The following is a 288358-nucleotide window of genomic DNA, read 5'->3' on the forward strand; positions in this document are numbered from 1 at the left end:
AACGGCCAAAGCCAACAAGCCATTTTTTCCAGGAATGTTCACCTTGATATGTGGGAGGGACAAAAACCGTGTTCCCATTTGACTTTCTCTTTGCGGGCAGACGTAAAGTTAGCGTGACTGGCTTAGGCGTAAGTCTACCATGCATTCCAACCTGGACTAATATCCCGCGACGTTTGCATAGCCTTTTACAGTGTGGTTGTTGTAGGTTAACAGAGCGGAACTTTTCCCATTGGATATTTACCTGCCCTGTTACGTTACCGTGGCTACGCGGAAGTCTTCCGTGACCTTTTTTTTTTTACATCAGAGTTGTGTTAAGTTGACAGGAAGGTCACTTTACCATGCATCCCCATTTTCATTCTACAGAAAAGTCACGGTACTTTAAGCAAAAAAAAGGTCCTAATGTATGGGAACACGGCTTAAAGATGACATGTCAGATTTTTGGCCGATTTGACCCAAAAATTTTGATTTAAAATTCAATAGGTATTTTGATGGGGGTCGAGAAAGTTACAAGCTTTTATTTGAGCCAATTATTAGTAGCAGTGAAATAAAGTGCTCAAAATTAGTTTTTGTCAGGATCCCGACAATATATCACAAGACCAATTCTTATGTGTTTTATAAGAAACGTTTTAAATTTTTGTCATGGTTCCTGTCCATAAAAAGTAAAAGACAATTATTTTTCATTAGAGCGGGTAATACTCTTTGAAATACCATTCACTAAAAAAAAAATCAATTTTTTTATATTTGGGGCCAAAAATCTGACCTAGCATCTTTAAGATAGAAGAGAGTCATCACTGACCAAACCTTACACAAGTCTTTTTCTGTTATGTCTATTCTCTTTTATTGTGTGCTGTGGCCATTTCATCGGTTTTTTTTATTGCGTTGTCCTATAGATTCATTTAAAACCTGACCATAATATCATAACAGGTTTAAGAAAATGAAAAACCATTCCTAAACCTTAGATTTAAAAAAAAAATTACGGTGGAAATTGCATTTATCCCAAGATACTTTGTACGTGTCGTGTAAATTCTGTGTAATTAATAAATGTACAGTAAAATAAAATAAAAACATATAATATCATTATTTTTTTGACTAGATAACTATGCGACTTTTTTTTATTATTGATAAAATGTTTGGGTCTTTAGAAAGACCTTGATGGTGCGGATTGTTTATTGTTAAGTGTTCAATTTTACATGTGGTAACATGGTATGCAATTGAAATAATTATCAGATTAAAATACTAATGTATTCATGTACTTGTACATGCTGTGATGAATGACAAGGCAAAAATATGAAATCAAATTAACTCAGAGTAAAATTTCCTTTGTTGGTGTGAACTTTTGTTTGGGTACTGACCGAGGGGTTTTGACAGCAAAGTAGCTAAGCGGTAAGCACTGTACACACTTATACTGGTGTTCAAGGTATTATACAGGCTTGGTTAAGGATGAAAGAAATGTAGTCTGAAAACTTAAGCCTACTGATTTACAGCTCATACTACAGCCATTATTTTTTTCTGGGAAAAATATTTGACAAAACCGTATCAGAAAATTTATTTTGGTTTTACACTAACAGTACATTGATGTGTGTTAGCACTGAATACTCTGTACTTTTCATGAGTTTTGTGAGAAAAAAACACAGGCATTATTACTCAGAGATCAGAAAACCTTTAAAAAAAAATGCAAAAGCGTATTTCAGTTGTTACAACCAGAATTAAGGAAAATTGTGTTTACGGGCTGAAAGTTGGGTATTGTTTTTTTCTCTATTTTCTCCTGACTCACACAACCGATTCAGCCCAAAGTTTCATAGGTTTGGCATTTCTTGTACGTGGTTGACACAAAACAAATATGAACGCTGTCTGTGCCTTTTTTTGTCAGCTCACCAATCCTGTATAGTACCTTAAACGTCACTGGACACTATTGGTAATTACATGTACTCAAAATAACTGTTAGTATAAAAACACACTTGGTAACAACCATTGGAGAGATGTTGATAGTATAAAACATTGTGAGAAATGGCTCCCTCTAAAGTATCTTAGTTTTGGGAGAGAGGAAATTTCTCACTCAAATATTAAAAGACTTCAGGCCTGAAGCCTTTTATTATGCGTCTGAAAGCACACACATTTGTGTAACAAGGGTGTTCTTTGTCTTTTCATTATTCTTTTGCAACTTGAATAACCATCGAGTCAAAACGTTCACAGATTTCTTATTTTATGCATATATGTTGGGATACACCAAGTAATAATACTGGTCTTTGACAATTACCAGAGGTGTCCAGTGCCTTTAAGGTTGTTTTGATCTTAAAGTTGTTGGATGAGTTAGACGAGTTGGTCTTTGAAAGCGGTTGAAACCGTTTGTTATGAAATGCATATGATTAGAAAGACATTTTAAAAGTAGAATATAATGATCCACACAAGTATCACTCGAAGTTACACGGTTTTTCTTTTACGTCACAAACTAACACAGCCAGCCATTTGGAGTCAATATTTTGACAGACCATGTTTCTTTGCAACGTGAAAGGAAAACCGTGCAATTTCGAGGCATGTTTGTGTGGATCATTATATTCAACTTTTAAATTATCTATCTAACTATTTGCATTTCATAAAAAAAACGGCTTTAAACGCTTTTTAAAGACCAACCCGACCGATCCATGGCAACGTGTTCCTTTAAGCCATCTTGAGATTTGGAGATGAAAGCACTCCTGAGCAATCTTGAAGTTGAAAACTGCCTGGTTAGCCTGCAGGGATTCCATTCACAATGCGTCAAGTGTTAAGCCACATTGGTCAAGAAAAAAACAAAATCTTATCTTCTTAGGGGCGTAACTGGAACGCCACTAAACAAGTTCTACCCTCTAAGTGTATCATTGTTTTTATTTCTGCATTTACATGTACTTGTTGTTTTCTTTTGATGTGTTTTCTTTGTTTTGATGCTCCAAAAGAAATTGCCAGAAATAATTATGTTAATTAAAGAAAATCCATGTGCAGTAATGCATTACCCGAAATTGATTTGTATATTAAACAAAAAAAACAATTTGTAAAAAACCCATACTGTACAATAAAACCATAACAACCTATAAAACTGTATACTGTGTGTTTGGTGCATAGCTTTGATTCCATGGTAGTCTTGTAGACAAGTCGTTAAATCTTTGTCACGATGATAGCGTTTTGTCTCTCTCTCTGCGATTTTCATAACATTAGCGATGTTCTTGTGAGTCTGCTGCCCCCGCGAGACTATGGAGAGCAGACGAGGAGCCAGCAGCTTTGCGTGAGAGCAGTGATCTCGCAAGAGAAGTCTTTTGTTGCAGGGAGCCAAGGAGTGTAGTAGTCGTATCACGACATTAACGACTTGTCCACAAGTCTATTTCCACGCTTGGGACGTTTTGTATGATCCAAGCAAATGATGTCAAACAAATAACCCATAAACAGACACTGTGATATTAAAGATGAAGCTTTAAGAAGTTCATAATGTTTAGTATTACTGGTTTGTTTTTATTCATTTCTGTGATGATGCTTTTAATCAATCATACGTGATATCATTTTTGTTGCAATCAATTTTTTTGATCATTTTATTTACAATAAAAACCCTGAGGGTGTTTTTTGAGCAATGCCACTGACTTAAAAGAATGTCACCTGGACCCAATTTCATGGCGCTGTTGAACACGGAACTCTGCGCTTACGGTCCATAGAATTGCGCGCTTTACAGGGCGTCGCCATGAAATTGAACCTGGTCCATCTTTGTCCAGACTTCGGTACCCTGTTCATTTCTGTTAACAGGATTCACAAAAATCTAACTATTGAATAATGCAATGCTACCTAATTGTCTCTAAAAACAAACAATTTAACAATTCCTTTGATCAGTTATAGTACACTATCACACTTTTAAAGTATTTCTTTCTTTTAAGCAACTCAACATCTTTGGTCTGGAGTTTAAATATGAGGGTACAGGGGGTTACAATTTACCCTATAAATTATGAGTAGCTAGAGAGTCAATTGCTAGGACAAATAAATCCAATAGGGAGTAGTAACATGGCAGTTGTTGGCTTTACTTAATGGTATGGGCCCAATTTCATAGAGCTGCTAAGCACAACAATTTGCTTAGCATGAAATGTCTGCATTAATATAAACAGGGTTACCAACCAAACTTCCCTGTGATTTTCAGGATTAGCAAACAACAGCTGAATACCAGTAACAAGCAATATGCAACAAATGGAAACTTGGTTGGTAATCCTGTTTTTATCAGGGAAGGATTTTCATGCTTAGCAAATTTGTGTGCTTAACAGCTCTATGAAATTGGGCCATGGATGCAGAGTTATCACTGTCACACTGTTTGTGTATAAAACATGAACAAGGCCTGTCAGCATAAACAAATTACTAAGCACAGAAAAAAACTTCCTTACCAACAAAATTTAACATTAACTGGTTACCAGCAAAAACTGGTGCCCAACTTAGAAATTGGCTAAGCAGTATTTTCTGCTTAACAGCTCTATGACTTTTTACTTGGGCACCGTGTGGTTGATGTTGGCCTCAGTTGATTGGATGACCAGTCAACCCAGTATATATTTGACTCTGAGGGCACCATTTCCTTTTTGGGGGTGCATGATTACTGGACCATCCAAAGAGAAATTCATACACCCAGCCATCAGGCCAAGAAGCACCCACCCAGCTGAGTGTTAATTCATCTCTATGATTATGAATCATGCATGCCACAACAGCACCATCATCAGGTAAGTTGACTGGTTTGTTTTTACTGCTTCTGACAAAACACTTTAAATTAATTTCTTTCGGAAAAGTTTCCGTATGGCGCCACCACTTTTTCATTCGAAATAAAATAATATAGTATCTAATTTACCTGATTGATATATCCCTTTTTGTAAAAATGAGTGAAAAAGTGGTGGCGCCATACGAAAAGTTATCCTTTTCTTTCAATGTAGAGAAATGTAGGAGAAGTTAGCATTTAGGAAATTTTTCCCTATCCTGCCACCACTTGTTCACTCATTCTTACTCTTACAAAAAGAAAATCTCATGAGATATTCCTTTTTTTTGTAAAAATTGAGATATTCCTTTTTGTAAAAATGAGTGAACAAGTGGTGGCAGGATACGGAACGTTTTCTGGTTATTACGGCAAACCGAAATATATATTGATACCTCACCATGCAATGCCTCAAATCCCACACGGAATATTTCTTGGATCCAAGCATACATTTTATCTTAATAACTTTTTCCTGTGTATAATTGTATCTCTTAGTATCTACTGTACATTTTGTGTTATAAATCTATTTCCTTTAATATTTACAAAACCAATATTAAATTTTGATTCAAAATAACAATCTATTTAATTTGTAATCTTTCTTCTTAGCATAAAATTATCCATCCTAGACACACGTATCTTTAGTGATGTAGACAGACTTGTGTTGATTGCTAAAATATATATACAGAATTTGTACTGTTATGTCAACACACAAATATAAACCATATATACCTGGCATGCTACACCTTCTGTTAAATATACAGCCTCAGCAAGGGTTCTGCATTGGGGGTGTCTTAGGGTGTGGCCCACCCACTAACCCTGTCCCAGTACAAAGCTTTATACCTCTTATTAAAAGTCAGTGGTACCTCTGTTCAGTAAAAGAAGGCAACCTGTCTACTGATATGTATCGTTACCCGTAACATTATTGAGTGCGTTACGCCAACATGCCTAGGTTTTTAAACATCGCCACGCAATCTCTCGACCAATCAGAATTGATTTGTTTGGACTATTCATGAATAAATAATAATAAAGTTCGATACATCATTTCCAAGCTTTGAAGAGCACCTTCATATTAAATATTATACATAACCAACATAACCATTTCTATGGATCATATTTATTCTTAATAATTGATGTTTGTAGTGAGAGTCGCCCATACTTTTGCCAATCACCAACTTGTGGCTGTCTTTGTGTAAAAGAATGGTGTATACCCCCCCCCTTCCCATAAAGTCCATACTATCTATGACTTAATATTGTACAGCCTCCCTACCATGGGCATCGCGCCGTATCGATATCTCTCGTCACTAACCCCTGAAAGGGAAGCACTGAAAATCAACGCTGATTGGCATAACCAAAAGTGACTGCCGTGCAGGCTGGTTAAAAACGTTCGGTCACTGAGTTTGCATGTGTCAAAATGCATGCATTTCGACGCAATACACTTCAAATGAATCATGTATTCATATGGTCACCCTAAACTGTATAAGTTAGACATAACACAATATTGAAAAAGGAATAGACCTCTTGCGTGTGACATCGATCGCTCAAAAAGCACCCTCTCTGGGGTCAAAGGAGGCAAATGATTGGACAACAGCTCTTCTTTGTGCAAAACACATACGCGTGAGCTCGGTGTCCCTGTAGCGTTTCGAATTATGCAAACAGGGGTCGTCATCATCAGAATAATCTTGGATGCACCATTTGGTGGCCAATGTCACTTAGCGTTATTCAGTGAAGCGCACATTTTAGGCGACGCTGCGTTTACAGGTAAACCTATTGCCCACCAAAATAGCAAGTGTGGCACAGTTGCCGCATGTGACGTGCGTGCAAGGGGTCAATAAGGGTGCCTGTTGCTCTATGACATGATGCGTCTTTTCACAGCGCCACCTGCGTAATTTTAATATCCAATATTTTGATATTTCAAAGTCACACTTCCAGGGGCTATGATCGAACAAATAATGGCCTGACGAGATCATATGTACACTACTGGGAACAAGGTTGCCACCACTTGACTTTCTCCACTGAGTCTATAACCTCTTAATAATAATTTACAACATGTCTTATCATTTTATCTCAACCCGTCTCCCAAAAAAAGAAGTGTTTAAAATACTGGTAATACTCTCTATTGCATGGCTTCTTTCTTATTTGAAAAAAGCCAATGTGCTTTGCACCCTAAAAAAAAGTTATATGCTGAAGTACCACTAAAATAATTGATAAATACATAAATATGAATGCAGTTGGTAATGACTGTATTTATTTTTTGTAATACATGTTATTGTACATCCACTGAGTTTACCTCAGTATCGTTGTTTTTAGTGATTTTTATTTTTTATCTTTGGGGTGCTTTTTTATATATATATTTTCCATAATGCATGTTTTTTGCTCATTGCAACTACATGTAGATCCTTATTATTTTTTTCCATGTGTAAATTCATTGGTTGTTGTTAGTTGTGCTGTACTATTGCTGTAGCTGCCTTCGCCACTGTCCGTTGATTCTATTACTATTATTATTATTATTTTTATTAACAACTAGTTATTTATTAATTTGTTTACTGATTTAGGGGGTTTATTGTGTATTTTTCTCGTAATTTCCTGAATGTAAAGCATTGTGCGATTTGATGTAAAACGCCATATCAAGAATAAATTATTATTATTATATATGCATTATAGAAATGGATCTAATATTTAAAAAATTTGGCATACCTATCTCAAACATTTCAGCACCTCGGAATACTTAACTAAATCGATGGCGCATCATAAATGCTTTTATAATATTAATACTAATACCAAACTCATTCCAAAATTTCATTAGAGTTATGGTGTGACTTTATTACACCATTTCTTACTTTTAATTCAGTGGTCCCTTTAGATTTTATAAAAAAAGACAAACTAAAACGGTAAATTTCTATTCAAAAGTATCACATGTGCTACCTCATCACTACATGACCGACAAAAATTGGGCAAATTTCTCTAGAAAAATAATGATCCTAAATTACTGGATATTTACTCTAAAATATTTTACTCTAAATGCAGCACTTTTATAAAAAAAGAGTCAACTATCTTTTAAGAAGAAATATCAATAACTGAGTTTAATTAATTATCAATAAATAATTGTTAAAAATCTTTTCGGATGTTATTGCATTTGATTAGCATGTGTTACATTGACAAAAACTTATCACACTTAACTGGACCCTCGTGTGCGGTATTCTTTATTTGAGGTTAAAGCCCAGTTCATGCTTCTTGCGAATGCGAATAAGATACAAAGGTTGACGTGGCACGGTTTTTGCGGTGACTGTTTCGCATCACAAGTCAACTGATGTGATTTTTTTCGCTGCTTTACCGGGCTTTACTTTAAATTACAAACATCTCTGGAGCAAACTCCAGTTTAGAAAGACGATTGCATGTTGTTGACTATTTCATAAATAACTTCGTACAACTGTGATTGTTAAACCTACGTATAAAGCACACCTTGATATTCTCTTACTTTTATACAAACCCTTGTAAATGTCTATTAGTTACCGTACTGTCAGTACCCACTTTTCTTTTTGCATTTTGAACCCTAAAATGCTCAGGTTTTTTTTAAGGCTTTTTGAAGTTGTGTATATAAATATGTTGTAAAGTCTTTTGCACCAAATGATCTTGCTTATTTGTGTTGCCTTGGTACTATGCAAAAGTCAATAGTATTTCATGAGTGCTAATGCCCTCTCATGAAAACACGTTTTCTATGGGTCAAACATGTTGATTGGTGATTGACACTTACAGCCGTTGGACCCTTTCGGTACAGGGAAAAAAAAAAAAAAGTTCACAGATTTACAAATAACTTACAGGGTGTACAGAAGGTAGTGGTGAAAGACTTCCCTTGAAATATTATTCCATGAAATGCTTTACTCTTTGAGAAAACATTAAAACAATTATCAATTCTCGATATCGAGAATTACGGTTTTTTTTTTAAACACATGTCATGACACGGCGAAACGTGCGGAAACACGGGTGGGTTTTCCCGTTATTTTCTCCCGACTCCGACGTCCGATTGAGCCTTAATATTCACAGGTTTGTTATTTAATATAGAAGTTGTGATACACGAAGTGTAGGCCTTGGACAATACTGTTTACCGAAAGGGTCCAATGGCTTTAAAAGAGTTTAATTATTAAATTTGGGGGCAACAAAGTCAAGTTAACTAAAACAATATTTTGAAGGATTTGGGTACTTTTTAAAAATGTCCATAGATTTACATTAAACTTACAGGGTTTGAAGATAATGATAGTGGAAAGCTTCCCTTCAAATATTACATACTGAGGTGCTGTAGTTTTTGAGAAATTAGTAAAAAAATGCCGTGAGAACACGTTTGTAAATTATTAAAATAATTTTCGTCTCATGAGAAGAAAATTATTTGCATGACATTGTTTTACTCATTTCCCAAAAACTACAGCACCTCAGCACATAATATTTCCAGGGAAGCTTTCTACTATCATTATCTTCAAACTGTGTAAGTTTAGTGTAAATCTATGGACATTGTGTTTTATGTCCAACAAAAGTTACATGGACCCTTTAACCTGTAACCTTTATCTGTCAGTGCGCTACAAATTGAGCCATCTGGACCTATGTTGGCAGTCTCCCTATGATGTCAATATCGTTGTTCAGGGAGAGGCCTTTAACTGCCATATAACCAGGGAGCACACTTAAGTTTATAATACAGGGAAGTGGCAGTACAGGGGAAACTTTTTTGGTTTATTTCAGACATCAAAAAATAACTCAACGGGATAAATAATTAATTTCGGGGTGATATCAAACTAAGGCTTTTTTAACGTTGCCGACAAGGTCACTGTAACAGCGCCCCCAACATGCCCAAGCATATTTCTAACCACGTACGAGTACCTACTGGCACGTTAACTTTAAACATAAGAACATCGTGCTCAGGTAACTCAGTTCGTTACAAACCATGTTCAGCTCTTTGCGATGTTGTCCTCTGTTGCCTCTGTTGCCTCAGAAACTGTGGCACCATCTTGTCCGTTGACCGTCTCAATGACAGGGTCATCATCGACGGAGTCCAGTCCCTCTTGAGACGTAGCGTTATTGTTGCTAACTAAGTTCAGTTTGGCGCGTAGGTTATTAATGGCGGAGTGAACCTTGAAGTGAAGTTTGTTCTCCAACATGAACTTCTTCTTACTCCTGTAAATAACAAATAAGAATAGTAATAACTTTTTTGTTTGTTGTATATTTTGATTACATACATGTATCAATGCCCTTTACTCAAGTAACCTGGGTCATTGGGCCAATAGCATTCCTGTAATCTTTCTCTGCTCACTTGGGAGTATACAACCATGAGCTGTCGTGGCGCTCTGAAGGCTTTTTCAAACACAGTATCAACCTCTACTCTTGCAGGTACTTATTTATACCCCTGGAGTTTATTCTTCAAAAAAGACTCTGCTGAAGTCAGCATGTGAGGCCATTAAACTTTATTTTCGTTGATGGCGTTGATATTGTGGGAGTGTCGTGGCCGAGCGGTTAAGAGCACCAAATTCAAACTCTGGTGTTTCTGATCAGCAGAGTGTGGGTTCGAATCCCCAGCCGTGACACTTGTGTCCTTAAGCAAGACACATAACCATTACTTCGTCCTTCGGATGGGACGTAAAGCCGTTGGTCCCATGTGTTGTGTAAACGCATGTAAAAGAACCCAGTGCACTTATCGAAAAGAGAAGGGGTTCGGCCCGGTGTTCCTGGCTGGATTGGCAGCATATTGCGCCACAGCACCTTGTAAACCATTACATGGTGCAATAAAGATTAGGTCTCAAATCTCAAACTTCGTCCCACTCCTTGCAGTAATAATACATGGCGCTTTGTATCCTTTGGCAAAAGGCGCGTTATAAATACGGTTATTATTATTATTATTATTTGGCAGAGTTCGCCCCATGCACAAGCTAGCATATTCGGCTACACGCGAATTGCATGCCGGTATACAAAATCTTTGGCCAATGTGCAAAAAACTATATACTTCTTATAATTTCCCCCAAATCAACAAGATAAAACCGTACAGAATGCCCTAAATAGCACAGCAGGGATTTTAACACCAAGATAAACACCAGTTGAAAACATTCCAAAGAACTTGTTGAAATTCAACGTCCCTATGCCAAACTTCCAAAATTGGGGTCCAGACTGCCCCACAGTTTTAAAGTCACCTGGAAATATAATTATTTTTTCTTTCAAACATAAGAGTATATGCTTATGAACAATAAAGTAATTTTTTTAGTAATTGTTTGTCACGATTTATATGTTTAAAAAATAGATAAAGTTGTTTAGGGGGCTGACTCCGCCTACCCCTTTTGTGACGCCAATCGAGGCAGACTTTGCCTGCAATGCGTAGAGTAAACACACATGCAAAGTACATGTACGTCCAAGTCGTGAGTTTGTACATTTCAAAAAAGTGTTTTCTGCATTCAGCAGCAATAACTGAAAAAAAAAAAAAAATTTTGAAACGTAAAAACTCACGACTTGGACCGTACATGTACTTTGCAAGTGTGTTTACTCTACGCATTGCAGGCAAAGTCTGCCTCGATTGACGTCACGAACAGCGCCCTCTCGGGTCGGGGCCTACTCTTAAATTTGTAAATAACATAAGAACTAATTTTTTTAAACCTTAGTTAACTGTTTATTCACATTCAACTCATTAAAACACATATATAAGTGGCAAAAAGTTTATTTTGAAATAATACCACTTCCAGGGGTGGATTTCACAAAGAGTTAGGACTAGTCTTATTTCGAGTTAGGACGAGTTACTAGTCCTAACTTAGAACTAGCTGTACGTTTTTCGTATCTCTTAGGACTAGTCCTAAGTTAGGACTAGTCCTAACTCTTTGTGAAATCGACCCCAGGTGACTTTAAGGCACCCTGGATGGGATGTATTGAAGAATATACCTTGAGCGTAGAAGGAATAGTTTAGCTTCTTCTAGTCTATTGTGTTCCAGGTAGAGCAAACCCAGTTCCATCGTTGCATACGGCACCAGATAATTGTTGTACAAAATCTTCTCCTCTCTAAAAAACATTGCAAATATCCAGAAGAAATTTAAAAACTCATTATTCTGTTAATGAAGCTTGGGCTATCCCATTTCACGAAGGCGAAATGGAAAAGCCAGATTTTACAAAGTGATTACATTCTGCAACAATGCATGAATGAAATGCATTCAATATTTGTATTGCAAAACACACATAGATCCTTGTTATTTGAATTTGTTCACAATAAAAACACAAAATAGACACGGAAACTCATCATTCACCCCACACTCTGCAAAATTCACACCTCTACAGTCTATTAGTATGTATGTGCACAAAGACACAAATGGGCATGTAACACAATATTTGAATGGATTCAGGCATTTATAAGAACCAGAAAATTAAGATCACAGTCTTAAGTTATTATGACGGACATCTTCATTGCCAAACTCATATATTATTCAGTTGAATTTAGTGTTACAAGATTTTCAAAACTAGACTTGGGATTCTCAAAGTAGAGGCGGTCCCTAGAAAATTGGGACAGTTGGAAGTTAAGCAGTCTATTGCTCGCACACCAGGGTGGTATATGAGCCTAGATTTATATTACTGCTTAGCGATGAGAGTCTACTTACTGTTCCATGACTTCCTGGAAGCACATCTCAGCCTGGGATGGTCTCTTCAGACATTTTAGACAAACTCCTTTAAGAAGCATCGCTAAGCCGTAATCATCAGCATAGCATACATTGGTATCTAGAAATCAAAAAGGAATACACAAAGTCACTTAGTTTTATTAAAGCCATTATAAACTTTCGGAACAGAAAAAAAAGAAAAGTCCACAGATTTACAAAAAACTTACAGGGTTTACATAAGGTAGTGGTGAAAGACTTCTCTTGAAATATTATCCCATGAAATACTTCACTTTTTGAGAAAACAGTAAAACAATATCAATTATCGATATCGAGAATTACAGATTTATTTTAAACACATGTCATGACACGGCGAAACGTGCAGAAACAAGGGTGGGTTTTCCCGTTATTTTCTCCCGACTCCGATGAACGATTGAGCCTGATTTTATATAGAAGTTGTGATACATGAAGTGTGAGCCTTGGACAATACTGTGTACCGAAAGGGTCCAACGGCTTTAACAGAGTCAGTAATCTGGGTGAGTTTTACCTTTTGTTTTATTGAGTTCTCTGATTGTCTTTTCAATGGTGTCTTAACAGAGTCAGTAATCTGAGTGAGTTTTACCGTTTGTTTTATTGAGTCTGAATGAGTTTTACCTTTTGTTTTATTGAGTTCTCTGATTGTCTTTTCAATGGTGTCTTAACAGAGTCAGTAATCTGAGTGAGTTTTACCGTTTGTTTTATTGAGTCTGAATGAGTTTTACCTTTTGTTTTATTGAGTTCTCTGATTGTCTTTTCAATGGTGTCTTAACAGAGTCAGTAATCTGAGTGAGTTTTACCGTTTGTTTGATTGAGTCTGAATGAGTTTTACCTTTTGTTTTATTGAGTTCTCTGATTGTCTTTTCAATGGTGTCTTATCAGAGTCAGTAATCTGAGTGAGTTTTACCGTTTGTTTGATTGAGTCTGAATGAGTTTTATCTTTTGTTTTATTGAGTTTTCTGATTGTCTTTTCAATGGTTTCTTAACAGAGTCAGTAATCTGAGTGAGTGAGTCTGAATGAGTTTTACCTTTTGTTTTATTGAGTTCTCTGATTGTCTTTTCAATGGTGTCTTATCAGAGTCAGTAATCTGAGTGAGTTTTACCGTTTGTTTGATTGAGTCTGAATGAGTTTTATCTTTTGTTTTATTGAGTTTTCTGATTGTCTTTTCAATGGTTTCTTAACAGAGTCAGTAATCTGAGTGAGTGAGTCTGAATGAGTTTTACCTTTTGTTTTATTGAGTTCTCTGATTGTCTTTTCAATAATGTCGACCACCGGTACCACCAACTCATCCTTCTTACCAATGATGATGAAACCATTCCATGTATAAATCAACTCCTGTGTTCGACAAAAAAAACAAAATACAAAACTTTTAGAAAACAGAGTATGGAAATTATACATCCTCATAAAAAAAAACTGGTAACCAGAGCCAGAAGTGTTCCTAAGGCCATAGACACCAGAGTCTTGTAGGGCACCAGTATTACGCATCGGCCCTTGGCACCACTGGTCTGTTGGGCCTTGACCTTGTTCAGTTGGGCATCGGCACTAGAATTCTGTAGGCTCCAGACACAAGTTGGTGTCGAGTTCTGCCTATCGCTGGGTGGAGTTGAATAGAAGGCGGAAAACTAATATTGACGATGTTATGGTGAATCTTGTAACACATGGTGCACTGATGTAGAAGTCTTCTGGTGTTTAATTGGTCCAAATTGAGTTGTGTTAGGAGAGGTGTGATACTGGTAGTGCGGTCGTAGACTTCGCATATGTATCTGACTGCCTGGCGTTGAACCGATTCCAGTGAGTAGATGTTTTGGGCTGTGTGTGGACTCCATGCGGCTGCTGCATACTCCAGCTGGTAATTACTTAGTCTGATAATTACTTTACTGATTGATAACTGATAAAAAAATACATACCAATCCAGCGAGGGTGTTGACCGTCCCATGCTCTAGAAACTTCTTACTCTTCTGAATGGCAAACTTCTCAAACGGAATGGATTTGCCCGCCACACGTTGTTTATACTCTGGTACTTTACTGAACATCTCTGCGAGCTTCTCTTTAGTTTGTTCCGTTTGGTCTGGACACATGGACATGAAGCAAGCCTGCTGGTAGTAGTACGTTGCCTAGAGAAAGTAAAGCACAGATGCTAACTAACTTCATATTTGTTTAATTCGCAGTACTTTTGACCACCTTGTGAGGGCAGTGCTTCTGCGAGTAAAAACTTTAGGCATTGGTGATGGCTCCCTTGAACTGCTCCACTGTGGGCAGTTCAAGGATGTCCTAGGGGAATGCATCCCAGTTACCAACCTCGTTCCCAGGGGTGATCGATCGAAAACTTTAGGCATTGGTGATGGCTCCCTTGAACTGCTCCACTGTGGGCAGTTCAAGGATGTCCTAGGGGAATGCATCCCAGTTACCAACCTCGTTCCCAGGGGTGATCGATCTCGCCCCTGGGAACGAGGTTGCGCCATTTTTTTCCCAGCATGCCTTGCCCGGTCATAACCCCTGGAAGTGTAACTCCAAAATATCCCAATATAAGGGATATTACAATTAGTCCTGTGGTTGATCTGTTCTGTGTTGGGCGTTAGTCGCGCACACACTGGATGCGCTGTGTGTAACAAAAGTCATAAACTTGCCTTGGCGTTCAGTGTTGCAAGACAAAAAAAGTGAATACGTAAAGAAGCACGCGTTTCGGCCTATAGAGCTTTTTGGAGACACAGATCGGAGGCTCCCTCCCAGGGGTTAGAGACGTACGCAGAGCTAGCGTCGTACGGCGCGCTGCCCATTTTAGCGAGGTTGTCCCTGTTACCTACAGTTCTTGGGATGAAACTTTGTTTATAGTTGTCAGATCTTGAGCTGATTTGTACGAATCTGTGTTGTTGGCGGGTTTTACGAAGTCTTGGCTGAATATAGTCTGGGATCGGTATATGGCAGTATGCTTGTTGATGGCTTTGTGGAGCATTGTTACAACTATCTTGTCAAGCTCAACATATTACAGTTTTAAAATAAATTTTATCAACCACCAACTTTGATATTGTAAGATTCTGCCAAAATAAGAAAAACCTCACTTCTTCAATATATTATTAGTTTAATGAGACTGGCTTCACAGAGCATGCTCACTGACCTTTGACCAGCGACTCTCTTTGCATAATTTATCCGCATATCTGCAAGCCATTAGCCAATCCAATTTGAAGGCGTGGCACCACATGAGCTCCCAGTAGCAGATATGATGGAACTGTCTCCATTGTTGCTGTGAAGCAATGCACTCGGTGAACTTATCTATAGCCTGAAAAAAATAATCACAGACAAATTTATTAATTTTTATAATAATAATAATAATAGTAATAATAATAATAATAATAATAATGAGGGATGGAATAATTGCGAGATGGTTTGTAGATGTTGAGCATGTCTTGGATGTAAGCAGGTGCTTGCCCATTTAGAGATTTGAAAACAATGAGCAAGAGTTTTTATATTAATACACCTCGATCAGCATATTGGGAGGGGTAGGAATCGTGAATAAACTTTCAGTTTTAGCTGTGTGAGGAAAAACCCAGAAGGGGGAAAGCCTTTGCAATCAGGTAGGGACTGAAAACCAAATCCACCTGCATGACTTCAGTCTGAGGTGGGATCGAACTGGTGTCCACAGAGGGGAAAAGGCAGGGGAAAACACACCCAAACTGTTGGACTCTGATTTATGGTGGTATATCTGATCCCATATCAATTTACTAACGCAGTCCTCAGTCCAACACCATTCAGTAAACTCAACGCCCAAACTGTTGGACTTCGACTATGGTTGAATGCCCGATCCCATGTAAAGCATAACCGCCGGTTCTTACCGACGTAAAGTTGCCCATGATTTCTTCTATCCGTCCATCAAAGTATAAAAAGGTCACTCCAGTAGGATACTTCTTAAGACAAGGCGCCAAGACTTCACGAGAATGATCTACGTCCCCATCCGCTGTACCTATTTGCCATTCAACAATAGAAGAGTTAGGCCGTGTCCGAAACGACGACTTCGGCTACAGCTACGGCTAGATCGCGCGCGTCTGCCTATTCTTCAACACTGGTAGACGCGCTGATCTAGACGTAGCTGTAGCCGAAGGTGTCGTTTCGGACACGGCCTTAGTTGAAATCACACAGTCAAACACAATAGGAGACTATACCGGACTCAACTTCTACTGGTTAAAGGCGGCACCGGACACATTTGGTAATAGGAGACTTTCCAACGCTAGGTGGCAGCAGACATACCGGGTAAGTTTCCATTGTTTACGTAGTTCTGAACATGCGCATAATTCTGAGAACAATGGATTTACCCGGTAAGTCTGCTGCCCTCTATCGTCCCAGAAAGTCTCCCATTGTCAAAGACCAGTATTCTCATCCCCAAAAATACCAAATCTGTCCAAATTTGGACTCAATGGGAGACTTTCAAATGCTGGGTGGTAGAATGATTACCAGGTAAACTTCAATTGTTCAGATAGTTCTTAACATGCGCATAATTCAGAGCACAACCCGGTGAGTCTGCTGCCAGCTATTGTCCCAGAAAACCTCCTATCGGTCATTGAAGTTGCGAGAGAATAATGAAAGAAAAAAAACACTCCTGTTGCACAAATGTTGGTGCTTTCAGATGTCTTATAAAGGGTTTCAGGCCAAGTGTTCTGACATTTGAAAGAGAAATTACAATGTCTAAAAAAACAATTTTACTTCGTCAGAGGGAGGAGGCTCTGGCTTTTATCACACGGCCACGACCCTGACGGTTTTAAACGGCTGTTTAAGAACTCGTCGCCACTCTTTTATTCCCTTAGTATTGGCTGAAGCATGTGCGTATCCGCCTGATAAGCTAGTTCGTGCGGAATGAATCCCCTGCACACTTAAGATAAATTATGCTTCTTGTATTCAGCAAGGATTGTTGATTTGTGTTCACCGAGGCTAATAGTTGGGACTTGGTTAAATTTCTCAGTCAACACTGTGTGACACACTTCTACTCCACTCACTATTTGCTCAGTCTTTTTACCATCAACCATATTGACTTATGAAACCTCTATCTTTACCAGCTGCCACATGCTTTGTCCATTTGCTCTGCTAATTGAACCAGAAATTATTATTTACCGAATGCGTACGTTGCGACTGTATGAAACGAGATGAGCACCGATGAACACAACGGTGCCCTGAGGCTTGGTAACTGACTGCCGATATCCAACTCCGACAGACCGTAGTCCTGAATAAAAAGAAGACAAAAAAGCTTTAGTCATGCTGAGTTGGGTGTGGATCCCTGGCTACATGGCACTTTCAGGTTGAATGGCTTATGATTGGCACCCCGAAACAAATATATTTTTAAAAAATAGGAAGACCCCTAACATAGGGCTAAATAGATCAGTTGGCAGATCGCCAGCAGGTTAAACCGGGAGTCGCAGGTTCAAATCCTGTTCTACTAAATTTTTCTTTTGTTTAACACCAAATGAATGAATTGACGTAATATATTTCTTACCAAATACAACACACAACCAGCTTATAAAATTTTACTTAAATTCGTGCATGTTTTAGTGGAAGAATTTTTTTTTACATTTTGTCAGGAATTCTGTGGATAATCCAATCAGGCTCATTTAAATTGGAGAAATTGAAATAAAGCCCGATTCATAACGAAGACAATTTTGCCGTCAAATTTTGTGCTTAGTGTGGCATGCTATTTTGGATGGTAACCTTATTCTGGTAAGCATAATTGTGTTCTTATAAGCTACTTTCTGTGCTTAAGCAGCTCAATCAGATCCCACAACGCTATTTAGAAAATTGGGACTGAACAACCCTAATTATTATGCTCCACACACCCCAGTGCCCCCAGTGACAAATTCATCTTCTGCCAGACTCCCCTCCCGATTCCCGCCCTATTGATCGGGTGTAATTGAAGCTTAGTCAAACAAGCGGAGATGTGCACTGAATCACACAGTCAGGCACTGCTCAAAGACTCCGGATTAAAAGCACTGGACACCTTTAGTTATTACTCAACAATTATTAGTATAAAAGAATTACTTGGTAACAAGCAATGGAGAGCTGTTGATAGTATAAAACAGTGTGAGAAACAACTCCCTCTAAAGTAGCGTAGTTTTTGAAAAAGAGGTAATTTCGACTAACAGATTTGTGTATGAGAAAGACTTAAGGTCTGATGCCATCTCATACATCAAAAAGCACACAAGTTTGTGCAACAAGGGTGTTTTTTTTTTTTTCCGTTATTTTTTTTCTTGCAACTTAGACAATCCAGTTGAGCCAAAATGTTCATATATTTGTTATTTTATGCATATGTTGAGATACACCAAGTGAGAATATTGGTCTTTGACAAATATTACCCAAAGTGTCCAGTGCCTTTAAATCGTTGTTAGTCAGTGGCTCCACACTCGGCAAACAATGGTAGGGGGGGAAGGAGGCAGGTTTGCAGGCACTTAGCTCCCTCCATATTGCTCTTCAGTATTCAAATAGTTTTAGCACAGTGCTATAATTCTCAACGCCTGTGACTTACTGCTTAGAACTTCTTAAGTCCATATTTAACCTACATGCCAGAAGATGAAGTGCATTTAGCATGGAGGGCCTTCAATGACTATTCCTTCCAATACTGAAACAGTAACTCTGTTACATTAAAAAGCAACATTCAGGCATCTCTGTTACCGTACAGCAACATTCAGGCATTTCACCACACAGCTCGGCTTCAAGAAGATGCCTCCCATATACTTGTTTTCCACCATTTTTAATAAATTTTAGTATTGACTCGCTTGGGATTATGAGAGTTTATTCTTGTATTGTTTACTTTCCTTCAATATGTCATTTGTGAGTTAGATTTCAATGAAGTCTGGTACAATGACTTTCTTAGTCACAAGTTACTGCTTGTCTTTTGAGTTCCTCAGACTATAGAGACTGTGATTTTATTTTGATGCTGTGTACAAAATGTTTATATATTTTTTGTCATTTTGATTCTGGTTTTGTGACAAATTTCCTGGTCCAGTACTAGTTTGATGCTACGAGCCCTGCAGCCCATTTCACAAAACTTTACGCAACTGCGCAACGTTTATGGCGTTAGTTGCGCCATAAACGTTGCGCAGGTTTTGTAAAATCGGCTGCTGCTGTCTTGTGGATTTATTCCCCAAATTGAAGCCCTGTCGACAAAAACAAAACAAAGCATATCTTGGTCTTTTGGTACTTTTAAAAATAAGTAGACAAACTTCTTACCCTATCTCCTGAGAATCCCACAAACTCCAGCAGTTTCATGACTTTCCTCGGCAGCATGGAAATCATCTAGTGAGTAGAGGAGAGAAGAATGAGAAAGAAAGAAAGAAGAGAGTTGAATAAGTTCTCAGTCTGTGCTGATGGCATTCTATCGGAGAGCTCTTTGTGCACACCACTAGTAGTCGTGGCTCGAGGCAACGACTGCAATCATTCACTCATGTAGAATACATGAGACCCTTACAGCTCGATGGCCGAGGCAAGGGGAGGGGGGCTGGGGAGGGCCAAGCACTCATGTAGAATACATGAGACCCTTACAGCTCGATGGCCGAGGCAAGGGGAGGGGGGGGTGGGGTGGGGAGGGCCAAGCACTCATGTAGAATACATGAGACTCTCACAGTCTCGCTAGACATCAATAACAAATACACCCTGGTGCACTTGCAGCTTACAGCTCGATGGCCAAGGCAAGGGGAGGGGGGGGTGGGGAGGGCCAAGCACTCATGTAGAATACATCTCACAGTCTCGCTAGACATCATAACAAATACACCCTGGTGCACTTGCAGCTTACAGCACACAATGGCTGAGGCAAGGGGAGGGGGGGGGGGGGGGTGGGGGAGGGCCAAGCACTCATGTAGAATACATCTCACAGTCTCGCTGGACATCGATAACAAATACACCCTGGTGCACTTGCAGCTTACAGCTCGATGGCCGAGGCAAGGGGAGGGGGGCTGGGGAGGGCCAAGCACTCATAAATAGAATACATGAGACCCTCACAGTCTCGCTAGACATCAATAACAAATACACCCTGGTGCACTTGCAGCTTACAGCTCGATGGCCAAGGCAAGGGGAGGGGGGGGGGTGGGGAGGGCCAAGCACTCATGTAGAATACATGAGACTCTTACAGTATCCCAAGACACTGTGGGCCACATCCACATGAGGGCCACATTCAATAAAGCTGTCAGACAGAAAATGGTACTCATCAAATTCATTCTGCTCAGCAAAATTTAGCATAGAACCAGTGACCATACAATTATGCATTGCTTGGTATTTTGCTAGTAACCTGCTTCTGTGAAAGCCATTATACACTTTCGGTAAACAGTATTGTCCAAGTCCCACACTTCGTATATATATATAAAATAACAAACCTGTGAAAACTTAGGCTCAATCGGTCATCGGAGTCGGGAGAAAATAACGGGAAAACCCACCCTTGTTTCCGCACGATTCGCCGTGTCATGACATGTGTTTAAAATAAATTCGTAATTCTCGCTCTTGAGAATTGATATTGTTTAATGTTTTCTCAAAAAGTAAAGCGTTTCATAGAATAATATTTCAAGAGAACTCTTTCACCATTACCTTCTGTAAACCCTGTAAATGATTTGTAAATCTGTGAACTTTTTTCTTTTTTTCTGTACCGAAAGTGTATAATGGCTTTAAGCAAGACTTTTAACTTCAGTGCTAAGCAATATTTTGTACTGTGCAGCTTAACAGCATTGGGCCTGGTGACTCTCAGCTTACAATGACTGATGCATATTATATAGAAAACATAGGGGCTTGGTAGTAAGGAGGGGTTGGGCAAATATATACCTACCAGATTAAATGTGCCGATTCCGAATCGAACCCCACTTTCAAAATTGATCTTAGATGATTCGTTCTTCCACGTTCTAAGAGACAACATTTGAGAGCAGCTCCTGTAACAGATAACAAAATGCTAAGGTTTTACTGACCTTTAGTCTATACACTTCATAAGTCTTCATCACATGACTTATCAACGTCTTGAGCTCAATCACATCATGTCAGTATTTAACAAATACTTCTTGCCATCGACAATGCCGTCGACATAATCATGAACTTCACAATCATTGGGAATAGTTCTCTGGAGGAGAAAATACTGGTATGAACTTCACATTCAGTGAGATTTTAGATGGAAAAATATTTCTCTGGAGGATTGGTACTGGCATTGTCGTCTAGTTACCGAATCGCAACTTTCTTGATTTGCGCAAATCATAATTATAGACGTTTAACCAATAATCGTATGAGAGAGATTGGCTGTCGCCAGCTTGGTGTTTATATCCCGCTGTGGGAGTTTGTCGAGTTCCCTGAATTGAAAGATCATCTAAACAAACAAACAAACAAACAAACAAACAAACAAACAAACAAACAAACAAACAAACAAACTTCATAATCATTTGAGCTTTCAGATTGAAACATAATCTGGGCTTTTGTTTCTGTTATTGTTTCTATGTCTTACTTGTATGACTGGTAACCACTCCTAATCTTGAGTCCACCTTTGATGAAGCTGATGAGATTGTCGTCCTGAATGAACGTGATTAGCGCCCTCTCTAGGATGGATTCTGCGTAACACAACTCACCATGTACCTCCACTGTGCAAAAATAAAAACACAAGTGTTCAAATAAATAAGGCGTCTTAACTAACCACGACAGTCATTCTAATGTTAAAGACACTGGACACTATTGGCAATTGTCAAAGACCAGTCTTCTCACTTGGTGTATCTCAAAATATGCACAAAATTACAAACCTGTAAAAATTTGGTCGTCCAAGTTGCGAGATAATAAGTTGTGTGCTTTCAGATTCAAAATCAAATTCGTGGAAAATTACTTTTTTCTCAAAAACTACGTCCCTTCAGAGGTAGCTGTTTCTCACAATGTTTTATACTATCAACTTCTGCCCCTTACTCGTACAAAGTAAGTTTTTGTGGAATAATTATTTTGAGTAATTACCAATAGTGTCCAGTGCCTTTAAAGGCACTGTATACCTTAGTTTTTTTTTAACCATTTGATTGTTTTAATCCTATTGTAGTTATATACAATATAATTAACCTGTGAGAATGTTGAATGTATTATGCAGGATTAGTAGAGCTAACAAAAAAGTTGCAGACAGTGTTTATATTTTGTGTGATCAAACATATACATCAAATAAAATTTAAGTAATGTGAAAATTTGTGGTTAATCCATCAAAATAGGGAGAGAAAAATGCACAATTTTCAGCATGTTAACATGTCAGCCTTAATTTTGGTTGTATTAGCCAAAAGCATCTGTTGCATTTTTAAAGGTTTTCAGACAAAGAATATGACATAATTTCAAACCAAAAATTATACTACAATGAACTTCCATCTTAATAAAATTGAACAATGATATTTTTTATCCTGACCCAGCCTTTATAATACCTTTAACTAAGTTAATGTTAACAAATAAATAAACAGCTTTTCCCGTTCAAACCCTTCACTTGAAAAAAAGTATATAAACAACTAGATCCGAGTAGGAAAAAAAATGTCACTTTCTATCTACTGGGGAAAGGTGAAACTCTAACAAACAACAAAACAACGAGGGAAGACTGGCGCCGCTGAAAAGGTCAATTTAGTCTAGCCTCCGTTAAAGTTGCCTGTAATTGCTTTTAGCTCTGAATCCTGATACAGGATGCATTATAATGTTTCCACTCACCATTTTCACGTAGAAATGCAGTATTTACAGACAGACCCCTTACAAATATAGGGTGTTGCTATGGAAACAACCTATTTCTATCGTTCAAAATAATAAATATCACATTATATAGTAGTTGGAACTCTAACATGTACATCATACAGATGCTTAATTCATTTTATCAGTCAGTATTTTGTAGGTGTTTTGTCACATGTGTTTTGTTGGTTTGTGTATCTGGGTTTTGTAATATTTCTCCACATCGTGACTGAGTCAGCACTTATTTGTATTGTCAATACAACCTCCCTACAAAAATATTTTAACATGTACACAATCACTCTTTTATGGCATTAATGCTCAAGCACACAATCACAACCATGCTTCCCCCCAGGTTTTTCCAAAATTGTGGGATATTCTGGACTCAAATGTTGTGATGTTTCGCCGAAGCACGTTTCCTTGAAAGGTTTTCTACTTTTTATAAAGCCCTATTGTACAATCAGAAGCATTCTATATGATTTTCTCTCAAAGTTTTTCTGTGATCTTTTTATTGGTTTAATTTTATTTTGGGGGTGTGTATCTGCCAAAAATAAACAAGAAATCATGATTGAATTTGGCTCTTAAAAAAGGGCACAGCAAATTCCCTCTGGTAAGGGCAGTTCTATGAGAAAAATTCAAATTAAAATGGGAACTTTGCAAAGGGCATCACAGCAACAGCACAGGGCATCATCACAGCAATTGCTCTGGGTGCCGTGGGTTATTTTGAGGCCTGCATTATTATTAAGGGAATAAAAGGGTACCAACGAGTTCTTAAACGGTCGTTTAAAACCGGCAGGGTCGTGGAATAACAAAACTGTCTGGGGTATTTATGAATAATTGTTAAAACTGGCATTAATTGATTTAATAATAATAATACCAAAACTTGTATAGCGCCCTAATCATGTAAATATGCTCAAGGGCGCTGAACATGGAAAAATAGACAAACTAAAACATAAGAAAATACTGAATTATAACAACGGGAGTAAACACTCTTAAAAACGTTCAGCAACAAACTTAACCAATAGAAAACCTGAAGTATTAAACATGCAATTAGGTCTGAAATCTCAAATACAAAACATTGTTACACATTGCCAGCCAAAATACATGGATTATTGACATTATCAATGTATCCTCTACATACTATTTCATATTATCTTCAAGTACGCGCTAATCATCCAATCAGATTGGCAGAATGGAGTGGTGATAAAAACCTATATTGCACGGCTAATATCACTACCATGCGTCTTGTGTGTTCTATTGCACGCGCCAAGTTTGCTTGAAGATAAAATACGTTATCACACGCGAGCTCGTTGAAATACGGAAAATATAGCGCGTCTGCGTCCCATATCCAACGAGGCCTTCGGCCTCGTTGGATATGGGACGCAGAAGCGCTATATTTTTCCGTATTCCACTCGCGCTTGTGTGATAACTTATAATATTAAGCAGGTATTTTACACTTTGCTACTTTGCAAATTAATCATTGAATTCGTGACCATGGGGAAATCTCAAGTCTAATTTGATAACCCTCTGTTCAGACACATTATCATTACGAATGAATCGATGCGGATCTGAGGTAACTAGGGAATATAATTTATGATTGTATTTCCAATTCGCTTGGAATCCACTGATGGAATTATTGACATGAGCTACACGTCGATGGAGGAGGTGAGTTTATAAAGTGTAATGGACCATGACATTAAGTGATGACTAACCGTCACATGCCAAATTTGCATATTGACCATGTGACGCATTGGTGGTAGAATGGTGTTGTGGTCTTCAACTACCCTACCTTTAAAGGCACTGGACACTATTGGTAATTATTCAAAATAATTATTAGCATGAAAACTTACATTGGAGAGCTGTTGAAAGTATAAAACATTGTGAGAAACGGCTCCCTCTGAAGTAACATAGTTTTTGAGAAAGAAGTAATTTTCTGACTAAAATATTTGAGTTGATTTCGAGACCTCAGCTGAGGTCCCAAATTCAAGCATCTGAAAGTACACAACTTTGTACAGCAAGGGTGTTTTTTCCTTCCATTATTCACTTGCAACTTAGCGACCAATTGAGCTGAAATTTTGACAAGTTTGTTATTTTATGCACATGTTGAGACAATCAAGTGAGAAGATTACTGGTCTTTGACTGTTATTAAAGGTGTTCAGTGCCTTTAATTTAAAATTGATACAAGATGGTTGTTTGATGTATTTCTGAGAACAATCATCAGATCATTGGACACTTTCTTACCGTCAGTGTAGTTATCGTAGTTTGGCCTGCGTACCATCTTAGACATAGATTCTATCATGGTACCACGGCGTCGGAAACGATTAGCGACCTCGATGGAGTTCTTGACACACTTGATGGCCTCTGTGATGTCATCCGGGTCAAAGGTCATGATAGCTTGGATATAGCTGATGGTGCCGTAGCCTAGGGCGTGGTACATACTCGATGAAATCCTTTAGAGATAAATGATTAAAAACTCTATGAGTTAGCCTTTGAGAAAGACTCTCTGCAAGTGTCATAGCGTCAGGCTGTAATTAACTATTTTTTGCACAAAAACTCTATGATAATGTAAAACACCCCAGGGCCCAATTTCATAGAGCTGATAAGCACAAAAATATGCTTAGCATGAAATTTCTGCCTCGATAAAAACAGGATTACCAGCCAAATTTCCATATGAGTCTCAGGATAAATAAACAACAGCTAAATTTCATTTTGTTTTCTTTTATCTGTATTCAAACTACAGTTGACAACGAAATTAAGAACATTATTTCTAGTCTTTTTTTTTTTTTTAAATGGCCCTTTATGTATGCCTGTAGCTTTGAAATAACAGATGCGTATTTGTTGGTCGGTACACGTACCAATTGATGCATACAAAGCACAAACCAACTACAAGCCTTGTTGTCAGAGATTCCTTTAACATCCTTGAGTTTATTTTCTTTCTATGCACATAAAAATAAACCATTCTGGATTGAACGTCTGTCTGAATAGCAATCACTCCTCATTGCTTAATTACAAACAAGACGATCTTCACCCCACTCCAATCTCACCATGGCTTGAGGCGAGATCGAGCCTCGTTGAAGTTGTTATTTAAGAAGAGATCTAAGGAGACTTTGGTGTCTTGGATTGAAGCGGCTAAGTCCATTCCTGCAGCCCTGCAGAGAGAGAAAAAGAAAAGTAAATAACGGTTTAACTCAATTTATATTCAATTTGGGACTTGATTCGAGAATGAATGAAGGCAGGTACTTTGATGTTGACATTTGTTTTAAACAAACCAAGCAGCGAATCTCTTCAATCAATCCCCTGCATATAAATAATGTTCTTAAGCCACACCTTACGCACCTCAAATTCACTGCCTATTTTCAAGAAAAGCACTTTTAAAATACCTTTTTCCTTGGTAGTTTTCTGTAAATTGCTTTTTGTTCCTTTGTTGTATCATGGAGGTAGATTATCTCTATGGTTGTATTATTTGCAATGCTGTTGTTGTCTGTCTGCTTAAGCGGCGTGGTCTAAATAAAGTGCCACTATACAAATTGAACATGTAGGAAGGCCAGTAAATCATGTAAGTTATAATGTATGTACGTACATTATCTGTAGGTATGTTAATCTGTGGTGGTGTGAAGTCAGACCGGGCAGTGAGAGATGAACGAACTTTGGGTGCAAAGTCACAGTACAAATAATGTTATCAATGATAGTGATGTTGAACAGAAATGTTGTTTCATATTGAACACAAATCTGTTAATACACATGATTGAAGTGGTGTAATTTTAGCATACTTTGAAGGTTATACAGGATTGGTATGGATAAAAAACATCATTGTACAATTCAAGTTCTGAAAGCTTACTGCTTACAGAGTTTTTTTGTGAAGTATTTTTCTCTAAAACACACATTGGTGTTAGGGTAAAACCCAAATTAAAGGAACACGTTGCCTTGGATCGGTCGAGTTGGTCTTTGAAAAGCGTTTTGTGACCGTTTGTTATAAAAGCATGTGGTTAGAAAGATGATGTAAAAGTAGAATACAATGATCTACACAAATATGCCTCGAAATTGCGTGGTTTTCTTTTTACCTCGTCCAATAACACGGTCGGCCATTTATGGGAGTCAAAATTTTGACTCCCATAATTGGCCGACCGTAAAAGTTCGCGACGTAAACAGAAAACCATGCAACTTTGAGTGATACTTGTGTGAATCATTATATTCTACTTTGAAAACATTTTTCTAACCATACATTTCATAACAAACGGTTTCCAACGCTTTTTAGTGACCAACTCGTCCGATCCAAGGCAACGTGTTCCTTTAATACTTGTCTCTTGTGTTTTCAATCCCTTGTGATTCTCTTGTAATGCCCCCCCCCCCCTAAAAAAATAACCTTGTCACCATCTTCTTTGTGCATTCCTTTGCTTTTTCTGTGTGCTTTCTGCCTCAGTCTATCTCTCAATTGTTTCTTTCAACCCGCCTGGTTCTGTTACACCAGTCTTATACCTATTCATATAAACCGAGTTGTCAAAAGCCCTAAAAAAAAAATTAAAAACAGGCCATTAACATTTTTTTTCTCATTATTTTCAAAAAATGAATCTATCTATAAATGTCATGTTTTCATGTTGTTGTTTTTAATTCATGTATAAACATACCTGCATAACAAAAAAGTAAAATTTCAAAACAAAATAAACCTGTCACAGCTGTGGCCGGGAGCATAGTTCAAGAGAAGCCTATAAAATATAAATAACGCAGTATTGTACTTGGGTTTTTAAAATCTTAATGTGCTACACCGTGGCAAATGTTATGATTATACTGCTTCAAGTTAAAGCCATTATACACTTTCAGTAAACAGTATTGTCCAAGTCCCACACTTCGTGTACCACAACTTCTATATAAAATAACAAACCTGTGAAAATTTAGTCTCAATCGGTCATCGGAGTCGGGAGAAAATAACGGGAAAACCCACTCCTGTTTTCGCGCGTTTCGCCGTGTCATGACCTGTGTTTATAATAAATCCATAATTCTCGCTATCGAGAATTAATATTGTTTTAATGTTTTCTCATGGAACAATTTTTCACCATTACCATCTGTAAACCCTGTAAATTATTTGTAAATCTGTGAACTTTTTTTTTTTTTTTCTGTACCGAAAGTGTATAATGGCTTTAAAGGAAAACAATGCCTTGGATGGGTCGAGTTGGTCCATGAGAAGCGTATGAATCCATTTGTTACAAAATTGATATGGTTAGAAAGATATTTTATAATGATCCAGTGCAGCTCAGAAATGTGAGGTTTTCATTTTATTTTAGACGACTGATCGATCTCAATGGTGGATTCCATAAAGTGCTTACACTGCCAGAGACTGTTTTTCGTAAAAACCAATTCTGTAATGTTCCTTTAATGCTTTTGGAATTAATTACAGAGTGATAGACAGTTTAATCTCTTCAACTGAAGGGCAATCACTCTAAGGAGAAGTCCATTTTCAATATCTTGCTAGCGGCAGACGCTACAATCTTAAGTGTTTCTCATTCACATTGACAATCGTAACCTTTGACTTGGAAAACCTTTTTAGTCCCAGCATTATTTAATAATCCTTTTTATGTTAATTCCACCCCAATGAAGAATTTGTGTTCATCGAAATGTCTCCCAAAAAAAGGTTCATTTTATGGAGCTCTCAGAAACCGACTTGGAAGATGGTGCATGAATGGTAAAACAATCCTTTTCACGTTCAATCCAGCACAATAAAGAATTTCTTGATGGAATGTCTCCATAATTTTTTGGGTTTTGCTTTATGCACGTCGCCAGACACACAAGGCCTGAAGGCCACTTCAAGGTGTGAGCTACAATTTGTTCTTCTTTTCCAAATAGAGGACTTTCCCACCTACTCCTAGAGCTGAAACAGGGTTGCCCCTTTTACAGTCATGCAGATGTAGGATTGGGTATCATCAGTCCGAAAGCCTGGCCAGTAGAGCAGAAAGCACTACCTCCCCAATTTAAGTTTGGTTTGTCTTGAATGCCGAGAAAAAGAGGTTGATTTTTTGGTGTGCTTAAAAACTGACATGGAAGACGACTGTCTGTCTACAAAACACCTCAACTTCATTCTCCACTCTATTTGAACATCACATCACACTTCACTTCTCTTGATACCCTGCGGTAGCACATTGGTAAATGGCAAAAAGGCCATATGGTTAATAATTAACCCTGCTATCCATCATCAGTCAATGAATAATTAATTAACTATAACGATGTCCTATTATGATACCATGCACTTTATCCAGCTGGGTTATGGACAATTATTTTATGTGCCATGTCATGACAATAATTAATATCCAAAAATGTTATTATTAAAAAAAATCAACTTCTTGTGTTTAGGACCACAGTTTTAGTTGGAGGGGTGTCGCTGTGTCTTTTGGACACTCTGTTTTGATTTGTTTAAATTCATTTTTGTATGTCATTTACATTTAAATTTATTGTAAGTGAACAATTTGGACGACCAGTTTTTGAATTTTTTTCCAGCAAATTTGGACATCCTTTTATCAAATCCTGGCTAAAACCTTAGACCCAACCGCACCATGGTACTCTGGTCTTGAACCCTTATTGGACACCATCTTTAATGACGAACTATGAAAACACGCCAGCAAGTCTGCACTGCGCATGACTTTTAGCCAATCATGACAGATCTTCTCAAGCGTGGACGTTTCAAAAGTTACATAGACCCTTTAAGTTAGGTAGTTTCTTACATAACTTTTTTTTACAAAACATCTTTTTACCATTTGTTTTCTGACTGCACATACTACTTTTTAACAATAAGGTGTGTTTGTTTCCTTTGCCTATAGCTCCAGTCTCCAAAACATCTACATGTCAACAAGGCTGAGACCCAATCATCGCACAGTCTGACCATAGAAACTACTTTCTCTGTAAACAGGTAAATTGAAGGAGCACGTCCACAATAAATACTGTGCATGTTTTGCCTCTTGTGCGACACTCTCTTGTACGTAGACTCATAACAAAATCAGCACCTCCGGGATTCGCCTCAATTCACTTGGAATGCAGCATGCAACTTAGATTATCGCTGAAACCTTGATGGTTTTATCGTATTGACTGTGTTTTTGAGAGCTGTTTTAATAAGAAGCACATCCACAATAATATTGTGCATCATCGTTGCCTCATGTGACATACCACGATCTTGGATCATACAAAAATCAGCACACATAGATTCGCCTTAAACCATTTGGAATGCAACATGCACCTTAGATTATCGTTTCATCTACATGGTGTATATGACTAAGTTTTGATGAGTTGTGAGAGTGGTTTTAATAAGTAGCACATCCACATTTATATTGTGCATATATTTAACATCTATTAACATCTATTATTATAATAATAATAATAATAATAATAATAATAATAATAATAATAATAACCCGTTTTTATATAGCGCTTTTCACACCCGGAGGGCGTCCCAAAGCGCTTCACGTTATTACCCCTGGTCACTGGGCCTTAAATCACTCCTTAAACCATCTCAGCTCCCTGGTGGGGAGTATGCAGCCTGTGCAACATTAATATGCGCTACTCAGCTTATTATACATGCATGTTTTGCATTTTGTGAAATAAAACAATCGTGGATGTAAAACTCATAAACAACTCATAAAAAAACTCAGCACATTCGCCTATAACCACTTGGATTGCAACATGCAACTTAGGTTATCGCTGAAACCTCCATGGCTTCATTACACATATGACTGTGTTTATGAGAGCTGTTTTAATAACCAGCACATCCACTGTGGATACACAATAATATTGTGCATGTTAAATTGCATCTTGTCACAACATGATCTTGGATCATAGAAAAATCCACACATCAGGGATTCGCCTCAAACCACTTGGAGTGCAACATGCAACTTAGATTATCGCTGATAATGTATTCCAATGTCATCTTGTGCTCATTCTTAGTGATGCAGGATACATACATGAGAGCAGCTTCTCCAAGAACATCATCTCCACCACTAGGAGGAGTGGATGCTGCCATTGATGAGGACGACGACGAGCAGGAGGGTGCATCTTGAGATGATGTCATCATCAGTCCGTCAATCAATCAAACAGGTGTTTAAAGAATGACTAGACCAGTACCGATAACAATAGAGTCATTGTTTCAATGTCATAGAAGTCTATAGTCACTGTACATTCTAGATACTATTTATATCAACAAGAATTCGATTGGAGTGCTACCATCATCTACGCGTTGTTTAATCACCCGTGGTTATCAATCCTTCACACTGTAATGGTGAACGGTGGTTGCCTACTTATGAGAACTCCCCGGCGATAGCGTGTATGAGAGAGATACACACAGTAGACGTCACTGTGTGTCTCTGATAAGGGCTTTGTAGAGAAATGGGGCGGGGCTACATCAAGGGTAATACATATTTAATAGCTTAAAGGCTTCTCATTAATTGGGTGATATATGCTGTGTAGTAAAGGTGCATAATGGTACTATAAAGATGTATGTGTTATTTAATGCTGAGCAGGATGTGTCATGATTTAAATAATTTAATCATTTTTTTGATATTTTTGGGTAATTTCTTTTGGTTGTTTTTTTCTCCATGCGTACAAGTTTAATTCCATCGAGAATTTGGACTATTGAGAATATTTCTATATATTTTATAAATACAAAGACTAGCTTTTTTTTAAATTTACTATTATAGTAGGATGACATTTTAGTGTTTTCTTCTTTTTAAGGATTTGCTTAAAAATTCTTGCCCTGCACACAATGTTTTTTTTACCAATACTTTGGAGACTGTTTTGTCAGTCCAAAGTATTGGTAAACAAAAGTACTTTTTGAAATGTTTAAAAACATTTCAAATAGCCTAACATACAAAACTGTCTTTGAGAAAATGAATGTCGTGATCAGTATGGAATGAAATTTGATTTGAATTTTTTCTAAAGGACTAGTGGGTAAAAGTCAGCTGTAGAATACTTGCCCTGCACACAAATTTGTGTGTTTATTTGCCCCCACAATGGACTGTTAGAAACTCATTTTTGTCAAATATCAAATAATAAACCACAAGACAAAACCGCTTGGGTGCCTTTAAATAATGTGGAGCGGGAGCGGGATTTGGACCAACATCCTCCTAATTACTTGCAAGCGCTTTAACATTTAAGTCTTTGTTCACCCTCAAATCTAAATTACCTATTATTTTTAAATAGAATATGTGACTGTCTGTTAGAAAAAAATTAAATATAAGAGGGATGAAATTTAATTTGATATCTTTTCAAAGACTTCAACCTTGAATCCAAATTACTTGTAAAAAATAATGAAATTTATTATGAGATGCAATTTTTTAATTTGAGTTTTTTAAAGACTTTACGTAATCAGCTACAGAACACACATACCGGTGCAAAGACAGTCAGTTCCAAAATCCATTATGATTGTGGGATTGAATTTAATATGCAAAATTTCTAAAGGATTTGTCAGGTATCATTTGCTACAAAATGTGGAAGCAAAAAATAATGTGGGATGCAATTTAATTTGCAAAATTTCTAAGAGATTTATCAATAATCAACTCTTAAAATACACACACAAATACAAAAAGAAAGGTTTGGCAGTTGTACGCTAACTTGAAGAAGAAAAAAATCAAGTTATAAATTTCATTTAAAGATGCTATGTCAGATTTTTGGCCGATTTGACCCAAAAATATTGATTTAAAATTATTAGTAGCAGTGAAATAAAGTGCTAAAAATCAGGGGATCCCGACAATATATCACGTGACCAATTCTTATGTGTTTTAAAAGAAACGTTTTAAATTTTTGTCATGGTTCCTGACCATTAGGAGTAAAAGTTAAACTTGTTTTCGTTAGAGCGGGTGATACTCTTTGAAATACCATTCACTAAATCATTTTTTTAATGTTAGGGGCCAAAAATCTGACATAGCATCTTTAATAAAACACTAGCTACATTTAATTACTTTGATTTCTGTTAAAGGCAGTGGACACTATTGGTAATTACTCAAAATAATTATTAGCATAAAACCTTACTAGGTAACAAGTAATGGGGAGAGGTTGGTAGTATAAAACATTGTGAGAAGCGGCTCCCTCTGAAGTGGAGTAGTTTTCGAGAAAGAAGTAATTTTCCACGAATTTGATTTCGAGACCTCAGATTCAGAACTTGAGGTCTCGAAATCAACCATCTAAACGCACACACCTTCGTGTGACAAGGGTGTTTTTTCTTTCATTCATATCTCGCAACTTTGAAGACCAATTGAGCTCAAATTTTCACAGGTTAGTTATTTTATGCATATGTTGAGATACACCAACTGTGAAGGCTAGTCTTTGACAATTGCCAATAGTGTCCAGTGTCTTTAAAAACAGATGGTATGAGGTCATGGACAATAAGAAAGTAAAACAAGGGAATAGAGTACAATAGTGTGTTCACCTTGAAACTTGACAAAGCATGAATATGTATGAGAGATATGCAAATGAGGTGTCATTTCCTGTCCAATCAATGATGCATTGCATGCGGATGAGATTAATTGATTTTGCAGCTGAAGAGAGTGCGATCAAAGTATAATGCATTATAATTCATTCATCTTAGGTTCCAGAAGCCGCAAGATGGATTTCTACAAAAACCGGCAAGTGGTCTGTATACTTTAATTGTTACTGTTTAACAAATAAAGAGGGGCTCTAAAAAATCAAAATCAGTTTTGAGATTATAGACACCTTATGAATATTTATTAGAATATGCAAATGAGGTGTCATTTCCTGTCCAATCAATGATGCATTACATGCGGATGAGATTAATTGATTCTGCAGATGGAGAGTGCCATCAAGCATGCAGGAAGAGTAGGGCCTAAGTAATTCATTCTAATTCCTTCATCTTGGGTTCCAGCACCACAAGCAATTTCTGCAAAACCAGCGAGGGGTCTGTATACTTTAATTGTTACCGTTCAAGCCACTGGACACTTTTGGTAAACAGTATTGTCCAAGGCCCACACTTCGTGTATCACAACTTCTATATCAAATAACAAACCTGAGAAAATTTAGGCTCAATTGGTCATTGGAGTCAATAACGAGAAAACCCACCCTTGTTTCCGATGTTTCGATGGTCATGACATGTGTTTACTATGAATCCGTAATTCTCGTTGTCGAGAATTGATAATTGTTTTAATGTTTTCTCAAAAAGTAAAGCATTTCATGGAATAATATTTCAAGAGAAGTCTTTTACCATTACCTTCTTTAAACCCTGTAAGTTATTTGTAAATCTGTGAACTTTTATTTATTTTTCTGTTCCGAAAGTGTATAATGGCTTTAAAATACCAGAATCAATATGAAAACAGTGTCACAAAAAAAAACTTACTTCAAGAGCAAAATGAAGAGAAGATTTAATCCATTTTGTCTTATGGGCAAGCAAACTTTGACGACGGACAAAGTATACTTTCTGTAATGCTGAGGTTGACATCATTTCTTCTCACTCAAAAGAGATCTATCTACGGTGTCACTGCGTAATTAGTCACAGCCAATTTCTTAACTATTTGTTAGTTTTACCTAAAATATTGGCTTATCATGTTGATCTTAATACATTTAAGCAGTTGGAAGTTTTTAATAAATTGTTTAATGAAGTAAAAACATTTCAAGATTTACTCACGTGACAGGGAGCTTTTCGTATGCATCATGGAACTGAAAAGAAAATGCATAGTGTTGTTATAGTTTAAAATTAACATTTCAATAAATCGTGACATTTATCCATTCGGATAACTAATTTACATCTTTTTTTAAATTTTTGCAAAGACTGTACTTTAGTTACAACATTATTTTCTCATAACCTGTTCCAGGAGTGTCAAGTTGCCAGGGTCCAGTTTCATGAAGCCTGTAAGCACAAAAATGTGCTTAGCGTGAAATTTCTTCCTTAAGTAATAAAAACAGGATTACCAACCATTTCAATAAATCGTGACATTTATCCATTTGGATAACCAATTTACATCTTTTTAAAAATTTTTGCCAAGACTGTACTTTAGTTACAACATCATTTTCTCACAACCCGTTCCAGGAGTGTCAAGTTGCGCTTAGCGTGAAATTTCTTCCTTGATAAAAACAGGATTACCAACAGAATTGCCACGTGATTTTCAGGATAAGCAAACAACAGCTGAATACCAGTAGCAAGCAATATGCAACAAATACAAATTTGGTATGTAACTCTGTTTTTATCAAGGAAGAAATTTCATGCTTAGCAAATTTTTGTGCTTACAGGACTTACAAATGGCTTTTATTTTAATATCAAGCTTCAAATGTGTCAGGGGGAAGTGCAATGGGGTTGGCAGTCTGTCATTGAAGGAGAAATTTAGTCAACATATTTGAATCAAACAATTAAAGACAGTGGACACTATTGGTAATTGTCAAAGACCAGTATTCTCACTTGGTGGAACTCAACATATGCATAAAATAACAATAGACCTGTGAAAATTTGAGCTCAATTGGTCATCGAAGTTGCGCGATAATAATGGGGAAAAAACACCCTTGTTACACGTAGTCGTGTGCTTTCAGATGCTTGATTTCGAGACCTCAAATTCTAAATCTGAGATCTCAACATCAAACTCATGGAAAATTACTTCTTTCTCGAAAACTATGTTACTTCAGAGGGAGTTGTTTCTCACAATGTTCTATACTATCAAAAGCTCTCAATTACTTGTAACCAAGTAAGGTTTCATGCTAAAAAATATTTTGAGTAATTACCAACAGTTACCACTGCCTTTAATTTCTTCACACTTTACCTGATCCTCGTCATCACTTGCATTACACTCTGCCATTGTAGGTCACTTATAAATAGTACAAAAATATATCTCTCTGTAAAATGTAGAAATGATGGGATACTTTGCATTGATGTGTGCACGTTACATCTTACAGGAATATCACAGGTCCTTCATCTGAGGAAAAAAAAATGAAAAATGAAAAATGTGTTAATATTGATAGAAGTGATAAGAGAAACTCAATGGTAAGCACCCACTTTGTAAACCGGGATCGACAAATATGTAACGGGGATCGTCCAATATGGAACAGGGATTGTCCAATATAATGATAATAATAATAATAATAATTTGGGGGGCTAATCGTCCTTACTCGCAGCTAAGAGCTGAATTGCGAAGGACGCGGCTACAACGTGTTCGAGAAGCAGGCATGCAAGGGCGCATTCAGCTGTCAGCCACATCAACCCATTATGACCACGGAGCACAGCCAAGATCGAAAGTGTTTGATTTTTTCCTGAGGGAGGAAAACCGGATAGTCTGGAAAACCCTCGTGGCACAGCAGAGAACCAACGCACAACTCAATTCACATGTGGCCCCGACCGGGAATCGAACCGGGGTCACCTTGGTGAGAGGCGAGCGCTTTACGCACAAGCCAACCGTGCCACCCTAAATTTCACCCCAATACGGAACGGGGATCGTCCAATATGGAACAGGTTTGTCCAATTTGAACCAACTCTCTGCATTTGTATTCTTCTGGAGAGCTTGAATAAATATCTCACAAAGAAAATCTTATCACTTGAACCTTTTTCTTTGAAGGAACAGGGATCACAATTTACATGAAAATTCTGGTCCAGGAAACGTTTCAAACAACTAGCCCTGCATTGAAGTTCACTGGAGCAGTGGTCCAGGTATAGAGCAGTGGTACTCCCTTTATACAGTGATTCCTTATTAAAGTGTATTCTTCATGCTTCTCCACATACAGGATGACCAGGTTCTAGTTCATGACTAGGATTACTAAACCTTCATCTAAAACTTGATGTTGCTAGGCTGTTGCTAAGCAATGGTTAGTGTTGCTGTTCAATATATTAGCGTCAATCAATGTGATGTTTTCATTGCTGACAACAGAACAAAGCTATTACTTATAGTTATAGACTCAGGCAATTACTTCCATAAATATCAATAATAATAATAATCATTAAATCAGCAATTAGTTTAGATTAATAACAAACACAATTTGGTATTGTGCCTAATTAATTACTCCTACGTGGGTTATTTCGCTATGAACAATCCTCATATCATAGTTAGACACAGATTAGTGCTTAAAGCAACACGTTGCCTTGGATTGGACGAGTTGGTCTTTGAAAAGCGTTTGTAACCATTTTTTATAAAATGCATATTGTATAAAAAGATGTTGTCAAAGTAGAATTCAATGATCCACACAAACATGCCTCGAAATTGCACGGTTTTCCTTTAAAATCGTCGACTAACACGGTCAGCCATTTATGGGAGTCAAATTGACTCCCATAAATGGCCGACCGTGTTAGTTCGCACAGTCAAAGGAAAACCACACAATTTCGAGGCAAACTTGTGTGGATCATTGTATTCTACTTTTTAAAAATCTTTCCAACCATATGCATTTTATAAAAATAGGTTACAAACGCTTTTTATAGACCAACTAGTCCGATCCAAGGCAACGTGTTCCTCTAATCACCTATTGCTCTCTTTGTACTTTTATCAAAATCATTGATCTTAATCTTATCATAATGACGACTATGAATATGATAAGATCATTGATTAAAGAGAGTCATAACTATTAAACAGCCCAACAAGTATGACTAGTACGCTTTGGGGTCTTTTATTTATTTTTTTTTTTTTTTTTTGGGGGGGGGCTCAAAGGCCCAAGGCCATCAACATCATCAATGGGGACCATTAATTGATTTCTCTCATCACCCGTTCATTGTCAATAAGTCAATAATATTATTATGGACAATTAAATGTCCAATTAAATCACAGGAGAGTATCTAGGCAGTGTTGTCATCTTATATCTACTTCCACGTCATACAGCTAGCTCCATCCATCCAACAAATCGGTTACAAATTATTGCTCCATGATAAAACAAATAAATTTGTGATTGATCACTTTTACTTTCCATTTTCAATTTCATTTTCAGGAAGATCGGAGGTTTGTACCCAATTAAATACTATGATGCCATAGCGACACATGAGGCTAAGGCTAGGCTATATACACTTTGGGTAATCTAAACTTGTTTATTAAACTTTTATCCAAAAAGGTATATTTCTATGACAACAAAAAGACTAACCAATTTGTAAACGTCCATTCTTCCAGGAATCACTAATCCGCGGCCTTGATCAATAACACGACACGGAATCCGGAATCCACCACCACTAAATGTGTATAGCGCCCTCAATATGTGAGCAGAATCAAGGCTCTTTATAAAAGGTGTGTAGTACAAAAGTGCACACAATACTAAATTAACTAACTGCTATGTATTAAACCTAAAACTATTTAAACTGTCCAAATATTCATCTTAAATGAATAGAAATAAAATATGTTGAGTATGTGGTTGTCATGATGGATTTTTTGTTTTGATGCGGGGTTAATTACTGGGTTTTAGTACATTTTTTGAAAAGACAATTAATTTTGGTACATCATCAAGCTGAGAACGTATAGTCAGGTGCTCTAAATGAGGGAAATGTAGATACGCAAATGTTCGTATGGGAGACAGGACACGTTTGCAGTACTATCGCATGCACACTTACCTCACATCAAACTCGTTATAGTCGTCATGTGCGTCTTTGTCGCTCACATAAATGACTGATAAATACCTCTTGTTTTACCTTTCCCCATCATAAATTACACAAAATGAATGACGAAGCAGAGACGTATAAGTTATGGCGAATCAGGAAAACACTAATGCAGGTAATGATGGATTATTCGTTTTTTTAAAACAGTCGTATTTTGTCCAGCATTATTAATATTATTATATTATTGTTTTTGTTGGATTATTTATTGGCATTGCCAATCGTGCTCATCATTCATTGCTACATCATTGCATTTGGGATTGGATTGGCATTATTTGCCATAATTTTATCCGCCTGCCATTATTGCGCCTGCAAGTGCAACTAAGAACACTCAGTATCAATAAAATCCCAACAATGTCAATGTAGAGATTGTTGCAGTAAATTACGGGTCCTACTACTTGCCGTCAACTCGCCGTCAACTCACTTGTGCCGTCAACTCGCCGTCAACTCCACCAATATACATTTAAAATCCACAAAAGAAGCATAGAACAGTGACGTATCAGCTAAAAGAGAATTTGCGTATATTTCGGAATAAAAATTGAGTTTTTTTTCTTGTGAAAAAATTATCTCGAAGCAGCAAAACCGCCGGCCGCCATCTTGCTTTTTCATATGGATTAATCTTGGCACAAGATGTCAATGATTGGTACTTTTTTTATCAACACAATGTCGTTTTTGTGAATGAATTTGTACCGAAAACCATGAGAAATATGTAGTTTAGCCCAGAATTAACACTTCCGTGCCCCATTTATAAATTTTTCAAGTAAATTTAATGAGTTGACGGCACGAAAATTATTTGACGGCGAGTTGACGGCAAGTCGGCGAGTTGACGGCAAGTAGTAGGACCGGTAAATTACCCCTAGGCCCCTAACCTAACAATACAGATATGAAATTTCACTTTATTTAAAACAAAAATTAGTTCTATTTTATTATTTGTTGTTTGTCTTATAAAATATATTATTTGTTGTTTTTCACATTTCCATATCCTCACCACTTTTTCACTCATTTCTACCACGTTGGGCGCTATCGGTCAATCTGTGCGATCAACTGATCGCGCTGCGCTATCGACTGATTGCGATGCGCTATTGAAATATCTATTGGTCGCAGCAATTGGTTGATCGCGCAGCAATCGGTTGATCGCGCAACAATCGGTCGATCACGCAACAATCGGTCGATCGCGCAACAATCGGTCGATCGCGCAACAATCGGTTGATCGTGCAACATTCGACCGATCGTGAGGGAATGGCTCGGCGCGATCGACCGATTGTGCAGGAATGGTTTTGCGCGATCGGCCAATTGTGCAGGAATGGTTTTGCGCAATCGGCCGATTGTGCAGGAGTGGTTTTGCGCGATCGGCAGATTGTACAGGAATAGTTTTGCGCGATCGGCCGATTGTGCAGGAATTGTTTGGCACAATCGGCCGATGTGCAGGGGCCGAATTCACAAAGATGTAAGATTGATTGTAACTGCAAATCAATCGTAGTTGTTAACTAAAGTGTGACGTCACAATAAATCACTATGGTGATACTGTAAATTTGTTTTGCAATGAATTTTATTGTTTTAAGTGGTGGCAGGATACTGAAAGTAGGTGTTTTGGACGGTCACACAAAAAACAAATTTTTTAAATGCACTTTCTTTAAAAACAACGTTTTGAACATAAACAAACCATGTAAAACATGTGAAAGAGTCATATTGATGTATCTATATCAATTTCAATCTGTTGAAAAAGTTGTATTTTTAACTGTTAAAAGGTTGTTTTGTTTTACCTCGAATTTGCAGCAAGCAGTTTTGTGTATCCACTACATAAACATTCATCCCAAAACAATAACTGAGGCTTGCACACTAAATTTCTTGACCTCAAGGGCTACCTTTAGAAAACATTCCCCGTGTTTTAATACAGTTATATATTTAACATTGATATAAATTGCCTTTTTGTTTCAGCTCTGTCATGACAGAGGCTACCTGGTAACCCAAGATGAGTTGGATCAGACGTTGGATCAATTTAAAGAACAGTTCGGAGACAAACCTAGGTAAGGTCAACAAGGTCAAAGGTCAAATCATTGACTAAACAATGCCCGCCCCCTGGATAAAGTGTTTATTTGGTTTTCAGGTACAACATATTTGATGATGTCGTCATGTGTCATGGCCGAGTGGGTAAGAGCACTGGACTTAAGCTCTGGTGTTTCTGATCAGCAAAGTGTGGGTTTGAGTTCTCTTCATGACGCTTTTATCCTTGAGTAAGATACTTTACCATAATTGCTCAAGCTCTGGTGTTTCTGATCAGCAAAGTGTGGGTTTGAGTTCTCTTCATGACGCTTTTATCCTTGAGTAAGATACTTTACCATAATTGCTCAAGCTCTGGTGTTTCTGATCAGCAAAGTGTGGGTTTGAGTTCTCTTCATGACGCTTTTATCCTTGAGTAAGATACTTTACCATAATTGCTCAAGCTCTGGTGTTTCTGATCAGCAAAGTGTGGGTTTGAGTTCTCTTCATGACGCTTTTATCCTTAAGTAAGACACTTTACCATAATTGCTCACCTTCGGATGGGATATTAAGCGGTAGTTCCTATGTACTTGACTACCCCAAGGCTTGGTAGTCCATGTCAAAGAACCCAAAAAAAACATTTATCATGAGAGAGTAGGTTTTAACCTAGGTTAGTGGTTTACATAGCGAGCACCGTTGTTTACAGATTTCATCAGGTTGGCGAGCTACAGTGATGAAGTTCTCTTAAGAGGCATCGTTGGTTTCATTGCCAGAAGTATATAACAATAAGAAGAAGAATAAGAATAACGGGCCTTGAACTTTGCTCTTGAAGGGGGCATAGCACCTTTCCTTTGGTAAGGGGCACTACTACTAGCGGTCAAATGTGAAATTGTACTGTATTATTGCAGAAGGCACCACAGCAACTGCTTTGGACGCCATTGGTTATTTCAAGGCCTTTTATAATAATGTTAATTTCTTGCCGTTGCATATCCCAGTGAGGACAGGCCGGGAAGGAAAGATTTGACGATTCTAGTGGCTCACAACGACGACCCCACAGATCAACTCTTTGTCTTCTACCCAGAGGAACCCAAAGTCGGAATAAAGACAATAAAAGCGTAAGTAAACTCACTAAACTTGCTGTATGGACCGTTGAAGAAAGATCTTGCTGTATGGACCGTTGAAGAAAGATCATAGTGGAGTCATTATATTGACTTAAAGACAGTGGACACTATTGGTAATTGTCAAAGACCAGTCTTCTCACTTAGTGTATCTCAACATATACATAAAATAAACAACCTGTGAAAATTTTAGCTCAATCGGATGTCCAAGTTGCGAGATAATAATGAAAAAAAAAACACGCTTGTCACACGAAGTTGTGTGCTTTCAGATGCTTGATTTCGAGACCTCAAATTCTGAACTTGATGGGACGTAAAGCTGTTGGTCCCATGTGTTGTGTAACGCATGTAAAAGAACCCAGTGCACTTATCGAAAAGAGAAGGGGTTCGCCCCAGTGTTCCTGAATGTGGATGCTGTTTGCACCCTAGCACCTTGTAAACCCTTACAAGGTGCTACATAATTGGGTCTCAGAATTCATCACTTCAATAACCTATCTTCCGGAAAGTTTGTATAATATACTCAGCACCTTGAGTAATTTGTTTGGTAGATAGTGTGCTATAAGACTTTGATAATATTATTATTATTATTATTACTTTAGCTACTGCCAAAGGATGCAAGAAGAAAACATCAGCCGAGCCATTATTATTGTCCAGATGGGAATGACTCCATCGGCTAAACAATCTTTGGGTGATATGGCTCAGTGTAAATACGTCCTGGAGCAGTTCCTTGAAGCGGAACTTCTCATCAACATCACAGAGCATGAGGTAAGACTTGAAGGATGAGTGGAAAGGGTGGGTGGGTGCACCAGTAATTACCATCTTTTCAGGCCTGATACTTCACAGAGGCAACAATTATAATAATTTGGGAGGCTAATCTTCCTTACTTGCAAGAGTAAGAGCGGAATTGCGAAGGATGTCGCTACAACATGTTCGGGAAAGGGCATGCAAGGGCGTTTTTGGCAGCCAGCCACATCAACCCATTATGATCTTGGAGCACAGCCAGCGATCGAAAGTGTTTGATCGCTCCATGCCCCCTGTTTATTGCCTTTGTGCCCTTGAATTGCTCCAGTAGAAACTTACAATTTCCTCGTAGGAAAAAACACCTTGGTGCCCTTGTCCTTTCAAAAACGAAGCATACAGGCATACAGGCATGTTGGTTGATTTTTCTACATTTATTATTATTCATCAGACGAGTTACTAATTAAAGACACTGGGCACTATTGGTAACTGTCAAAGACCAGTCGTCTCACTTGGTGTATCTCAACATATGCATAAAGTAACAAACCTGTGAAAATTTGAGCTCAATTGGTCATTAAAGTTGCGAGATAACTATGAAAGAAAAAAACACCCTTGTCACACAAAGTTGTGTGCTTTCAGATGCTTGATTTTGAGACCTCAAAATCTAATTCTGAGGTCTCGAAATCAAATTCGTGGAAAATTACTTCTTTCGCAAAAACAACGCCACTTCAGAGGGAGCTGTTTCTCACAATGTTTTATACTATCAACCTTCTCCCCATTACTCATTACCAATAAGGTTTTATGCTAATAATTATTTGATATGGTCCACTGCCTTTAACTGTATGTATTTATCTTTTGCTGCAGTTTGTTCCAGAGCATGTCGTGATGACATCAGAAGAGAAAGCAGAACTACTATCGAGATAGTATCCTTTACAGGGTTTCGATACCTTTTGTAGATCAAGTTTTTGGCCATGACATGAATCCATCTTCACTGCGAATGAAGATGTGCATATAATAATTTACCTGCAGAAGTTTTAGCTTCATTAGTCATCAAGTTTTTGTGAAAATCACAGTTTGTTTTCAGGAGAGTGGCTTAAATGCCAGTTCTGGTAAATACATCGTACATGCTAAAATTAATTTCAGTCTCCTGAGATGAGCATTGTTGTCTAGAAATTGGTATACTCATTTATCAAAAACTTTGACACCTCAGCATTTAATATTTAAAGGGAAGCTTTCTATCATCATTATCTTCAAACCATGTAAGTTTAAAGACAGTGGACACTATTGGTAATTACTCAAAATAATTATTAGCTAAAAACCTTTCTTGGTAACAAGTAATGGGGAGAGGTTGGTGGTATAAAACATTGTGAGAAACGGCTCCCTCTGCAGTGACGTAGTTTTGAGAAAGAAGTAATTTTCCACAAATTTGATTTCAAGACCTCAGATTTAGAATTTGAGGTCTCGTAATCAAGCATCTGAAAGCACACAACTTCGTGTGACCATGGTGCGGCAAGGGTGTTATTTCTTTCATTAATACCTCGCAACTTCGTCCACCAATTGAGCTCAAATTTTCACAGGTTTCTTATTTTGTGCATATGTTGAGATACAAAAACTGTTAAGACTAGTCTTTGACAATTTCCAATAGTGTCCAGTGTCTTTAATGAAAAATCTGGGACAAGGTATTTTGTGTCATTCAAAAAGTAACCAAACCCTTTAAGCATATTGCAGGGAGTAAGCTTTATAAAAAGCCTAATCAATAGCATGGCAATCAATATGAAAGGTAGTCTGTACAGAGGCTACTAAAAGTGAAGGATAGTCAATATAGTCGGAGAGCTGTCTAGACTTGGCTAAGTAGAGACTACACTTTAACGTCCCTTACAGCGAAAACAAAAATCCATGTTGTCAAGAAACAGATTAGAGTTTCGTTAAAGGATGTGGGTACTTTTTCCTAACACAAAACACAATATCCACAGATTTACATTAAACTTACACAGTTTGAAGATTATGATAGTAGAAAGCTTCCCTTGAAATTGTACTTACTGAGGTGCTGTAGTTTTTGAGAAATGAGTAAAACAAATAATTTTCGTCTCAGTTTTAGCATGTATCGCATTCGCATTCGCAGGAAGAATGAACCGGAGTTAAACAATCAGAACTTGAGCTTGATTCTCTAGAGCACTCAGCCATGAACATACGATGATATCCTTGTACCCTGTGGTCAGGTAAAAGAATCAATCCGTCCTTAACGTCTATTCTCAGTAAACTGAAAGAGCATCAGTTACCCAGAATCCAGCAGGGAGATCCAGTTGCAAGATATTTTGGATTGAAACGAGGGCAGGTCAGTACAATCAAAAATATTTCTCAACTCGACTGTAAACGTTTCACAATACTGCGCAAGTCTTGTGTGTATCAAATATTATCTTCCAGTACGCGCTAATCCACCAATCAGAAGCTCGAACTACTAGGGGGATTAAAACATATATGCTACAACCTCTGTTTTATATCCTACTTCCTCTGTTTTTATTAGACAGTGCGTATTGTGAAATGTCATTGTGTCACGCTCCGTATACGGATAGTGAAAAAATTACATTCTAAACTTTGTGCTCGTGAATTAACGCTCTGAAGTTTTAAATTTTGCACGTTGCAAGTGAGACTGGAAGATAAATTTGTTATCATACGCGCGCTCGTGAAATACCAAAATATAGTGCGTCTGAGGTATTTATGAATATCAGTTTGAATGAATGCATGAATAGGATCAGCACTGGTTGGAACTTTAGAATGAATGAGTTTCAATAATGAAACTAATCACTATTATTTCCTGATCCAATCTTGTACTTTTAAAGCAAGACTAAACCGTTCCACTCTTTAGCTAAAAAATTTAACAGTGAAAGTGCAATACATAGTGATTATTGGAAAGTAAACTGGAATTGGTCAGGGGGGGCATCACATGGGGGTGTTTGAACGGATGATATAACACCAGTAAAAAGTGTTGAAACATGGGCGTGACATACGAGCTTGCACCTGTGCTTATAAGACGGTTTCTTCATTCCTATTGGTCGAGAGCAACGACTGGAACAGTTGTGCCACATTGTTGTGCAATCTCCTTATAAGAAGTTGTTTACCTGAGGCGCTACCATTTCATAGCTGGAGGGGTGTTGTGTTGAAAGAAATCATTGAACAGTTATAATTTTTGCATTTATTTTACTTTTTGACCAAAAAGTGTTGATGTGGGTTTTTTTTGCGAAAAAGGTATTTATGAATGGGAATCAAAGTGTGTTGAATCAGTTTTCAACTAGTGGTTTAAAACTGCTGAGGCCTGGTTCTTGATAATTCACCCTGACTTCGTCTCAGTAAAATTATCAAGAACCAGGCCTCGGCGGGTTTAAACCCCTAGTTGAAAACCTCTTCATCACACATTGATTCTCTTAGTAAACAACACAAAGGGTGAGGTTTGCGATAGCACCATGTGTGAATCGCTTTTAAAGGCAGTGGAAACTATTGGTAATTACTCAAAATATTTATCAGCATAAAACCTCTTTTGGTAACGAGTAATGGGGAGAGGTTGGTAGTATTAAACATTGTGAGAAACGGCTCCCTCGGAAGTGCCATAGTTTTCGCGAAAGAAGTAATTTTCCACGAATTTGATTTCAAGACCTAAGATTTAGAACTTGAGGTCTCAAAATCAACCATCTAAACCACACAACTTCGTGTGACAAGGGTTATTTTTCTTTTATTATTATCTCGCAACTTCGATGACCGATTGAGCTCAAATTTTCACATGTTTGTTATTTTATGCACATGTTGAGATACACCAACTGTGAAGACTAGTCTTTGACAGTTACCAATAGTGTCCACTGCCTTTAAGTAGTGGTGGTTATGGTAAGAGCGTACACCATGTGTACCTGTAGGTCAGACCTTGTACTTGATAAAATACTTTGTACTTTTTTTCCAAGGGCCAAATATTATGCATGTTGTGGTGAGGGTACCATTTCCAAAAACTCATTGAAACCTATAGCTTCAGGGATTGTCAATCGGCGGAAATGTCATCAATTTAACATACCTCTTTAAATTTGAAGCATGTTTTCAGACATTTTAGTAAGCGATGACTCTCGCCATTGTTTTCTGTTTCTGTATTTCATGTGTGTAATCCGTTGTAGACGGACACCAAATAAATCCAATCTCAGGCCTTGAAATGACCGGTACCCACGACAGCCCTTTGCTTTTGCTGTGGTGCCCTTTGCAAAGTTCCAACGCAAATTTGTATTTTTCTCATACCATTGGAAAATTCAAAGAACAAAATTTAAAGGCAGTGGACACTGTTGGTAATTACATAAAACCTCACTTGATAACGAGTCATGAGGAGAGGTTGATAGCATAAAACATAATGAGAAACGGCTCCCTCTGAAGTGAATTTTCCACGAATTTGATTTCGAGACCTCAAGTTTAGAATGTGAGGTCTCGAAAGGGTGTTTTTTTTTCTTTCATAGTTATCTCGCAACTCCGACGACCAATCGAGCTCAAATTTTCACAGGTGTGTTATTTTATGCATATGTAGAGATACACCAAGAAAGAAGACTGGCCTTTGACAATTACCAATAGTGTCCACTGCCTTTAAGGTCTGCAATCTGATCTAATCGTATCTAAGTCATGTACATGTTACTCTTCTCCTTGTAGGTGGTGAAGATAATCAGACCCAGTGAGACAGCAGGAAGATATATTTCTTATCGTCTTGTTCAATGAGGAAGAAACCAGCATCTTCTATTGCTTATTCCAAGAGATTCTTTGGGGGCCAGTCTCTTTTAGCTTGCACACCCAAATGCTGCTGGCTGCAAGGTTTTGTGAAAAAAAAAGACATGGAAAACCAGCTGTCTGTGTTTTGTTTTTACCAGGCATGATATTATTCCTACGTTAGTCTGTGTTCAGGTTTGTTTGCCCTTTGAAAAATCTGAAAAATTGTAATTAAATGGCCTAAAAGACACGTGAATCACATTATTATAAAACCATACACCATATGAGAAAGTAGGTCAGTTTTCCAAGGACTAAATATCATGCCTGTTTAATGCATATCCAGTGTATTCTCTGATGTTTTGCGCTATATTCAAAATCATGCGGAATATACTTCATATAATTTGAAAATAAACAGAAAGTGTATACTGGAATTCTGTTGGAAAAAAATATCTGATGTAACAAGTTTTATATCAAACATGAACAGGTAACTAAGTTAGTTGCCTGTTCATGTTTGTTGTGCTGTCATTTAGCCTTCGAGAAAGACTCTGCTAGGGTCGAAACTATTTTTTGCCTTTATACTCTCGGTCCATTTGGTTGGTAAGTTGTTTGCTACAGCTAATTCTATTTTCTCAAGTTTTATATCAGACAGTGCTGTTTCCGTGTAATATCACACTTAAACTCACCTATTGTCTGTGCTGTTTTCAGGATTCAATAATTCTGTGTTCTGTACACCATGTGAAGCTGTCTTGTCAGGGAATTGGCGAATCATTGAGAAAGACACCTTGTTCACATACAAAGTTAAAGGACAACTTGTTTGTCTATGTCTTTGTGTTAAAAAACCTAGCACTACCAGTGTCCCGGCAATGGCGGTGCGGTGTGCAGCACTTGCTTATATGGATTGGGTCTATAAAAACGTCATTCAATCGTGACCTGTAAATATTCTGATCATTTTGATAACTAGCTTGGTCTTCTATTGTATTAAACAATTAGAAACCCAAAACTTTCCTCTAAGGTATTATACAGGATTGGTAAAGGAAAAACATTGTTTAATTGTAGACTGCAAGCTTACTGATTATGTTTACAGTTCATACTAGAGCTCTTCTTTCTGTGAAGTCATATTCGAGAAAACTGTATCTTAGAACCGTAACATGTAACATGTCACAACAGATTAAGCCCAAACTATCACAGGCTTTTCATTCCAAATGTATGGTTGATTACACACAAAATGAACGCTGTCAGTGACCATTTGTCAGCTCTATCAATCCTGTATTATACTTTTAAAACCTAATTCTTAGTCTAGTTTGTTGCGATCTACTTTCCAATTATTGCTGGTCTGAGAAGTAGTCTTTTTATGAATGGTGAAGATTCAGTCTTAACCCTCAACTTTGTTGTCCAAACTTCTGCTGTCGGCGTTTTAATCAGAGTACATTATTTTTTTTATAAGACTGTTGGCCTTTTAAAGATGTGAGTGCTGTTCAGGGCCCAATTTCATAAAGCTGCTTGAGCAGAAAATATTGCTTAACAATTGTCTGCAAAGCAGAAATGATACCAGTCACAAATTGTACATGTGACATGGTAGTTTAGCTGGTAACCTTTATGGTAAGCATAATTTTGTTATGCTAAGCTACTTGTTGTGCTTAAGCAGCTCTATGAAATTTAGTGTGGAGGATTGGTTGTTGAGAATGTCAGAAGATGTTGCCATGTTAACGATAAACAAAATCATTGATTTAGACGAGGGCTCTAGGTCAAATTCAGTGTTGGGATGCACTTCGCTAACCTCACAGTCAAGGGTTTGGGTACCTTTTGTATGACACAAACATCTTAGGTTTACATCAAACTTACACAGTTTAAAGATAATGATAAAAGAAAGCTTCCCTTAAAAAATTACTTGCTGAGGTGCTGTACCTTTTGAGAGATTAGTAAAAACAATACCATGTACAATGGAGTGACTCTCCTGAAAACTAAAATGTGATATTCACTTTTTTCTCACAAACTTGATGACCATTATGAAGCTGAAACTTATACAGGTAAAAATTGTATTACATGCCTCTTCCTTCAGTGAGTAAGGATTCATGGCATGACCAAAACACTTGATCTACAAAAGACATAAAAACCCTTTAAAATGATACTCTTTTAGAGCCAAACTTGAACCTAGACGCCATTGAATATAAACAAGAAAATGTATAGGTCTGTACTAGGAGACTCAATTCAACCATGGATTTCTTCGGTAGCCAATGGGTCAACAATTTATTTAACATCTTGGAATTTCAGAAATAAACTACAGGATCCCTGGAAAATAGTTCAAATCCCTTTTTTTAAATGTTCCATTGTTAGATGACCAAGATTAACAAGTTTTGCAATAAAAGAGTATGAAAAACAATGACATTTTAAATTATTTTAATGCGTATTGTTTCCCCACTTGTATAAATAGCTATATCTATTGGATTCCAAATGCATCACAAAACTGAATTTTGACCTCGGTGGCCCTCTTTAATTGCCAACTAAACTAAGTAAATGCTTTTAAGTTGTTGTGTTCCTTAGCACTACTGCTTTTACTGTCATTGATTATTCACCCAAACGTAATCTTAAAATAATTGTTAATAATATAATATACAAACACCCCCCTAGGCCATACCTGTGACAGCAGTAGTAGGGGAAAAGCCTTTTTGTGTGGCGGTGGGCAGAATAAATACAGTGGGGGAGTCTGACCTGAAATATTAAATAAAAGGGTTGCAAGGGAAGGAAAATTTGCATATTTCAAATGGTTGCGAATCTGGTAAGGGCAAATTCCTTCATATCCAGCTGCAAGCACTTTTTTGTTTATTTCATGTCACTTTGCAAGTGAAACTAAATTGATATTTTAAAACGGACTCAGCTGACCTTTCATCTTTTTCAATTTGTATGATGTGATGTTGTAAAAATCTAAACGCAACTACTTGTACACATTGTGGTAATACAATATGTAATTTCTTATATAACATTTAAATAACATTTAAGAAAACTGAACATAAATTTGTCTTTCATTTTATTTTATTTTTGGCTTCATTTTATCATTTTTCATTTTATTTTTGGCTTCATTTTGGGTAATTGCGTGTATGAAATGTGCGTCCATAATTATTGTTACAAATAATCATAACTACTACAGTTTACTGGTAGATATCTAAGCAGCGACAGAACTATACAATGTGTTTATGCATTTTTAATTTCTTCATTGGAAGCCTTGATTATTTTAAAAAAAAAATACACTTCCCCCATTGAAAAGTGAGCACTTAGAATAAATTTCAGAACTCCTTCCCCTTTTTGTGTAAATGTATAGACGAGGTTAAGAGAAATTGATCTTGTTTCCTTCCTCCATGATTAATTATAGAGGAAGGAAAATAGCATAAAAATATATCAGATATACATTTGCAAGTGGTTATCATCTTCCAACCCCACGGGTTTTTGGCGGGAGACAGAGACTGGACACCACATAAGATTGGCGGCTGTTTATTTTCCGGAGGGTATTTTATTATTTTCAAAGGAAGCCACAATAATTGAGAATGGCCCGTGCTTGTATAGCGTTCCATAATTTTGTTGGGTTTCTATTTTTGTTTTAAGGTAAACGAAGTCCGGCATCCGTGTAGAAGGTACATATTTTGTGAGAAATTACAGGTGAAATTATACAGTTTAAATTGTTCCTTTTCTTTCGGGGTTTGTGAATCTTTTCCCTTTGTTTAAATCTCACCGACTCGTCGCAAAACAAACAACCAAATTCATTAGGAATAGCTTGACATCGTGAAATGTTTTCTAAGTGAAGGGACCTTGATTATCGTTGCCATAATTACATTTCCAAATGTTTACATTTCTTTCGTCTAAAATAATATATACAGATGCATTTTGTGATGAATTATACCATGATTTGTTTTCATTTCAGTTGAGCCATGGCCCGTAGAATTCTACCGGCATGGTTGAGCCGTGCATTGGTGTTTTGTTGATTGTTTCTTTGAACGAAAGTTTTTAAAAATACAACAATGAACGTGGAAATGACCTCGTCACCATTCTTAATTTTCTTTATTCTCACAAATTTTACGCTACGCGGGAAATGTTATATCGTAAATATTGCGAGGCTGTTTGCATTGTCCAACGCAAGTCTGATGTCGGTCAGTGGTCAATTCCGCTGCAATTACGCATGTCTACTATTACCGTACATTACAAGCACACTACGTTGTATTTGACCCTCAGAATGGACAAAAGGGTTTTATGTTAAAATTTTATTCCATCGGTCAATCACCAACGGTCGATCATAATGCTTTTAATAATCAAATACTTTGTCAGATAATTGATCGATTTATTAACAGACCATCTACTGCATAATGTAAGGCAGGCCTTTTTAACACTACGGCATCACGAGGAGAGCAGCGGGTGACCCGGCATAGTCTCTGCCGTGTATAAGTGCTCACATCCACCCCCTCTAGGGAAGCAGCCGTGGCGGCGCCCTGCTTATCAACCTACGCTTTCTGACTAAAGCGCGGGACCATTGGCCCGTGAAATCTTGACGTTTATGAAATAATTCAACTTATTTCGTTAGTATGCAAATAAACAGACAGTTGTGTTGTCTGCGTGTGGTGGGGTATGCGGTTTCCCACTAACCCTGAATTAATATTTTCGATGAACTTTGAACTTTGTAATTAAGTGGCAGGTATAATGTTCAGTAGGCCTATAAATTTAGTTTCCTTTTTGATATATATTTCAGCTATCAATATCATGCTAGAATTTTTATTTTTTTGAACGGACACAGTTTCAGTAACAATCACACAATAATTTATTTGACATGTTATTTCTATACTCTCTAGTTTTTTATTTTTATTTGTTACAATTCACATGTTTTGATAATAAGTTCAACCGGAAAAAGAAGAGACTGAAATTACAAGAGAGCGAAAGCTTACTTCACCCACAGAGGGCGTGTGACGAATTACAAATAAGAGGCCTTTCATTCGCTATTGCGTCATAGTCCCTCTGCAGCCATTGATAATTGTATAAATAAAAATAAAAATTTGTTTTTAACATTGACTACATTTTTCCACGTTAGTTTGTTCGTATTTCAGCCATTAATGACGTCACTATGTACGTAATGAAGCCGTATTCGACCTTGGGAAACCATAAAACAGATAAACCAGTTATTTTCAAACAGGAAACCTTAGTAACTTTTGTGCAGTGTTCTTGTCTTTTATAATGTGAAATAAGACATTAAATAACATGATGTTTAGGGTGGCAATAATTTCACATTTGGGTTAATGTTTCACTCATAATGATTGATTGGAACGTGGGTGTTTTAATAGACACAATGAGCGTCTTCAAAACAATTTGAGCGAAAGAGTAAACAAGATCTATTTATAATATTGTAAGGTGAGAAACTCAAGATGAAATCTTTAAATATTTTGTTTGTATTTGTTATTTATTTATATATTTTCATGTATGTCAATTTTTTTTCTTATCAACACCACACCCGCTTCCGTCCGTGCCAGCAACCCAACATATCCCGCAGTCATGATCAATGGGACAAAAGACGCGTAGATGGAAATAACAAAAATAGTACCCCCACTGATAGTAATTAATCCAAACGCAAACTCCCGTCCGCTGAGTCGTCGAGTAAACAACTCTGTTATCAAGTCATAAACAGTTATAAAATAACAAGCACTCCAAGCCGTGTTTATTCGACTCATTTCACGGTGAGTTTAATCACTGGAGAAGGAAAAGTTTCGTAATGCCGGAGCGACCCCATCATCAATGCAAGCTTTTTCTTCCTCGGAGCAATCGATGTTCAAATACCAAGGCTCGCTAGGATAATCATAAAACCACAAAAGGCAAAGCCCTGAAATAACTGACCAACATTGAAAGAAGGGATTTATAAAGGATTTCATGCTGTATAGTGAGGTTTGGGGTTTTAAGCGTGGTGGGTAGGCGCATGGTAGGCGTCACCATGCTCTTTATCAGTGTAGACCAGGCAAACATTCTTGCTGTTTTATCCAGAGAAGGGAGGCCCAAAGGCCCACAGTTCCTCTATAGCTGCACAAATAAAACCCGCACGGCAAAATAATGACGATCGAAAGAAGGAATTAAAATGCGGGTTCCTTTAGTGAATTCCTCCATTGAAGCAGCGATGCGAGGGTCTTGAATAGAAGCCTGAGTCCCACAAGCTTTGCTCCCAGCTGTACATTTCTTCGTGTGGAGAAGTCCATCAGTGCCCAACACGTATACGTGTTCACACATTCTAATCGAAGCCGCCCATTATTTCAGACCAGATGAGCAAGCCTTGGGATCTTTCCATCTTCCCTTATCTAGACCCTCCATCCTTCCTCGCCACAACGCGGCTAGAAAAAAACCCCTTCACATCCGTTCCTACTAGCATCAATAAACATTCCCATTTCGTAAGAACCTATACTTTCCACTGGTAGTTTGGCCAGATTGGAAAAATCAGGAAGACAAAAAAAAGGCCTGCTGTCAATAATCATCGCTAGATGACTAAAAAGAAACCTGCAGAAATAAATTGGTGATCTTTGAACGGATGGCCTTTTGCGAACCCCTATAAGCTCAGAAGACACCCGCAACAAAAGTTCCAATTGTCAACACAAGGTGTGAGGACTGCACACGACCACAGTGACATCTAAGGAAAGCCGACAGCGGCTTTGATTGTTATTTATATATGCTAATGAGCTTAATTGATCTGCGCCTGCGCGTTGTGTGTTTAAAGTACGGAAGACATGCGCACAGGGATTTCCGCAAAGTTCAATTTCCCAAATGGCGGCGGCCAAGAGACACTGTTCTGGTCTTTCTCTCGAAAAAGGCCTCCGTTTTTCCCATCAAAACAGTACAAGACATCGAGAAAATGGACACAAACATCACCCGGAATCTCTCCTGGACATTAGCGCCAAAGTTGTGGCCCTAAATATTCCTTTTCAGCAAGTAGAAGAGAGATTTTCGCGCATTCCGGAGCCGGTGCAAATGCGGATTGTGTTCTGGTCATTTCCTCGCAATGAGAAGGATATTTGTATGTACTCTTCGCTTCACCATTCCACGGTTAGTGAAAGCGAATATCAAAAGTTGCCTTTTCAACGAGGAGTGAGATTACTGGACAACAATGCAGTGGACCATGTACTTCAAGTTGGTAGGTTGAATCATTTTAAAATTCATTTTAGAACGTATGTTATTCATTTTATTTGACAACCCCACCATTTCCCTGTGTGTGTGTATCGTGTGTAGTACGGCGCGCATGTATTGCGTGTAGTGCAGCATAATGTACGGGCGAGTATGAACGAGTGATCCCCATCAATTTATTTTGTGCAAACCAACACCGTCCGTACGGCTAACCCGGCTTGGCCTTTTACCGCCGCACCCTGCCTGCCTGACTGACACAAACTAACACCAGATATTTTTTAATAAACCCAAATCCACTGATGGAGAAAACATTGGTTTTATTTGGGATGTGAATACAAGATTAGGCGCAATGGCGTCGCATGTTTTTTTGTATTATTCAGGGTTGGTTTGTATTGCCTGCATGTAGCTCCGCTGAATAGGCAGTGAGCCGTGGTACTGAGTCGGTATTGTGAGCTATCGATTCAACGGTGGGCCCGGCGCTGCGGTGTGCGGGCCCTGCATTATTTCTCTGCCAGAGAGTAAGGCCTATGCTGTTTGTTTCCATTATGTGGGGCATACCCGCAGGCTCAACTGTTTATTTTCCACTCGAGAATAGAACTGCACCGTCGCCATTTAACATCTGTTTTATCTACTTATTTTCCAAGCCTTTGATGGTTGTATTAGATCTCATGGTGCATGTTCTTATATGGGGGACTGGCGGAATAATCCGGGGGGCTACTAGTTCATGGGCATTTTTGTTCAGGGGGGATTCATGACTTCCTGTCGGCGTCCAGTGCGTTACGAATACCAGGGCTTTGTTATCGCTTCGGCCAGGTTGTGTCCGTGGACAGGAAGTGGATTCACTTCCCCGAAAAAGAAGTCTCCTGTCCTCCTCTAAACCCACGACCCAATCTTGTGTCCTGTAATTTCATGGACTGTATTCTCGATAACGGTGTTGATTATGGAGGTCAATGCAGAGGCAGTGTCATTCCACCGGACATTGGACTCTCTCACTAGAATCACCATACACATTGTCATTGACAATATTGAAACAATCTGGCATGACAATTCTCAATATATATCCACAGTCTAGTTGTGACTGTGAGCTTGCATTTTGTTCAGGGTTTTGTGTTGACTTGAAGAAAAAAAAGTTGATTGTATCATGTTGCTTCATGATTGTATTTATCAAGGGAGAATCCAGTCATAACTAAGTTGTAATCGGGTCTCTGTGTTGGAAGGTATTTGATAATTAGAAACAGTCTTACTTAAGATCCAATTTCCTTCGGGTTCTGGTGTTATCATGGAGATATTAAAGCACTCTATGATTCAAGACACAGAACAGTGGCCTGTTTTTTTTATTGGGACAGTTTTGGCCTTGCTTTGTCATGTTTCCATTCCTTGCTAGTCTATAATTTCAGGAAATTGGGATTGGTTTTCTTAAAATAGTAACCCAGTATGAAATTGTACAAAATAGAAGATGGGAAAATTATAATATTTATAGATCTCATAAACAATAACGTGAAAACGATGACAAAAACAAATGTCCATCTAGTCTCTGTTTCATTGCGATAGGGATTTCGTTATTCAAGTATATTTTTTATGTATTCGTAAAAATCTCTCTTTGGAGTGTTTGTTTGATTATTAAATAATGAAACCTTTATTAAACAGTCGTGCATGCTGCATTTCTAATTTCATCTGAGTCCAGGGACACTTTGGCATTGTCCACCAACTCTCATGTTAATGAACGTGTTTCTGCTGGATTTGAGGATAGCATGCAGTGTGGCGCTATGTGGTTAAGCTTTGTGTATTTTTCTCCTTTTTTTTTTGAGTTTTTCCCTGGCTTTTCTTTATAGTACACACACTGGCAATGATTATCACTCACGAATCTGACCTGGTGCGTGTATATTTTGCATGGGTCATATAATGCCTGTGGTGTACACACCATAGCGTGCCATCCTTGTATTTCCTATTCAGTCTAGCATACCCTCATCTCAAACACTCATTTCCCTTGCAATGTGGGGAGGTATTAAGTGTTAGATTTGGCCTGAGTTTGCTTGCCCTACTGGGCATCTCATAACCCGCAACGCTAAGCCTGACATAAGAAATTCCTTGGATGTGGCTTGTAAGGGGAGGAAATGGAAATTTATTAGTAACTCAGCAGGTAGTATAATCCATGGTGATGGACAAGATTCAGGCATTAATCATGAGGTGTTAATTAACCGGTTTGCAGTGCATTATTCATAAGGGTTTACTGTACTGCAATGCTGGACATCATCAACATTTCTACTCCACACAACCAGTCCATCAACTTATTAGTACTGTTTGTTCTTCACACAAAACAAACCCCCAATAAACAACATGAGATTGTGTACAACCTCTTACATTTGTAGCAGTGAAATATAATACAATTAATCTTTGCAGTTTCATCTACTAAACCTTTAGCCCCCCCCCCAAAGGCAAACATGCAATAAACAGTATGATTTGGTATAACCTTTACATGTATGCTCTTACATTTGTTTTGCTGTACAAATAATCTTTGCAGTTTCATTTGCTAAACCTAGGTCAGTAAATCATCCCCCTACAGAAACAAATTAAGTTGAATAACAATGTTGTTACATAAATGAAAAATTGAATGAAACAAGAAAAAAAGTAATCATTGTGATACTAATATTATGAAAAAAATTAGATACATTAAGATTAAACAAATGAACCATTATTATGTATTCCCACACAGACATGTTCTGATATGAATGTATTGAATCTAAAGTTCTGCATAAATTGTTTTTTTTTTAATTGTGTAACATGCATGCTCTCTGGTTGGTCTCCTTGCATCTCATTAAACATCAAACTGCAATCTTATCGGAATGTATGCTAGTGTGATAAATGTGCGTGCTCACGTAACCTGAACAATGCATATTTTCTTGGTGGCAAAAAAAATGTGCTTGTAAAACAGATTGCCAGAGGTTATTTAGAGGGGTCTGGATGTAATGCATACATGAGTACACACAGCGGGTTTAGTTTCCGCAAAAATTCTTGACTTATGTGCAAATTGATAAGAAGTAAGGCCATATTTGCTGTATCACATGTCAGATTAAGCATTCAAATACACCCATCAACCAGAATACTAGCGGGACATCTTGAGGCTAGTGGGCAGCAGTGGAGGAGGAGGAAGAAGTACCTAACGAAGACGCTTTTTGCCAAGATGATTTCCAAGGATTCTCTTCTTGTCCAACACATCTTTTAAGTGTGTCTCGACAAGACGTATTTCAGACATTATTCAGATCAGGATTTGAAGTTGTAACAGCAATATGCTTTGGATAAATAAATTGGAGTTTTTGTTGTTGATAGTTGGCGTTTTTCATTGTCTCTTACATGCATTATAAATGCAAATTGAGGTTCTTGGTGTATAAAACGTGGAGACCTTGCTGAATTTAATTGAAATAGACTTGAATCTAAAGCACCGTGGTGGCTCTTAACCCCTACTGCACATATCCTGTAAATTAGTATTTATTAACCTGTAATTTTAGGAGGGTTCTTTGCCTGGATGTAGTTTCGTTATTAATCATCATCCTTGCCTCCAAAACATGTGCTCGGTGGTCAGTTTGTAAGAACGGGTGTGAAGGAAACGCTTGAATTCATCACAGCTGCACTGAAAACACAGTGTCGTCTTTTGAGCTTGGCTCAGGTCAGATTCTTCCCTACAGTCATGTTCATGCTGACTCTATCGACTGCTTCATATCACTCACTAGATGTCATCTTGACCAAGGAGTTTGCTGACAAACCCTATGGCATTTTCGTCATCACTCAATACACAAATCTTCAGATTTATAGCTTCGAAAAGATTGACTTTGTTTCTGTCTAAATATGTTTTTTTTTTAAGAGGGCAAACAACCAAACTGAAGCTTGTTTTTAAAGAACCCAATAAATTGTCCTTTTGATGGGGCCAACTTACAACAGGGTATTGCTTTGTGAAAGCCCCTTTTCAGTCAAACTCTGCTGTACTTTTGGCTAGGTTCAATCAAACAGGAGTCCCACTACGCTGTGGACTCTTTCCTTACCTTTTTATCTCACCCCCTGCTGAAGAAACCAGAGAGGCCGCAGGCATAAAGAGACCATCAACAACAAGCTTAGGCAAGCAATCCCAGACTTTGGATGGTTCATATGGTGGATGGATTCTCGTTTCAAGTGACGAGGGGAACTTGAATAAGACGCTGGTGTTCAGACCCTCTTGTCGTTTCTCTCTTAGGCGTAACTCTGTACACCTAGTGGGTCGGACTATTGTTTATACATCTACCCAGGTGCTGGCCGGAAATTTTGCTGTTGTTGTTTGTAAGATGATTTTATACCATGGATGGTTAGGCTTGCCTTTTGTGGCCTGTGTCCTGTCACAGTGGAAGGAATTACCCATGACATATTGCACAGGAAGTGCGTGTGCAATACGTATGTAAATAATACAAACCGTTTTTTTTATAAGTACAGTAGATAAACATCATGGTATTATATGCACGAAAGACTTCATCGCTGCATTTCTTGTTGTGTGGTCTGTACTTTCTACACAAACAACGGCAGTTTTACATAATTATTTCATGTTTCTTATACTGTCCCAGTCTTAAATCTCTCGCTACTTTTGCTTTTTTACATTTATTGTTAAGTGGAAACAGGAAGCCAGTGCACGGCACATATCCTGAATCTGACAGGAGATTGGAGTACAGAGAACACCTTAGCAAAACTAACCTCTAAAGTGTAGAGACACTGGCATTGTGGTCGCAATGAAACTTTCCCAGCGTATATAATTACAGGAAAAGGCTGATAATGTCATCACTTTGTGTGTTAATTTGATACATTCTGCAAGCAAAACATCTGAATGTTTCAAGGCTGTTTTTATAGACAACTTCCCACAATTTTTGACTCAGCAAATACTCCGAACCCAGCAGATTAAATTGCAACAGTGGACTAAGTTTTAACAAGTGACGTTTATAGGCATACTCAAGAATTATACTGAAGGTTTTGCTGATTGAGAGAAGGAGATTGGTCAGTTGTGTCGTGCAAAGTTTGTTAGTTCAGACCAGTCACTTCCTGTGGGCAGTGGGGAGAAATTAACAAACCACACGCAAGTATGAAATAGTCCTGTAAAACACCATGAAGCAACACTTGATCCTTTTGCTCGGATGATAATCCATTCCTTGGATTTCATCCCATAGTAAGCTGATCCATTAAAGGGAAGGTACACGTTTGGTAATTGTCAAAGACCAGGCTTCTTACTTGGTGTATCGCAACATAAGCATAAAGTAACAAACCTGTGAAATTTTGAGCTAAATTTGTCATCGAAGTTGCGAGAAAATGATGAGAGAAAAAAACACCCTTGTTGGACGAATTTGTGTGCGTTCAGATAGGAATAAAAGACTTTTGGCTCGAAGTCTTTTATTATTTGAGTGAGAATTTACCTCTTTCTCAAAATCTATGTTTAGAGGGAGCCTTTTTTCACAATGTTTTATACTATCAATAGCTCCCCAATGCTCGTTACCAAGTCAGTTTTTAAGTTGATTATTTGTTTTGAGTCATTACCAAATGTGTACCTGCCCTTTAAGCTTCCCCCTTTTCTTATTTGACCAATCACAACTATGATGTAAGAATCCCATTGCATAGGTTGACAGTGTTTGGGCAATTTTGCATGTTCTCAGGATCCTTTAGTGTGTGTGGTGCAGTGGTGATCAAGTTTAGGCTTGGATGTTATTTTCAGATGCACTCCTGACATGGCCACTATTGATAAACCGTTTCCATGGTGGTTTGACTTAAATGGATCCGTCTATTTTGAGGACTGAATGAAATAATTTATTTGATAATTTGCCAAGGACTTTAGCTCGATGAATCTCAGAATTCATTTTTTGTTGCCGTTGCATGAATGCTATTCAAAGTATTGAAATGAAAATTTGACCGATGTGTGGTTTTCAACACCTGACACTCATAGGATGGTCAGTCCGCAATTGCGTCAAGAGAAAAATATTTAGTTTCTGTCAGAACTAAATCCCCATTCATAGAGTGCAAGCTCTCTTGCTCTTTTTTGTTCATCTTCGGTTGATTGACAGAAAGTCAATTTCGGCCTTTCCTTGTAATAATGGGTTTACATCCAATTCAAGTGGCTGTGATTGAACATGGGTTCACTGACAACACAGCATAATAAAGAACTTGGTTGAGACAAGTGGGTAAAAAAAAGAAATTCCAGATTCGGCTAAGGCTGATTGTTGGTGGTGGGGGATGTCACAAAAAATTGAGAGAATGGGTTAACAAACTATTGCAGAAATTATGATAAAATAGTCCAATGGGTTGAAAATGGCTGCCTTTTTAAAAAACAAAACTTTTACTGCAATATCCCTAATCGAAGCAGTGTTTAAACCAAATTCTTCCCTGTGTAGTTCAACAAAACTATTCAATAAAAATGTTATTATAAGATTTGTAATCACCTCACCCAAAAATGTAGCTAGAGTAATGTTGAGTAAGAATGTAGACTTTGTTTCAGATCTCTAGACATACAATGCAAGGGGAATTCACCAGGGAGTAAATTGATTCCAGTTGAATGGATAAATGTTATGTGACTCACTAATTCTCTGTAAAATAACATATCCTCTTGCTACCCAACATGTAGAGCAGCCTCAGGGGTCATTGCACTTTCACTCTCTCCCCTAATGTGACCCAGTTAGAATGTGACATTTTACTGTTCATGTCTCTTTTACATACAGGCCTGAAAAATAGCCCATGGCACCTACAGCATTTGCAGTGGTGCCCTGTGCTTTTGCTGTGGTGCCCGTTGTAAAGTTCCAATGCAAAATTATTGCCCTCATGTGCCCCTTACCAAAGATAAATTATTGTGCCCCGTGAATAGTGAGATTTCAAGGCCTGCATCGGTCTTTCTCTTTTTGCAAGAAGTTTTAAAAAAATGTCTTGACTTAGAATAGTTGGATGGATACAAGGATCACCACAGTACCTTTCTTTTTCTTTCACCCCATCCCCAATACTGGTTAAGTTTGTTAACAATGAATGTAACAGATTTAAAGTTCAGTTTCCCATGTGTTTTTTTCCATTATGTGTAATAAAAATTTCCCTCTATCGGCCCTTCCCAGGTTGTATCTTAAAGACACTGGACACTATTTGTAATTGTCAAAGACTAGCCTTCACAGTTGTTGTATCTCAACATATGCATAAAATAACAAACCTGTGAAAATTTGAGCTCAATCAGTCGTCGCAGTTGCAAGATAATAATGAAAGAAAAAACAGCCCTTGTCACACAAAGTTGTGTGCGTATAGATGGTTGATTTCGAGACCTCAAGTTCTAAATCTGAGGTCTCGAAATCAATTTCGTGGAAAAATACTACTTTCTCGAAAACTACATGGCACTTCAGAGTGAGCCATTTCTCACAATGTTTTATACCATCAACCTCTCCCTATTACTCATCACAAAGAAAGGTTCTTTGCTAATAATTATTTTTAGTAATTACCAATAGTGTCCACTGCCTTTAAACTTGGGTGTGATACTTGGCGAAATGGCAGTAACAGGTTGAAATGTCTTCTGACATGGCACCCAAGATATTGACAAAATAGGGAGACTGCCCATATTGGGGCTAGATAATAAAGCTCAGTTGGTAGACCACAGGCATGTTAATCTTGAGGTCACAGGTTCAAATCCTGCTCTCAGTAAGTTTTTCTTTGTTCACCGTAAAATTATTTAACAGTACACATTCAGTTTCCATTGTGGTTTATTACTCGATGATAAAAGAAAATGAAACAAGTTCCAGAGTTTTATGAGTTGATCCCAGCCCACGTTTTGTATTATTTCTTTGTATAAACCGAATGTAAAGAACGGGTTGAAAATTAACTCCTTTAAATGTGAAGCTTCAAGCCTACTCTCTATGGTTGCCAATTAATAAACATGATGGGAATATTTTAATTTGGATTATTAAAGGATTGCTGGACTTAATGCCACAAGCAAACATTTGTTTTTGTAAAAGCTTTTTGTTGTTTAGCAGAGATGAATCAAATTATGTATTAATTTTTTGAAACTTAACAGTGCAAACTATTTTTGAGTTTGATGTCAAAGCTTGACTACTTATAATTTCCTCTCCCACGAGTACAGGTCAACTTAAATAAGGATCTTGTCATTAAACCGAGTGTCTTTGGATAATAATTACATACAAGAAGTTGAATTATCTGGTAAGACTTCTTAACTAATCATTTCCATTGGTGGGGGAGGAAGGGGGGGGGGAGAAAAAAAATTCAGAATCCGATTGCCAGAGTAGGTGTGTCAAGAAGGTCACTAACAACAAAAATCATTAACTTCTTCATTTGTTATTATTAGTGTCAGGAGGCCACTGTCAAAACAGGCGTAGAAATGAAAGAAACAGAAAAGTGTCTTGACTTGTTCAGGCCTGATACTTCACAGAGGCAACAGAGGCGATTGCCTCCATGCCCCCTGGTCATTGCCTCGGTGCTCCAGTAGAGATTCACAATTTCCTGATGGGGTGGCCCTTACCAAGGAGAAAATGCCTTGGTGCACTTGTCCTTTCAAAAATGAAGCATACAGGCCTGTTTATTGCTGTAGTGAGAATTATACAACACTGCATGTAGCGACGGAACCAGTGTTGGGATGGGGCAGGGGGTGTGAGCCCCTGTTCCGAAACATTTCAGGGTTATTCTTGAAGGTTCTGCGACTAGCAGCGGGTATCACCAAGTTTTGTTTCTCATAGCACAGATTTGATAACCAAATCATTCCATGTGCTGGTTTTTTGATACAGACTCGCACTGGTCAAATGTTGTCTGTACAATCGCAAAGTTAAATGGTTGTGCCCCGATTTTGAACATCCAGTTCAATCTCAAGAAACTGTGTCAGTATTAGTGACTTTACAAGGTCTTGGATGTTGGTGTTTTTGGGTGTTGCACTTTTTGTCGTCCTTGGATACTGGGTGTGTTGTGCCAGGTTTTCGACACTGATAGTTGATAACCACCCATTCAGGTGGCTGCTAGCATTCCCCTAAAACAGTCATTTATGATTCAGGCTTTTTTTTAAGCAAAGGGAGGCGGGGGGGGGGGGGGGGGGTGGGGAACTGTTTGGTTGGATACTGGGCAAAGAGGCTTTTGTATCGCAAGCCAAGATTGTACATCCTTCAAAGGGAAATATCTAAGGCACCGCAGGGGCCTGAGTCATCCATCTGACACATTGTAATAGGGATATCCCATAGCTATACTGCCATATGGGACAGGGTGTGTTTGGACTCCATGGACAGCCCACCAATTAAAACAGCGGATTCACATTTCAAAAACAGAAAATTTGTATTGATGTGATTCGGGGCTATCCAAAAATACCTACAATAATTTGAAAAGGTCTTTTTGAAAGCTTGACCCTTCTCTTTCCGTCACTCTTGCAGTGAAAGTTACAAAATTGTGTAGCGCACGTAAAAGAACCTAGTGCACTTATCAAAAAGAGAAGGGGTTCGCCCCGGTGTTCCTGGGTTGATTGGCTGCATATTGCCCCACAGCACCGTGTAAACTATTACATGTTGCTGTGTAGGTTTCATAACAAAATGTACCTTGCAGGAAAATACTGAATGTTGAAGAGCCTTGAGCGTTATTCAATAAAGGAATTATTTTACAGTGAGTGTATAACACAAAATTGACTTTGTAATTTACAAAAACAATAGTTGCCTTATCTTCTACTTTTTTTTACAGGCAGTGGACACTATTGGTAATTGTCAACGACTAGCCTTCACAGTCGGTGTATCTCAACATATGCATAAAATAACTAACCTGTGAAAATTTTAGCTCAATCGGTCATCGAAGTTGCGAGATAATAATGAAAGAAAAAAACACCCTTGTCACACGAAGTTGTGTGCGTTTAGATGGTTGATTTCGGGACCTCAAGTTCTAAATCTGAGGTCTCGAAATCAAATTCGTGGAAAATTACTTCTTTCTCGAAAACTATGGCACTTCAGAGGAAGCCGTTTCTCACAATGTTTTATACTATCAACCTCTCCCCATTACTCGTCACCAAGTAAGGTTTTATGCTAATAATTGTTTTGAGTAATTACCAATAGTGTCCACTGCCTTTAAATGGATTCCCTAAAATGTCAATTTTCTGATGAAACGTCCAAGTGTGAAGTTGATAAGGTTGAGCGTTGACACAGTTCAGAATGAATGGGTGAAACGGTTACTGATTTACACAGCTTCAATTGTCTCATGGTCTGGCTATATGCCACAAAAGTACTTTGACCTCTCGGTCTGTCTGTGTCGTGTAGTAGGCCAGACCTTTAATGGGTTTTTTTAAAACCTCTTTTTTGAGCAAAGGAAAGCTTTTAAAAAGAGTTTATTTTTTTCTGTGATTGGTATTTAACAAAGTTATTATAATCCACTCTTTTATGAAGACACAACATAGCACAAGGTTCAAACACTTTGGCATTTACCGACAAACAGTTCTATAAATGTGTGCTGAATGTTTAGTTTGATCATTTACAAGGGATGTTTGCTGTGTTGCTTCTTTTTCTCTCAATCAATAGTGGTGTGTATTTTATGGCGTCAGATATTCTCATAATTTCTGATTTTCATCTGTGAATGAGTATTCAGTTCACAGACGTGTAGTTGTTGTTGGACTGACCTGTAAGCCGTGGAACCATGGGTGGGTAACGCTACACAGTGAGTGCCTTAACTCAGTGGTCACATGTTGATTACACAAAGCTGCATGGGTACATATGTATGTGTTTGTCTAAGCCCTAGACTTTGAGAATGCATATAGTGTGGTGTTCTGAACGTCCATTTTTTAAGTGGCCACACCTGCGCTCCATCATTCTATGGGTATGGTTTCATTTTATTTGCAATGTCCTGCAGACTAGTATACACACTGACCCTGCCCCAACCCAAAGGGTCCTTTCTCTCTGTCTCCTTTTGAGCAACCTTCAATGCGTCTTAGGACTTATTCTTGGCTCCTTGCGGTCAGTGGTCACTCAATGGTCACCCCAATGGTCAGCCAATGGTCACAGGGAAGCAGGGGGGTTGGACTATGGCTGGACACACAATGATGTACAATCATGCCCCGTTGGGATTTGTGTGAATGAGCTTTTGTGTTGGTGTAATTGTAATAGGAAGATTGATGAAGCGGACAGGGATGCCCGGTGGTCTGCAAATACCGTTGGTTCACTCTTTTTTTTGCCCCTCCCTGACTGAATGAATATTACACACTGGTTGTATTGTGACCCCATCTTCCTGTGACTAGGTCAAGTCTAGGTGGACCGTAACTGAATTAAGGAAAATATCACTCGGCACTTCCTATTCAATTTAAATCATTCATGGTACGGCCATACTGCTATTATTATCCCCCCACCCTTCAACCAAATAGAGAGCAGAAATTAAAAATAGACTTTTTTCGTTGTTGTATACATGAAACTCAGCCCACTATGGTATATAATTCTTAAAACACATCAAGCCATTTACTAAGGCACAATGTGTCGATAAATAACTGCCCTGTTCATTCACAAACTTTCTAACTTTCACACAGGTGCCTTTTTGACACATTGACAGTATATCAATAAAAAGAAATGTTCGTAACATGTTTATTTTAGTGTATAATGTCGTCAAAAACAGAATCGCCAACGACAAAATAAAATAATCTGATCATGATTTCTTGCAGTAAAAGGTCAGAGACTGTTTTTCTTTGAAGCAAAATTTAATCTGTTGCACAGCAGGAGAGCAATTACATTTTTTCATGCTTCAGGATTCCAGTAACTACTCAATTATGATCTCAAAAGACAGTAGTGTTGCGTCGCCACATTGTGTTTTGTGTAGCTCTCTGTTGTCATTCAGGCTGGATTGATTCGTCAGTAACTGTCCTTCGTCCATGGTTAACTCTCGCCTTTACTTCAAGTCTTGAGTTTAAAATTGCATATCAGAGCTGTCACTCTGATGACTCTCTCTAAAAATTTAGCGATACGGGCGGTAAGTAAGAGATGGCGGAGAGTGTCCACTCGTGATACCATTTGGAGAAAGTGAACATTCATGGAGACCAAGAATCCATCAAGTTGCCTAACTCTAGTGAGTAGGTTTGGCCCACATTCTCAGGTGACCTACATCGCAGCCATGAGTACCACTTAAGTAAGCCTGATCTGGATTCAGGTATTTTCTGGAGCAAGTTTCCATGGTAACTGTTGCAGGAGGAGGTTGCAAAGGGGTGTGTTGTGGGGAAAGGGTGAGTGTTCTCGTGAGATTCAGCCTACAAATGGGAAGTGGCTGTCACATGCCCACTGAGATGGATATAGAATTTCTAGTACTTTGTTTTGTCGCCGGGTTTTTTCTTCTTCTTTCTTCTTCTGGATGGTTTAGGTTGATTCCTCCGGTGCTTTCACTTCTGACTTGGTTCGGGCATTTACATGTATGTCCACTGAGTTTTGATGGGGGTCTCGTGTTTCACTGGAAAACTCATTCAGGGGTTGTTATGAAATACTTGTGTCTTTTCTTTTTCATACAACGGATTTGGTCTGTTGAGGAGTATTTCTGAGGACATTGTTCAATGCAAGAGGCAGAGTGGGATATTATGTAAATTTGGGAGGAATGATACTATAGCAGGCTTTGAGTGTCATGAAGGGTGTGGATATTTGATCAAGATGACCCACGATAGGTCAACTTCTACAAAACAGTGCGTCTGTCAACTTGAAAGGAAGTTATACCACTTGAAATGATACAGTTTACATGATGTGCATAGGTCGAGGCTATGCAGATTCTATTCATCAGTGTGTAGCGCCTGCGTGATGCTAGTGAGACGAAACTGATCTCTTATCAGTGTGGTTGTACTTTGCCTGCAGAGAACAAAACCTCCCTTGAATGAATAAAGTCACGGCTGCAGTGAATAGTTTTGGCAAGGGATTTGAAACCAATGGCATAAATAACCAGTCGAGTCGCTTCCTTCCATGCCTTTACTGAACATTGTTCGTCCCCAAATGTTTCCCCATTGTCCTTATTCGTGAAGGAAATGGCATCTTGAGCTTTTAAATGATACGGAATATAGACAGTTTGTTCTTAAGTGTGTGTCTGGTGTGTGTCCGTTGCAGAGGCATCACATTCTAAAGGATTTCTGAAATAAAAAGGGAATGAAAACTGATTCTTGGGGCCCATTCAAAACACGGTACAGTTTGGCAAGCTCATGACATACAATGTTCGTGCATGTTCCTATATGCTAAAGCAGTAAGAAAAAAAATGCATTCGTTTATACGTACATGCTGACTCATATTGCATACAGTTTGTTTATTGTGACTGTACAGTCACTGAATTGGTTCTTTTATGTCAGACTATCAAACTGCCCACTGCTGTAAATTTGTATAAGAGACGAGCCAGTAGTTTTTATGAATAAAACGGTACGAGCATTCATCTGGAGAGTATTGGCAGTCAAAATGATTGAAAAACAAGGCGAGCCTTGCGTGCCGACTGCAGCTTTTTGCCGAGTTTTATCAGCATAGAATATCATCCTTTCATGTGAAGAGCCAATGGTTTTGGCCTTGCCATTGGCGTATCGTACATAGACGGACTGCACTCGGAGCTCAACTCAATGAGCTTAGCATGTTCACTGAGCGAGAAAGCTCCCCAGGCGGACAGGCATGCGGCTTGCTGCCACTGAAAGCCCTGGTGCGTGAGAGATGTAGTGGAGGTAGGATGCTTCAATTCAGGAACCCTTAACCTTACCACATGCTGGCTTATGCATTGGATCGACAGACTACTGAAGGCAAAAATGTAGAGTGGTTAAAAGAAGGAGAAGAGAAAAAAAATGCTCCAGTGGCGACATGCCTCGTGCTCCATAGAAACAAATTTCATATGTCATCATGATGTCACTTGCTGGCAGCTTTCGGTCGTTTCTTTTCTATGAAAAAAAAACAAAAAACCTAGTTGTCATTAGCCCTTTGTCATGAAATGCATTGTTCTTGAGTGAAATGTATTGTCAAAGTAATTGTCCAGCATTGACAATAACTTCTCTTTGTTGTCGTGGCATACAAACAAAAAGGCAATAGGGTAGGAGAGGACAGCTGTGTTTACTCTCTGCCTTCCCCCTCCCGTGACAATGTACATGTAGTGCATTGAAATCTTATAAAGAAAAGATCGTTACAGAGTAGAATGTTACTCCGATTGATTCGCCATGTAAAGATGGAGCTATAATTAGCTAGTAATCTTAGAATTAATCAACCCCCCCCCCCCCCTAGTTCAGATGCATTAAATTCAGCCAGCTCTCAGTATACTAATTGACATTAGATATCTTGCATGCATGGTAATGGGGGGATGGTATGAAATTTGAACTGCCGCGGTCCTAACTATTTGATTAAATTGATAACCTCTAATGAATTCATCACAATTTTTTACATTTATGCATCTGAATTGATTGTACGGAGAATATTTTAGTGCTGAAGTGATTTATAAATTTCCATAATAATGTGATTACTCCGTCGTTTTTCATTTTGATAACGATTATTTCTTGTCTCAACAGCAAACAAAGCAAGAGTGGACATTAATATTGTAAAATTTTTCGTCTTCGTTCGTCATAATTTTGATTTACTATAATTTATACATATTGTTAAATTTGAAGGTTAGAAGGAGAAAATTGAATGGCATTGCTATGGTAACAGAAGCCACCCATAATGCCCCATTACTGTGGTGTAATTCACTTAGAGCAATGATTCGTAGTTCTATTTATCCCCTATCCATGAGTGACAGTGTCTGCCTACACTGTGTGTGGACCTTGCTAGCATAATGTGATTTACTGTTACCGATAATCACAGCGTTGGGCCTGTCTAGAAGCTCCTTATTGGTCCAGAGAAGATCTGTTTAGTTAATTTTCTAGCCAAGAATTGGGATGTCCCTGGTAGAGTGTGTGTATGCGAGGCTTCCTACTGAGCTAGCATTCATCCTGCCTTGACGGAGAACACTCACTGACCGTAAGGACCCCTCAACCGTTGTCAATTTTTTTTTTTTCTCGGTAGTGACTTAAAGATTCCCAGCATCCTTTGCACATTTGATGAGATAGATTACGTCCCAGCGAATAAGGCGCCCCCTGGATTTGATCACTCCCTGTAATGTGAAATCCCAGGAGGAGGTCATACGTGTCTCCTTGTTGTGAAAGTCTCTCGAGCCCATGGGAGATGATGTTTCTTGTGACTTGCGCTCTCTCTCTCTCTCTCTCTCTCTCTCCGTCTCCCCAATCTGGTTTGAAATGCTTTCCTCGTCCACTGCACGGCTGAGCTTTTTACGGATCGCATCCTTCAAGTCTTGATTGTGTTTCCATTGCGCATGGTTGGCGTATAGACTCTGCCAACAAGAAAGCATCTGATGTCGTCGTGGCGTGGCCTGCCCGTGGGTGACTGTCAGAGGGTCTTGGTATTCAAAGCAAGGACAGGGATGGATTAGTTGTCGATAATGGATGGCAAATCTCCCTTCATTTTAGCCATGGCACAGCAGCTATCTGATCAGTTGACGTGTTTCTCATTTATAAAGAGATAATTTACTGGCCTTGAGAGGGCTCAGTATTGCTAAGTCTTGCATACATGAGGCATAATATGGTAACCATCGACCGACAACGACCAGCCAGCTATATAATAAAACCCTGCAGAGCGTCACAATTTTTTTTTTCCATAGGAAACTCGAGTGACTAGACCCAGAAGGCAAATGTATGGCCAACCTTATAGTGCCTGCTGATTAATATTACCATGTGAGTAAGTGTTGCACCTCAGTGCGTCCGCACAATACACCCAATCGCTTGTAAAAATGGCTTTGTAGTGGCTTTTCAACAGAACTCTTTTCTCATCCTAACCTCACACACTCACCGCCCACCTCCTACTTACCTGACACACATCAAAACGGAGTGGAGGTGATCCAAACACAAAGACCTTTTTTTCCTCCTTTTTTCTTCTTCATTTCGTGGGCAGAGGCGCCGCACAGTGAACAAAGCCATACCGTGTAACTCATAAAAATAGTCAACCAAGATATGTTTTTGTTTATTTGGGGGGTGGCAAAGTTCACGTGATGATTGTTACTGTGTACTTGTAACTGGGTCACAGTTTTTTTCTAGGATGTACTTGAATACTGTGTAGTAGAGAGACCCGGTTGTGTGAATGCAGCAGGGGTGACTGACCTGGTGGTCGTGCCTGGGTGTCTAGCTAACAATCACTAAAGGGTTCATCCCTGGGCCATGACTGAATCACCTTACTATGCTATGACTCTGGCTCATGTATACACGCCATGACATTTCCTCTTCTGTGGGTTTATTTTTGCTGCTTCTTGATAAAGCTACATGAACCTATCGAGCTTGCTCATGTTTTATTAGAAAGGATTATGTTGGAACAATGACAACTTAGTTTTTGCTGTCATCAAATATCATCTTTGGACTTGCATTATACACTAAAACGTGGCATGTGAAGTACTTTAGCAAACTACTACATGTAACTTTTCAAACCTTCCTTATGAGTTTCATGTGATTCCTTTATTTACCATGACGTGAAATTCCCAACAATTCTGTAATACTAGCAGCCAACAGTAACAAAGAGAGAGAGAGAGAGAGAGAGAGAGAGAGAGAGACCAAATCAGTGCTGACAAAATTCAGACCTTTTTCTGAATCAGACTTTTCTAAGATGTCTGCCTTGTGAAAAAAGTAGCTGTCATTTTGTTCTTGTCTAAAACAATCTCCTCAAAGCAATGCCTCAATTTCCATATGAAAAACTCCAGTTCATTCGTCTGTTTGTGGTGAGGTAAACGGTTTCCAAAAGCTCATTAAAAACTTAAACTCCAGAGATTTTTAAAAGGTAGAAATGTCATCATTTCTAAATACCTCCTACATTTGGAACATAGTTTCCTACATTTTAGTAAGCATGCCAGACATTTTAGTAAGCGTACAATGTAAGTCGGCCTATCCATCAGTAACTTGCTTTGAGGGTAGGGTTGATGTGTTGGTTTCCATGGAGTTCATTGACTACATGGAAGTTGATACCCTGCAATAACATTTACAGGTATCAGCTTGAAATCATGGCCTTGAGATATTATTTTGCTGGCCCATCATCGGCCGATACATTTAATGAAATAGTCGTGTGTAGATCAACTGCTGATCCTCATGCTCATGAATAATTCTTCTGAAAAATGTGAAACGGTGTCAAACACTTTTGACAACAAATTTAATGTTCAATTTTCCTACTATTATACTATTTTCCTATATTATTTCCTGGCCCATTATCAGGCAAAACATTTAATGAAATAGTCGTGTGTAGATCAACTGCTGATCCTCATGCTCATGAATAATTCTTCTGAAAAATGTAAAACAGTGTCAAACACTTTTGACAACAAATTTAATGTTCAGTTTTCCTACTATTATACTATTTTCCTATACTATATTACTTCCTGGCCCATCATCGGGCGATACATTTAATGAAATAGTCGTGTGTAGATCAACTGCTGATCCTCATGCTCATGAATAATTCTTCTGAAAAATGTGAAACAGTGTCAAACACTTTTGACAACAAATTTAATGTTCAATTTTCCTACATACATGTACTTTTGTTAGGAATTCGGGGGAGGGGGTTGTTCTATATTTTGTGATAGTTACATTTCAAAACATTAAACCCTGTTCTATTAGATGTGAGAAAAAAATGAGGAAGTGAACAGTTTTTCAAAGAAATATATATTTTGGTTCCATTTTTATTTTCATTACTCAGCACTTTCCCTTATGGGTTATCATTACTTGATACTTTTTGTTTTGATACATTAACTAAACAATATTTTCCATTGCACTATTGTTTTTGGCTTATCATAAATAAAGTAGAGAACTCTGAATTATAATTGTTGTTTGGTTTTTCTTCATACACTGATGGAAAACATAAACCATCAGGGGCCAAAGCACGAAAATAGCTCGCTTATTTTACACATGTTACTGGCCAAAATTTCATGCCATATACATTGCTTATGACTAGTATTTAGCTGTTGTTTACTTGGCATAACAATTGAGTGGAGTCTTGGCCGGTAATCAGATTTTACAAAGCAATGAATTTTTTGCTTTTAAAAGCAAAATTTTGTGCTTAAGCAGCTCTATGAAATTGGGCCCAGGCCTGATACTTCACAGAGGCAACAAAGGCGATTGCCTCCTTGCCCCTGGTTGTTGCCTTGGTGCCCATGAAATGCTCCAGTATATATATTTTTAAATTTCTGCATCGGGTGCCCTTTAACATTGAGAAAATGCCGTTGGTGTCCCCTTCCCCCTTTCAAAAACGAAGCATACATTACAGGCCGGTGCGACTAAGTTGTTGGTAATTAGTGAACATGTGTCGCCTTCACAGAACTCTTTTGTAGTTTTTGGCGCATCTGCTGTACCAGCAAGCTCTCCTATTTTTCTTAAAGTAAACAACACATTTGAAATGGTTGCTGTAAAAGATTTCTGTAAAAAAATAAGCGTGGTGACTTTTTACAGGTACATCATTGTGTGGGGTTTACTAATTTCTATAGTGGAGACTTTGTTCCATTTCATTTTACTGCTGTTTGACCGAGTGAGAGGGCTCTGGCGGAAATAACGGCTTGTACACTGTGTAAAAGTAATAAAACTCACAAGAATAGCCAATCAAATCATACAAATTGTAGATTATGCTGATGTTTGTGTGAATATCAGCAGGTTTTCCAAAAGATTAATAATTGAATATAGTACAGATGCATTTATCCAATAAGGTTGTTTGGACATGATAAATTGGCCTATACAATACTCAAACAACCCCATACTGTCAGTCATTGTGTTTTTTACCTTGTAACTTCGCTGATGGCAATTCGTATCCATAATTCATGTACAAAAAAAACCAAATTGCAATTTACATGCATACGTTTACTGCAGGAGGTTGCTCAGTGGATATCCTGTGTGTGTTCATTAAGTTTGGGAGGCAGTCGGACGGTCTAGACAAAGACGAGATGAATGTCTTAATGAAAAGTAAATGCCCCCATTAGAGAACATACTGTTGCTATTGGTCAATGGACGTAGCACACAAGATGTTGTACAAGAAGGTATCATCATAGGCAGGTCACGTAATATAGTACCGTCCAAACACTCAATAGCTGGCTACCAGGACAAAATTGCAACACAACCATGGACATCAATGCATTATGTAAATGATCAACTAGATATATTATGCATGCAGATGATGCAGGCGGTAAATTCTAAGTTTTGATTGATTGTTTGCGATGCTTTCAGAGTGTCGTGTTTGTGTGTGTGTACCGAATTTCAGTAACCTTGTAGTCCGCTATAAAATAATCACACATGGTTCGTTTTTTTTGGTGATGGTTTGTTTTAATTCAGGATAATTTGTTAGCATCAATCACACATGTTTATGTTTGTGTCTTCTATTTAGGTTAAATTGTAAGCATTGAAAACACAAAGGGATCTCTATGGTGGTAATACACCACAGGGAACAATTTTTTGTCCAGCAATTTTGCATAGCATAGTATGTAGACTGAACAAGTCTTCTGCCATTGAATGATAAGATTGAGTAGCAAATCAGTGAATGGTTTCACTTGTATAGCAGAGCAAAATGGCTCACAAAATGTGTCAGTTGCTATTTAAAAATCGAGATTTGCTACTTAATATCAGCATTCAGTGTGCACAAAATAATTGCAGTCTAAATTTCTAGCGATGCAGAATTACTGAACGAAATTGTTCCCTGCAAATGATGATTTTTGAGTAGCATTTTGCTACAGTTTTCAAGAGAAAAATCGTGACACCCACACCCTATAGAAATTGGAAATTTCAAAGCCCCCCCTTTTTTTTAAACGTGTTTGTCGCTTCTTAAAGGCAGTGGACACTATAATTGGTAATTACTCAAAATAATTATTAGCATAAAACCTTTCTTGGTGACGAGTAATGGGGAGAGGTTGATGGATGGTATAAAACATTGTGAGAAACAGCTCCCTCTGAAGTGCCATAGTTTTCGAGAAAGAAGTAATTTTCCACGAATTTGATTTCAAGACCTCAAGTTTAGAACTTGAGGTCTTGAAATCAACCATCTAAACGCACACAACTTCGTGGGACAAGGGTGTTTTTTCTTTCATTATTATCTCGCAAGTTCGATGACCGATTGAGCTCAAATTTTCACAGGTTTGTTATTTTATGCATATGTTGAGATACACCAAGTGAGAAGACTGGTCTTTGACAATTACCAATAGTGTCCACTGGCTTTAATACATCTCTTATCGCACAACCTTTTTTCCAGAGGTTAATGTTGATGATGGTGGCTCGTGTATTTTTTAACAAAGATATCAATCAAACGATGGCGCTGACGGGTTTGGCGGTGCTTTGGTCTTTAAATGAAGTAACGCTATGGATGTGACATTAAAATTCATAATGACAATATCTGAACGCTGATAAAGATAGATTGCCGGTAAAAAGTATGAAATTTACTGTGAGGGTCCATTTTAAGCAGTTTCGTTATCGGCTTCAAAGACAAAATATAATTTTTGGTTTGTTATTATGAAACAGAAGTAATGCATTAAAATTAAGGTGTCTTGCTGAAAATTCATCAGCTAACATAAAACATAATGGATTTTTCTTGTTTTTAAATAACCAATCAAAACCTGATGTAAGGGCCCTATTTCTTGCTTATAAATGCACGAAAAGGCAGCAATAGCACAAACACAATTATGCTAAATGTTTTTACCACAATAAAGGTTACCAGCCAAACTACTACGATAGTACATTATAGCATCTTTCACTGATACCCTGTTTAATTTTGCAGAGAGTCTTTAAAAAGCCACAGTTTGTGCTTCTACAGTCCTTTGAAACTAGGCCTCGGTTAGATTTACAAATGACGCAGGCCTGATACTTCACGGAGGCAACGGAGGCGATTGCCTCCGTTGCCCCTTGTCATTGCCTTGGTGCCCTTGAAATGCTCCAGTAGAAATTTACAATTTCCTCATAGGGTGCCCTTTGCCAAAGAGAAATTGCCTTGGTGCCCTTGCCCTTTCAAAAACGAAGCATACAGCCCTGATGACGTTACGTGTTACTTAACAATTAATAAATTTAATAGATTTCTAACGGTCATTTACGGCATAAGCGTTGTTGCAATGGAGTACAGGTATAGAAATTTGAAACCGCAGCTGGTGGTTTTGGCAGTGTAGCAAACAAAATTGCGCCACTTTCTTCTTGTTGCTGCTGTCAATAAAAAAAACAAAATAATGGAACCGGATCAACGATGGTAATGTCGGGTCTAAAGTGAATCGTGCAGCGTGACTTAACCTGTTCATCTAAATGAATTATCGTTCCTTGGCATCACAAAGGAACTAGTTTATTCAACCACACAGTACAGATCTCTGTGTGTAACAAACTCCTACCTACACTTCAATTGATAGTGAAAACGTTCCACCATAATGGTGGCTCACTTGAAGACGACATATTTGTGTAAACCTTTTTTCTTTAAATCTATTGCAAAAATAGTTTGTTTGGTCTGACATTTAGACCCTAGCAGAGTCTTTCTCGAAGGCCAAAGAGCTTAGCCTTCCAGAAAGACTCTACTAGGGGTGAATTGTCAGACCATTAACTATTATTTTGGTGGTAAAGTAGTTTACAATCGGATAATTCTATTTTCTCAAATGGAAATTATCATAACCTCATGCTTTCATTTTGAAGTTACTGGACTTTAAATTTGACTGCAGCAAAACTTGTCTGCCCATTCTCGAAAGTGGCCGGGTAATCAAAAACACATTTTGGGCCGGCCAACCTACCCATTAAAAAAAACAAATACACGCAACTGTAACACATGTTTCCTTCTTGATAGCTTGGCATGTCATAAAATTATATGAAGACAAACCAAAGGTGTAAACCATCAGGTGTAATGGCTACTCGTTTCACATTTCATTGTGCCATACGCCTTCGTACTAAAGTTTGAGAAGTTGTGTTTAACAATTGCGTCCACAGCGGACTTGCACCCGAGAGTATATAAAAAGGAAAAAATTGTTGTGTTTATAAATTGGTTAAATAAACTGTGTCACGTGTTATACAACATGTGTACATAGTTGATGGGTTTCACAGTATTTTGAAGCTAAACGCCCGTTTGTTGTTGTCATTAGTTCTGTTTGACACAAGCCAGTGATTTCTCAGGATATTTCCTGATAAATTTCAGGACTTTCTGAAAACCTCCTAGAGCCTTCAAATTTTCTTGAAAAAAGTGAAGTAATAACCAAAGGGAGAGAGAAGTAGTCATCATTGTGTCCAAACCTGTTTTTTTTTTCTCGTTTTTTTTCTTTCTCTCTTTCTGTTAAGCTCCTGAATTCTAACATTTAAGAGGTTTTGTATACCCAGGCAAGCCATCTCCACGAATTTCACATCCTGGTCTCAGAAAATTATTTAGTCCAGTAATTTTGCAGAACAAAATATTTACTTTATGTTCAATTGTTTTTGCACGTTGAATGCTAATATTTAGTAGAAGTAATGTTGATTTTTGAGTAGTAACTGGTACATTTTGTGCGAAGCATGTTGCTCTGCTTTTACTGCTTGACAAAGGATATATCGTTTACCGCTGGTGATAGCACTGTGATAGTAATTAAGTGCTTGTAAGAATTCAGTCAACTGTCACTGGTCAAAATGAGGGTCAGAATATAGTCGTGTCCAACTATGGTCAGCAGACCATAATGGAATCCAGAAAGGGAACGCTGTTGTAGGAGAAGACAATTAACAGTCATGTCCATCTATGGTCAACAGACCATTATGGAATCTACCTGTCAAGTCCATACACACATGTTATGGTCAACCGTTCTAATGCTGTATGATCAACCGTTATGGAATCCAGCAAGGCGCCTATTGTAGGAGAAGACCACCATCCCCTGGAGTGATTCAGAAGCCAGTATGCGATAACACAACCATCTTTGACCATAACTGGTGAGGTTATTGAAGGACAGTGTTACTACCAGCATAATCACTGGGCTCTGATGTTTACACATAGCATGGTTTGAGAGAGAGAGAGAGAGAGAGAGAGAGAGAGAGGACAGTTTCAATAAAGTCTAAATACAGGGAACAATTTCGGCCAACAATTTTGCACAGCAAAATATGTAGCCTTAAATTGTTTTGTGTGCTCTGAATACTAACATTGAGTAGCAAAATGGTGACTTTTGGGGAAGCAACTTAAATGCTTGCCTTACTTGTGAATTGTAATTATGCACTACACATTTTCCTTTGTTCTTTACCAGACCAGTGTCCAGGTTCTATCCAAGACCAGGGTCCAATTTCATGGATCTGCTTACCGCAGATTTCTGCACTATCGGCACATAGCTCTATCTGCCTTAAAGTCATTGGACCCTTTCGGTAAACAGTATTGTCCAAGGCCTACACTTCGTGTGTCACAACTTCTATATAAAATAAAAACACAGTGAAAATTTAGGCTCAATCGGTCATCGAAGTCAGGAGAAATAACGGGAAAACCCACTCTTGTATCCGCATGTTTCGCCGTGTCATGACATGTGTTTAAAATAAATCCGTAATTCTCGATATCGAGAATTGATAATTGTTTTAATGTTTTCTCAAAAAGTAAAGCATTTCTTGGAATAATATTTCAAGAGAAGTCTTTCACCACTACCTTTTGTAAACCCTGTAAGTTATTTGTAAATCTGTGAATCTTTTTTTTTCTGTACCGAAAGGGTCCAATGGTTTTAAGTGCAGAATTCTTTAGTAAGCAGAGCCATGAAAGTGGGCCAGGTTTCTGGTTGAAACCAAGCAAAGCTGAGTTTACTCACAGCGAAAGAGACAAGTTATTTGACAAAATACGTACATGGTGTGTAGAGGTGTTACAGTGGCAATTCAACATTCTACAATCATAAAAATTATTATTGTATTAACTCTCTACGAAATTCAATTAATTGCAAATTAAAATTCCAAGGAAAATATACTATTGGAAAGAAGATACTTAGATGTATAGCTAACAGTAATATTCTTGCAAAAATGAATCCCATTACTCGACCTGTTTTATGGCATAATTAATCAACATATGGTCATCCTACTTCTTGCAAACAACATCACCATTGATTAGCATTTTTCCCCCCTTCTTTCTAATGAGTACATCTCAATAAGTATTCATTTCAACTTAGCCATAAAATATAAGCTCATACCCCGGAGGTAGGTATTAAAATTTAACCCCGGGTAAAGTAGAATTTCCACCGGCGTGAAGCAGCGAGCATGCAGCCAGCATATTACTGAAACAATAATAAAAGTGTGCATATTTCACAGCCTTCTGCTCCAAATGTAAATTTCAACCTTTCAAATATTAAAACTAAAGTGTTGTCAAAGTACTCGGCAAGGCTACAATGACCTTCTGTGTGTGCATGGACCATACTGTTGTTGATAAAGGTGGTACTAATTGATTCGTATAAAGGGAGTTTAGACTCGATGAAGTTTATGAAAATGAACAATATGGTTGCCAACTAACACACGCCTACCATAAAAACTAGCTGTCGAAAAACAATGGCGTAAAAAATGCCAGTGTTTTTAATAATAAGTTTTCTTCTAGTGGACAATGGATGCTTTGAGCTTGATAAAGACAATGTTTTTAATGTTGTATGTCGTTAATAAATTACACCACTCTCCTTCAAAATGGCAGAGTGTTTCTATAATACGTTTTTATTTTAAGTGGACATTTGATGCTTTGAGCAGCTTGATAAGTGTACTGTTTTTAAAATGTTTTATGTCCTAAATAAATGAGCAATAAAGTAAGGGAGGCTCATGTTAGTGTGTGTAACTGAAATAAAAGCAAAACATTTGTTTCAGATCGTGAAAACATTTGGTTTTGTGCACAAGGTGTCTGTTTGTGGCATCAGTGAACGAATTATTTAGCTGTGGTTAAATCAAGGTTCCCCCCATTTTCGTCTTTCTTTGCAAAAACTGTCAAGAGAAATCCTAAAAGAATGCTCAAGGGCTTTTCAAACCAAGATAAACACCAGTAGAAAACGTTCAGAAGGCCTTGTTTCAATTCTGTATGCTTCGGCCAAACATAAAAAAAATTGGGTCCAGAAAGTTTTGAAAACTCCTGCAGAAAACCCTGCCATTAGTTCCCTGCCCTGTTTCAGTTTGTTCACAGACACTTCTTGTCAACAAGTGCATGTATTTGGAAAAAAGGGTCTATATATTTAGAAATCCGATCACAATTAAATTCAGGAGATATCTCCTTTTAGGCAAGTTCCCGTTTCCTGTCATTCTGTAGACAGATTTAAATGTCACAACCCCTTGTGTATATTTTTTTTTGAGATGAACATTATTTTTCCATTTGTCTGATGCCATCGGGCTTGCCCCATCTGTAAACTGTTTTGTTTTACAATTAGATCACTGTCTAAACTCTTTGTGGTTAATAAATTTGTTTTTCTATTTTTGTTCACCATCCCTTGTTATGGCTCGAGTCTAAAGGTAAGCTTTTGCAAGGTTTTATGTACAAAATAAAGACACTGCATTGGTCTGGACATCATGCATAACATCTCCCAGGTTGAAATCTAATGAATCACGGAAACCCTAGCGAAACCTTGGCAACAAACAGTGATTGTCAAGTATCCCTTTAGGTTCGGCCAGCCATAACAATGTTCCGTCTTGCCGAAGGGCGAGGAAGTTCCTGCTATGAGCTTGAAGGGTTCTCCCATGAACCTTGAAAAGTCTTAATTACTAAGGTTGGGAAAAGCCAGTAGCCTGCTGGGGTCTGTGGTGCTCCAAATGATTAGAATGTAACGTGCTGTGAAACACTTTCATGTAATTAGAAGTGAATGTACCAGTAGAAAGAAACAGTAATTAAAATAGAATGGCTCACAAAGAAGTAAAGAATGGCTCAAGGAAACATAATATAAATAGACACTCAACTTCCGTTACTTGTCGTAAATCCATTGCAACAGTCATAAAGTGCCATCAAACATTCTCCAATGCTAAACATTCACCTATTCTCAATCAATTTTGATTTCTGTTTTTGACTGATTTTGATTTCTTTTTAGGATTCCCTTTAAAGGCAGTGGACACTATTGGTAATTGTCAAAGACTAGCTTTCACAGTTGGTGTATCTCAATATATGCATAAAATAACAAACCTGTGAAAACTTGAGCTCAATCGGTCTTCGAAGTTGCGAGATAAAAATGAAAGAAAAAACACCCTTGTCACATGAAGTTGTGTGCGTTTAGATGGTTGATTTCGATACCTCAAGTTCTAAATCTGAGGTCTCGAAATCAAATTCGTGGAAAATTACTTCTTTCTCGAAAACTATGGCACTTCAGAGGGTGTCGTTTCTCACAATGTTTTATACCATCAACCTCTCCCCATTACTTGTTACCAAGTAAAGTTTTATGCTAATAATTATTTTGAGTAATTACCAATAGTGTCCACTGCCTTTAAGTACGACAGTTACAAAACCCGGTAACCAACTCTACACTAAACCCGTTTTACTTCATTTTGATTTATGTTTTTGAATTTTTTTTATTATTATTTTTTTATAGGATTCCATTTAAGTGGGACAGTTACGGAACCCGGTAACCAACTCTACAATGAACCCGAGCAAGTGCATCGAGTCTCGATCAGCTTTGACCGTTGTAAGATCACCGCTGTCACCTGTACCTGCGGCAACAGAGATATATTCTGGTGTCAACATGTGGTGGCGCTTTCCCTTTACCGCATTCGCAAAGCGGGTAGTGTGCAATTGCGACTGCCAATCTCAGAAACTTTACTCCAAATGGACAGGGAACAGTTACAGAAGTTTGCCCAGTATTTGATAACCGCCCACCATACTAATGTCTTGCCAACTGCTCAACAGCTCGCGGATGAGATTTTGCAATCTAAATCCAGGATCAACCAACTACCAGGTAAATATATCAATTCGCTTGTTCTTACGTTTTGCTTTACGATATTCATTTCAAATGTCTAGATAGGTTTTAGCTTGTCTACAAGTCAGGGAATACGTAAAAGAGTGGCGACATGGCCTTTTACATTGCCATTTAGAACCTTTTATCGCACAGCCACGATCCTGCAAGGTTTTAAACTGCCAATAATAAAGTCCAAGTCAATACTTTCTTTGCCCATTCTTAATGGCCTTTTCAGACCGGTATGCTTCGTTTTTAAAAGGGCAAGGGGACCGAGGCCTTTTTCTCCTCGGTAAAGGGCACCCTATTTATGAGGAAATTGTAAATTTCTACTAGAGAGTTTCAAGGGCACCAAGGCAATGACCAGGGGGTGTGGATGCAATCACCTTCATTTCAGGCCTGCGTTTTTGTTAAAAGCGTAACAGTAAAAGAAAAACTGAGAGTGATCAACTTTCAGTGAACTTGTCTATCTGTTAAATTGTTCAATATTTCCCCCAGGCTGTTTCCTACAGGGTTAAATTGCATGCTGCTTTTCATGGATATGTGTACTCGCACATACTGCTAATTATGGATTTTAATTGAGAACCATATGTATTGAATTGATTGCACTACGCGTTTATTTGTGCCGCCTAAGCTTGTGTGCCAATATATATGCGAATGGTAATATTAACGCACTTGAGCCAATAGGTCTTAGGCGGCTCCGGCTATGTCTTTATCAGCTGTTAACTACAATGTAAACATGGTCTCGTGACCACCTTTCAACCAATCGGACTGCATAAACTGTCTTTGGTATTTTTTGAATCGTGGGTCTTTAACCAGGGTAGAGTAACCAGTTGTGTTTTAGCTTTCACTCTGGTGTAATGATATGATTCAATTGTCTATTGGCAACTTGAAATATAAAGTTGTGTAGGATTTATATTAGAAAGGTTTGCGGTAACACCATGTAATGACTACCTCTAATGAGTTGGGGTGGTTCTGAAAAGAACTGTTGGTTTCAACTCGGCGCTTCAATCAGTATGCTCTGATCATCTTCTGGAGAAAGCTAGTCTCCAGAAGACAATCAGAGCATACTGATCGAAACGCCAAGTTGAAACCAACGGTTCTTTTCAGAACCACCCCAACTCATTAGAGGTAGTCATTACATGGTGTTACCGCAAACCTTTCTTTATCGTATTTCCACCATGCAAAGTTTCAAATTGTGTAGGATTGGAATGGAGGAATTTGGTGACAATATTTCATGTGGATTCATTTTTAAAGTTAAACTCTGCAACGGTCATAGTGTTATAGCCAGAAGGGTGTCTGGGTGTCTTTTGGACTACAAAATGTGTTGCAAGGGAACAGTTCAGACAACCGGTTTTTAAAGGCAGTGGACACTATTGTATTGGTAATTACTCAAAATAATTATTATCATAAAACCTTTTTGGTGCGACAAGGGTGTTTTTTTCTTTCATTAATATCTCGCAACTTCGATGACCGATTGAGCTCAGATTTTCGCAGGTTGGTTATTTTTTGTGTATGTTGAGATACACCAAGTGAGAAGACTGGTCTTTGACAATTACCAATAGTGTACACGGTCTTTAAGTTTCCAGCAAATTTGTTTTCCTAAACCCGGCTAAATAAAACCTTGGGTAAAGTTGAACCATTGATTTCACATCATGGAAAGAACCCTTTGTACATTGTGCAATGCACGCATACAGGCCCACATTGATCAAGGTATTAAGTATAGTCGGTGACTAATTACACACTGCCATCGCCACAGTACACAACAGTGTGACCCTTGAATCCCTAACACAAATTGACACTTTATTATTCTGGAATTACTCATTCTTCACATGTATGTATCAGAAACCAGTGTTAAAACCTAAACCTGAACCCATGGTCAGTGTACCCTAGTGTGTGTGATGTATATATGGGATCCACACACAATGAATGGTCAACACATCAAATGTTTGTGGTCTCCGTCTCTTCATGCCTTTTATACCCAGTTCTTGGAAAATGCATGAGTAGGAAAAACCTGGCCATTTATTAGATTTAAGAGGATGGTATCCATTATATGGTTAGTAATGAACGCTCACCATGGGGCATTTACACTGATATAGGGCCTTGGATGGATCAGTTTACTGTCTGAACTGAACCTGTAAAAAGGCAGCCATAGAACTTGCCTTTATAACGCAAGGTCATTGGTCCCTCTTTGGTTTACTCTATAGTATAGGATGTAAAGGCTTAGGATTTGGGGGCGGGGCAGAGGTTTCCGATAAATGTCGTAGAATCAGTCACTCAAAACCTACGTGGTTTGATCAAAACTTTAGAAGGAATTTCACCACATCTTTGATTGAGTGCGTCAAATTTCTTTGTGAGAGTTTTTGACGAAATTGGTCCCCGGAGTGACTGTGAACTGTGGACTGTCACACCCAACACTATACCCAACACCCACTAATCCTCAACACTCTATGCTCGCCGTGTGCTAAAGTCACCAGAGTCTGCCTCCTCTCCACTGGTTCCGATCTCCTGAACTTTTGACTTGCCTGCAGGGTGTAAGTAAAGCACAGCCACAGTGTGTGTGCTCCAGTTGGCAGCTATGGATGATCCAAATCAGAAAAGATCGGTAGAAACATATGTGGCTGATCAACTGCAGGCCTGATACTTCACGGAGGCAACGAAGGCGATTGCCTCCGTTGCCCCTGGTCATTGCCTTGGTGCCCTTGAAATGCTACAGTACAAATTTACAATTTCCTCACAGGGTGCCCTTTACCAAGGAGAAAATGCCCTGGTGCCATTGTCCTTTCAAAAACGAAGCATACAGGCCTGCAACTGAACACCTCATCACTAGCAAGCTCAAGTGTGGCTAGGCTAGGAGTCACAGTAATCTACTGTGAGGCTCTGGGTACCGTTACAGGAGACCACTCGCGGTTTGTTTCCCCCAATCTGACAATCTTAAATCCCAGTTGTGCCAGCTGCTGAATACCAAAAGCACACACTCAAACACTCGCCCAGTCTTTGTCTTTCAAAATTCAGCCCATGCCAGGTTGTTGAATTACCTTTTTTTTATTTGCTTGTTGGCTGGAGTATGATAAAATGTACTGGTACAATGTGCATTAATTAAAACTATTTTATGCGCAGGTATAGCGGTAAATGTAGGCGCAACGACAATTTAAATCAAGGTCGTCATCGTTAACGGTTACTATGATTGAGGGCGTTGTTACAAGTGTTGGTTGTCAATGTCATTTGTGTTGATGGTTGTGAGATATGCAGGTATACTCACAGCAGGCCTGAATGAAAGGGCAAGGGCACAAAGTCATTTTCTCCTTGGTGAAGTTCGTGAAGTGCACCCTATGAGGATTTTGTACATTTCTAGTAGATTTTTTTTTCTACTGGAGCATTTTAAGGGCACCAAGGCAATGATTAGGGGGCACCAAGGCCTAATGACGTTCTAGGTTATCAAGTTATATTTTGCTAGTAGATAGATAGATAGATAGATAGTTTATTTCTTTTTACATTCGTGGCCAACGGCCTAGTTACAGTAAAAAATTACAATACATACAAAAAAGTTTACATACAAAAATAGTTACATTAAAAATATACAGCAAGTTTATATAAAAAAATATAACGCCATTGGAGGCTATATTAAAATTTACAAAGAGATGTGAACAAACCACCATGAAAACACACACAAATGAAAGTACTACCTATTAAGTAAATTAACAAAATAAGGAATGGGACTTTTACAATTTATGGCTGAATTTATTGTAAGCTTTTGGTCATACTAAACCTTTTTACTTGACGTTTCAAGGTCTGTTGAATAACTAGAGCCTTTATTTGGCATGCTCTCACCACAAACAGTCCCTTTTTAAGGGACATACATGTAAGCAAACAGATTCCGAATTACCCTTTCTAATCATATGGATAGACACTGTCTCCATGCACTCACTCTCGGCCAAATGCTTTTTTCGTCAGAGCCGATTGGTTAATTTCAATGCTTAATGCCAGTCATCTGCCAAATTACTGTCTTTATCTATATAAAATATTAACCCGTCAACTTATGAGGATACACTTAAGTAGGGACGCTCTTCAATTTCTTCAGTTGGTGAAATTTTACCGTTAGAAAATGCAAAGGAATGAAATTGATTGAATTCTACCTGAAAAATTCAGTAGCCATGTTTTCTTCTTCCTTCTCTCGTAGAAAGCTTCTTTAAAATGAAGATGCACCCTAAGAGCAATCCAGGCATGGGCTAAGATTTCCTGAAGCTAAACTCATGTCAAATTCATATACAGACAAAAAACAAATTAAATCAAGCTGCCCGAGATGGCTGAATTTATTGTAAAATTATACCACTGTGAGCAAAGTGCATCCACTGTTGCATTGCTGTTTAAATTCCGTCAGCGTTAACACGGCGGCGGGTATAGCGGCGACGACTGCCGAGCAGTAGGCAGCTGCGTAGCCTCTTCAGCCCCATGCATAATGGAGGGACGTGTCAGGGACTGAAACGGCAGGAAGTTTGGTGACTTATTCACGCTGCCCGAAATCCAATATCTTTCCCCCGATGACAAATGTACGCCGAATAAACCCTCAGCTGCAGTTGTGTATGCTGTTGAAAATGCTTACCATATGCATACTGCTTAGAATTACCATTCCCCGTAGTGTTAAGATCTCGTGGAAGGGCACACACAGGAAGCACAGGTCTCCCATCTATAATGGCTGCCACTAGCTATTTAAACTCAATGCTCGGCCGGCCTGTATGGAATGACAAATGTCTACCCAGCATGCCTCTCACCTGCTTCTTCTGCTGGTGGTCTCTTTAAACTTGTGACAGTCACCGCAGCGTTTGTCAGCTGCTTTGTTTGACCGTTGCTTCTTAAGGCCCTCTGCTGCTTATTGCCGTGCCATTGTTTTGATGACAATAGTTTATGTATCTTCAATATATACTAAACCTCCACTGAAGAAACACATTGGGTGACATTAACATAGTTCTAATCAACAAATAGGTAGGGTGCCAGTATAAAGGCTACGGTACACTGACATTTATAAATAAAAACCGTACACTGTAGTTAAAATTCTTTGTTGTGAGGGTTTAGATCATTGGCTTAGTACCTAAACCCCTTAGTACCCCAAACCCCTTAGCACCCAAACCCCTTAGTACCCCAAACCCCTTAGTACCCAAACCCCTTAGTACCCCAAACCCCTTAGTACCCCAAACCCCTTAGTACCCCAAACCCCTTAGTACCCCAAACCCCTTAGTACCCAAACCCCTTAGTACCCCAAACCCTTTAGCACCCAAACCCCTTCGTACCCCAAACCCCTTTTTCTGGATCCTGTACCGGTACCCCTAACCCTAACATTTCTGTACACACTTTTTCCTACAGGTGCACCTGACCCAACGGCAGGTGCAAGCATCGATGATGATAGCTGTTGGCATCTCGATACGGAGCAAGTCCAGGAGCAAGTTAAGTTGTACCTCCAACAAGGTGGATACTACGATTCAGAGAAACAACTCAACTCACTATTTGCCAAGGTGAGAATTTAAGCAATGTGTCATTCAGAAATAACTCTCTTAAGGGATGAGAAACTTCAGATTTTGTTTATGAATGCAGACTTTTTTTATATATATGTTTTTTGAAAAAAGTAGGGAATGTTTTCTCATTATATACATAAAAACTGTTCTTTTATCTGTTTTTTTTTTGTGGTGACGCCTGACAATCCTTTTTTTCAAATGCTCATTGAAATTTGTTACTCCAGGGATTATTAAAAAGTGGAAATGTTCTAAAAGTTGGACTATTGTTTCAGAAATGTTTGTAAGCCATTACTCTCACCCCTTGAATTTTGGAACAAGTTGCACTTCCAGTTTTTTATCCATGGATTTTTACTTCAGCGCTACAAATTTGCACACATGGTTTGTATGATGTTTGTATTGTGTCTAGTGTTCAAAACCAGCAGTCCCTTCAGGAAAAGAAGATGTGAAACTGTGTCTGCAGTGTATGTTTCACTTTCGTTAAGTGTAGTATGGTTTGGATATATATGACACCAATCGCACTGGAAAGTAGAGATAGCATACACAGTCAAAACAATCGGTCTTGTTTATTTATTACGTTAATAGTAACCAGGCCTGGAAGGGCACAGAGGCCAGGTAGGGCATGGTCTCTGTTGCCCTTGTTCTTGGTGCCCCTTCTCAAGTTAAGCCCGGTTCATACTTCCTGCGAATGCGGTTGCGAAGCGAATTTGACGTGAATTTGACATCACAACCCTCCTTTCGCACCAATATTCGCAAGTGAGTTGAGCGGAGTTGAACTGCTGCGAATTGTGTGTTGCGAGTTTGTGATGTCGACATTCGTATCGCATTTGCATTCGCAGGAAGTATGAACCGGGCTTTAGCCATAGACTTTAAGACTTTCCAGTGCAATTGCCCTTTGCAAAATAAAGACGGCCTTGCCCTCTCAAAGAAGAAACTCCAGGCCTGAGTGACCTACAATGTTGTCTAGAAGATGGGCGTGTACTGTAGCTGTTATAGTTGTTGTTGAAAACACATCCTCGTTAAACTGAACGATGTAATTTTGTTGTTTATTCCCCAACGCAGGTACGGGAAATGCTGCGAGTACGAGATTCTAATGGTGCTAGGATGTTAACGTTAATCACAGAACAATTTATGGTGGATCCACGGTTACAGCTTTGGAAACAGCAAGGGACACCGATGACAGATAAACCAAGACAACTCTGGGATCAATTGGGTGAGAATCTATATTTATTCAAACTTTATCAATTTTGGTTTTTACCAATATACACTGATGTGTGTGTTAGCACTGTATACTCATACTATCCCGAGCTCTGTGAAAAAAAACAATGTGTACCCGCTGCTAAAAATATAGGACTCCAACTGGCTCTAGCCAACTGGGGTAGCCCAGTGGTCTAGTGGTAAGACACTTCTTCATATCTCACCTGAGTGATACGATTTTTTTTTCACAGAACTCGGGAGTATACTGAGTATACAATGCTTAATACACATTGGTGTAAGGGTTAAAAAATATAATATATTATTCTTTATCCCCGGGAAAAATCAAACACTTTGATCTTGGCTGTGCTCCGTGGTCATAATGGGTTGATGTGGCTGGAAGCCGAAGGCGCCCTTGCATGCCTGCTTCTCGAACACATTGTAGCCGCGTCCTTCGCAATTCAGCTCTGAGCTGCGAGTAAGGATGATTACCCCCCCCCCCAAATTTTTATTATTATAACAAATTTACTCTATAAAATTTAGTCAGGAGCGTAGGTTATTGTATCTGCTTAAAACTGTGAAGATGCCCAGTGGTGGCGAGTGAGTCTCGTACAAGGTCATTTGTATTGTAGCAGTTGTTTTGAAGCAATAAGTAAATCCAAAACATTAAACACTTCCTTTGGGATAGATATATTCAGCATTTTAATTGATTCTTTGGAAAACTTACAAAATCACCATTTTGTAAGCATGGTCGCTACAAATACATTAAAGATACAGTTTAGTCTATTTGCGAAACGGCTTAGGCGAAAGACCCTACATTATATGTAAAGTTAATATCCATTTATCCTCAAAGTTGTGCGTGAATCTATCAAAAGTAATGTTCCAGTAAGCTTTCTATCCGGCCACATTCTAACTGCTCATTAAATCTGGACTTTGCGGGAGTCATTTTCAGCCACGTCAGACAAATTTCAAACCACACAAAAGTTTAAAGGAAATGCATGATTGTTTTTCTTTGGAGTATCAGCGTCTTGGGGGAGTAGCAATTATTGAAAGGAATGGGGAAAACATAAATTGAGTTTGTCAATTGGGAGCCCATCTGTCCTCGAAACTGCATTGAAGTCAATGTTTATTAACTTGTTGTTGTGTTTTCAAGAAGTGTTCAAGAAAACAAAAATTTAATAACAAGACAAAAACAAACTGGACAACCTTTAGTTTGTAATGTTTCTTCCATTGTAATACAAGACTGGACAACCTTCGTATAGCTTCATGATGTTTCTTCCGTTATTATTCAAGTCAGTATGACGACATTTGCTCATAACGGATGTAGAGTCATTAGTTTGTAATGTTTCTTCCATTATAATACAAGACTGGACAACCTTCGCAAGCTTGTGATGTTTCTTCCGTTATTATTCAAGTCAGTATGACGAAAGTTGCTCAAATGGATGTAGAATCAGTCTCAGGAAAACGTTTTGTTACTTTTATCGAAAACTCATTTTCAAAAAGGTCATTTCCTATCAGTTTGAATAATTTAGGATTTGAGGCATTGCATGGTGAGGTATCAATGTATATTTGGTTTGCGGTAACACCATGTGTGTATCTACTTGCCAGGTAGAGTTGTTCTTAGAGAACTGTCTTGCTTTATTCTACTGCCTTTTAATAATGTTTAAAAAAATTCTGTTTAAATTCTCTGGATACTTTACGTGACACAAACGTACATCAATCTCCTGTTTTTGTGTGTGTTTAATATAAAAAAAATCACATTGTTGAGGCCATCCCCAGTCTCTTTCAGTTCCTTTGATCCAAAAGTGGGTACTTGGCAGGAATAAATCGCTCGGTGTGAGTGCAGCTATTGAAGCCTTGGTTAATAAGTACCATTCCCACCAGGAACCAACACCCTAATAATATTTACCCCCAGTCGAAGAGGGAAGAGTGTGCGGACGCCGGCTCACTGTTGCCGAGTTTTGAGCGTAAAAAGTGGCGTGCTTATAGTACTAGAGTATTCTTCTGGAATGAGCTTTAGTCATCACAGAACTGATGGCCTCGGTTTGCAGATTATTTTTAATCAGGATAACAATTGTGGCGGCGCTACATCTGTTTTGTTTCTGGCGTTTTCTGTAAAATCCACAGGCGAGTTTGAAGAGAAACACAACAATTTGATACGCTAAATGGGTTATTTAAATCATATAGCCAGGTCTGATACTTCATGACGGACACGATTGTCTCCATGCCCCCTGGTCATTACCTTGCAATGCTCTCCAGTAGAAATTAACAATTTCCTCATAGGGTGCCCTTTGCCGAGGAGAAAATGCCTTGGTGCCCTTGCCATATCAAAAACGAAAGCATACATGCCCGTATGGCATTATGGCGGTGAATATTTTCTGTATCAACAACAAAACTAAAGCGTTACATTTCAATGCACAATTTCAAAGCCATAGTGAAGTAGAATTGATCCGTAAAGCACAACGTTCGTCTTTGTTCCATTATTCAACCAGGTGCCGAGATCTCTATTATATTGCTTTAATTACTAAAAAAGAAGAAACAAAAAACCAACTCGATACACAGGGATCGCTTTTATAGAATGTTGGCATGGCGATGTATAAAATGTAGGGCTACCAGTGACCCAAACCTTGAGGTAAAGAATTGAAAATCAATCTCTTGAAAGGTTCGGAACGTCGAGGATAGGTTCCCTGTCAATATTACAATCCTGTGCTGGTAGCCAGGCTACTTATTGTTGTGTCATCTGTCAACTTGGCTATGGCTGTCCGGGGACTGAGCGTATATTTGTGTGATGATCAGTCTTTTGTTTTCCATTGGCTACAGTACTAGGACTGTAATGGTGGCTCTTGAAATGTTAAAGGCAGTGGACACTATTGGTAATTGTCCAAGACTAGACTCTACAGTTGGTGTATCTCAACATATGCATAAAATAACAAACCTGTGAAAATTTGAGCTCAATCGGTCATCAAAGTTGCGAGATAATAATGAAAGAAAAATAACCCTTGTCACAACGAAATGGTGTGCGTTTAGATGGTTGATTTCAAGACCTCAAGTTCTAAATCTGAGGTCTTGAAATCAAATTCGTGGAAAATTACTTCTTTCTCGAAAACTATGGCCGTTTCACACAATGTTTTATACCATCAACCTCTCCCCATTACTCGTCACCAAGAAAGGTTTAAAACCAATAATTGTTTGAGTAATTACTAAGTGTCCACTACCTTTAAAGGCACTGGACACTTTGTGTTAATTGTCAAAGACCAGTATTCTCAACATGCATAAAATAACATGTTGGGTCGCTGAACGTTCCAAGCAGCTTCTTACAGCTCCGTCGCAAACGAAATGTGCCAAGCTATTAAAGGCAGTGGACACTATTGGTAATTACTCAAAATAATTATTAGCATAAAACCTGTCTTGGTGATGAGTAATGGGGAGAGGTGGATGGTATAAAACATTGTGAGAAACGGCTCCCTCTGAAGTGCCATAGTTTTCGAGAAAGAAGTAGTTTTCCACGATTTTGATTTCGAGACCTCAGATTTAGAACTTGAGGTCTTGAAATCAACCATCTAAACGCACACAACTTCATGAGACAAGGGTGTTTTTTTCTTTCATTATTATCTCGCAAGGTCGATGACCGATTGAGCTCAAATTTTCACAGGTTTATTTTTGTTTGCATGTTAAGATACACCAACTGTGAAGGCTAGTCTTTGACAATTACCAATAGTGTCCACTGCCTTTAAGACGGGACAAAGAGATAGAACCCCCCCCCCTTGTGCTTAACAAGAAACATTTTGCTTTCCTTCACAATTCAGAACATAAACCCAAACTATGTCTGTGGTGTGTATTTCGCCCCAAGATCTACTTTTAGAAGGAAAAAGAGTTGAATTTTGTTCCAGTTGTAGCTGGGAGTGTACTGGTAATATAACCTTAAGGCATACTTGAGGCCTAGTCAGCGCAGTCTGTGGTTGACCACAAACTGAAAGCATATTCTCAGTATAAACCAAATCTTATATCTTGGGTCATTTTCCACCTCATAATACTACCCCAAATTGCCCTGCTCCTATGTATCACTAAAATCCTTTATATACACCCTGTGGTTACCGTGGTAATACCCATAAAAGATATGAAACAAAAAGCTGTTCCATTATCCCTAGAGGGGTGGTGATTCATGGACACCATGCTGTTTATTATGGACTAATCCAGATGCTGCCCAGATCACTCACTGGAGTAATGAATCACAAACGGTCTCTCTCTCAATCTAATATTGAAAGTACAAGTAAGGGCGATTGATTCATCCCACAGTTACATAACGGTGAATCATGCCCATTTCTTCAGGTGATGTTGCAGAATTTTGGATTGTCAAATTCAATTCGTTACATTTTGTACAATTCCACTTTGTCTTTAAGTCCCAGTGTATGAGTCAACCAGCCCCGGCCCCCTTCCTGTAATTATGTATTAGATTGAGAGAAAATTATCTCCAAAAGAATTCTGTAATTGAGTCTGGTGATGTGACAGAGCTGATGTTTAAGATTCCGTTGATCATATCTGGAAGTTGGAACTTATGAAATGTCGTAAACGAGAGGTCCAGGATGCCCAACTCCAGTGCTAAATTTTAGTTTAGGGTTTCTGGCCAGGCCTGATACTTCATGGAGGCAACGGAGGCGATTGCCTCCGTTGCCCCTTGCCATTGCCTTGGTGCCCTTGAAATGCTCCAGTAGAAATTTACAATTTCCTCATAGGGTGCCCTTTGCCAAAGAGAAAATGCCTTGGTGCCCTTGCCCTTTCAAAAACGAAGCATACAGGCCTGTCTGGCTGTTAATTCATGGATTTAGAATGGCTCAACACTGTCTGTTTTGTTTGCATCACTGTGTATATAATGTTAGATATCATATTGTTAATTTACCGACATACACAAATCAGGGGCCAATTTCATAGAGCTGCTTAAGCAAAAAATTTGCTTAAGCACGAAAATAGCTCGCTTATTTTCCACATGTTACTGGCAAAAATTTCATGCCATATACATTGCTTAGCATAACAATTGAGTGGAGTCTTGGCTGGTAATCTGATTTTACTAAGCAAGGATTTTGTTGCGTAAGCAAAATTTTGTGCTTAAGCAGCTCTACGAAATTGGGCCCAGGCCTGTTTTTAGTATACTCGAGCCTTATTCTCACTCCTGACTTGCAAAAAAAGTGAGTTTATGTGAGGCAAACTCAAAGTGAAACTAGAGGTCTGGAAAATAATGCTGCTGAAAAGGCAGTAGCCAGAAAGACCTATTTATGTAGGATGCACTCGTCCTCAAACCAGTCGTCTGTTTCATGATATAAACACACAGTGGAGTAAACAAGCTGGCAGTGACTGAAGTTGAAGCCGTTATTTAGGTCAGTCAGAAGGCTGGTAACTGACATGGTGACCTACATTAAATGAGGTGTTTGAAAAGACCAATGTCTATTATTGTGGTGTCCTATTCACGGTCATGGAGAGCTGCCAATCAGACGAGAGCGAGAGAGAGAAAGGAAAAAATGGCTCGTAGTTTGGTTTGCTGAGAATAAGTTGTGTACATGTTGGATGTCAAAAAGAGAAATGGAACTGGATGAGTGTAGAATAGTCTTTAGCCTTCGAGGAAATACTTTGCTAGGGTTGAAACATCATGCCATGAACTATTTTGGGGGCATGTACATGTAGGTCCTTTTGTTTCTTTGAGCAGTTTGCAACATACTATTTTTTTCTTCACATTTTTGCTTTGTAAGCAGAACCACAGTGTCTTGGCTGATGTAAGCCTTTCTTGGTTACTGGTGTTACACTTCAGAACGCAAAATATCTGTTGCGTTTATTTTGTGTCCCTACGTAGTACGTGCAAGTCTTAAGTAGCAGACTGTGTTGGGTGACCCATTAGTAGATGACCAATTTCAAGTACAATGTCCGTCATGTTACACCCAAAGATGGACTGGAGATAGGGGCTGAACGATCCCCAGCATCCCTACTTCTCCTCCTCCCCACCCCCCCCCCAACCAAACAAAGGACTTCATTATTGCCAACAGTTCTATTCAACCACAAATAATTGTATTTGTGATTATCAGATCATACCCCAAGCACTATGGACACATGAATATGTATGCCGCCCTTTAATCAACTCATACCATTCAGTGGTTTGTAGGAGGGGGAATTAAATATCCAAGCCAAGTCTCTTAAGGCAATTATGCTGATGAAGTTCAGGGCTTATTGAAAACAAATCTGAATTCATAGATGTATCAGATGATAGTATTACAGATAGACTATAGCTTTATAGACGGCACCAAACATTTCGGACTAAGCCGTTGGAGGATTTTCTCCAAAGCAAAGTCTTGTGAATAATGACTTATAATCTACATTTAATAGTGTTTGAATGTTGTGTTCTGTTTTGATGTTCTTAACATTGAATTAAGGATATAGAGGTGGGGGGGGATTGGGTTTCAATTATCCATGTCTGATCCACGTCAAATGTAAGGTATAAGACACAAATGATGAAGGTATAAGACACAGACGATGTGGAACAGGATAATGGCTCTGCTGTCATTGTTGCTTCCCTCTCCCAAGTTTTGTATGTCCGGTGATTTCCCATGTTGATAGTGGGTTCATCTAGATTCATACACATTAGCTTGTAGTACATTATGCATCCAGTCGCTGGGCTGCCAACCTACTGATGCAGAAACTTCCCTGACAATAAAGCCCGGTTCATACTTCCTGCGAATGCGAATGCAAAGCGAATTTGATGTGAATTTGACGTCACAACCCTCCTTTCGCAGCGATATTCGCAAGTGAGTTGAGCTCAACTCAACTCAGTGTGAATTTCGTTGCGAATTTGTGACGTCAACATTCGTGTCGCATTCGCATTCGCAAGATGTATGAACCGGGCTTAAACCAATCTCTCCATATTCTGAGGAAACAATTTGAAAATCTCCACGATTATGGAAATGTTGTTCCTGTTTGTGTGAAAGTAATTCTAAATATCTCCATGATTGTTGGACAAAATCTCCCTGATTGCAAGATGCAAATGTTGGCGTTTGCAAAGCACACCTTGAATCCTCTTTATATGTTGCTTTTTGATGGGATGCTGAGGTGTACCTAAAGTTTCCAAGATACGTTTCTTGAAACTGTAAAATTGATTCGTCAGCACGAAAATATTGTTTCCTTCTAAAATACAGCCATTTTGATTTCTCAGGACATTTTTTCCGGATTCCAATATTCATGAAAAAGGTAAAGCAGTCCCCAAAGGGAGAAAGAGATCACCCAAATTGTGTCCAAACCTGTAGTGTTGTATTTCTTGTGATGCACAGAGTCTGTTCAGTCTGTAGACCACCTGAATTGGAACATCTGAGAGGTTTTGGGGTCTAGAATAAGGGGGGATCCACGCCCGCAAGCCATTTTCGGAAATTTCTATTTCAGTCAAATCTCATCGCTGTAAAATAGCACTCACATTACATGCTGGTTTGAAATTGTCAACATGTTTTATCTCTTATGTTTGATCTCCCTTAAAATAGCCTGGATTTAAAATTTAGAAAAAGTTGTGCTGAGATATGACGTTTCGTTTTCGTGCGAGATAAGACATTCGGCGTTAAATCAAGATGCAAAATGGGAAACTTTTAAAGGGGCACCAAAGCTAACAAACAAGGGGCAATAGGTGACCTTCAGGTATGTTGAGACAGAGTTCCGAATGTGGCTGGCACTTAGCAGTAACAACTTAACACTGGGTTTGAATCCTACCCGAGTGATTCTCCTGCTGTTTTTCTTTTTTACAGAACTTCGGAAAGTACTGACTATACTAAGCTTAATACACCATGGTGTTAGTGTAAAAACAAATTAAACTTAACACTTGATACAAATGGATAAATCAAGTTGCCCTGCCTCCTTTAACACATTCGTTTCGCATACAATGTCTTTATTTTGCTACCTCAATTCATTTCTTTTCAACTGATATTTTTGTTCATTTTTTCTCCGCGTGAATAGCGTGAAAGAAACATGTAAACTGGACCTTATAGCAGCAATTTTCCCAACTCACAATCATCCCTTGCACATTCGAGTGTAAACCTACTGTGTTTCAGATGTCGTAATTTGCTAAAACCAAATCAAGAAAAAGTGCACGGCATTCACATTTCCCCATAGAAACCCCAATCAGACTTCTCTTTTCATGTTTTTGTTATTTATTGAAAATAATAGCGTCTAGTGTCTGTCGGGACAAGCTTGGAAACAGATGGAAACTGAACATATAATCAGAAATGGAGACTGATTAACAAAAGCATGCTTGTACATTGTCCCCCGACCTAATGGTAGCTAACACCAGCAGTGCAGCACTGAATTGTTACCGGCACAACGGTACAATATTGACAGTACTACAGGGGCACAACGGTGGACAAGCGTACGGTTGTATGCTGCTGCTGACGAGTGTATGCTATGCATAAACACTGAATGCATTGAAGTGATGTACAATGTAGCATTAAGCATAGTGCTTGTACGCCATCTGTTTTGCTGTGGGTTCCTTTCCATACTGTATGATGCTATCAACTTCAAACCGCTGTACTGTGAGAAACGTCGTCAACCTCATCTCGGCTATAGTCTGCCCACATACTAGGGAGTTGACATAGGTGCTATATTGCCAAAGATATAAAAAATTAAATGAAAATTTTGTGTCTGTTTTTTTTTTTTTTTGGATGCTAAGATGTTTTCAATAGCTGGCCTTGTCTTTGGGCGGCCACAGCTGTATAAAGTCAATCCATTAGAAAATCAATGGAACCTAACAATGCATGTTAATGTTAGGCTTTCTAATGGGGATGCTGTAATTCGATATGCATGTTTTTAGGATAAAATTTCCCTCTGCGTAATTTCTTTTTTATTTCTGGTCGGAAAACACGGGCGAGATTGTACAATAAGTAAAGCGTGAGTTTACCTTGGGAGTAGACACACTGATTTAATGAAGGATTTAATTGTTTTGGAAGGATGGGATTGTATTGTTTGCTGGCTGCGCTGATTGGAGGACGCCATGTTTGTTTTTAAGGACAGTGGAAGCGAGAGAAAGACTTAGTGTCCTGTTGAGAATGGGGAACCAAACGGAAGATTTGATTTGTGAGAAAAATATATAACATGGACAAAATAAAAACTGTTAATAATAATAATTGTTATCGGTTAAACGTCGTATGGTATTTGACTGGCAACCCCGAACAAAGATATTGACAAAATAGACCGCCAAGGTATAGATTGTTCAGTTGGTAGAGGGCTGGCACGTTAATCTGAAGGTTGTTTTGAGTCCCTCTCTAGTAAATTTATCTTTGTTCATCCCTCAAGTCAATGATAATATTATAATTATAACATTTATTGAGCGCTTTGTACATAGATTTCTGAGCCCTATAGTCATACTATTCAGATTGAAATACAAATGGGTTTTAAAGACATTGGACACTATTGGTAAATGTCAAAGACTAGTCTTCACAGTTGGTGTATCTCAACATATGCATAAAATAACAAACCTGTGAAAATTTGAGCTCAATCGGTCGTCGAAGTTGCGAGATATTAATGAAAGAAAAAAAAACCCCTTGTTACACGAAGTTGTGTGCGTTTAGATGGTTGATTTCGAGACCTCAAATTCTAAACTTGAGGTCTCGAAATCAATTTGTGGAAAATTACTCCTTTCTCGAAAACTCTGTCACTTCAGAGGGAGCCGTTTCTCACAAGTTTTATACCATCAATCTCTCCCCATTACTCGTTACCAAGTAAGGTTTTATGCTAATAATTGTTTTGAGTCATTACCAATAGTGTCCACTGCCTTTAAGTAGCGATTTGTATCCATTGCAGGTGCCGCTACACCAATACTTTCCCCTTGCTTTGGTGATTAAAAAGCATTGAAGCTATTCTCCAAGAGAAAAAAAAATGCATCATTGGAAAGTTTAGCTTGAATAAAAACAAATTTGCTGCGAAAAGAGCTGATGGTCCGTGGTGATTAATTAATGAGTGGAATGCTAATGAGGATTTTATGACTTGTTAACGAGAATTTTTGACTAGCTAATAAGAAGTCAATGAACAGTAGCAGGGACTCTGTTAAACTTGACGGTGCGAGACTTTGATCTGTATAACCAAACCAAAGTTCTCTCGGCAATATGTTCTTTGGAGGCTGAAGCCCTTTTTCACATGACAGCAATTTAGAAAGGGTCCCTTGCTTTATTTAGCATGGTTGTAAAATTATACCAATGCACCTCGTATGAAAGGACAATAATTTTTAGAAATTTCCACAAAGGACAGAAATTTTGTGAAGATTTCATGTGGGACCTTGGACAGTCCGAGCATTGTCGTCCTTTCACTGTTCACACAAAGTGCAATTTGTCTTGCTATAATTAAGCAAGTGACCCTTGCTAAATTGCTGTCATGTGAAAAGGGCTTTCCAGTATTTATCTGTGAAAATGACACTCATATTACATGTGTAGCCATCACAGGCTTAGCTAAAATTTAGCATGTGACCCCTGTTAAATAGCTGTCTTGTGATAAAGGCTTTGCAGTATTTATCTGCGAAAATGACACTCATATTACATGTCACTTTAGCAGGATATTTGCGTCACGACTTTTACCATTGAGTAGCTCTCTCGTCTCAAAGTTAAAGAAATAAATCATCTCGCTTGTTTTTAATTAAGACGACGCCAAACACATACTTTCCTGTCAATCTGTCAGTGAATTTTTCGCTTAAAAATGGTGGAAGTGCTGTGGTTTATGTGTGTAGTGTTGTATCTGGAATCCATTTCATAGACTATACAAACGGTCCATACAGCATTCAGAATTATAAAGACTGACAAAGTGAGCAGAATAGTTTATTCATAAAATCAAAGGGAAGATGCAAATTGCAGGGGTGTGATTTTTACCTGGTTTTAGGATTTTTCTTAAAATTGCCTTGAGACTTCAGATTTTCTTGAAATAAGGTGAAGCAATCACCAAAAGAAGAAAGAACTAGTTCACATTGTGCCCTAGTGTTGTATTGTATTGCTGGTGTTGCCCAGAGTCTGTAAACCCCCTTGAATTTCAATGTGTGGGAGGTTTTAGGATTTTTCTTAAAATTGCCTTGAGACTTCAGATTTTCTTGAAATAAGGTGAAGCAATCACCAAAAGAAGAAAGAACTAGTTCACATTGTGCCCTAGTGTTGTATTGTATTGCTGGTGTTGCCCAGAGTCTGTAAACCCCCTTGAATTTCAATGTGTGGGAGGTTTCGGGTCTTGCATAAAAGGGGAGCCCAGTGTGTCACAAGCCATTTCCAGGAATATCCTACATTCATCTAATCACATGCATGAAACCATTTTATTGTAAAGTATAAAGTTTATGCTCATATTAGGGGGGATGCTCTTGTAAGTTAAATTTGGTTAATGTCCTGCCCAGCGCAATCTCCCTCAATGGTGGTTTACTGGCCAAATACTAGTTTAAACACTGGAGGACCAGTCACAATTCTCTTTCAAGTGGTCATGCTGGCTAGTTCAGTGTTAAAAAGCATCCATGTTTCATTTGACATATATGAGTAGTGAAAAAGCTGACGGGACCAGTGAAATGACAACTGGTCCAGCTGGTCAGTCACTAAAGGAATTAAGGGCAAACCCTGCTGCCCCCACGTTTCATAGATTAGGGAACCTTTGGGCAAACCTTTCTTTTTAGTTTTACGCTCCGCCAACCAACCCCCTCCCATGCCGAATCAAAATCCGATATTATTAGTGCACATCTGTGCAAGGAATTTCCACAATCTGTGTGAAGTCATTTGTTATACTTACTCTTTCTTTTTGTGTACTCCTCCCTCCCCTTTGACAGGTCTGCTCTGGATGGTCGTGGTGATGAATCCTGGCTACTCCCAGAGGGAGAAGATGACATGGAAGGAACAGCTGGTACAGTGGGGATCCAATGACCTTTGCCCCCTGGAAGACGCTGATGCAAGAAACAATTTGACCAATCCCTCTCTTGTTGGTGTGCTGAACAACCCACCAGGTGAATATTATAACATTCATTATCCATCACTCCTCATACTGTCATTTAAAGACAATGGACACTATTGGTAATTGTCAAAGACCAGTCTTCTCACTTGGTGTATCTCAACATATGCATAAAATAACAAACCTGTGAAAATTTGAACTCGATTGGTCGTCGGAGTTGCGAGATAACTATGATGAATGAAAAAAAAACACCCTTATCACACAAAGTTGTGTGCGTTCAGGTGCTTGATTTCGAGACCTCAAATTTTGAACTTGAGGTCTCAAAATCAAATACGTGGAAAATTACTTCTTTCTCGAAAACTACGTCACTTCAGAGGGAGCCGTTTCTCACAATGTTTTATACCATCAACCCTCTCCCCATTACTCGTTACCAAGTGAGGTTTTATGCTGATAATTATTTTGAGTCATTACCAATAGTGTCCACTCCCTTTAAACAGGAAACATATTTTTCATTGACATGGTAATGTAGGTATGTAGCTAAGCTGACAAACACATTATCTAATGAGAAATTAAAGAAAGGGTTAACCACAAAACAGTAAACATGTGGGTACAACCATTTGTGAAAGCTCTTGTGGGAGGAGTGTTGGCAATGATTAGAGCCGGTGGGTGGTCTTAATGTTTCAAACAGTGTACTCTGCTCGTTTTCAGAGCCATTGCTCCCCAAAAAAGGTTTACACATGGCTTCAACCGCAAGTTACAAAAAAACAAATTAGAAATTAAAGCGTTACACACCACTTAAGTTTTCATCCAAACTAAAATCTATTCATATATAAAATGTTTTGGCGTTTCTTATAGTTTCAAATACTAAATCTCCCAACATACATCCAGAACCTGCTACATCTTCATGCTCCACCCAGGCACCTCAGATCATCGTCCACCAAACTTCTAAACATTCCACGCACACGCCATTCATGGGGAGCCCGCTCCTTCTCACACTCTGGCCCATCACTATGGACCGAACTCCCCCCTAAACTTCGACAACTCACTACATATTCCAGCTTCAAAACCCATTTGAAAACTTATTTGTGTGCTTAACTATATTCTTTGCATTCTGGCTTCGGCATCTCTCCTGCGCCAGGAGTGTCTTTTAGACAGACATGGCGCATTATAAATTGCCACTATTATTATTATTATTATTATTGATTCTTGATACTGTACAATAGTACACTGGGAGTTGAGGTTGTAAAACAGATTGAGCAATTCAAACTTTCCACAAATCCACTTTCTAATTTTATTGTGTTCTTAATACCATTTTGAACACCCTTCTGTATAAAGTTACTGAAGTGGATTCCCAAAACCAATAGTAATGCATAAGCAGACCAACTAGTTTCGGTCTCACACTAGTCAACATTCCTTTGTTCTCTCCAACAATTGCTGACTACATACTAAGCAAATTTTCCTCCGGATTTGAAAATGATAAAAAGGAATGCATATTTGGTTTGTGGTAACACCATGTGTGTGTCTTCTTGCTTTGTAGACTATGTTCTTATGAGAACTTGTCTTCTATACAGTTGGCTCTCGTTATAAAGAGCACTCTTGAAAAGAGGTTTTGCTTTTTAAACTGAACATTCTAAAGCCCTGTTTTTGGTGTTTTTTTTGCTCTCCTCTTTATAAACACTCTTCCTGGTATAAAGAGTTGGCAGTGGACACTATTGGTAATTACTCAAAGTAATTTTTAGCATAAAACCTTACTTGGTAGCGAGTAGTGGGGAGAGGTTGGTAGTATAAAACATTGTGAGATAAGGCTCCCTCTGAAGTGGAGTACTTTTCGAGAAAGAAGTAATTTTCCACAAATTTGAATTCGAGACCTCAGATTTAGAATTTGAGGTCTCGAAATCAAGCATCTGGAAGCACACAACTTCGTGTGAAAAGAGTATTTTTTTTTTCTTTATTATCTCGCAACTTCGATGACCGATTGAGCTCAAATTTTCACAGGTTTGTTATTTTATGCATATGTTGAGATACACCAAGTGAGAAGACTGGTCTTTGACAATGACCAATAGTGTCCACTGTCTTTAACTTGGCCAGTCACAGCTACTCCATTATAAAGAGAGTCAACTGTTTTCTGCTACATCAGAGTAGATTTTTCAGAATTCGAGAGACTCTCTTTTTTTACTTGTCATAAAAAAAAATCATAAAAATATAAAAGGCGTGAATAGTTGTTGAAATAACCTCCGTTAAAATGTCATGTTATTTTCATGAATGTCATCAGCTGCTGCAGATGCAGACAGGCCTCGGACGATCTTCACTCGAGCCATTGAAGCCTGCGACTTACAGTGGCTCGACAATCATCTACAAGGCATCCTCAATAATAAATTATATCACAGTAGTATACACCACTCCGATGCAGAGGTCGGCGGATTGGACTCCGACGGGCATCAGCTATGGTCCGGTGAGTATTTATGTTAGATAATTTAGAAACTCAGACGGCGATAACCTTTTAGGTTCCTCACCCACCCTCTACCAGTCGAAGAAATAATTTAGTCCATTGGTATACCACTTTGCATAATAATGTTTTATCGATACCCTCCTCCCCTTGTGCAGAAGGTTGACGTGGTGGTTTAGTCTGTCCGCTTGGTAGTACTACTACAAGAAACAGCGTGTGTATATGATACTGGATCCTTCAACGTTTACACGTCTGTAATAGTAATTTATTGTGCACAAGAAACCTTATACACAGGGACACAATGTGATTAATTAACTATGACACCGCGAAAAACTGCCGGGTACCAGCCGATGCTGACCCTCATGAACGTGTGTGGTATCACTTCGTCCGTTATGACAAATCTGTACTCCTGACTGACATGTGCGTGTGTGGTGTGTGTGTGTGTGTATGGATGGTCTGTGTTCATTAGTTAATTGCAGTCCCTTATCACCAGTGTAGACCCATCACCACACACTACAGATGCACCAAACTGCTTGCAGGGCTTTTAGACGCCACACATGTGTGTGTGTGTGTGGCCTGACTACTATCTGCATTTAACTTTGATGATGAAGCGATGTGGTTCTGCTCGAGTCATCTTCGGAGCCAGCGACCATATCTCAACATGTAGCCATCAGGCCTGGGGTTGTGTACTTGGCCTTGTGCCTTTAAACGCAAGGGATAGCGCATTTACATTTTATGATTAGTTTGCGTGTAGATACCTAATTTTATGTTTTTAAAGTTGAATTAAAAAAAGTGCATCTCTCAATTTTGTCCTTGATACTGTCGGACAAAAAGGCACGTTTTCAATAAATTTTGATTGCATCAAAATCTTTTATGTATTAGGTGGGATCGTCAACAACTCAAATTACTCTCTATTCATTTATTCTGCTGTGTATTTTTTTTTTACATTGAAACTGAAGCAGACTTTATAATTTATTGCCACACGTAACCAAAGAAGAACATACTGCTAATTCTACACACATGTTCTCCTTGTATCCCATAAGCTGTTTTGTTCCGCGAAATGGCAACAGAATTCAATAGTTTGTACTGTAACAATACTAGTACAGGAAAGGCCTTTTGAAGTTTCTTGTTTTGTTGTTATTGAAATGTTACACGTCCCAAGCCTCGCCTGTCCTTATCGAGTGAACCTCCAAATGAAATGAAAATGAGGCAAAATGAGACGCTGTCCCATTGAGCTGACCTGTGTATCAAACAGGCACAGTTCAGTGTACTATGTCTAAACCCAACCAAGGTTTCCCCTCTATGCAAGAAGACCCTGCTAGGCCTATGGGGGAAGCCACGGTATGATGCAGCAACGAACACCGCTGGTTGAATTAGCCGCTGCCGTTAAGCCACTTTACCCAATATGCATTGCATTTGGGGCTGCACTTTCCCTGCAGGCGTTGTTGCACTAGCCTAGCCCCCGCCATGCTATCCCACATACCGTGTTAGTGCAGTGCACTATGGCATAACACTCCAAGGCATGTATATGAAAATGTCCAAGGTATCGCATTGGTGGGTGTTAGTAACCGAAAGACATCTTGGCCAGAGCGGCTTCGGTGTCACCTTCTCTTGTTTACCGAAACAAAAAATTCCTCAAAGATAAAGAAAAAAAGGGCCTGTAGTATTATGAGAGCTAGAAAATCCCACAGAGCTTTCGTTCCACCAATCGGAGTCAGGTATAAAATATGCAGTTTAGTAGTAGAAAGAGAAAGTTTGGAATATTCATTATTGGTGATGAAGTTTATCATGCTATAATCTGGACTATGGATTAAATTTTGGGCACAACCAAGTCCAGGATCCTTCTGTGAAACGACCCATGTGTGTAATGCTATGCAAATCCCACACAGGCCATGCCTACATCCTTAGGGTACTACTTGCTTCGAACCACGGCATCGTGTTTTAGCAGGGAGCCCGGCTACAATCCCCCTATGCTGTTTAGTGGTGCAGCTAACGGGATCAACTAGAACCTGGCTCCATGGTTTTTGTGTGATTCCACTCATGTGAATTACAGGGTTATACACGCAACGCAGGGTGTTGATATGAACTAGATATATAAATAAGTGACTCATAGTAGATTGCCAGAGACTTAAGTTTTTCTTTCTGAACAGGGACAAAGACTCGATCGAGCCCCGCTCTGTTTTTAAATTGTGTAAATAAAGTCAAGCATAAAATTAATTTATGTCCACTGACCTTTTTAATATAAACATACATGTACTTGGTGATTAAAGAATGGGTGTTTCGTGGTCTGAAAAACATGTAGGCTCTTATCAATAAGAATTGTGACTCAGCTGAATTTCTTTAACCCCCCACCACCCACAGTTTCAAGAAGTGATTATTGTTTTTCTTATAAACGACTCAAGATTAAACAAGCATCAGTAATGTCTTTATTGATGTTATCGTCTGACAGTTATTGCATACAACACTGTTGCAGGCATGTTATTTTTCTTACTTAAAAAGGCAGTGGACACTATTGGTAAATGTCAAAGACTAGTCTTCACAGTTGGTGTATCTCAACATATGCATAAAATAACAAACTTGTGAAAATTTGAGCTCAATCGGTCATCGAACTTGCGAGATAATAAAGAAAGAAAAAAAACACCCTTGTCAATTGAAGTTGTGTGCGTTTAGATGGTTGATTTCAATACCTCAAGTTCTAAATCTGAGGTCTCAAAAACAAATTTGTGGAAAATGACTTCTTTCTTGAAAACTATGGCACTTCAGATGGAGCCGTTTCTCATGATGTTTTATATCATCAACTTCTCCCCATTACTCATCACCAAGAAAGGTTTGATGCTAATAATTATGTTGAGTAATTACCAATAGTGTCCACTGCCTTTAAGTCTGAGAGTAAGATGAGACCAAACGGACTCTTTTCAGAACCATTACTCCTTCAAAAGAGATTTTTTTCATGGTTATACCCGCAAGTTTACCATTATTTACAATTTGTTTTAGACTGTTTTCCTAATGTTTGTGCTCTTAGAAAAATCAGCAAAAGTATAATTAATAAGCCTGAAATAGCTTTAGAACCCTATACATGTGGGTCAGCCCTTTACTTGTTGTCTTTAAAGGCAGTGGACACTAATTGGTAATTACTCAAAATAATTATTATCATAAAACCTTTCTTGGTGACGAGTAATGGGGAGAGGTTGATAGTATAAAACATTGTGAGAAACGGCTTCCTCTGAAGTGCCTTAGTTTTTGAGAAAGAAGTAATTTTCCCCGAATTTGACTTTGAGACCTCAGATTTAGAACTTGAGGTCTCGAAATCAACCATCTAAATGCACACAACTTTGTGTGACAGGGGTGTTTTTTTCTTTCACTACTATCTTGCAAGTTTGATGACCAATTGAGCTTAAATTTTCACAGGTTTGTTATTTTATGCATATGTTGAGATACACGAACTGTGAAGGCTAGTCTTTGACAATTACCATCCGTGTCCACTGCCTTTAAAAAGTATTGAAACCTTTTCTCAAGGAAAATGCCTTCATTCTACAATTCTGACCAGTACCTTTGTTTTCCGTTTCTATCAGTGTAAAAGGGACTAGAATATTTGGTTGAGCTCAATAAAATAACTTTCATATTCTTTTGTGAGAATACTTTCCTGTAAAGTTTGTATTTTTCTGTTGCTTTCTTTGCCTGTTGTATCAGAACATCTACCGACAGCCTGTGCCAGAGTAGATGCATTAAGATCCCATGGCTACCCAAGGAAAGCCCTACGATTAGCTGTCAGTATCGTCAGGAATCTTAAGAAATATCAACGAGACAGCCTAAAGCAACTCAAACCAAGTAAGTTTCCCCCCCCCCCTCCCTTTTTATTTGCCATGGACAGCAACTCAAACCAAGTATTGTTATTTATATTCTACCCCCTTTTTTTGCTGTGTACTTGCAGGAAAAATACTGAATGATGAATAAATAATAAAAAATAAATAAAAAATTTTAAAAAACGGCTCTTATATAGCGCAATTCCGAAAAGTGATCCACTGCGCTTTACACCCAAAAACAATAGCATTATGAGCACCACTGAGTGACTGATTTGAGGGCTATATAACAAGCCGCTCAAAACTATTTTGACTTGGAACATTAAAATTAAAAAAAATCCCACTCAGTTTGTTTTTTTCATCCGAAAAAAGGAAACACCTCAGACAGATAATTGTCCCCCTCAAAAAGTTGTAACATCTTTTTTCCTGGTTGGTTAAAAAAAGGTTTCTGGCGTAATTTACCTGTTGTGAGTACGACGGCCTTAAATGGTTAATTACTCTTTGAGACTATCCACGTGCCACTATTAAATTGAAATACTAACTTGTGTCGGTTCCAGTGGAACAAGACTAAAGATGTTATCTTGGTGACAGATATTGAGTTTTTAATTTCTTCTAAGTATCCTTCCCGTAGTTGTCAGAAGGGGCCCATGTAAAGCTTGAGACAATTCACAGACAATTCCTCCTAATAAACCCACCTTCCCCTTATGTCATTTGTCATCTTGAAGACTGGTTCCTGGGTCTCAAGTCTGGTTCCTTCCTCCATGCTGTCAGCACCTGTAATACCTGCTAATTACCTGTCATGTTTAAATCATTCCGAGGGAAGAGCATGATACAGCAAATTTTTAAGTTCGTTTTTAGAGCCAGGTATGAAGTTGAATTTACACAAACAGACACTTAAGCTTAAAACAGCAAATTTTGTGAAGTTTGTTTAGCGCCAGGTGAAGTTGTGGTAAGCCCAGTTCATATTTCCTGCGAATGCGATTCCAATTTTGACGTCATGAATCACAATGAATAACTCGCGTCAGTTGACATGTGCTCAACTCCTGCGAAACATTCTTTGCGAAAACAGCCCTGTGATGTCAAAATTTGAATCGCATTCTTATTCGCAAGAAGGATGAACCGGGCTTGACATGAACAAACACTCAAAAGCTTAAGACATGATCGTGTAGTACAACTTAATGTGGTATCTGGCAATGAAAGATTCCCAGCCGACCAGCTTGTTCATATGAGCACCAAATCCGCTTGGAAAGTTATCAAAACGGGATAGAAAAGGAAATCGTTGTATCAGACTCTCTGTTTCCGAAAGGGTGTGTTAAATCTTTTAAGGATTATCAGAGGAGCCTGAGACTTTGGGTTGTTCCCCGTACGTAACCTATCACACACACACACATACACACACAGAAAATACGAAAGGCTATGCACGTGTAGGTAGTCAGTGTACAGCTTAAAATCTTAGGAGCTGAAACGGGGTGCCTGTAGGTAGTAATTTACGTCTACTCCATGATATTGGACGATATCCCGTTGAGAGGGGTGCAGTGTGGAAGGAAGGATAAGCAGTCATTAGAGCTGGGTGGGGGAGTTAACTCTAGACTGTCTGTACTCTGTGGACACCCTTGATAAAATAGCATTAAGACCTTGAGAGCGATGAACCAAAGCCCTTGGTGGATTGAATCACTGCGCAGTAAGGGGGTTATGTCAACCACGTTGGATGCCATAGCGTTGTCTTGTGTTTGTTGGGGTCATACCTTCTTATGAAGCGTAAATGCCTGGGAGGCATATGGCGATTGCCTCTGTACCCCCTGTTCATTGCCTCCGTGCTCTTGAAATGCCCCTGTAGAAATTACCAACTCACAACTACTGAAGATGAAAGTTCTTAAATAACATATGTGTCCATGAGGTTAAATTCTGGCACCCCTTTGCTTCCAAATTCTTACACAGTTTTTCCCCCACTTGTACAGAAGTACACCCCCCGCCCCCCCCCCCCCAGTAAAAGAGTTTCTATGATTCCAAGAACACAATTAAGACACTCTAGGGGAGGGGGCACTAAATGAAAGTGAGGCTTGATGTCTATCACAGTCTGGTTCTTTTCCACTGTTGTTACCATGTTGGTAGTATGTACAGTCGGGGTACCATACAAGCTTGGCGTGAGAAAGACCATACAAGCTTGGCATGAGAAAGTTCTCCAGAGGTCATCTGATCCCACCTGTTCCATTTACCTGATGATGTAGAAAGTGCTGATGTGCACAGGCAGGTGCGGACCCCACTCAATGACTCTCTTAATAAGCCTGATGACCGAACGTCAAAGTCTGCTCATTGAACAACTCCAACATTGTCAGACACCGGCAGGCCAGTCATCTTTGCGGTGTGATGCAATAATTATGATGACATTCTGGACGGGGGTGACTTAGGGGTTGATTTCACAAAGAGTTGAGACTAGTCTTATCTCGAGTTACTCGTCCTAACGTAGGACTAGCCTTCAGTTTTTAATAACTCCTAGGACTAGTCCTTAGTTAGGACTGCCTTTGTGAAATCGACCCGAGATCCATACAAAATCTAGCCTCACTCACAGTCCAAAAAACCTTAGTAAAGGGGTGCGAAATGTCAGACTTTTATCTGAATACACGTTTTTTGTTCACACATATAAAGGTCTACCTGGTGGAAAATAGTATCAGTAAAAAAAATTCAGATGCAAACAAGTCTGCTTTATAATCCACTTCTCTAACACTGATTTATAACGGGTTTCAAGAAGTTGGAAATGCCATTATTTCAGCATACCCACTGACATTAGGATCCTTATTTAAGTCTAGAAGTTGTTGGTCAGTAAGTGTTGTCATTGAATATTGAAACAGGAGGGGAAAACGTCCTCCAGTATTTTGTCATGTCATGTGTTTGACCAAACTCTGTCTTTCCGATTGCAGTGCATTTTATAGAGTCATCCAAGCCACTGTGCATTATTTACTATTTAATAATCCGAGGTAATGTCACTGTGTCTGTTAGCGGTACCCAGACTCCAGAGACTTTATTTCTATCAGCGTCTCACTAACCAGAGGAAATAGACTGTTTAGCGAGCAGACTCAAAAGTTTCGTGGAGACACAGGCTGCTTGTACCCAGCTGAGGAAACTATGGTTTCGCTCCGTCATTCGGCCGTGACCAGATAACGTGCCAGGCAAATCAGAAAACACATCCAATGTAATAAACCCCATATGGGTTTAGATTCCCAGTCGGGCATTAGTTCAAACTGTATATATTGCAATGCGATAGAATGCCAATCACAAAGCAATGAAGGTCCGACACTAAGGTCCGACATGCGTGCGCGTATCTTGGCGCACGCAGCAGAGTTGTGCAGAAAGGCATTGGAGAGCCCCACGTGTTCTTGCTCACACGTGCGTCGTGGGCGGAGCCTTCTGGATCGGTCTATTACATCTTTGAGAGAGCAAGGCTATTTCCATTTTGAAAAGGGGACCTTCCATCGTAAAAGTCTATGGGATACTAAGGGGCACAACGACTAGGGTAATGGAGGCCATGCCCTCCGTGTGATTCCGGGGCTTGTAGTATCATCTGAAAACACCTGCTCTTGTTGCTTATCATAATTTGACTAATACCCAAGGATGGTACTTGGTGTTATGACACCCACATACACGCATGCCACTGTCAGATCAAGGTACTTAAACCAACTCAATTACCAGGAGGGGGCTGGGCTAGATTGTAGTCACTTTCTGTTAGAGCCACGGCGCCGAGAGCTAGAGAGAAAAAGTACATGGGATCTGAAGGAGAGGAACGGAGAGCGGTCGATTTGGAGAAATGGGAGAGAGGGGGTTAGAGTAAGGGGGGGTCCAGGAAACACGTTGTTAAGCTTTGGGAATGAGGCACTTAGTCAGTCGGCAAATTAACTGTGGCTGTTCTGTATTGGTGATTTCCTGTACATAAATTGATATTGATTGGTGACAAGCCGAACATGTTATGGAGAATGTACGATGGATTGGACTTCATTAGACTAGACAAGGACTGGAAACAAACCGAGACCCCTTTTCACACTTGCACGAAAACTTGCCCAAGGCTGTATCAAGATGAACAAATTCTTCACCCAAAGTTCACACTCGACTTTATACAATAGTTTTGGAAAGTGACTGGTTGAAGCCTTTGGTCCCTCCTCTTGTAAACAAGTTGTCAGTGGAATGAGCTTTATCCAAAGAGTTCCATGTTTTCTTTTTTTCTTCAATGTTACGTTGGCTTAAATTGACTTAGTAACCTTCTTACCTCATGTTGTAATCGATGTTTAACTACTGGAACTTGTTAAGTCATAGAAACGAATTGCCGGTGTGTTTGGAACTAAGTTTAAAAAAAAAGATAAAAAAAGTTCAGCAACAAATTATACATCTGCATAGTTTCCGGACTCCTAATACTCCGACGATTGGTTAAGCCTCAAACTAATTGCATTTGTTACTTTTCTTTGCTCAAACAGGCAGGAAGGGTAAGCATCGGAAGGCTTCCTCCCAGAATGCATCATCAATGAACGAGACATCTCATAATAACGCACGGAGCTCGGCCGAGGCTTGGGTCGGTCATCCCTTGGACCCGATCGGTTGTTTGATGGATACGTTACTCGACGCGTCCTTGACCATCGACGGGAGTCCATCAAGTTCAGGTAATTCAAATCAGATTGTTTTCCCCTTTTTAAAATCTTTCCGAGCGATAGAATTATGATCAAGACGTTCCCGTCCTGAGTCACTTGAAGAGACCGTAGGGACGGGACGAGGGGAAAAGTCTCTGTCGCTGGGTTTTGATCTCATCAGGGTGGGGTTACTCGCTCATCGATGATGAATCAATCCTGATTCAACCCCAATAATCACCTTGATCTAATCCCGCATCTCTCACTAAACCACTTTTGAGAACCCGGGATGTTATAAAAGCAGCGTATGGCCATTAATAGCCAGATTGCTAATCATTGTTATCACATGGTTCTAATCAGTCTGACCTTGTCCCCACCGTGCCCAAACAAAAAAAAGGAGAGTACATTAAACACTTGCGCTTGAACTTAAACTCTTACTTCAGCTGAGTAATAACTGCTGTGCAACCATGCAGTTACATCATCTGACCTTTTCATGTCAGGTCCAAAATATCAAAAGTTCAGTTTCAAGCTGTCGGGTTAATGGGAACCTGTGAAGTATCTTTTGGTTCCTTGACTTGAAGTTTTTTCCCCCCCTGATACCTTGAATGTTCTTGTACATTTTCAATATTGCAGTTTTCTTAATGACAATTTTAAAGGTCAAAGTGGTAAGCTTTGGGATAGTTATAAGGTACCGCTGAATGTGAATCTGAATTTGAGTGATATAGTCGGCAAAACATCCTAATAGAAACATCCCACCAACTTTTTGTAGAGAACACCAGTGTTGTAGCCACGGTGGGCGGTGCTGGGCGGGCCTGCCCAGGACTCTCATTTTTTGCCCAGCACACTGAGCAAAATACAATGTGCCGCCCAGCACAGATTTCAAATATTGTCCTCTTTGCATTGATCTGAGACACGGCTAATGATAAGGAGTATCAAAATTCACAGAGAAAGAACACAGTCAAAAGGTGATTCAACTTAATGCATGGCCCCATAACATAAACCGTTTGGAAACCTTGCCCCACTTCAGCAATAATGGCCCATAATTAAACACAAATAATGTTGTTGATCCCCTTGCCCTTGGTAGACTTCCAACAAAATTTGATTTATTGCCCACCACTAAAACTGGTCTAGCTACAACACTGGATAACACACTGAAGACCTACGCAGTCAAGTAGGCACTGAAAAACGCATTGCGAGACTCCGGTCCGGCCTTGAACCGGGGTCCAAAGAGTTGAATGGCAGGGGTAGAAACCATTGAACCAACTTGATTGCCCAAAGTCTACTCTTTGGCTTGAGTCTAACATTGGCAATTGTTTCTTAAAATCCCAACTCACATGCATGGCTTCGGTCTGAGGTGGAATTCGAACCGGGACCCATTGAAAGGCAGGGATAGAAACCATTGAACCAACTTGGTCCCCCTTATTAACTGTTTGTAAATAACATCCTTAATTATATTGTTTCCTTCGTCTTCTTCAGATGCAAGTAATGCAGACATTCCAGGGAGCAGTTCCACACTACGCCAGTATCGACACGTCGCAATACCTGGGTCCCACAACCAACAAGAAACGTATCTCACCTTAGCGTACGAGGTGGTTCTGATTGGCTTAGGCCAGCAGCGGATTATGCCGATGGGTCTCTACGCTCAGGATAAAGCGTGTCACGCCGAAGAGGAGTTAATCGCCAGACATCGAGAGATTGCAATGGATCCTATGTTGGTGGCTGTACTACAACGACAAGCATCAACGCTCATGGAAGGTAGAACTATGACATTTTATTCCCTCGGCAGAAAAGTGAATTGTGTTAGTTAGTTAGTTATTAGTACTATTCAGGCCTGATACTTCATGGAGGCAACAAAGGAAATTCATGGAGGCAACAAATGTCATTGCCTCCATGCCCCCTGGTCATTGCTTGCCCTGGTGCCCTTGAAATGCTCTCCAGTAGAAATTTACAATTTCCTCATAGGGTGCCCTTTACCAAGGAGAAAATGACTTGATGCCCTTGCCCTTTCGAAAACAAAAACAAAACTTTCTCAAAGGAAGCGTACAGGCCTTGGGACATTTGCAATGCTCTTTCTTCAGGGCGGAACGAATGAAAGTATAGGTATAAAAACTGTCCGGGGAGGAAATAATAACCGCCATTGTCAAGAATCCCAACTGTAATAACCATAGTAATGAATGCATCTTTATAACGTTTTTCTTCCAGGAGGATTGTCGAGTGGTCTTGGTTACCACGTGCCACCAGAGAGTGTTCCAATGCACACGTTTGGCCGTTACTTGTTCCAGACCTTACTGCCTTACGATGAGGATCTGGCGTACAAAGTGGGGCTCCGGGCCATGAGGTAAACATCAAACAAAGAAATTATCCGTTTGCATTGAAACAATTCCTACCTATATCTCTAATTCTTTAAACCTTGTTTTCTGTTTGCTTGACCTTTTTTTCTTCGTTTTTTCTGGAGACAGCTCTCTTCCTTGTCTTTTCAACCAGAATTGATAATAAAAATATATGAAATTTAATGGAATTAAATAAAATATAATGCAATGTATCTTTAATGGTTTTTGTGTTTATCTCCTCAGACTGCCAATTCTAGAGGAGGTATCCACAAACCCTAGTAGTGCTGCCAATAGTGTGTTAATGGGACGATACCCACGCTGGTTTGTACTGGGTCATATCGAATCGCAACAATGTGAGCTAGCCGGCTGTATGATGACAGCTGCCAAAGGTACGTAACAAACTTTTTCAAAGTCATTTAGAGTTGAACAAAGAAAGAGTGAAATTTGAACCAACAACCTCTGGATTAAAGGCAGTGGACACTATTGGTAATTACTCAAAATAATTATTAGCATCAAACCTTACTTGATTACGAGTAATGGGGAGAGGTTGATAGTACAAAACATTGTGAGAAACGGCTCCCTCTGAAGTAATGTAGAAATAATTTTCCACGAATTTGATTTCGAGACCTCATGTTTAGAATTTGAGGTCTCAAAATCAAGCATCTGAAAGCACACAACTTGTGACAAGGGTGTTTTTTTCTTTCATAGTTACCTTGCAACTCCGACGACCAATCGAGCTTAAATTTTCACAGGTTTGTTATTTTATGCATAAATGTTGAGATACACCAAGTGAGAACCATGGTCTTTGACAGTTACCAATAGTGTCCACTGTCTTTAATGTGCCGGTGCTTTACGAACTGAGCTATCTTTACTTTGACCTCTTTGTGTGAATGGAAGTTGGTCAAACCTTTGGTATTGACCCCTTGCACGCACGCCACACGCGCCAACTGATGTCACGCTCACCATGATGGTGGTCAATAGGTTTATGAGTAAACGCCCCGTCGCCTAAAATGCGCACTACAGTGAATAACACACATTGACATTGACCACCAAAATGGCGCATCCAAGATTATTCTGATGATGACGCCAGGTGAATTGGGTCAATAAGCCGCTTGTGGCCGCTATGGTCTCTAAAGTAAATTGCAAAACCTTAACAAGTGACAACTCAGGATACACGGTACTAAAGGTTGAACCCTGGAAAACCTCAACAAAGTCTAACCTTGTGTTACCGCCTGTTTCATTTTGCAATCTTTCCTAAAAGTAGCCTCTGTGAAATTATGACTTTCCCCCCAATGTAACCCCCAACAGTCCCCTATGGGTCATGTGCATTGAAAGACATGTATGTGTGTGTGTGTATAATACTGTAATCCTTTGTTTCCGGAGAGGTGTCTCCCGAAAACCCACATTTTATTATTGGTTTTATGTCATTTTTGTTTCACCCTTACACTGATGTTTATTAAGCACTATATACGCAGTACTTCCTCGAGTTCTTTGACAAAAAAAAACCACAGGCACATCCCTTGGGTTGGGTGGGATTCGGACCCACAACCTTTGCATTGCCAGAGCCGGGCCCAATTTCATGGCTCTGCTTACCGTAAGCACATCGGCGCTTACGGAAGCAGGGAATTCTGTGCTTACCGTAAGCGTATTTCACGGCTTATATAGTGGCGAATTTTGGCTTCTGCACGTGCGTACTCTGCGTTTACTAGGCATTCTACGCTTACAAGGCCAGCGCAGAAATTCGGCTTGCACGTAAGCGGGGAATTGTGATCGTAAGCGCAGAATTTGGCGGTAAGCAGAGCCATGATATTGGGCCCTGATATCTTAAAAAATGGTGTAGGGGTAAAAACAAACAAAATTCTTTATCCCCGGGATTATGAACGTCTTACCAGAAAAAGACCTGAGGACCAGTCTTAATTCACTCTAAGTAGTTGTCTAGTTCAGTGTTAAGAAGCATCCAGAGTTAAATAAAGTATGGAAAAGGCTGATGGACTAGTGAAATGCAACCTAGTCATTGCAAAAAAAAGGTTAAGGGCAAACCCTGCTGGATCTTCTGCTATATGCTCATTTTTTCATGTGGTTTGTCTTTTAGATGACGTACGTCGCCTAAGGACAGTTTTAGAAGCTGCCCAGCATCATATCCATAGTGCCTCACAGCTCTTCAAGCTAGCACAAGAAGCATTCAAAGTAGCGACTCCAGTGGACGGCCTCACTCATTACACTCTCCTCAAGGCCACATTTGACTTAGGACTTCACATCATGAGAATGACATTGTCCAACATGAACTGGCGCAGACGGGAAATGGTCCGCTGGATGGTCACATGCGCGACCGAAATTGGCGTGAGCGCCCTCGTAACAATCATGCAATCGTGGTATTCGTTGTTCTCGCCGACAGAGGCGACGACGATGGTCGCCACGACGGTGATGTCGCCCAACACAGCACTACGGTTGAATTTGAACTTGACACAGCAAGAGGAGTTGGCCCGCTGTGCCCGCAGCGTCGCCCTACAGTGTGCTACTAAAGATCCACCATCATGTGCATTATGTGCATTGACACTATGTGAGAAGAACCCCGTGGCGTTCAAAGCCGCGTATCAGATCGTCGTTGATGCGGCGTCGGGGCCCATGAACTCCTCGCAACTGTTTACTATCGCCAGATATATGGAGCATCGGGGGTATGCTAGTCACGCGTATAACCTGGCTGTGTTAGCCATGAGGAACTTAACGTTAGGGTACAATCAAGACACCCATCCTGCAATCAATGATGTGTACTGGGCATGCGCATTGAGTCACTCGTTGGGTCGAGAGCAACTGAGTAGTATGATCCCTCTAGTGGTGAAGAGTGTGCAATGTGCGTCCGTCCTCGCTGATGTCCTACACAGGTAAACAACAACAACAACAACGATAATGTTAAATAGACAGTCTTGTGTAGCGCACATATCTGCCAATAGATGGATTGCACTAAAGCGTCATCGATCGCCATATTTGATGACAAACAATGGAAAGCGCACAGGTGTAGGTGCTGTGCACAACTCTCAGCCAATAGCCTTGCACGCGTGCACATTTCATAAAATATGGTCACGGTGGTCGATGATGCTTAGTACAATCCGTCTATAAGGTACTTAAGGCGCTTAAACAAACAAATATTTAAGAAAGGTTTCAATTTATTTATGAGCATTTTGAAGTTCAGGCTTGCCTTTGAAAGAGATCGGTACTCTCCAAGCCCCAAGATTTGTTTATGGGTAATGTTTGATTGGCAGTCTGGGAACAAGACAATTGATTAGGGTTTTCCAAGTAACAAAGATGACTCACAGTATTATGTTAGCAATTTGCTGAAGTAGTCACATGTGGGTCAGTAGACATTTTTAATGTGAACTCCTCAGCTAACAGGTGATTTTTACAATGACTAAAATAGCTATTGTCGTCAACTTACTAATTTAAATTTCTTGACACGTTTCCTCCCATAAACCATAGACGTAACATGCCTGATACTTCACGGCCTCCATGCCCCCTCGTCATTGCCTTGGAACCCTTGAAATGCTCCAGTAGAAATTTAGAACCAACACTACTCAAAAGAGATGTTCACATGGTATTAGTGCAAACCTCTCTTAGGTTTGTTTCAAATCCTTATTACTTACTCTTTGGTTTGTCTGCCTTTTTCCTCATGACAGGTGTACGTTAACCGCTCCAGGTGTTGGGTGTTTACCTGATGGGAAACGGCGCTGCATCAAGCTGTTACCGTACGACAAAGACCCAATGCGTCAACTCCTAGATGCTGCCATTGCTGCTTACATTAACACAGCTCACTCAAGACTGACTCATATTAGTCCCAGGCATTACGGAGACTTCATCGAGTTTCTTAGTAAAGCTCGAGAGACATTCCTCCTGGCTCCGGACGGCCACATACGATTCGCAAAACTCATCGAGGATCTTAAAGTCATGTATCGAGGCAAGAAGAAACTCATGCATCTTGTACGGGAACGTTTCGGATGATGATCCTGATGCTGCTGCCACTGAGGACAATCTTTCGTTGTGTGGATTTAAACCTGCCTATTGATTGGTCACTTTTATGAACTGATCATTTTTCTTAAGAAAAACAAAATATACCCAAAGTTGTGGTCACATTAAACGGCTTTGTGTATTGACGCATTTCCTTATACAGCACCCTCTCCATGCCTAAGTGTGGGCAATCTCATCCGCTCCCCGCAAGCGTTGAGCGGCATGCGTGGACTTTTACAGTGCAATGTTTTCCTAGTATTTTTTGTCATGGTTGTGGTGTTCTGTGGGATGGAGTATCTACGTCCTTACGCAACAAAATACCATTACAGTATTGTAGATATATTACGGTTGAGAAATATCCGTGAAAAAGAAGAAAATTAGAAAAAGAGAAAAAAGTTTAGATTGAGAGTGAACGAATTTGTCAAAGAGTTTAACTAAAACCAATCATATTATGTTTATGATTTATAACAACCCCCCACCAAATAAGTTAGGGTTGAAATTTGTGTTATTATTATTTATTATTTTGCCTGAAGAAATATTCAGCGGAAATCCTTTCAGACTGAGATGAGAACTGCAAAGTTTTACTCGGGTAGATTTCAGTCGCAATCTCTTTAAAAAATATTTTGCCAAAGAATACTCAAAGGGTGTTTCACCAGTAGGCTAATTGGGAACACACCTTTTCTCCTCTGGGTCCAAGTCTGGGTCGCTAAACCCCAAGCTATGACCAACCGACTCAACGCCAATCAGACTAAAAGATTGCTCCTAAGGTGACGCCAGATCTAATAGCATCGGCTTTCCTGACTCCAAAGAATGGGACATTATCTGATATCCACTTCACTTCCTCCACAAAACTCTGGACAGCGGATTCTTTATTAGCGCTGATTATTTACAGTAGGAACCATTTAAGTCGGTTCCCGTGTCACGTACTGATACACAGGGGACAAGCTCTGAGGGCTCGTTGTGTTCATGTCAATGGTATGGACAAGGTTCGCCATTCAGGGTGACATGTCGGTGGAAGGCGCCCTACTTCTCAAAATGTGCTCCACCATTTAGGGTGATTGGTTGTATTAAGGTGCCCACTTGATGTACTGGGGTAATAGTATTGCGTATATCAAACTATGGTTATTAACTGAAGCCCCTTAAGATGTCATCTTTTGTAGATTTCACTATCTTTAATTCTGCATCATGTTTTATGTATACCAAAGCGCCCTCTATTGTTTAACAGGGAGCCTAGAGTGACTCCGTGTATAGTCACCTAGACTGATAGTCATCATGACTTGTCGTCAAGGTTGCGGTAACGCCAGGAAATCTGGCGAGGTACCAGTTTGAGAGAGAGTCAGGAACTTCAGATGGTTCTTTCTCTCCACTTCACTCAACATTTAAATCGAGACTTTAGCTTTGGATGTTGTAACAAAAGCTTGGCTGTATGTGTCACGGTTACCATCATCGAGGGAAAGGTCACCGATGATTGATGGACCGAGAGTCACTGCAGGAAAGGAACACGTACCAATAATAAATGCAGACCAAAAGTCTAGCTGTTTCTGAAGTCTCTCTTCTCAAAACAAAAATGATCCTTTGTTCGCTTTTCTTATGGCTTCTTGTTAAACTCTATAAATAAATGTGAAGTTGAAATCTTAACAGGCATGATTTTCTTCCTACTTATGTCTGATTTTCGATTTGTTTCGCCCTTGAAAAAAAATCTGGAAACAAAACCTGTGATTCAATAATTTTAGACGTGTTTCAAGCCTACACCATGTTTATATGTCTGCGTTCTCCCTGAAAAGTGGTCTGCTGGCCAAATGCCAGTTAAAATACTTGAGGACCAGACAAAATTCACTCGTAAGGGGTCCGGCTGGTAAGTTCAGTGTTGAAAAGAATCCTTGTTTCAGTTGAAATATGGACTGGGGAAAAAAAGCTGGCGGACGAGTAAAATGACAAGCTTAGTGGTCCTGTTGACTATAGTCACTGAAAACAGTTAAGGGGCAAACACTGAATGTAGGTCGGCCCTTGTACTACTTTCCTACTTAGTTTCAAAGGACTAAATGTCATGCCTGCTAAGCTATTTTTTTTTTTTTTTTTCAGAACCATTTGTTTATAAACAGCCATATATGTACCTCATTAAATATTCCAGCCCCCCAGCACTAAGTGGTTAGCAATTTATTCTAAAATGGCTCGAGTCCATGGATGAACAACTCCTTTTTTGAATTGAAATTCTTCAGTTTAAAAATCTTTTCCACAACAGGTCTGAATCACCTCAAACTGCATGACAAAGTTGAAACTATGAACAATTAAACGAAAAAAGGGGTATTGAGCTTCGAAACTTACCCAACTTGATGGAATGTACTACTTCACAGATGAATTTAAAATCACGATAAAGAACTACCGTATTTATTTATTTGTTTTCCTTTTATCGTCAAGCGAAGAATGTTTCTTTATGACTTCTGTAATAAGTCGGTTTCTTGTTGTCATAGAAACCGATGTAAAGTGGCCAAAAAGAAGAGACTTTTATTGGACAATTTGACCACCATGGACAGGTGGCCACAATTTACAGGTTGACATGTATGTTATAGATATGTATTTTGTCAGGACCCACAATGACTGGCCACAGTACACAGGCAGCCATCAGGGAGCTTTGATTGGCTGTAGAGACCATGCAAGTCTCGCACGTGCATTTTTGGTCCCACGCACATTAGACTTTTTGAGATAAAGCGGACTCTTTAGGAGTGCACTGTTTGGTTTTGGTTTATTGACCCCTTGCACACGCGTCACGCGCGGCGACTGATGCCACGCTCACCATGATGGTGGGCAAGTTAGGTTTACGTGTATTCACGCCGCGTCAACCAAGAATGCGCACTTCACTGCATAACGCACAGCAAAGAGTTATATATGAAAACGCACAGTGAAATTGCTCACCAGTATGGCGCATTCAAGATTTTTCTGACGATGACGTCAGGTGAAATGGGTCAATACAGACAAATTTACCCAAAGTATACCTATAGTCAACCATACCTCAAAATGGTTTATTGCTTTAGTGCATGAAGGAAACAAACTCATGCACTTCAGCGATTTTCAAATATGTGCGAGACTTGTGCAGTCTATTTTCAACGATGAGTCTGCTGCCCTCATGTGTTTTTCAAAAGTTTCTTTGTGACGTTTGAAATATGCGTGAAAGTTATAACTACTGCTTTTCTGCTACTTTTAACTACTGCACTAACTACTGATAGTTAGCAGTTACAATTGCTAGTTTAGCAGTGACTTATGGGCAGGTGGCCACAATTTATCCAAAATATTTCCAAAAACATTTCTAGAATCTCTGAGGATATTGTTTTTGTTATTTTTTTTTCTCTTATAGATTTAAGAGTAAATTTGTCCTTGGTCATTGTATAGCATTGTATCTACCTCAGTTTATTATTACAAACTTGTGGACATGATAAACATTATTGCATGCACAAGTGTACTCCAATTGATGTCAACAAAATGTGTGACATCACTATTTACCTAATGAATATTTATAAGTTGACAGAGGGGTACTTCTGCATTAAAGCCAATCAAGTATCATTTATTCATAAGATGTTAATTACAATGTAGCCAATCCTGTTATCGTTATTTGCATATTATTGCATAAAGACTAGGTAACCAAGATAAAGCATTGAACCTGCTATGGAGTGAAATGAAGTTAAGGGTAACGGAAGACGGAGGGAAATGGAAGAGGGAAATAAAGTATCCCGATTTGGTGCTGCAGATAAATAGGAACGCGATGCTGCATATTATTGGGTTTACAGAATGAATGAAATAGAAATTTTGAGCGTTTGTTTTTTGGGATCACTAGATCCTAGTTGAGACTGGATGATAACAACTTGTAGAAGGTACTGTCTGTCTAGACAGGTATGAACTGCCACAATGGTGCTGTTACATTGAAGATGTAGTGTAAGATTAAGCAAAAATGTGAGAAGAAAAAAAAAGTCACTAAATGTTGTAGAAATAGTCACAAAAAATAAAATGAAAAAAAAAAAAAAAAATCTAGTAAAAAAAAAGATACCATCATATTGGATAGACATACATAGGTGCAATGTTCGGATAATCTTTGTAAAACCATCTTCAATATTTTGTTTTTTGTTTTGGGGGGGGGGGCTATCGGATGGTTCTAGATTCCCACACCAACACAGAAAAAAAAACAGTCTTTTGTTTTTTGTTTACGTCATGGAATTATTTAAGATTTATTCGAGAAGAAAGAAAGAAGAGAAGAAGGAAAGAGTTTGGAGTTTTGAGGACACCTGCATAAATTTGTGCCACGTGTAGATGTCTGTAAAAAAAAAAATCCCGGAAGTTCAAATGTAAATAGAAATAGTAGGTATTTATTTATGGTGTTATTTAGAGCCCTCATACACTGGATTGTAAAAGGCAGTTCAACAGTGCCATTTGTTATATATTTAGTGAAAATGTTTCTTGTCATTATTCCATATTTTTCCGATGTTGTCCATTACTTTCTCTCATATTTTTTAAGTGTTTTTCTTTTATTTGTCGTCAGTTGCCGAACGGGGTCACGCGTTAGATCACATCAGACCAGTATATTATTGTAATCCAGTATTTGTTATTGATTTTTTTGTTTTGTATGGTTGCAATTTATTCGTTTCAATTTGTTACTGTTCAATTAAATGGTATTATTATCTCAGGCAAGCTGGCCTGACATGTGGCATCACACATTGATTCTATAGAGCTGGGACATTCAAAAAGCTAGATCCGTTATCAACATTGCCATTTTAAAGGAACACGTTGCCTTGGATCAGTCGAGTTGGTCTTTGAAAAGTGTTTGTTATAAAATGCATATGGGTAGAAAGATGCTGTAAAAGTAGAATACAATGATCCACACAAACATGCCTCGAAATTGCACGGTTTTCCTTTTACCTCGTTGACCTACACAGTCGGCCATTTATGGGAGTCAAATTTTGGACTCCCATAAATGAGAAAAGTGAAAGGAAAACCACGCAATTTCGAGGCAACCTTGTGTGGGTCATTGTATTCTACTTTTAAAACATCTTTCCAACCATATGCATTTTATAACAAACGGTTACAAACGCTTTTTTAAAGACCAACTCGTCCGATCCAAGGCAACGTGTTCCTTGTTGCGCTTACAACAACCCAAACAGTAACTTCAAACAATAATTGCAGAGTTTGCGTTCAGATGCATATTAAACAACTAGGCGAAAGTCACATACAGTAGATGTGCATGACCTACAAATACCCTCAGATTTTGATCTGGGATTGATTTCATAGAGGTGCATGAGCAGAAAATGTTGCTGAACAATTCTCTACTAAACAGAAATGAGCAGGTACCAGTCACAAATTGTACATGTGAAATGGTACTTTGGCTGCTAATCTTATTCTGGTTAAGCATAATTGTGTTGTGCTTAGCTAGTTTTTTGTTTAAGCAGCTATATGAAATTGGGCCGATGGATACCTTGCAGGGCCCAATTTTAATTTTACAGAGCTGCTTAAGCTCAAAAAGTACCTAAGCACAACAAAATCGCGCCTACCAGAATAAGGTTAACGGCCATAACATTGTCATCTGTGACTGGTATCCTGCTCATTTTTGCTATCGAGCTCAATTACATATTGAGCAGAAAAGATTGCTTAAAAATCAGCATTCTCCCTTAATAATGGTCCGCATAGTGTTTCAAATCCCTATATTTATGTAGACCTCTTTTGTTCTCAGGGCCACACTTTGTGTGTAGCGTTAAAACAGCAACACACTTTTCACTTTGTGACGTTTAGTTCAATCTCAGCCTTTTGATCGTTTCTAAGGGCAATGGAAATAGTGTGTGTTGCTAGCTACCATGCTTACATAACATAATTGACTTGACATTTTATGTATTGTTCTGTACTGTAACCTATTGTACTTTATATATCACATGACACACACAGGTCAAATGTCAACCTGTATGGATTCTATGTGGTTATTTTCTGTAAACTTCACCAGAGGAAGTTTTTTCTAGTAGATTTATGGTAGTCTTTGTAGATGAGAAATGAACTAAGCGTGTTTAGAGCCATTTCGCTCAGGGTAACAGTTGAAAGGCCGCTATGTTCCCGTGTCGGTCGTCAATTTTCAACTAATTCCAAATTATGGTTCGCAAAGAGAAAGCAGTTATTGGTTAAAAAGAAATCACTATGAACATGTTTAGGAGAGAGTGTATACCAGAAAAAAATAAGTAAACAAAAAAAAAAGTGATTGAGAAAATTGAGAAATTTTCCAATTTTATAATAAATTATTTGGATCAAGTAATTCATCGAGTCTTGTGTATATTTTTTTAAAGGTGACAATGAACAGCAGCAATAACATGGAAGCAATCATTAAAATATCACAAAGGTATTTTATTTTGACTAAAATATCAAAACAAAAGAGTGTAGTAATAACTTTTTTGTTAATTTCCAACAAATCTTAAAGGCACTTTTGAAGCAGATGAAAAAGTATTTGAATTTAAATTAAAAATATGGATCATGACTTCATGTCCCAATTAACAAAAAATTGTTATTTATTAAACACAAGTTTACCTTGATATTCAAATTATACAGATATTCAAATTATACCTTGTCAGAATCTATCTGAAACAATTTTTTTTTTTAGACCTCTGCAGTTTAGAATCATAAACTAAAACAACCAATTTGATTAACATTATTTAGAGTTGTCTTAATAAGAAACGTATTAATGTTTGTTTGTTTTAATCTAAACCGTTGGCAACAGCTAGTTCTACTGATAAAGAAACACCTTTGATGAAAATTCAACTGAATCTTTTTGGAAATGAATACAAGAAAGACAACTTTTGAGGTGACAAGTTTAACTCGCTTATTGCTTTGCGGCAGGGAGGTTTTTCGGCATGGGACATGAAAAAGGGAACCTCCTCTTGCTGTTCAAGTATGCAGCAACTTTGGGTCTTTGTCTGAACTGGTTATAAAAAGACTGCAGCTTGGGGTAGCCGTCAAGGATGGCCACTAGAGGGCGCCCCATATCAACCTTAGCGAACTCCAGATTTAAGTCCAGAACGTCAAAGATGAGGAAGTCGACCCAGGTTAAATGTTTCCCTCCGAAGTAGCCCATGTCCTGAAAGATAAAGGTACACCATTAGCCAACTTGCAGACAAGGGCCCAATTTGATGGAGCCTGCCTAGCACAAAACAATTTCCCTTACCAGAATACAGTCACAAGTCGAGTACCATGATGTGTGTACAATTTATGACTGATTTTCTGCTCGTGCAGAAAATTGCTACTTGCTAAGCAGGTCTTTGAAAGTGATCTCTGGATGAGCTCAATTAAATAGAGTTGCTTGAGCTCAAAAACTAACTGCGGACTTAAAATTTATTTCAGTTACCAGCAAAAATACCTTGCACATGTACCAATTCTGATCATTTTGTTACAAGACGCTTGCAAACAGATGCTATGGTCTCAAAAGGATAAATGAAAATGTAACGAAACTTAGGACAAGGAATGAATAAGACTAGACAAGTATAAATTCCCTCCCAGTCCCACCCCTGCCTCTTGGATGAAGACATACCTCTAGTTGGAAATTAGGAGTGAGCTTCTCAAAGTGTTGCAGCCACATCGGAGCAGTGGTCTGAATGTACTCGTCTCTCATCTCAACTGAAAAGTTTGGGTCGTAGAGGATCTTACTCAACTTGGCACGGAAATCATCTTCAAAATGGAGACAAGAGAGCAGGATTAGAAAAATGAACTGGCAGTTTGGCAAATAGACAGACAGGCTGATCAAAACCAGCCGCCTGGGCAGGAAGATTGTATAGCACTATTAAAAAAGGAGTCGGGTTCTTTCAGCTTAGAGCAAAAAAAGGACTTGTACACCAATGTAAGTTTAAGTTTTATAAGTCTTTCTGCTCTGAGCCGAATGGGGCTTCTAGGTCTTACGAAGTCATTTCTGCTCTGAGCCGACTGGGTCTTTAAAGGCCTTGTAAGTCTGTTCTGCTTTGTTGATTGGGTCTTTCTTGTTTTTATAAGTATTTTCTGCTCTGAGCTGCCGCGGTCTTTCTATGTCTTAAGTCCCTTCTGCTACGAGCCGATTGGGTCTTTCTAGGTTTGATAAAAGTCCTTCCTGCTCTGAGCTGACTGGGTCTTTCTAGGTCTTATAAAAAAGTCCTTTCTACCCTGAGCTAAAGAAATACAGACAAACAGCAAGGAGGACTAACAGACAATCCCTTACCCACTCCGAGTGCTAGGATCTCACAGTAATGAAGCTGGTCACAGTCGCATTCCATTCCAGTAGCTCTACCAATGTAATGAGCTATAGCATTACTCTGCACCATGTTCACTCCTGAGGATGTTGTCATTGCTGGAACTTTAGGGAACAATCGCAAACAAATTTGCATGAAAATAAGTGTACTTCGGATTGTCAACAGTTTTAAGGATGTACCCCAACTACTCTACCTACTTTTTAAGGCCCAACCTCCCCAACCCAAAGTACATAGTACTTAGCAACAAAGCATAAAGCCTTAATTTTTTATATATTTTATTAAAATATTTTTATTACACAACCAACAGTGAATTCGTACAAATAAAATAGCAAGTAGGAAGTGAAGAGAAATGTTCAGAAATATTGGAGGACAAAACCCAATGGGGAAACCCACACAATCAGGTAGGGACTCGACTGAAAACCCAATCCATATGCAAGGCTCCGATCCGAAGTGAAATTTGAACTGGGTCCACAACTTAGGTGAATAGCAGGGAAAGAAACCATGCCTGAGCCACTTTGATCCCCATTTCAAAGATTGCTAGATTTTAAGATTTCTTTCAATTCACAATTCACACAATTGTTGGTTTCCTCTGTTGATTCTAATCACCATCCCCATACCCTCAACCTTTTTTTTCAAGCTGCCTGTTATTCTTAAAAATCAATTCATGAAAAATTTATATTACCTTGACCAAAAGTGTACAGTCCAGACGCCATTCCTTCCTTCTTCGCCTTTGGCCAAGTTTCTTTAGTGAAGCCAGTTTGGTTGTAAGGAATCTCGGCCTCTTCAAGAAGCAAACGGATTGCTTCTCCGCGACCACGGACAGCGAAATAATGAAGTGTGACAAAGTCAAGATCACCAACCGGCGAGCAGCCCTTCTTACCAGTTACTAACTCATTGGCCTTCCTAGGGAGGGAAAAATTAATTTTGGGTTAAAAAAAGAAAAGTTTACTATACTAAACTAGAGCGACCTCCAGATTAACGTGAGCTATCTAGTCCTAGTATATTGGTTGTCTACGTATTTTGTCAGTAAATGTTTATCGTGCCAGTCAGAATCTATACTCCTAGAACTGTGAGGTTCGTTTCAGTGTTCGTTCCGCTATCGTCTTCACGATGGAGACGATAGCGGAGCGAACCTCTCATAGTTCTAGGAGTAGTCAGAACCCATTCAACCTGTGGATCCCAACCTGTAAATGATGTATAGCCAGAGATCACGTCCTAAGTTTATGATTCAATCTGGGAACATGAAGCAGCAGGAGAGGGATCACATTAAAGGGGATTCAAATTTGTTTTTATTTTGAAAGTGTTACAAACCACTCTTGTTTATGTTGTTTATCACTTGATACGCTATCAATGTATATTTGGGTCCTCCTTTCGAATTGTACAAAATATTTCAAATTTTTACATGAATTTTAGTTAAAGCCATTGGACCCTTTCGGTAAACAGTATTGTCCAAAGGCCCACACTTTGTGTACCACAACTTCTATATAAAATAACAAACCTGTGAAAATTTAGGCTCAACGGTCATCGGAAAATCCCACCCTTGTTTCCGCGCTTTTCGCCGTGTCATGACATGTGTTTAAAATAAATCCAATTTATATTGTTTTGCTGTTTTCTCAAAAAGTAAAGCATTTCATGGAATAATATTTCAAGAGAAGTCTTTCACCATTGCCTTCTGTAAACCCCGTAAGTTATTTGTAAATCTGTGAACTTTTTTTTTTTTTTCTGAACCGAAAGGGTCCAATGGCTTTAAAATAACACATCATGGAAATATTTCCATATCCTATAATCCTGCCACCTATTCACTCATTTTTACCAACAAAAAGGAAATATCTTTTTTTGCGTAAATTAGATAGATACTAATTTGTTTCATAATGAATGATAAAGTGGTGGCAGGAAAATGACATTTTCCCTTTTTTTAAAAATTATGACTTTTGAGATTGTACAAAATAAAAATCTAAATTCTAACCTCATTAGATCTGGTCCTTTGCCACTGTAAATAACGGCAACAACGCCTGCCACGAGAACGAATGCAAACTGAATTATCTCCATTATTATTATTCTAAAATAAAACAATTTTTTCAAAATATTTCAAATGATCACACCACTGCAGCACCTGCCCACCTGCCGCATACAGAAAAAAATGTTATTCAATAAAATATTGACACTGCCAGTGTAAACAATGCATTTTCCCACACAGGCAACAGAGGGCGCTATTCACAATAAATGGGACGGGCAATTTTTTGGCTGCAAGATGGCTGCTCTACCATCGGCAACGCAGGTAAGGGTGTTTCCTCTGTGGGTTACCTCCGTTATTTTATCCATCCTACATCCTTTTGTCCATGGTGGTTACACATTGAACAGCAGGTACATATTTCGCATCATGTTACAAGTCTTTAGGGGAAATACAATCGTTGTTTATTTGAAGGGAAGTGTGTTGGGTTTTGACCCACATGGAATATATCGATAGATTAGATGAATAATAATAGTGTAAATCAAACGGGACGTACAACAATGTGCTGTGTTTGTGCCGCCTCCCATCCTGCTGCCTGGCCGGCTACCGGGCTCCTGGTGGGCGCATCCAAATGGGATGTAATACCAAGCACGAAATTGCACTAATGGAAATTTTTCCCGGTAAAAAATGAAGAATTACAATTTTCAATAAACACAGCATTATTGTACTTTTTAATTTATTCATTGTGTATCCTCCTTTCACGCTATTATGCCTTTTTCTTTGAATTGGGAAAAAAATAATGATGCCTTATATCAACCGATGCCTAATTACCTTCTTTTGTTAATATGAAGTATGCAAACATATATTAAAACTTGATGGACATTGAAATGTTCACACTACACACCGATCTTCGATGACTTCAACTGGCCCCATTTGTTTTGAGTTTTTCCTGTTTTCACGGCAAACAAGAAAGCATTGTTTCCTGGTGAAGCCATACATGGAAGAAACATCTACAGTGACTACAAGTGTTCTTTGAGACTCTGTGTATGACTGTTTAGCCAGCAGTTGTCTTCGTTTTATTCAAAATATTTTTTAATGTCTTCGTTTTATTCAAAATATTTTTTAATGAAATTTAAAAATTACCATGGTAATTTGCAAAAAATTACAAAAATAAAAAATTTAATAAAATGTGTAGATAATTATTGGCTTTCAATTCTGATTTTTATTTATTTTTTTCCCCTTTTTTCTCTTAAAATTTATAATAAAGCGTATAAATAAACAGTGATAATTGAATCAACAAGCTGATCGTTTAAATTTTAATATTAATAATAAAATTGATCGGAGGTTTAAAAAAAAAATCTCAAAAAATATTAGAAAATGATATAAGGCACATGGCTTCTTTAAGCCTCTGTATTTTTTTCCCAGAATGCTCAGCAAAATATTCAGTCACATGATTTGATCATCATGAATTGTGAATTGAAATAGTGTTTGATGAAACTTTTTCGGTGGGCAAATATTTTTATATGGCCTCAACATTATGACATATTTTTGTACCTTGTAGAAATGCCTAAAATACCAAACATTTTGCATTTACAAGTGCAAATATCCAGTGGAGCCTTACGTGTTTCTAAGTTTTGGTCAAGGGAGAGGAGACTCTTTGCTTGGCAAATAAAACCACACAATTTTTATCTAGGGACTGTTTACATCGCGCACAGCGAGGTAAAAGATTTGCCACGATTTTAGGGACACCTCGAAAACAGGACCTCCTACGATATAACCTTTGCACATTTAGGAAAAGTTTCCGTATGGCGCCACCACTTTTTCATTCGATATGAAATAATATAGTATCTAATTTACCTCAATGAGATATCCCTTTTTGTAAAAATGAGTGAAAAGGTGGTGCCGCCATACGGAAAGTTATCCCACATTTAACCTACTATACTATAATTGTGGGATTAGTTTACTTTTTGTTAAAAGAGAAGTTTGATCTTTAATTAGGTCCCAGGCCAGCAGGTGTTACACCTTGGAGAGGTCAAGGCCATTTTCATTTTGCAAAGCACTTTCATTGGAAAACATGAAAGTCTGTCACATTCAAATATTTTCGGAAAATTGAGTTCCCACTCACTTGCATTATAACGTTGTTGTAAAACGAAATGGATTGTGGGGATTATCCTGCACTATAAAAAGATCTTTTATTTTAATATTATTATTATAAAGAAAAGTCTCTACAAAATGTCATGACCAAATATCTAAACTCAATCTGTTGACATGTATAAATTAGTTTTGTTTCATACCAGAGCTAAAGGCTTCGATGCATTGACTGTTTGTTCTTCATTAGGTTTACTGATGTACAAACATGACAAATACAATGGTAGCTGCCCCCTGGGCCATGTGTAATTAGTCCTATTGTCAGCAAATCATCTACACAATACTAATGAAACGAAACGGGAAGTTCCCATTTAGATGAATGTGAACACGCAATTTGTGGACAATGTGCAGTGTGAACCGCCTGTTTTGCTACTGTTTGGTAACTGATCAAGTGTGACAAGTGGCTATTTTTTATTGATAATGGCTGTGTGTGTTCCTATTCTTTCCCTGCCAAGCACACGCACATACCAAACTGTAAACATTGATCGTGTTTTGTTGCAGTTTATTAGGCCTACTTGTCAGTAAATCAAGTTTCATGTACGGGTACTGAGTACTCTGATATCCCTGTACTGCATTTAGAACACACCTAACATACTAAATGTGAAATGTATGTAAATTTAAGTTCCCAGCAGACTTCAGTACGCCTTGAGTACCTTGTTTGATAGGGATACGTGTGCTATATATTAAGACTTTGATATTATTATTATTATTACTAGTCTTATCTCGAGTTAGGACAAGCCGTTTAAAAGTTTTTAATGTCTCTTACCTAACAATTTGTGATAACAACGCCAGGGAACAGATTCCACAAGCAATTTTGTATAATAAAATATTTTGACTGACATTTTTTTGTACACACTGAATGCTTGAGTAGCAAATAATGATTTTTTTTAGTAGCAACATTTTCTCTAGCATTTTTCTACGCTGTACCTGTAGTCAGTCTACAGCGTTCCCCCTTACAGTGGTCCACTGGCCACAGCTTTCCCCCTTATAGTGGCCACTGGCCACAGCTTTCCCCCTTATAGTGGTCCACTGGCCACAGCTTTCCCCCTTATAGTGGTCCACTGGCCACAGCTTCCCCCTTATAGTGGTCCACTGGCCACAGCTTTCCCCCTTATAGTGGTCCACTGGCCACAGCGTTCCCCCTTATAGTGGTCCACTGGCCACAGCGTTCCCCCTTATAGTGGTCCACTGGCCACAGCTTTCCCCCTTATAGTGGTCCACTGGCCACAGCTTTCCCCCTTATAGTGGTCCACTGGCCACAGCGTTCCCCCTTATAGTGGTCCACTGGCCACAGCTTTCTCCCTTATAGTGGTCCACTGGCCACAGCGTTCCCCCTTATAGTGGTCCACTGGCCACGTGCCAGTTAAAACACAGTCCAAAATCCTTTCTTGAAGTGGACTGAAATATTGACCAGTGAAAAAGTTGACAGACTAGTAAAATAAATGACTAGCTGAAAAAGCCATGGGCAAACCCTGATCTCATGGGTGAATTAGATACATGACATGGCTTGAATGTGGGGGTAAAAAACCAGCGCGAGTGTTGATTTCGATCCCTGCATACTGATGTCTGCTGGATCAATCACGGCAGCAAGTTGCTTTAAAACGTGGCAAAGGAAGCCATACTATTTTCATTAGTGACTGCAACCGTTGGAATATCAACACACATCCTCTCTTTGACTCCACTTCCTCTCGAATTGAACTTGTCGTACTTTGTGACCGTACGGGTTTATATTGCATGGGAAATGAGGCATACGGGCAGGGATTAGGGAGTGATAACCTCTTTATTAGTATCGGCTGACGGTGAGGGGGGAAGGATTGGGTTCAGTTAGGGATGTTGGCTAGTCCCCAAATAGGCCCCAGATTGGGATGATTTCACCCCCCCCTTCTCCAGTGACGGATCAGTCTGGTTCCCTGTCATTTCTCTTAATCATTAAACTGTCTGCTCATTACCTCTCCCAGGCCTGTATGCTTCATTTTTGAAAGGGCAAGGGCACCAAGGCATTTTCTCCTAGGTAAAGGGCACCAAGGCAATGACCAGGGGGCAACGGAGGCAATCGCCTTCGTTGCCTCCGTGAAGTATCAGGCCTGCCCTCCAGACTAAATGCTTACATAGTGAGTGTACAATAGTCATTGGATTGACCACTAAGCTCCGCCCACTTAATAGATCGTTAATAGTACCAACATAACAGATACTTCCTGTTCGCAACCACAACCTAGGATGTGACATGAACCAATACTTATGACGCTCATCATTTTAACCTGAGCGTCTGGGGTCAAAACAATGAATGGGATTGTCTTATTTGGCTAATTTACAGTAGGTGGATTTCAAAATTTGTATCATTAAAACCTGCTTGTTGAATTGGGAAATTATTTGGTTAAAGGTAGGGTCATAGACTGGTAAGTAAAATCCAATAATAAAAACTTAGTGTGAGAAGAATCCTACAATATGTAGCTGTTAGTAGAAACTATTTTGAGAAAGGATTCACTTTAAAGTAATATGGTTTGGATAATTTTCACCTGGTACAGACATTCGAGTCTGAGAAAGGGTTCATCTCAGAATTCTGGACGTGTCGTTCACGAATGCTGTGGCCAGAGATGCGGTTTGCATGTACTCGCTGTCACCTCGCTAAATGTGGATGGATTTGACATTCGTCATGTTCTTGTGAAATTACCTTGACAGCTTGCTGGCTAATTTCTCAGCAAGTAGCGTTGCATTCAGCTGAAAGCTTCACATGTGACTTTTACTGTACTGTACCTTTCTTTATAATTTTGCCTGTAATCAGCTTTACGCTGACAAGAACCAATCTATAATCCTGCCTTTAAGTCAAACATTGATGTTCGTCACTTGGTAAAAGACTAAGAAGATTGAGCCCTCCTTAAAAACTTTTTTTGTTACTTTGCCCTAAAAGAAATCTGTTAGTTTAATGCATGGGATCCTATTGTGTGGTTCATAAATTATGTAAACTACCTAAAATAATAAGAGAATATTAATTTTGGTTTTTACCCATACACCGATGTGTGTTAGCACTGTATACTCAGTACTTTCCCGAGTCCTGTGCAAACAAATATCACAGGCATGTTACTCGGGTGGGATTCGAACCCACGACCCTTGCAATTCTAGAGCAGTGTCTTACCAACTAGACTACCGAGGTTGCCCGGTAGCTAGAGGCAGTTCGAATCCTATGTTTTGGCAGCGGGTACCGCCACGATAACAAGAGATGTTTTTTTCACAGGACTCGGGAAAGTCACTGGGTATACAGTGCTAACACACATCGGTGGACATATGGGTAAAGAAACAAAATTAATACATAAAACAAGTTGCCCTGAAAAGCCTCAATCTATTTATAATGCTGTAAGCTTTGATACTTTCTGCGCAGAGTAAAAAACGAAATGAAAACTAGCAAAGTGAATTTAGCTGAAATACCCCAAATCCTTATGAGTTAAAAAAAAACCTTAGGATTGGGGCGAGAGCGGAAACTGACCTTTGCATGGTTGTGGTCAGGAGTGATTAAGATGGGATAATTCAGTTACCGTTAATGCCAACAAACTTAACCCCCAGAAAATTGTCTTATTCCTTAGTTATTCAAAACAGGGAAACAAGATTCTGATCGTTTCGTAAACAAATCAGCCAGTAACAATTGTTTATGTTTGTTTGCCATATGAATGACCCTAAAAGCATCCAAACGGAGCCACTTTACCTCAGAGGAATGATAGCATTTATTATGAATGCATGTGGATGCATAGAAAACATTAATAATTTGGAAAAAAACAACCTCATCAATTTGCGGTATGTACAATACCTCCCTCTATAGCTAACATGCACGTAAGCTAGCGTATTGGGCCATTACATGGATTTGCAAGCTGATTTGGCATTTCCCCCTAAAATTTGGGTCCAGAACGCCCCTTTCCATTATTGTGCGCTGCTTTTTTATATATAACAACAGGACAAAGGTCTAAAATCAGAGAAAAAAGGGATATTATGAGCATGAATTCCAGTACCCACTGACCCTTATTTATGGGTGAAATAAAACAAAGCAAGGTATGCCCGGCTGCCAGCAAAATATTGGGGGTGCTCTGAAGTTGTTCCGGTTGTAAAAAACTGTTGGCCGTAGGCCAGTCCAGAAAAAATGGTGACTTAACATTGTACTACACATGGTACATTACACAATGTACCTTACACATCGTAAACAAAACCAAACAAACCCTAGACAAATAAATATTGGAACTAATCTAATTTGCTACTTCAATTTGGACTAAATATAGAGACGAAATGTATCTAACAAAGCTGACACTAAATTAATATAAAATTTATGAACTGGTTGCAACACTTCCAAAGTTAAGGTTAGACTGCAACACATCCCTTACCTTCCCACACAAACTATAATATAGTTGGCACGACTCCATCGTTATTATCCCACACACTAAACTTAGCACTATATATGACGTCCAAGAAGGAATAAGGAATTACTTATCTTCAGCTGTCACATTCCAAGTAGCGTCAGAATGAGTGTAAAAGAATACTTTCAAAGACTGGTGAGTTTTTGTAACGGTAGATAATAACGTGGTGGAAGTAGTTGTACTTGGAGGCAAAATAAGCAGTCAAAAGTATGATAATAAACGTTTCGTTTTTGACCTTATTTCGAAATTATTCACATGTTCACGTTCACGCTGGTTGTTTGGTGGAAACAAGGAAGTACTTTACCTCAGCTGGACATTATCTCTGCCCTTGATCAAAACGTCGAGTTGAAACCAACGGTTCTTTTCAGAACCACCCCAACTCATTAGAGATAGTCATTACATGGTGTTACCTTTCTATATCGTATTTCCACCATGCAAAAGTTCAAATCCTTCTCACAGAGATATTGTCATGATGTGGAAACGACTTCTGCTTTTTCCATTGCATGATCTGCTTCGACACATCAACAATAAAAATCACCACAAAAATGGCAGCGTTCTGTCAGCAGTGGTCAGCTGGCACTACGCCAGCCACAATACCCGGGGACCAGTCAATATTCTCTCGAAGTCGTCCGACTGGCTAGTTCAGTTTTGAAAAGCATCCATATTTAGTATGAATTAAATTTGGTGCACCCATCTTTCTTTCCGTACGAACCCTTGTTTTTGTTGTGCAATTCAACCTATTGGTTGCCATGCTGCACAATTGTTAAAGTTTTTGCTTGCATGAAATAAACCAATATTATATCACATTACATATGGATGTCTGTTCTCCCTTATCCCCCCTAAGGATGTGTCTTTTTAGTCATCTTGATCCATAGAGTTATATTTAAGAACTAGAGGGCGCACTGGCCTATATACGCGCCCCGTATGCGCGCAGGCGGCCATTTTCAAAGTTGAACAAACAGGCATTGCTTAGCGTGTGTTTGTGCGACCATTTTGTAAGTTGACAAAACAGCAAACAATAAACACAAACTCCAACGTATTCTTCATATTCAAAGTGCTTGCAGAATGGCGCGTGTGTCTCCTTGCGGTCCCGTCGCGTTTGTGCAAGAAGCATCACCAGTGCACCCTCTAATTCTTATAATATAACTCTATGTCTTGATAACAGAAGACAAAAGTAAAAACACACCCGGGATTGATTCTTCATGAAGGCAACAGAGGCAATGGACCGATCCGGCCTGTCAATCAAACTCTGCGCGTTCACCCATTTTGACCAATCACAGCAATGATTGTGGTCGGACAAACTCGGTCATGCGTGCGCATATAATTGGCACGCGCGGCAGAATCGTGCAGAATGTCATTGGGAGTGCTTGTACACGTGTCTTGCTCACGTGCACGGTGGGCGGAGCTTAGTGGAAAGCCGGAACGGTCCATTGCCTCCGTTGTTGACTCTGGCCATTGCCTTGGTGCCCCTTGAAATGTTTCCATAGAAGTTGATGATTTCCTCATATAGAGATGCCTTGGAGAAAAGGCCATGATGCCCTTGCCCTTTCAGGTATCAGGCCCCAAATGTTCCGAAAGAAATTCACAACTCTTCTCATGGGATGATAAAGACGCCCCTTTACCAACACCCTGCGATGCTCTTACACGTACCCTTTCAAAAACGATGCATCAGGCCTGCGCATAGTGTCCGACTCTGAATTAAATTTGATAAACCAGAACAGTATTTGTAATTGCTTTACTGGAGGCTAAGGTGCCAATTCCCCGATGCCGTCATGCATTTAATGTGCTGCAAGAAGCCAGACGAGTCACTGGTACCTCGTATAATCGGTTAAGTGGTCGGACTTCCTGAGGTTGTTTTAAAATCAGAAAGCGATGTGTATGGAGGATAGGTTACTGCTCCCCAGACTCCGCTATGTCTCGTATAATGGTGTGTGTTCGGATGCACCAGACTACCAATAGACATGCGCCAACCGCTTTGAGCTAAATCCACAGAAGCGTGTGAACATTTTTAAGGGGAATGATGTGGCGTTAGCTTGTGCATTGTAACTTTAATTAAGGGTACTTTATATTTATATAGATAAGTTTAATAACAATTTGTTTTCAAAAATCTAATCTGGGGCAGGCCTCGTACTTCACGGAGGCAACAAAGGCGATTGCCTCCGTGTTCTCTTGTCATTGCCTTGGTGCCCTTGAAATGCTCCAGTAGAAATTTACAATTTCCTCATAGGGTAGGCTTTAGCAAGGAGAAAATAACCTTGGTGCCCTTGCCCTTTCAAAAACTAAGCATAAGCATATAGGCCTGCAGGGGCATTGTTTTACCCATTATGAATTTTAGGAATTTGATGTAATGAAGTGGGGAGGGGGGTTGTTTTGGCGACATTTCCCCTGTATGAGCCGTACACGCTACATGTAACTTGTGTATGGGGAGAAACCTGTCAATAAAAATATCTTTCAAGAAGGTCAGGAGATGTTTCCTAGTAGTTACTCATCCCTCAGGTTGATTGCAATATTTCCATCGCTACGTTATTTCAGTCATTCTTATTACCTCAACGGGTTCAAGAGACCTTCATTGTAACTTCCTGAGGGCGCCTGAGACTGCGGTTCCCCCCTTCTAACTGCGTCATAATATCGCCGCTAAATTTAACCCCTTCAAGTTTCTAAAATAAACCCTGTTGAGTCTGCCTTGTGAAGGGACACACACAGTAGTGCCGCTCGCTTTCAAAGACTCGGTGCCGTGTTGTACCAGTCTAAGAAAGTCATCCCGAGTTCTTGGAATTAGAATCTTACCTGTTCATGTCAATTGCGGTTCTTGGTTCTGAGTCAACGAGAAATCCGTTGTAAACAATGCAGATGTACGTGAGCGACTCTGGGTATGGAGGTTGGGTGGAGTCAGAGCTGTGTTGGCAATTTACTGGAGGGGGTTTATCTTATGTGCAGGAGATTTACCAGCCGCTATCGGTGCTGTCATCCGTAAGGTGTTGTTTACCCAATTTGGCATGAATTGCTGGGCATGGCAATTGACTTCTTGTTTTTAATGACAACTGCAGGCATGCAACTTTTCCCAACTTTTCTTTGGATCAGCTAATTTCCCCTTTTTTATTCCCGGTTTTACCAAAATTGAAAGTTCTATGTACAAACATACAAAATCATTGATATTTTGGTAATTTCCCTTTTTTTGATGAAGTTACAGTTATGCCTGCAACTGTTTACCTTTTATGTTAGTTTTGCATCAGTGGATAGCAAATATTATAAGTCATCACACAAGGGCGAGTGGAATACAGAAAAATATAGCGCGTCTGCGTCCCAGGCCGAGTTGGGTATGGGACACAGACGCGCTATATTTTCCGTATTTCCACAAGTGTGTGATAACGAAATCTTCAAGCAAACTCGGCGCGTGACATAGAACACACCAGACGCAGGTAGTGATATAAGCCGTGCAATGTCGGTTTTTATCACCACTCCATTCTGCAAAACTTATTGGAGGATTAGCGCAGACTTGAAGATCAATTTTGTTATTACCTTTACACCGTTGTGTATTACATGTAAGGACTGTATACTCGGTATACTCTCCTGAGTTCTGTGAAGAAAAAAAAAAAAACACTCAGGAAATCACTAGGGTGGGACTCAAACTGTTTTAAATTGTTGCTAGAAGTTTGGCTTTGTGCAGTGGGAAGGCAGGGGTTGTAGAATTGTGCGTGTGTTGTGCTGCTTATTTAACACTGTTTATTTTTTTGCATTTGACTGTTTGACGTATTAAAAGGAAAGGAAGAGTGTTTTCGGTGGCACGGTTGGCTTGTGCGTAAAGCGCTCCCCTCTCACCAAGGTGACCCCGGTTTGATTCCTGGTCGAGGCCATATGTGAGTTGAGTTGTGCGTTAGTTCTCTGCTGTGCCACGAGGGTTTTCCGGAAAATCAAATTAAAGTGTTTTCACATATACAATATATAAATGAAATAATGGAACACTGACAAACCAATCGCAATGTTGTAATAATATGCTTCTTAACAATTTGACGGTTGCTTATGTTTTGTCCTCATTTCCAGGTTGAAGGTAGATATCAAGCTGTGTACGAATCAATTATTTTTGTTTGCATTTGACTGTTTGAATGTATTGAAAAGAAAAGGAAAGTGTTTTTTACATTTGTACGAAGTTATGAATTGAACATTGACAAACTAATGTTTCACGTTTGCTGTAGAGATGTGCTAAATATAACAATTTGACAAGACTCATTTGGTTTTCATTTCCAGGTTGCCGGTAGCAACCAAGCTGCGTATGAATCAATCTTCAGACAGGTATGTATCATCTTTTCAAACATGGGGGGGGGGGGGAGGGGATGGAGGGTGTATATTCAAATACGATTGATTGAAATACAATACTTGTTTTTTAATGTCGAGTGCGGTATCTACGGCCAAAAAATAAAATGCCTGCCCTTTTATTTAAAATAAAGAGGATTTTTAAAAAAAATTCTTCAATTTCTTTTACTATGGCCTTCCTACACATTTTTTAAGTCAACCGAATGGGCGTTTTAACTATATGAAAAAAATCGTCGGAGATTGTTAAAAACGTATCCTTTTTTTGGGGGTATTAAAAGAAAGAGAACAACAAAAAAAAGGAGGCGGCCTCTAAAGGGCGGGGATGCTAAACGTGTTTTTTTTTTAGGACGTTATACAAGAATGTAGAACTATGCAACAAACAGTCTGTATCATGCGTCCTAGTTGTTCATTCAACAAGCTGTAAGGAATCAGGTCATGGCAGACAACCTGTGGCTGTTTGAGTAAACATCGCGGCATAGGACAGTCGGATGGCTTCGTACTTGACCCCGAAGATCGTATATGAGATCTTGGGGAATATTAAATGATACTAAAATATCTGGTTGGAGGAATGGACAATTAGACTGAGACTGAGTTGTACAGTTAGTTCCTCCTATGTGGCTTAAATGCACTGTTCATATTTAATTGGATTTGTCAAGTTTATTTAGGATTTTAGGTTGGAAAAGATCAGAACATTCCTAATTCTGATATACAGCAATGAACAAGATCAACAAGTTCTGGCAAAAGAGGATGCCATTTGCTTGCGATAGTAGATATTTTATGGGATACAATGATTTGTGTACATTGTTTTAAATCATTACTATGTGTACAATACATGTACATGTAATAAGCTTTACTCACACGACTTCTTGCGGCGACATCCGTGAACTCATAAAACTGAAATTCATGTTCTGAGGTTTCAATGTTGGTACATGTTTGGATACATATAGGTTTGCTTACTATGTACATAGGTTTGCCTACTATGTACATGTAGTTTAACTACGTACATGTAGTTTAACTACGTACATGTAGTTTAACTTTTAAACAAAAAGTTCAAAGAAATTTATAAGCTATAAGCTAAAGGAAGAAAAATAAATCATTGTAATAATTTATGTTTCATACATTGAAACATTAAGGTTTTTTCAATGTAGTTTTCTGAACTGGGGGGCATTCTTGACCCTATGAAATTTTTAAATTAGGCCAAAGCGCGCTGAGTACTCTTGTACATAGTTGAAGAAATTCAATCCATGTCTCACCTCTTCTCAATAATTGGAGACGACATTCCTTCATAATCATAATCTTGGATTACACTCTTATGAATTTCAAATCTTCAAATCGAACCACCAAGGATTTTTTTTTATTTTTATTTTTATTATGGAGTTCGGATATGAAGTTTATGGAATGTGATTGATGAATTAAATGACATGATTAATGAGAAGTCCGCGGAGGCAGTGCTAAGCTCAAGGAAGGAAGGAAGTGTGTCTCCTTCGGGGAGCGTAAGATGGACTGAAAGGTTGTCTGCCAACCTCCTGAATACTAAGGCACTCCTTGCCAAGTAATGTTTAAAGGCAGTGCATGGACACTATTGGTAATTACTCAAGATATTTATTAGCATAAAACCTTACTTGGTTACAAGTAATGGGGAGAGGTTGGTAGTATAAAACATTGTGAGAATCGGCTCCCTCTGAAGTAATGTAGTTTACGAGAAAGAAGTAATTTTTCACGAATTTGATTTCGCGACGTCAGATTTAGAATTAGAGGTCTCGAAATCAAGCATTTGAAAGCACACAACTTCATGTGACAAGGGTGTTTTTTTTTTCTTTCATTAATATATCAACTCTTTGACGATCGATTGAGCTCAAATTTTCACAGGTTGTTATTTGTTATGATGTTGAGATACACCAACTGAGAACACTAGTCTTTGACAATTACCAATAGTGTCCAGTGTCTTTAAAGGCTCTGGACACTATTGGTAATTACTCAAAATAATCCTAACCTGTATATGCTTCTTAAAAGGTCAAGTGCACAGGGGCATTTTCTCCTTGGTTTAGGGATCCCTGTGCGGAAATTGTAAATTCATACTGGAGCATTTCAGGGGTCGATTTCACAAAGAGTTAGGACTAGTCATAACTTAGGACTAGTCCTAGTCCTAAGAGATATCCAAAATGCATAGCTAGTCTTATGTTGGGATACATCAAGTGAGATACTAGTCTTTGACAATTACCAAACATGTCCAGTGCCTTTAAAGGATTCGCGTACTTATCAAAATGTCTACAGATTTACATTAAAACGTACAGGGTTTGAAGATAATGAGAGTGGAAAGCTTCCCTTCAAACATTACTAACTAAGATTCTGTAGATTTTTGAGAAATGAGTAAGACAAATCACAAAAGCACATGACAGTAATTTTAAGAGAGACACATGCACTAGTCTTTGACAATTACCAAACATGTCCAGTGCCTTTAAATGCATACATGTTCATCATAAATAATCAGCTCATAAATTGATTTGCAATATCTCTCTCTCTCTCGGAAGCTGTTCACCCCCCAACTACTAGATGCTGAATCATTTTAAAGGTACATGTACTATACAGGATCGGCAGAGCTGACAAAATAGTCGCAGACAGTGTTCATGTCTGTGTGATCAACCGTATATAATTGGGAAAAATGCTGGTATGAACTTTTTAATGAGTGCTCTAACTTCCCTTGTTTCTCCCTTCATCAATAATTAAACCTTAATAACTGTGGCAAAACGAGTGACCTTTTGCACATTTCGGTCGATACGCAAACAAAAGTAATAGGACTAAGTGGAAGTGTCGCGGCTGAGCTGTTAAAGAGCACCGAATTCAAACTCTGGTGTTTCTGAGTGTGGGTTCAGATCCCCAGCTGTGACACTTGTGTCCTTAAAAAATGTGGATCCATTTAAAATACTGTCCAAATTGAGGAAAATAGCATTTTAAGACCCCATAATCACTTCTATTTTGATTGTCACTTAAAGGCAGTGGACACTATTGGAAATTACTCAGTTGTTAGTATAAAAACTTTATGGGTAACGAGCAATAGAGAGCTGTTGATAGTATAAAACAATGTGATAAACGGCTACCTGAAACAACACAGTTTTTGAAAAAAGCGTTAATTTCTCACTCAATGGTAGACTTTAGGCCTGAAAGCCTTTTATTATGCATCTGAAAGCACACAAATTTGTGCTACAAGGTTGGTAATTCTTTTATTTTTCTCTTGCAACTTCGATGACCAATTGAGCCCAAATTTTCACAGGTTTGTCATTTTATGCATATAGGCCTAATGTCGGGATACACCATGTGACAAAACTGGTCCATGACAATTACCAAAGGTGTCTAGTGCCTTTAATCAAGAAAGAATTTTTGTGAGCGTGTACAAAATCTGTTTTGTGTTGACGGAAAGAAAACACACAAGATCAGGAACATAAATACCAGCAACTGACAATAACAAGAAACTGGTTGGCAGTTGCCTAGCAGCGGAACTGGAGGTAATCCTGGTCTGATTGTATAAATAGCGGAAGGCAAAAACGCAGCGTGGATAACTAGCTGTATTTCAATCACGAAGTCTTCTTCACTTACGGCCAAACAAAGAGAATGATTTATGTACCCACAAAATATTCTTGTGATGATATAATCTTTACACATTCTGTGCATCATTACACATTCTTAATCGAGTGAAGACATTTTCAAGAGATATTGAAATTATAATTTGCAGTACTTTTTTCTGCACATTATTTTCTCGGCAAACATACATGTTTCACTTACGAGCAAAAGTTAATTTTATAAACAAAGAGAATGATTTATGTAGCCATGAAAGATTATTACAGTGATAGAATATTTTCATCATTACAGGTATGTTCTCTGTGCATTTTTAATTAAGTGAAGACAATGTCAAGAGAATATGAAATCATAATTTGCAGTATTTCTTTCTTGCAACTTCTTTTCTCGCCAAAACTATGCTTCATTTACAAGCAAATTTGAATTTTTTACAAACAAAGATAATTTATTTTGTACCCACAAAATAGTCTTGTGATAATATAATTTTGCCATCATTACATTCTGTAAACAAGTGAAGGTATTTTCAAGAGATAATGAAATCATAATTTGCAGTATTTCTTTCTTGCAAATTATTTTCACACCCAAAATATGCTTCATTTACGAGCAAATTTGAATTTTTACAAAGAGAATAATTTATATATTCACAAAATACTCATTGAGAGAGTAAAAACGTGCCATCATTACACATTCTGTGCATACTTAAAACATTGAAGAGTTTTTCAAGAGATAGTGAAATAATAATTTGCAGTATTTCTTTCTTGCGCAATAATTTACTCACCAAACATATGCACACCCTAACTGTTTCTGAATATTAACGCAGACAGAACTTCAATTAAATTAATATGAACTACTTAGAAGATGTTGCGTCTAGGATTTGCGTGTTAACAAGGTGAAGTCACCCTTAGTTTATTAAATATTAATATGATAGTAAAATATTAACATAAAGCCCATTATGATCAGTCGGAAACATGATTACGACAACCATTTGTTCCTGGCTGGATATTTTGTTACATAGAATAGATTATTAAATTCCAAGTAACGAGCCTCAAATCATATAAGTCGGAACAGGTGCAGCTGTTTTCCATTACGCTAATGTACACTTACAACTTCTTGACGAAAATTTAATTTGTAAATGCTGATTGGACTCTGGTAGAATTTTATTCCGCTGACAAATTATTGTTGAAGACGATTTAATACATAACGTTATCTACTGCAGGCCTCATACTTCTCAGAGGCAACGAAGGTGATTGCCTCCATGCCCCCTGGTCATTGCCTTGGTGCTGCAGTAGAAATTTGCAATTTTCTCATAGGGGGCCCTTTACCAAGGAGAAAATGCCCTGGTGCCCTTGCCCTTTCAAAAACGAAGCATACAGGCCTGCTGCTACACTGTGCTGTCGAAAATTGCAGTCATATAAAATTAAATTATAATGCTGAGTGCACTCTGTCACTGAAAATTTTTCGATGATGGTATAATACATTTAATGTTATCTACTACATTACATGTATATGCTGTCAAAAATTACAGTATGGTTTAATCTCATGTGCACAGTTCCTGGCACAGTTGATTTGCAATTGTACGTTCATTCATCGCAAGCAATATCAAAATAGGCATCCCTTTTTTGCACAAATTTCAGTATTGGAGTTGAGCTGTTTTTATCTTGGTGACTATTTTTGCCTATTCCTGCTAGTCTTCACTGCAGTCTGCCCATCCCTTTGTGTATCATTTGCAGGCCTGAATGCTTTGTGTTTGAAAGGGCTAGGGCACTAAGGCACTTTCTCCTTCATAAAGGGCACCCTATGAGGACACTGTAAATTTCTACTGATCAAAGCAGTTCAGAAGTACCAATGCCGTGATCAGGGGGCATGGATGCAATCGCTTTCGTTGCCTCCGTGAAGTATTAGGAATGACTTTGATTGCCCATCAGAGCCACTGTATTATGCTTGATATCCTGCAGACTGAAATGCTTAGCAGAAAGTTTTCATGCAGTATTTTTCTGCTTTAGGTGCTCTATGACATTGGGCCCTGCCATGAAGCAGTCCTGAGTTTAATTTGACAAAGCTTTTTCCCGCTAAGCAAATTTCTGTCTGAAAAGTGTCTTCCGTAAATGATCAAGAACATTTGTGTGCATTCTCAATGGATTTACATAATTGTTTCCCTCATCAGGGTCGAATTTCACACAGCTACTTCAGCACAAACAGTACTAGAGTAGCTAAACATAACAAATTATGCTTAACAGAATAAGGTTATCAGTCCAAATACCATGTCACATGCATGTGCCATTTGTGACTTGTATCCTGCTCATTTTTAGTAAGCAGAAAACTGTTAATATTGTATTTGTGACATGGTATTTTGGCTGGTAGCCTTGTTCTGGTAAGCATTTTTCTGTTGTGCTTAGCTACTTTTGAAATTGTTCCCAGTTCACCTTCATCTCATCAACCTCCTCTTCTCTTCTCGTCTCTCCTCTCAGGTTGATAAGACAGGTGCTGGTAAGATCGGCGCCGTAGATGCAGCTGCCTTCTTGAAGAGATCAGGATTACGAGAGACGACACTTCATAAGATATGGGAACTATCGGACCCCACGGGCAAGGGATACTTGGATAAACAGGTAAGATGCATCGGCTGGGAATGTCGGCTGGAAAGTCGGCCGTCGAGAAAAGGTCATTAAGGCGGCCATCAAGACTCAAAGGCATCAAGATTATAAGGCTTCAAGATTCCTGCCTTTAAAGGCACTGGACACATTTGGTAGTATTCTCACTTGTCGTATCCCAATTTATGCATAAAATAGTAAACCTGTAAAAATTGACTCAATTGGTCATCGAAGTTGCAAGAGAACAATGAAAGAGAAAGTGCCCTTAATGCACAACTTTGTGTGCTTTCAGATGAATAATAAAAAGGCTTCAGGCCTGAAGTCTTTATTTTGAGTGAGAAATTACATCTTTCTGAAAAACTACATGTATGTTACATCAGAGGGAGCCATTTGTCAAAATGTTTACACTATCAACAGCACTCCATTACTCATTACCAAGTAAGATTTTATGCTAATATATAATTATTTTAAGTAATTACCAATAGTGTCCAGTGCCTTCAAGCTGTTTTAGATTACACGGTATAATTGTTTGGAGACGTTTTCTTGTTTGTATTTTGTGTTAAGGCATTCTGTTTAATACATGCATCAAAAATCAAACATTTCTTGCTTTGCGATATTATATATGTTGTATTTTGTTAGAAGTTGGCAGTTTTGTTTTGACAAAGATGTTCATCAATGTGTTAAGACGAAGTATACCTACCTGTTGCCTCGCTAAGCATGGATGGGTCCAACATTCTTGATGAAAATACCGTGACAATTTGTTGCTGTTTTCTCAGCATGTAGACTGTATTAAAGACACTGGACACTATTGGTCTTCTCACTTGGTGTATCTCAACATAATATGCATACAAAAAAAAAACTGTGAAAATTTCAACTCAATTAGTCGTCTAGGTTGCGAGATAATAATGGAAGAAAAAAACACCCTTGTCACAAGAAGTTGTGTGCTTTAAGATGCTTGATTTCGGGACCTCAAAATCTAATTCTGATGTCTCGAAATCAAATTCGTGGAAAATGACTTCTTTCTCAAAAACTCTGTTACTTCAGAGGGAGCCGTTTCTCACAGTGTTGTATACTATCAATTACCAAAAGTGTCCAGTGCCTTAAATAGCGGAAACTTTCACAGGTGACTTTTCGTGTGGACAAAAAATCTAATCCATGACCCTATTTTTTTGTTTGTTTTGTATCCATAGGGTTTCTTTGTGTCTCTGAAGTTAATTGCCTTAGCACAGAGTGGCCGGGATGTTGTATTGTCTAATATAACCGTACCAGCTCCTATTCCGAACATGGTAAGATTACTGACTGACTTTTCTGTTCTGTGATCATTCATATTGTATCCATCTTGGTTATGAAATCCTTTTTATGTTAAGTATTTTGATATAAACCACAAGGGAAACTGACTTGGGGTTGACTGGGGTTGAACAAAGAAAAATTGACTAGAGTGGGATTCGAACCAATGACCTCCGGATTAACGTGCCGGCGCTCTACCATCTGAGCTATCTAGCCTTATGTTGGCAGTAGGCCTATCCCTATTTTGTCAATATCTTTGTTCGGGGGTCAAAATTGGAGTCATAGCGCCATGTCACACAAGGCAATTTGCAGGCAACCAATTTCAGGCAATAGGCATTCACATTTTAATTTTCATTCACAATTTTTTCTTTGGATTGTGAGACTTTTTTTTGGACAAATTTACCATTATGCAACCAAAGTGGTCCCATAGCATGGATACACTGAAGTTGCTTGCCTCTTAGTTGCTGGTAAAAGTTGCCTCATGTGAGAAAAGGCGCTTTTCTAAATGTTGTTATAACACAACTCTTGCTGGTTCTGTATTCTGGTTGGCTGAAACACGGTCACGTGGAATGAACTAACATAGTATAGTCATCGCGCGCGCATGTTTTGCGGGAACTAGTTCCCGAGCGGGCACTAGTCTTTGAAATTTGTGCCTGGTTACAGCGCCCTCTCTTGACCTGAACCGTGAACAGCAACTACAAAATTTCCTTTCTTTTCCAGATTACTGTTCTTATTTCACATTTAAGTTCGAGCTATGTTATAGTAGGTCCCTCTTCTGGTCACTCAAAGTCCCTTGGGGGGAATAGACGTACACTAGTGACCTCATTGCCAGTCAATATGTGTATATTATTGTTGTTATTACTATTCATGTATTCTTACCCCACAGCAAGGATCAGCAGCTGCTTCGTCCCATTCCGTCACCCCTCCAATGACTGGTGGCCCACCAGAAACATCATGGTCTGTCTCGGTAAGTTTTAACCTTACCCAAAACCCTTCCACATCACATCCCTATTCTTGAACCTGGCCCAATTTCATAGTGCTGCTTAACAGTAAGCAAATTTGCATGCTTACTATAGCAGGAAAATTTACTTAAGCCTTAGCGTATTTCACAGGTTAGCAGAAAAATTGGGCGACCATATTGCGTGTTTACCGTGGATTTGCATTGTGACGTCATTTATTTCCGTGCGGTAAGCACCGAAATGTTAGAATGCCTTTTCGTGTGCTTACGGTTAGCAGCGCTATGAAATAGTAATTGCACACTAAGCACAAAATCGGCCGCTAAGCAGCGCTATGAAATTGGGCCCATGTCTGATACGTGAATAAGACTCTTCCCATGCAATATGTAAATTGCACATAGCACGTGCGCTCTTATATTTTTGTTGGCAAACTGAGGGAATATTGCGCTGTTTTAAACACGCCTAATGGGTGCGTGACGCACACACGACTGCGCGTCCGCTAAGTGCACAACTCTATAACGTTTGCCAACCAATAGGGTCTGTACGCATGCGTGAATGTAATTAGCATATTTCATTGGAAGGGTCCATTGTGTCCACAGTCCATGGCCTTCATAACTCTCATTCTTTTATTCGAAGAGGGGGCTTCAACGTCAAATTCAATTTTGTCATTCACTCATTTTCCAATAGATAGTGTCCTTATAAGTCTCTCATCAAAGTTTTTTTTTGGTGGTTTATTACCTTGTCTTTGAAGTCTCTACATGTATCTTGACATTGGACAATAACATGGCGTCATGGGACCCCCCTCTCTTAAGGGTTTGTGTACTTTTTACACTACACAAAAACACAAATTCCACAGCTTTACTTAGAATTTACCACTTTTGAAGATAATGATAGTAGAAAGCTTCCCTTAAAAAAAATTACTTGCTGGGGTGCTGTAGGCTTTGAGAAATGAGTAAAACCCAGGGGTATAAATGGGTACCTGCGAGGGTAGAGGTTGATATTGTGAATGATAAAGCCTTCGGTGCGCCTTCGGTGCAGCTCGGGTCTGTATACTCCCTATTGGGAGCTGAGAAAGATTACATGGATGTTATTGGCCCAATGACCAGGGGACTAATGTAAAGCGCATTGATACGGTACGACCAACTGGACCGATCCAAGGCAACGTGTTCCTTTAATCTTATCTCGAGTTAGAAAGGGTAACTCGTCCTAACTTAGGATAGGTTCAATGCGTCCTAACGTCTTTGGATACAGAACTTACCTAGTCCTGCGATTAATCCTAAGTTACGAAAATTTTGGTGAAATCGTCAGCAGAACCCTTTAAAAGCTATGTTCAATGTCTCATCAAAATGTTGTATACTTAACTTTCTTAGTACTCTATATAATTGTTCGCAAGAACAATTTGTACTTTTCGTTTCTAAATGCCAGACTTTAATCTTTGATTTTTGTTTTTGTGTCTTTTTTTGACATTTGATGTGGTGCCTTCAGCCGGAGGAGAAGTCGAAATACGATACAATCTTTGAAGGGTTGAATCCAATCGAGTACAAATTGTCTGGAGATAAAGTCCGGACTGTCTTCATGAACTCAAACCTGCCGGTGGATGTACTCAGTCGGGTGAGTTCGTATATTTTTGTTTAATGCAAGTTTGACCCAAATGAATCTAAAAGCCACTCTTGGTGAGGGGCCATCTTCTACCTCTAGGACCTGGGCCCAATTTCATAGAGCTGCTAAGCACAAAAATTTGCTTAGCATGGAATGTTTGCCTTGATAAAAACAGGATTTCCCAACCAAATTTCTACGTGAGTTTCAAGATAACCATACAAGTAACAAGGAAATGCAACAAAATGGAAATTCAGTTGGTAATCCTGTTTTTTACCAAGGAAGAAATTTCATGCTAAGCAAATTATCGTGCTTAGCAGCTCTATGAAATTGGGCCCTGGTTCAAATCCTACCGGGGGCCAGTACGTGAATTGGGTTTTCAGTCCTTGCCTGATTGCGGGGGCTTCTCCTGGAGTAACTCTCTTGGGTTTTCCTCCCACATCTTACGCTTTTCAAAGACCAACTCGACCGATCCAAGGCAACGTGTTCCTTTAAAGCTGAAACTTCCTCCTTTTCTGCGCTCGTGTTTAGGTTCACTTTTTTGAAAATCCTTTGCTTCAAAACTAGAATGAATAATAAATAACAAAGTCACGGCACTATGATCCACGTCTACACTACTACGTTTTCATGAACTTCAATTGTTATCTTTATTGGCAAAAACACTGTTCAGTTTTTCTACCTGCATAACTTGTATGTTGTTGTAGCCATTTGTCCTATTCTTTTCTGTAAAGACTTTAGCTTGGGGCAAAAGTTCGAACCAAATTTTTTCCCTTTCATTTCTGTATATCATCACAAAATGTCCAGACATTGCTAATATTGTTCATTTCTTCAATCAAGTTTTGTAAGTAAAAATGTTCACAGAAAATAACATGAAATAGAAAAATATATGCCTTTGTGTTTAGAAATTGGATACTATTTATGCCTTTGTATTTAAAAATTGGGATACTATGTTAACATACTACATTTGACCTCTATATATGTGAATGTATTGTAGGTAAAAAATAGGTCACAAGGGCATTTTGGTACAAGCTGGTTGTCATGGTTGTGGCCGCTATGGTTTAATGGGTTAATTACATGTACATGCAGCTGCAAAGAATGGCCATCATTGAATTAAAGGTGCTAATAATCCTAAGATAGTACGTCCAAATCGTTCTTCCCTTTCAGTCTTTTGTTACCGACAAAACAATAAATCAAGTCTGTAAAACTGTTATTTGCTGAAAGTTGTTATGTTTTTATCCTTGACCTGTAGATATGGGATTTGAGTGACATTGATAAAGATGGATTGTTAGACAAAGACGAGTTCGCTGTGGTAAGTCGCTATCCGAGTCTTGACTCTTGCTGGGGCATTGTGTCACTTGTGTCCTTAAAGACACTGGACACTATTGGGAATTGTCAAAAACCAGTCTTCTCACTTGGTGTATCTCAACATAAAATGCATAAAATAACAGACGTGACAGACCGGTGAAAATGTGAACTCAATTGGTCGTCAAAGTTGCGAGATAGTAATGGAAGAAAAAACACCCTTATTTATATCACCTAAGTTGTGTGCTTTCAGATGCTTGATTTTGGAACCTCAAAACCTAACTCTGAGGTCTCAAAATCAAATTCAACCAAAATTACTCCTTTCTCGAAAAACTACGTTACTTCAGAGGGAGCCGTTTCTCAGAATGTTTTGTACTATCAACAGCTCTCCATTGCTCGTTACCAAGTAAGTTTTTATGCTGACAATTATTTTGAGTAATTACCAATAATGTTCAGTGCCTTTAAAGGCAGTGGACACTATTGGTAATTACTCAAAATAATTATTATCATAAAACCTATCTTTATTAGGAGTAATAGTGAGAGGTTGATAGTATAAAACATTGTGAGAAACAGCTCCCTCTGAAGTGCCATAGTTTTCGAGAAAGAAGTAATTTTCCACGAATTTGATTTCGAGACCTCAAGTTTAGAATTTTAGGTCCCGAATTCAAGCATCTGAAAGCACACAATTTTGTGTGACCAGGGTGTTTTTTTTTTTCATTAATATCTCGCATCTTCGACAACTGATTGAGCTCAAATTTTCACAGGTTTTTTGTTTTATGAATATGTTGAGATACACCAAGTGAGGAGACTGGTCTTTGACAATTACCAATAGTGTCCACTGTCTTTAAACAAGACAGTTAAAAACCATTATTGATGTTAGTTTTGCATTGGGGATGATGCATGTAAAGAGTATAATTTGTTGTTACCCACATATTTCTCTGTTTTTTTCATAATTCATAGTGAGATTGTTTTTCCAACTCTTCTGTATAATTCATTGTAATTAATTTTAAAGCCTGAATGAAAACCAAAGTAAATAAATAAATAAATAAATAAATAAATAACAGCTAATTCTGTTTTCTCAAATAAATAAATAACTTGATTTTGGGGGTTGAACAAAGAATTGACTATCAGTGGGATTCGAGTCAAGTTGGATTCGACTAGAGTGGGATTCGAACCAACGACCAACGATTAACGTGCCGGCGCTCTACCAACTGAGCTATCTAACCCTATATTGGCGGTGTCCCTATCTTTGTTATCCTTTGTGGTTTATATTGATAAATAAAGAATGTTACATGTTTTGCCCCCTTCTGCTTTCAGGCGATGCATTTAGTCTACAAAGCACTGGAGAAAGAGCCCACACCGATGGTTCTCAGCCCCCAACTCATGCCCCCAGCCAAGCGCAAGAAGCCACCCATGCCAGGAGCTGTAGGGGTGTTACCCCCCGGTGCTATACCATCCAAGAGGGCCACGCCTCCCATACCCATGGATGGCTCTCCGAAAGGCTCACCAGTACTAGGAACCAAACAGGTTGGTTCACACAGACCAGAAATTTCAGACTTCTGAGATAATATTCTGTTTTTAAAGCCATTGGACCCTTTCGGTAAACACTATTGTCCAAGGCCCACACTTCGTGTATCACAACTTCTATATCAAATAACAAACCTGTGAAAATTTAGGCTCGATCGGTCATCGGAGTCGGGAGAAAATAAAGGGAAAACCCACCCGTGTATCCGCGCGTTTCGCCGTGTCATGACATGTGTTTAAAATAAATCCATAATTCTCGCTAGCGAGAATTGATATTGTTTTACTGTTTTCTCAAAAAGTAAAGCATTTCATGGAATAATATTTCAAGGGAAGTCTTTCACAACTACCTTCTGTAAACCCTGTAAGTAATTTGTAAATCTGTGAACTTTTATTTTTTTGTCTGTACCGAAAGGGTCCAATGGCTTTAACAGGAGTTATTATTATCCCCCCCCCAAAAAAAAGAAAAGAATATTGAGGTTGATGTTGTGAATGAAAAGCTTTCGCAGCGCCACGGCAGCCCGGGGCTGCATACTCCCTAATGGGAGCTGAGAAAGATTAAAGGGATGTTTATTGGCCAAATGACCAGGGGACTAATGTAAAGCGCATTGATATGGTTGATTGTGAAATGCCCTATATAAGAATTTGTTATTATTATTATTATTGTTTATATTGTGTTCTTAGTCTTCTCTCCATGGGGGTCTTGGTTCGCTTATGAACCATAATGTGTAACGCATGTTCATAGAACCCAGTGCACTTTGCAAAAAGAGAAAGGGTTCGCCCCGTTGTTCCTGGCTTTGGCTGCTGTATGCGCCGTAGCACCTTGTAAACCCTTATTAGGTGCTACATAATTGGGTCTCAAAATTCATCACTGTAGTAACCTATCTTTCTGAAAGTTTGTATTTACTCAGCGCCTTGAATGTTTTTAAAGAATTTTTACTCCCGTTGTTATAATTCCGTATTTTCTTATTTTTTAATTTGTTCGTATTTCCATGTTCAGCGCCCTAGAGCTTGTCTTCATGGTTAGGGCGCTATATAAGTTTGGGTATTATAATTATTAATAATACATGAAATAAATAAAAATAATAATCTGTTTCTTGTTTTATACTCTAAAGGAGCAGAGTAAATGGGTAGTTACTTCTCAAGAGAAGACAAACTCGGACGCCATCTTCCAGAAGATTGACACAGATAAAGACGGATTAGTCGGCGGTGAAGAGATAAGACCTGTGCTAATCAATTCAGGATTACCACAAGCTATATTGGCTCAGATATGGTAGGTTTAGATCATAGAGTTATATATAAGAACTAGAGGGCGCACTGGTGATGCTGCTTGCACAAACCCGACGGGCCGCAAGATGACAAGCGCGCCATTCTGTATGCACGTTGAATATGAAATACACGTTTGAGTTTTTTTTATTGGACGCCCACGCGATGCTGTTTGCTCAACTTACAAAATGGCCGCACAAACACACGCTGTGAGATGGCTGTTTTGTCAACTTAGAAACTCTGGTTTAGATTCATCAGGCTTTGGGGTTGGTGTAGTGGTGTTTTTCCCCCACCTTCCACCTTAAGGACCTCGGTTCAAATCCTACCGGGGGCACTACGTGGATGGGGTTCCAGTCCCTACCTGACTGCGTGGGTTTTCCAGAGAATAGTTCTCTGGGAGTTTTCCTCCCACGTCTAAAACTTAAACTTCTTCCGTGGGGGTTCTTGGTTTTGTATAGTGATTAAGTTCCCTTTGTCTGGGAGTCCCTGGCTTCACAATTAGAATGAATCAATCAGAGCTCAAATTTTACACGGGACCGAGGCCAGGAGTTTACAATGTGATGTGGCGCAAGTAACCATCTTTTAAAACATCTTTATAACCATATGTGCATTTCATAACAAACGGTTTTTAACGCTTTTTATAGACCAACTCGTCCAATCCAAGGCAACGTGTTCCTTTAAGATATGTGAGAGGAATTTTTGGCAAACTCCCAATTTTCTCTCTCTTCTCTTTAATGACAGGAATTTATGCGATACAAAGCAAACGGGGCAGTTAAATGCAGAACAGTTTGCATTAGCGATGTACCTTGTAGCCCAAGCTCAGTCAGGTACCAACCCACCGCAGGCACTAACACCTGAGATGGTACCACCGACACTAAGACCTAAACCAGGAAAAGCTGCTGCTGGTGGATTACAGGTAAGGCCGGTAACAGAGGTTTTAAACTCAACTTTTTTTATCCATGAAACAATTAGTGTTTTGGCAGCTCCATGTAGAACAAGAACAGCTGCACCCTGAACAAAGATAATGACAAGATAGGTGATACCCTAAAACAAAACAAACATATATCTCAGACATTACTACCCAGGGCATGCAGTCATTTAAATGTAGAGTAAATAAATACGTTAAGTAACGTCCTGTTTTACAGTAATTATGATTTCAGGTGATGCTAGTTGTTGTGTCTCTCATCACTTTCTAGTGAGTGAGGCATAGTCCAATAACCATTATCTCCTTTCTTTTCTTCTTGTTTTTTTTTTATCGTGGAATGGTCTGTTGAAATAAGCACTTAGCTATCACTTTGGGATATTATGCTTGTTTTTTCAGGGGCACTCCTTATTTAAAAAAAAAAAAAAATCCAAACTTGGCTTGTGGACTGGTCTAGGGTTCCCTCAGAAGCATATTGTTTTTGAACCCCCCTAAGATTAATGTTAAGGTAATTATGGCTAAAGCAAAAAGAAATGTTGTCAGAGCAATAACTCTAAAAGGACTTGCCGTATCAACTCCAAATTTGGCTTGTGGATTTATCATGGCATCCCCCAGAAGCCTATTGTTTTTGGACCCCCCTAAGTTTAAAGTCATTATGGCTAAAACAAAAGAAATGTTGTCAGAGCAATAACTCTAAAAGTACTTGCCGTATCAACTCCAAATTTGGCTTGTGGATTTATCATGGCATCCCCCAGAAGCCTATTATTTTTGGACCCCCCTAAGTTTAAAGTCATTATGGCTAAAACAAAAGAAATGTTGTCAGAGCAATAACTCTAAAAGTACTTGCCGTATCAACTCCAAATTTGGCTTGTGGATTTATCATGGGATCCCCCAGAAGCCTATTCTTTTTGGACCCCCCTTAGTTTAAAGTCATTATGGCTAAAACAAAAGAAATTTTGTCAGAGCAATAACTCTAAAAGGACTTGCCGTATCAACTCCAAACTTGGCTTGTGGATTTATCATGGGATCCCCCAGAAGCCTATTGTTTTTGGACCCCCCTAAGTTTAAAGTCATTATGGCTAAAAGAAAAGAAATGTTGTCAGGGTGATACCTCAAGAAGGACTTGGCATTTTACCTCCGCACTTGTGTGGATAGGTCTAGGGGATCCCCCAGAAGCCTATTTTGGGGGGGACAAATGTCAAGGTCATTACGGCTTAAACAAAATAAAAAAATTCCAAGTAATTACTCAAGAATGAGGTTAAAGATGCTATGTCAGATTTTTGGCAGATTTTTGGCAGATTTGACCAAAAAATTTTGATTTAAAATTCAACAGGTATTTTGATTGGGGTCGAGAAAGTTACAAGCTTTCGTTTGAGCCATTGCTCGAAAAATTACGCCAATTATTAATAGCAGTGAAATAAAGTGCTTATTTTTTGTCGGCATCCCGACAATATATCGCGTGACCAATTCTTATGTGTTTTATAAGAATCGTTTTAAATTTTTGTCATGGTTCCTGACCACTAAACGTAAAAGTTTTTAAAACTCGTTTTCGTTAGAGCTGGTGATACTCTTTGAAATACCATTCACTCAAAAAAAATTTGTTTTTTTTAATGTTTGGGACCAAAAATCTGACATAACATCTTTTATCTCATCGGGGCAATTGTGTTTGTCAATACACCATTCTTGTTTTTGTTTTTGTTTTTTTAGGATTTAGCTGCTGGCGATTTCTCGGCAATTAAAGAATTAGATGCAATAAGTAAAGAAATAGAAAGTCTGAGCAAAGAGAAAGGACAGCTCCAGATTAATATCAGAACCAAAGAAGAACATGTCAAGATGAAGACGCTGGAAGTACAGGTAAGGAGCAAACAATCGGGAGAGGGCGCTCTTGATGCGCATTTTGGGTAAATTTTTTGTTGATGTAGGGTTGAACAAAGAAATTTACCTAGTCAATTTCTCGTGTGGTTTATTTCTTGCTATTTTATTTAAGAAGTCACATCCCCTTTAGGTGATCCATCTGATGCTTGTTACCAGGTTGTATCATAAACTTGGGTGTGGTCCCTGGCTATACGATGGTTAAAAGCAGTGGACACTATTGGTAATTACTCAAAATAATTATTAGCATAAAACATTACCTGGTATCGAGTAATGGAGAGAGGTTGATAGTATAAAACATTGTGAAAAACGGCTCTCTCTCTCTTAAGTAACCTAGTGTTTGAGAAAGAAGTAACTTTCCACAAACTTGATTTAGAGACCTCAGAATTAGATTTTGAGGTCTCGAAATCAAGCATCTGAAAGCACACAACTTCGTGTGACAAGGGTGTTTTTTCTTTCATTATTATCTCCCAACTTCGACGACCAATTGAGTTCACAGGTTGCATATGTTGAGATACACTAAGTGAGAAGACTAGTCTTTGACAGTTACCAAAAGTGTCCAGTGTCTTTAACAGTCGTTTGGCTTACATACATACATACAAAAAATGTTTTATATACCGCCATTTCATCAAGACCACACGGTTTGCTTCTGACTAGCCCACTGAGCGAAGATATTGACAAATTATGGAGACTGCCAGCATAAGGGCTAGAAAGCTCAGTTGGTAGAGCACGCGTGCACGGTAGTCTGGAGGTTGCATTTTCAAATCCCGCTTCAGTCAAAATTTTGTTGTTCAATCAAAAATTTGTTCAACAAAGTGACAACAAAACACTTAAGTTATGGTTGGGTTGTATTTATGTATTTGCTGATAATATTAATAATAAATAATATAATAATATTGAGTTTTTATATTGTGCTTTTTCACCCCCTACGGGTGTCTCAAAGCGCTTCAAGATATTATGCCTGGTCACTGGGCCTTAATTCACTCCTTAAACCATCGCAGCTCCCTGGGGAGTATACAGCCTCGTGCAACAAATATGCGCTACTCGGCTAAATCAATCACAAGAACCATCTCTGCCCTCACAGGTACCCATTTACCCCTAGGTGGAGAGAAGCAATTATAGTTAAGTGTCTTGCTCAGGGACACAAGTGTCACGACCGGGATTCGAACTCACACTCTGCTGAACAGAATCAGCAGAGCTTGAATTCGGAGCTCTTAACCGCTCGGCAACGACACCCCATAAATATTGTCCTCTTTAATGTTCAAGGGACTTCAAAGTGAATTGGAAAAGTCCACATTGCAGACCAGGCAGCTAGAAACACAAAAGGCAGACGCTGAGAAGAGACTTGGGGAGCTAGATCAGCAGCGCACTAAGCTGGAAGCATTATTAGCCGAGGTTAAACAACAGTGCCAAGAAACACAACAAGATGTAGATAATCTCAAGAATCAGATTAGCTCCCAGGAGACTAGCCTGAAGGTAGGGGATTAAATTTAGAGATTAAAAGATCAATTGTCTGTTTGTTTGTTTGTTTGTTTGTTTGTTTAGATGATCTTCCCATCAAGGGAATTCGGCAATCTCCCACAAGGGGATATAAACACCAAGCTGGCAACAACCAATCTCTCTCACAAACATTGGTTTAACGTCTTTGATTATGAATTGCACAAATCAAGAAATTGTGATTCAGTTGCTAGACGACAATATTTATTCTAGTCATTGTGAAATCAGCGGTTAACTGGAGATTCGAACCCACAACCTTGTGAACAGAGTATAAACAACAATACAAAGAATCAAAAGATGTGGATAAACTTAATAACTGAGTCAGCTCACAGAAGACTAGCCTGTTGGCACAGGCATGCAACGTTTCCTCCGATCAGCTGACTTTCTCTTTTTTAAATCTCAGTTTTACCATTACAAAATTGATAAATACATTGTACTACTCAAAATCATTGCAATTTTGTAATTTCCTTTTGTTTGGTGAAGTTACAGTTTCATGCCTGTTGGTTGGGGATTAGATATGGCATTAATGTGGAGACTAATATGGGTGCATTCGTTTAGCAATAACAATTTGTATAATGTTTTGTCTCTCAGGCTCAGGAAGAGGAATTAAACTCAGCTCGTGTAGAGTTGACTACTCTAAGACAAGAAGAGGTCCAATTGGAGCAGCAGCTAGAATCAGGGAAGACGCATCTAGACTTGGTGGTGCAGTCCACCAAAGGAGTAGAACAGGAACTGCAACAGGTACTCAAAAACTGTTATAGACTCCCTTTAAAAAGAATTGTTTTTATGCAAGTCACCAGACACACAAGGCCGGAAGGCCACTTCAATGTGTGGGCTACAATTACAGGCCTGGAATTTCATCTTGGAGAGGGCAAGGCCTTTTTAATTTTGAAAAGGGCACTTCCATTGGAAAATCTTTAGGTCTATGGGAATTTTTGAAAGGGCACCGAGGCCAAGAACAGGGGCAACGGAGGCAATGGCCTCCGACGCCTCCGTGAAATTCCAGGCCTGCAATTATTTTTGTACAGAGGCCGTTGCCACCTACTCCTAGGGCTGAGACAGGGTCACCCCTTTTACAGTACATACGGATGTAGGCTTGGGTATCATCAGTCCGAAGCGCGGTCGGTAGAGCAGAAAGCACTACCTCCCCAATTTTACATAGCAAGTGTCACGACCGGGATTCGAACCCACACTCTGCTGGTCAAACACCAGAGCTTGAATCCGGTGCTCTTAACCGCTCGCCCATGACACGCCTTGCACAATGTAACCAAACGTATTATTAAGGGCAGAAATTTGGGGAAAGACCAAAATAAGTTTTTGAATGTTTGTTAATACATTTCAAATACTTGTTTGCACTATTACATAATGGGCTACTGAAAAACGTTGCGGGCGACTGTCTATGTTAGAAATAGCCCTGGGTTCAAGGTTGTAGTTATTGTAATAATTTGACCACTGCTAAGATCGATTTCTGGCTTATTATTTTTTTTTTTTTTTTTTTTTAATTTCATTTCAGAACGCAAACACATTTATTCGATTAAACATCCCAATGTTTAACAATTTTTTTATTATTTTTTTTTATAAGTGCAAGCACTTTTTTATATTTCATACATAATATACACACGAACATACAAACCAGAATTAGAGGACAGAACAAAAAACAAATTTATCAAGAAACAATTAATAATTAATTAAACCGTAAACCTCCACTTTGTGTTAAACTTATGCATAGTGTTTGAGCTAGTCGCAATGGCTCATTAATTGATATCATTACATTTTTTATAGTCTCTTGTTTCAATTGTCTTTTTTTCCGCGTCTAGCTGCAAACCAAACTGAAGAGTCTGGTGGAGAGTAAGAACAAACTAAACGGTCAGATCCTTCAGTTTGAGCCGCCCCTAACCAGCCTGACGCCTCACGCTAACAGCAACCAGAGCGGTGTACTGCAAGGACATGAAGACCTTGGCTTACCTCACCATCATAATAGATTACCGTCCACAGATATAGATGCATTCAGTAACAGAGCAACGGTAAGTGGGATCAGCTTTTGCGTATTAACACTCTACATTGCCAAAGTCCAAAAGCACATACACTTTTAAAATTGCCCGTTGTTTTTATTATGTAACAATATGGATATATATTTTCATATGTACTTGGACATTCACTCTCCCTGCTTCTTTTGGTGGCAGTTTCTCTAAAGGTTAAAAATCCTACCAAACGGAAACAACCCTAAATGGAAGAAAAAGCTTTGCAAAAAAACCTGACTGATTGCATAAAAAAAAGTTGCTAACCATGCAAAATGTAGCTGGGTTCCAACAAACTCAAACATGGAAAGGATCATTTTCTCTAACTTCACATTTAGCTCAGACTATTTGAATTTTCCGAAAGCTTATGTTTCGGTATTTGGTTGAAGCTATGGTTCCTTCAGCCATGCTTTAACCCTTTTGAACTATCACATCCATATAATCTACGCCCAGCAATATCACCAAACGTCTAGCAACATCACCATTTGCCCACCAACTACACATACGCCTAGCAAATCACCATATGGCCAGCAACATCACACATACGCCCGGCGATACCATCATGTAGCAACACCAAACACTCAGCAACTTCACCATCTGCATTTACTGTTATTTCTGTTTTTTTTTTTATTTTCCTGGCAAAATTTGATTGAAGAAAAGAACAACAATATTGCAATGTCAGGGCATTTTGTAATGATTATACTGAAGGATTTAGGCAAAGTCATTTGGTATGCATCATCGAAACAGCAGGAAAAAAAAAAAAAAAAAAAAAAAAAAAAAAACACATTGAATTGGCGTCTTTGACTACCACCCTCATGTCTAACAACTGCATGCATGCCATTGTAGCACTAACCCATGCTGTAGTGCTGTAGTGATGCTATGACTATTTTATCTCCATTTCGATCAGGCTGGTAATAGTCCCGTGAGTAGTGTTAGTGGATTTAGTGTAAGCTCAGAGCTGAGACAAACTGATGAAGAGTTCAAGGTAGGTTTAAGGGACTGCCCCCCCCCCGTTAAGGAACATTAAGCTGCATAAGCGGAGATTAATGGCCATTCATAAATACCTCGGACAGTTTCGCTATTCCTATTGGTGGAGAGCGCGTCACGTGGGTGTGTATAAACCTTTGTTAATTACCAGTAAAAAGTGTTGAAACACGGGCGAGCTTGCACCTGTTCTTATATGACAGTTTCTTCATTCCTATTGGTCGAGAGCAACTGCTGAAGCATTCCCTTATATGGAGTTGTTTACCCGAGGGCCGCAGAGGGCTTTACCATTTCAGAGCTGGAGGGGTGTTGTGTTGAAAGAAATCATTTAACAATTGTAATTTTTGCATTTATTTTACTTTTTGACCAAAAAGTGTTGATGTTTTTGACCAAAAAGGTATTTATGAATGGGAATCAAAGTGTTTGGAATTGGTTTTTAACTAGTGGTTTGAACCCGCTGAGGCCTGGTTCTTGATAATTTACCTCGACTTTGTCTCGGTAAAATTATCAAGAACCAGGCCTCATTGGGATTAAACCACTAGTTGAAAACCTCTTCACCACACATTGATTCCCTTATGCATTTACATGCTGAAATACACTATTTGCTCCTGACACGCACAATTTTCTTCAGCCCACATTTTTCACGGGTTTGTTATACTATGTGCTATGTTGATCACACAACAAAATGAACACTGTCTGCGACTGTTTTGTTTTTGGTGGGCGGTGTGTGGGCCTAAGATGACTAGTACCAACGTTAAGCCTGTAAATGCAATACCACTAATTGAAATTGGCACTGGTGCATGACTAATGGCTTTTGGACTAATCACAGTTTACCACAGTTTTCTTCATACATCATTTGACACGGCCATAAATATTATGAGCCTTTCTTGTACGTCAGTTTTGATACTGAATGCTTTTGGCAGCACCCACCTCACACGGTAGCAGTCATTTTCACCATTTCATCAGACTAATCTACTCTCTAACCATGGCTACAAATTTACTCTGGACCATAGGCCGAGGCCAGTGATTTCAGCACCGAGCCAGTAAGCTCATGACTGGACAAGTCTAGTGGTCTTGTGTTTTTACCTCACACGGTAGCAGTCATTTCACCATTTCATCAGACTAATCTACTCTCTAACCATGGCTACAAATTTACTCTGGACCACAGGCCGAGGCCGGTGATTTCAGCACCGAGCCAGTAACCTCATGACTGGACAAGTCCAAGGGTGGATTTCATAAAGGTAGTCCTAACTTAGGACTAGTCCTAGGCAATGCTAAGAGGTAGGACTGGTCCTAAGTTAGGATGAGTTACTGGTCCTTACTTAGGACTGGTCCTATCTCTTGGCATTGCCTAGGACTAGTCCTAAGTAAGGACTACCTTTGTGAAATCCACCCCAGTGGTCTTGCGTTTTTGTTCAAATGTTGACTTTCAGTCTGATTAAAAACTTTTTAAGTTTTTTGTTGAGTATTGAAGAATACTTGCCCATAGTACAAATTGGATACATCTTTTCTCAGTGCTGGTTGAAATTGAAACAGTTCAGACCTTTTACTATGACATCTGGGCCCAATTTCACAGAGCTGCTAAGCACAAAAAATTAGCCTAGCATGAAATTTCTTCCTTGATAAAAACAGGATTACCAACCAAATTTCCATTTGTTGCATATTGCTTGTGACTGGTATTCAGCTGATGTTTGCTTATCCTGAAAATCACGTGACAATTTGGTTGGCATTCCTGTTTTTATCAAAGAAGGAATTTCATGCTCAGCAAATTTGTGTGCTTAGCAGCTCTATGAAATTGGGCCCCGGTCCAGTAACAATTTCCTTGTTGATTTTCTCCCGTAATTTGGGCTTTGCAAACACCGTAATGAATAAAATTTGTAAGTAAAGACGATGTCAAATTAAAGGCAGTGGACACTATTGGTAATTGTCAAAGACTAGCCTTTACAGTTGGTGTATCTCAACATATGCATACAAAAACAACCCTGTGAAAATTTGAGCTCAATCGGTCATCGAAGTTGCAAGATAATAATGAAAGAAAAACAACCCTTGCATAAGGAAGTTGTGAGCGTTTAGATGGTTGATTTCGAGACCTCAAATTCTAAACTTGAGGTCTCGAAATCAAATTCGTGGAAAATTACTTCTTTCTCGAAAACTACGTCACTTCAGAGGGAGCTGTTTCTCACAATGTTTTATACCATCAACCTCTCCCCGTTACTCGTAACCAAGAAAGGTTTTATGGCAATAATTATTTTGAGTAATTACCAATAGTGTCCACTGCCTTTAAAGACTAGTTTTTGTTTGAGATTGATTTTGAATGTGTTGTTTATCCGACCAGGAGGATCCATTCAAAGGCCGAGACCCATTTGCTAATTTTGCTGATGCATCATCGAGCGACCCATTTCAATCTCAAGATCCTTTTAAAGATGGTAAGCAATACGTAATGGACTACAATACTCCCTTGGCCCAATTTCATAGAGCTGCTAGTTTCATTTTGTGTGAACTGCGTGAGTTTCCAATTCATAATGCTGCAAACCATAAAAAACACAAAAAGGCATGCGAAACTTCTGGTTCTTACCTATGAAAATGAGTGACATTACAATGCAAATCCATATTGAATATACAGCTGTCGCCTAATTTTCTTGATAACCTGTGAAATACGCTTGCGCTTCAGCAAAACACCTTCTAAGATCTGGATCCACGTTTCAGACTTTGTAAAATCTCAATGTTTGTTTCCTCTCACAGATCCATTTAAGTCAGATGGCTTCCCCTCAGATCCGTTCGGTGCTGACCCCTTTAAGAACTCAACGACCCCTGACCCTTTCAACAAATCAACACCCCCTGACCTCTTCCACAAAACAGCGACCCCTGACCCCTTCAAGGAGTCGACGACCCCTGACCCCTTCAAGGAGTCAACGACCCCTGACCCCTTCAAAACCTCAACGTCGCCTGACCCTTTCAAGGATTCAGCGACCCCTGACCCCTTCACAAACTCAACGTCGTCTGACCCCTTTCCAAGTACATCTTCCGATCCGTTCAACTCAAAAGTGACCCCTGACCCTTTCAGTGATATGAACTCTGACCCCTTCAAGAGTGGTGACCCTTTTGGTTCTAAGACATCCACTGATGATCCCTTTGCATCTTCAGCAACACCTGGAGCAGGAGCCGAGAATCTGTTCAAAAGCGATGACCCCTTCAAGGCAGGAGGAAGTACAAAGACTGACGGTGAGATTTTACTTTTCATTGTACCTTGCTTCCAAGAGTACCTAAACCCTCCTCTAGGTACATGTACATATTGACCCATTTCACCTGACGTCATCATCAGAATAATCTCGGATGCGCCATTTTAATGGCCAATGTCATCGTGGGTTATTCAGTGAAGTGCGCATTTTTAGGTGATGCGGTGTGTTTACACGTAAGCCTTTTGACCACCAACATGGTGAGCGTGGCATCAGTTGCCGCGTGTGACGCGCTTGCAAGGGGTCAATTCTAAGGTGCTTCAAAACCTATCGGATGCTTTTTACCCAACAGTGAGCTAATTAATCTATTCTACGCTGTTCTATTTCTTGTAGTGCCACTTCTGGTACTGACCAGGGCCCAATTTCATAGAGCTGCTTTAAACGCAGAAAATATTGCTTAATACTTTGCTGCTAACCAGGGCCCAATTTCATGGCTCTGCTTACCGTAAGCACAGAATCGGCGCTTACGGAAGCAGGGAATTCTGTGCTTACGGCAAGCGTATTTCACGGGTAAGTGGCGAATTTGGGCTTCTGCGCGTGCGTACTTCACGTTACTAGGCATTCTACGCTTACAAGGCTAGCGCAGAAATTCGGCGCTTGCACGTAAGCGGGGAATTGCGATCGTAAGCGCAGAATTGGGCGGTAAGCAGAGCCATGAAATTGGGCCCAGAAGTGACCAGGGCCCAATTTCATAGAGCTGCTTAAGCAAAAAATTTGCTTAAGCACGAAAATAGCTTGCTTATTTTACACATGTTACTGGCAAAAATTTCATGCCATGTACATTGTATGGGACTAATATTAAGCTGTTGTTTACTTAGCATAACAATTGAGTGGAGTCTTAGCCGGTAATCTGATTTTACAAGGCAAAGATTATTTTGCTTCAGCAATTTTGTTTGCTTAAGTAACTATGAAATTGGGCCCAAGATACCAGTCACAGATTGTACATGTGACATGGTAGGTTTGGTGGTACCCTTATTCTGATAAGCATTACTTTTTCTGCTTGAGATGGCCCCTAAAACAAGATGGAAATCAAGTTAGATGAGCTAGGGTTTACCCATGTAATGTATAGTCTCCCTTTATGGAACATGTTGCCTTGGATCGGTCGAGTTGGTCTTTGAAAAGCGTTCTGTAGCCGTTTGTTATCAAATCGATATGGTTAGAAAGATGTTGTAAAAGTAGAATATAATGATCCACACAAATACCACTCAAAATTGCACGGTTTTCTTTTTACCTCGTCGTCTAACACGGTCGGCCATTTATGGGAGTCAAATTTTTGACTCCCATAAATGGCCGACCGTGCTAGTTCGCGACGTAAAATGAAAACCGTGCAATTTTGAGTGATACTTGTGTGGATCAGTATATTCTACTTTTAAAACATCTTTCTAACCACATGCATTTCATAATAAACGGTTTCAAACACCTTTTACAGACCAACTCGTCCGATCCAAGGCAACGTGTTCCTTTAAGCTTTTTTGGGAGCAAAACGCTTTGAGGTTTACTAGTTTTTATAGATACATTGTAACCTTTGACCTGTGTTTGTGATTGCAGGGTTCGGTTCGATCGATCCTTTTGGAGGGGAGACTTTTCCAGCTGATGCTTTTATGACGGTAAGTCTTTGTTTGTATCAAATACCAAATTTCTTTGAGGTTCTATATGCATGAATCATTTCTCAGATTGAAATGGTTTGGGGTGAACAATTATCTGAACTTCTAAGGGAATCCTTTCTCAAAATGTTTACAGAATAAAAGCTGTGCAGTGCTTCTCACTGAGTAAAGCTGTTGTGTTGTGGAGTATTTACCAATCTATGACCCCTACCTTTAATAAGCAATACTTATGAGTATCTATTTCTGAAATATTTATTTATATTTATTTATTTCTTGATCAGAACTCTACTAAAGAGGGATTTGCGGGTGACACATTTAACTTTAAAGAGGAGACGCCAGCCTTACCCCCTAAGAAGAGTAAAACCACCACGTCGTCGTCTAAAGCTTCCACTGCTTCATCAGTGTCCAGTACTACAACCGCCTCCGTCAGTAACGCCGATGCTTTCGCTTCGTTCGGCGGGGAGTCGAAGCCCGACCCGTTCGCTTCCAAGACCTCGACTAGCGACCCGTTTGGGGGAGATCCATTTGCTGGTTTCGCCGCTCCTGCTTCCACTAACGCCAAGGAGGGAGGGGCTGCCGATCCTTTCGCAAGTTTTGCCGATTTTGGATCGGCCAAGGTAAATTAATCTAAACTCTTGTTTTGAACTTTCGCTTTGAATTTTAAATGTGTCCCTTCTCTTGCTCTTGAGTTGTCGACATCAAGCGTCAATATTCTTTTTTTTTATTTTTAAACAGCTACTTGAGCTGAAATATATTTTGACGGGAATGGTGTTTAAACTGTGTACATGTATAATGTATGTCTGGGATTTGAAACTTTGCATAGTGGGATTATAGTCAGGTGAGATTTGTTTATGTGCAAAGGTTTGCATGTGTAAATCTCTTTTGAGTAATGTTGGTTCTTAAACCACTGGCTCTTTTAAAAACCAACACTGCTAAAAAGAGATTTACACTTCTGCATTTTTGCCAATCGTCGATTAGGCCCCAACCTCAAGGTTTTGAAAAACGAACTCAATTTATGCCATTGACAGCATTTGTCAAAATAATTACACTTTGACATCAATAGTAGGATGTTACTTTGTTATACCTCCATGCTGCAACAAAGCAGCTATACAAATGTCATAACAGGAGGGATAATGTAACATAGCTTTTCACAAATCTTTCTGAAAACTATTGAAGAATGGTATTCAAAGCGATTGCTTATTTTATAATTGCAAATCTGTTTAGTTTTATGTGAATTCAATTTCCTTATTGATTGAAATTGTTTTTTAGCAAAGGCCACTTGTCGCTTTCTTTTCAGCTGGTCTTTAAAGCTTATCTCATTTATGTAAATTTGTATTTACTGTTGCTATTTTTTAATCTTTGTGTACTCCACTAATCTCTTGAAATTTTCTTGTTTGAATTGGAAGATTTTGTTTTTATTTTTTGAAATCCTCATTTGAAAAGATCAGGTATGTTTTTTGGAAGAGTCTTATTGTTGGAAGTAAATTGATTTAAAACTTTCAACAGGGTAACTCAAATAAAGCTAGCGGTGATGCGTTTTCCTGGTTAATTGACGACTTCTTCTCAAGCGGAACGAAGAAGCAAGCCGATCAAGGTGCCGGCAATAAAGAGAACACATCGCCTTTACCGAAGGGAGACATCTTTGCCAGCGACGTTAAAAATGTTTCTTTAGAAGTCACCCCTAAGGGTGCCTCGTCTTGGCCCGAAGAAGACATTTTCTCCAGCAGCAACGAAAAAATGTCTCCCCTAGATGACTCGAGTAAGTCCAGTCAAGGAGTGTCGTTTTCGACGGACGAAGATTTCTCAGGCAGAGGGAAGGAAACTGAAGGTGGCTCAAATGAATCGAGCGAAGAGGGATTTCTTGGCGGGTTGGCGAAATCCTCCAGAGTGAAAGTAAGATAACTCACAACGGAAGAGTCTTCAAATTCAATTCATCGGCACTGTAACCCATCTAACTGGTTTCTTAGCTTAGCAGAGGAGAAATAGCCTCCTCCAGAGGGAAAGTAAGATAACTCACAATGGACGAGAGGGTCTTTATCTTCACTTCATCGACACCATAACCCATCTAACCAAACACCATTTACCTTTATAGTTTAGCACAGGAGAAATAGCCTCCTCCAGAGGGAAAGTAAGATAACTCACAATGGACGAGAGAGTTTTTGTCTTCACTTCAACGACACCATAACCCATCTAACCAAACACCAGTTTCCTTTATAGTTTAGCACAGGAGGAAATAGCCTCCTCCAAAGTGTAAGTAAGATAACTCACAATGGATGAGAGAGTCTTTATCTTCACTTCATCGACACCATAACCCATCTAACCAAACACCAGTTTCCTTTATAGTTTAGCACAGGAGGAAATAGCCTCCTCCAAAGTGTAAGTAAGATAACTCACAATGGATGAGAGAGTTTTTGTCTTCACTTCATCGACACCATAACCCATCTAACCAAACACCATTTACCTTTATAGTTCACCACAGGAGAAGTAGCATCCTCCAGAGGGAAAGTAAGATAACTCACAAGGGATGAGAGAGTCTTTATCTTCACTTCAACGACACCATAACCCATCTAACCAAACACAGGCTTTCTTAGTTTAGCACAGGAGGAAATAGCCTCATCCAGAGGGAAAGTAAGATAACTCACAATGGACGAGAGAGTCTTTATCTTCACTTCATCGACACCATAACCCATCTAACCAAACACCAGTTTCCTTTATAGTTTAGCACAGGAGGAAATAGCATCCTCCAAAGTGTAAGTAAGATAACTAGCAATGGACGAGAGAGTTTTTGTCTTCACTTCAACGACACCATAACCCATCTAACCAAACACCAGTTTCCTTTATAGTTTAGCACAGGAGGAAATAGCCTCCTCCAGAGGGAAAGTAAGATAACTCACAATGGACGAGAGAGTTTTTGTCTTCACTTCATCGACACCATAACCCATCTAACCAAACACAGGCTTTCTTAGTTTAGCACAGGAGAAATAGCATCCTCCAGAGGGAAAGTAAGATAACTCACAAGGGATGAGAGAGTTTTTGTCTTCACTTCATCGACACCATAACCCATCTAACCAAACACCAGTTTCCTTTATAGTTTAGAAAAGGAGAAATAGCATCCTCTAGAGTGAAGTAAGATAACTCACAATGAAAGAGTTTTTATCCTTACTTCTTCATCGACACCGTAACGCATCTAACCAAACGCCGGTTGTCTTAGGAAAAACAGCGGCTGTGGAGTCCACAATAATATGTTCATTTTAAAATTTGAATATTTGTTTCCTTCTATTCTCTTGTCTCAGTTTGAGGTTGGGGATAGTGCCTGGCCATCACAGGAGGGCGCCAAACAAGACGAGAGTAAATCAACGCCACAGGACCAAGACAAGAGTCAATCAGACGGGGTCGCGGTGAAAACCGAAGCTGGCTCATCGGAGGCATAGCACCCTCAATGATGGTAGCTTATAATCGTACCAACAGAGGGCGCTGTTTGATTTACTGTAAATCAGCCCTCACTAGAGGCTGTCAATCAACCACTTTATGTCGGGGGACTAGTATGTATGCCAAATTTGTCTGGAGTGACAGCGGACATTTTTAAAGTGGTCATTAAAGGCAGTGGACACTATTGGTAATTACTCAAAATAATTCTTAGCATAAAACCTTTCTTGGGGATGAGTAATGGGGAGAGGTTGATGGTATAAAACATTGTGAGAAACGGCACCCACTGAAGTGCCATAGTTTTCGAGAAAGAAGTAATTTTCCACGAATTTGATTTCGAGACCTCAGATTTAGAACTTGAGGTCTCGAAATCAACCATCTGAACGCACACAACTTCGTGTGACTAGGGTGTTTTTTCTTTCATTATTATCTCGCAAGTTCGATGACCGATTGAGCTCAAATTTTCACAGGTTTGTTATTTTATGCATATGTTGAGATACATCAACTGTGAGGGCTAGTCTTTGACAATTACCGATAGTTTCCATTGCCTTTAAATGAGTCAAAGAGGAATGACAAGCTGAAATCTAAGGTGTCTCATAAATGAGGTTTTCACCTCCTAGAGACCCCTTGCATGTGACGTCACAAGACTGAAGACAGCCCCATCACTGATTTCATTGAAGACCTTTGCGTACATGCAGGCATACTTCCATTGTTTGATCACATACAGAGCAACCTTGTCTTCTACCTGGGCGCAATTAAATGGAGCTGCCCAAGCACCAAAATCAGCTAAGCACAACAAAACTATGCTTAGCAGAAATAGATAATTGATAATTTACCATTTCACGCGTACAAAATGTGACTGGTATCCTGCTTATTTTTTCTATAAAGCATTCTCCGATTAAAGGAACACGTTGCCTTGGATCGGTCGAGTTGGTCTTTGAAAAGCGTTTGTAACCGTTTGTTATAAAATGCATATGATTAGAAAGACATTTTAAAAGTAGAATATAATGATCCACACAAGTATCACTTGAAATTGCGTGGTTTTCCTCTTACCTCGTTGACAAACACGGTCGGCCATTTATGGGAGTCAAATTTTTGACTCCCATAAATGACCGACCATGTTAGTTCGCAAAGTGAAAGGAAAACCACGCAATTTCGAGGCAAATATGTGTGGATCATCGTATTCTACTTTTAAAACATCTTTCCAACCATATGCATTTTATAACAACTGGTTACAAAACGCTTTGTCCGATCCAAGGCAACGTGTTCCTTGCAGCAGCTCCATGAAATTTGTCCATGGTCTATTTTTAGTTGTACATAATCAAAAATAATTGCCATTTTGACCATATGAATCCAATATAAAAGATATCAGATTAGGATGTATCTTGTGAGGTGTAACTGGTGATGGAGAACTGCAAAATTGATCTGACTGTTTTTGTTGAGGATATCTAGGGTATAACCTCGCTAGATTAATTCTGCTTCTCTCCCTAGTACAAACCCACTATTCAGTGGTAGTAGAATATATAGCAAGACAGTTCTCTAAAGAACAAAGTCTACATGGCCCACAAGTTTTCTTGTCAATCTTTCTGTTGCTCTAAGAAAAGTAAAAAGCGTCAGCAAAACATGTTTTAATTTTTCCTATATATGTGTAAAATGTATAAACGCAATGTTGTATCTTTATCCGACTATAATTTTTGTTTCGCCAATGTATTTGGAATAATTTTTTTTTAATACATATTATTCAATTCAAAATATGTGTTTATTAGTACTCAAATTATTCGCAGGTGTAAATTTCTGAATGGCCATATTTATTCGGAAGTTGATGTGTAACCTTAGTGGGGGAATTCAGTGTCCTATAATGAAATCACAGTGGATTACACACTTGTAAGTATTTGCTTAGCCATTTTTGAAAGGTGCTTATTTGTCCCGTTATATTGTACTTTTAAGCTGCTAAAGAATCCGTAAAGAACTTGTAAAGAATTTTGCCGGGTCAATATAAATTCGTGTGTATGTCTTGCCTGTCCAATTATTTTGTTGTGATCTTGTGGTCGTCAGACTCCATTTCATCAAAGACAGTCAGTCCATTCTACGGTAATTTCCTGTTAATAAGACGCTCTGACCGTCAACAAAATTCCTCAAAATCACTGCGCCTTGTCTACCAGTGCGCTTTATCGGATAACAATTAAGTTCATTGTGATGATCACTGTGTGAAATCTTACATTTACAAATAATGGGTTTTTTCTCCTTTTTTTGGGGGGGGGGTGGTAATTAAAGGGCACTGGGGTGGATTTCACCGAGAGTTAAGACTATTCTTATCGCGTGTTAGGATGAGTTACTCGTCCTTACTTAGGACTAGTCCTTACTCTTTGTGAAATCAACCTGTGGGCATTGACGCTGAGCGCAGGAAACTACGGTACTTTGGCCATACTCATCACAAACAAGTGTTATTAAAATGAGAGTTGTCTTAACCCTGAAGATGTCATAGTATTATGAGGCAACATGTATGGCCTACATGTAAATATATTTACCAAGGGTTAAGGTCATATTTAAACAGTTGCAGTGGGAAACTTTCACACGGTGTTACTTAAGATGATGTACATGTTAAGGACTTGTTTAACTCTCTTATGAAACTATTCTAAGTGGAATTGCTTTCACGCTCCCTTGAAAGTACCAAGTGAAAGTACTTTCCAATGCACTTTCCTTTGAATATTGCAACGCATTGTTGTCTTTGTTTCACTCTAGAGGCTAGCTGCATAGATACAACATCTTCTAATCGTCTTATGTGCCCAGACAACATTTGTCCTTCAAACCATTTTCCAGCTGGTGCACAAACCACTTAACCTCGTTTGATCACATTGGCTGGTGCAGCTGTGCACAGATCTGTCACCAGATCTGGGCCGAATTTCATAGAGCCGCTTAGGTTTAGGTACACATTTTGGTAATTACTCAAAACAAATGATTATTTAAAAACTTACTTGGTAACAAGCATTTGAGAGCTGTTGATATTATAAAACATTGTGGGAAACGACTCCCTCTGAAATAATGTACTTTTTGAGAAAGAGGTAATTTCTCACTAAAATAATGAAAGACTTCTAGCTACATGTAGGAGTCTTTTATTCTTATCTGAAAGCACACAATTTCGTCCAACAAGGGTGTTTTTACTTTCATCTTGTTCTTGCAACTTCAATGACCAATTAAGCCCAAATTTTATGCAAATGTTGAGACACACCAAGTGAGAAGACTGGTCTTTGACAATTACCAAACATGTACCTTCCCTTTAAGCAGAAATATTGCTTACAAATTTGCTGCTTGACCGAAATAATTATGATACAAGTCACAGAGTGACACATGGCATGCTGTTTCGGCTGGTAGCATTATTCTGACAAGCATAACTATATTGTGCTTGCTAATTTTTGTTCGTGGGATCAGCAGCTCTATGAAATTCGGCCAAGTGTATCACCAAACTACACACCGCAGTAATGATGTCACTTTTGCTCAAAATACCCAGAAGGTTGACTAACTTTCAACCACTCATACGATCACTGCATCAGACCACAGTAGTATATTATTCATGAGGAAGACATACATTAATTACAATGGCTTGAACGTGAACATTTGCGTATGTTTAATAATGAAAATGTGACAAATTGTTTGGGATCTGAGAACTTGCATGATGTAACCATATTGAGCTTCTTTTATTAGCGTTTAAGCGGAGTGCTATTTAACTGCAGGCTAACATAGTTCATCTATCATCCAAAACCTCCATGGGTGATATTAAATGGTCAAGTAGTGGGAGGGTTAAAGCTCCAATTTCGCCAAGATGGGAGTTCTATGCATCAGTCACATTTCATACAAAACTGCATGTACATATTATATATCAAAGTGCAACCCTGTCCTTAAAGGCAGTGGACACTATTGGTAATTACTCAAACTATTTATTAGCATAAAACCTTTCTTGGTGACGAGTAATGGGGAGAGGTTGATGGTATAAAACATTGTGAGAAACGGCTCCCTCTGAAGTGCCATAGTTTTCGAGAGAGAAGTAATTTTCCACGAGTTTGATTTCAAAGACCTGAGGTTTAGAACTTGAGGTCTCGAAATCAACCATCTAAACGCACACAACTTCGTGTGACAAGGGTGTTTTTTCTTTCATTATTATCTCGCAAGTTCGACGACCAATTGAGCTCAAATTTTCACAGGTTTGTTATTTTATGCTTATGTTGAGATACATCAACTGTGAGGGCTAGTCTTTGACAATTACCAATAGTGCTTACTGCCATTAAAAGAATGTTGACATTAGCAAGATGTTGTTGAATGCTTTCAAAAACACTTTAGTTATCAATGTCGGAGAAAATTTCTAACTTTTGAAATCAACAATCTTGCCCAACAGCACCTTAAATGATTTCTTATTTACTTATGTCCGCGTGACTACTAGGTCTTGTAGATACCAATGAGGTTTATGTTTCATTGTTTACAATTGTCTTTCTGAGAATGTAAGGTCAAACACAATGTACTGTCACATAAACAATAATCATTCTCAAGACGATGTTACATATTATTTGGGCTGCAATTATTTTTTAATCAATTTGGTAACCAATTTTTTCCAAAATAATGTAGCTATGTACAAAGATGTTTATTGTAAAGAGTTATACTTAATAATTGAAATAATTACCATAGAATATACAAGTAACATCTTATTTTATTACACTGGACTTTGATTGTCTAGTAACCTGTGAAATGTATTGTAAAGATGATAATGAAACATGTTCACTTCAGTGGTACCAGACTAATCAAAGCATCGTCCTTGTGGATAATCCTGGGGCATTTTCCAAACCTCGGTTTAGGCTCAGTCTCCAGGCTTCATTTGATGTTAGTGAAGGACTTCCAACCACAAGGTTGTGGGTTCAAATATGACTAGATCGAGTGTTGTTGTCTAGTCACAATTTCTTGATTTATAGTGCGATGGTAATAATCATAGGCGTTAAACAAATGTTTGTATGAGAGAGAATGGCTGTTGGTGTTTTATATCTTGTGGAAACTTGCAGAGTTCCCTTGACGGGAAAATCACCTAAACACATATAACAACAAACAAACACTGCTCAACCAAGCCGTGGTTTGGAAAAGGCCTCAGGAAATTTGTGTAAAAATACTATTCCACAAACAGTAAACTTTTCAACAAGAACTAAAAATAACCCAGCTTTCTGAAATCTTTAAGCAAAACATGGGTAAAGAAAAAATCATGTTACCACCTGAGTGAATGTCTAAACACTCAACATTAAATTTAACATAGTCGCATCATCAACTAACCCCCCCTCCCAAACATTGTATGAATATCAAATCTAGTATTTATGTTTTCTGAGAAAAAATGTTATGTAACGGCTGCTAATATACAGTATGTAAATTCAGCAATATTGTTATGTGCGGAAAATACTGAAAAATAAAGTTACTGCTGGTAATGAAACACATCAAATTTTCCCCAGAAAAGTTTATTCATTTTTAAATTTTGAGTTAACCTTATGTTGTTTACTTCCTAACTCTTCTTCGACTTTCTTTCCACTTATAATAGACCTTGGGGAGTGTGCAATCATAAAATGTTGCCCAATTGACTTTAATGTTTGCACAAATTCAGGCATGATTGCCAAATGGGGTTTCGAAAGCAAAACTTTCTTTTCAAGCATCCTCACAATCAGACTTACAAAGCTCTGTTTATAGCAATAACTCAGCTGAAAAATTGCAGTATTTTTAATTTTAAGAATTTTGTATCGAAACTAGAATTTAAAAAGAAGATTGTTCAGGAAAACATAAGTCTGTCGACTAGTGTTCTTGTTTTCAATACACAGAGATCTCCAAGACACAATCTTTCTGGAAGAGATGCTCAGGTGCCTTCGTCTCAATCTCTGATAGCTACTTAAGATTCAAACAATTAATCTTTTCATTTTGCCATGATGCTGTGCCTGGACTTCCATCGAGCATACTGGCTTGGAATTGTAGGGCGGACACGGCTTACTCTATTACCCACGGTCTTCGTCTTGGTGCCAAGTTGAAGTGACCTTTGCAAAATAGCCTTGCCCTCTTGAAGATGACATTCCAGGCCTGGGCATCTCCACATTCTTGTCTCTTTTTGTAAAGTTCAACTTCATCTTGAGTTTGATTGCTAAGATGCTATGACGTTTGAGATGCTCTGGCGATCTCCATCTGGCGAAGACTTTCATCTTCTTGTTGTTTTTGCTTCACAGCTTTTCTTTCTTCCATCCTTGCTCTGAGGTCATCAAATTCCTTCCGCTGTATTGACAAAAAGAAAGTTGATTAATCCTTAATCTTACAATGTTCAAGCGTTGTTGGGTACTAATGCTGGACATGAAAAGAATTTGAATCACTCCACAGAAGGTAAATTTGTGGAAAGTTGTTAAATGTGTGCCGCAGTGAGAGTGAACAACTCTCCCGGGATTCCGTCTCACAGACTGTCTGGGGGAGACTACTCTCGTGCAAGGCTCCTGGCTCCTGGCTGACTATTGCCCAATGCTGTCAATGCTGTAGTCGTCACAGCAGTAGTCTTTTGAAAGCCAGTAGTCCCAGGAAAACAGCCAGTTATGCGAGACTCGTTGAGAGAGTACTCACGCTTTCACTACGACAAACTGTAACGACTTTGTCCACAACTGTAGGCTGGCAATAAAGAATATTGAGCATGATATAAAATCATATAGAAAAATAAACTTACATGCATTTGGTCTTCCGAAGGATACATTACTTTCTGCAAAAAAATAAACAAAAAATACATGAATACTTCCAATACAATAGAACTGAAGAACATTCAGTGTCGTCATGAATTTTGAGTTATAAATAGTCCGGATAACTTTCCGTATGGCGCCACCACTTTTTCACTAATTTTTACAAAAAGGGATATATCTATCAGGTAAATTAGATACTATATTATTTTATTTCGAATGAAAAAGTGGAGGCGCCATACGGAAACTTTTCCAATAGTCCTTAGTAGTCAGTGCCTGCAAAATATACACTGCCTTACATTCCATTAAAATTGCAATTATGGAGTTATAATATATAAAAAACACATAAAAAAACTGCTCACCACTTTCTGAGTGACGTATTTCTCAAAAAGTTCAGTTCTATTGAAACAGTAGAACATTGCAACAGGAAAGAAGACATAGATGCCCATCTGAAACATTCAAAAAGATGAAAAAATACACATTATTTGTTTAATTCAATTGACAAAATAATGCTCATCGAGTTAATTCACAAATCACATATCGCAACTGGTTAAGGGCACATTCCATGATAATCGCCAATCGGCGATCACTGCAGTTTTCAAAGGAAGATAACCTTTATTTACTTACTCGGACAGATTCCAGTTTCCAGCCACCCATATTTGATGTGTATTTCTTCTTTCACTGCATCGTTTTGATAAATAAATCGTCCTTGGTACAGTTTTCCCCGTAAAAAAAACAAAGTCGATCACCGCAGGTAAACACTTACGAAACTCTCACCACAATGTGCTAGCTCTCGCCACCAACGAACTCGACCGTATACGGGGTACGCCAAAATCCAAAGTCCCTGCTCTCAGCTCGTGGTCGAGTTGGTTAATTAAGTGTAAGGCCGTGTTTCTCCGAGAGGCCGAGCTGGTTTGACGACATGCAGCGCATGCGCGTGTAGTCGATCGACATGTCAAGCCTCGGCACGTAGAGAGAGAGGACGAAGAAGTGTTGTTTTGGAGAGCCGGCCCTTTGTGATTTTAATCGTTATTTTATACAAACATGGGACAAGATTGGGCGTGATATTTGACTGCGTGATAGAAGGATTTGTAAGTATAAAGCAGATTTGATTGATGATAGATATAGTTCAAACTAAAATGTGGTTTTGCGAAATGTGGTTTTTGTTGTTTTTGTTGAATGGGATTCCGGCCGCTGGAGGTGACTGTGCATGCGCGTCGTGTGTGTAGTCCAGTGCCTCGAGCTAGCTGCATGTGGGCTCTTTTAACATGAAACTTTGGACCAATGAAAGTTGTTGTTAAGTTTTTGTAATCTTCACTTTTTTAGTGTGTCCTCAACCAAACTAATTACCGTGGAAAGTCCATATTGTTCACGTACCCTACTGAACCGTTTCTCCTCTTCAACACTTTTTATTATTTTAATAACACAAACCACAATGTCCACATATTTACATTATTAAACTTATATTACACCGTTCAAAGATAATGATAGTATGTAACTTACATAAGCATACCTTAAAATATTAGTTGCTGAGGTGCTGTAGTTTTTGAGAAATGGTTTTTTGTCCTACAAAAAGTACCTAGACCCGTTAAAGCCATTGGACACTTTCGGTAAACAGTATTGTTCAAAGGCCCACACTTCGTGTATCACAACTTATAGTAGTATATAAAATAACAAACCTGTGAAAATTTAGGCTCAATCGGTCATCGGAGTCAGGAGAAAATAACGGGAAAACCCACCCTTGTTTCCGCACGTTTCGTCATGTCATGAGACACGTGTTTAAAATAAATCCGTAATTCTCGATGTCGAGAATTGATAATTGTTTTAATGTTTTCTCAAAAAGGAAAGCATTTCATGGAATAATATTTCAAGAGAAGTCTTTCACCATTGCCCTCTGTAAGCCCTGTAAGTTATTTGTAAATCTGTGAACTTTTTTTTTTTTTCTGTTCCGAAAGTGTATAATTGCTTTAACTTCTTTCAGTTTCAGTTCAATTAATTGTTGTTTTTTGTAGTTTAAAATAACCTATAGTTACCTGTCTTCACTGGCTCTAATTTAAGACTGAGTCTTATTAAAACTATTATAATTCCCACCTTATTTCATCCACTGAGAAGGTACTAAGTGCCCAGGGTACGAAGCGGTAAAGGTACGAAATGTCCTGACATAATTATGTCAGTCATAATTATTATTGAGGCCTAAAATACATGTATGGTTCATTTAATAAAAGCCCCACTTCTGTGGCCAAGATCTGAATTCTTGATCTCGGCCACAGAGAAGTGGGCAAGCACTTCTACTCCTACCCTAGAACTAAGAACTTCCTTCCGCTAACAATAGGTGAACGAATTTCATAGTGGGGGGCTAGCAATGACCAAAAGTTTGCAACTAATTGTTTGTTAAAAAATAGCCATCACATAACACTTACAATATCTATCTATCTATAGATCTTCCTTCAATTCAAGTACAGTTCCTCTTACTTAGAAGTTTGGAGACTTTAGAGTGACGTCGAACTATGTGTGGGGCAAAGGGTGGGGGAAGGTGTAATTACGAGTGTATTGACAAACTGGTTGATGATTACCTTTTTTACTTTACAAAGAAATTGGGGTCTTTCCAACTGTATTTCAGGGCTTGAAATTAACACTTTACCGCAGGCTAGTGATTTAAGTGTCGGGCCAGTAAACTCATGACAGGAAAAGTCCGGCGGTCTTGTGTTTTTTCAACTCGGCTACCTCAATGTGTTTTAAAAAATCTTTTTGAAAAACGCCTATACCAAGATAATTGAGAATAAATGTGAATCTTCTCTTTAATAGTGCTTGATCACTCATGTTGATTGTGGTCTAGTGAACATTTCAAACAGTCTGGGGTCAATTTCACAAAGAGTTAGGACTAGTCCTAACTTAGGACTAGTCCTAGGAGATATACAAATTGCATGGATAGTCCTAAGTTAGGACGAGTAACTGGTCCTGACTCGAGATAAGACTAGTCCTAACTCTTTGTGAAATCCACCCCTGGTTATTTTTCTGTAGGCAACAAAACACGATGTCCACAGATTTACTGAAAATATTACTTGCTGAGGTGCTGTAGTATTCAAGAAATGAGTGAAACCAGTCACACAAAAAAAATTGTCTCTAAAGACAAAAAATTATTTTAGCATGTAGGCTAAAACACAATTTTCGTTTTACTCATTGATAAAAAATTACAGCACCTCAGCTAGTAATATTTCAAGGGAAGCTTTCTGCTATCATTATCTTCAAACAGTGTAAGTTTAATGTCAAGCTGTGGACATTGTGTTTTGTGTTACAGAAAGTACCCAAATCCTTTAAAGGCAGTGGACACTATTGGTAATTACTCAAAATAATTGTTACCATAAAACCTTACTTGGTAACGAGTTATAGGGAGAGGTTGATAGTATAAAACACTGTGAGAAACGGCTCCCTCTGAAGTAATGTAGTTTTTCGAGAAAGAAGTAATTTTCCATGAATTTGATTTCGAGACTTCAGGTTTAGAATTTGAGGTCTGGAAATCAAGCATCTGAAAGCACACAACTTCGTGTAATAAGGGTGTTTTTTCTTTCATTATTATCTCGTAATTTCGAAGACCAAATTGAGCTCAAATTTTCACAGGTTTGTTATTTTGGGCATATGTTGAGATCCACTAAAGTGAGAAGACTGGTCTTGAAAAATTGCCATTAGTGTTCAGTGTCTTTAACAATTGTATTCACATGTAATTCTCAATTTGAATTTACAAAACCAAAAACTGTAGACCCCCACTTATATTAAATGATTTCTATATAAAGCACTCAATAAATGTCTTTATTGTACATGTTCAGTCAAACATGACCCTGTAATTGGTTGTGTACAGTTGTGTACAGTTGCCATAGGGAAGTCCTAATAAGGGAAATCCCCTTCGGTGTACCACACACACACAACAATGGGGGGGGGGGGGGGGGGCTTGTTTGTCTGCGCACAGCCATGATTGGTCAAAGTCCAGTCCCATGCAGTGAGTGATATTATTATGTACAAAATATACATAGTTTATGGTGATCAATACACACTGTGGCCATTTACCAGGAACTGTGTAAACCTGCGATGACGCGATTGTTTGTTTGCTGTTAGGAGCAAGGTACTAGACAGTACTCAACTCTCTGGAGATGAGTTTACATTTTTGGTCAAAATTGTGGTGACATTTTTCGTTCGTAGTGATGTTAACCTTTTTACTTAGTATTCTGAGAAATGCTCTGATGAATATGCAGATGGTGTACATCAGCCACTACTGGTTTAAGATTTTGAATCAGTTTTGCATCTGGCAAAATATTTAGGATATAATATGCAGACTGAATGTTACAAAAAAATAAAAATTGTGTTTTTTAGAAGAAATATGTATTGTTAGCAACATTTAACAAAATGCTACACAAAATGCAGTGACCGATTCTATGGGGCGCCGTCTGTCAATTAATTGTTTGGCACTTTTAAGGCATGTTTTTACCATGGTTTATAGCAATTAGATGTAAACCATAGAAAGTGTTGCCAAATCCTTTTTATGGTTTACATACCAGTAGTATTTTTTTGGTGTAAGTTTATGATTTACAAACCATGAACATGCAACAGACATTTGTAAATCATGGTTCATAAACCATGGAAACTTTACGCATCTTTAAAACATGGTTTATAAAGCAGAAAAATGAAGCATCAAATTCATGGTGTACAAATCATGGTTTATAAACCATAAAAATTGAGGCATTTAAAAAACATGGTTTATAAACCATGAAAATTGAAACATGAAAATCATGGTTTATAAACCATAAAAATGGAAAAAAAGTTAGACTTATTCCAGTTGAATTAAAACCCTGTTTTCATGTTTAATACAAGTTTGTGTTTCTAGTTTCATAGTAACTCCTAACTATAAAGTCACACGTTTTTTGTTCTTCCCTGCAGTAAATGAAACTTCTGTGAATCATTCTGCTACACGTACAGAGGGTGAGAGAGAGAGGCAGAGAGTGTCTTACAGTCAGACATTGATTCCTTCATATCCCAGTCTCCATCTTGCAAAGCAACCTCTATATTTCTACCTGGCTTCAGTCAACCAAGATGCTGCTTCTTTGAATTGGTGATCTTCTTTAATAATGGCTGACACTCAAGCTCACATCCAAGAATCAACATGCTACAAACGATTCTTGTGAAGATAAACTCTGTAAGTTCTTAGTTGATGTAAACCACATGGTGCACCATCGCTCGCTCAGCCTATAAACATTAGGCCTGATGAACATCATGGCATCGTACTGGCATTGGAATCTATTCTGCCTTCTTTGTGCTGTGTTCGTTGCATGGTTAGCTCCAACGACGACGGCAGTAATGGAATACTGTTCCAAAGGAAGTTTGAAGTGTACTTTGAAAAATGCTACTAAATATATGATTCTTGAAGCAAGCATACCAGAACTGCCAGATTTCCCATGTAAGTACCTCATTCACAACAAAAACTGGTTTTTGTTTTTTAATTTTGTGCACGTTCGGATTTGCTTTATTTTGTTTTGGTGGTAGTGTTGGCGTTGGGTGGTCAGGTTCACCGCTGGGACCAAGGTTCGAACTCCATAGCTCAAAATTAACACTGGACCGCAGGCCCAGTGCCAGTTCTTTTAGAGTTGGGCTAGTAAAATCCTGACCGGACAAGCCCTGTGGTCTTGTGTTTTTTAATTGACTAATAACAGTAAATCCTTATTCATAAATACATGTACCTCAGACAGTTTCGCTTTTCCTATTGGTGGAGCGCGTAACATGGGGGTGTTTAAACGGTTGGTAATGACACACACCGGAAACTGTCGTCTCAATCATAACAATGCAACACATGGACGTACAGAGCTCAAGCCAACGGTACGGATAAGTTTTACAGAGTTTCTTACTTTATTACTCCTTTTAACCAAAAAGGCATTTATGAATGGGAATAAAAGAGTAGTGACTCATTCTTAAACGACCGTTTAAACCTTGCAGGATTGTTGCCGTGCGTTTCGGCTCGGGCCTTTATCACACGGCAACGACCCTGCCGTTTTTAAACGGTCGTTTAAGAACTCGCCGCTACTCTTTTATTCCCCTAATTGTGTATCTAAATTGAGAAAAATTGCTGTCCATGATATCTTTCAATTTGTATACAATATAGCTGGATATTCTCTTAGTGCTTGTTCAACTCATTTTGAATCCTTGGTCTTGTCAAATAAATATTTGCCCTCTAAGAATGTGGAGTTAGAAGTCCTACAGCCTTGTTGATTTCCCCAAGGCAGTCCAGTGTCAAATTTTGAGCCTTGTTGTGGTGTGACATTTATAATCAGTTGAGCTTTAAAGGCAGTGGACACTATTGGTAATTACTCAAAATAAGTATCAGCATAAAACCTCACTTGATAACGTGTAATGGGGAGAGGTTGATAGTATAAAACATTGTGAGAAACGGCTCCCTCTGAAGTAACATAGTTTTCGAGAAAGAAGTATTTTCCACGAATTTGATTTGGGGTTTAGAATTTGAGGTCTCAAAATCAAGCATCTGAAAGCACACAACTTCATTTGACAAAATTGGTGTGTTTTTTTCCATTATTATCTCGCAACTTCGACGACCAATTGAGCTGAAATGTTCTCAGGTTTGTTGTTTTATGTAAATCTTGAGATACACCAAGTGAGGAGGCTAGAGTCTTTGACAATTACCAAAAGTGTCCAGTGTCTTTAAGTTATCAAAACATCAACTGCTTAGAGACTTAGAGAAACATTTTCATCAAAATGTGTCTGAGAGAAATTTTGTTACTAATAAAAGAGAGGAAAACTAAACCCACTTTTCTACTCTGATTTCATTTCCTTTTTTCAATAGGTTTTAAAAATTGTACTGCCAATCTGACCTGCTGTGAACAAGGTAAGCTTTTCAATTTATGTTAGTTTTGCAGTTTGTTGTATTTTGAGAGTTGGTTGAGTGACATGACCATTACAAGATGCAGATCAATACAACGCCACTATAAAAGCTTTTCATACTTTTGACATGGAAAAACCTCACATTTTGGGGAAAATAATTGGTTTTGTCAGAAAGAAAGAAAACAAACCATAGCTTCATATTTTGCGGTGATCAGTTTTTGTGCATGACCCAGTTTTGTTCTTGTTGCATCTTTACCAGTTTGACTGCATGACCCAGTTTAACCACTTTCCGTTGATGAGTATGTAAATCGTTGTAGTGTCCAACTAATACCAACAATAAAACTGTCATGAGTATGGAAAGTTTGAAAAAAAGATACATTTTCCAAGCGCTGTGCTATAGTGTGACAAGTAGTAAACAACAAGTGAAACCAATTCGGTAAATTTCAAACTACTAGGTTTGGGTTAAACACAAAAATCAAATTACTAGAGTGGGAGTTGAACCTTAAACCTCCTGCCGTCGATTTCACAAAACTCTTCCTAACTTAAGACTAATCTTAGGACTTAGGACGAGTCTTAACCCTGCACTGTAGCATGCAGACCTTAAGATTAATCCTAAGTTAGGACGAGTTACTCGTCCTAACTTGAGATAAGACGAGTCCTAACTCTTTGTGAAATCGACGGCTGATTCATGTGACTGACAACCCGAACAAATTGGCAAATAAGGGAGATTACAACACCCCATGCAGATATTCTGCCTTTTCATTGACTAAAGAGCGCGTCACATGATATGTCTTAGTTTTACTAGACGGCGGTTGTGTGGTAGTGCATCGTTTGCCGTGTGATCATCCGACGACTATCACACGGTGTGCAGTACCCAGGCGTCTTTTTACCCACCTCAAACCCAATCAGTTGTGCATGCTGTGTATCTAAAACGTGCCTACGAACGTTATGTGTACGAAGATGATAAATAGTCTGTTGGAGTATTGTAAAAGAAACTTTGACTGCTTTAACTCGTGCTATGGTTAAAACTATGACTCCCTCTGTGATCCCTCGGGAAAATAGAACGCTGTGGGGATCACCTCGGGAGTCTTGGTTTTAACCATACTTACCAACCTTATGGCTAGATAGCTCTTCAGTTGGTACAGAGCAGGCATGTTAAACTGGAGGTCGCATATTCCAAGTCCCGCTCTAGTAAATTTTTTCTTTGTTCAACCCAAAATTATCACTCACTTACATCTAGTCTTTCATTCGTTCCAGATGTAATTTGAGAGGATTTTTATGTATTCCTGGAAAAAAATTGTCAAAACAAAACATGGCAGAATTGCTTCAGGAGTTATTGAAGGAGACAGTGATGTCACAAATAACACGCAGATATGGCAATATCATGTAGTAATAGTGTTGGCTCACTTAGATTATTGTAGTAATGGAGAATTGCTTTCGCTGTTTTCACAACCTGTGCATAATTTTGTTTCTTCTTTTAAAGGTGACACTATTCGATAGTTATTTTTTACTCACATTTATCCATAGGTACACAGAAGTATAATTAGTACCCATCCATGTACATGTACCTAAAAAGTACACATTACCCTGGGGCCAGGGTTCGATTTCACCATCACAATTAAGAGACAAGATTTAATCTTGACAAAACACTACATTATCACCAGAATGGGTTATTTTCTTGATATCACATTCACTTAGGCCGAGTAAAAAAGCAAACATGTTTCACGTCCGGGTTTTTCAAAAAAAGGAGGAAGAGGGGCTTTTTATTTTTTATTTTTTATTTCAAGATGGCCGCCATTCTTTGTTAAAATATCAAATATCCATTGTTTTTTCTACTGCTGAAATACACAAAACATAAATGAAACAATTTAGTCGAGGCATTCAGACAAGACATTCAGATTGTTTTTGCTGAGATCATTTCAAATAACCCTAAAAAAAAAAAATTATAAAAAAAAAAAAGGAGGCGGCCTGTAAAAAAGAAAGTGGGCGGGGACGCTATATATGTTTTTTTTTTTACTTAGCCTTAGCTCTTGAGGCACCCATTAGTACCCATCCAGCCAGAGGTATCTTCATTATATTTACCCGGAGGTACAATAAATAACCCTTATTTACCCGGAGGCACCCAGAGGCATATAACATCATTTACCCATAGATACATTGCACATCACATCATTGTACATTCACATTCTTCATCATTGAAGATTTCACTAGGCATTTGTATGTAACATTTACATTATACAGGGCCTAATGATTGAACTTGATGTTGTAAGGGCAAACGTAAAGTAGTAGAGGAGAGTGTTGACTTCATGTATGAATAACATGTACGCCAGACAAGCTTCACAGAACGGCGTTGCTAGTCAACAGTATGCGCAACGGGTTGCCATGGCAGGCTCTAGCACAATAGCATAAAGGGGAATTGTGTTCAAATGTTGACTAGCTCACTCATTCTTATCCAGTCAAAACAGGTCATTACTGAATAGAAAGTATCCCTAAATGCAGGGAGAGTGTTGTACAGGTGTATGATGCAGGGATCACATCAACCATGTAGAATTTATGCATGAACATTGAGTGGCTGTACGTAGAAGACTCACACGCTTTCCAATGGTATAAAACTTATTCAGATTGAGCATAACTCTGGGGCGAATTGTTTAATTGTTTAAATACAAGATATAGGATGTTCGAAAAACTCAACAGACTTTAAACAAACTAATCAGATTCATATTCAACAGTCTTTCACAGAGGTATTATTACTGGGTGCGTTCGTTTAGCTTCCCTGGGTCAACCCTGGTGTGTGGCGTGTTTTTTTTCCATGACGAACGTGGGTAATTATCTGCACACGTTTGTCCTGGAAACAAAACACGCCACACACCGGGGTCGATCCCAGGGGAGCTAAATGAACGCACCCATAATTGAGGTGTTATTATTGTTCAACTGAAAGACCACCTGGCTTGTCCAGTCCTGAGTTTACTGGGCCAATGTCGAGCATTGTTAAATTCAAGCTTTGGGTTCCCATCCAAGCCCTGTTTGGTAGACTAGGGACTGGTGTGTTGTGCTGCCACTCTCGTTGCAATATCATTACTATCACTCAGGAAGCGCTGTTTATTAATTTGGTGCAAGCAAACATTTTCTTTGAATCATAGTTCCTCCATGTTTGTATTTATTGGCGTAGATTGCTGACATGTGTTTGAACAGTTAGGCACAATTGTGCAGTATTGAAGGCCAATAAAAAACATTAAAATATTAGTTTAGGAATTATTAGTAGGCCTACAAACAACCATAAAATATTAGTTTAGGAATTATTGTAGGCCTACAAAAAAAACCATAAAATATTAGTTTGGGAATTATTGGTAGGCGTGCATAACGGTTGATATTGTTTTGTAGTGCAACACCTTGGACACGTTTTGAATCTTTTTTTGCAATTAGAATACATATAAACAGACTGAAATTTGAATAAGATTGGAAAAACAAAACTGTTGCCACTTGGAACTGTCATTTTACAGGCAACCAGTTCCAGGCAATCTCTAAGAAGAAAAGGCATTCACATTTGAATTTTTCACATATTTTTCTTGGGGGATCGAAGAGATCATGTGTTGTCAAAGTAGTCCGGTAGCATGCTCTGCAGTTGGTTGCCTCCAAGTTGCCTGTTCAAGTTGCCTCGTGTGAACGAAGAGGCTCTACATAGAGACAATATAATAAATTAGAAACTATGGTGTTAATGGATAGGTGATTGGATGGTGCTTTTGAATACAAGCATGGAATTTGGCACATGGTCAGAGTAAGTCATCAGAAAGATATTGGGCTTAGGGCCATTGCATACTTAAATTTTGAAGAAGAAAAAACGAACCTTTTTCAAAACTTTTAAAACGGCTGTTATTTGATAGGTGTGTTACTTCTTTTAAAAATTTGCAACGGCCCTATTTTTAACACTATTCATGTTGGGTAAAATCCTGCAACACTACATTTTTTTTTTAAAGTTGCGAGTTTTTGAAAACGTAAAATGGCAAATCATGCTACTTAGTGTGTTTACAAAATCATTACGAATTGAGTTTTGAAACTTACATGTATGAGTAACATCAAGAATTTGTAAAAAAAAAAATCAAGTTCTGGAAAATGGTGACGATATGAGCATCTTAGGGTTAAGTTTTTTTTTTTCCGAAATGGAATAGTGTTAAGAGAGAGAGATAGTAATGTGCTTAGTAGGGGCAACGCTTTCTTTAAGCTAAGCGTAACTGAATCATTTACACAACCCAAATTGTAGGGAAGAACACTTTTTCATTATCAAAAGATAATATGTACGATGGTGAAATTCTCTTTAAAACATGTAACCATGGTAACTATACAGAAACAACTACAGAAGTTCCAGCAACCACAGTTGAAGAAACAACGACTGAATCAGCAACAACTGAATCAACAACTCCTACTTCTACTGGTAAACAATCTGTCACTACCACTCCTTTATTTGTAATTCATGGTATTTGTTTCTAGTTTTTACACTAACAATAAATAATTTGTTTGTTTATTTTGTTTAATCACTAATTTCACCAAAAAACATCAAACCATTTATAATGTTCCAGAATGCATGTAAGGGTTTTTAGAACCAAGCAGAAAACATTAAGAAGACCTTGTTTCAATTCAGCGTCCTTTGGCCAACTTAAAAAATTTGGGTAAATAATTCCCCACATTTTTTGGACAAAACCGAGAGAGAACCCTGGTGGGTGTGTCAAGCATTTGTAAACAAATTAATTGAATATACCAAATATTGCAATGTTTGACACAATCGTCATTTTCAATGGTAATGATATGAGTGTTTTGGGGTTAAAGGCAGTGGACACTATTGGTAATTACTCAAAATAATTATTAGCAAAAAACCTTACTTGGTGACGAGTAATGGGGAGAGGTTGATAGTATGTGAGAAACGGCTCCCTCTGAAGTGAATTAACTTTCGAGAAAGAAGTACTTTTCAACGAATTTGATTTTTGAGAACTCAGCTTTAGAATTTGAGGTCTGGAAATCAACCATCCATCCATTCTTTCATTATCACCTTGCAACTTCGACTACCAATTGAGCTCAAATTTTCAGAGCGTTGTTATGTTATGCATATATGTTGAGATACACCAAGTTAGAAGACTGCCTTTGATAATTACCAATAGTGTCTAGTGCCTTTAAGTTAAGGTGGTGTGGTGTGATAAAATAAGAGAGAGTGAGTGTGCTACTCATAGGTCTTTGTGTTAAACTTGATCATTTACACTTTAAGTACTGGACACATTTTGCAGTATGTTTCCCAACATATAGTGCCTTTAATCAAAACTAATAAAGAAGAACGCTTGTACTTAATTAAAAGATGATTTTGGGTTGAACAAAGAAAAATTGATTAGAGCGGGATTTGAACCAATGAGCTCCGATTTAACGTGCCGGCGCTCTACCAACTGAGCTATCTAGCCCTATGTTGGTGGTCTCCCTATTTAGTCAATATCTTTGTTCGGGGGGGGGGGTGCCTGTCAGAAGCCATTAAACCGCAAACTGCCGTGTAGCCAGGGATCACACCCGGGTAACGATACAACCTGGGAAGCGTCAGACAGGGGATCACTTTAAGGGGATGCGACTTTTTTATATCAGATATCAAATAATAAACCACAAGGGAAACTGACTGGGTACATTTTTAACCCTTAATTAAAAGATAGTAGAGTTTATGGTTTATACTTTCGTTTAAACATGTAACCATGGTAATAATTGCACAGACACAACTACAGAAACTACAGAAACAACCACAGTTTTGGCATCGTCTAAAGAAACATCGACTGAATCAGCCTTAACTCCACCTACATCAGGTGATGATTCAACAACTCCCGATTCAACAACTCTTTCTGATATTGATGGACCATTCAAAATTACTTCATCAACTGGTAAACATTCTGTCACTTTTTTGTATAGTCCTTTTGGGTAGGTTTTCTAGACTTTGTTCCGAGAAAGGAAGTACTTGCCCAAACGCTATAAAAAAGACTCCTGCTAGGGTCAAAACTTCAGGCCACTAACAATTTTGTGCAGAAATGTGTATTTATAAAATTTGATAAACGTAATAATAATAACAACACAATGCAAAGCTTCAGACATCTCTTAAAGGCAGCGTATACTTTTGGTAATTGTAAAATACAAGTATCCTCACAACGCATAAAATAATAAACCTGTGGAGGTTTGAGCTCAAATGGTCATCAAAAATGATAGAAAATGATGAAAGAAAAAACACTTTTGTTGTATAGGATTGTGTGCTTTCAGATGCCTAATAGAAAGGCTATTATGCCTGATGAAGCCTGTCTCAGATTTAAATGGTTTTGTGAACAAATACCTCTCTCTCCTAAATACACACTTCAAAGGGGTTCGTTTGTGACAATATTTTATATTATCCACGGCTATTTAGCACTTTCTACCAAGAAAGATTTTAATTGTAAGTCACAGGGCTCAAATGGAGGGGGGGGGGGGAGGGATCCACAAGGCTGGAGGACCTGTAGCTCACAACGTTTACTTGACCAGAGAATTTGTTGCAAGGCCGGAGTGAGGACGAGAGTAACAAGTGTACTGGAAGATTTATCACACTTGTTTTTATAGAGAATACTTTAATGCTCATCAAAATTGAAAATGTACTTGTATTTATCAGTGAGGTGTTGTTATTCATAAACACAAGACTGTCCGACTTTGACGGTCTTAAGTTCACTGGCCCGATGCCAAATCCACTGGCCTCGGGCCGGCAGTCTAGTGTTAATTTCGAGTCCTGTAAATTTTGAGTCCTGTATCAACTTGTGGAGTAATTACCAAAAGTTAACCCTGCCTTTAATGCAAGGGATGTCGGTGTATTATACAGGAAAACTGACCAGCAGCAATACGCCTACAACAGCAAATAATCCTACCCCTGAGATAACTGGGGCAGGCACAATTAGTGCAACACTGTCCAGTGCAGGCTCTACAGCCGATGGACACACCACTGACTTAACGCTAAGCACCCACTGTAAGTGGTTTGTGTCATCAGAGGTTTGGTGGCATTTTTTGTAACCAGAACTGTGCATGTCGAGGCCGAGCGGTCTAGTTCATTGGGCTCTTGTGTTGTCAGCTGCAGAGTGTTGGTTCGAATCGCAGTCGTTACACTTGTGCTCTTGTCTTGTCTTGTCCATACTGCACAAATTGCTGCCACTGGGCTATAAACGCACGGACCCTAATGCATGCAAGCTCCCAAATTAGGAAGGTAGTGCATTCTGCTCTACCAGCTGGCTACCCATGCCCACATCCTAGTGGATGGTACCCACGCCTACATCCTTACTGACTGCGAAGGAGTAGGTTGCAATGTGCCCCATGTGACAGTTGACCATAGCCCAACTCAGTTAAGTGTAGGACATTTCTCATTAAAAACAATTAAAACAGAAATAAAGTTTCAAAGAAGAAGAAGTTTAGGGCTGGAAGACCTTTTGCCTGGCAAAACATTGTTTCAAAAGTTCTGAATTATTTCATTATCTGTCCTCGGAAAACAAAACACAGATTCTACTTATTTAAATGACATGAGTACGAGTTTGTCACCACCAGACACATCTACACACACCAACTATACACAAACAGCAACGTCGTCGTCTATGAAGAATGATACTCGTAAGTCGATCCTTTTAACATCCAAGGTGTTTTGTAGTTGGTGAGTGGGAATATTGACCTGGCAAGTAACAAACCTAGATTTAAAAAAAATGCAAACAATGTTGGTGGTTTTACGGTTATCGCCATTTTCTCCCATTCAGATTATTCAAATCGAGGCTAGCCCTAGGAGATTAAGTCTGGTTCCTTTTTGTGAAATAAATATAACAGCATTCATTACTGTTATTAGCTACAAGGAACATGACCATGGTGGCACGCAGCATAATAGGCCTGTACTAATGCTAACTTGCTAACAATTGACATTTTCATACGTATGTATTACATGTATCTAATCCACATCAAAGCATCTTAGCTGAGACAAAACTCTATCTGAAAACCTATCAACAAAGCACAGCTGATTAAAGACACTGGACACTACTTGTAATTGTCAAAGACCAGTCGAATTCTTACTTGGTGAATCTCAACATATGCATAAAACAACAAACCTGTGAAAATTTGAGCTCAATGGTCGTCAAAGTTGCGAAATAATAATGCAAGAAAAAACACCCTTGTCACATTAAGTTGTGTGCTTTCAGATGCTTGATTTCAAAGGAATCGGGAAACACTTTAAAAAAAAAACTTTGTTAATAACCATCACTGCACATCTTTAAAAGTAAATTCTAACTTTTTAAAAGTTGAAGGACCACTCAAAACAAAAGCATTCAAACGCAACCTACGATGATATTGCTTAATAGCATGGAGGAAGTAATAGAATAGTTAGTAAAATGTAAACAGATATGTTCATGTAGCTCAGTTTACATCTAGTAATAAGGTAATAAACATCAAGTAATAAAGCACCAGGGGAAAACAGTTTAAAAACGATGACATTTCGAAAAAGTTGCAGCTTTTTTCACAGTATCCAAAAGTACTTTATTGTTTTATTTGTTACTTTGAAGGACTAGGATAGCTATCTTGGGGTGATATTTGAGCATAACAGGATGTTAGTAGATGGTGTAAACATTTAACACACAGCTTTGGGTTCCATGGTATAAACAGAAATATAACCTTTCCTTTGTAAACCAATCTTTGGACTTAATAGGCCTTTTTGAGATATGGCGGACACAATGGTACAACACTATTAAGGTTTGGGTAAATTTGTAAACCTAACAGTACACTCCTATCACGTCCGCTGTCCGCCATACCTCAAAAAGGCTTATGGTCTTTTGTTGGGTGTAATGTTGCGCTGTGGTAGTTAATTACTATCTTAAAGGGACTGTTGTCGTGATAATAGTCTGCTTGAAGCTGGGCATGAAAACATAAGCTCCTACCCAGTTACTGCAGGCATGTGCCTTTTAATGGCCACAAACAAAAGCTTTAAAGACGGTGGACCCTATTAGTAATTGTCAAAGACCAGTCTTCTCACTTGGTGTATCTCAACATATATGTATAAAATAACAAACCTGTGAAAATTTGAGCTAGATTGGTCGCCAAAGTTGCGAGATAACTATGAAAGGAAAAAAAAACCTTGTCACACGAAGTTGTGTGCTTTCAGATGCTTGAATTCGAGCTAAACTTGAGGTCTCGAAATCAAATTCGTTGAAAATTACTTCTTTCTCGAAAACTATGTTACTTCAGAGGGAGCCGTTTCTCAAAATGTTTTATACCATCAACCTCTCCCCATTACTCGTTACCAAATGAGGTTTTATGCCTAATAATTATTTTGAGTAATTACCAATAGTGTCCACTGCCTTTAAAGGAATGTTACACTTATGGTATTTATCAAAAGTGTTTTTGTTTTGAAAGGGGTGCTGTCATTATTATCAAGTGCCTGGTGTGCCGTAACTGGATGAGAATTTAGAATTCAATATCTGGCCACCGACTCACTGTGATCAAGACAACACACCTACCTTAACGCTAACCAGTTTAAAAAAAATTTAATTAGCCGATTGCAAACTGCTTACCAATGCATCCATAAGAATGTCTGTATAAATGCAAGAAACAGTTAAAGGCTTGATGTTTCGACCATAGCAGAGTCTTTCTTGAAGGCTAAATGACAACACAACAATAAGTGTACTAGTTTATTACTTTAATGCTTTTGTTTGTGTTTTGTCATTAAGCCTTCGGAAAAGACTCTGCTAGGGTCGAAAGTACTTGAAAGGTCAGGCCTTTAATTACTTTTGCATGACTAATTAAATAAGTTTTCTTTGGTTTTGTTCAAAAGAAATTCTTAGCCATTTTAGTGCTATCTATTGATGATTGTACATACGGTTTTTCTGGTCAATATTTTAATGCCATACACAGATAATTGTACACTATTGTTTTTAAGAGATGTTAAATTTGCATCAAGAAGAATATTAATTTTGGGTTTTACCCATACACCGATGTGTGTTAGCACTCAGTATTTTCCTGAGCCCTGTGAAAAAATATCACAGGCATCACACTCAGGGGTGAATTCGAACCCATGACCCTTGCAATTCTTGAGCAAGTTTTGCTCTATTGTTTTTGTTTGTCATTTTGTTTACTGTTTCTTTTTTTGGAAAATGTTTGTTTACTTTTGTTACTTGTTGGATGTTTATTAATCTACATTTTTATGATTTTGTAAAGCAGCTTGTGATTCTCTATTTTTGTACCTTAACTGATCATTAAAGTCCTCCGCCCATTTCAGGTTGTCTTTTGATTTTTCTCTCATGCGCCTTCAATCTTTTGTCTTCACTTTTACTGCTACATAAATTTTCCCCCGCCTCTTAATCTTTCGTTGTGTAGTGATCAGGTTTACGGGTCAAATTGTCGATAAGTTTGAAATGTTTGTGAAAGCAGTCAATTATATCATGAGTGCAAATAGTGTATGGTTGTGGGTGTGAAGTGTGTCTGTAGAATTAGTTCAAAAACATTCTCATAGCGTTCTCTCTAACCATGCTAACTTTGAAATTGCTTGCATATTCATTACATGCAAATTAGCCACAGCCTCTCCGCCAATGAGCAGTTCCGCATCAGATCATAGCTTAGCATTTACCGAAGCTTCATCATCAATTGCTCTTACATCACCGGTTTATAACACCACAACTCAAGAGATTTCAAACTACACAACCGGAGGTGAGATTGCCCAAAGTAGTAGCGAATTCAGAGGGAGGGAGTTCAGTTGTTGTATTCACTGAACAAAATAAGTCATCAAAAGTTATAGTGTATAGTATACAAATATTGACTGTTTCGAGTGCTATAGTTAAAACTATGACTCCCGAGGCGATCCCCGGAGAGTCGTAGTTTTAACCATAGCACAAGTTAAAGCAGTCAATAGTTGTTTTATAACACCCCAACAGACTATTTATCATCATCGTACATGACTGTTCGTACGCGCGTTTCAGATACACAAATGCATAACTGATTGGGGTCGAGGTGGGTTAAAAGACGTCTGGGTACTGCACGCTGTGCGATAGTCGTCGGACTATCACACGGGCAAACGATGCACTATCATACGGCCGCTGTCTAGTAAAACTAAGACATGTCATGTGACACGCTATGAACCAATGAAAAGGCAGATTATTTGTAAGGGGTGTTATAATAAAGTTTCTTTCTATCCGAAAGCCTACTGACTATTAGATTTGTAGAGTATAAGTACTGAGAGAAATACTATTGTTGTACTGACAATGATGAGGCTTAGAAAATAGCATTTGAAGACTCTGCAGTCCCCAAATCAAATAGCAGGCAAGTTTTACACGATTAACCATCTTTGATTTGATTTTGCACAAGGGTTTTGGTTTTTAATTTTACTAACTGCTGCTGGTTGATTAACAAAAACAACCTCCTTGACAAATTTCCTGAGCTGTTGGCTTTTATTAATCTTTTTTTTATCTGGAATTAATGCTACATTTTAACTTCATTTGCGGTGTTTAATTGTTTTCAAACTGTTTACAGAAGCCAACAACTTGTATGTAGGAACGACTGAGTGTCTGTTGTTGACTCAAATTGATAAGGGTTTATTTTGGAATAAAGTTGAGCACTGCATGCTTTGATCCCACACCCACTTCCCTGTGCATGTTTAGGCCTCAAATTAACCCACAGCACCCACAACAACCGTCGTGGTGCTCTGTGCTTTTGCTGTGGTGCCCTCTGCAAAGTTCTAACACAAATTATTCAAAGCAGTGCTCCTAACCACAGCAACATTGCTGTGCCCCTTCAAGAGCAAAGTTCAAGGCTTTCTTGTTAACTTGCCAGTTTTAATCCTAAGCATGGCAGATCAAAGTAGGTCATATTTTAGGCAAAGTAACCAACATGTTTATCGGCCAGCCTTTTCGAAAATAGGAAGAAGGATGGCCTTTCAGTTTCGTTTTTTCCCCCTTCGTTTTCCCTTTATAAAATGGCTGTTCACACTTTTGTAAAGGCAACCGAGCAGGCTATTCAAAAAAAAGTTTTTGTCTTCATTAAAATGTTGTAGAAGGAAAGACATTTTTGGAAAAGGAGGCGACCTCTAAAAAGGAAGAGGTCGTTTTTGTGTGTGTCTAAATTCACCTTTTGAGGGCTAGCAGCTTAATCTTTACAATGAAAACATAGTGGGGTAAGTTCCCCCTTCCCCCCCCCCCCCCACACAAATAAAACAAATTTAAAAAAAGTGTACACACAGTTGACTTCTTATTTGATTTTTTTTCTTCAGAAAACACAACTACGCCGAAGCCGAAACCACCGAAGCGGGAAAACCAACCATTGAGTAATGACAAACCTTTCATAATTCTCTATGCACTACCAATAAGGGAATAAATAAGTGGGACAAGGTCTTGAACATTAGTTTAAAACCAACAGGGTCATTGTCGTGCGATAAAGGACAGAGTCAAAGTCACGACCCTGCAAGGTTTAGAACTAACGTTCAAGGCTGAGTCACCACTCAATTATCTCCATTCATAAATACTCTTAAAGGCAGTGGACACTATTGGTAGTTACTCAAAATAATTATTGGCATAAAACCTCACTTGGTAACGAGAAATGGGGAGAGGTTGATAGTATAAAACATTGTGAGAAACGGCTTCCTCTGAAGTGCCATATTTTTCGAGAAAGAAGTAATTTTCCACAAATTTGATTTCGAGACCTCAGATTTAGAACTTGAGGTCTCGAAATCAACTGTCCGTTTTTTTCTTTTTTCAAGGGTAATTTTTCTTTCATTATTATCTCGCAACTTCGATGACCGATTGAGCTCAAATTTTCACAGGTTTGTTATTTTATGCATGATGTTGAGATACACCAACTGTGAAGGCTAGTCTTTGACAATTACCAATAGTGTCCACTGCCTTTAAACAGCATGATAATGATGGAAAGTGTCAGCTTTTCTAAATGTTTTTCAATTCCTGTCACTTCCTTGGGCTCCATTTCATGAAAGAGTCAAGATAGTACATGCGCGTTGGTCGGATACACTGTTGGGACTCTTACAGGCACATTACTCGGGTGGGATTCGAACCCTCAACCTTTGCAATTCTACAGCAGTGTCTTACCAACTAGACCACCAGGATTGCCCGACAGCCAGGGGCAGTTTTAATCCTATGTTTTAGCAGCGGGTACTGCAAATGATTTGATAGATGATAAACTTGCATCAATGATAAAAAATATTGATTTGGTTTTTACCCATATACACTGATGTGTGTTGGCACTTTTTTCCCCCCACAGAGCTTGTGAAAGTACTGAGTATACAGTGCTAACACACATCAGTGTTATCCCGATGCAAGTTAATTAAACAAGAAGAAAAAAAACAATGAACAAAACTGCTGCTGTTTGAGACTATTACCATTGTTTGGAGGCCTTTCTTTGTTCTTCAGTCATATACATATTATTAGGCCATTCAATGGTTAAAAAGTCTAACTTTTGGGTGTGTGGGTCATCCAATGAAATTTCAGAATTCAGGGCTGTATGCTTCATTATTGAAAGGGCAAGGGCACCTAGGCATTTTCTCTTTGGCAAAGGGCACCCTATGAGGAAATTGTAAATTTCTACTGGAGCATTCCAAGGGCACCAAGGCAATGGCAAGGGGCAACGGAGGCAATTGCCTTTGTTGCCTCCGTGAAGTATCAGGCCTGAGAATTATTTATTTTTTAATTTTTTAATGGACCCTGGAATTGGGCCCTGGTTGAAAACTAGATTTATTTTCTGGATCTAGATCAATATTCTCAACGCTCGATAAGAGTTGAACGAGAAAGGAAGATGATAAATGTAATCCAGTTTTTGATTTGGGAGGCAGTCAACTAGAGAACAGAAAACCCAATAAATCCACATTATGCCCCAGTCGGATTCAAAGCCGGGTGGAAGGCAAGGCACTACACCAACCTGACGGCCAATTTGTTTAGAAGTAAACTAAAAACTTCAAATTGTAACTTTTAATATTGATGTTCTGATTTGGTTTCATTATTACAGGTGCTTTGCTGATTGTGGTCATCGTAATAGCATCTCTTATTGGCATTTTTCTGATCCTAGTTGTTTGTTACTGTTGCCTAAAACACTTCAAACCCTCTAGGTGAGTACATGCCATTATTGCTTACACATTGCTCTTGTCAGGAAAGTCAATTAAAAATTCATTTGTCAACAATATTTTTTTCAAAAGTCATGGCCAGAAGCAGAATCAAATCAAACAAACAGCAAAAATTCAAAAACAACGCTTACAAAAGTTATTCAGACATTAGTAAATCCGCTTGGTAAACAATTAATTTTTTTCTCAAAATTGGACAAGTTGTACTCTTTGATTTACTTCTCTAGCATCAATCATGCTAATCCCAAAAGGTTCCTTGAAATCTATAACCCCCGGGGAGAAAAGCCGCCATTTCAATCTCTGAGATCTGGGTCCCAGTTTCAGACTTAATGACCAAAATTTTGAGCCGATAAAATGCATGTGATTTATGTCTCCTCCACTCATTATGAGGTTCCCTGGTAGAAAAAATATTCAGGTGACTTTCCAATCTATTCTAGAAAACCTTGCATGGTTGGTTTGTTTACCCCTAGCAACAGTCGTCATGGTAGCCAAGGCACTGTAACAACAGACCTTTAGGCCTAATAACATAAAATTATCAGTTGATCGACCTCTTCCGTGCATCCTTTGTTGAAGCCGCATTTTTTTTTTTTTTTTTTTTACTTTTTTTCTTTTCTTTAAAAAGACATTTTTTGTGTATTTCTCATTTCACTTACTATTCTTTTAAGAACGTGTAACGACATGAAGTAAGTGGTTACAATAAACTGAAGACTTGGTTGCCAATTTGAATTAAAATTACTTGGCAATCACCTTTGAAAGAAATAAAAAATAACAAATAAAAAGGCCCTCATCCTCTTTTTTTCCCTCGAAACACACGGACGATCAACAGGTGTTTTTGTCAACTTAGCCTTATCATGCTGACAGTGCTTTGACGATTAAGTCTTGGTATCAATATAATTAATGTATACCGATTCAACATGAAAAAACTACTGGACTATAGTTGATGTGACCTTTGACATCACATTGTTTACAAAAGAGCCACACAGAGCCTGGACTTCCTGCAGGCATGATTTGTACACAGCTCAACGGAAGAAAACATAAAATCTTATCTTTTACGAAGATTGCACTGTCTAATTTTCGTATCGACTTTTGTAATTATGAAAGGGGGCACATCTCAAAACTTGTCCAGCTTTTACTTTCATAACTCTTTGCTTTTATGTGAAAATTATGACACAAAATGTCAACTTTCCCATTGGACCAGTGTAGTATCTTGCCTGCCAGATTACTGAAAGAATGTACAAGGTCACACTTATTGTAAAGACGGTTCACAGGGTCTATATGCCCTCCTGGTGCCGGTGTCACAAAGGCGTAACATTAATCGCAAGACAAATAGCCAGTATTGCCATCGTGATTTGTATTGTGACGTCAGACTTTATATCAGCTTTTCGGGCTATCCATCGGCATCAATGTTATGTTTTTCCTCACTAGTGGTTTGATCCCAACGAGGCCTGGTTCTTGTAAATTATCAAGAACCAGGCCTCGGCGGATTCAAACCACTAGTTGAAAACCGATTCAACACACTTTGATTCCCATTCGTAAATACCTTTTCGGTCAAAAACATCATCACTTTTTGGTCAGAAAGTAAAATAAATGCAAAAAATATAATTGTTAAATGATTTCTTGCAACACAACACCCCTCCAGCTATGGAATGGTAAATCCCTCCGCCGCCCTCGGGTAAACAACTCCTTATAAAGGAATGCTGTGCGCGTCGCGCGTATCGAGTGATGTGGCACAACTGTTTCAGCCATTGCTCTCAACCAATAGGAATGAAGAAACTGTCTTATAAGAACAAAGGCAAGGTCGTGTGTCACGCCCATGTTTTTACCGGTCATAAACAAAGGTTTATACACACCCACGTGACGCGTTCTCCACCAATAGGAATAGCGAAAGTGTCTGAGGTATTTATGAATGCTGAATTAAGCAATAGTAATAATAATAATCCTGTTTCACCTCTCTTGTTTTTACAGTAAAGTTGGACCTGAACAGGATGTTCCTTTATCCGCGACAACAGCACCAGCCGAGAATGGTAAGATTAAAGTTGAGAAACATCTCCGACCCGGAAGTATAGAGTTAGTGCCGGTGGTGGTTGCACATAATACCTCATCCTCCAATGCTTCTGCTCCCTGTAAGCCCCTTTAACTCCATGTGTTCTACAGTTCAGTCACACTATCATTTTGTGGTGATTAATATCTTCCTTGGGTATTTCTCAATCCTAAGTTTCGGCTCCAAGCGCCCTCTGGTGTTCAAAACTACCATCGCGGGCCAAAAACACGCTGCTTTAAAAAGTAAAGACCTTTACCAGGGTGTGGCCATCTTGATTTTACTCCATTCCAACTCAGTGTTACCAGACTGAGGCTAGACGAAATAATAGTCTGGTGCCATGCGCAATGAGTGTTAGCATTCATTAATGTGATTGGAAACAGGGAACATGGTGACAACGTGATCAAGGTCTGTAGGCCTGAAGGCTGAGCTGCGCTTCCACTGCGTAAGCAGCGCGAGGAGCCTAAGCTGATGGAGCCAGAAACTAAGCTGATGGTTGAGAAACGCCCCCACTATCTAATTTGTTTGTATTCCTCTTTCTTGAGACGTTTTCAAAGCAATTGTATTTGTTAAAGTATTTGTTACCAGGAATACACTATATTTGTGAAATACCTATATTTAGAAACTCAATTAATTTCAGGTATATCCCCTTGAATTGGCGGCCATTGTTGATGAATCCTGCACACATGAAAGGCTATTGTATGCTGAGAGTTGTGCGCAACACGTGTTTGTGTAGACGTATGTCATTGTCTGTCGTCAAAGATGGCGGTCAATGATGTCATGTGCAATCCATCTATTGCCAACCGACACAATTGGTGACCAAAGTCATGTGACTCATAGTGGGTTTACGAAGAAGACCAACCAAGCAGGGCTGTAGTTAGACCAGTTTTAGTGGTGATCTATGAATCAAGTTTACCAAGGGAGAGCGGATCAACAAAATTAATTCATGATTAATTATCAGGGTGCGCTAAAAAAGCATAGAGTAAGGACAGAGCTATGGGGACTTCATTGCCGAAGTGCAAGCTTCAGTCATGATGCCATGTTTTAAAACTATTCATGTTATGTGGCCATTTTTGAGTGTGTTCATTTTCTTTGACATTTGATACTCCTTATCATTAGCTGTGTGTCTCAGATCAATGCACAGATCATGTGCTAGGGGAAATCTGTGCTGGGCGGTACAGTGTATTTTTCTCAGAGTGCTGGGCGAAAATTGTGAGTTCTGGGGTGGATTTCACAAAGAGTTGGGACTAGTCTTATCTCAAGTTAGGACAGTTACTCGTCCCAACTTAGGACTATCCATGTAATTTGTATATCTCCTAGGACTAGTCCTAAGTTAGGACTAGTCCTACTCTTTGTGAAATTGACCCCTGGGCAGGCCCGCCCAGCCAGCACCCCCCCCCCCCCCCCAGCACCGCCCTGCACTGCCCACCTTGGCTACAACTAAAACAAGCAAGAAATGCGCAGTGCGTTTGGACACACATGATGGTGCTGATGAGTGCTTGTGCGGTGGAGAGGGAAACAGTCATGCTTTTCCATGCACACTATACACAGTTGCTTGCTTAGTTTGTTTACATTGCATTCCCACTTTGTCATGAGTCGCATGACGTCGATCACCGATTGTGTCTAAGTTGCCATTTACCAGTATGACCCCAAAACTGCCAACATTTTCTACATTTGTTCACAAATGTTTTCAGTGAATGCATTTTGTGGTGGGAAAACTCATTGCTGGGACAACTAAATACCAACTAAATACAACAGGGTAGTTTTATAAAAAAGTAGCTGTGAATTCTTAAGTGGTTTAAGAAAGGATTATCACTTTGATAAAGTTCCTGTTCAGTTCCTCGGAAAAGTGCAGTGATCTTTCAAGTAATGAGTTACACTAAGTTTATTAGATTTTTCATGTTGCCATTTGGCGCTGTTGTGCTGATTTATGTCAAAGATATATGAAAAATACAATGAAAGTCACCAGTGGAAGCTTCAGTTGAATTCAGTTGAACCGATTCTAATTCACTCATGTTTTGAGGTGACAGCAATCTCTAGCCCTAGCATTAACCCTTGTAGAGGCCGTTCATTTCTGCAAAATCATCGCAAAAAGCTCCCAAATGATAATCATGTGTGTATTTCTTTAAAAGAACAAGTTGCCTTGGATCGGTCGAGTTGGTCTTTGAAAAGCGTTTGTAACCATTTGTTTATAAAATGCATATGATTAGAAAGATATTTTAAAAGTAGAATATATTGATCCACACAAGAATCACTCGAAATTGCATGGTTTTCCTTTTACCTCGTCGCCTACCACAGTGGGCCATTTATGGGAGTCAAATTTTTTATTCCCATAAATGGCCGACCATGTTAGTTCGCAAAGTAAAAGTAAAACCACACATTTTTGAGGCAAATTTGTGTGGATCATTGTATTCTACTTTTAAAACATCTTTCTACCTATATCCATTTTATAACAAAAGGTTAAAAATGCTTTTCATTGACCAACTCGACCAATCCAAGGCAACGTGTTCCTTTTGTGAGTTAAAATGTCAACAGAAATAACATGAAACAGAAAACTTAGTTTTAGAATCTGTGAGACGCTAATAACCTGCTCCACTAGACATTTTCATATCTTGACATGACCTTTACTTTGACATATTAATCTGAATGGAAGCAGATCTTACATTGCGACCGTTTGCAGCTGCTACGGGCATTTTGGTACAAGTCACTTGTGGCTGCTATGGCCTCTAAAGGGTTGCGGGAGAATTGCAAAACTAAACAGGTGATAAGTGGAGGTTGAACCCTGGATAACCCTGGAAAAACTCACCTTGGAAAAACTCACCTTGGAAAAACTCACCTTGGAAAAACTCACCTTGGAAAAACTCACCTTGGAAAAACTCAACAAAATCTCACCTTGTGTTACCGCCTGTTTAATTTTGCTATCTTTCCTAAAAGTGGCCGCTATGGTCTCTAATTAACGGTTAAGTTTAATTTGAAAGTTTGTGTGGTGGAAGTACAATCTAATATTATCTTATAACACAATCTCGTACACTAGAATTTAGTCTGTCGTAGAGTTTTTCTTTAAACATGAACAAATCATTTCACTGCGGCATACAAGGTAATATGTTTAAATTTGCTGTGGGGTCATTTCCTGCTTAAAGGCAGTGGACACTATTGGTAATTGTCAAAGACTAGCCTTCACAGTTGGTGTATCTCAACATAAGCATAAAATAACAAACCTGTGAAAATTTGAGCTCAATCGGTCATCGAACTTGCGAGATAATAATCAAAGAAAAAAAACACCCTTGTCACACGAAGTTGTGTGCGTTTAGATGATTGATTTCGAGACCTCAAGTTCTAAATCTGAGGTCTCGAAATCAAACTCGTGGAAAATTACGTCTTTCTCCAAAACTATGGCACTTCAGAGGGAGCTGTTTCTCACAATGTTTTATACCATCAACCTCTCCCCATTACTCGTCACCAAGTAAGGTTTTATGCCGATAATTATTTTGAGTAATTACCAATAGTGTCCACTGCCTTTAAAGACCACCAAGCTCTTGCGTTCTTAACTCTGCACTGTTTATAAATTTCGCACCATCTTAACATCAGTTCCTTGGGCTTTTTCAAAACCTTGGTTTAGGCTGCGTCTCCTGGCTCCTTGTGATGTTGGAAACACTGTACAAAATATACGCTGGTTTATGATGGAGCTCTAATTCAGAGAAAGAGCCCAAGCCCAAGTTTTGGAAAAGGCCAAGTTTTGTTTACCAAAAATAATATATAATAAAAAATAATAATTTTCTTCCTGTTCATTGGTTCTTTGTATTAACACTGTGTATTTTTCTTGGTTTAATGATACTTTATGATAAAGTTATTCCACTAGTCTGGTACCTTTGGACAGCTTGATTAATGAACTAACCCAACCTTTTTCCCAGTGGTGTATGATTTTGACATGCTAATGTTTTTCCCAGTGTTATTGTTCGATCATAATCCCAAGGAGTTGATTTCACAAAGAGTTGGGACTATAGTGCTAACTTAGGACTAGTCCTGTGAGATATTATACACATAATGAATGTTTATGAGTGCAATGGTGCGAATATGTTCATGAGTTGAAAGATGGAATGTTCCATTCAACGAGGCGGAGCCGAGTTGAATGGAACATTCCAGCTTTCAACGAATGAACATATTCGCACCATTGCACGAATGAAAAACATTCATTATTTGTTTTATATAACATCCAAGTAGATCTTTGTCATTTTCATTGAAAGATACAACTTTCAAAACAAACAAAGCGTAGGCCTACATTTTTTAATTGTAGAAGCCGAATGCTAGTAATTTTTACTAATATGCCTTGCAGTAACACTGCTGCGTTACCAAAGACACGCGCACGCAGTGATGTTTTTACTCAGCTTTTTCGTTCCATCCAAAAAGTACCATTGCACGCTGGCAGCGTGCCAGCGTGCAATGGTACTTTTCGGATGGAACGAAAAAGCACGGTGAGTGACTCAGCGTGCAATGGTACTTTTATTTGCAAACACGTGACGGACAATCTTCCAATTAAATGGCAAGGATCTGCTTGGGTGTTATATAATATACAAATATTGACTGCTCGAGTGCTATGGTTAAAACTACGACTCGAGAGGTGATCCCCGGAGCGTTCTATTTTCCCTCGGCTGCGCCTCTGGAAAATAGAACGCTCCGGGGATCACCCGAGGGAGTCATACTATACAAATATTGAGTGGCTCAGAGTGGAATGGGAGGAATAAATTATCGCAAGGTAAAATTTGGACTGTTCCATATTACGAGGCGAAGCCGAGTGAAATGGAACAGTCCAAGTTTTACCGAGCGATAATATTCCTTCCATTCCACGAATTAAAGCCACTCATTATTTGTTTTATATAACTGACATATAGATCCTTGTCATTTGATGTATTTTAAAAGTATAACGTTATGAAAAGTCACACAAATTACTGACAACCAAAAATCATATAGCGCCGCGTAGCGGCAGCAATGCACAAATCGGATCACAACCTTTTGCACAGGTTCTCCTTTGTTTTAGCAGCGGCGCGGCGGCGCTGTACTGCTCAAAAACATTGGGAACAAGGATGATCCTAACTGTTGAATGGGAAATGCTATTCCCCATGGGCGCATAGGTCTTTTTGATCGCCGGTGCGGATGGGAGTAATAGTGAATGTCACGTGAAGTAAGTTCCACCAATCAAATGACAAGGATCTGTATTTCAGTTATATAATTTTAACCATAGCACGAGTTGAAGCAGTCAATATTTGTTTTATAACACCCCAACAGAGTATTTATCATCTTTGTACTCGTAACGTTCGTACGCGCGTTGCAGATACACAGATGTACAACTGATTGGGTTCGTCGAGGTGGGTAAACAGACGTCTGGGTACTGCACGCCGTGTGATAGTCGTCGGACTATCACACGGCAAACTATGCACCATCACATGGCAAACGATTCACTATAACACGGCCACCGTCTAGTAAAACTAAAACATAGCATGTGACGCGCTCAAGCTCTAAACCAATGAAAAGGCAGAATATTTGTAAGGGGTTTTATAATAAAAACTTCAGGGTAGTCCTAAGTTGAGATTAGACTAGTCTCGACTCTATGTGAAATCCACCCCTGGAAATGTGACTGGAAATTTCCTCTTTATTTTTGAGAAAACTGCTATTGCACAATTGTCCCATCAATTAAACATGAACCACGTACTTTGTAAATAAATAAATATTTCAATAGAAAATAAGTTACCACATGTATGTATTTTGTTGAGGCAGAGAGAATTCGAGGAAAACAATAATTTATTCAAACATTTTTTATAAATGTTTACAATTTAATAAACATGAGTTTTTTAAATGTAATTTGATCATGTCCTTTGTTTACACTTACTACGTTTGTACTGTGTTTGTTTGTTTGTTTGTTTGTTTGTTTGTTTGTTTGTTTGTAGATGCTTTCCTGCTTACTACATCCCAAAAGATGTGTGTCTTTATTCCCCTCTGGCTTTGAAGACTTTTATCTTATAACTTTGAATCTTTAGACTTTTATCTGATAACATTGAATCTTTACTTATTTTTCTGAGCACTTCACTTCAAAACTAACAAACTTGTTTTCACCTTACACCAATCATGTGTATTAAACAGTGTACATGTACTCTCAGAAATTTTCTGAGCTCTGTGAAGACAAATGTACATAATGTACATAGGGAAGAGATGGTTCTTGTGATTGGTTTAGCTTAGTAGCGCATTTGTTGCACAGGCTGTATACTCCCCAGGGAGCTGAGATGGTTTAAGGAATGATTTAAGGCCCAGTGACCAGGGGTAATAATGTCGGAAGCGCTTTGAGACACCCCGTGAAAAAGCGCTATATAAAAACCGTGTATTATTATTATTATTTATGCAGATCCTTTGGGTCTTGGGTGGGATTCAATCCCACAACCTTTCCATTGCTTGATTGAGTTCGAATCAGGTGTTTTAGCAATGGGTACCACAACAATTTGAAAGATGAAGAAGATAACTTGTTATTTACCTTACATCGTTGTGTACTATGCACTTTCCCAGAGTTCTGCAAGGAGAACTCTAGTAAGAAATATCGGCTTAAGCTTTTGTAGCGATGACTACCAAGCAGTTGTTGTAGTCATTGCTACGAAAGTTTATGCAGATATTTTCTTACTAGTCAATAAAGTGCTACACTTAATTTTCCTCTCTGCAATTCCCTAACTTAGATCGTGTCCAAAACGGCGACTTCGGCTACAGCTTCAACTAGACCGCAGTCATCTGCCTATTCTTCAACACTGGCAGACTAGCCGTAGCTGTAGGTGAATTCGCCTTACTCACTTTGTTGAGCTCACAAAGAAAGTGTATGACTTTGAACTGAAACAAGATTTTCTGTGTTCCATTGAATTTTTGCGGATGGGAAAAATGGAAAATGGCGCTGGGGAGTGCGTACAAACGGTTATATCTTCACTGTGTATTTATAACCAATTTAATTGTAGGGATTGAGCTGACTGAAAAGAGACCACTCTCTAGTCCTCCTACTGGACAGCAACTTATTCTGACGCCCCACAAGCCCGATGAACACACAAGTGAGTATTAAAGGGAGGGTATAAACTCCAATAAATAGTAATCATGGAAACTTACTTGGTAAAGAGCACTGGAGAACTGTTGATATTACAAAATATTGTTAGAAACTACCCCCAAAGTAATGTAGTTTTAAAGAAAGAGGTAATTTTTCATCCCCTCCAAACTGCCAAAATATACAAAATTTCACGACCGGGATTTGAACCCACACTCTGGTGACTTAGCACTGGTCAGAACTTTAATTTCGATGCTCTTAACCACTCGGCCATGACACTCAAAGATATAACTTTTTTATAACTTTTTTATAACTTTTTATAAGATATCGCGAGCAGTGCACCTGGAGCTCAGCTGACTAGGGTGCAGATTTTTTTAGCAAGCGCCATGAGCGCCTGCATTGGCGGATACCAGCGCTATACAAGACTTTGATTATTATTATTGTTACTATAACAACTCATGTTTGTTCTTGATTTCAGTTGAGAATGAGAGTGGTAGAGATCGATCAGTCTCTACAGGTTCTCAAGCCGGCGATACCATTGTCTTAATAAAGCCTCAAGTTGTCCCAGAAGTTAAGAGGACCAAAAGGAGAAAGAAACGTGGAAGTAGAGGGGTGACAGAACTGAAGCCGTTGAGGACCAGACAACAATCTTATGATTTCCATGCTGCAGAAAACGGAACTGAATAAGGCACTGGTGGCTATTGGTAGCTGCCCAAAATAATGTATATACTTGGTAACGAGCAATCAAGAGCTGTTTGATTGTATGAAACGACTCCCTCTGAATCAACTAGTTTTTGAGAAGGAGGTAATTTCTCACTCAAATAATAAAAGACTTCAGGCCTGAAGCCTTTTAGACATCTGAAAGAACACAAATTTGTTCAACAAGTATTTGTTTTCTTTCATTATTCTCTTGCAACTTCGATGACCAATTGAGTCCGATTTGTTATTTCATGCATATGTTGGGATACACCAAGTGAGAATACTGGTCTTAGACAATAACCTACCGTGTCCAGTGCCTTCAAAATAGTGAGATTGGATCTAAAAGTTGTAATTATTTGTGTATTTGATAGTCTTTGTAATGACCAACTTCTCTGCTTTTTTTTAATACTAGTTTTTCCCTGATTGATAAACTAAGCAAGTTTTTGAAAAACTCATGCAACATGTGAAAATATAGACCAAGTTAAGGCCCGGTCACACAAGCCTCGATAACGAAAACGAAAACATAACACTCCCTCGATTTCCACGTTTCTTTCTCCTTTTGGTTGAATAAGCGTGAGCGTGGAGGAATTCAACCAATAGAATGTGTCCTCTGTGCGTTGTTATCATTTTCGTTGTCGCTGCAGTGTGACTTGGCCTTAAGCCTTTGTTCACAATGGGAGAGACCTTGCGCATTTCAGGGCTTCTCAGGCAGGCGAGATACCGTACTACCGGTATTCATATGAAATTACTCTATGGTCATATGATGAATTGTTCATGTTGTGGCCGATCGCATGGAGAGCACCATACTCATGCTCTGGTGATCAGTAGAGTGTGGGTTCCAAACCGGGTCATGACACTTGCACTTTTTGAAATATACTTCAAGGCACTGGACACTATTAGCATAAAAACTCACTTGGTAACGGGCAATGGAGAGCTGTAGATAGTATAAAACAGTTTGAGGAGCGGCTCCTTCTGAAGTAAGGTAGTTTTTGAGAAAGAAGCAATTTTGGGGTAAAATGTTTGAATTGATTTTGAGATCTCACGCGTGAGAGGGCTAGAAATCAAGCATGAAAGCACACAACTTCGTGTGACAAAGTGTGTTTTTGCTTCCCTTATTATCTGGCAACTTAAAGCCACTGGACACTATTGGTAGTTACTCAAAATAATTATCAGCATAAAACCTCACTTGGTAACGAGTAATGGGGAGAGATTTATAGTATAAAACATTGTGAGAAACGGCTCCCTCTGAAGTAACGTATTTTTCGAGAAAGAAGTAATTTTCCACGAATTTGATTTCGAGACCTCAAGTTTAGAATTTGAGGTCTCGAAATCAAGCATCTGAAAGCACACATCTTCGTGTGACAAGGGTGTTTTTTTTCTTTCATAGTTATCTCGCAACTCCGACGACAATTCAAGCTCAAATTTTCACAGGTTTTTTATTTCATGCATATGTTGGGATACATCAAATGAGAAGACTGGTCTCCACAATAACCAAAGGTGTCCTGTGCCTTTAACCACAATTAATGTGTCCTTCTGCTGGGACAATATGACCTTTATCACGGTGTGGTCATCTTAATTTTACTCCATTCCAACTCATTGTAACCAAACTTAGGCCGTGTCCGAAACGGTTACTTTGGCTACAGCTACGGCTAGATCTAGTAGCCGGAGCTGTAGCCGAAGTCGCTGTTTCGGACACGGCCTTAGGCTGGACAAAATTATGGTCTGGTGCCATGGGAAATGAATGTTAGAACTCATTACTGTTATTAGAAACAGGGGACATGACCAAGATGGTGACAGTGTGATAAAAATCTATAAGCAGTAGGTCCGTATGTTAAGATTGATAGTGCATGTAAAAGAACAGAGAGTTATTACAGAGTAGGCATAAAACCTCATTGTTTCTGGTTTTTATGTACAGTAAGAACCCTTGTATACATAACTAAGGCAGAGCCTTAGGCCGTGTCCGAAACGACGACTTCGGCTACAGCTACGTCTAGATCAGCGCGTCTACCAGTGTTAAAGAATAGGCAGACGCGCGCGATCTAGCCGTAGCTGTAGCCGAAGTCGCCGTTTCGGACACGGCCTTATATTGGGATTAGAAGCCATTTTGATTTCAAAAACGCATTGGCCAATACAAGGTGCCAGACTAGTCTGCCATTGGGTTTTGTTGCGAACATGGCATCCAGTAACCACTTGACAAGGGAAAAGATAGTCCTTAGTTTAATAGAACTAGTCCTAAGACTCTTTAGGAGTTATTAAAAACTCTTAAAAGGCTTTGCTGACAGTGGAATTACCACACCTTACAAGCAGGGCACTGTTTCATAAAGCTGCTCAGCACACACAAATTTGCTAACCAGAAGGTTTAGCAACCAAAATACCATTTAATATGTACAGTTTACAACTGGTTTCCTGCTCATTTTTGCTTGGCAGGATTTTTTAAAGCAATATTTTTTGCTTACGCAGATGAAATTGGGTCCGGTAGCCGAATTCAGGAAACTTTACGCAACTGCTTAAGTCCACTTGCGCAATGTTTATGAAGCAACTTGCGCCAAAAACATTACGCAAGTGGAGTTACGCAGTTGCATTAAGTTTCGTGAAATCGGCTGCTGGAATGGCAGAAGTTTTTACTCATCTCCCAGAAGTCTTTGTATATCTTTTAACAATTAAAGACAAAAATACATTATTTGTTTTTTTAGTCCTTGTTGAGCCATTGTATTGTACTAGGGTGGTGATATGAAGAAAGGACATTAAAGAGTCTGCATTAGAATACGGTTTAGAGATGTAATCTCACAAAACAAAAATCAGGTTTTGTTATGATAGCTATTGTATATACTTGATGAGAATTGAAGTTAGTATTTTTGACTTTGGGAGTTTGTACATACTTGATCAGAAATACATGGAATTATGTTTGAAGTAACGTTTTTATTGTCCCCTCAACTTGGGCAAAGGATGTCTTTCAAACTTAAACCTTTTTCTTAATCGCCATGCTGTTGCCTCGCTATTTTATTTTGCTTTTGTAAATAAGTATTTGTTTAACTGTAAGGCAATTTTGAATTGTTTGTTTACATTTAAGGATTGTTTGTAGTAAAAAATGTACCCAGTCAGTTTACCTTGTGGTTTACAAATTTTTAACTATTTAACCGACATTAAATGATGAGAAGTTAATTACCCAGATAAAGTCTAGAGTGATGCAATAATTGTTTAATTGTTTTTAGTCGAAATTATCTTTTTGTTTGTTGTAATTGTTTTAAGTGATATTTAATTTTGAATCACAGCCACATCAATAACTGCCATAAAATGCAGCAAGGCATAACCTTGTGTACATATCAATTTCAGGCAAAATTTAACAAGCACACATTTTTCAGGAAAAAACTTGACAAGTACACAAGGACAAAATAGCCTTGTACAATTTCAGTACTTCAAGTACACAATGCTTGTAGGGCTACACATTTTCAGACAAAGCTGTAGCCTTGTGCACATTTTTAGGCAAAATTTGATCGAACACAAAAATAATAGCCCTATTCACATTTTCAGGCAAAATTTGCCAAGTATACAATGCTTGTGTACGCATTATCAGGCAAAATTTGATAAGTCTGAGCATAGAGGGGCCTCTATGGTCTGAGGCACAGAGTGTTAAAACCTTGTAGATTGGTTCATGTAATGAAAACCTCCCAATTGTGGCTACAAATACGACGGACCCCCCCCCTTAACTTGTTCATTATGTGGATTGCAGCAACTTAAATATATAACTTTTTACGCCCCTCCTGTTCTTTTATTATTACGTAAACTTTACCCCTGTGGTTAAAAATAACAAAATGCATTGAGGACACACATGAAAAGACAATTTAAACATAAAAATAGCGAGAGGCAAAAACAAGTTTCCAGCATTGGTTAAATATTATTATTATTTTTTTTTCTTCATCTTTGTGAGCGACAACTTTTGTAATGTTCTGGGGATTATTAACAAATTTAAAGCGATTTTCATTTAGTAGTATTTGGAAGGGATTTCTCTCTTAGATAGTGATGTGGTGTGGTTTGTATTTGGGGGTATTGTTTGTTTAATTTGATTGTTTATCCTGTTGCGCTTGATATTTTTAACCAGACTTAATCAAAATCATCCAGCAAGTGCATCAATTAATTAATACAACTCATTAACTTTGCGCGGGAGATCGTACAATCCGCCGACAGAGGGCGCGATTCCTATTTAAATACCTAGTCAGATACCCTAAACCAAATTCTGCGCTGAACGTATGGATGAAGTCAAGCTTGATAAATCACGTGCGTCCCATTCAGAAACGCATGCGGGATCAGAATTTCTCTAAAACATGGACGGAGAGGAGTCATTTGCTTCTTCGAGAGAATTTTGCCCGCAATGTGGCTCCGTTTTACCGTTTCCTGAGAAAGGAACGGTAGTTATGAAGTGCAAGAAATGTCCTGACAAAGTAAATGCAAAAAGTAAGTTTGGAATATATATACTTATTGTGGAAACCGGAGCTTGTAAAGTTGTGTGTGATAGCCCCCTTGACTTGTGCGTTATTTATAAAAAGGGTAGGCGGGGTCAGGACGTGGCCAAGGAGGCGGTGGGGGAGGAGGCTGATGCATGATCTCAACAGACTTTGAATATTTATTATATTAAATACATTAATGCAAATTCAGCTCAATGACTTTGATTCTGATGATGTAAATGACATGTGACTCACTGATACTTAGTTAACAAAAAATGTTGAATATTTTTTTTATTAAACAAAAAAATATGTTTTTACTAAGTTTTCAATAAATAATTTTGTAGTTTATTATATCTTCTAGGCCTGTCTGTAGGATTAATAATTGCCTTTTATATCATCCTTTGTATTGAATGCACTGGTGGTTCATCCGCTGTTGTTTGGTCATTTATATTATATATTTACAAATTAAAACAAAAATATGTATAAATAAAATCAAAATCTTTTTTAGTTGTGGTAAAAAAAAAACTTAAAGAAATACCGTTGGCACAACCACTTTTTGATTCGATATGAAATAATATAGTATCTAATTTACCTCAAATTTTTTTGTAAAAATTCGTAAAAAAGTGATGGCGCCATACGGAAAGTTATCCCCATTGACTGTCTGACTTGTCTTTTTTTTGAAAAATGAATGTTTCAGATTGTCAAATCTTACAATGAGGCATGGGCCCATTTCATTGCTCTGCTTACCGTAAGCACAGAATCGGCGCTTACGGAAGCAGGGAATTCTGTGCTTATGGCAAGCGTATTTCATGGGCTAGCGGCGAACTTGGGCTTGTGCGCATGCGTACTCCACATTACTAGGCACTCTACGCTTACAAGGCTAGCGCAGAAGTTTGGCGCTTGCACATAAGCGGGGAATAGTGATCGTAAGCGCAGAATTCGGCGGTAAGCAGAGCCATGAAATTGGGCCATGGTCTGTGCTGTGCAACCTGCTGGTGCTGGGCACTCGTGATTTCAAAATCGACCAACACTTTTTTTCCCATTTTTTTAAAGTTAAAATTACATTCCTTTCACAGATTTTCAACAAAATGTAACACTTGTGTAAAGTTGTGTTTATTATTATTAATATTATCAGTGATTTTTTTCTTCTTCTTTGTATCACTCAGCGGTGACCGCATATATCACTACCATTAGCACAGACAGCATGTTTTTGAATGAATGAAAAGTAACTTTTTGTCTTCCTTCTCATTACAGCTGCATTATACATGGTGTGTTCTATCATTCATACCTTCGTCTCAACTCTCCCAAGGATGTTGAAGGTCGTCACGAGGTCATCAGCCAGAAATACCTAGGACCACTGGTGAGTGAAACACTGGAGACTTATCTTAGGAATTCCAAATTGTTTAGGTTTATATCTTGGGAAAAGTTTCCGTATGGCGCCACCACTTTTTCATTCGATATGAAATAATATAGTATTTAATTTACCTCAATGAGATATCCCTTTCTGTAAATATGAGTGAAAAAGTGGTGGCGCCATACGGAAAGTTATCCATATCTTGATGTTTACATACAGAAATGTTCGTACTTTATTGTTTAATTGTCTATACTAGAACCACCAAAACATTTTGTTTTACTTTTTTCTTTCTGAGGTTTCATTATTTATATTTAACTCTAAATGAATCAAAAAAGATGTACAATTAAAATCTGCGAAAAGGGTTCATCACCCACAGGGAAACCTCCAGCCATTTTAAAAATTGGTTTATGAAAAAAAGATGCACAATAGATTTATTAGGTGATCATTTCAAATGGTTTCTTTTGAAGAATATAACCCCCAAAATATTTAGGTTTACCATTTTATTTTGTTTTAGGAAAGACACAAAAACGAATCAGTGTAAAGGGTTTGCCACCTGTAGAGGAACCTCTGGTCAATTATGAAATGGTTTGAAAGAAAAATTCAAAACTTTGTTTTGAATAAAAGGTGGTTTATCATTTGGTAAATTTTGAAAAAAAGCAACCCCAAAGTTCTTTGTTTGTACTTGTTTATTTTATTTCAGAGGTTTTATCCCTCTGAAAACAACAAAAATCAGTGATTAAAGTTTGCCAACCGTAGGGAAACCTCTGGCCAATTTTCTAACTGTGTTTAGTTAAAAAATGTACCAGATCATTTTAAAAGGCGATTTTTGTTGTAATTTTTGAAAATTGCCCACCCCCCCCAAATATTTGGTTAGAAATAGTTTTGTTTTATTTGAGTGGTTTTATATTTAACTCTTAATAAGAGCAAACTTCAGTGATATGGGTTCGCCACCCGTAGGGAAACCTCTGGCCAATTCTTTAACTGCGTTTATTAATTGAAAAATGCGCCACTCCATATTATTAGGTGATTTATCATTTGGTAAGTTTTGAAATACAGGCCTCCAAATTTTTGGTTTCATATTTTTAACTCTGAAAACAGAAGAGCAAAAATTCAGTGACAAAGGGTTTGCCAACCATAAGGAAATTCGTGGCCAATTTTCTAACTGTGTTTGATTGAAAATTTGTCAACTTCAAATTAAAAGTTGACATTTGGTAAAATTCGAAAACTAACGTAAGCCCCCAAATATTTTGATATACAAATAGGTTTGTTTTATTTCAGAGGTTTTATTTTTTAGCTGTGAAAACAGGAGCAAAAATTGGTGACAATGGGTTCGCCACCCGTAAGGAAACCCCTGACCATTTTTTTTACTGTGTTTGATTGAAAATTGTGCCACTTCAAATTTAAAAGTGACATTCGGTAAAATTTGAAAACTAACGTAAGCCCCCAAATATTTTGATATACAAATAGGTTCGTTTTATTTGAGAGGTTTTATATTTTACCTGTGAAAACAGAGGAGCAAAAATTGGTGACAATGGGTTCGCCACCCGTAAGGAAACCCCTGGCCAATTTTTTTACTGTGTTTGATTGAAAATTGTGCCACTTCAAATTTAAAAGTGACATTCGGTAAAATTTGAAAACTAACGCAAGCCCCCAAATATTTTGATATACAAATAGGTTTGTTTTATTTCAGAGGTTTTATATTTTAGCTGTGAAAACAGGAGCAAAAATTGGTGACAATGGGTTCGCCACCCGTAAGGAAACCCCTGGCCAATTTTTTTACTGTGTTTGATTGAAAATTGTGCCACTTCAAATTTAAAAGTGACATTCGGTAAAATTTGAAAACTAAGGCAAGCCCCCAAATATTTTGATATACAAATAGGTTTGTTTTATTTCAGAGGTTTTATATTTTAGCTGTGAAAACAGAGGAGCAAAATTCGGAGACAAAGGGTTCGCCACCCGTAAGGAAACCCCTGGCCAATTTTTTTACTGTGTTTGATTGAAAATTGTGCCACTTCAAATTTAAAAGTGACATTCGGTAAAATTTGAAAACTAACGTAAGCCCCCAAATATTTTGATATACAAATAGGTTTGTTTTATTTCAGAGGTTTTATATTTTAGCTGTGAAAACAGAGGAGCAAAATTCGGAGACAAAGGGTTCGCCACCCGTAAGGAAACCCCTGGCCAATTTTTTTACTGTGTTTGATTGAAAATTGTGCCACTTCAAATTGAAAGTTGACATTGAGTAAAATTTGAAAACTAACATAAGCCCCCAAATATTTTGATATACAAATAGGTTCGTTTTATTTCAGAGGTTTTATATTTTACCTGTGAAAAAATCGGTGACTAAAGGGTTCGCCACCCAAAAGGAAACCCCATGTTTTGAAATGTTTGGAACAAAGCAAACCTTAATTGTTGTTGTATCGAAATCTTTACCTCGAATGGATTCATCGCTACTGTGACAGCGTTTTGCTTCTTTCTGTTTTCTCAGTCGAACCAGTAGACCTATTTTGCTGAAACTTTCAGTTTTATTTCATCTTTCTATATTTTGGTCCATTAATCATTGAAAAAAAAAAAAACTTATGGCCCTACCTTTTAGGCGTATTATCACAAATTGTTTTTTCAATGCTTGGTTATTTTTCATCACTTCTTAATTTCATTTTTGTATCTGGTCTGTTTTCAGATTGACAGTGCATGTGCCAAGTGCGGTCACGATGGACTTCATTTCCACACCAGGCAAACACGATCAGCTGATGAAGGACAAACCGTCTTCTATTTTTGCCCGTCATGCAGGTAAGTTAATCACTACTTAAGCCTAGTTCATACTTCCTGCAAACGCAAAGTGAATTTTGGCGACACAGCCCTGTTTTCTTAGCGAATGTTCCGAAGGTGTTGAACACAGTTCAACTGTTGCGAGTTATTCATTGCAAGTTCGTGACAACAAAATTTGCTTCGCATTCGTAAGAAGTATGAACCGGGCTTTAGGCTTGTAGAGCCTTTTAGGTGTATCATACAGTTTCCATAGATTGCACAGGGGTTAGTAGGTACCTGTGAGGGTTGAGATGGTTCTTGTGATTTATTTAGCTTGGTCACTACATATTTGGCTGCACAGGCAGTTTATTCCCAAGGGAGCTGAGTAGGTTTGATGAATGAAATAAATGTCCTAGTGATCAGGGGTAATATTGTTGAAGAGCCACGAGCGTCACTCAATGGCGGATTTCAGTGCTATATGAGGATTAGTACAAGCAGAAATTCACTGTTCACATGACATGTGTGTAAATCGTCGTCGGAAGTGTCGTGGCCGAGCACCGAATTCAAACTCTGGTGTTTCTGATCAGCAGAGTGAGGGTTCAAATCCCCAGCCACGACACTTGGGTCCTTTTAAAGCAAGACACTTGACCATTGCTTCGTCCTTCAGATGGGACGTAAAGCTGTTGGTCCCATGTGTTGTGTAACGCATGTAAAAGAACCCAGTGCATGCACTTATCAAAGGTTCATTTTTTTATGTAAATGTAATTTTAGATTTTTCATTTATTTTATTTACAGGCATCAAGAGATTGAGTACTCTTGAAGAGAATCAACATCTTTGGATCAGTCTACACTGAGAGGAACTCCAGACAAGAGCTCACTGGAACAAGGAGATGAAATCACCACCGACGACGACGACCACCTGATGCCAGAGAGATGTCTTACTGATGAGGAGGCCGATTTTTTTAATTGAAAAATGCGCCACTTCATTTTAAGGTGATTTATCATTTGGCAAGTCTTGAAGAACGAGCCCCCAAATATTTGGTTTTATATTTTTAACTCTGAAAACAGAAGAGCAAAAATTCAGTGACAAAGGGTTCGCCACCCGTAAGGAAACCCCTGGCCAATTTTTTAACTGTTTGATTGAAAATTGCGCCACTTCAAATTAAAACGTTAACCCCTCCAAATATTTTGATATACAAATAGGTTCGTTTTATTTCAGAGGTTTTATATTTTACCTCTGAAAACTGAAGAGCAAAAATTCAGTGTCAAAGGGTTCGCCACCCGTAAGGAAACCCCTGGTCAATTTTGTTGAAATGTTTGGGGAAAAAAGCAAACCTTGTATCGAAATCTTTACCTCGGATGGATTCATCGCTACTGTGACAGGGTTTTGCTTCTTTCTGTGTTCTCAGCAAGTAGAACCAGTAGACCTTTTTTGCTGAAACTTTCACTGTTTAATTTAATCTTTCTAACTCTTTGTGAAATCGACCCCAGGATGGTTAGGGTCAAAGGTTCATTTTTTATGTAAAAGTCATTTTTTATTTTTGTTTTTTGTTTTACAGGCGTCAAGAGATTGAGTACTCCTGAAGAGAATCAACATCTTCGGATCGGTCTACACTGAGAGGAACTCAAGGCAAGAGCTCACTGGAACAAGGAGTTGAAATCACTGCCGACGATGACGACAACGACGACCACCTGATGCCGGAGAGATGTCTTACTGATGAGGCCGAGCATCCATCCCAGTATGGGTACTTAAATAAGATCAGGATCCTTTATCACTGACAGTGCCATCAGGATTGTCTCAAGAAACAAAATGAGGCTCGACATCCAAATTCAGTCTGGTTCCTTTTGAGAGTTTCGAGCAGGTTTTGATCGGTTTAGGGAACCAGACAAAATGGCCGAACTGTGGTAAAGGTGTTTTTAAACTGTCAGTGTTGCTTACATTAATTTGTGATAACTCATGCTGTATAGCTAGTTTCAAAAAACGATTATCTAAAATTGAATTGTTTACCTTCATGAATTGTTGTTATTGATCGATACTCCCCTTACCCCTGGGGTGGGTTGATCGATTGAAAGAACGAACAAGAAACTTGAGTGCACACCTTCTATGATGAAAGCCTTCCAGGGCCCATTTTCATGGCTCTGCTTACCGCCGAATTCTGCGCTTACGATCACGATTCCCCGCTTACTTGCAATCGCCTAATTTCTGTGCTAGCATTTGAAGCGTGGAATGCTAGTAACGTGGAGTACACATGCGCAGAAGCAAAATTTGCTGCTAACCCGTGAAATACGCTTGCCGTAAGCACAGAATTCTCTGCTTCCGTAAGCGCAGATTCTGTGCTTACGGTAAGCAGAGCCATGAAATTGGGACAAGCTCTGGTTAGGATCATTGCATACTTTGTAACTTATTGGTCGTGACAAGACTTAAATTCTCTTTTTCCCTGAGAGTTGGTCATTGCACAAATGTCATCCTCGATACTGTTACTAAGACACGCCTGATACATTACGGAGGCAATGTTGCCACTGGTCATTGCCTGGGTGCCTCTTGAAATATTCTTGCAATTATTCCATAGAGGTGCCCTTTACCAAGGAGAAACCGCCTTGGTGCACTTGCCCTGTTTAAATGACCGAGCTGCCCTTTTCTGCTAGGGGTGTGTGTCACAGCAAACTAGGGACCTATCAACGGTTTCCCTAGCAGTGGCTTACTGTTGTACCACTACCATGGTGCATGACTTCTATCCCCTTTTTGCTAGAGGATTGGGTCACAGCAAACTTAGTAAAGTTTTAGTTTAGTGGATTACTGTTGTACCACTACCGTCACACATGACTTTCATCCCTTTCTGCTAGGGATTGTGTCGCAGCAAACTAAATGTTTTAGTTTAGTGGATTACTGTTGTACCACTACCATCATACATGACTTTCATCCCTTTCTGCTAGGGACTGTGTCGCAGCAAACTAAATGTTGAGGTTCGTATGTACACACATGACCTTTGCCCCTTCCTACCTGGGGGAAATGACTGGTACTTTATATTTATCCACCTGCCATGTGACCTCTGACCCTTCCTCTGTGGGGTAAGGTTACTGTAAACCTTTGCAAACCCAGAAATGGCGGTCATTTTACCTCTGCCCCCTTCCCACCTGGGGTGTTTGTCGCAAAAACAGAATGATAAACCTTGAATCATGTGTTCTGAATTGTTTCTATAGACTTACAGGCCTGTATGCCTCGATTTTGAAAAGGCAAGGGCACCAGAGCATTTCCTCCTTGGTAAAAGGCACCCTATGAGGAAATTGTAAATCTGTACTGGATCATTTCCAGGGCACCAAGGCAATGACCAGGGGCATCGAGGCTATCGCCTTCGTTGCCTCCGTGAAGTATCAGGCCTGGATTTATTCATGATTGTGCATTTGACTGCATCTGTGATCCAACTTCACAAAAAGAAGAAGACAAATCATTACATGAAACATTTCGCTCACCATTCTTTGTGTTGGCCACACACGCAAAACAAATTGTTTTCAATCAAAGCTATTCTTAATTTTGGCTTTAAACTTAATTTTGGGCCAGAAATACGACAATGCGAAAAGATTTTTCCTTTTTTGGTAGTTTGGGTCACAACTGCATAATAATTGTGTATTTTACATAAATTTTCTTAATACATTTTATCGAGACATTCCCACAAAAAGAGTTCACATTGCTTCGTACAAAATGCATACATTTTTCATATTAGAACGTTCGACTTTACTTTCCAAAATACAGAATTTTAAGATATTTTTTTTTTTTTCAAAACTCTCTTGGCAAATGTTTTTTTTTTCTACTACCTTTAACACTTTGGTTGCTTTAAAAACTCTTCTTTTCTAGATCTTCCCAGAGTTGGAATATCTTAAATCGAATTAGGAAAACAAAAAATTCTGTAAAATTTGCTTGTGATTCAAATTGTGGGAGTGCTTCTGGTTCTATATATTGATACCTTGATGATTGTGAAGCCAAGTACAACTTGCACTCAATACAATTAATGCAAGCGGAACGCATCCTAAAGTTGTATTCTTGGGAACAATCTTCATGACATACAAGTACGTCATCATTTTAACTAAATTTATCTCTTTGGCACGACATGTTTGGATAAGTGTGATGCACACCTGTCCAAACTCAAAATGAAATACGAGTACGTCATCAATTTAACCATATTTATTCATTTGTGGCATGACATGATTTAAAAATTGATTTAAAAGTACAATATTTTTAACGAAAAAGTTACAAACTTCATTTGAATACTGCGACAGTAACAATTAACAGGTCTAAATTTTATTGAGTTTTTTTTTGCATCAGCTGATACAAAAAAAAATCTAACTTCAAAGATAACTTTTATTTCAACTCAAGGATAGTAAATGTTGTACTTGGCTGTTTTTATAATTTAAAAAAATTATGTCTTAAATTAATTGGTTACCATTCATTAAATGCTATAGAAAGCACCACTGAACTGTAGAAGCAGCAGAGTTGTGCAAACGTGTGTGCCTGTCGGTGTGGCCAACTACTATCTGGAAAGTGTGACGACCTAATGATCCAAGAGTTAATGGTTGGGTAAGCATTTTATTAAGTGAAATCTTGTTAATGTGGCGCTGGTAGTCTGTCTTACCGGTGTCCTACCTTACATGATTGACAAACTATTCAACTTTCTCGATTTCCAACAAAAAATTGAAACCTAAGAAAGAAAGGATTTGGTTGCCTGTTGAAGTCTTTAGGGGCCTGTATCAAAAGTGTCAAAGACTGAGGACCATTGCACTTTTTTGCACATTTTTTACCTGATCATTTTGTTATCCTAAGTTGGTACCCGTCTCTCTATACTGTTCCTGTGTAAACGGGTCTACTTTTTGAGCAACTTCTCTACACTGGACATCCTCTTCTGATCTGAGGGAGCCTCTGAACTTGACGGATGACGGAGACTTCTACCCAGATGTTGGTGCGAGGGTCGGAGAAACGAGATTCTGAACATGGCTATTCACATTTCAATCAGGTACTCAGGCTTTTACATTGGTTTCACTTGTGTTAAGAAGTTTTGACTGTATCAAAAGGAGATATCAAAGATGACATTGGGATTGTGTAGGAAGTTAACAGGGTCCTTTGTAGAAGAAACATCGTCGCTTAGAAAGATGCTGTTGTGCATTAGGTAATTGTGACTGGTTTAATTCTCAGCCACAGTAGGTTGTATGTACACTCCTTCGTAAGTTAGAATAGTGTTGAGATTTCAGATTTAGTTAAAACCCTTGTTGAACTGGTTGACTGTATTCAGATTATGATGTTAGCTATTGGTCTATTTCAGTGACCAATTAACTAGGTTGTTCATTGTAGGTTTTGAGTGGTCAGCTTTATGACAGATTCTATAGTAGGTATGTTATCGACAATTAGTTGAGGAAATGATTTACAAAGGATGTTGACCAATAGCCATTGCGTTTTTAACAAATACTGCCACTGTGGTGTGCATGATTTGTATACATTTTTTATAAACATAGTAATTTAGCTGCAGTAGGTGTTTTCAATCCTTCAGGGTATTAATTATTGATAATTGTGAACAGTTTTTACAACTGGTTAACCCTTTTCCAGCTGAACATGGGGACGACACTCAGGCGGTTTACAAACACTCACAAAATTTGTTCAGCCGCAATGTTTGAATCTTGTTTCTCTAGTTATTTAGGCTGTTAAAGTGACAAAGACACTTGGTCATTAATATTTTGACAGGTTCTAAAAAGAGTTGGCAAGTTTAAGATATGTAACCCATAGAACTGTTGGGAACAATTGCAACCTACTAGTTTTTTTTTCAGTACAACAATTGTACTTTTTTTTTTAGATCTTTTTGAAACGAGACAAAATTTGTGCGATGTCCATCAATTATTTTAATTCTTTTATGGTTAACATGAGAATGTCTCAACATGTACAACAGCGAAATGTACAATGGATCAAACTAGGTGTTTATTAGCGTATTAGCAGTATTAGTGTAGACTTATTCAGTTAAATAACCTCAGAACAAACATAATAATTTGTCACATGGCTAGGTAGTTATAGGAAGCATAAACACTAGTCCAGTGTTGGTGTAGAATTATTAAACAAATAACTAAATTAGTTATTTCTCAATTTGCTTGTTAGATTGATTTTGTTATGAATATTATGCCAAAAAGACACAGCAGGAATAGGTAATCTAAATAAGACGTCACTTTGTTACTTTAGTCATGCACTGTTTGCAGAATCACAGGTGTCTTTCTAGATGGAAAATACACTAAGTTATCAGCGATCTTATCATCACTGATAAAACCTTAATTTTCCGACATCGACGACAGACTCATTTTTATGCAAAAACATTTGTAGTTTATAATTGGTACGAAATCATTAGTATGCAGTGGTTGGTTTGCAGATTTACATGTAGTTAATCAGTAGGAGTAGTTGTTGATCTTAGATGTTCAATACTTTATTGGGACTTCATCAGCAATTTGTTGTTCCGTAGGATTTAATACTTTGTTGTACTTGGGATCTTATCATCACTGATAAAACCTTAATTTTCCGACATCGACGTCGGACTCATTTTTATGCAAAAACATTGTAATTTAAAATTGGTGCGAAAATCATTAGCATGCAGTTGTTGGTTTGCAGGCTTACATGAAGTTAATCAGTAAGGAGTAGTTGTTGATCCTAGATGTTCAATACTTTATTGGGACTTCATTAGCAATTTGTAGTTCCGTAGGATTTGAAACTTTGTTGTACTTTAGAATTTGTTTAAAGATAGGTTAGGTTTTTTTAAGAGTTTTTTTTTCTCAGTCTAGTTATCCTCCATAAACCCAATGTCATCTACAATATCTCCTGTAATGATACTCAATGCAATGAAGATGCAAGTCTGATGTTTGTGTATAACCTCATTTTTGACTTTGAAATTTGACTTCATTTGAACGTGTAATCACACACGCTGTTAAAATGTTGCGATGTTTTATCAAATCCAAAACTTATGATTGATTTGAAACAAAATTTATGAAGAAGTGTAGTACTTCTAATGCAAGTGAAACCAATACATTCCTGAGTATGCTGTTAATTTTGAAAAGAACATGCGTATTTTAGTTCTGGTTTTTTGTGCTTGTCACAAAAATTCACAAAATTGTTCAAGTTCAGCCGCCATGTTGGAATCTCGTTTCTCTGATCAGCGCATCATCATCTGGGTTGAAGTCTTCGTTATTCTGATGGTACAGGACTCGATCAGTGATGGAGTGGAAGCGTCCTTTTACACTTCAACCAAAATTCAAACTTTAAACTTTACTCCAAGAACTTAGCGACGTGTTTGCCCGAACAGGGGGAGACGTCCGATGGTACAGTTGATACAGATTCATCAAACATTTTAACGGGCAACAGAATCCTTTCCGACTTTTGTTTTGGACTTTGAAAAAAAAATCTTAAGTTTGTGTTTGGCTTCGGACTTTTAAAAAAACAATCTTTTTAGTTTGTCAATCATGTAAAGCAGGACTTTGGTAAAACAGACTATCAATGAAACATTAACTTGATTTAACTTAATAAAATGCTTTCCTTCCATTAATACTTAGATCGTTCAGTCGCTTCACTTTCTAGATAGTAGTTGACCACATCGACTGGCACACACGTTTGCGCAACTCTGCTGCTTCTACAGTTCAGTGGTGCTTAAAAAAAATCAAAAAAATCCCTTAAAAATTGCCTTTTTTATATAGACTAAGTCAGCCAAAAAAATTTCTCGTGCCGTTGTACGGTTCGAAATTAACTGCGTAAAAGGTTTGGCCCTACCCCCCCTATTATTAAAATCATGATCAACCAAGTGCACCCCCTATAGGGGTGCAGAAGAGACTGTATTCCATAGCAATGTACACCAACAATGTAATCAACTAAAAATTTGCACATGACACTTATACAAGGCGTCAAATTCAAATTACCATTTGATTATATAGCTAGGTACATCAAAATGGAATGCAGCCCCTTATTAAAGGTATCGTCTTATAGCTTGTTGTGACTTTAAATAACAATAAAATGGAGTCCCATTGTGGACTTAGTCATTTTTTGACCAAATCACTAGCCATTGTTTGTACTTAGTCATTTTTTGAGCAGAAACTCATAGTCAATGTTTGTACTTAGTCATTTTTTTGACAAAAACACTTGGTAATTATTGATTTTCTGTGTCCTATTGTGGACTTAGTCATTTTTTTGACCAAAACACTAGCCATTGTTTGTACTTAGTAATTTTTTGAGCAGAAACTCATAGTCAATGTTTGTACTAAGTCATTTTTTGGACTTGGTCATTTTTTTGACAAAAACACTTGGTAATTATTGATTTTCTGTGTCCTATTGTGGACTTAGTCATTTTTTTGACAAAAACACTAGCCATTGTTTGTACTGAGTAATTTTTTGAGCTGAAACTCATAGTCAATGTTTGGACTTAGTCATTTTTTGACAAAAACACTTAGTAATTTTCCACTCTCTGTGTCCCTTTGTGGACTTCAAAAACTTTCCAAGATTGAGATTATAAAGTCACAGAACAAGCTATAAGATGCGGCCTTTACAGAAGATACAACATTGGTAGTTACGCTATTGTGAATTGAACTTATAAGTTTAATGCGGGAATTTAGTGATTATGCATTACCTTAAATTTTGGTAAGCATGCAAGTAAACATTCATCTAAATGTCCACTTGATGTAAAAACTGTATTGAGTTAAACAATAAATAAAGAAATTTGTTTTGAAACGCTGCAAGTATGAGATAATGTTTTTTGCGTCAAAATGTGTGCACTCTTTATGCAGTATATGAATACCAATGTTGTACCTTCTTTATAAGTAAGAAATGCAACCTGTAAACCATAAAGGAGTCAAATTTAATTAGATTTGTTTGAAAATAAACAAAAAACGCTTTGATTCTGTAAATATTCTGAGTTCTTGTAAGATGAAAAAAAAAATCACAAACAATTATTTGACAAGGTTGCATAAACCAAGTAGTTAATTCGTGTTTTCATGAGACTAGTTTTTTGTTAGCCATGTGGACTCCTTTTGGAAAAAACAGGTTGCATTTCTTCCTTGGTTGATCATTTATATTTCTTAGCTATGGTTGTCATTTGCCAGCTGATGTCTTCTCGGTTAAATTCTTAACTGGTTTTGGGTGGGGTGGGGGGGGGGGGGGGGGGTTAAGTTCAATTTTGAAACTATACATTTGTACATCAACTGGCATATTTCGAACCATCAATTTAAGCAACTATCAAAATGAATAGTAAGGAAGCAATAGGAGTGCCTAAGCACCCCAAAAACAAAAATAGTTTTAATTAAAACATTCGGGAAACATAACATACTACAAAGTCATAATCAAGTTCTTGAGGTTGGGGTGGGTGGGGGAAATGTCTAACAGTGTGGATGCACAAAGTGATGTTATTGTTTTCTTTCTTTGGAAAACAAAGTTTGTTCAAATAAAGTATTGAAAATTCAAATAAACAATCTAGTCTGGTTTGCTTATTATTTTCTGATGAATCCTAATTTGGACAATTGGTTCTATAAACAGCTTATAACTTTGATGATTCACTTCTTGGTGTTGATGAACTAATTAAAAGTAACTTTTAGAAAATAATAAAGGTTGGAGATACTTTTGGTAATTTTCAAACACCAGTCTCCTCACTTGGTGTGCCTCAATAAATGCATAAATAACAAACCAGTGAAAGTTTTGGCTCGAATGGTCATCAAAGTTGAAAACAAATTAGGAAAGAAAACCCAATATTCCATGCATAAAATTGTGTGCTTTCAGATGCATGAGAAAGGCTTCATGCCTGAAGCCTTCCTCAGATTAATTTTTTTTTTTACCACTTCTCCTAAAACTACATCTTACTTTAAAGGGTGTTTTTCCAGCAACATTGTTTTACATCAACATGACCAGTGCTCTAACATTTCATGGTAATTAATTTTTGGAGTAACTACTCAAAATTGATAATCAGAACGATCAAATAAACTGTACTGCTATTTAAAGATGCTATGTCAGATTTTTGGCCCCAAACATTAAAAAATATATTTTTTTGAGTGAATAGTATTTCAAAGAGTTTTACTCACTCTAACGAATAAAGGTTGAACTTTTATTTTTAATGGTCAGGATGCTTTGTACCTCAGTGACTGCTGTTGTGGCTGGAAAGACTGCTAAGATGCAGGGAGAGGCAGCAAACACTTCTGGTGAAAGGCAAACATTCAGATTCCACGAACTCTGAAAAAGAAGAAAAAATTATATTTAGATTTTAGAGTATGGATGCAAATTAGTGTTCATACATAATGAGGGGATATATAAAGTACCTGGCATTGGAAAATTTTACTTCAGGACAGCGTCTTAATTAAGGGGACCTTTAAATTGTCTCCACATATACATGACATGTACAGTACATATGTCGTCAAATCTAATTCCCAACACACAAGAAAACAACTTTAAAGACAAATAATGTGCGCCCTGCGATTTAACTCTAAACACTTGCATTGAAGGAATTGGAGAAACAAAAACCGTGTAGTGCAAAGCGCTATAATTCGTCAGCAAAGTCAATGTGGGTATATCCGTCCCTAACAATAATTTCCTCACTTGTATTGAGCGAGAATTCAGTGGTTTAATAAATATTTTAACACAATCTATGTTTCTTCGATTTGTCTTGGGTATCATTAGCTGACAATGGTTTGACTGTTAGTGTAACATATTGCCAAGACAATCTTGTCTTAGAAACCCCCTCAAATTTCCTCTTTTGCATCAACACATGAATCATTTACCTGATTAAGAAGATTCTATGAACATCCGTGCAGTTCTCATCGTGGAAGTTGTTGAATTTTGATGTCGGTTTTCGATGTAAATAGTTGCAGAAAATCTGCTTTTTCACCACACACACGTGGAACAAACGATGCCCGCGCTCAGAAAGAAAATGGCCGCGGGGAGTAAAGGGGTTCATAAACCTCGTTCACAGGGGTGTTTGATCTCGCCGCACCATTTTTTCCCCAGCATGCCTTGCTCGACGTGCATGCGCGTGACGTAGTACGAACGGCATCCTTTTATTGGCCGAAATTTGAAAGAATCATAGGGGGTGAGGCCAGCACTTTTATCAACTATATATAGCCTTGTGATATCTTTTAGAGCGAAAAGTTGAAGAGGATAGCCTTGTGAACATGTTCAGGCAAAATTTGGCAAGTTCACAAGGTAGCCTTGCGAACACATTCAAAATTTGACAAGTTCACAAGGCTATAGCCTTGTGAACACATTTAGAATATTTTGACAGGTTCACAAGGCTATAAGCCTTGTGAACATTTTCAGGCAAAATTTGACAAGTTCACAAGGTTATAGCCTTGTGAAAATTTTCAGGCAAAATTTGACAAGTTCAAAAGTCCTTGTGAACACATTCAAAATTTGACAAGTTCACAAGGCTAAAGTCCTTGTGAACACATTCAAAATTTGACAAGTTCACAAGGCTATTATAGCCTTGTGAACACATTTAAAATATTTTGACAGGTTCACAAAGCTAAAGCCTTGTGAACATATTTAAACTATATTGACAGGTTCACAAGGCTATAGCCTTGTGAACATGTTCAGGCAAAATTTGACAAGTTCACAAGGCCTTGTGAACACATTCAACATTTGACAAGTTCACAAGGCTGTATAGCCTTGTGAACACATTTAAAATATTTTGACAAGTTCACAAGGCCTTGTGAACATGTTCAGGCAAAATTTGACAAGTTCACAAGGCCTTGTGAACACATTAAAAATTTGACAAGTTCACAAGGCCTTGTGAACACATTTAAAATATTTTGACAGGTTCACAAGGCTACAGCCTTGTGAACATATTTAAACTATTTTGACAGGTTCACAAGGCTTTATATAGCCTTGTGAACATGTTCAGGCAAAATTTGACAAGTTCACAAGGCCTTGTGAACACGTTCAACACTATTTGACAAGTTTACAAGGCTATAGGTTTGACAAGTTCACAAGGTTATAGCCTTGTGAACTTGTCTAAACGTGTGAACATGTTCAGGCAAAACTTGACAAGTTCACAATTGTGTTGTTCAGGCAAAATTGTGATGTTCAGGCAAATATTGACAAGGCTATAGCCTTGTGAACACACTCAAAATTTGACAAGTTCATATAGCCTTGTGAACACATTCAAAATTTGACAAGTTCTATAGCCTTATGAACACATTCAAAATTTGACAAGTTCACAAGGCTATTATATAGCCTTGTGAACATGTTCAGGCAAAATTTGACTGAACACATCCAAAATTTGACAAGTTCACAGGGCTATAGCCTTGTGAACACATTCAAAGTTCAAGTTCAAGTTCCAACCCCCACCAGTACCACCACCATGGTGGTGGGGTGGTGCTATTGCTGGTGGTGTTGGTTATGTTAGTGCTTGTAGCACTAGTGCTTGTGATGGTGCTAGTGCTGGTGGTGCTAGTGGTGCTAGTACTTGTGGTGCTTGTGCTGGTGTTGCTAGTGCTGTTGGTACAGGTGCTAGTGTTGGTGCTAGTTGAGCTACTGCTAGTGGTGCTAATGTTGGTGGGGTGGTGGTGGTGCTTGTGGGTGGTGCTATTGCTGGTGGTGCTAGTGGTGCTAGTACTTGTGGTGCTTGTGTTGGTGTTGCTAGTGCTGTTGGTACTGGTGCTAGTGTTGGTGCTAGTTGAGCTACTGCTAGTGGTGCTAATGTTGGTGGGGTGGTGGTGGTGCTTGTGGGTGGTGCTATTGCAGGTGGTGCTAGTGGTGCTAGTACTTGTGGTGCTTGTGCTGGTGTTGCTAGTGCTGTTGGTACTGGTGCTAGTGTTGGTGCTAGTTGAGCTACTGCTAGTGGTGCTAATGTTGGTGGGGTGGTGGTGGTGCTTGTGGGTGGTGCTATTGCTGGTGGTGCTAGTGGTGCTAGTACTTGTGGTGCTTGTGTTGGTGTTGCTAGTGCTGTTGGTACTGGTGCTAGTGTTGGTGCTAGTTGAGCTACTGCTAGTGGTGCTAATGTTGATGGGGTGGCGGTGGTGCTTGTGGGTGGTGCTATTGCTGGTGGTGCTAGTGGTGCTAGTACTTCTGGTGCTTGTGTTGGTGTTGCTAGTGCTGTTGGTACTGGTGCTAGTGTTGGTGCTAGTTGAGCTACTGCTAGTGGTGCTAATGTTGGTGGGGTGGCGGTGGTGCTGGTGGGTGGTGCTTTTGCTGGCAGTGGTGCTGGTATTGGTAAAGGTGCTGGTGTCGCTAGTGCTGGTTTTGGTAGTGCTTGTGTAAGTGGTGCACCAGCACTAGTACCACCAGCACCACCACAACCACCAACACCATGGTACTAGCACTATTACACTGGTGGTAATAGTGCTGGCACTGGTGCTGGTGGGGTCGTGCTGGTGCCTGAAAAATCAAATTTAAAACAATACAAAAAACCTAGCAGACGACGGACTTCTCACGTAAAAAATAGTCAGGTTCTGCTGTGGTTCCAGATTGATGTTGTCAGGATACCATACAGGGCAAGTACCCGGGTACAGTTCAGGTATCCGTATCAAACCTTTGAGTGTCCTGGATAGATCTGCTATAATTGCACTTGCAGAGGGACCAACGGGTGCTTTCAATGTCATTTTGAAAGTATTTGAGTTTGTGTTTTTTCTAATAAAGATATATTTATTATTTGAACATAATTTCTATGTTGTTTAAAGCACAAAACGTTGATCATTTTCTCTTATAATGTAGGCCTACACTACTTAAACACGTATAGGCCTACCAGGTGAAGTCATTTTCAACAATGATACAGTAAATTGTATTGTATGCCAATTTTTCAGTGATCCCTGTTTTTGAACAGGTTAATTTTTAGTGTTCACACTCATGGCTTGAAATATCTTACCTGTCAAAACATTTGATTTTAAAGGATTTTGAAGCAACTAATTTTTTGTTTACAATTCTCACCCATTTTAAAAAGTATGCTCCACAGTTTTATCATCAGTCGACTGCACAGCCGGCGGACACAAGCTTTTCCCGTTCTCTCCTGTCTTGTGCTATTCTCTGAATCTCAAGGGGGGAGAGCACTAATCTAACTTTTGTAGGCCATCAATTTAAAAAATAAAGTCCAGTTTGCTTGTTTGTTTGCAGTATAACGCATAGTTAGTCGTGTTTATACAAACACGGACAAGAAGACAATAATTCTTGTTTCAGTACCAAAAGGATACCGTCTCCGGTATATACTTCTATCATAACATAAAAGCAGATTAATTTTTGGAAAAACACTATTTGTTTTTGAGAAATATCAGCTTTAATGGAGTGCTTTGATCCTGGAGTCGATTCCATTGAGACATATTTTTAATGTCATGTAAATGAATCTCCCCCATAGGAAGTTCACACTTACATTGTATGGCATTGTTTTACTTGTTTGCTCATTAGTTTCCCTGGTACTGATAGTCCAACTGCATAATAGTGTGTGTTTTTTCTCAAGTCATTATTCAGTTCCATTGAATTGCCATGCGTTGTGTACTATTAATTATGTATTTTCTTGTATAGAAATGTCCCTTTAAAGGAACACATTGCCTTGGATCGGTCGAGTTGGTCTTTGAAAAGCGCCCTGTAACCGTTTGTTATAAAATTGATATGGTTAGAAAGATGTTGTAAAAGTAGAATACAATGATCTACACAAATATGCCTCGAAATTGCGTGGTTTTCGTATTACCTCGTCGACAAACACGGTCGGCCATTTATGGGAGTCAAAACTTTGACTCCCATAAATGTCCGACCGTGTTAGTTCTCGACGTAAAAGGAAAACCGTGCAATTTTGAGTGATACTTGTGTGGATCATTATATTCTACTTTTAAAACATCTTTCTAACCATATGCATTTCATAACAAACGGTTTCAAACGCTTTTCATAGACCAACTTGTCCGATCCAAGGCAACATGTTCCTTTAAGGACATGGATGGTTGCCCAATTACTACATTTGTTTCTTTATACATTGGGTTATTTATGGGTTATATAAAGTGACATCAAACTGAAACACTTAAAAGTGTTGCTTGATTTTCACACTCTAAGTATTTTGAATGTTTCTGACAAAATGCTCTTTTAATCAATGCTTACCCTTAAACGACTTATTTTTTTGGATCCAGCTATCCCTAAAAATGGTCAAGGAATGTTAAATGATTTTTTCAGTAACATAGATTTACACATACAGATATGTTTTGCATAATTTATTTTTTTAATTGTTTTTGTTTAATTTGTCGATAAGACACCTTTAATCTCAAAATTCGTCTTGGAATCACCGATTTTCGGATTCAGCACCCCAAAATTAGGTAAGTTGGATGGGTTAGCAACTTTTATTTAAAAATGCCACTCACTCCCTTAACTAGAGCTCTTTTTTAAAATCTGGTCTAGACTAGAAGGGCAATAAAGCAACAATTTGAAGGCGTTTCCAATTTCTCATAAATTCATAACAAATCTTTAATTCAATTCCGGTTCAAGGATACATTATGTACATGTGGGTTAAATCTCAAACGGCCTCGTAGCCCACAAACTGCTAAGCATAGGAAAATGTACCATAGAGGCCGAGACACACTGCAGCGATAACGAAAACAATAACGATCACGGTGCAAATTCATTCTATTGGTTGAATTGCTCTACGCAGAATACGCACACGCTCATTCAACCAATGGAATGCGTTCTCTTTGAATCGTTATCGTTCTCGTTATTGCTGCAGTGGGACCGGGCCTTATAGCTTGGCCACCATGTTTCCTGCTAAAAGGGAATGTCTACGTGTGTACCTTTGGTTATCGGAAGGGTTCGATTGCTTTAATCCCACATAAAAGTAGTTGTATCAAATCAAACTAACCTGTGAAAATTTCATTTCAAAAGGTGATGGCATTGTTGAGATATTGCTCGAAATACGCAGGAAGAATAAACTGTAGTTTGTATACAACATCTGAGATACAAATTTGGAGGATAAACTAATTTATTCTTTCATAATCCACCATGGAAATTTGGCGATATCTCAAAAACGCTACACCCTTTTGACATTTGAGATAAACATTTCAAGTCCCAGTTTCAGAGATAAGTTTTACATTATATAAAAACAATGGTATATGTTCCCTTTAATGTAATTTTCTTCAAGCTGGAATCCATAATGGGAGACTTTTGGGACGTAGGTGGCAGCAGACTTACCAGGTAAAATCCATTGTTCTCGGGCATGTGCGCACGCTCAGAACTACGTATGGAAATTTACCTGGTAAGTCTGCTGCCACCTAGCGTCCCAAAGTCTCCCATTCTGACAGATCACTAGTACGCACCGGCCCCCAAATCCTAATTAACACAAGTCATAAGAATTTTGTAATGCTTAACTGAATGCAGTTTAGTTTTAATACTGAAATGCTTTACACAAACAAGAACTTAACTGGCGATGTTTATAACCACAGCAGTCCCTGAGTCTAACTTTAATATAATATTCTGAAGTTCATGTTGTTTTTAAAGAAGAAAGAAACTCTTATATGGTCAATTAAATCATTTCGTACATAAAAATATAATTGCTTCCAACTTATGACAAAATAGTTTACCTGACTGAAAGTACATATTATTCCAAAGGTATCAAGTGAGATTGTTTTATCTGAGTCATTTTATGTCATTTTCGAGGCGATGGTCGGCCGACCATCATCGGAACTTTGAGTAATAGAGCTGTCTGACGGTTATCACAATTTGCTCACGTTTTTATTTGGCAATCATGGATGCACAATTGTGAACAAAATGCTGCAACGATAAATTTCATACTACAATGAAGCCCTGACATATATCACACCCGAAAAAAATCTATATTCCCCCCCCCCCCCCAATAACTTAGGATGTAATTTCCCCTAAAGATAGTTGAAATACAGCAGTTCTGTGATAGTCTTTTGTTTGTGTAAAGCAAACTTGATGGAGGATAATTTTGTCACTGCGTCCCAACATGCACAAGGGGCCTCACTGCATGTTGGCACAACGATGCATTCAATTTTACAGCACCACACCCCAGATCAAACATGGGCAAAACCACCCATGCTTGCCATTATACAACGCCTCCCCATAATGCAATACTAAGCATAGCAGAATACAAAATATACATATATACTTATTCTTAGTAAATAAAACCCATACCAAAGCCTAGTAGAGACACCTTAAAGCCAGTGGACACTATTGGTAATTACTCAAAATATTTATTAGCATAAAACCTTTCTTGGTGACGAGTAATGGGGAGAGGTTGACAGTATAAAACATTGTGAGAAACGGCTCCCTCTGAAGTGCCATAGTTTTCGAGGAAGAAGTAATTTTCCATGAATTTGATTTTCGAGACCTCAGATTTAGAATTTGAGGTCTCGAAATCAACCATCTAAAAGCACACAACTTCGTGTGACAAGGGTGTTTTTTTTCTTTCATTATAATCTCGCAACTTCGACGACCAATTGAGCTCAAATTTTCACAGGTTTGTTATTTTATGCATTATGTGGAGAAACAGCAAGTGAGAAGACTGGTCTTTTAAAATTACCAATAGTGTCCAGTGTCTTTAAAGGTTATCAACTGAAAATAGTGTTTACATGAAAAAATGATTAATGGAAGCCAAGAATGGCTTCTCTGGATAATATTACTGATATTAGAACATAACTTAAAGGCAGTGGACACTATTGGTAATTACTCAAAATAATTATTGGCATGAAACCTTTCTTGGTGACGAGTAATGGGGAGAGGTTGATGGTATAAAACATTGTGAGAAACGGCTCCCTCTGAAGTGCCATAGTTTTCGAGAAAGAAGTAATTTTCCACGAATTTGATTTCGAGACCTCAGGTTTAGAACTTGAGGTCTCGAAATCAACCATCTAAACCGCACAACTTCGTGTGACAAGGGTGTTTTTTCTTTCATTCTTATCTCACAAGTTCGATGACCGATTGAGCTCAAATTTTCACAGGTTAGTTATTTTATGCATATGTTGAGATACACCAACTGAAAAGGCTAGTCTTTGACAATTACCAATAGTGTCCACTGCCTTTAATTCATTTAGAAATAGGTTAAAAACCGCACTGGTTAATTATCAGATGTCAGTGTTTTAAATTACCTTAAATTACCTCATTGTTTTATTGACTGTTGTTACCCTCAAAATGCAATGAAAACCTATTTGCCTGAAAATGACTGTGGGCACTGTTTGAGATGTCAGTGTGTATACTGACCCAAATCAACTTTGTCAAAAACGTTGTGTGAGACTCCTACAATCTGTTTTTGCTTGGCATCGATGGCTTTTCAGTTTTTAAGTTTTTTTTATGCAAGTTGCCTGACACACAAGGCCTGAAGGCCACTTCAAGGTGTGGGCTACAATTTTTTTTGTTCAGAGGCCATTGCCACCTACTTCTAGGGCTGGAACAGGGTTACCCCTTTTACAGTCCATACGAATGTAGGCTTGGGTATCATCAATTCGAAGCCTGGCCGGTAGAGCAGAAAGCACTACCTCCCCAATTTTATGTAGCAAGTGTCACGACCGAGATCCGAACCCACACCCTGCTGATCAAACACCAGTGCTTGAATCCGGCGCTCTTAACCACTCGGCCATGACACTGCAAAAGTATGAATTATTCTGAAAACAACTGAAGCCATGCTTTTTATCTCTCTATAGATGGTTAGAACTGGGTAGCAGATTTCAGGTTTTTGTTTTGACAGACTGAGAATGCTGGTTATAAATGGAAGGATAACACAAGGCTAGAATCCTTGACAACCAAATCATCCATTCATCCATGAACAGCCTCAATCAAACCTCGTTAACCTGGGCCAAGTTTCATAAAGCTGCTTAAAGGGTGTATGTACTTTTTGTAGGACACAAATCACAATGTCCACAGATTTACACTAAACTTACACAGTTTGAAGATAATGATAGTAGAAAGCTTCCCTGAAAGTATTACGTGCTGAGATGCTGTAGTTTTTGGGAAATGACTAAAACAATGTCATGAAAATAATTTTCGTCTCATGAAACAAAAATTATTTTAAGCATTTACAAACGAATTTTCATGACATTGTTTTACTCATTTCTCAAAAACTACAGCACCTCAGAAAGTAATATTTGAAGGGAAGCTTTCTACTATCATTAATTTCAAACCCTGTAAGTTTAATGTAAATCTATGGACATTTTGAAAAAGTACCTAAATCCTTTAAGCAGGAAATATTCCAAACAAATTCACGCTTAGCAAAACAAGCTGGTACAATGACATGGTATTTTGGCCGATGGCTTTGTTCTGGTGAGCATACTTTTGTTGTGCTTACTTTTGTGCTTAGGCAGCTCTAAAAAAAAAAAAAAAAAAAAAAATGGGCCCTGGACAGACTGCCAGATTTTCCAGACCTAGGCCCAACCTCAAACAGCTGCAGAAACAGAGCAGAAGACCAGTCACAGGCAGTACACATGGCTGGTGACTTTATTCTGGTAAGCAGAATCGTTTGTGCTTTGAAATTGGGCGTTGACGCTTACCACATTAGCAAAAACCTGAACAATTTGACCACTTGTCATTTAAACCACTTTATATTTGCTTTTACTTAACACAGGGCTATTTTGGCTGGTAACCCTGTTCTGGTAAGCATAATTTTGTTGTGCTGAGCAACTTTTTGTGCTTAAGCAGCTCTATGATATGGAGCCCAGGGCTGCTTAAGCAAAAAATTTGCTTAAGCACGAAAATAGCTTGCTTGTTTTACACATGTTAGTGGCAAAGATTTCATGCCATGTACATTGCCTGTGACTAATATTTAGCTGTTGTCTGCTTAGCATAACAATTGAGTGGAGTCTTAGCCGGTAATCTGATTTTACAAAACAAAGATTTTTTTTGCTTAAGTAAAATCTTTTGCTTAAGCAGCTCTATGAAATTGGGCCCAGGTTTTTATGCAAAGTCAAGGCGTCATAATTTACCCACTTTATTGTTTTTCTGGAATCTTCTGTAGGGTTCAATGAGGAAGTTAGAGAAGTCTTTTACCTTCTCATCCCCGCGCACTTCATACTGTAGAAGAGGTAGTTTAGTGATGTGGAAGTCCTCATAAAGATCCTCAATCTGAAAAAAAGTAGATTTTAAACAAAGTCCAGACTTTAATTTTTGGGTGAACAAAGAAGAAAGTTTACTACAATCAGCTAGCCCTAGTTCACAAAATGAATAAACTAGAGAAATGACTAATTACTAAAAATGACTAGTGATACTAGCCGAAACTAAACAAAGTTAACGTGAGTATTGGCTGTGTTTTGTAGAAAATTCGTTTGATAAGTTAATTAATTAAAGTTAAGTGTCCGTTCATAAGAAAAAAAGAAGGTGTGTTTTGTTGGCCAATGAACCTGTAACGTTTGTATTAAGGATTTACTTAAATTCTTTTTAACTTAAAAGTTAAAAAGAATTTAAGTAATGTGAAGATGATCGTATCCACTCTGTTACACAAAGGCTTAATAGGTTTTTTTCAGGCTGAACGCTTTTGGTAAACATGATGTCACAGGGTACACTTTTTTCGCGAAATCAATATTTCTGAGTGCAGTAAAATTTTCTGAGTTTAAAACACAAAATTGGCAAAACTGAGATCACCTTCCTTTTATTTAGTCAACAGGGTTCTCCCTCGCACAAGGCAGCGTATCCGGTCGATCGATAAGCGCAAATTGCATGCCGATTTGGCAAACTTTGGCCGATATACAAACAAAAAATTCAAAATACATTAAATAACTAATTTAAAAAAAGTGTCCAGCTAAAACCATTAACATAATGCTTCAGAATTAAATGTACATGAGGGTATTCAAAACCAAGGTCAACACCAATAAGAAAACACTCTTAAGAACTTGTTAAAGTCCTGATATTATTAGCATTATTTAAATTCCGCAACACAATCTGCGACTGGAGTACTGTCGCGCAACACACAGTGGGCATACAATACAACTTGTGTCCCTGAGCGAGACACTTTCCGTGTAGCGCATTTGTTGCACAAGGCTGTATACTCCCCAGGGAGCTGAGATGGTTTAAGGAAAGATTTAATGCCCAGTGACCAGGGGTGATAATGTTGGAGCGCCTCGAGCCTCACAGAGTGACGGACCTGAGCGACGGACCTGAGCGCGATATAAGAAGCCAATATTAATGTAAATGAACCCAGCAAGCACCGCATCAGTTTGCCTATACAAGCAAACATGTAGCTGCTTTTGAGTGTTTCTGTGGTAGAAGCAGAAGACACCAGGCTTTTCCACGCACACTTGGCCTGGCTGCTTGGTTTGTTGACATTGTATTCACACTACAAGTATACAACTGTTATCGCCGATCGTTTACACTAAATTTGAAGGGGTAGTGTGGGGTCAACCTTGTCAAGTGGTTAGGCTGCAAGGACTTGCAATTACAAGGTAATGGGTTTCGAATCCCCCAAGCTAACCAGCTGGTTTCATAATAGCGGGAATACGTATTGACGTATTGAATTCTGAGACCCAATTATTTAGACGTCAATCATAGACATAATCATAGACGTCAATGTTTGTATGAGAAAGATTGGCTGTTGCCAGCTTGATGTTTAAATCCCCTAGCGGGAGTTTGCCCAGTTCCCTTTATAGGAAACTCCTCTTAACAAACGAACAAAGAAACAAAACCTACCTGATCTAAATACTTATGCTGCATCTTGATCCTGGCTGCGCACATCTTACACATGGATGTCTTCTCCTCACCCTCCTCTTTAAGGAGGAGTTGATTAACGATGATGTTGTGAGTGTCGATGTCGTTCTTGGCAAGTTCTTGGACGAGTCTCTCCGTCTCGTACAAGGAGAGAAACTCAGCGATGCAGACGCAGACAAACGTCGTCTGGTCCTGAAATTGAAAAAAGCGGAGATTTATAAAAATTATATTCAAAGTCTCCGACACTGTCAACACTGGGGGGGGGGGGTACCGTTGCTGACATCAATCTCCAAGACTTCTCACTCCTCGCAAACCTCTTGCCACCACCACACAAAGCACTTTTATCACATGCTACCGTGACCATTTCAAACACCTCACCAAAGTTGTGAATGCCCTTACCATCTTCACTTACAACAGCTGCAACCGTGGACAATTCTAAATCCAACCTAAAAAAATCCATCTTTTTCAACTTGCATTCTTTCATTCTTTGTAATTTTCAGTTTTGTCAAGTGCATCAATATTCTTAATGATTTCTTATAAGATTAAGCTTTCATCCTGGCCGAGCGAGCCACAAGCAATTAGGCATCGCTCAGACATAATAAATTGGGCACCTGGCTGAGTGATAAGCCGTTGGAGGTTTTTGGGTGATGGGCTGTTGAAAGATTGACAATGCGGAGGTTAGGACATGAACTGCAATATTATGGATTCTTCATGGTGAAAGTCCATTTAAAGGCAGTATAGACACTATTGGTAATTACTCAAAATAGTTATTATCATAAAACCTTACTTGGTAACGAAGAATGGGGAGAGGTTGATAGTATAAAACATTGTGAGAAATGGCCCCTCTGAAGTGGAGTAGTTTTCGAGAAAGAAGTAATTTTCCACGAATTTGATTTCGAGAACTCAAGTTTAGAATTTGAGGTCTCGAAATCAAGCATCAGAAACACACAACTTTGTGTGACAAGGGTGTTTTTTCTTTCATTATTATCTCGCAACTTCGACGACCGATTGAGCTCAAATTTTCACAGATTGTTATTTTATGCATATGTTGAGATACACCAACTGTGAAGACTAATCTTTTACAATTACCAAAAGTGTCCACTGTCTTTAACGGGATAGAATTATAGTATAAACGGGTCTACAGGGCTCGAATTGGGGAGGAAATTCCTCAAGACCACAGGGCTTGTGGCTCTCAACATTGTTACTGGACCGAAATTTATTGTACTGAACGATAACTTAAAGAATCTATCCCAGTTGAAAACGGGTCCCGTACTCAACTTCTTCAAGGGAAATAATCACCAATCATAGAGCACTTCCCAGTAACAATCAGCAAAAAATGGAAACACTGTTTGATTTCCTAAACAAGAGTTGGATAGAAGTTCAAGTGAGATGGAGGTTGTTTACGTGCCCTGCTCCTACCCAGGATTTATTCTCAAAACGATCCACTTGAAAGCCCCCTTGTATAAATAGTCAAGAGTTTCAACGGCTACAATTCTCTGAAGATTGTAGCATCCCCCTTTTAAAGCCATTGGATACTTTCGGTGAACAGTATTGTCCAAAGGCCCACACTTTATGTATCACAACTTCTATATAAAATAACAACCCTGTGAAAATTTAGGCTCAATCGGTCATCGGAGTCGGGAGAAAATAACGGGAAAACCCACCCTTGTTTCCGCACGTTTCACTGTGTCATGACTTGTGTTTACTATAAATCCGTAATTCTCGATGTCGAGAATTGATAGTTGTTTTAATGTTTCATCAAAAAGTAAAGCATTTCCTGGAATAATATTTCAACAGAAGTCTTTTACCATTACCTTCTGTAAACCCTGTAAGTTATTTGTAAATCTGTGAACTTTTATTTATTTTTCTGTTCCGAAAGTGTTTAATGGCTTTAACCATCGCTCATGTAGAAGCCTAAGTAGCGCAAACAGAGGGGAAAGAAAGCTGTGTCAATCCGACCCGATCCATGATATCAAACATCTGACGTCATCAGTTTGAGAATGCTAGATTGCTATGCTATACAAATAAGCTTATATACAAATAATCAAATCATGCGACTCCTGAATTGGTACTGATATAGGCCCTACGCAGTGAGCTTTCACATTAAAAAAAAAACGTTATATTTTTTCAAACTGCCGTTGTTGCTTGCGTTTTGTCTTTATAACGTAGTATTCTTCCCACACAAACAGTGTATGTAGATTAACAAAATGTATTAACACAGTGAATGGTTTACTTTGAAACCAGGCAATCCCATGTGGGTAAAAAAATATAACCCCAGGGAACAAGAAATAAATACGATAATGCAAAAAAAAAAAAATAATTGACAGATGCTTTTCACAATTCCTGTGAGAAATCAATCATCCAATAGGCCTACCAGGATAAAGAATATTATATAACACCCAAGCAGATCCTTGCCATTTGATTGGAGGAATGTCCATCATGTGATAGCAAATAAAAGTACCATTGCACGCTGCCAGCGTGCAATGGTACTTTTCGGATGGAACGAAAAAGCTGAGTAAAAACATCACTGCGTGCGCGTGTCTTTGGTAATGCAGCAGTGATACTGCAAGGCATATTTACCAGTAAAATTACTGTAGCATTCGGCGTCTGCTTGTCTCAAAATAGCTGTACAGAACGCACATTGTGACTGTTGGATCCAACAGGCCAACCCAAAGAGAAACGGGTGTAATTTCACAATTAAAAATTGTAGGCCTACGCTTTAACTGTTTGTTTTGAAAGATGTATCTTTCAATCAAAATGACAAAGATCTACTGGGATGTTATACAAAACAAATAATGAATGTTTTCCATTCGTGCAATGGTGCAAATATGTTCATTCGCTGAAAGCTGGAATGTTCCATTCAACTCGGCTCCGCCTCGTTGAATAGAACATTCCATCTTTCAACTCATGAACATATTCGCACCATTGCACTCATAAACATTCATTATGTGTATACTAATTTATAACGTGTCACCACAGGTAATTAATTGGAACAAGCTCAAGTCCACATACTACAAATGAAATTACATTCACACGTGTGTATCAATTAACCCATGAAGTCTGAAGCTAATTAGGGGCTGAGACTACAGCTGTTCAACACCTGTCATATACCGAGTCTGACTGAGTAGGTGTCAGAGAATGCAATATACAATTGTTGCACGCTGTGACGGGATCCATGGCGTTTTGTACACCCGAGGGGGAAAATGGCACCCGAGGCGAAGCCGAGGGTGCCATTTGCCACTGAGGGTGTACAAAACCCATGGACCCCAGTCACAGCGTGCAACAATTGTATATTGCATTCTCTGACACCTACTTTGTTATACCTTTGTATAATTGTTATTCCTCGTCTCGAAGTTCTGTTGTCATCTTCAAACATTATTACGACAGACCATTCATTGTTTAATAAGCAGACGAACAAGAAACAATTCCCCCGAATCCGCAGCTGTTACGTACACAGCGCTGGAAATCGACCAAGGAATGATCAAGGTGATGTACACCGGTGTACATTACTTTTCATGTTACCCGGCCCGTCGAGCCATGTAACATGCATTTTTGTTGCGCGTAACATGATTGGTTCTCGACCAATCAAACTTCACAGTTTGTTACCGAGGTATAACAATGATAAATGAACTCCTATGAACTCCACAGCACTTTTTGGAGGAAAAATCCATAAGATCACATGGCTGGGCAAATTTTAACAAGACCCGACTTGAAATGAAAACAAAATACATACATCCAAGGGACACATCTGAAGAGGTTTAAAGACACTAGACACTATTGGTAATTGTCAAAGACTAGTCTTCTCACTTGGTGAATCTCAACATATGCACAAAACAACAAACCTGTGAAAACTTGAGCTCAAATGGTCATCGGAGTTGCGAGATAATAATGAAAGAAAAAAACACCCTTGTCACACGAAGTTGTGTGCTTTCAGATGCTTGATTTCGAGACCTCAAATTCTAAATCTGAGGTCTTGAAATCAAATTCGTGCAAAATTACTTCTTTCTCGGAAGCTACCTCTCATCAGAGGAAGCTGTTTGTCACAATGTTTTATGTTATCAACAGCTCTACATTGCTCCTTACCAAGTCAGTTTTTAACAGTTATTTTGAGTAATATACCAATAATGTCCGGTGCCTTAAACTATTACAGAAGAATTGAAGAAGGATAGCGCGTCACGTGGGTGCGCATAAACCTTTTGTTAATGACCGGTAAAAAGTGTTAATTCATAAGCGTGACACGCGACCTTGCACCTGTTCTTATAAGACAGTTTCTTCATTCCTATCGGTCGAGAGCAACGGCTGAAACAGTTGTGCCACATCACGCGATACGCGCCACGCCCACAGCATTCCCTTTCAAGGAGTAGTTTACCCGATGACATCGCTCTGGAATTGCAAAGATCGGGGTTTGAATCCCACCCGAGTAAAATGCCTGTGATTTTTTTTTTCACAGGACTCAGGAAGTACTGAGTACACAGTGCTACACACATCGGTGTTTATGGGTAAAAACCAAAAATTAATATTCAAGCTAATTGTTTTGCTATGCAAAGTTGCTGGACGAAATCGCTCCCATTTTGAGCCCTACATAAGATTGCCTAACCCAGATCTGTACAAATTCACAAAGACATTTGAAAATGAAGAATGTGCAATTAGGGAGCAAGACACTCTTGGGTATTTCATCAAGATGTAAAGTGTTGAGTGCAGACTGAGGAAATGATGAGGATGAATGTTGCGGATGTTTGGGAAGACATCATAATTGAATGGGGGTTCTACTTTGCAAATTGTGTGCAAATATGTTTGAATTGCGGCCATTAGGCCTACTTTATAGAAAAATAGAATCAGAACAAATAAATTATAATAGTTTGTTTTTGGTTTTCAATTTGTTTTCTTCAGATCAAACTTCAGATCAAAAATCAAAAAGAAACAAGTTTGTGCCGGTACTTTTTATCTTTTCTGGTGTAATCCATAAAATAACAAACCTGTGAAAATTTGAGCTCAATTGGTCGTTGAAGTTGCAAGATAATATTGAAAGAAAAAAAAACCACCTTGTTACACAAAGTCGTGTGCTTCAGATGCTTGATTTCGAGACCTCAAATTCAAAATCTGAGGTCTTGAAATCAAATTCGTGGAAAATTACTTCCTTCTCAGAAACTATGTCACTTCAGAGGGAGCCGTTTCTCACAATGTATAATACCATCAACCTCTCCCCATTACTCGTCACCAAGTAAGGTATTATGCTAATAATTATCTTGAGTAATTACCAATAGTGTCCAGTGCCTTTAAGTAAATTTTATGTGGGCTTCTTGCCCTCGGTCCTTCAGGAGGGGAGAGCTTCAGAATGGCAAGGGTTAATGCATATAACTGATCAATCAAAGGTTTGACTTACTGGATCGTTGAAGGCTTCCCTGACGCTCTTAATAACAGGAACAGTGTCTTCCAGTTTACCCAGTACCTCGTTGGCGCTGATGTCTGGCAAACCAAGCATGCCTCCAATCTATAAAAATGATTTAATAATATTATAGGTTTGTTAAAAATATTTTTAAAACATCGCGGCCCAAGAGCTGAATTGTGTTTAAAAGACAACCAGCAAGAATTAAAACTTAAACATTAAAAAAGGAAATGTTTACAGAAAATATATAAATACAAATGAGTATGAGTTGTAGCAATCCAAAGATCTCCTTTAAAGGCAGTGGACACTATTGGTTATTACTCAAACAAATTATTATTATAAAACCTTTCTTGATTACGAGTGTTTTTACGAGTGTTTTGGGAAGAGGTTGATAGTATACAAATATTGAGTGGCTCTAATTTGTGGAATGGGAGGAAATTATTGCAAGGTAAAATTTGGACTGTTCCATTTCATGAGGCGAAGCCGAGTGAAATGGAACAGTACAATTTTACCGAGCTTGTCATTAGATACTTGTCATTTGATGTATTTTAAAAGTATAACATTATGAAAAATCACACAAGTTACTGACAACCCAAAAACATAAAGGGTCGCGTAGCGGCAACAATGCACAAATCGGATCACAACCTTTTGCACAGGTACTCCTTTGTTTTAGCAGCGGCGCGGCGGCGCTGTACTGCTCAAAAACATTGGGAACAAGGATGATCCTAACTGTTGAATGGGAAATGTTATTCCCCATGGGCGAATAAGTCTTTTTGATCGCCGGTGCAGATGGGAGTAATAGTGAATGTCACGTGAAGTAAGTTCCACCAATCAAATGACAAGGATCTGTATGTCAGTTATCTAATATAAAACATTGTGAGAAACAGCTCCCTCTGAAGTGACATAGTTTCAGAGAAAAAAGTAATTTTCCACGAATTTGATTTCAAGACCTCAGATTTAGAATTTGAGGTCTCGAAATCAAGAATCTGAAAGCACACAACTTCGTGTGACCATGGTACGACAAGGGCGTTTTTTCCCCCATTAATATCTCGCAGTTTAGACGACCGATTGAGCTCAAATTTTCAAAGGTTTGTTATTTTATGCACATGTTGAGATACACCAACTGTGAAGACTGGTCTTTGACAACTACCAATAGTGTCCATATCTTTAACAGTGGTCCGCTGGCCAATTGCCAGTTAAAACACCAGAGGACCAGACAAAATTAACTTTAAGTGGTTTGACTGTCTAGTTCGGTGTGGAATAACTTCTTTATTTCATTTGAATTATTGACCAGTGAAAAGGATGATGGACAGTGAAATGACAAGCTAACTTGTCCTGCTGGCAAGTCGCTGAAAAAGTTAAGGGCAAACCCTGTTTGAAAATTCCCTCTTATATAACTGTAGCGGTCAAATCTGTCAGTCCAATAATTGTAACACTGGTAACTAGGACATTTATTGCATTTGTTAAACCATCTCAGCTCCCTTGGGAGTATACTATTGCATTTGTTAAACCATCTCAGCTCCCTTGGGAGTATACAGCCTGTGCTGCTAAATATGAATTTGCTACTTCAAACACAAGAATCATCTATGCCCTCAAAAGCAATCAAACGGTTCCAAAAACTGAAGGTAAACTTTTCCCTTAAAGGCAGCTTGGACACTACTGGTAATTACTCAAAATAATTATTAGCATAAAACCTTTCTTGGTGACGAGTAATGGGGAGAGGTTGATAGTACAAAACATTCTGAGAAACGGCTCCCTCTGAAGTAACATAGTTTTCGAGAAAGAAGTAATTTTCCACGAATTTGATTTCGAAATCCTCAGATTTAGAAATCGAGGTCTCAAAATAGTGTCTTGAAGTTCACTTTTGAAATATTGGGCATCCTTCGTGACATCCTATGCCTACCTGTTGGATGAATGGGTTGAACTGATTCTTGAGTTGTAGGAGTTTACTAAGACCTTTCTCTGCTAGAGCTGGGAATGAGAGCAATCTCAGCGTGTGTCCTGTTGGCGCAGTGTCAAACACAACCACAGAGAAATTCATGTTCTTCACCAATCTATGAGAAATAAAAAGCCAATAGTTACAGCCCGGAAACAAGATTAATGCTTCACTAGAAAGAAAAATATAAAAAAATAACATGGTATGGCTAGTCTTTGTTAAAGGAACACGTTGCCTTAGATCGGTCGAGTTGGTCTTTGAAAAGCGTTTGTAACTGTTTGTTGTAAAACGCATACAGACGTATGATTAGAAAGATATTTTAAAAGTAGAATATAATTACCCACGCATATTATTATTCGAAATTGCGTGGTTTTCCATTTAATTACCTCATCAACTAACACGGTCGGGCATTTATGGGAGTCAATTTTTTATTTTTTCCATAGAATTTGGGAAGGTACTGAGTAGGTCTATACAGTAGACATGGGCGAATTATTTGAATATCCGGTTAATGGCGAATAGGTTTTCCTATCCGTAACCGCGAATGCCTTTTTTTTTCTTAACCGGATATCCGCATAGGGCGCGAATACCTATTTACAAACCGGATAACTCTGTAATTACAACCGAGTAACCGGATATTTTGTAATATCCAAATATCCGCGGACGTCGGGCGACAACTGATATGAATGTTTTGTCTGAATCCTTATGAAACTTCTATCAAGACAGCATAAAACAGCATAAATTAAGTATTTAACTATGCTCACCTCCGTGAAGAGTTAAAAAAATGACATTTCTGACGTAATTTGTTCAAAAATTACAAAAGTTTTCCTTCACGTAGAGTCAATCACGATCAAAAGAAAAAGCAAATCGCCATCTTTAAATTAGATCCGGTCATTTTTATGAATGAACTGAGTGACACTGTCTAAAACTAATATCAATCCGCCCATAAGATCTCATTCACAAACGCCCTCTAGTGGCGAAAAAACTATTCGAATATCCGGTTAATTTCGGATAGTTGGCCAGCGGTATCCGAATAGCAAAATTTCACTATTCGCCCAGCACTACTAAACAGTTCTCACACAAATCGATGAAAGGATAAAACCAAATAGTATCTAAACTTATTAGTTTGAAGTTTATTATTTTTTATATTTCAATGTTTGGGAATGAGAATAAATCTTACTTCATGACTTCAGCAAAACTGACTGCCTCGTCGATACCAGGAAAAGCTCCCATTAGTTCCTGCATTAACTGTTTTCCAACAGCCCATGGACCTGTAGAAACATCAAATAGAAAAAAAATACAAGCTCTGAGTTCCTGAAAACTAAAATTCAAAGAGAAGTCATTCTGATCACAAGGATAAAACACTTTTCTGCAAATACAGCTTGCTCAGATCAGACGCGGAATCAAAGATGCATTTGATTAAAGGCAGTGGACACTATTGGTAATTACTCAAAATAATTATGAGTATAAAACCTTTCTTGGTGACGAGTAATGGGGAGAGGTTGATGGTATAAAACATTGTGAGAAACGGCTCCCTCTGAAGTGCCATAGTTTTCGAGAAAGAAGTAATTTTCCAATAACTTGATTTCGAGACCTCAGATTTAGAACTTGAGGTCTCGAAATCAACCATCTAAACGCACACAACTTCATGTGACAAGGGTGTTTTTTTCTTTGATTATTATCTCGCAACTTCGATGACTGATTGAGCTCAAATTTTCACAGGTTTGTTATTTTATGCATATGTTGAGATACACAAACTGTGAAGGCTAGTCTTTGACAATTACCAATAGTGTCCACTGCCTTTAAAGGGTTTAGGATGAGGCAGTTTATAAAAGGTTTCAACAAGGATTTGTATTCATTGTACCCAGTAACTTTTCTTTTGTGAACCTCGCCATCATTTTGCTCCACACCGGATCTGAATGCATCTAAAGGCATATTTAGACAGCATTAAAATCACTAATCCAGTTTAGCCAGGTTCACACTTCCTGCGTATGCGATACAAGTTTTGACGTCAGAAGGGCTGTTTGCGCAGCGAGTGTTTTGCAAGAGTTCAGCGCAATTATTCAGTGCAAATACGGGCTAGTGGCCCAAATTTTTACAGATTTTTTTTCTCTACATATTTTGGGATACACCAAGTGAGTGTATTTGACAGTTACCAATGGTGTCCAGCAATCAATTTCACCAAACTTTTCCTCGCTTAGGATTAATCTTAGGACTTACGACAAGCCCAACCTTGCACTGTAACATGCAATCCTTAAGATTAATCCTAAGTTAGGACTAGTTACTCATTCTAACTCGATAAGGATTAATAATCCTATCATTGCACCGTAACATGCAATCCTTAAAGGAACACATTGCCTTGGATCGGTCGAGTTGGTCTTTGAAAAGCGTTTGTAACCGTTTGTTATAAAATGCATATGATTAGAAAGATATTTTACAAGTAGAATATAATGATCCACACAAGTATCACTCAAAATTGCATGGTTTTCCTTTTACCTTGTCGACTAACAAGGTCGGCCATTTATGGTGACTCCCATAAATGGCCGACCGTGTTGGTGCGCAAAGTAAAAGGAATACCATGCTGTTTTGAGGCAAATTTGTGTGGATCATGGTATGCTACTTTTAAATCATCTTTCTAACCATTATGTATTTTATAACAAACGGTTACAAATGCTTTTCAAAGACCAACTCAACCGATCCAAGGCAACTAGTCCTTTAAGATTAATCCTAAGTTAGGACTTGTTACTCATTCTAACTCGCAAAGGATTAATAATCCTATCCTATCAGAACCACCCCAACTCATTAGAGATAGTCGTTACGTGGTGTTACCGCAAACCTTTCTATATCGTATTTCCACCATGCGAAGTTTCAAATCCTACTAATTCTATCCTTGCACCGTAACATGCAATCCTTAAGATTAATCCTAAGCTAGGAATAGTTACTCATTCTAACTCGATAAAGGATTAATAATCCTATCGTTTTGTGAAATCGGCTGCAGTGCCTTAAAGGTTATGAACATGTTATTTCTGAAATAAATAAATTTATTGAGCGACCCTTACTGTCATCATCAAAGTAGTCGTCCGGTAGCTCTCCTATACCGAGGTTCGGATCAATCTCCATGGCGAAGAGGTTGGTGTAACCACGAACTAACGTTGGCACCTTGGAGAACTTCTGATCAAAAGTATCCGAGATGTTATGAGCGGGATCCGTAGATATGATGAGGACGGACTCACGGTGCATTGAAAGCTGAACAGCTAGACTGCAGCTGGAAAGAAAAAAAAAAAAAAAAAAAATATTTAGAAATATTAAAAAAATTTGGAAAAAAAATGTATTATTTTAATCAGCCTCTACACAAATCATCCATTGTTTAGGTTTTTTGTACAACGAATAGCCGGTTGGCGGGCAACACTGAAGCTCCACCCGACCTGAGGCGTACATCATGTATCCTCCTCTTACCAGTTTTCACGGTATTATGCCTTTTTCTTTGAATTGGGAAAATAATAATGATGCAATATATCAACCGATGCCCTAATTACCTTCATTTGTTTATAAAAACTTGATGGACATTGAAATTTTCACACCACACACCGATCTTCAATGACTTCACCTGGTCCCATTTGTTTTGAGTTTTTCCTGTTTTGAATGGTTTCCCGGTGAAGCCATACGTGGAAGAAATATCTGCAGTGACTGCAAGTGCTCTGTGTATGACTCTATAGCCAACAGTTGTCTTCATTTTATTCAAAATATTTTTTATGAAATTTTAAAAACAACCATGGTAATTTGCAAAAAAACAAAAAATCCCCTTAATATTTCTAATAAAGCGTAAAAATAAAAAGTGATAATTGAATCACAAATCTGATGTTTAAATTTTAATATTTTTAACAGTATTAATACGAGGGTAAAAAACAAAATCTCAACATTCTTTAGAAAGTAATATAAGAATGCTCAGCAGAATGCTCAGCAGAATGTTCAGTCACATGATTTGATCATCGTGAATTGACATAGTGTTTGATGAAACCTTTTCAGTGGGCAATTTTTTTAATATGGCCTCAACATTATGACATATTTTTGTACCTTGTACTTTTTGTAGAAATAGTAATGCCTAAAATACCAAACTTTTTGCATTTACAAAAATACAGGTGCAAATAACCAGTGGAGCCTTACATGTTTCTAAGTTTTGGTCAAGGGGGAGAGGCAAACTGGGGAGAGGAGACTCTTTGCTTGGCAAATAAACAAAAAAAATTGTATCTAGGGACTGTTTACATCACACTCAGAGAGGTAAAAGATTTGCCACGCTAATGCGTAATGGGACGCCTTGGAAACAGGACGTACGATACAATATGGGTGTCAATCTCAATTTTGTTTGGAAATTTGTGTCATTTGGCTCTGGGCTCTGGTAGGTGTTTGTCTTTTTTTCTTCAAATGGTTTGCACATAGGAGAATAGTGTTACTGTTATACCATAGAGCAAGGAAGTATCTTCCTTGCTCATCTTCCTTGCGCTATGCTGTTACTGTGCTCTGTGCTACATGCAAACCCTACATATGATATCACGTGCGAAAACCGACTGTGTACAACTTCCTGCATTACAACAACAAGCACATGACAAGATGACGTGTAACAAATCTGACGGCTTAATTAAACGCTGATTTAATAATTTAAACAAAGACGACCTCAAATTATTAAAACATACCTGCATGTTGTCTTTCCTACTCCTCCTTTTCCTCCAACAAACACCCATTTCAAGGAAGTCTGGTCGATGATATTCCGCAAGGAAGGTTCGAATGAGAGCAAGTCGTCGTCATCACTGTGGGTTGCCATCTTGATTTCGTCTATCTGATAACTTTATCACAAGAGGGCGGTATTTATGCTGTGTGCTCAGCGGCCTGTCTCGACTGCAACAACACTCCTGGCTGAAAAGAGATGGTAAAAATTATCAAAGTTTGAGTCTTGGTGAGACACATTACTGTTCAATTTTAAGTAATAGACGTACTATAATTGGGATTAGGAAAAAGTGAAGATTCCCCCACCCTAAAAAGTGAATTTTCCCAATCCAAACTTCAACCCGGTTCAACAAATGTCATAAAATGGAAAGCTTATAGGTGCAAAATTTTAGGCAAATCCCAAAATTTCCGCAAAATTTGAGCACAAAACCTCGGGTAAAATTATGATAACATGTCAAATATTGCACAATCACACAATAATTCAACTTGACCGCCGGAGTATCAATTAAAACATGAGTTAATAACAGTTATTGTCATCCTTAGTTTGTGTGCACCCAACAAACCTCATAATAAAACACTAAAACAAATCGAAAGCAAAAGTGTCTCGTACTCCACCCATTGAAACTTGAAATCAAATTATAGTGGCGGACAACTTCAAAAACTGTTTCCACTCGCCACCATGCCGTTACTGACTGGGTGTCCGCATTTTCATTGGATGGGATCCGGCTAAACTTCAAATTAGCGGCCAATGGCCATTTAATCCCCTCAAAATAAAAAAGTTTACCTCACAGATCGCACGCCACTAGAAACGAGATCGACTTTCTTGTAGCCTTTACTACCACAACCAAATGAAAACGTCACAAAAAGGTCATATTTTTATCTTTGACAAAGGACCTTTGTAGGCCTAAAATTTTATTGGGTCAGAAACATCAAAGGGAAAATTTAATGTTTCGAAATGCGGCCAGCTAGTTGGAATTCCAACATTAGGGAGCAATATTTAACAATGAATCCAGAACCCTCGATTTACAATTAACAGCGCTGGGGTAGTTACTTTTGAAGCTTGTCGCACGATTGTTCGAGGTGCATTGTACACACTCCAAATATATATCGAGAGAGAGTGGTCACAAGTAGCCTGAACGTCTGACGTCATTCTTCGAGGCTCCTTGCGGATAAAGACAGGGGCCCAGGCTAGGTCACAAGGATGCTATAAAAATAGAAGGGCGACCTCAATCTACTTTGGCCGGGCAAGCCATTTGAGGAGATTGTATACTACTTGTCATGTGAATGGGAGGAATGCCTCATGGAAACTGGCAGCGAGTCGGTTTTTAGAAAAAAGGCACCATTCTAGTGAAGTTTACTTGTTTGGAAATTATATTCTGATTTGTTTTCAAGAGGCTGAGAGATTTTAAAAGATTGTTGAGTATTATTTTGAATATTAACCATTTAGCATTGGTTACTATTTAGTTTGGTACACCCCCTCATATTATTTCGAGTGAGCAGCCCAGCCGTTTTCACTTAGCACGAAAGACATTTTTAACGACTTGTCCACAATCCTAAAACCGAGTCGTGGGTTTCCAAAAGGACCTTGGAATGTCACCAGTGTTTTGCACCACCAAACCTACTATTAATGAGGTGAGGTAACGCTCATTAATGTTTGGAGAAAAAAAAGTCTCACAAAAATAACACGGAGATCAAAAATTCATTGTCACGTATAAGTTGATTAATATCCTGTTACCTTTACAGTTGACCTGTTAACGCTAATTGTAAAAATTACACATTGGCTCTTACCAACAACGAGGTCGTTTTTAGTCTAGCCATGCGTGCGCTCATTAATAACCAAAAACACAGAGAAAAGGGGCTCGGCAGTAATTGGTATGAGCTTTTTATTATTGATGTTTTCAAAAGCTACAGTGTCCATTGTGTGTTCATTGTATTACCCTTTGTTACACTGAGTTATGAGTTATTAGCCACCGGTGGAACGACTGGGGAAAATACTAAATATTAATATTGTGCGCTAAAGGAAGTGGACACTATTGGTAATTGTCAAAGACTAGCTTTCACAGTTGGTGTATCTCAACATATATGCATAAAATAACAAACCTGTGAAAATTTGAGCTTCATCGGTCATCGAAGTTGCGATGTATGAATGAAATAAAAAACACCCTTGTCACACAAAGTTGTGTGGTTTCAGATGCTTGATTTCGACACCTCAAATTTTGAATCTGAGGTCTTGAAATCAAATTGTTGGAAAATTACTTCTTTCTCGAAAACTACGTTACTTCAGAGGGAGCCGTTACTCACATTGTTTTATACTATCAACATCTTCCCATTACTCGTTACCAAGAAAGGTTTTATGCTAATAATTGTTTGGAGTAATTACCAATAGTGGGCACCGCCTTTAAACAAAGAGAAATGAATGTGTTGAGCAGGTTGAACCAACGCCCTCCAGATTAACGTGATGACGCTAAGATCCACCTGTTTGGTCAAGATCCACCTGTTTGACAACCCAATTTCAGATTTTAATCAATTACTAACGAATTCATCTCATAAAATTAAGTATGGTCAGTTAGAAATCTAGGTCATTAGAACAGTATCAAACAACTTCCGTGTCAGAATTTACCTTTGTTTCCTTTGCACGGAGGCTCCCACAAAATGTTCGAATAAAACGTATATAGGGACTCATTTACAAGGTCTATTAATAAGGGAGTAAAAGGGTAGCGACGAGTTCTTAAACGGCCGTTAAAAACCGGCAGGGTCGTTGCCTTGAAAAGTTATTAATTTTTTTTTTCAAACCTCGAATTTTCAAATGTCAAAGTGTCTATAATTGTATCTTTTTTTTAAGTTTTATTTTTAACACAAGGGCATTTATGGGAATAAAAGAGTATAGTAACGTATTGTTAAACGTCTGTTTATCACACGGCAACGACACTGCCGGTTTTACACAGCCGTTTAAGAACTCGTCGCTACCCTTTTATATAGCAATCAGCACTATAATGCATTTTTAACATTGTTTTAAAGACAATGGACACTATTGGTAATATTGTCAAAGACCATTTTTCTCACTTGGTGTATCTCAACATATGCATTAAATGACAAACCTGTGAAAATTTGAGCTCAATTGGTAGTCGAAGTTGCAAGATAATAATGAAAGAAAAACTTCGTGGAAAATTGCTTCTTTCTCGAAAACTACGTTACTTAAGAGGGAGCTGTTTCTCACGATGTATTATACAATCAACCTCTCCCCATTACTTGTTACCAAATAAGGTTTTATGCAAATCAATATTTTGAGTAATTACCAATAGTGTCCACTGCCTTTAACATTGTGAAATATGTTCATATGATAATGTGAGCGATTAACTCTTATTTAACAGAAATAATTGGACGGCCTAAAAGGGCAAGCTCTACAATATAGAATGAAAAATACAAATCCCAGCTTTGGGATTCCATTTTGGCGTTCGCAGACAAACAAGGTTATTTTTCGACGTGTCGCTTTAACCATGTATGTACATAATAAACACACTTTACTGTCGAGACTTTGAAGTTGCCGCCTTAATTTCATTATCTATAACAGCGGTTTGCTTACAACTGTGTTAATGCAAAACTCACACATTTTGAAGGTCTGTTCGTGGGATACATAAACCTCATGTAATGGCATTTTGGTTGAAGTGAATTAATCAATAGACCTGGTTTTAAGACGAACCACCGAGAGCTGTTTACAGCAGAATGCAGACTTATGTGCATGTTTATGGATGAAAGCATCATTTTGCAAACGTGTATTTTTTGTACCAAAACATGCATGAACACTCATAGGTAATAGCGCCAATGGCATGGGTGCGTTTTTGCGTCGTAAGCAACACTTTAAGTGTGGGTTTAATTTGGGCATTTATTACCCGCTGGCTTATGGCCATAAAATCGTACCCTGCAATGGCCTGGCCGGCCATTTTTTTCTTCGAAAATGCCCGCCAATTTCGTATAGGATATAGAGTGAACAAACACAAAGTTTATTCATGAACATTGTATGGCGCCATATTACATGAAATGGCGTTGGGTGCGTTTTCGCGCCGTACAATAACTGTCTCGATTGAATTGGACATTGATAAACTACTGGCCACTGGCTGAATCAGTTTTTTTTTGATATACAGATTTAACGTATCCCTGCATGGGTCAAACGGGAAAAAAAATCAAAATGGCCGCCATTTTGCACAATGCTGATTTATAATTTAAGAAGTAGGCGGTCTACATCATGGAATAATGTTATACGTCTGGTTAATGTTACCCAACTGTACCCGAGTATAATTCCTATATTCTTACATAAAATACATTGCTTATTTAAAAGGTTATACATCAAGGGAATTTTGTTTTTAGCGCGTCCTCTCTGCCTTGAGGTTTGTACTGTCCCACCCCTTCTCAAAGACGAGCTCATCAAATGCCAACCCCCTGACCCACGCAACATGAAGAGGTAACACTCCTCCATGGGTGTTAAACCATCAGATAATCTTTAATAAACTCGAGGGGACATCCTAAATGTCACGACCAAAGCCCCCGTCGATCCGGAGGAAATTACCCGCTGAAGTTTACCCTCTACTCACCACAAGCTTCCGACGTCTCAAGAAAATCTCCCCTAAAGATAAGTGTTTACTTAAAACCCTCCTCCCCTATAGGAAGTCGATGAACATGACCAAACCCCAGGCTCTGTTGACTTTTCAGTGAGTGTAGACTGTCTTAAATTACAAAGAAAATGCATTTATATCTTTGCCTTTAGGAAGCTGTAGTGTTTACAATTGTACTCGGTGGTGGGTCTGTACTAAGAGACCAAACGGCACGTGGACGAGCACATAGCCCCAGTCCAATTATGACTAATATAATATGAACGAAGGCCTGCCCGTCAGCAACTACCACATTATAACACCAAAATCAATACTTCACGCACAGTTTCATGTTCCTATGGGATAAGCCCATGCGATGTTTTCAAGCCAATGAAGCGAGGAATTGAAAAAGTCATCTTTTCTGAAGACGAGAAAATAATGAAGTCTCTTCCCTAAAGAAAGCAAACAAGAGTACATCTGCCCCGGTGTCTGTCCCTCTGAAAGGTCCATCCCTCCAACAATCACAACGTCTCGACAACAAGACTAGACGCACGCCTACATCTTACCCAGTGCCTCAAAGAACACTTTCAGAATCCAAGGACTAAGAAATCCACGACAAGCAGAGACGATAAGTTACGAATCATTGGAAGTTAAGGCCGAGACGACCGGAATAATTTGTATTGAATTGCTTCATTGGAAGAGTCCAGTGTAAAAGAAGTGTGAACAAGATGACTCAAGCCACAGCCACTACCGAAGCCGTTTATGCTTGACACTGCCCCGCTAAGATCACGTATAGGAGTCCACCGCATCATACGACGTGCTTGGACTATCGAGAAAGTAGTCCCGATGCCTATAGCTGGACGAATGAATATTCTGAATGAACATTCACGAAGGTCGAGATTTATTTTGTTGCTTAGCAGAATTTTTGTCAGCTTTATGAAATTGGGCCCACTACACGTCAGCAAAATCCTCACGAAAAGTCGTAGCCGCGTGTTGAGTCGCCACCATTTTGGATACGACCCAAAGGACGTGTCACACGAGGAGGCAACCAGTTCCACGCAATCTCAAAGAATAAAGCCACAAATGTATTTGTGGATCGTGAGCTAATGTTCGAAAAAGAAGAAAAAAAAGACTCATGTTCTACCAAAGGGGTCCTGCAGTTGGTTGCCTCCAAGTTGCCTTTAAAGGCAGTGGACACTATTAGTAATTACTGAAAATAGTTATTAGCATAAAACCTTTCTTGGTGATGAGTAATGGGGAGATGTTGATGGTATGAAACATTGTGAGAAACGGCTCCCTCTGAAGTGCCATAGCTTTCGAGAAAGAAGTAATTTTCCACGAATTTGATTTCGAGACCTCAGATTTAGAACTTGAGGTCTCGAAATCAACCATCTAAACGCACACAACTTCGTGTGACATGCGTGTTTTTTTCTTTCATTATTATCTCGCAAGTTCGATGACCGATTGAGCTAAAATTTTCACAGGTTTGTTATTTCATGCATATGTTGAGATACACGTACTGTGAAGGCTAGTCTTTGACAATTACCAATAGTGTACACTGCCTTTAAAAGTTGCCTCGTGTGACATGCAAGGCTCTTAGGTTGGAGAGGTTCGCGGAAGAGACATGTGTAAAGTATAACATACTTGTACCGTAGGGATAGGACCGGGAATATCACCTCCCCGCAAAACAACATAACAGTACATGTAATAGTCACCGTATTCTTGACAATGTCAGAGGTCAGAACGTAATGAGTCCAGTTTCTATGCATCAAGAACTTTCGAAAAATTGAGACTTGTTAAATAGATTACGTGTAGCAAAGCACGAAGGTTTTTCTCTCGTTCACCCATTCATTATTATTTATAGACGTGTATTTGTGATACCTAAGCAAAAACTGAGAAGGACACCAGTAATATGCTTGTATTCAAGACAGTGTACACTATTGGTAATTGTCAATGACTCGCCTTCACATATTCATAAAATAACAAACCTGTGAAAATTTGAGCTCAATCGGTCATCGAAGTTGCGAGATAATAATGAAAGAAAAAATAACCCTTGTCACACGAAGTTGTGTGCGTTTAGATGGTTGATTTCGAGACCTCAAGTTCTAAATCTGAGGTCTCGAAATCAAATTCGTGGAAAATTACTTCTTTCTCGAAAACTATGGCACTTCAGAGGGAGCCGTTTCTCACAATGTTTTATACCATCAGTCTCTCCCCATTACTCGTCACCAAGAAAGGTTTTATGCTAATAATTATTTTGAGTAATTACCAATAGTGTCCACTGCCTTTAACCTGTCTCTGCTAAGCAATGTTTTTCTGTGCTTACAGGCTTTGAGAAATTGGACCCTGTGTAGAACCTAACACACTTGTACCTCCCCACATTACAACATCACATGCAATAATCACATATTCTTTTCAAGGTCAGAACGTAATAGTCAAGTTTCAATCAAGTGCATTCTATCACAACCCGTATCAAACGCTCAAGGAATTTGTGAAAAACTGAGAGACCAGTATTAGATTACAACTTAACAAGTACCAAGCACGAAGGTTCTTTACCAGTTCACCCATTCATTATTTATAGACGTGTATTTGTGACACTTAAATTCATTTATCACAAGGTCATGGCAATCTGGGCATGGTTGTAATTAGTTTCCTGACGCACTTTGCAAATTCTCACACACAGTGAGAATACAATAAAACATCAATAATGAACTGACAAGGTCCTGTCGCTTTTGAAGTGGAATGATGTATGGTTACACGTTGATTATGATGATCATACAGATGATACTGCCTCAACTCTCTTCAAACAATTTTTTTTCTCCCCCACCCCCTCCTCGCAATGTTGTTTAGCAACAATTTCCCTCAACGATTTTTTCAATCCCTTTTTTTACATTAATTTTTGAAGAACAAAAATTCCCCATTTTAGCACTCAGACAGTGCCAACTATGTAGTACAGAAGAAAAAGAAATGCCAACGGGTCTCATGCCCACAGCACAAGCAAAATTATCGTCAATAAAATGTTTAACATCTATTAAAAAATTGTTATTTAATCCAAACCGATTAACTGATCTCTCGCCTTAAGACCATCAGTTGGCAAACATGTGATTTTTTTTATTCTAGCCATTATTACAAACGATTTTTCACTTGATGTTGGGTGGGAAATAATTCAATTTTGTCTGCTAATGTTTGATAACATAATTGAGTTTCTGTCAGGAAAAGTGACTTATTTTTCAAATTATCCCGAATAGAGTGTTTTTAGTAGCGTGATGGGGGAGTTAAAAGACACGTGGGTCCCGAGGCAACCTTGAGGGGTACGTAGATATTGTTGGGTCTTCCCCGGTCTATAAGGGTTGCGGAAGAACAACATTTGAAGGCAGTGGACACTATTGGTAATTACTCAAAATAATTATTAGCATAAAACCTTATACTTGGTAACGAGTAATGGGGAGAGGTTGATGGTATAAAACATTGTGAGAAACAGCTCCCTCTGAAGTAACGTAGTTTTCGAGACAAAGAAGTAATTTTCCACGAGTTTGATTTCGAGACCTCAGATTTAGAACTTGAGGTCTCGAAATCAACCATCTTAACGCACACTTCGTGTGACAAGGGTGTTTTTTCTTTCATTATTATCTCGCAAGTTCGATGACCGATTGAGCTCAAATTTTCACAGGATTGTTGTTTTATGCATTAACACAATAAAAGACTTAACTTAACTTAACTTAACTTAAATGCATTTATAAAGCGCTTTAACACTGTTTCAAAGCGCTGTACAGTCAAGAAAAACATTAAAATGCCGGATTAAAAAACATGAGCAAAAATAGCAATATGGTTTAAAAAAAAATACACAACAGTTAAAAAAGTAGCAAAATAGTAAAAACCTTGCATTACAAACTGACTTCTAGCCAGAAGTCTTTTATTCCTATCTGAAAGCACACAAATTCGTCAAACAATTGTGTTTTTTCTTTCATAATTTTCTCGCAACTTCGATGACCAATGTAGCTCAAATTTTCAGTGGCTTGTTATTTTATGCTTATGTTGGGATACACCAAGTGAAAAGACAGGTCTTTGACAATTACCAAATGTGTACCTTCCCTTTAAAGTGCTTTGGGATCATATCAGAAGGTTGAGGGATCGGATGCTAAAGCTATAAAAACAAAATTGCTAAGAAAGGTTGCACAGCTACAATCATGGGCACAATGTAACAATGACACCAACTGGGGCCAATTTCATAGAGCTGCTTAAGCAAACAATTTGCTTAAGCACGAAAATAGCTCGCTTATTTTTCACATGTTACTGGCAAAAATGTCATGCCATATACATTGCTTGTGACTGGTATTTAGCTATTGTTTACTTAGCATAACAATTGAGTGGAGTCTTGGCTGGTAATCTGACTTTACTAAGCAAGGATTTTTTCGCTTAAGCGAAATTTTGTGCTTAAGCAGCTCTATGAAATTGGGCCCAGATCAACATTTACATATGGAGTAATTCTGTTTAGAGAGTGTTGGTTTTTGCAGTGGGATTGATATCAAAAAAGGAAGATTCCTTTTTGAGATAAAAATGTTTTTTTTTAATCATAAAAACAGCATACGTGGAAAAGAATCTTGCAGGGGACATTTTAAGGTATGCGTACAAATACAATGTACCATGGCAGGGGATTATGAATTCAATTTTGTCCCGCAATTTCCTCGTTATTACATCGTAACGGTCAGAATTTAGGAAGGGTGTGTTTTTAATTCGATCGCGATTGAAGTCAGATGCACATGTTTAAAAATAAAATTTACCAGTTACTCATGTTAGTATACTATCCTCTACGGACCAATTAAAATCATACCTTCGCTCTTGCAATAATTTCCCCCAGATGTTACAGTTGTCAAAAAAAAATAGAAGAATAACCAAATTGTTACTCGGAGAAAGTCTCGCTCGCTTTACGCGGTGTTTAATATACTAAATATAGATATTAATACAACTCCTGATTTGATTCCCTTGGACTAAATTCAATTAAAATTCATAAAGCTGGCGTCAGTTTACCAAACTTGCTTCTCTAAAAAAAAACTCTGCCACTATCCAATGCTACACTCTGCGTATTATATATACTCCGTGGTTATTTAGAGAGCGTTGCTTCAGGCCCTTTCTCTGTTCTTGGTCACCATGGGTACGAAGCTCCTTGAGTCCTGGCGACGATGTACTTGATGGTGCCGTCAACGCCTGGTGCTCTTCGGAGAAAAGTACCCCCACCTCCTCTCAACCATCGGGCAAAGAAGGGGAATAAATTGTCATCAGCCAGGAGTTATATGATGACACCCCTGGTTTTTAAAGGCACTGTACATAACTTAACTTAACTCACTTAACTATTGTTAAAGACCTGTCAAAGACCAGTCAAAGACCAGTATTCTCATTTGGTGTATCCCAACATATTCATCAAATAATAAATCTGAGAAAATTTGTGTTTATTTGGTCATCGAAATTGCAAGAAAAGAGTTAAAGAAAAACACCCTTGCTGCTTTATCTTGAGTGCTTTCAGATGCATGACAAAATGCTTAGCTATAAAGTCTTCTATTAATATTTGAGTGAGAAACCTCTTTCTGAAAACTACGATACTTCAGAGGGAGCCATTTCTCACATAGTTTTATGCCACAGCTCTCCATTGCTCGTTACCAAGTAGGTTTGTATGCTAATACATTATTATTTTGAGTAATTACCAAACGTGTCCATGTGCCTTTAAGACATTATTGACGTACGGATGATGCATTACGAAGGAGACAGAATTATTTTCCTCTCACTATTTTAAGAAATCCACCTGGAGCCCAAAAAGTTTCCGGGATTTATTTCATCTCTTTCTTCTTGAAGAGCCGCAACGATGATGAGGGAACATCTTCAACTGGTTAAATATATATGGATGGTTTATTTTGAGTGATTAAAATATTATGATAATAAGAAAGTTTCTATAAATTAATTGTTTAAGAGTAAACCCTGTATGTTATTTGTAAATCTGTGAACTTTCAATTTTTGTTCTGTTCAGAAAGTATCCAATGGCTTTAAATCGAACCCAGTCATGTAACAAACAAAATCTTGGAGATATGCTTATGTCAGATCAGTCAGAAACAACTTTGTTGCATAATCAGCTAAGTGCACTTTTGACCGTGAAATCAATAAGAACAAATAAAACAAAATCCATGGTTAAATAAATAAATAAAAAATGTTTGTCTTCATATTTAATTCATATAAACAAAGATCATCAGACCGAGGCGGATAGATTTAGTTCGGAAATGTACGGGAAGAACTTTTGTTCTTTCTTTTTAATCTCAAATAAAAAGAGAGCATGGGTCGGGGGAGATACACAAATTAGCCCCCTTGCGCAAACCATTGATTCCCGATAATGGTCAAATAGTGACAGGTGTTTGGCGTGCGGTACGTGACCAGCCGTCCCGCCCATCCTCCCCATCCCCCACCCTCCGTCAGTAGTGGATCAAGAACCTGCCATCGATAAATTAATCAGAGATTCCTGTGACGTTAATGTTATTCTTTTCACTTCCGGACGAGTGGAGGATTTTGGAAAGTTGGAATAATAATGTCTTCGAATAGGGATTTGTTTGAAATTTAAACAATGCTGAGATTGGTTTGTTCGAAAATGTGTTTTTGTTTTAACACGTTCGCCCCTTCTAGCTGAGCCTCCCAAGACACCATAGCGATCTATGATAGGTAAAGCCTGGTTCATACTTCGTGCGAATGCGGATGTGATACGAATTTTGACGTCACAAAATCACAACGAATAATTCACATCAGTTGTTTTGTGAAAAACATTGCCCTGCAAAAACAGCAGAGTGACGTCAAACTTCGCTTCGCATTTGCAGGAAGTATGAACCAGGCTTCAGAGCTATACAAAAATTCCGTCTCAACGAAGAACTGTCCCAACTATAGTTGGGACCCAGGTCCCAACATGTGTGAAACAGTTCACTTGGGACGTCCAAACTTTCGCTGGATTCATTGCCTTATAGCAATAGTGATTGATACTAACAATCTGAAACTTTGAAACGCTGGCAGCAGACTTACTAGGAAAATTTCCATTGTTTACGTAGTTCTGAACAAGTCTGCTGCCACCAAGCGTCCCGAAAGTCTCCCTTTAATGTTATAGAGATATATACATTTGTCAATCCTCCCATCCGAAGTCTCTTTGGCTATAGGCTGACAACGGGGATCTTACGTTATAAGCAGTAATTCTCCCGACAAAACTTGAGAAAAGTTTAGGACCGGTCCCACAGCTAATCAGAGCTAGCTGTGAGCCCCCTATAGTGCTTTTGGAACCCATCGATGGAAACAGGAGCAAGGGCAGGAGGAGAAAAACATTCGTAGATCAGCTGAAGAAAGACGCAACACAGCAATAAATAACTGGGCCCAATTTCATAGTGCTGCTTAAGCACGAAAAGCAGCTAAGCACGACTAATTTTGTGCTTTGAAGAATAGGGTTATCTGCCAAAACTGATATGTCACATGTACGAATTGTGACTGGTATCCTGTTAATCTCTACTAAGCAGAACATTCTTAAGCAATGTTTTCTGTTTAAGCAGCTCTGTGAAATTGGGCCCTGAGCTTAGCTAGGACGCTGATGCTGGACCGGGATCCAAGGAAGACGACCAGCAGACACGAGAAGGCGTCGACTGAAGACATTCTTTCGCTCATCTACTACAGCTATAACTTTTGGACAATTCTAAGGTTGGTTGGGGTGGAACCCAATTCACACCTACCGTGGAAGATTTCGACTTGTGAAACATTATACTGTTCTTTCTCTCTTTTAGTCAGGGTGCAATTCATACCATCAAGGAGCCCAAGTTTTCGCCTTTTTGGGGAGACCAATCTGTGAAAGTGTTGTCCCGCAAACAAAGTGTCAGGGCAAACAAGTTATAAATTAAAATGGACAGGTAGGTTGACACGGATTTCTAGTCAAATAGTAGTTTTCGGATCAGATGACTGTTAGCTCAGATCCAGTTCCCTCTACAGTCTGCGACCGATAAGCCTTCCAGTGACTGGGTTTGCTCAGAGTTCCCTAGACCCCCACTGTCACAGATCCTGATAGGAACTTGGACATCTTAGACCAGGGCATGCGTGTCGTCACCCATTACCCGAACCCACAATCAAAAACCTAGAGAGTATAGTGTACCGACGTCACGACGTATCCTGCGTTGCGATGTATCGATTATTGCCCACACAGTTGTATTTGAAGAGCGCACTTAAAAGACATTGGACACGTTTGGTAATTATTGTCAGACCAGTATTTTCACTTGGTGAATCCCAATATATGTATACAAAAACAAATCTGTGAAAACTTGGACTCAATTTTTGGGTCATCGAAGTTGCAAGAAAATATTGAAAGAAGAACACCCTTATTGCACAAATTTATGTGCTTTAGGATGTCTGAGAAAGGCTTCATGCCTAACGTCTTTCTCAGATTTAAATAATTTAGTGAGAAACGGCTCACCCAGAAGTCTTCACAGTTGGTATTCTCAACAATCATAAAATAACAAACCTGTAAAAATTTGAGCTCAATTGGTCAGCGAAGTTGCGAGATATTAATAAAAGAAAAAACACCCTTGTCGCACCATGGTCACACGAAGTTGTGTGCGTTTAGATGGTTGATTTCGAGACCTCAAGTTCTAAATCTGAGGTCTCGAAATCAACTTCGTGGAAAATTACCTCTTTCTCGAAAACTATGGCACTTCAGAGGGAGCTGCTTCTTACAATGTTTTTAATATACTACCAACCTCTCCCTAATACTCGTCACCAAGAAAGGTTTTATGCTAATAACCATTTTGAGTAATTAACCCAGAGTGTTCACTGCCTTTAAGATCACAACTATTGCACTTTAGTTTAGGAATACTGAGGGAGTTTGAGTGGGTCACCGTATCCTTACATAAGATCTACCTCTACACCCAGTTATAACGCTAACCAATCTGAAGATAAATACTTCGTATACGCAGTAGAATAAATTCAAGCATATTTTGGGATGGATATATGGCATGTGTTATGTTACTTAGGCCTACTCAAAGTTATTCCAAGCAGTTCGTGCTTTCGGCAAGTCTTAACCACCATTACCCTTAGTGCAAGGTGATCTCTCTAACCATAGAGCTAGCTAGCTCTATGCTCTAAGTGACTGACCGCTTGCATTGTCATCTTTTTAGATCTAATTTATAGACACGTTCATTCGAAAGAGGTGGTCGCTCTAAATAACAGGTCCTTTGCATTGTCATCTTTTTTAGACGCATTTTACTGAGTCTGGTGACTTTATTAGGGTCTGACTTAACCATGGTTTTATGGATGGAGAGGGGTGGGTATCAAACAACAGCTTTATTTCTTCTCATTTATTTTCCAGACCCGGCTAATGATTTTGGCAAACAGAGGTTTGCACTTTTTTAAAAGGAGTGAAAGTTCATGGACCGGCAGATCGTGGGATGCATTTCAGGGTAGATATTATGTGCTTCAGTCCAATAGACAATTCGAAATGTATACGGTGCCGGTTTCTTCCTATAACGTATGTCAGTGACCGGTGTCCACCGAACTTCCCTAGCGCAAATACTATTAAAACTTTAGTTAGGGTAAAATGGGGGCAAGTGGGACATTTAAATGCACCGGACACCTTTGGTAATTGTCACAGACCAACACCCTTGTCATACGAGGTTGTGTGCTTTCAGATGCTTAATTCTCGAAATCAAGTCAAATATTTGAGTAAAAAATAAGCTCTTTCTCCAAAACTATGTAACTTCAGAGGGAGTCGTTTCTCATTATGTCTAATACTAACAAATGCTCTCCATTGCTCGTTACCAGGTGAGGTTTTTATGCTAGTAGTTACCAATTGTGTCCCATGCCATCTAAAACAAAACATTATAAACTAAAACAGCCAAAATAAACAAACACAACTATCATATAACTAACTTACATCCTGCCCAACGGGAGTAAAGCAGACAGTTGAATATCCCTTTAGCTTAGGAAAAAACGTCAAAAGAAGAGCAATATTCAAACAATAATAACACCCATCACAGTAAACCTCAAGTTTGGACATATATCATTGTCTAACGAACAATTTCAAGCTTGACTTCCAAAAGCTATCACGTCCTTAGAAATCACAAAGGCGTAAAGGTCTTGCGGTGATGTCACAGCAGAGGTGAACAGCGTTGCTTTAAAGGCAACTTAGTATTGTCAAAGACCAGTGTTCTCACTTGGTGGATCCCATCATAAGCATAAAATAACAAGCCTGTGAAAATTTGGGCCCAATTGGTCATCGAAGTTGCGAGAAAATGATGACAGAAAAAAAACCACTTTTGTTGGACGAACTTGTGCGCTTTCAGATAGACAGGAATAAAAGACTTCTAGGTAGAAGTCTTTTGATATTTTAGTGATAAATTACTTCTGTCTCAAAAACTACGTTACTTCAGAGGGAGTCGTTTCTCACAATGTTTTATACTATCAACAGCTCTCCAATGCTCGTTTACCAAGTAAGTTTTTAAATTAATATTTGTTTTGAGTAATGACCAAACGTGTACATTCCTTATAAAGGCAAAGTTCACTTTGGTGTCCTCACAATGTTTTATACTATCAACAGCTCTCCAATGCTCGTTACCAAGTCAGTTTTTAAGTTAATATTTGTTTTGAGTAATGACCAAACGTGTACATTCCCTTTAAAGGCAAAGTTCACTTTGGTTTTGGGGCCTATTCGAGTGTTTTTAGCCTTCGAGAAAGACCCTGCTATAGTGTCAAAACGTCAGGCAATTAATTATTTTTGTAAATTCATACCATCATGTCCTTATGGTTGGTAAGCAGTTTGCAACAGCTAATTCTATTTTCTCGATCGTAGACAAATATAGACGTTTACCAGAAACAAAATATGAGAACAATATTTTAATCTCAAAAGGTGGTCGCAATTTGGAGATATTGGCGACATTTTTGAGCGATTATGCCACGCATGCAAAATGAACCCTTAATAGGAATAGTAAGACAACCTGAGAAGCATTACTGCATTAAAGGCAGTGGACACTATTGGTAACTACTCAAAATAATTATCAGCGTAAAACCTTTCTTGGTGACGAGTAATGGGGAGAGGTTGATGGTACAAAACATTGTGAGAAATGGCTCCCTCTGAAGTGCCATAACTTTCGAGAAAGAATTAATTTTTCACGAATTTGATTTCGAGACCTCAAGTTTAGAACTTGAGGTCTCGAAATCAACTATCTAAACGCTCACAACTTCGTGTGACAAGGATGTTTTCTTCTTTCATTATTATCTCGCAATTTCGATGACCGATTGAGCTCATAACAGGTTTGTTATTTTATGTATATGTTGAGATACACCAACTGTGAAGACTAGTCTTGGACAACTACCAATAGTGTCCACTGCCTTTAACGCTTCTCAGATTCAAATGTTGGGAGCATACAAAGTGGTATTAGTTTCATTACAACTTTACCTCTAAAGGTTTCTCAAAATGCTTTATACATCTCACCAAATAAGTTTTTATGACAAAATGATTATACCAGACGTATACCTTCCCTTTAACGCATCATTCGCACCTAAGTTAACGCCAATGCAAAGGGTCTTTCCCTGGCCGCACTCAGTGCCAGTCTTTGATCTTAGATATTATAAAATAAAAACTGCTTGAATGTGTGAGTCGAATGTATCGCGAAGCTGCTTCTATTTACATGTGTGTATCCATTGACTATGCTGATTAACCGAACGACTTAGCTGGTTTGACGCCAACAAGAAGTTTTCAACCGCAATCTGATGCCCTCGGGTCTTAAAGGCAATGGACACTGTTGGTAACTACACAAAATAATTGTTAGCATAAAAACTAACTGATGATTAGTATAAAACATTGTGACAAAACGGCTCCCTCTGAAGTAACGTATTTTGTGAGAAAGAGGTACTTTCTCACTCAAATAATAACAGACTTCAGCGGAAGCCATTTTTATGCATCTGAAAGCGCACAAAGTTATTCTCTTGCAAATTCGATGACCAAAAGGTTTGTCATTTGATGCATACATAGGACAAACCAAGTGAGAATATTGGTCTTTGAAAATTACCCAAGGTGTCCAGTGCGGCAGTGTGCAGTGCCTTTAAGGCTTTCTTTGTAAAACTGAAAATTCATGTGACACTTTGGGGTATACGATCGCAACGGCAGACCATGTATGCCATGGTATCCTTATTTCTCTACCCCCCCCCCCCCCCCCCCAACCCTCCCCATTGGCTTGAGTAGCGGGAGTGCGTGCGTGTGTGTTCATTTATCATTTCATTTAACTGGCGAGAAGTTGCTAAATTATTGAGAGCAGATTCGTGAGGGAAAGACTGTTTGGTTGCTCACAGTTTCCCTAATTCAGGGTGGCTGACTGACTCCATTTTGACCTCTCACGTCTCTTGGTTTGGTCTTAAAAGGCAGTAGACCTTTCCAGGTTAATTATTGGTAGGGGGCAATAAATAATTGACTACCGATTGATTTCCTTTTATTGGAAGCATTGATTGTTTTATACGCCTCGACAATTGGAGCTTTTTATGAGATAACGCATCAGCAGGACTTTTAACGTAGCAATGTAGAAGTAAATTAAATGATTTTTTGTTTTTATATCAGATATCGATTTTCAAAATATCGATTAGTGTCTTCTATCGGTAATTGAACATTGACGAGCGTACCTTGTACCTTGTTCGGCTTACAGTTTCCATTCTGTAAGAGCGCCCTCTATCTACATGTGTAAACAAGGGCTGAACATCGTGAGAGGAATTTTCCGCCTGGTTTGTTTAGCGATTTGGAGCTACAAAATTAAATACTAGATATTAAATAAGTAGGATTTGAAACTGTGCATGGTGGGAGAGATTTGCGGTAGCACCATGTGTAAAATCTCTGTTGAGTTCTGAGAAGTCGCAGTGGTTGACAACTTAAAGTTTCGATCAGTACATAGGGCCTAATCCCGGATCGTCTTCATGAGAATGCAGGGCTATGTTGCTGGATACTTTATTTCCAAGGCAGTGCTACTACTATGGTGGCCCTGAAGGGACATCGTACATCGCAAATATCTTTGCACATCGCAAATATCGTTGCAAATATTTGCGATGCCACCATATTATACAGCATTACAGAAAAAAAGTCCAACATCACAATGAAGACAACTAGAGCATACAGATCGAAGCGTTGTGTTGTCTTTTGAGAACCACCGCTTCTCAAGATGTATTTCTTCATTTTATAGTTTTGTTGCTTTCCATAGTAAACTATTGCTCTGGGTATGTTTTCCTCATTTTTTTTTTTTTTGCCCTTTTTTTCACTGGATATGTGCATTTGTTTGTTTACATTGCATCTCTCAACACTGATATGGCGCATTACCAATGACTATTTTTGTTACTTATTTATTATTTGTAGGAGATGTACACATTCATGATTACACCGCAAAACCTCATCTGATTATCAAATCGTCATCGTGCATTACACTCAACCTTGCTGTAGTACCACAGAGACCACAATACTGACACAATAGCCACTGGGGACAAGGTTGCCAGCATTGTGATCCTCTCTTCCACAAGGCTTGGCAACACAAATTATTCGGGCGAGAAGGTGTGAAGAGGATGCACGCCGCCTGACAAATAAGCTAGGAACAGTCTGAGCCCGAACTCTCACGGGCTTCCTCCATAGGCTGACAAGGGCCATTTCGAATCCACGGCTTCGGCTTCGGCTTCAGGCTCCGTTCTCTCGTCTGACGCCCTGTTCAGTGTGCACGTATACGCAAAGAAAAACAACCGCGGGCCAAGCTAGCCTGAGCTGAGTCTGGAGCCGAAGCCGGTGTTTCGAAAGGGGCCCTTAGGTATTACAGACCTATAATCATCTCAAACACGTAATGGGATTTTCTTTAGCATGGTGAAACCATCCAAATCTGACGAGAATGTTTACATCATGGGTAAGCACATGATGATTAAAATCTGTATCTCTTTTGAGATGAGTTAAAATATTAAACACGGATGGTGAAATGCTACATTACATATACATACTGTCAACTCAACCATGTGTTATGGGATTTTCTTTAGCATGGACACACTGAATCCATCAAAATTTAGCAACACTGTTTACATCATGCACAAAAATATGTGTTCTTTCAGATGCCTCAAAAAAAATTATTTATGAAAGAAAAAGCTGGACAAAGTTTGAGATGTGCCCCCTTTCATCATATCAAAAGGTGATAGGAATTAGACAGTGCAATCTCCATATAATATAACATAAGATTTTATGTTTTCTGTGTTTTCTGTGTACAAATCGTGCCAGTAGGAAGTCCAGGCTCTGTAGCTATTTTGTAAACATGTGATGTCACAGGTCATATCGTATTATAAGTACACATAACAAGGTGTCTGAGTAATTACCAATAGTGTCCAGTGCCTTTAGCTTCTGTACTACCCTCACCCTTATCCGTCTCCTCTAAACCCCGCCATGTTCGAAATTAAAATACATACTAGTTGCAGATCAAATTCAGAATGCACCTGTGGGAGATTCCTTATTAAAAATAAACTAATTTCCGTCAGGGTCTAGGCCTTGGGCGGATAATTAGAGTTTTTTTCATTTTCAAATAACCGGAGGCAAGGGTATCAAGTAGTAAGAAGTCGGACGACGTTTACAAGGGGTTTGCTATGGTATGGATATCACTAACTGGTGTGTTCAGTGACCAATTTCATAGAGCTGCTTACCTGGGCCCAGTTTCATAGAGCTGCTTAAGCACACAATTTTGCTTAAGCAAAAAAATCCTTGCTTGGTAAAATCAGATTACCGCCCAAGACTCCATTCAATTGTTATGCTAAGTAAACAACAGCTAAATACTAGTCACAAGCAATGTACATGGCATGACATTTTGGCCAGTAACATGTGTAAAACAAGCGAGCTATTTTCGTGCTTAAGCAAATTTCGTGCTTAAGCAGCTCTATGAAATTGGCCTCTGAGCAGAAAATATTGCTTAATTATTTTCTGCTAAGCACAGATGTGCAGGATACCAGACACAAATTATACTTTCTAAAGCACTCTGAACTTCGGTTTGATACTAATGACTGATCCGATATGGATTCAAAAAGTTAATAAAATTTTTTAAGTCTAGCCCTCTGACAAAAGCTCAATATAAATTCATCATTAATCATGTTTTACATCTTCGTTTGGATTTCGTGTTTCCATCATTTATGAAAGGATTTAATAATTCAAGAGGATATAGGACTCCTATAACACTTAAATGCTCTCTTATTATATGAAAGGGGCAACTATTGATTTGTTTCTTTAATGAATTTCACCAAATTCTTCCTAACTGATCTTAAGATTTAGGACGAGTAAAGTTCCGTATCCATAGACGTTAGGACGCATTCGAACCCGACCTAAGTTATTCGTCTAAAGCTCGAGATAGGATTAATCTTAGCTGAAGTTTCTTAAAATCGGCTCAGCTGGACACCTTTGGTATGTTGTCAAAGAGCAGTGTTCTCACTTGGTGTATCTCAACATCAGTATGCATAAAATAAAAAACGTGTTAAAATTGTTGTCTCAATTTGTCATAGTTGCAAGAGAATAATGACATTTGTGTGATTTCAGATACCTAAAAAGGGCTTCAGGCCTGAAGTCTTATAAATCTTGAGTGAGAAGTTACCTCTTTCTCATAAAATACGCTACTTCCGCAGAGAGTGAGCCATTTCTCACAATGTTTTATACTATAAACAGCTCTCCATTGCTCGTTACCGAGTAAGTTTTTATTTTAATAATTATTTTGAGTAATTACCAATATTGTCCCGTGCCTTTAAAAGTGAAGTAATTATAATTATTTGGTATGCAATTATTATTGGCTCTTGCATTACCCGATGAAGTATTTGACCTGTTTCCGGTCAATCTCTTTCCGAAGTTAATACAACCTTCTCCCCAGGGGTTAAGTATACACACCTGTGTTGCGAGTGCACTGGAGCGTCCAAACACGTCTCGAATCTCTAACGAATTTGACAAAGTTGCCGGCGTAATAATTAGTGTGGACATAATTTACGGGGAGAGGCCGGACTATTAAAGGCGCTGGACACTATTGGTAATAACTCGAAATAATTGTTAGCATACAATTTTTCTTGCTAACGAGCTGGGGCCAATTTCATAGAGCTGCTTAAGCAAACATTTTGCTTAAGCACGATAATAACTTGCTTATTTTGCACATGTTACTGGACAAAGTTTCATGCCATATAGTTGCTTGTGACTGGTATTTAGCCGTTGTTTGCTTAGCATAACAGTTGAGTGAAGTCCTGGTCGGTAATCTGATTTTACTGAGCAAGGATTTTTTTTGCTTAAGCACAATTTTGTGCTTAAGCAGCTCTATGAAATTGGGCCCTGGAGAGCCGTTGGTGGTGTGCAACATTGCGTAAAACGGCTCTCTCTGTTACAGTAACGTAGTTTTTGAGAAAGAGGTAACTTCTCACTCCAAAAAAAATAAAAATACTTCAGCTAAAGCTTTTTTATTATGCATCTTAAAGCAACAAGGGCATGTTTGTTCTACCTGTATGTTCTTGCAAATTTGACCATGAGTCAAAATTTGTTATTTTTTTGGCATTTATGTGGGATAGGCCTTTACCAGTGGGCACACTGGTCTTTGACAATTTGACCAAATGTGTCCAGTGCCTTTAAAAGAGGTAATTTTGTGACGTCTGTCCCGCCATTATTGACTGTTCACTTTTCCACTTGAGGGAGCAATTGGTCAAGATTCGTTCCGGGTGATTCCCACTTTGGACTGATGTGCCGACAACGCTTCGACGCGTCTATAGGCTTAGGCAATATGTATTTTATGATTTTGTTATGGTAGTAATAAGTGTGATATGGTGCTTTGCGCGAGAAACATGAAGTCAGATGCAGTCTATAATGGCCCTTTCGAAACCACGGCTTTGCTTTGGCTTTGGATTCGGCTCAGGCTAGCTTGGCTACGCGGTTGTTTTGCCAATATTGTGCGTGCTTTGCGTATGCGCACTCAGACGAATGGACGTAACCTGAAGCCGAATCAAAAGCCGAAGCCGTGGTTTCGAAAAGGGGCCTGTTATCTTTATGGCTACCGATATGCTATCGAGTGGCTATATTATGGTATCCTTTTTAAAATATCCAATTAATTTGAAACTCGCGGATTGTTCTAATCACACGCCTGATTAGCTCAGCACTTTTAAGGCACTTTACACGTTTGTTAATTACTCAAAATATTAGCATAACAAATTATGTGGCAACGAGCAAATGACAGCGGTTGAAAGCATAACAAATAGTTGTCAGAAACGACCCCCTCTGTAGAAAGAGGTAATTTCTCACTCAAATATGTGAAACTGAGAAAGATAGGCATCTAAAGTCTTTTTGTTTCTTATCATTCATTTCTTGTAACTTCGATGACCAATGGGAGACTTTCTGGGACGATAGAGGGCAGCAGACTTACCGGGTAAATCCATTGTTCTCAGAAATAGGCGCATGTTCAGAACTACGTAAACAATGGAAATTTACCCGGTATGTCTGCTGCCACCTAGCGTTGGAAAGTCTCCAATTGAGCAAAAATGTTCACATATTGCACCTTATCTTCACTTTATGCATGTTGAGTTACACAAAGTGAGAATACGTGTACAGTTCCTTTAATGGGATATCAATTATTAAAGGCTGTTCAAACCTTTGGTTATAGAAGAAGTCTGCATCAGCTTTTCGATAATAAAGCGTTTTGAGTGGTTATGCAAAAATACGTATAAGCTTTAATGCACTAAAATAATGAGAAAGATCTTGCGTTTCGATTACGGAGTATTCTTCCTGTGTGTGCGTTGTTATTCGCCCCGTACCTAATTTCGACAATATCTATAAAATAAAAAAAAATCTTTGGAGATGAAATATTCACATGTAAGTATTACTGTATTTGAACATAGGATTAAAACAATCGAATGAATCCAAAAACCAAAGGTATATTCTACATGAGAAAGAAAAACAATTACATATAATTTTTCTCTCCCAACCTGCGAATAATCCGATAAGTGAATTCATTTGAGGAATAATTTACATTCCATCCTTACAAAAAAAAAAGGAAAAGAAACGTATCAAGGCTTATACTGATTATTAAAACATGGTCATATTGAAATCGTTCGTGCGTTATTGGATACATACTGATCACTATAGCGACACTTTCATAACGTCCTTTTTAAAGACAGCCTGCCGCCACACCAAGCTATATGCTTCCCTAATTCACTGTAATAAAAGTGCATTTTGGGCTTTAGCTTGTAGTCTCAGCGGCCACCTTGTCCAAACTTCGCCAGCATGTGTCAATAACTGTTACTCGGGGTTTCTCATTTTCACAGACTGGGGTCTTGGTGCCTGCGGGGCATATCAATCCCAACCTCCTTGTGATTATTTTATCTCATTACCTATTAGCCAAAGGGGATTGGGGAAGAATGAAAAAAAAAAAAAAAAAACAAATCTCGACTTAATAAGCGGAGACAGCTCGCGAGCGAGGATGCACGAGACTCATTTGGTCATTTCCTCCGATTTGGGCGGGCAAACTGGATTACGTGTACGCTTGAGCAACATCAAGCAACAGTACATAAAAGCCTTAAGAGCACATTTCATGTGAATTTCAATATAAGCCCATCAGGGAATTCCATTTTTTTTCTCAAGTAAATAAGCAATAGTAAAATAAACAAAACAGCAGCGTGGTTTAAATATATTTTTTGATTTAATAATATTTTTAGTCCGGACAGAGTGAAGTCAGTTGTGAAACCCCGGTTTGCTAAAAAGGGCTTTTACGCTTTATATACCTCTTGGGATTAAGTATACATAGAGATCAAAATTAATGTGAACACTTCGTGTAAACATTGTATAGAACGATCAGAGCTCAGTTATGAAATCCCTATCGACGCCGAGGGGTGAACTGCACTTTTTGAAGTATCACTTTATAGCCATTAAACACTTTCGGTACAGACAACAACAAAAGTTCTCAGATTTACAAATAACTTACAGGGTTTACAGAAGGTAATGGTGAAAGACTTCTCTTGAAATATTATTCCATGAAGCCTTTTATTAGGCATCCGAAACCACCCAAAGGTTTGGAACATTGGTGTTTTTTCTTTCATTATTTTCGTGCAACTTTGATGACCAACTGAGCCCAAATTTTCACAGGTGTGTTATTATACACATATAATGGGATACACAAAGTGAGAATACTTGTTTTTGACAACTACTAAAACCTGTAAACAAATCCAAAGTATATATTGCACCTGTTCTGTTTTCATAATGCATATCATATATCAACCACAGGTATCCATTTCTTATTTGTAATTTCAATGTGGATACGCTATGGATAGTGTTTGCGTTTCAATGCATCGGTTCCTAAGTGTGTGGAGTATTGGCAAACAAAGCCCCCCCCCCACACTTTGCAAATGTATACATTGTGGCCAATCGCCGGAACGATGTCATTTTACCCCCCAATAAATACATGCCACTTCTGTAAATGGCTTGTTTCAATCGCAATTATTGCCCACAAATGGAGAAATTCCGCCCGCGATAATTGATTTCCCGTCCAATTAACCCCATTACGAAATGCCGTTCACAATGGAACAGTGCCTTTAAAAACGTGGCAACATTTGACGAGAATAACATACAATGTCAATTCATTTTTTTGTCCACACGGGAAAGCATTCTCATTGACGTCAAACATTATAGATATCAAACAAAAAATTACAAGGAAACAAAGCCGAGTTATATGCCTGTGATATTTTTTTTTCACAGGTCTCGGTCTAAGTGTAAAAAAAGCAAAATAAATATTCTTTATCCCCGGTGCAAATCAAAAATCTATGAAACAAAACAGGGATCGAAAAAGTAAACAGTGTTTTTTTTTTTAAAGTTTAGTATTGAAGTTTTGTTTCGCAACATAATCTCTCTCATCGTGTACGTACACGATACATTACAAACGTACTGTGTACTTGATATAAATTGTGGCCAATGATGGTTTATCTCCCATTTCAATCTGGTTTTATACCATTATAGGAGAAGGTTTTATGTCAAATGTTCTGTACTGTTGTAAACCTAAACATAGTTGTCATGTTTTAAATGTTTTAATCAGTTGACCTGTGTATGTATTTGTACGTACGTTTCTTGGTTTGCCTTGGGTTTGCCATTCTTAAAGTTAAGTTTGTTAGTTTGTATTGAAATAAGCTACGAATAATCAAATAATAATAATAATAACACCAATAGAGAGATTGTTTTAATCATGTGGCGGTGATACCGTAGTTTAGTGCTAATACATAATGTCTTAAATATTTCAGCAAGACGTCATTTTCTTGGACAGTGTCGTTCACATGTCAGGCATGAATTCCCAAGCCACTTAATGATGTCTTCCCAATCCACTTAATGTTTTAAACATTCATAATGTTTTGCAGCACACTTAGGTCGTGTCCGAAACTACACCTTCGGCTACAGCTACGTCTAGATCAGCGCGTCTACCAGTGTTGAAGAATAGCAGACGCGCGCGATCTAGCCGTAGCTGTAGCCGAAGTCGCCGTTTCGGACACGGCCTTCTATCACTCAGACTGAAAAGACAAACTATGTTGTTGTTCAATGGATACAAAACATTAATAGTATTAAAGGCAGTGGAAACTATTGGTAATAATTACTCAAAATAGTTGTAAGCATAAAAATTTAATTGGTATCGAGTAATGGAGAGCTGTCGATAGTATAAATTAATGTGAGGTATAACGTATTTTTCGAGAAAGAACTATTTTTTCCACGAATTTGATTTCGAAACCTCAGAATTAGATTTTGAGGTCTCGAAATCAAGCATCTGAAAGCACACAACTTCGTGAGACAAGGGTGTTTTTTCTTTCCCATTTATCTGGCAACTTTGACGACCAATTGAGCTCAAGCATTCACAGGTTAGTTATTTTATGCATATGTTGAGATGCATCTGTAAAGGCTCTTATTGGGCATACCCGCATTAGAGCCATACTGAGAGAGTTGTGACATTTAGGGACCAGTTTTCTTTTGGAACGTGGTTGCTGGATACCATTTTTCAGTCCAAATGTACCACAATCCATTGCGCTGTCTAGTCTTGTCCTGTGTGCACACGTGCTTTTTTATACAAACAAAATGGCTTCAGTATCGCAAGTAGTCGCAAAGGGAGACTTTCAGGACGCTTGGTGGCAGCAGACTTACCAGGTACAACCCATTGTTTCAGCAAACCAGAATACAGAACAGGCAAGAGGTGTGTTGTCATTATTTATAGTTTCTTCCTATCCGTAATGATCTTCCCGAAGTCGATCCAAACGCAACCCCAAAGAAACTGAATAGACCAAATCAACCGTAGCGATCAAACTTCCTAAACTTATTAATGGCTCCCTGGAAACATTCGCGTTTACACGGGGTGGACGTCATCGGGGGCTCCGCGCTCCAAGCACCCATCAAATCAGCCTCTGAGGGCCACTCTCATTGGAAGATTACCCCGGACTGACAGACTACAGTCCTCCGGTGCTGAGATTATGAACGCTAACAAACATTGCACAGATTTTATAATTGCTCACAGGTGCATAATTAGCCCACTAAAACAATCTTAAGACGGGGCTTAAAAACTACAGGTTGGAAGAAAGGGCATCATCAAGAAACCAAAAAGGAAAACTGCAGGGGGGGGGATTTTACGCCGGAATTGAGGCGAGATTCTCTAGGCCGGAAATTACACTACTCTTGACAACCGCTTGATTTAATTTCCTTATCTTTTTTTCCCCGTCAAGCTATCGTACTATCAGGTTTGAGGAGTATCGAGGCAGATATATCACGTATTAGAAGGGAATGAAAAATGTACTCGTTGTAGGTTTTTGTTTCGTGTTTCATTTCGAGTAGGGAGAAATGGTTAAACATGGCGATATACCATGTAAGGATACGGTAATTTCCTACCCCCTACCCCCACGACAGAAACATTGTGCAAAAAAATAGTGCACATTAATATGAAGGGAAAATTGCATTTAATTTTCCATACTTTTAGATATATTTGACTATAGAAAATTACTTCTTTCTCGAAAACTAAGGCACTTCAGAGGGAGCCGTTTCTCACAATGTTTTATACACTACCAACCTCTCCCCATTACTCGTTACCAAGTAAGGTTTTATGCTAATAATTATTTTGAGTAGTTACCAATAGTGTCCACTGCCTTTAGCAAGTAGCTGGAAAAGTCTATGTCAATCTACAATACGACCTACATTATTATGACAATCCGCATTGACCACATCGATGTGTTTCTAATACTTCTCCCACAGGACTAGGTGATATGCACATTTACAATAATCTCCCTTATAAAGCCAAGGTGCTAACTGCTACTAAAACATTAATAAGCCCAACAAGTTTAGTGTGCAATATGTGACGAAAAAAGCTAACCTCCTGAGCCCATAGTGGGCCCCACGGTAGAGACAGGTGTGTGAGAGTGAGGATAGCATCACTATAATGAGTTCGTTATATGCGTCATGAGGGAGGGGGACATGTCCCCAGGCGTCATTCCTTAATGATATCTGATAGCTGTGTGTCAACATGGAGGAGGGTTCAATGAAATCGAACAGGAGGTATGCACCGCTGAAAGATCTGGGTCCAATTTCATAGAGCTGCTAAGCACAAAAATTTGCTCGTTACTGCGGTGGTTAAGAATTCCTGTGTTTATCACGTTGACTTCATAAATAATGAAATAATAATAATACACAATGTATACTAGGCGCTTAAAGGCCGGTTTATAGTCGGTCGCACGATGGTGTCGCGACGGAAATCTTGCGCGCAATCCTAAGACTGAGGCCCAAAAACCGTGTCTTTTTATGATTGCGCGTCAAGATTTCCGACGCCCGACCATCGCGCGACCGACTACAACTCGGCCTTAATACAGTTGTTTCTAAGCGCACATTTTCCAGTATTTTCCCGCAAGGTATGTGGGACTACGTTTGAATTATGAAACCTACTCCTTTAAAACATAGCACAATTAAATGGTTTACGAGCTGTTGTGACGTAATATGCTGTCAAACAAACCAGGATTATGGGTTATTTAAAGTGCGTGTCACAACACACGGGACCAACGGCTGTACGTCCCATCCGAAGGACAAGGCAATAATGGTAAAGTGCCCGTCCCGCTTTAAAAGGACACATTTGTCACAACTGGGACTCACCAAAACTCTGCTGATCAGAAACAGAATAGGTTGAGTCCGGTAGGCCACGACACGCATAACGTTACTTGAATAACATAAAGATTATGGTTGTAATTTAAAAACAGAACCAAGCTTAGGTTTAACACAGATCAAAGCTCTCGTTTTACGTTAGCGTCTTATTCTTCTAAGGTCGATCTCAGCTATTTATAAATAACCTCACGGTCACTAGAAGATGGACTAAGCGGAATTGAGATATTTTAATTGATTGTTGATGCGAACAGCTGATCGTTCTATAATTAACCAGCTGAGCCTTTTGACTTCTAGCCAGCGAGTCGTCAGAATGGTATACTTAATAAAATAATATCACTAATTAGTAATAAAATATATGTAATACATCGTGCAATTAGGTTTGCAATGAAATCAAAACAAAGCAGATAGATAAAACCTTAGTGTGAATTAATAATAATTGGTTCTATTTATTGCTCAAAAAGCTGGATCAAGGTTCTCGTCGACATTATTATCCAACACGGTTCATCGAGCATAAGACAATGCCTCTGACTTGGCCCACTCCCTTGATTTGGAGCATAAAACTCAAAGATGCTATAATATTTTATTGTTTGTTTGTTTTAAATCTTCGGGCATAATTCTTTGTTGGCAGGGGCCGTCTAGGGTAAGGAGATGTGCCCTTTCCAGACCCCTCCAACAAAAAAAACATATTTAGTTAGTCAGAGCTAAGGGTTTGTTCAATACAATCTCAGCCCTCTCACAGATTCCTTTCTATACCCTGTGTTACGAGAAGCATTGGCAGACTCTGGGACGCAGGAGGATTTGGGAGGGTTCTTGTGTTGTTATGGCGTCAAATGTAAACTCGGCCCACGAAGTGTAATATGAACTTCATATCCTACTCCAAAACTGCGTTATGGCAGCTGAAATTTCGCACTTCATCACAAAGTCAGGCGCCGCTCGTTCACTGGGGCCTGAATACAAGTGCATCTCAACATAAAGCCGGGCTAATCCCGCCAAATTGTTTTCACAGGGGACAATATTTCATGACCGGGGGGCTCCGGATAGGGGGAAGAAACTGTTGCGGTGATGTGGCACTCCTCTTCCCCCTGTTGGTAAGTGGGGGGGGGGGGGGTTCTTAAGCCCTACTTCTACATAAGAGACCTTTGGGGGGAACCAACGTGCTGTATTGACGTAAATGATTTTGTGTGGCTGATTATCAAGCCGCTGGCCCCTTTAATTTTCTTAGTTCTTCATGGGACGAGTATCTGAGAGTTCATGTTGATGAAGTGAACTTGCCTTCAGGGGGTACATGTAGAAGGAAAATTAAATCGTGAGATGGGAAAACACTGCGAGCGCATTGGAGAGGTTCTATGTGTAGATTTTTTGTTCAATCAAAATTCGTGTGTATAATATCTTGACAGATGTTAGCTATTCTTGGTCTCGCACAACCAGTTTGTAATTCCATTTTTTAGGAATAATACATCCATATAAAAGTATGCACAACAAAATTATAGACTCAGTAAAAAAAAGTGTAGACTACATAAATCTAGTAATGTTTGTGCAACATCGTTGAATCGGCTTCACGAGTTCGGTAATAGAGTTGCTTTTTAGTTTAATGCTTTTAAAGGAACGGGTAACGGATGAATAATCATTAAGATTAATGGCAAAAATAACCAATGGTAAAATTCGATAGTAAAAGCATTTTGAGAAACAATTAAATGTAGTTATGGACCAAAAAAATCAGTTCTTTTACCCTAAATTATGAGTTTGAGAAGTGTCTCAATTTCTCAGATTTCGTCTTCCCATTTGGGATTATTCTGCCTGCGTGGACGAATTCCCTCCGGGTTTTCGGCGATTTCCACAAACGCAACCATCTTTAATGTTCATTTGCGTATGATTAAAATAGTAGACTGGTTCCAAAAACCAAAAGCCTTTAACATACTCCAATTAAAAAAATGATCTGTGTAACAAAAAAATCTACTTTTTAAGAATGCAACGTCTTCTCTTGTGCTAAAATTTCAAATGTTGAACCGGTGTTAACCAAAAGAGATATCAAAATGTCATTGACATAGGCAATACATCGTTAAGTTACTGCATGAATACTCAATTAGGAGAATAACTTCATTATCAGAAGGGAACATCGGAGAAGCAACTCGGGCAATTGACAAAATATTGATTCTTATATTGTTCTGAAGTAGCGCTCGGGGAAATGCCAAACTCCAGACTGAAGTTGGCTCACGAGATGTCAAAGACCTTACATTTTAAATCTAATTGACTTTCATTTTGTGTCGAATGTATTCAAAATGAGACCGGAATGACGTATATTAATGAGCTTTCTACGTGTACGGCGTGTGGTGTAGACCCTTCTCAATGACGTGCATTCAAAGTGTTATAAAACGGGAGGTCTATCATTTTGTATTTCTTTTTTTCTTTTTTTTCTTTTGAGTGGAGCTCTAAGACTCCGTTTATTCACCACCAGTGAAAACAAAGTACAAACATCTTCAATGGAACATTAACACATACTGTTAGATCAATACATTAAGGATACAAGAGGCTAGTTAAAAGACAATGAACAAAGGTGATATTACATATCAAACAACAAGAACATCAAAACATGATAAAAAGCAAATTTTTGCAATAAAAAACTTAAAACGAACGTAAAGGACAGTAACTGTATTTCTACTGAAAAATCAAGTATGTACATTGCTGAATTACCCTTTTGCCAGTCTAAAGAGCAATTACATAAACAAATAAGAGATTATAATCAAATGGATTTACTCAATAAACTCTATCAGAATGTCACACAATGGCATCTGACTTATTTTGAGTCATCAGACTGACTTCATGGAGTCAAAGAATGACTCCGGTTAGGGCTACGGAGGCCGGACCTATTTATGGAGGCCTGACCAGGATTTCTGGGTCACACTGACCCAGACCCTGAGTAATAAATGATCGTTTGTTGACCGCATACAAATCAGATTCCCACCGTATTTCATTGTACACGGCAGACTCGCCCAAGTCCACAGAGCATTAAATCAACCAAGATAATGATAAAACAGCGATGTAATACTTTAAACGTATTTGACCCAGAGATGTTCAAATCATGAATAAAAAACAGACCCCCTGAACTCCCCCATAAATCACTTTCTATTTATGATCAATATTTCCAATTAGCGTTTTTTAGTCCATGTACAAGGTTCTCGGGTTACCAATGCTTTCGGTCCGACTCTCCCCCCACCCTTCACAACGTTGACATAATCTGCCAGGAGTATTTTGATAACCAGTCCTTTCGGATCACAAGGGGGTGCAGTATGCAGACTTCAGAGCACCTCTGCATGCCGTCAAGTGGCACAAAACTACCTCCTTGACATCGCCTCGTTTAGCCGGCAGCCTCATCTCTCTCTCGGAAGAGCTCCGTATTAAAATTTCTCGAGATGAAATTTTTGGAAGAGCAATACACAAAATGTTTTGAAGAAATTCGGGAATATTTTTAGCCCTGTGTTCAGGAAATCTCTTGACCTTATGCTCCAGGCGTGGTCTGAATCCCTATGAATATTGCTTTGATTGATTACCAAGATTAGAACGCCATTAGATTATTTTTCAACACTTGTTTCGGATATGACTCTCGAGAGAAATCAGTTAACTTCAGTCAGATGCGCACATTTTCCGCATGATTTTGATTTTAGTATACGCTTGAATAACCTGGCACGGTTTAGGCAGTATTAAAACGTGGATTTTTCAGTATAATTTATATAATCGGTGACATGCCAGATAGGTTTAAGCCTTTGAAACTTTTATCAACTACTTTTATAACATTTCGTGCTTTATGATACATGTACTGACTTTTTAAAAATCAGTCATTCATTCCACGTTTCATTTGGAAAACATATTTCGCTTCGATGAACGACGTCGTATTAAGCGAACTAGATTGGTAGCTCTTTACTTGTGTTCCTAAGACTAAAGTGAACCTCAGCGTTGTACAGCGACTCATTCATGCGCTGTAAGCGAGTACTAATTAGCTCTCTATACTTGCGAACCCTATCATTTATGACGGTCTTCTACCGTTAAAATCACAACGGCGACGTGTTCATATTATTGTTATAATATGGGTTGTAACCGAATCGATTCAAAACAGGCAATCCTTAAAAAAAACCATCTCGAAACATTTTTAAGATGAAAATTCTAATGTACAGGAATTTGTTTCCTCCCGGCCTACTTACAAATAGTCACGTGATGCATGTTATCACAGTAGGTCAGTATGACGCCTGAGTGGTGAGGTGGGGTGGGGGTAGGGTTATCCAGTGGCCATACTGAATAATGACCAGGAGATCAGTCAGTATATCAAACGACATCATCTGCATGATGATCGCGTTCCATCGCGCCGCAATGGATCTCTGGACGTGCGTACTTGACCTACATCTGGGACTTGTTAATAAAAAGAGCTAAATATAATGATATTATGGCTTGAAGATGATTAGTGTCCAGAAAACCACCTGTCTCAGTTTCAACTTCCACCTGTGCGGATGTAAGCACAAATCTAAAGGAAAGTTGTACGACACAGCCTTCATGCAAACTTGATTTAATGGCCTGGTATTTCGACCCTTGCAGAGTCTTTCTCGAAGGCTAAATGATATTAACTGCCTGATACTTCACGGAGGCAACGAAGGCGGTGGCCTCCACCCTCTGGTCATAGTCTTGGTGCCCTTGAAATGCTCAAGTAGAAATTTAAAATTTCTCCCATGGGGTGCCCTTTACCAATAAGAAAATTGACGACTTCGCCCCCCTCCCCCTCCCCTTTAAAAAACCATAACATACGGGCTTGAACACACATGGACAGGTACATAAGCGTATTACATATACATGTACAGTCAGGTGGAAATACACGAGTAGAAAGAGGGGGTCACACAAGAGTTCAGTTGGTCAGAGTATCTGACACATGATATGATGAAACTATCCGAAACAAACTAAAGTTTATGCACTATAAAAACTCCCAAGTAAAATCTACAAAGTTCAGGTTTCCAGGGGACCTGACCCATTTAAGGGTCAGTGTGACTCGGGATCTGTGTCTCAATGATACAAAAAAGTGTCAAACTGACTCAAAATCTGAGGGAAAGTCCCACCATTTTAAACTAGTTTCCGGGTCAGCCTTGACCGTTAACGGGTCAGGGTCCTGGGAACCACGATCCGGGTCAATGACATAAAACTTGGACACATAATCCGGGTCAATATTGACCGGAATTGACTTTATCAGACCCTCTCTCTGATGATCAAGCCTTGTCGATCCGAACCAACAAGATGTGTCTGCAAGTGGCTTGAGTTCAAAATGCATGTCTTAAACTGGAACTGTGACCCATGATCCGGGTCAATTCTTGAACTGTGACCCATGATCCGGGTCAATTCTTGAACTGGGACTCAGGATCTGGATCAATTCTGACCCGGAAGTTTATTCAGAGAAAGTATTGCAGCGATGATCGAGCCTAGCCGATCGGAACCAACAAGACGTGTGTCTGCAAGTGCCTCGAGTTCAAAATGCATGTCTCAATACCTCGGATGTCTCGACACCTGTCTTCGTGTCTTTAATTGATTGAATTAGCAGTTCCCGATGTGACTCTAAAATGGGTTGAAGTTTTGTACGGTTCACGGTCAGGGACAGACAGACCTAATAAAGTCTGAAAGAATTTAAGTTGGGAATTGGGTCTTTTCGCTAGTTTGGATATGCTCGAATAGTGATGCACCCTTTATGAATGTTGTAAAAAAACATTCAGGATGGATTTAGTTTTAGGTAAAAAAAAACCTTAAACTTGGTCTTCCAATGGGCTTGCTTGCTGAGCAGTAATCGTTATAGCCTAGAAACTGTTGTCGTGGTAGTTGGTCATTATGACAAATGGTGTTGATTGTGCTTGGTATACTGACAAAGCACAGAGTACACGCTTATGTTGGTTTCACAACAGATCGAACCTTCTATACCAGATTTAACTTTTCTCAATTCGCGCGTTTACATTGCAGCTCCCCTTAAGCCTACCCAACATCGAACAAACTTATGCAATTAGGATGTTCCCATGACTAGGCCTCTGTCTCGAATTTTAAATCGCACGAGATTTATTTAGAATTCGCGACAGAAAGCTTAACAAAATGTCGACAAAATGATGACAAATTACACGCCTGTGTTGGTTTTCACAACAGAAGCATGCCTATACAGATTAAACTGTAGCCAATTCGCGCATTTACATTGCAGCTCCCTATAATCGAACCAACTATGCAGTTACGATGTTCCCATGACTAGGCATCTGTCCTAAATTCTAAATCGCATGAGATTTATTTAAAATTCGCGACTAGAAAGCTTAACAAAATATCGACCTGAATTCTTGGTGCTGATTTGATTTCAAGATCATCCCGCATAGAAAGAAGCCGCGGTTAAAACTTGTCGCAGTTCCACTTTGATAATTTTAATAACTCTGACTCCAGATGCATTCTCTGTAAAGTAGCAGACCCAGATACTGTGTTTTAATTGCTAGCCTCGTCTCCTGATGAAAACTTTGGGCATTTGACAAGTTTTGTTATGACAAGGTGACTCCAATTTCCACTGTGAGTGACAACTCTCCGCATGGGTCCATCAAGGAAAATATATGTGTTGCTGTTGTTATCGTGTCGTTGCCAATGTCGCAGTCGTGACAGTTAACCACGTCTTCTTATTGAAACTATGGGCATTTAATAATTGACAGTTCTGTCATGAACAAGGTGACACCCGTTTGCCATGTATGACAACTCTCTGCACTCGGCCACCAAGGACAACTTATGGGTTGCTGGTGTTGGTGTCATTGTCACTATTGGTAATTACTCAAAATAATTATTAGCATAAAACCTTTCTTGGTGACGAGTAATGGGGAGAGGTTGATGGTATAAAACATTGTGAGAAACGGCTCCCTCTGAAGTGCCATAGTGTTCGAGAAAGAAGTAATTTTCAACGAATTCGATTTCAAATCCTCAAGTTTAGAACTTGAGGTCTCGAAATCAAGCATCAGAAAGCACACAACTTCGTGCGACAATGGTGTTTTCTTCTTTCATTATTATCTCGCAGCTTCTTAAAGTCAGTGGACACTATTGGTAATTACTCAAAATAATTGTTACCACAAAATCTTTCTTGGTTACGAGTAATGGGGAGAGGTTGATAGTATACAAAATTGTGAGAAATGGCTCCCTTTGAAGTTATGTATATAGTTTTCGAGAAAGAAGTAATCTTCCACGAATTTGATTTCGAGACCTCAGATTTAGAATTTGAGGTCTCGAAATCAAGCATCTTAAATCACACAACTTCGTGTGACAAGGTATGGTTTTACTTTCATTATCTCGCAACTTCGACGACCAATTAAGCTCAAAATTGCACAGGTTTGTTATTTTATGTATATGTTGAGATACACCAAGTGAGAAGGCTGGTCTTTGACAATAACCAAATGTGTCAAGTGTCTTTAACTCAAGGAATTACGAAGGCAGCAATGTTTGTAAAAATTATAATTGATACCGTTACACACACAGCGGAGTATCACCAATGTGAAATTCAACTTCTCTTTTCTGAATTGCATGTCAACAGATACAATTTCAGTATTTTAGAGCGTGTTTAACTATAATGTGCCACTAAAACAAGCTATATACGCTACCCCTCAGAAAAGGGTAGCGAATGGCATTACAGACTAATCACATTCGACATATAGGGCCAACAGCAGTGCAACATCCAGGTACAATTTTAATAGTGTTTTTTGTCTATACTGTTATATCAAGGCCAGTTTTTATTTCACCAGTATGGGATCATAGAGTTCTTATCTCATCTTATCTTATCTTATCTTATTTGCTGAGAAACCAGAGGCAAGTTTGGTCAAAGGCAATTTTGTCCCGAGACAAAAATTATTGAAAGTGTGTGGACAACACAAAAGCAAAGATGAACACCGTGTGTCTATCTCATTGTATGTACCAAGTTGCATTGGTCCGCGCAGGCCATGGTGGCTGATACATCACGGAGGGCAACATGGGCGATTGCTCCATGCCTGGTGCCCTTGAAATGCTCCTGAAGAAAGTGTAAATTTCCTCATAGGGTGCCCTTAAGAAGAACATGCCTTGGTGCTCTTGCCCTTTCAAAAGCGGAGTATTCAGGCTTGTCCACGTGCCCTGATTTTCTCCTGGTGCCCACTTCAAGTATGGCAACATAAATTATTGCCTTATCGCTGCCTATATATTCAATAATAATTGTTAGCGACACTTTCTCTTCAATTTTACCACTTTCAAAGTTTAACAGTGAATACGAGCAGAAAATACTGTTCGAAACGTCGAGACCAAACCAGCTCTTTTCAGAGCCAACACTCCCACAAAAGAGATGCACACGGCTGTACCCGAAAGTAATTAATTTGTGTCTATAGGTTTTCCCCCCTATTTATCCACACCATGCAAAGCTTCAGAAAAAAAAAAAAAAAAAACTTAAAACAGTTATGGTTTTGCTCAGTAAAATAACACATTGATGGTCTTTGCCCACTCTTTGACATGAGTGCATTAAATCGTCGCCACAATTCTTCAGGGTTGGAGTATAATTGATGCTCTTCATTAGAAGGCGTTTGGGCTCGCATCGCGTTGTATTGACTCAACGCCTAGGCTCATGCATCTGCCCTAGATCTGCAGTGATCGCATCAAAATCACATATCAATCAAAACAAAAGCACCTTACATGGTAAGAGGTGTATAATCATTGGCTTTAGAGATAAAGGCACAGGACACCTTTGGTAATTGCTTAAAAACCAGTCTTTTCAATTGGTGTATCCCAGAATATGCCTAAAATAACAAACCTGTGAAAATATGAGCTCGAAGTTGCGAGAGAATAATGCAAGAAAAAAACACCATTGGCGCACAAAGTTGTTTGCTTTCAGATGGTTAATTTAGGGACTCAAAATCTAATTCTGAGGTCTCGAAATCAGATTCGTGGAAAATTACTTCTTTCTCAAAAACTACGTTACTTAAGAGGTAGCCGTTTCTCACAATGTTTTATACTATTAACCTCTCCTATTACTTGTTACAAAGTGATGTTTTATGCTAACCATTATTTTGTGTAATTACCAATAGTGTCCACTGCCTTTAACTCATTAAACGAAGGGGCTATGAGAGTCAGTTGTGTGATGCACTCACTGGGTCTTTCATGAAAGAGAGAAAAATTACAAGTCTCTGTCAATTAAAACAGTGCCAAAAGCCATTAGTCTTTTTGTGATAAAGGTGGACATAATATTAATACGAGAGCTCTGCTCTGATCATCGGTATAAATATTTGTTCAAGAGACCTTCTTTATAATTACTTGTATGTACATTTTTCATTATATGGGAATGAATGTCGAGTTGAAATGAATTGAATTGAAAATATAGCCAAACTGAACAGTGAACTCTTCATGGAACATTTTCGAAACCACGGTTCAGGCCTGTGGGCTTGGTCTTCAGTTTTGTTGGCTTAAGTTATTTTGAAAACATGTGCTTTCCTTACGGGCTTCAAGCAGAAGGACAAAGCAAAGCCAAAGCCGTATCCAACGCAATCAGTGGTTTCGAAAAGGGCCTTTGTCCACCATGGCCCAATTTTATGAGTCTTTAAACAAAAGAACTTGCTAAAAACATGACCATTTTGTGTGTAGTTATTATTGGGTTTGCGGTAACACCATGTGTGTATCTACTTGCCAGGTAGAGTTTGTTCTTAGAGAACTTTCTTGCTTTATTCTACTACCGCGGAGTAGATGCTCGGTGGTTCGGGAGACGTCTCAGTTCTGAAAAGAACTGTCCTGCTTTTTAACTATTACCCGGGCGGATGGTATAGAAATAGGCTGGGACTACTACGTTAGCAAGTTAGCACTATTTCATAAAGTTTACAATGTTGTGACTGGTGCCTCACTCCTTATTTGCTAAGCAATTAGATTTGTTAAGCAGTATTTTCTGCCAAACAGCTTTATGAAATTATGCCCTTATGTAAAAGGCACTGTACACTATTGGTAATTACTCAAAGAAATTATTAGCATAAATTATTTGGTAACGAGCAACGGAGAGCTGTTGATAGTAAACAAACATTGTGAGAAACGGCTCCCTCTGAAGTAACGTTGTTTTCGAGAAAGAAGTAATCAATTAATAAAATATTGAAGAACTTCAGGCCGGAAGCCTTTCACATAGGCATTGGGAAATCACATTTTGTGCAACAAGGGTGTTTTTTCTTTCATTATCCTCTTGCAACTTTGACGACCAATTGAGTCCAAATGTTCACAGATGTGTTGTTTCGCGCCCATAATGGGAAGGATACGCCAAGTGAGAATACTGGTCTTTGACAATTATTACTAAACGTGTTCAGTGCCTTTAAAGATGGATGAGAACGGTACTCCCACATTAAAATCACTGTCGGAACTTGTTTATGTTGTGTTCAGCTATATCAATTCATTGTTGTGGTCATGATTTTCTCCAAATAATTTTGCTGCAATGTGACCGAAAAAATTTGACCTCGATTCTTCGTTTTTGAAAAATTCCCGCCCTGGACTGGTCCCCGGCAATTGAAACCAACAATTAAATCCACAATGTAGTATCCGCGGACCTGTGCACCAGCGAAACGTGGTCAAAAAGTGATGACGTATTACCCAGTAGCAACAATAGTAAACCAAGGTTACGCCATGTTATTCCGTGTGTTGTGTATGCGTTTTCATCCATACTTAGGCGTGCATGACCAAAGGTGTCTAGAACCGTTGATTGTGTACTTCGTCAATGTCGCCCGGAAGCTTTTTGAAGCTAGTTTTAGTGGCGTGAGTTATTGGCAAGGCGGTACGATGCGTCTCAACGTCGCAGCCATACGCACTTAGAGAATAATTGAGACAATGAATCAGTGATTGACAACTTGATGAAATGCTTGACTTTAAAGCTGTTTCATAATTTGTGAGTTAGCTAAGAGAACCAAGGTCAAAAAGGGCTTCGTATCTCTTTACAAATTGTCGTGTTAAGAAAAATATGAATGTTTTGGGGTTTTTTAGCATGGGAATTCTTTCATGTCGGTCTTGATTAGTATGTGGTTTGACCGGAACGCTGTTTTACCTTTCCTCTTCAGCGGACTAGCGGATTTTGATTTTGTTAAGTATTTTTCACAATTTTGACATAGATAACCACGGTCAACAAAGATTTGCATCTCTTTACAGATTGTTGTGTGTTAGAAATTTAACATTCCGGTCAAAAGGGGGTTGTTGGCTGAATGTTGTGTGGCGGTATTATATATTGGCAATTCTTGTAATTCGGTCAAGATATGTGGTTTAAAGGCAGTGGACACTATTGGTAATTACACAAAATAATGGTTAGCATAAAACCTCACTCTGCAACAAGTAAACGGAGAGGTTGATAGTATAAAACATTGTGAGAAACGGCTCCCTCTGAAGTGACATAGTTTTCAAGAAAGAAGCAATTTTTCCACGAATTTGATTTCGAGACCTCAGAATTGGATGTTGAAGTCTCGAAATCAAGCATCTGAAACCACACAACACAACTTCGTGTGACACGTGTGTTTTTTCTTCCATTATTATCTTACAACTTCGACGACCGATTGAGCTCAAATTTTCACAGTTTTTATTATTATTTTATGGATATGTTGAGATACACCAAGTAATAAGACTGGTCTTTGACAATTACCAATAGTGTCAATGGTGTATTTAAGGAGAAAAGACTATGTCTACTATACAGGCTGATCTAGAGGCCACATCAATATTCCCTATTAGTTTCATATTAAACCAGTCAACAGTGAAGGATTAATTCATTGTTCCAAATTGTTTTATTGAAAACAACACAAGCAGTTGGTTGAGTCAAGCTATTGGCGCTATTGCTACTGAAACCATGGTAACAAATGGACAATTCGTAGTCTCACATCCAAGGCTGACTATGGTCTTTTGTTTTGATTACTATTGATTTTTGATTCATAATGCAGCTCAGAGTTTGGTTTTTCTGCACGTTCGCGAAAAAGACACTGCAAATTGATGATTTAGCTTTTTAAGCCAAGTGTGGTTTTGGGTCATTAGACTGATTATTTTTAATAGCCAGGACGACAATTTTTCTTAAGTGTCACCATCAACGGTTGCCAATGTTCAAAGAGCTGTCGAGAGGAGAATAATTTCTCACAAATGGTTGGCCAATTCTAAAACATTTACACTTAGATTGCCACACACTTAGATTGCCACACAATGCCAATTGCATGGTATAACTTCAGTGTTTACCGTCATACATCGTAATGGATGTCCACACTTTGCAAAGTTATAAAACACTACACCAACTAAGCTGTCATATTATATTCATTGATTCAAAAAGGTCAATCATGTTTTTATTATTTTTTTTTTGCTGATGGGCCCGGGCCTCTTGGTGAACTTATTAACCTCGGCACTGTACTATTTGATGGGTGTCAGACCCACTAGGGGATTATGGTGGACGATGTACTACGGATTAAAACAGTGCTGTTATGCATGCTTATATCACCTTACACAGGCTTTGCAGATCGCTGTACTTAAACTCCCTAGTGGCAGACTCACGTCTATGGGAATCTTGCAAAACGTGGATCTTAGATGTCGGATCTTACATGCAGGGCCTATTATAGGGATACATCTTCTGGTATGTGGTACAATCTACAGTGGTTGGTTTAGCCCGGGGGGGGGGGGGGGGATGAGTGCACAACCCGATACTTTGTACACGGAAATCATAAGTAATAATTATATCCGACTGACTGTTGGTGAAGCCTGGATGCGTCGTTTTACAACGTTACTTACAACGTTATTAAAGCCTCTCGTGAAAGCGCGCGAGATTAAGCAAGATTTGAGTTCTCGCCCGCTTCCTTATTATCCCCTCTTTTTATCACCAGCATAAATTTTTTCTTTTTTAAAGTACGACTGAAAGTGAGAAAGGCAAAATTACGCTGGTTATCTACACAATTGGAGGGTAAAATGTCCCGGGCGTGGCAGTCTGGAAAGCATTGGTGTGGCGATCATTTTGTTAAAAATGGTTTCCCGTCCTGACGCAAATGTGTGTTTGTTGCTATGGGGTCTTTTGTGGCCTAGAGCTCAATTAATGACAAAACGAATCGCTATTTGGGCCAGAAAAAAAAATCAAATATTACTCTAATTATGACATTTATATATTGAACGTCTCACGTTCACCGTTATCCAAGATGTAATAGTCCTAAAATGAAACTTGAGCCTCTTAATAAATGAACATTGCTACTAACAAATTCCTCTCTGTCCACAACTTTCATTTTTATGAGTTCAAATAATCCAGTACACGCAAGATGGATTACCAAACCCGACCACGACCCAGCCTCCCCTAATTGCGAT

General features: G+C 38.6%; 10 protein-coding genes across 19 annotated transcripts; 5 read left to right on the forward strand and 5 right to left on the reverse strand.

Annotated features, from left to right (window-relative positions):
- Positions 1-9198: 9198 nt before the first annotated feature.
- Positions 9199-38157, reverse strand: LOC117297489 (tetratricopeptide repeat protein 39B-like). Of its 2 annotated transcripts, XM_033780560.1 has the most exons (16): positions 38078-38157; positions 35785-35937; positions 34662-34693; positions 26098-26202; positions 25295-25503; positions 21831-21963; positions 21171-21270; positions 19589-19654; positions 17483-17591; positions 16213-16340; positions 15498-15659; positions 14290-14496; positions 13606-13717; positions 12352-12469; positions 11645-11761; positions 9199-9901 (listed from the first exon to the last, which is right to left on the reverse strand). In XM_033780560.1, the coding sequence occupies exons 2-16, from the start codon at positions 35818-35820 to the stop codon at positions 9676-9678; spliced, it is 1860 nt and encodes a 619-aa protein (XP_033636451.1). In that variant the 5' UTR covers positions 35821-35937; positions 38078-38157; the 3' UTR covers positions 9199-9675. The 2 variants fall into 2 exon arrangements, with proteins under 2 accessions (XP_033636451.1, XP_033636450.1); XM_033780559.1 differs by lacking the exons at positions 34662-34693; positions 35785-35937; positions 38078-38157 and adding an exon at positions 30994-32702.
- Positions 38158-38543: 386 nt separating this feature from the next.
- On the forward strand, positions 38544-47434 carry LOC117298009 (DNA-directed RNA polymerases I, II, and III subunit RPABC1). The gene is made up of 7 exons (XM_033781227.1): positions 38544-38697; positions 40518-40606; positions 41555-41674; positions 42274-42439; positions 43277-43335; positions 44669-44747; positions 47084-47434. The coding sequence occupies exons 1-7, from the start codon at positions 38641-38643 to the stop codon at positions 47147-47149; spliced, it is 636 nt and encodes a 211-aa protein (XP_033637118.1). The 5' UTR covers positions 38544-38640; the 3' UTR covers positions 47150-47434.
- Positions 47435-53924: 6490 nt separating this feature from the next.
- LOC117297525 (zinc finger SWIM domain-containing protein 6-like) lies at positions 53925-119679 on the forward strand. The gene is made up of 13 exons (XM_033780611.1): positions 53925-54281; positions 80729-81091; positions 86450-86598; positions 87658-87808; positions 99590-99763; positions 101981-102160; positions 105845-105982; positions 110418-110600; positions 112041-112319; positions 112767-112902; positions 113138-113283; positions 114987-115776; positions 116566-119679. Exons 1-13 carry the CDS (start codon positions 54119-54121, stop codon positions 116885-116887), a joined length of 3174 nt encoding a protein of 1057 aa, XP_033636502.1. The 5' UTR covers positions 53925-54118; the 3' UTR covers positions 116888-119679.
- A 3603-nt stretch (positions 119680-123282) lies between these two features.
- On the reverse strand, positions 123283-127265 carry LOC117297447 (glutathione S-transferase P-like). The gene is made up of 5 exons (XM_033780486.1): positions 127094-127265; positions 125810-126030; positions 125097-125231; positions 124440-124576; positions 123283-123989 (listed from the first exon to the last, which is right to left on the reverse strand). Exons 1-5 carry the CDS (start codon positions 127174-127176, stop codon positions 123735-123737), a joined length of 831 nt encoding a protein of 276 aa, XP_033636377.1. The 5' UTR covers positions 127177-127265; the 3' UTR covers positions 123283-123734.
- A 26-nt stretch (positions 127266-127291) lies between these two features.
- LOC117297446 (epidermal growth factor receptor substrate 15-like 1) lies at positions 127292-167822 on the forward strand. Of its 2 annotated transcripts, XM_033780484.1 has the most exons (21): positions 127292-127405; positions 137869-137913; positions 143976-144113; positions 145286-145381; positions 146269-146349; positions 147824-147949; positions 149184-149243; positions 150554-150763; positions 151873-152030; positions 152765-152939; positions 154653-154799; positions 156084-156293; positions 156906-157055; positions 158132-158338; positions 159240-159317; positions 161652-161742; positions 162059-162538; positions 164101-164159; positions 164438-164773; positions 165663-166049; positions 167450-167822. In XM_033780484.1, exons 1-21 carry the CDS (start codon positions 127307-127309, stop codon positions 167585-167587), a joined length of 3471 nt encoding a protein of 1156 aa, XP_033636375.1. In that variant the 5' UTR covers positions 127292-127306; the 3' UTR covers positions 167588-167822. The 2 variants fall into 2 exon arrangements, with proteins under 2 accessions (XP_033636375.1, XP_033636376.1); XM_033780485.1 differs by lacking the exon at positions 165663-166049.
- Positions 167823-172026: 4204 nt separating this feature from the next.
- LOC117297413 lies at positions 172027-175129 on the reverse strand. Its single transcript, XM_033780444.1, has 4 exons — positions 174935-175129; positions 174670-174756; positions 174301-174333; positions 172027-173864 (listed from the first exon to the last, which is right to left on the reverse strand). The coding sequence occupies exons 1-4, from the start codon at positions 174962-174964 to the stop codon at positions 173745-173747; spliced, it is 270 nt and encodes an 89-aa protein (XP_033636335.1). The 5' UTR covers positions 174965-175129; the 3' UTR covers positions 172027-173744.
- Positions 175130-175263: 134 nt separating this feature from the next.
- Positions 175264-205240, forward strand: LOC117297412 (cell wall protein DAN4-like). Of its 7 annotated transcripts, none has more exons than XM_033780436.1 (12): positions 175264-175398; positions 179237-179753; positions 181149-181190; positions 185529-185615; positions 186925-187089; positions 188043-188186; positions 191753-191887; positions 193443-193496; positions 195185-195284; positions 197262-197320; positions 204321-204410; positions 204879-205240. In XM_033780436.1, the coding sequence occupies exons 2-12, from the start codon at positions 179561-179563 to the stop codon at positions 205085-205087; spliced, it is 1278 nt and encodes a 425-aa protein (XP_033636327.1). In that variant the 5' UTR covers positions 175264-175398; positions 179237-179560; the 3' UTR covers positions 205088-205240. The 7 variants fall into 7 exon arrangements, with proteins under 7 accessions (XP_033636327.1, XP_033636330.1, XP_033636331.1 ...); XM_033780439.1 differs by having other exon boundaries at positions 191759-191887; XM_033780440.1 differs by lacking the exon at positions 188043-188186 and adding an exon at positions 188711-188818.
- Positions 205241-209420: 4180 nt separating this feature from the next.
- Positions 209421-214463, forward strand: LOC117297379 (DNA-directed RNA polymerase I subunit RPA12-like). Of its 2 annotated transcripts, XM_033780373.1 has the most exons (4): positions 209421-209555; positions 210796-210901; positions 213576-213685; positions 214439-214463. In XM_033780373.1, the coding sequence occupies exons 1-4, from the start codon at positions 209422-209424 to the stop codon at positions 214461-214463; spliced, it is 375 nt and encodes a 124-aa protein (XP_033636264.1). In that variant the 5' UTR covers position 209421. The 2 variants fall into 2 exon arrangements, 1 of the variants encoding a protein (XP_033636264.1); XR_004519878.1 differs by lacking the exons at positions 213576-213685; positions 214439-214463 and having other exon boundaries at positions 209464-209551; positions 210796-210883.
- Positions 214464-225943: 11480 nt separating this feature from the next.
- On the reverse strand, positions 225944-228000 carry LOC117297692 (uncharacterized protein DDB_G0271670-like). The gene is made up of 2 exons (XM_033780839.1): positions 227989-228000; positions 225944-226900 (listed from the first exon to the last, which is right to left on the reverse strand). The coding sequence occupies exons 1-2, from the start codon at positions 227998-228000 to the stop codon at positions 225944-225946; spliced, it is 969 nt and encodes a 322-aa protein (XP_033636730.1).
- A 5427-nt stretch (positions 228001-233427) lies between these two features.
- LOC117297781 (ATPase ASNA1 homolog) lies at positions 233428-247467 on the reverse strand. Its single transcript, XM_033780930.1, has 7 exons — positions 247252-247467; positions 245620-245825; positions 243741-243831; positions 242531-242681; positions 240625-240732; positions 235224-235433; positions 233428-233666 (listed from the first exon to the last, which is right to left on the reverse strand). Exons 1-7 carry the CDS (start codon positions 247377-247379, stop codon positions 233517-233519), a joined length of 1044 nt encoding a protein of 347 aa, XP_033636821.1. The 5' UTR covers positions 247380-247467; the 3' UTR covers positions 233428-233516.
- Positions 247468-288358: the final 40891 nt, after the last annotated feature.

Source organism: Asterias rubens, chromosome 12, assembly GCF_902459465.1.
Source record: "Asterias rubens chromosome 12, eAstRub1.3, whole genome shotgun sequence".
Lineage (NCBI taxonomy): Eukaryota > Metazoa > Echinodermata > Asteroidea > Forcipulatida > Asteriidae > Asterias > Asterias rubens.

Excerpts from the sequence above, each read along its gene's own strand:
- LOC117297489 (XM_033780559.1), bottom strand. The coding sequence starts at position 31,103 with ATGATGACATCATCTCAAGATGCACCCTCCTGCTCGTCGTCGTCCTCA. Across the intron at positions 19,655-21,170 it reads GAATCGGCACATTTAATCTG|ATGATTTCCATGCTGCCGAG; the intron begins GTAGGTATATAT and ends TCTACTCACTAG. Across the intron at positions 9,902-11,644 it reads CTATTCCTTCTACGCTCAAG|GAGTAAGAAGAAGTTCATGT; the intron begins GTATATTCTTCA and ends TGTTATTTACAG.
- LOC117298009 (XM_033781227.1), top strand. The coding sequence starts at position 38,641 with ATGAATGACGAAGCAGAGACGTATAAGTTATGGCGAATCAGGAAAACA. Across the intron at positions 41,675-42,273 it reads GGAATAAAGACAATAAAAGC|CTACTGCCAAAGGATGCAAG; the intron begins GTAAGTAAACTC and ends TTATTACTTTAG. Across the intron at positions 42,440-43,276 it reads TCAACATCACAGAGCATGAG|TTTGTTCCAGAGCATGTCGT; the intron begins GTAAGACTTGAA and ends CTTTTGCTGCAG.
- LOC117297525 (XM_033780611.1), top strand. The coding sequence starts at position 54,119 with ATGCGGATTGTGTTCTGGTCATTTCCTCGCAATGAGAAGGATATTTGT. Across the intron at positions 99,764-101,980 it reads TGTGCTGAACAACCCACCAG|CTGCTGCAGATGCAGACAGG; the intron begins GTGAATATTATA and ends GAATGTCATCAG. Across the intron at positions 105,983-110,417 it reads CCTAAAGCAACTCAAACCAA|GCAGGAAGGGTAAGCATCGG; the intron begins GTAAGTTTCCCC and ends TTGCTCAAACAG.
- LOC117297447 (XM_033780486.1), bottom strand. The coding sequence starts at position 127,176 with ATGGAGATAATTCAGTTTGCATTCGTTCTCGTGGCAGGCGTTGTTGCC. Across the intron at positions 126,031-127,093 it reads AAAGGACCAGATCTAATGAG|GAAGGCCAATGAGTTAGTAA; the intron begins GTTAGAATTTAG and ends TTCCCTCCCTAG. Across the intron at positions 124,577-125,096 it reads GATCCTAGCACTCGGAGTGG|ATGATTTCCGTGCCAAGTTG; the intron begins GTAAGGGATTGT and ends TCCATTTTGAAG.
- LOC117297446 (XM_033780484.1), top strand. The coding sequence starts at position 127,307 with ATGCATTTTCCCACACAGGCAACAGAGGGCGCTATTCACAATAAATGG. Across the intron at positions 149,244-150,553 it reads ACAAAGACGAGTTCGCTGTG|GCGATGCATTTAGTCTACAA; the intron begins GTAAGTCGCTAT and ends TTCTGCTTTCAG. Across the intron at positions 150,764-151,872 it reads CAGTACTAGGAACCAAACAG|GAGCAGAGTAAATGGGTAGT; the intron begins GTTGGTTCACAC and ends TATACTCTAAAG.
- LOC117297413 (XM_033780444.1), bottom strand. The coding sequence starts at position 174,964 with ATGGGTGGCTGGAAACTGGAATCTGTCCGA. Across the intron at positions 174,334-174,669 it reads AATACGTCACTCAGAAAGTG|AAAGTAATGTATCCTTCGGA; the intron begins GTGAGCAGTTTT and ends ATTTTTTTGCAG. Across the intron at positions 173,865-174,300 it reads CTTCGGAAGACCAAATGCAT|CGGAAGGAATTTGATGACCT; the intron begins GTAAGTTTATTT and ends TTGTCAATACAG.
- LOC117297412 (XM_033780436.1), top strand. The coding sequence starts at position 179,561 with ATGAACATCATGGCATCGTACTGGCATTGGAATCTATTCTGCCTTCTT. Across the intron at positions 188,187-191,752 it reads CTTAACGCTAAGCACCCACT|CCACAGCCTCTCCGCCAATG; the intron begins GTAAGTGGTTTG and ends CATGCAAATTAG. Across the intron at positions 195,285-197,261 it reads AAACACTTCAAACCCTCTAG|TAAAGTTGGACCTGAACAGG; the intron begins GTGAGTACATGC and ends TTGTTTTTACAG.
- LOC117297379 (XM_033780373.1), top strand. The coding sequence starts at position 209,422 with ATGGACGGAGAGGAGTCATTTGCTTCTTCGAGAGAATTTTGCCCGCAA. Across the intron at positions 209,556-210,795 it reads AAAGTAAATGCAAAAAGTAA|CTGCATTATACATGGTGTGT; the intron begins GTTTGGAATATA and ends TTCTCATTACAG. Across the intron at positions 210,902-213,575 it reads AGAAATACCTAGGACCACTG|ATTGACAGTGCATGTGCCAA; the intron begins GTGAGTGAAACA and ends GTCTGTTTTCAG.
- LOC117297781 (XM_033780930.1), bottom strand. The coding sequence starts at position 247,379 with ATGGCAACCCACAGTGATGACGACGACTTGCTCTCATTCGAACCTTCC. Across the intron at positions 245,826-247,251 it reads GTAGGAAAGACAACATGCAG|CTGCAGTCTAGCTGTTCAGC; the intron begins GTATGTTTTAAT and ends TTTTCTTTCCAG. Across the intron at positions 233,667-235,223 it reads AGCATAAGTATTTAGATCAG|ATTGAGGATCTTTATGAGGA; the intron begins GTAGGTTTTGTT and ends ACTTTTTTTCAG.